Source organism: Eptesicus fuscus, chromosome 6 (genome assembly GCF_027574615.1).
Source record: "Eptesicus fuscus isolate TK198812 chromosome 6, DD_ASM_mEF_20220401, whole genome shotgun sequence".
Lineage (NCBI taxonomy): Eukaryota > Metazoa > Chordata > Mammalia > Chiroptera > Vespertilionidae > Eptesicus > Eptesicus fuscus.
In genome coordinates this window covers 2,844,660-3,129,325 of record NC_072478.1, presented here as the reverse complement: position 1 = coordinate 3,129,325, position 284,666 = coordinate 2,844,660, and the positions used below count along the sequence as shown (strand labels likewise).

At 51.4% G+C, this 284,666-nt stretch overlaps 6 protein-coding genes and 1 long non-coding RNA gene across 8 annotated transcripts in view; 5 read left to right on the top strand and 2 right to left on the bottom strand.

Annotated features, from left to right (window-relative positions):
* The window catches only part of PDE5A (phosphodiesterase 5A), a 112,879-nt gene extending 9,100 nt beyond the window's left edge, over positions 1-103,779 (top strand). Inside the window, exons 2-21 of the mRNA XM_054717082.1 lie at positions 11,344-11,932; positions 14,914-15,003; positions 37,001-37,072; positions 39,150-39,239; positions 41,947-42,084; positions 44,639-44,706; positions 50,149-50,257; positions 51,425-51,512; positions 56,633-56,808; positions 58,939-58,998; positions 67,442-67,588; positions 70,099-70,224; positions 72,136-72,230; positions 85,215-85,302; positions 87,040-87,140; positions 88,566-88,643; positions 94,115-94,178; positions 99,377-99,451; positions 102,465-102,548; positions 103,481-103,779. Of these exons, the coding sequence (XP_054573057.1) occupies positions 11,344-11,932; positions 14,914-15,003; positions 37,001-37,072; positions 39,150-39,239; positions 41,947-42,084; positions 44,639-44,706; positions 50,149-50,257; positions 51,425-51,512; positions 56,633-56,808; positions 58,939-58,998; positions 67,442-67,588; positions 70,099-70,224; positions 72,136-72,230; positions 85,215-85,302; positions 87,040-87,140; positions 88,566-88,643; positions 94,115-94,178; positions 99,377-99,451; positions 102,465-102,548; positions 103,481-103,615 (2,473 nt within the window). The 3' untranslated portion in view covers positions 103,616-103,779. The remainder of the gene's footprint in view (positions 1-11,343; positions 11,933-14,913; positions 15,004-37,000; positions 37,073-39,149; positions 39,240-41,946; positions 42,085-44,638; positions 44,707-50,148; positions 50,258-51,424; positions 51,513-56,632; positions 56,809-58,938; positions 58,999-67,441; positions 67,589-70,098; positions 70,225-72,135; positions 72,231-85,214; positions 85,303-87,039; positions 87,141-88,565; positions 88,644-94,114; positions 94,179-99,376; positions 99,452-102,464; positions 102,549-103,480) is intronic.
* Positions 103,780-113,442: 9,663 nt separating this feature from the next.
* Positions 113,443-117,956, top strand: LOC129149260 (uncharacterized). Its single transcript, XR_008556213.1, has 3 exons — positions 113,443-113,755; positions 116,518-116,855; positions 117,552-117,956. It is a non-coding gene; the product is annotated as an uncharacterized LOC129149260 (long non-coding RNA).
* Positions 117,957-131,892: 13,936 nt separating this feature from the next.
* FABP2 (fatty acid binding protein 2) lies at positions 131,893-134,992 on the top strand. The gene is made up of 4 exons (XM_008154885.3): positions 131,893-131,959; positions 133,057-133,229; positions 134,018-134,125; positions 134,752-134,992. The coding sequence occupies exons 1-4, from the start codon at positions 131,893-131,895 to the stop codon at positions 134,800-134,802; spliced, it is 399 nt and encodes a 132-aa protein (XP_008153107.1). The 3' UTR covers positions 134,803-134,992.
* A 27,329-nt stretch (positions 134,993-162,321) lies between these two features.
* C6H4orf3 (chromosome 6 C4orf3 homolog) lies at positions 162,322-173,038 on the top strand. 2 transcript variants are annotated; one of them, XM_054717081.1, is made up of 2 exons: positions 162,322-162,574; positions 172,928-173,038. In XM_054717081.1, the coding sequence occupies exons 1-2, from the start codon at positions 162,369-162,371 to the stop codon at positions 172,929-172,931; spliced, it is 210 nt and encodes a 69-aa protein (XP_054573056.1). In that variant the 5' UTR covers positions 162,322-162,368; the 3' UTR covers positions 172,932-173,038. The 2 variants fall into 2 exon arrangements, with proteins under 2 accessions (XP_054573056.1, XP_027986043.1); XM_028130242.2 differs by lacking the exon at positions 172,928-173,038 and adding an exon at positions 163,878-165,202.
* On the bottom strand, positions 165,572-216,906 carry USP53 (ubiquitin specific peptidase 53). Its single transcript, XM_028130233.2, has 16 exons — positions 216,843-216,906; positions 202,834-203,496; positions 200,352-200,444; positions 198,108-198,242; positions 196,039-196,152; positions 195,880-195,962; positions 193,361-193,466; positions 192,631-192,777; positions 191,820-191,969; positions 186,781-186,943; positions 185,923-186,075; positions 184,229-184,351; positions 182,152-182,863; positions 180,862-180,938; positions 170,928-171,018; positions 165,572-169,581 (listed from the first exon to the last, which is right to left on the bottom strand). Exons 2-16 carry the CDS (start codon positions 202,975-202,977, stop codon positions 168,594-168,596), a joined length of 3,279 nt encoding a protein of 1,092 aa, XP_027986034.2. The 5' UTR covers positions 202,978-203,496; positions 216,843-216,906; the 3' UTR covers positions 165,572-168,593.
* LOC129149544 (uncharacterized) lies at positions 214,954-224,999 on the top strand. The gene is made up of 3 exons (XM_054718301.1): positions 214,954-214,957; positions 216,425-217,319; positions 224,763-224,999. Exons 1-3 carry the CDS (start codon positions 214,954-214,956, stop codon positions 224,836-224,838), a joined length of 975 nt encoding a protein of 324 aa, XP_054574276.1. The 3' UTR covers positions 224,839-224,999.
* A 17,479-nt stretch (positions 225,000-242,478) lies between these two features.
* On the bottom strand, positions 242,479-271,403 carry MYOZ2 (myozenin 2). Its single transcript, XM_028130232.2, has 5 exons — positions 271,258-271,403; positions 259,124-259,291; positions 256,021-256,150; positions 252,718-252,901; positions 242,479-242,903 (listed from the first exon to the last, which is right to left on the bottom strand). Exons 2-5 carry the CDS (start codon positions 259,280-259,282, stop codon positions 242,669-242,671), a joined length of 708 nt encoding a protein of 235 aa, XP_027986033.2. The 5' UTR covers positions 259,283-259,291; positions 271,258-271,403; the 3' UTR covers positions 242,479-242,668.
* Between the last annotated feature and the right edge of the window lie 13,263 nt (positions 271,404-284,666).

Below are 284,666 nucleotides of genomic sequence, written 5' to 3'. Positions count from 1 at the left end.
CTCGTCCTCCTTTAAGGACAGTCCTTCTCAGCAAGACTGGTGGGCCCGGGTCAGACTGTGCAAATAACTGACCCATTCTGTCTGAAACAGCATCCAAGAGCAGGGAGAAGACCTAACGTTACGTGTCATGGGAGCGATTTGTGTTCTCGCTGCAGACAATTTTAGCAGGTCGCCATCTAAGTTACCGGGCGTACCCCCTCGGGCAGGAAGCCGCACGGTCTTTGCAATGGGGTCCTTCATGATGAGTTCACAGACCAGTGACAAAAGCTGGGGAGAGAGGGAAGGGGTGACGTCGGAAGGGCAGACTCAAGCACAGGAGGGTGCGCTGTGTGTTCCGATCATTCAGGGTCTGCGGCTTCTTACTCGCAAATCTCTGCAGTTGCTCCTGCTCCAGGGACTTGCCACGTGGCTGACCTGGAGCCCAGGTGTCAGAATGGCCCCGGGTGGGAGCTAACCCGGCCACTGCCACCCCGACCTCCTGGGCCGAGCACCAGAGCCCCCGAGGGCTCTCCACCCTCCGGCTTAGGACTAGGGTCATGATGAAATGTTGCCATGGTTCTCATCATAGGTCATTGGTTATATATTTTCTCACATTTGTTGTCAGTTTTATTATATCTTTGATATTTTGGGGGGAAATTGTCCCCAAATCTATAACTTATTTTTGAAAAAAAATTAATTTTGAGGTAGTGATGGATAAAAAAGTTACATTCTTGCATTTATTTTTCTCAGCTAAATGTTAGGCTCCTAATATTTATGTATTATTCAGAAAATCGTTATATGTAAGTGTAGTTATTGGTCTGGGGAGTCTGTGTATTCCACTTCTGCTCTGAGAAAATTCTTATGTTGAAACAACTTTTTGTTTTCAGTATGAGTGTTTCTGTAGAGAAATTAGTGCATTTAAATTAGGAGCTTAAGAAGCAGCAATGCTGATGCCTCGTTTTTCTGTAGAAGCCTATTGAATAATTTCTTGTTATATCTACCAAAGAAAAGCGCTTTTGAAAATATACCCCGTTTAATATTCAGTTAGCTTAGAAACAATAACTACTGTGCTTTACACACTGGGACTGGACTCCATGCTGTCCCCTCACGCATCATTTCCTTTAGTTCTTTAGGGGCCTGTGAGGGGCAGTGCCGCTGTCTCCACTCTGCAGGGAGAGGAAGTAACGTCCCTAAGGTGTCCCCTCCGAAAGCAGTGGTCCTGGGCTGGCCAGAGTGGCTCAGCTGGTGGGGCATCTTCCTGTGCACCAAGGACTGCGGTTTGATTCCCGGTCAGGCACATATGGACGGCAACCGATGGATGGATATTCCTCTCTCACATTGATGTTTCTCTCTCTCTCTCTCTCTCTCTCTCTCTCTCTCTCTCTCTGTTTCTCTTCCTCCCTCTCCCTCCCTCTCTTCTCTCTCTCTCTCTCTCTCTCTCTCTCTCTCTCTCTCTCTCTCCCTCCCTCCCTCTCCCTCCCTCCCTCTAAGCATGTCCTCAGATGAGGATTAAAGAAAAAGCAGATTTCTGTGTGGAAGCCCGCCTTTCCCGCCGGGGCCCTGACCGCCACGCTCACTGAGGTCCCATCCACGTGAAAGGCAGCAGAGCAGGGGCTCACGGAGGCGCCTCCCGCGGATCCTAACTCAGGACGAGGCTGACTTTCTCGCGGCCTCTGACGCGCCAGCACACCGCCGCCGAGGGCCGGGCGCCGCCCAAGAGGGTCCGTTTCCATGTATAAGTTTAGAGTATGAACGTGGAACGCTCAGACGGCCTTTTTAAATAGGGGGGCTGAAGACTGAGGTACTAGGCCATGGCCGTTCTGTTTTTAATATGAGAACACACATACCCTAAGTAGAGTATATTCTCAAAGAATTGTTTAGCCTTCAATACATTAGCTTAGGCGAGAGTACAGAAACATGTTAACTAGTTGCTTTTCAAGTAGGTTGCATCTAATATTTTTAACTCGTAAGAGTGGTGCTTATATCGCATTTTTCCTTGGCCTCGTAAACTTTCCTGCTTACTCTTCTGGATGCCAAGAGAACGTCTATAAAATCTGGGCGAGGGCATCCAAGCTTTCCCCATCTGGAATATTGACTGTGTTTTAAAGCATTTCTGTCTATTCAAGAGTCATTTTGTCAGATGAGTGAGTTCAATCTGGCTGCAAGACAACATATGCTGTGTCTCTGGACGTGCATGTGTGCGCGCACGCATGTGCACATGTGTGTACATGCATGTGCACGTGTGTGCGCACACACGTGTGTCTCTTTGGCTAGTCCTATGTGAAATACTGTGGGAGAGTGGGCTTCCCTGTCCTGTGAGTGAGTTTTGCGCGTTCTCTTTATTGCTCCTAGATAGTGGGTGTGGGGAGGGGCCGTGGCCTGCCTAGATCAGTGGAAATTTCTAGAACACCAGCCGTGCCTTGTAACGTTGTTTCCTGCGGTGCATTTACAGTAGTCTTCAGTACAGATGAGAAACTGGAAAAGGGAGGGCGTTTTCATTCTTGAGAGCGTTCATGCCTCAGAGGGACCTTTCATTGTTTCCGTGAATGCACTGAGCAACTTATAAAACTTCTAGAAAGCCGAGGAAGGGCACCCAGCGTACAGAACTCTGGCCCGTGCGGTGCCCACACAGGCGTCACTATCGTGACACCGTCAGCGTGGTCGTTAGAGCTGCCGTGTTCAGAACGGTCCACCTTCCATTTCCTTACGGAACGTGAGCCCCGGGATTGTAGAATGAAATGATAGCACTTCACGTGTGTCGTTTCACTGAAATAAACTTGTTACAGCCACTGTAAAAAGAAAGGACACTTTACCTTCTAAGCTGCCTGCCCCCAGACCTCCTTTGCCGTTTTCTGTCCTTTTCAAATGCATTTGCTCCTCCCTCTGTGTCTCGCGGAGGACGCCCGGTGTCGGGCACGGGAGTGAGTGCCGGGTGCAGCCTTTCCCGCGAGCTGCGCCCACCGGCTGCGGGGCCTGGGAGAGGGGAGGGCATTTCGTGTTGCAGGGCGCCCGCCCGCCCGGTGGCAGCATCCGGAGCGGAGCCGGGCTGTGGGTCCCAGGAAGGAGCCTCCTGGCATCATGGTTCTTCCTGTCAGATCGCCCCTGCATCGCCCGTGGGAGCCCAGGGCCTCCCCTAAGGCGGCCCCAGCGGCGCTCAGTAGTCCTGCGTCCCCTACAGCAGAGCGCAAGGCGGCTGGCGGGGTTGGGCTGAGCATCGGGACAGACTTGAGGTTTAGAATCCAAGTCACACCTCTGGCCACTCGTGGCGAGCTTCCGGCGGCCGCCAGTGCCGTGCCTCCTGCCCCCAATTCCTATCAGTCCTGGGCTCTTTCCCTGCCTGGGGCGCCGTGAGCAACGGCCACCTGTGGGCAAGGGCCACGCTGTCCTAGTGCGTGGGGCTGAGCGTGGGGCGCCCGCGTGGGGCTGAGCGTGGGGCGCCTGCGTGGGGCTGAGCGTGGGGCTGAGCGTGGGGCGCCTGCATGGGGCTGAGCGTGGGGCTGAGCGTGGGGCGCCCGCGTGGGGCTGAGCGTGGGGCGCCTGCGTGGGGCGTGCGCCCTGCTTTTCCGGCGGAGATGGCTGTGCTGTCACACGCAGAGTGCGATGGGACTCCTCTGGGGGGGACTCGGTGAGAGTGTGTGAGGAAGGACCTCTGAAGCATCAGCTTTGGCCGCAGATCAGGGCTCAGGTGCGTGCAGCCGCCTTTTCCAGGCCCGTGAGGCCGCAGCCTGTGGTCTGTACCAGCAGGAGCACGGCCTCCCCCGGCCCCCGTCTCCCCCCCCCCCCACCCCGGTCCCCCGCCTCTGGCTGCTCTGAGCCATCACCCGCCCTGCTGGGGGGCGTGGAGTGAGCAGGGCTCTCTCCTACAGAAATGAGGATGGTGCGGGCGGGAAGGGCCTGAGCGGGAGGCTGACCCGGGTCCCCCTGGCGGCTGCTGATGTCAGCGCTGCGGGGACCATTCCTGCGGCTGCCATTCCACATGGAGGTGGCAGCGGGAAACTCCGGAGGCCTTGGTGCTGTGCTCTTGTCGCCGGAGCTGGAATTGGCCCCGCTGACTCCCCAGCACAGTGTGGGGTCCCACGTTCCGCCCTGTGGAGACGCCAGCCCCCCCACCCCGCCTTCACGGGCAGGTGGCCGTGTCCGTCCTTGCAGGACGGGGTGACTAGAGGAAGGAAGTGGCCCCATGAGCAGCAGAGGCTGAGATTCGATGAGAATTTAGGACGCGTGCTGATGATCCCCGCCTCCCAGTGCTTTGTAACCCGGAATGCTTAGCAATCTGAGCACGAGTCGCCTCCCGTCCCTAAGGAGGTGCAGTTTGCTTTTTTCTCTATTAAGTACCTTAGACGCTATGGCTGTGAGAGTGAAATGAAAAGGCTCGATTTAGGGAGGAATTTGATGCCACAAATTATTAATCCAAGAGCTTTCTACGGTCCAGTTATCCTACACGGGGTGGCAGTGAGGCTGGTACACGGGGTGGCAGTGTGGGCTGGTACACGGGGTCGCAGTGTGGCTGGTACACGGGGTCGCAGTGAGGCTGGTACACGGGGTGGCGGGGAGGCTGGTACACGGGGTGGCGGTGTGGCTGGTACACGGGGTGGCGGTGTGGCTGGTACACGGGGTCGCGGTGAGGCTGGTACACGGGGTGGCGGTGTGGCTGGTACAAGGGTCGCGGTGTGGCTGGTACAAGGGTCGCGGTGTGGCTGGTACACGGGGTGTCAGTGTGGCTGGTACACGGGGTGTCAGTGTGGCTGGTACACGGGGTGGTGGTGAGGCTGGTACACGGGGTGGCGGGGTGGGCTGGTACACGGGTCGTGGTGAGGCTGGTACACGGGGTCACGGTGAGGCTGGTACATGGGGTGGCTGTGAGGCTGGTACACGGGGTGGCGGTGAGGCTGGTACACGGGGTGGCGGTGAGGCTGGTACACGGGGTTGCAGTGAGGCTGGTACACGGGTCACGTGTGGCTGGTACACGGGGTGGCGGTGTGGCTGGTACATGGGTCACGGTGTGGCTGGTACATGGGGTGGCTGTGAGGCTGGTACACGGGGTCGCGGTGTGGCTGGTACAAGGGTCGCGGTGTGGCTGGTACACGGGGTGGCGGTGTGGCTGGTACACGGGATGGTGGTGTGGCTGGTACACGGGGTCGCGGTGTGGCTGGTACACGGGATGGTGGTGTGGCTGGTACACGGGGTGGCAGTGTGGCTGGTATACGGGGTGGCGGTGTGGCTGGTACACGGGGTGGCGGGGTGGCTGGTACACGGGGTCCTTCCTGCTCCTGCGATGATAGTGTTCATGTTGGTGAATCGCTAGCCTGGAGCTCACTAACTCGCTCCGCAGAACCAGCCTTCTCTCCGCCGTCTGCACCAGCAGCATCAGCTGGCAAAACAGGACATGGATGCACAAGGGTGGCCGGCTGCAGCTCAGGGCACCGGTCATATTTGCATGTCAGAGCTACTTACGCTAAAAATTATTCATTGTTTATCTGACGCTCCGTGTCAGCTGGGTGTCCTGTATTTTCATTCGCTAAACCAGCAACTCTGAGAACGTGTCTTCTCTGCAACACGTCTGTGGCATGTTCCTTCAGGGCGCTGCTTTAGATGGTAGCACGTGACCTGTTTTTGGAGAGAGACGTGGGACTCCGGTGCTTTAAGGACACCTCCCGAGGAGTCCGCTTTCCCAGGCCTCGGGACGGTCTTTCCCTCCGCGGCGAGGCCGGTGCCTTGGGCCGTCTGACGCGAAGGACTGAGTTGCTGGAAGTGATCGTATTCCTGGGCCTTGGGGGCCTGCACTGGACTCTGGCTCCCTCAGGGGCAGCGGGACGTCACGGGGCGCCTTTTGCACGACAAGCGTTGATGTGCGGGAACACCGGTGTGCTCATGGCCACGAGCCCCGGGTTCGAGTCCTGGCATTGCTGCCACATGGCAGAGTGTGTTTGGTTCAGCTGTTTACTTTAGCTCCATTCTTTATTTATTTTTAATCCTCACCCAAGGATATTTCTCCATTGATTTTTAGGGAGAGTGGAAGAGAGAGGGAGAGACAGAGAGAAACATCGATGTGAGAGAAACACATCGATTGGTTGCCTCCTGAGCCCTGACCAGGGCTGGGGCAGAGAGGAGCCTGCAACCGAGGTACGTGCCCTTGGACAGAATCGAACCCAGGCGGGACCCTTCGGTCCGCAGGCCAACGCTCTCCACTGAGCCAAGCCGGCCAGGGCTTGGCCGTCATAATTTGGATTTCCCTGGCCGGTGGTGCTCAGTGGGTTGCACCGAGAGGTTGCTGGTTCAGTTCCCGGTCAGGGCACACACCTAGCCTCTGGGCTCGATCCCCTGGGGACATGCAGGAGGCAACTGACTGATGTTTCCCTCTCACATCGATGTTTCTCCCTCTCCTTTCCTCTCTCTCTAAAAAATCAATAAAGTGTGTTTTTTAAAAGGCAAAAAGAAAGGAAAGGAAAGGAAGAAGGAAAAGGTCCTTAATGCCCTGTGGTGCTGGTTTGCCCCCATGTCCTGAATGTACGTCCTTGTCCGAATCCCACAGAACCGGGCAGCGAAGGAAGGAACAGCAGCGAGGTCCTGTCCCAGAGCAGGGAGGGACCCCGGCTTCTCCAGGCCCCCGGTACGTTCACCCTCACACCTGACAGGCTCACACCCACTTCACCTTTGTTCACGCGTGTGAGGAAAGACGGAGAACACCCTTCACTCCATCTGACAGCAAAATCCAGGACGGGTGTCAGTTAGCTTCTGACACAATCTGAACTGGGTTTGGGAGAGCAGTCCCTCAGTCATCGTTCCCGTATCCCTGGTGCCCAGGACGAGCCCAGGGATCCTCCCCCCAGAGAATAATTTATTCCAGAAGCAAAGGACACTGTTAGCGGAACCCAATTAAAGCAGAAAAATATTAGTGAAAAGGTTTTGATTGAGACTCTATCTTGAAAAGTGGAACTGCAGGTTATGAAATTAAATTTATTTTAGATGTAATAAAATGTAGATGATCATGAACACCCAATGCTAACTTTTAGAATAAGCAGTTACTTTCCTGGCAAAGCCATACCGTACACGACGCCTTTACTTCCAGCTTCACGTTCACAGCTGGATCGAGAGAACCTTTTTCCCCCCCAAAATACCGCTCTTGAATTAATACGTGAAGACTTCCTCCGTTTCCCCAAAGTCCTTCTCATCTAGAATGTAGTTATTTGAGTAGAATTCTCTTTCAAATACCTGGATGTCATTCCCCTTCACGCATTAGCCGCCCTGTAACCGGCACACCCTTCGCGTCCGGTCCTCGGCTGGTGTCACAGGAGAGTGTGCCCCAGCATCCTCTGTCCCCTTCGAGAAAGTCCACATCGCGCAGAAGAACTTTCACTTCCATTCCCAGGTGACCTGCACCTGGACAGGAACCAGGGGAGAGCAGGACTACCCGTCTTAAGAGAAAAGGCTGGCGTCGCCTCCAGCAGCCACGCAGGCCGCAGGCCGTGCCGGCGCAGCTCCCAGGGCCCCGGAGGGGAGGGACGGGGTGGGAGACTGCTTCCCCTTAGTTGTGGTCGATTCCCAATTGGCTGTTGTGATGTCATCATAACGTGTGTTTTCCTGCACACACATGTCACTCCAGGCACTCAGATCATCGATAACGTGGTTGCGAGAAACCCCCACCCCCGTGACTGTGGTTGATGGAAATGGTCGATTGAATGACTGAATGTCCTGTGTCATTTAACACTGAGTTCCTCTCTCCCAGGGAACACGTGTGAGACAATTAAATACAGCAACAAGGACACAGGACCGAGGCTGCGAGCCCCGCCTCTGTCTGAGACCTGCACCAGGCCCCACAGGAGGGCGGTGAGCAGCAACCGCTAAACTAAACACGTGCTGATTTCCGCAGCGAGTGTGCGGGCTCTCAGATACCCACAGCCTGCTATTCCTGCGATGCAGTTACCTTAGGACCTTTTACTTATCCACTCGAGAACGACTTGCTGAGCTCAGTCTGGCTGGCATAGCTCAGTGGTTGAGCATCAACTTACGAGCCAGGAGGTCTCGGTTCAATTTCCCAGTTGGGGGCTCCATCCCCCATGTGGGGCGTGCAGGAGGCAGCCGATCCATGATTCTCTTCGTTGAGGTTTCTATCTCTCTCTACCGCTCCTTTCCTCTCTGAAATCAATAAAAATAGGTTTTTTTAAAAAAAGAACTACTTGTGGAGGACATACCGGGTGGCAGGCACCTTGTAAGTGCAGGGCTGAGCAGGGAATCAGATGGACAGGTCGCTCCGGCAGCACTTACGTCTGGTGGGAGGAGACAGACGATGCACCAGCGGGTTCATAACCTAGAACAGTGTCCCTCAGTGAGAAATCGGTGGAGTGGGACCGCTGTGCTGGAGGCACGTTAGGTGTGGTCAGGGAAGGCCTGGCTGGGCGGCGACTGGGAGCTGTGATCAGCCAGGTGATGGGAGGGGAGAGGGGCCCAGACTGGGCACAGGCAGAGCTTCATGTGCTTGAGTTTGGGTTTCATTCTCAGTTCAAGTGAGAAGGTGAGAAGCCAAGTGGGGTAGTTAAGATACTAAGATCACCCTTAGTGGTATGCTCAGTGGTTAGAGCACTAGCCTTCGTACTGACGGGTTTCAGGTTCTATTCCCAGTCAAGGGCACGTACCAGCTCTGATCGGGGCACATGCATGAGGCAACCAATCGATGTTGTCTCTCTCACATCGATGTTTCTCTCTGTCTCTGTCTCTCTCTTCCCTCTAATCCCTCCCTCCCTTCCACTCTCTAAAAATCTAAAATTTAACGGAAAAAATACCCTCAGGTGAGGAATAACAATAACAACAGAAGATGCTAAGATCCACTTTGTGACAAGATTACTTGCTGCTGGGTGGAGAGAGGATTGAAAGGGGCAAGTATAATAGGGGAATACGGGGGGAGGGGGGACCAGGAGGGGCCGTGGCCACCTCCAGGGAGGCATGGTGGGCTCTGGCCAGGTGGAGGGCAGGAGGTGGAAGTGAACAGATTGGGATAGAAGGTTGTTTGATTAAAAAAGAAAAAAGCTCGTCGCCATTTTCCAATCAGAAGGTAAGACGTAGTTGTGGCTAAGGTTTAGGTTTGTAGCTGAAATGGTTAAAACGCCTATGTTTACGTTGGTTGAACAGTGTTAAGTTCCATGTACATATTTTTTAAGTCACATGTGTTCTTGTAGACATAGTGCTTTCTCCCTGCCTCACATTTTACAGGACAGTTTTACTCCTGAGTTGCCTGCATTTTGAGAGGCTCGTGCATCTTTGGCATCAATGTCTGACCCTACGGTGTGATGTGAGGGGTATAGAAACCTTTCGCAGAGTATGGCACCCTCACGTCCTTGTTTGAAGATTCAGCATTATTTTAATCAATGCATTTGTTGTCACTGTTTGTTCTAAGCCACAACATGGATTTATAAAGCATTAGGACACTTAATTTTTGTTAATCCTCACCTGAGGATATGTTGAGAGAGAGAGAGAGAGAACATCGATGTGAGAGAGAAGCATTGATTGGTTGCCTCCCATCCGGGCCCTGACCAGGGATCAAACCCAGGACCTAGGTATGTGCCCTGCAGCCTTTTGGGGCAGAGGACGATCCTCAACCCCCTGAGCCACCAGCCAGAGCAGGACACGTGCACTTTTTAAAACTCTGTGCTGTAGGCATATGCCTGTGGTCTGTACAGTAGACCTGCCTACTCTGGTACTTTAAAGAGAGAGCTTTAAAGGGCTCTTATAACTGTGCCCATCACTTGAACTTGAGTCATCCTTATAATATCTGTTACCTTCTTTACCCATTCCGTGCTGGACTGGGAGCATTTCAGAATAAGATACGTTCACCAAACAATATACGTTTTTGCTCAAAATAAAATAATTAAGGGAACATCCCATGATGCACTCAGAAATAAGGCAGTCTCTTCTTCCGCCCTCTTCCTACATCCTTTTTTCACTCAGTCAGTGGTGGCATTATTCACATCGCCACACGCAACCGTCTTTCCACGTCTGCCTCTTGTCCCATCGCGTTAACGGGCCGTGATGGTGTAGCCAGTCTCCCGCGGGGGGTGAGATTGTTCTGATCTCTGCTGTAACAAACCGTGCTACAGTGATTCCCGGCCCTTCCTTTGTCCCATGCGTGACAACTCTGGAACAAAGGATAAATGCATTTTAAAAGGTGTTAGATGTTGCCGGTTTGCCCCCAAAGAGGTGATACCGATTTTCACTACCACCTGAGAGATTGCTGAGTGTCTGTATCATGACACTCCTCAAGATAGTGCAAGGTCAACCCTTTCCTACCCTGGCCATTTGGTGCAATTAACCTGTGTGTTACCACAGAGTGGAGGCTGCATTGCTCTCACCGCAGGCGAACGCTTTGAAGTATCTGCAGTGGGAGCAAGTGTTTTTCTTTGGAAGGTACATGTTCGTTTTGGGAAAAGTCAAGTCTTACTCATAACCTAGATTTTAAGGTAACTGTTACTCTAGATTTGTGGGGGGGAGGGATGGATTTTGTTTTACTTGTTTGTTTGGAGAAAGAGGCTTGGTGAAAAACAAGTCTAATGTTCTTCTTCGGCTTATGGATTTCCTTAGAAGTTAGTCTCAAAAGAAGAGTTTTAAAATGTCTTAAAGGAATGGCACTGCCGGTTAGTGTGAGATTACAGCTTGCAAGGGGGATTGATTGAGTCAACCAAGCCTTGAAAGTGTGTGACCCGGTATTTAGTAGGTTTCCTTCACAGGAGAGCACATTAACATCGAATGATTTAAAGCTTTTGGGCTGAATGTTTAAACTTAAGTATTGCCTATTTTAGTCGTCACCCTTCCCACCAGCAGGTAATCTAGAGGAGGGAATACTGCTATGAACAGGCATTGTCCGGGGAATGCAGCCAGAAGTCTGCACTCGTTCTGCAGCCCAGGTCACGTTGTTGATCATTTCCTCTTCTAGATCGAATCTGTGTGTAGAGACAGAGAAAGCCATCTAAAAGCAAGCCTGTTAGCGAGACAAATTTAGTTCAGCATTTGCTTTTAACTTCCACATGTTTAACCTCAGAACAAGTTTGTTATAAACGACAAACTAACCTCCGCATTTATGTTTCCAGTGCGGTCTCATGCTTGAATACCAGCTGGCTTTGAGAAGCAGACTTGAGGTCTGGTGTGTTACGGGTCAGACATCTGGAGCTCTGTGCATAGACGTCATATTTAAATTCACATTTAATTAAAACGTCCTCTATAGTTTTTTCAAAATGCCGCTGTCGTAAGTCAGCCCCCTTGTTCATATTCCCGATGACGAAGCGGTCATTACCCAGTGAGTTGATGTGGGGGGGTTGCAGCTTGGGGCGCCCCTGTGCCTGGCCAGGAGGTAACTGCGCCTGCTCTGTCCTTTAGAGAGATGGTCAACGCCTGGTTCGCTGAGCGAGTCCACACCATCCCCATCTGCAAGGAAGGCGCCCGCGGCCGCGCCGAGTCCTGCCCGTGCCCCCCGCAGCACAGCCCCCGCACGGAGGGCAGCGCCCCGGGCACCCCCACCCGCAAAATCTCTGCCTCCGAGTTCGACCGGCCGCTCCGGCCCATCGTGGTCAAGGACTCGGAGGGCGCGGTCAGCTTCCTCTCGGACTCGGACAAGAAGCAGCAGATGCCGCTCACGCCCCGCCGGTTCGACCGCGACGACGGGGACCAGTGTGCCAGGCTCCTGGACCTGGTGAAGGACATCTCCAGCCACCTGGACGTCACCGCCCTGTGCCACAAGATATTCCTGCACATCCACAGCCTCATCGCCGCCGACCGCTACTCGCTGTTCCTCGTCTGCGAGGACAGCTCCAACGACAAGTTCCTGGTCAGCCGCCTCTTCGACGTGGCCGAGGGCTCCACCCTGGAGGAGGCGTCCAGCAGCTGCATCCGCCTGGAGTGGAACAAGGGCATCGTGGGGCACGTGGCCGCGCTGGGCGAGCCCCTCAACATCAAGGACGCCTACGAGGTGAGGAGGAGCCTCAGCAGGGCAGGAGCCTCGGGTGGGAACGTGGGTGGGCCCTGGGCGGTGCTGTGGACGGTGGGCGCTGGGCGGTGCTGTGGACGGTGGGCACTGGGCGGTGTGGTGGGCGGTGGGCGCTGGGCGGTGCGGTGGACGGTGGGCGCTGGGCGGTGCGGTGGACGGTGGGCGCTGGGCGGTGCGGTGGACGGTGGGCGCTGGGCGGTGCTGTGGACGGTGGGCGCTGGGCGGTGTGGTGGACGGTGGGCGCTGGGCGGTGCGGTGGATGGTGGGCGCTGGGCGGTGCTGTGGACGGTGGGTGGTGCGATGGATGGTGGGCACTGGGAGGTGCAGTGGACGGTGGGCACTGGGCGGTGTGGTGGGCGGTGGGCGCTGGGCGGTGCGGTGGACGGTGGGCACTGGGCGGTGCTGTGGACGGTGGGCGCTGGGCGGTGTGGTGGGCTGTGGGCACTGGGCGGTGCGATGGATGGTGGGCACTGGGCGGTGCTGTGGACGGTGGGTGGTGCGATGGATGGTGGGCACTGGGAGGTGCAGTGGACGGTGGGTGGTGCGATGGATGGTGGGCACTGGGAGGTGCAGTGGGCGCTGGGCGGTGCGGTGGATGGTGGGCGCTGGGCGGTGCTATGGATGGTGGGCGCTGGGCGGTGCTGTGGACGGTGGGCGCTGGGCGGTGCTGTGGACGGTGGGCGCTGGGCGGTGCTGTGGACTGTGGGCGCTGGGCGGTGTGGTGGACGGTGGGCGCTGGGCGGTGCAGTGGACGGTGCCCTATGGCTTGTGGCACTGTGGTTTGTGGGGATATTTGAAACTGAGTTGTAGTGATTTGCACATTTATTTAAATCTGCGGTTTGTGGGAAGAGCTCTGACTGGGGGTTGAGTCAAGGATGAGGCACTGAGTGGACCTTGTCCTGCTCTTCTCCCTAATGAGGGTTTGATCACAGCCCGTCGCATAGCTGACCTCATCTCTTCCACGACCTCTGTGCGTAGCCCCATCTATACTCCCTCCACATGAACTCCGGGGCTTCTACTGAGATTCTGAAATGAAAGGGGCAGAAACTGTCCAAAAACACAAAAACTCTCTAGACCAGTGGTTCTCAACCTTTCTAATGCCGCGACCCTTTAATACAGTTCCTCACGTTGTGGTGACCCCCAACCATAAAATTATTTTCACTGCTACTTCATAACTGTAATTTTGCTACTGTTATGAATCGTAATGTAAATATCTGTGTTTTCCGATGGTCTTAGGCGACCCTGCTAGCGGTTCTCAACCTGTTTGGATACTTTGCAATCCAGTGTCAGTTAAGAACTATTTCTCAGAGACCCTCAGCCAAGGTTTTCACTGTGTCTCAATATAACTTTCAGCATATTTGCAAGCAGAAGGCTAAGATACAGTAGTGTCTACTTATAATGTTAAATATTTATACTGATTACCCACCATTTCATAACTTTTCCTTTGAAATGGTCTTTAATGCCAAGTTTGGTTCTCTTGGGGGGAAGTGGCCTCATTTCTGACCCCAATTGAGTGAATCCGGTGCAGTCATTTACTTCACTTACCGCCTCGGCTTTGCACAACTTAGCAGTGACCCCCGCAGGCGCGGCTTCTCCAGCCTGGCTCTCCCGCGTTCTCTGAGGGAATTGCAGAAGCGGCGTGAGAGAGCAGTGGTGCTATTATTGGGCTGAGCCTATAACTTCCCAGGCTGCGCTCAGCACTCATTCCAGTGTTTACGTTCTGGAATGTGCGTTTCCATTCTAATCTCACCCCCTATAGCAGCATCTGTCCATTTCCGCTAATGCTTTCCCACCAACACGCCTCCGTGTGTGCTTTAAAGGCCAGCAAGCTGAAAGCCATCGCATTCCATAAGGCTGGTGCCGGGTGTGAATGAAGTCCTTCGTTCACTTCGCACACGCTTTGGATCCTGTGCGGCTGTGGGGACCACAGGGATGAACGAGCCGAGGCGCAGCCCCTCCCGGAGCGGACAGCCTGCCTTTCCCCTCCCGCCTGAAGCGTAACGCAGACAGCCTGTACCTGTCTCGCTCCGCCCGCATTTAGACCCGGCGCACCTCCCAGAGTCCCTTGTGGTGACTGGACGTGCTGGTGTGCTTTGTGAAAAGGGAAAATCACTCAAAAGGTTAAGGAGTTGTTTGCAGTGTGATTGAGGCCAGATGGCTATTTTAATCCTCCCCTGAGGATATCTTCCCATTGATTTTTAGAGAGAGTGGAAGAGAGAGGGAAGACAGAGAGAAACATCGATGTGAGTGAGAGAAACAGTGGTGGGCTGGGGAGGAGCCTGCAACCAAGGCATGCGCCCTGGACTGGAATCGACCCTGGGACCCTTCAGTCTGCAGGCCCACACACTATCCACTGAGCCAAACCGGCTAGGGCCAGATGGCCTTTTTACATATTAAAGAAAAGGAAGAAAAGATAAGATTTAAATTTGTATGAGCACCTGAGACAGTCGAGCAGGATGCTAGGGAACGTGTGAGCCATCGTCACCAGGGAAGCGAGGGCGATGCTGGAAAGGTCGTGGGGGGGGGGGGGGGCGGTGGTTTTACAGGGCAAGTTTCAGAGCCGCGATGCTGGGCATGGCGTGGCTCCGAACGGTGCGGCGGCGAGACGGGAGGGGCAAGCTGCATGCAGGGGCAGGGCCGCCACGTGTCCCTGAGCTAACTAAGGCTGTCCAAATCCGTTAATATTTTGAATTTCCTTTATTTCTGAGCATATTGTTTGAGTCTGTTTTGTGTGGGGTTTTTTTTTTTTTTGCTTCTCATAAACATCAGCATCTCAAAAATACTTAGATTTATCTTTGTCAAAAATGATACGAACTTACGTGATTTGATGCCTCTTACAATAGAACTGGCATGCAGAGCAGCAAGGAAAGCTGAAGGTTAGATTTCTCTAACCTTATAAACCGGGGAAATCGAATCAGTGTCTGACCAGGTCAGTCAGTAAAGTCATTTCTTTTTCCTTCCAGGACCCTCGCTTCAACGCAGAAGTTGACCAAATCACAGGCTACCGGACCCAGAGCATCCTTTGTATGCCCATCAAGAACCACCGGGAGGAGGTAGGCAGCTCCCGTTCGGTAAAAGGTCATTGGAAAACTTTTTTTTTTGAAGAAAAAAATTTGCTTTGCACACGTATGCTTTGCACATGTATGACATACTACTGCAGTGACAGGTGGACAACAAAGCACGTACACGTTCCACTTGACATTTTAAGTTTAGAGTTCAGTTATAGGATTGAATCCGGATGGGGACTTCACTGGGACTTAGGAATGAGTTTCAGGCATGTCATGTCCTTCCCCTCCCATTCCCCTCACGGCTTCATTCTGTCCACGACATATCATTGTGGTCGTGGTCGTAATCAACTTATTTCACGTTATAGTTTAAGTGGCTGAATAATGCTCCTTTCATACGTGGTTATCTAGCTGCAGTGATCCTCAGAAATGTGGAGGTTCATCTGCAATGATTTCCTAATTGTCGCAAGTCTCCAAATATTTTCCCGATGTGTTTACTGAAAAAAATCCACATGTAAGTGGACCTGCGTGGCTCGAACCCGTGTTGTCCAAGAAGGGGAATTGCACCCTGGCCAGTTTGCTCAGTGGTTAGAGTATCAGCCCTCAGACCAAGGGTCTCGGGTTCTATTCCTGGTCAAGGGCAAGTGCCTCGCTTGCAGGCTCGGTCCCGCGCATGTGGGAGGGGACCAATCGATGTGCCTCTCTCACATGGATGTCTCTCTCTCTCCCCGCCCCCCCTGCTGTCCTCCCTCCCCTGTACTCTCCCTGAAAACATCAACGGGGAAATATCCTTGGGTGAGGATTACAAAACGAAAGGCCCGCGGCAGCTGCATGTTGAATCTGTAAGGAACGGGCACGTCTCTGGGAGAGGGGCTGAGGCAGTGTCTGCGCAGCGGTGAGGCCTGGGAGTCGGCTCCCGTCCCTGGCAGCACGGGGCGCTGTTGGCCTGTAGGTCTAGCCATTCCCGGGGGTGACTGAAAGTGGCTCACGTGGATCGATAACCCCCCTCTCAGCCCAGGGCGGCTGCTCCCTCCCAGATCTGGTTGAAGTGGGTCAGCCAGGCCCCAGACTTGGCTGCCACAGCTCCCCTGAGCCTCCTGCTGGGTCCCGAGCCTCCTGGAGTCTGCGCCCCCCACCCCCACCCCGCCACCTCCGCTCCCATGTCCTCTCCGCGCCCTGATTGACCTGTGGTGACCCCGTGTGAAGCTGCCTCGTCACTGTGGCCACAGCCCACTGGCCCGAGCATTTCCTGAGATAAGGAGCCGTCAGTCACCGCCGGGAGACTCGATGACTTTGCTGAAGGGAGGGTTTCCGCACGCAGCTTTTAAACATCTCGCGGCCCCCACTCTCCTCCCGCGGCCCCCACTCTCCTCCCGCGGCCCCCACTCTCCTCCGCGGCCCCCACTCTCCTCCCGCGGCCCCCTCTCTCCTCCCCGGCCACTGCCCAGCGGGAGACGATGTCCCGATGTCCCGGGAGAAGGCCTCTCCGGAGGGAAGGGTGATGAGGAACAGCGGGAAGAAAGCCCCGCTCTCGCAGGGCTGCTGCTGCTCACAGAGGAACTGGCCCCTCGGGAGCAAGGCCGCTGAGCAGAGGCTCCGAGCGACTCCCAGGTGGAGCCTCACCCTGTAGCCGCAGGCAAGCCCCGCCCAGCTGGCTGTGTGCGCACAGCAGTACTCTCTCGAGGGGCTTTGAGATCAAAGTGGGGAGCCACCGAGAGGGTTGGGGGTGATGCCAAGATGTTTTGCTCTTATGTTGAACCCGGCCTTTACCCTGCCGTGCCCCTCTGCATGCTGGGCCTCCCACAGGACCTGCTCTGAAGGTCGTGGAGATTAAATTTCACGCGTGCAAAGGGCTTCACAGCTCCTGACTCACTGAAGTGACCGATAAACAGTAGCTGCTAATTTTTGAAAGAGACAGAACTCACAGAGCTTTCAAGACAGACACGGACGGACCACGCTGTTCGAGGAGGTCATCGGCCACAGACCCAGCGGCCGCCTGGGGTCGCAGGGAAACCAGCGCCGTCCCTGACAAAACTGGCCTACCGTTGAGCAAACCCGAAGCTGTAAAGAAAAGTGCCCCCGCTGGCGTGCCTCCTTGATGAGGCACAATGATGTGGTGTTGTGTCTGAGTTAGTCCCACTGTGCCGAGTAAGCCGGCACCGGCTCTAGCTCAATGCCGTGGCACCTTTAGTGACCCCGATGCTCAAGGCACAGACACAGGCACGCCCCCGAGGGGCTGAGTGACGGAGCAGGTAGGTGTCGGCCACGAGAGGCCGAGCTCCGTCCCACACAGGACAGAAGATTCAGGGAAACGCCTGAGTCCCGGGAAAAGATACAGTCTCCTCGATAGTCTCGTCTTCCTGGGAAGTATTTCAACTAATGGGGACTTTCAGGCGCGCTTCCTATTGTGTCCTCATCTTCAGGGTAGTAGGAGATTTTAGACGTCGGATGTCAGAGAGTCCTAAACTTCTGTGACAAATGTTTTCTGTTTTTGTTTTTTTAATCATAGAGCATCGCCTGACCGGCGTGGTTCAGTGGTTGAACGTTGACCTATGAACCAGGAGGTCACAGTTCAATCCCGGTCAGGGCACATGCTTTGGTTGGGACTCGATCCCCAGTGTGGGGCGTGCAGGAGGCAGCCGATCAATGATTCTTCTCATCATTGATGTTTCTGTCTCTCTCCCTCTCCCTTCCTCTCTGACATCAATAAATCTATCTAATAATAGAGAAATATGAAAATTAGCCGGGACGCCATAATGTCACGACTGAACAGCAGACACCTGAGGCTGCCTGGCGCCTGTCTGGGTGTGAGGGACCTCAGGCCACACCCCCTGCCCCATGGGGCTTGACAGCGATCTCAGGCCATACCCCCTGCCCCAGCGCTGGGCCAGGGGACCTGAAGCTGCACCCCCTGCCCAGCGGGGCTTGGCAGGGGTCCTGAGACTGTGCCCCCCACCTAATGAGGCTTGATGGGAGATCTGAAGCTACGCCCCGTGCCCAGCACTGGGCTGGGGGATCTGAGGCTGCGCCCCTGCCTGGAGGGGCTTGATGGGGTTGGGGCCAGCCGGGTCTGGGTCTCACCCAATGGGGGTGGGGCCGGCCAGGTCTGGGTCTCCTGTGTTTTCCAAGCGCATGCAGGTGGTGGGTAGGGACTTGACTCTGGTTCCCGTGGCACTCCCCAGACTCTGACAGGAGGGACATTTTTATATACATTTTACTAATTTTCTTTCATCTCTGACACTTTTATTATAGAGAAAGGGCAAATAGCAATATTAAAATATTTCCTCTAATTAATTCCCTTTTAATGTGCACAAATTTCATGCACCGGGCCACTAGTATATATATAAAACTGGGGAAGCTGAGGTTCGAACCTGGCAGTCTGACCCCAGGGTCATGGGTGGAAATAGGGTTTCTTAACATTCTGCATCTGATGTGGCTCCGCGCAGAGGCGGTCTGGAAGGTGGGGATGGGGGTGAGGGGGAGGCCCGCTGTGTGCTGCTGGCCCTCGGAGTTCACAGTGCGGGCGACCACGGGGACAGGCTCCTTTCAGATGGAAAGAGGAAGGAGGAGTGAGCCACATCCTCTGTGACGTCCCCGGGGGACCCGGCAGTAGCCGGAGGCCGTGGTTCCCAGGGATAGAAATGTCCGTGTCCTGTGAATCCGGGTGGCGCGCTCAGAGGGCCCACACCGAGCCCACGGGAACGGAGAAGACAACCCACAGTGCGTGGGTTTCGGAACCGCTCCTCGGTTTCTTCCCCACGTCGGGCGGGATTCGGGGGCCTGGGCACCGGGCCCGAGTTTGTGTGTGTCACTCGCATCAGTTGGTTCTATAACCAGACAAATCTTTATGTTCAGGCAAGAGGGGCGGGGACGGCAAGGCTCTTTCTGCCGCTGGGGCCACCTAGTTCTGCGGTGCCGCCTCCCCTGCGACGTCCTGGTGATGTGGAGAGACGTGCATCCCTTTTCACAGATTTTTCCATTTCAAAGTCACCCTTTTGCAAAGCAAATTCACCCTTTTGCAAAGCAAATTCACCCTTGAATTTGCTTTGCAAAAGGGTGAATTTGAAGTGGACAGCCTGTATTTTTAGGGGCTGCACGGAGGAAGTGGCGGGTAGGATACTGTGAATAATGCCAGCCTGAAAGTCTCCTGTGGATCTGAGCTGGAGAGGCAGCCGGGATGCCTTTGAGTGGAAACACCTGTTTTCCTTGGCTGGATGTCAGCTCCAGGTCCTGAATGGAAATCTAACCTGGAGTCAGAGCCCTTCCCTCCTTCTCTGCTTTATTTTAGCATCTTGATGTTATTTCACCATATGTGATGATATACTTATAACTCTCTGATGCAAATACAACAGGGTTTATGATAAGTGTTTGAACAGTTTGATAAAGGAGCATTTTTAGCTAAATATCTAATTATTTGTGTATGTATACACACACACACACACACACACACACACACACACATCTCCCTTTATATCTTTATATAAATACTAGAGGCCTGGTGCACGAAATTTGTGCATGGGGGATGTGTCCCTCAGCCCAGCCTGGCTCCCAACTGCTCGCCTGCCTGCCTTCCTGATTGCCCCTAACCGGTTCTGCCTGCCAGCCTGATCACCACCTAACCACTCCCCTGACAGACTGATTGATGCCTAACTGCTCTCCTGCCAGCCTGGTCACCCCTAACTGCCCTCCCCTGCAGGCCTGGTCACCCCTAACTGCCCTCCCCTGCAGGCCTGGTCACCCCTAACTGCCCTCCCCTGCAGGCCTGGTCTCCCCCAACTGTTCTCCCCTGCAGGCCTGGGTCCCCCCCAACTTCCTCCTCTGCCAGCCTGGTCATCCCTAACTGCCCTCCCCTACAGGCTTGATCGCCCTCAACTGCCTTCCCTTGCAGGCCTGGTCCCTCCCAACTGCCCTCCCATGCTGGCCATCTTGTGGTGGCCATATTGTGTCCACATGGGGGCAGGATCTTTGACCACATGGGGGCAGCCATCTTGTATTTTGGAGTGATGGTCAATTTGCATATTACTCTTTTATTAGATAGAATAGAGGCCTGGTGCACAGGTGGGGGCCGGCTGGTTTGCCCTGAAGGGTGTCCCAGATCAGGGTGGGGGTTCCCTTGGGGCGTGGGGCGGCCTGGGCAAGGGGCCTGTGGTGGTTTGCAGGTTGGCCACACCCCCCAGCAACCCAAGCAGAGGCCCTGGTATCTGGGATTTATTTATCTCCTATAATTGAAACTTTGTAGCCTTAAGCGGAGGCCAAGGCAGGCCAGGGCGGGCGGAAAGCTTGGCTTCCTCCATTGCTGGGGAAACCCAAGCCTCCTGCTCTCTCCATGGCTGCAGCCATCTTAGTTGGGTTAATTTGCATACTCGCTCCTAATTGGCTGGTGGGCATGGCTTGTGGGTGAAGTTGAGGTATGGTCAATTTGCATATTACTCTTTTATTAGATAGGATATGTGTGTGTGTGTGTGTGTGTGTGTGTGTGTGTGTGTGTGTATCTTCCTTGGGAAAAAACTAAAAATTTTCAAAAAATATCAGCTAATATTTATGAGATTTTTTAGAAGATAAATACTTGAATGAACCAAAGGGACTGAATACCTGATGAAAGTCACAAAATAAAGCATTAATGGAACCAGAGGTGTATCCACCTGCGATGCAAGAAAATAAAGGTTTGCTGTGCACAAAAGTGCATGCCAGCCAACGTGACTGACGGCTCACTTTAACTCTTCCCTTTTCCCCCCGAGTTGTCTTGTTTGGACACATAATGAGGGGCGCACCGTGATGTGTGGCTTCCTGGTCTGGGCAGTGCGGGTGTGGAAACACAAGCAAGGAAGGTAGTTCCTTTAAAACGGTCCTCCTGTGGATGTAGAACTTGTGCACCAAAGATTAAAGCTCAGTACCAGGTAGCGGGACCCTGGTTAAATGAGTTCAACATTCCACACGCAAGGTCAGAGGGCAGGCTGTGGACAGGAGCTAGAGAAATGCCAGGGCCCAGCGGTGGACCGCAGCCAGGGAGGACCCAGACAGCACGCTGGCCTGCGGTCCCGCTCACAGAGCCGCTGGGCCTCCCTCCGTTTGACAGGTCAGCTTGGAACAGATCCACGCGTCGGCTTTATGCGTCTTCCTTCCTGACAAGTCAGACGAGATGCCAGTAGGGCTACAAACACCAGCCGGAACGTTCCGCAGCAGGCTGGCGGCTGGCCCCGCTCCGTTGGTCCTAAAGAACTGGCTAGTGTCAGGCTTTTAAAGCTTATAAACCGTTCCTTGCATGCATTCCCCTGCGATGTCCTTCCTTGTAGCTCAGTACTCGCCGAGTTGCCACTTGCTCTGGAAGTCATGATGCCCGATCTTGGCCTTCTCCTTTTCCACATTCTCCTTTTCATCGTAAACAAGTATTTTACAAAGAAGCCGGCAGCCACTTTCCTCAGGCAAAGCACGTCTTAGGAGCCGCAGGTGACAATGCCCCCAAGGGCCCCTCCTGACCGGGAGGAGGGGGAAGGGCTGAGAGCTGGACTGCAGGTGGCTTTAGGCTCGGCTCCACCCAGCCAGGCGGCTCTGTAATGCTCAGAGGCGGCTGGCTTCACACGCTGATGGTGGCCTCCATCGCTACTTTCCGGGCATCCTGGCAGCACGTGTGGGGATGCACACGGGTTAAGTGGAATGGGTCATGTCTATGTTTACCTTTGAGAAGTTGTCCAGAGGCCTGAGCATGAGCTCCGTGGTCTGGGACCCGTTGCCGAGGAGCATGAACTATTGCCATGGGTAACGTGGACCCGGAGTCGCACGACTAGACCCTGGGTGGGTTTTCAGTATTAAACAATTCTCATTTCTTTCTTAGAGAGTTCAGGGGGTTGTCGGGGAAATTGCTGCCCTTAACAGATACATGTGCAAACGTCTGTATTCATCCATGAAGGGTTAAGATTTCACGGGTAAAGTGCTTTAAATACTCTGTATTTCTTCCTATTAAATCCTCATCTAAACATCCCCACTTGTTTGTCTTCTAAAATGGAGTGGAAATTAATATTCCAGGATCAAATCACATTAAAGAGAAAGCAGTGAGGATCTAATAGAAATTGTGAACCATGCTTTTTGTTTGTTGTTTATTGCATCACTTCCTATAAGTGAGCTGAAGTAACAGCGGGCTGGGCTTAGAACCCAGGTCTGTGTGATTATTACCCATCATCTGATGAGCATGAGGACTACGTGAGTGATCTCTTGCAACAAAACAAATTGCCCTGCGATTGTGGATGAATTCCCGAGGGCACGGCAGGCCAGGCGGCCGGCCCAGGCTCCCCGCCTCGGGAGGGGCCAGGGGCTTGACTCCAGGTGAGCCCCTCCCCGAGGGCGCCTCCAGGGCTGTGGCTCGTCTCCATCGGGGTCCACACCACCTGGTGGACAGCAGGCGGGGAGGGAGCAGTCGCTGTGGAGACCAGGTCTCCCACGTGGTGCACCTTCCCTCTCCCTCTGATCCTCAGCAGCCAGCCATCACGTGCAGGTCACAGTCACGGGAGGGACACTAGGCCCCGCCTTGAAGAGAGGAGGGTGGGAGGACTTGGGGAGACAGCCTGAAACCACCAGAAGGAAGGACTAAATATATTTTGTGGACTCCTGTCTTTTCTTAAAACTGGTTGGATGACATAGGACATCTCTGCTTGTCGATTAAACTAACACTTAAAATTTCTCTCAGTCTCTCATAGACGAAATAGCATATGAACCACCCGAGGCAACATGGGCTGGGTTTGCAGAAAGGTGACGGGTTGGTGTGTGTGCTGAGCCAACTGGCCTGTGTCACGGGGACAGAGGAGGGGGAGGGTCAGAGTGAGGGAGATGACAGAGGAGGGGGAGGGTCAGGGGATGAGGGAGAGGACAGAGGAGGGGGAGGGTCAGGGGATGAGGGAGAGGACAGAGGAGGGGGAGGGTCAGAGTGAGGGAGATGACAGAGGAGGGGGAGGGTCAGAGTGAGGGAGATGACAGAGGAGGGGGAGGGTCAGGGGATGAGGGAGAGGACAGAGGAGGGGGAGGGTCAGGGGATGAGGGAGAGGACAGAGGAGGGGGAGGGTCAGGGGATGAGGGAGGGGACAGAGGAGGGGGAGGGTCAGGGGATGAGGGAGAGGACAGAGGAGGGGGAAGACGGGGCAGGAGGGGGTCAGGGGCGGGAGCCGTGCTCCGGGAGCTGTGGCATGTGGCTGAGGCACTAGGGGCTCCAGGTGTCACCGAGGCTGCCCTGCAGAAGTGGCTGTTGGCCTGGATTGAAGTCTTTGCTTCTCTGCCCCCACAGGAAATGCTCCCTTTTATCCTTCTCATCCGCCCCCTCTGGGGTCCTGCTCCTCCCTCTGGGGTCCTGCTCCTCCCTCTGGGGTCCTGCTCCTCCCTCTGGGGTCCTGCTCCTCCCTCTGGGGTCCTGCTCCTCCCTCTGGGGTCCTGCTCCTCCCTCTGGGGTCCTCCTCCTTCCTCTGGGCTCCTGCTCCTCCCTCTGGGGTCCTGCTCCTCCCTCTGGGGTCCTCCTCCTCCCTCTGGGGTCCTGCTCCTCCCTCTGGGGTCCTCCTCCTTCCTCTGGGCTCCTGCTCCTCCCTCTGGGCTCCTGCTCCTCCCTCTGGGGTCCTGCTCCTCCCTCTGGGGTCCTCCTCCTCCCTCTGGGCTCCTGCTCCTCCCTCTGGGGTCCTGCTCCTCCCTCTGGGGTCCTCCTCCTCCCTCTGGGATCCTGCTCCTCCCTCTGGGGTCCTCCTCCTCCCTCTGGGGTCCTGCTCCTCCCTCTGGGCTCCTGCTCCTCCCTCTGGGCTCCTGCTCCTCCCTCTGGGGTCCTGCTCCTCCCTCTGGGGTCCTCCTCCTCCCTCTGGGGTCCTCCTCCTCCCTCTGGGGTCCTGCTCCTCCCTCTGGGGTCCTGCTCCTCCCTCTGGGATCCTCCTTCCTCTGGGGTCCTGCTCCTCCCTCTGGGGTCCTCCTCCTCCCTCTGGGGTCCTGCTCCTCCCTCTGGGGTCCTGCTCCTCCCTCTGGGCTCCTGCTCCTCCCTCTGGGGTCCTGCTCCTCCCTCTGGGGTCCTCCTCCTCCCTCTGGGGTCCTGCTCCTCCCTCTGGGGTCCTCCTCCTCCCTCTGGGGTCCTCCTCCTCCCTCTGGGGTCCTGCTCCTCCCTCTGGGGTCCTCCTCCTTCCTCTGGGCTCCTGCTCCTCCCTCTGGGCTCCTGCTCCTCCCTCTGGGGTCCTGCTCCTCCCTCTGGGGTCCTGCTCCTCCCTCTGGGATCCTCCTCCTTCCTCTGGGGTCCTGCTCCTCCCTCTGGGGTCCTGCTCCTCCCTCTGGGGTCCTGCTCCTCCCTCTGGGGTCCTGCTCCTCCCTCTGGGGTCCTGCTCCTCCCTCTGGGCTCCTCCTCCTCCCTCTGGGGTCCTGCTCCTCCCTCTGGGGTCCTGCTCCTCCCGTGGATGGGTGGATCGGTGCAGAGAGCAGAGCCTGGCGGCCACCAGGCTTCAGGCTGCAGGAGGCAGGGCCGGCAGGAGCCCGTGCTGGCGGCCGGCGGTCAGGGAGGCCTCTCCTGCCAGGCACAGGGAGGGCTGAAGCCGGGAGACATCTGCTGTTGTTTAAACTTAAGAATCAGCAGCTTCCTTTGCTGCGTTCTAACCCAGAGCCCCGCCGTTTGGCACTTGATGGATGTGGAAAGCAGCACCTCCCATGTGCTCACCCCTGGAGGGAGGGCCTTTGTGTGATGTGTGACGGCTCCCAGAGGAGGCGTGGCCGGGCCGGAGGGGGTTTGCTGCTGCCTGTGAGACACTGAGGACTGACCTGAGGCAGGAATCGTAGAAGGAAGAGTCCAGGATACATCCCAGTGTTTAGATGGGACGTGAGCGGAGAGAGTGATGGGCCCTAAAATAAAACAGGCAACGAGGGAGTTGGTTTATGGGGAGCAAACACTTAGCTCCTTTTATGGACGCGTTGTTCATGTCTCATACTCTCTCCTCTCTCCGCGGATCTCCGTGCGGCCCCCCAACCTGCTTTCAGCCGACGCCTCGCCTATTGGTTCCAGGGGAACAAAGCCCTTAGAAGGGTTCCAGGAGAGACCCCCGCGCCCCGCTCATCCGAATTCCTCCGTGCCCGGTGGGTTCCTGGGCACACCCCAGGCTGCCACTCTCCCTCTGAGACAGCCCACTGGCTGCCCCTCCCTCTGGGGGCCACCGTGTCTGCTGACCACAGGGCCCTGCCCTGGGCAGGGGCATTGCCATCCCTGCCCCCCAGCCCCCCGTGGGCGAGGACCCACAATGCTGTGGGCGAGGCTGCAATCCTCCTCAGGCTCATCGTGCCCGCCCCTCAGCGGCAGGTGACATTGCTGGTCACGCTTCCTCCAGACAGAGGTGTTCCCTTGCTTCCAGGACCTCAGGCCACCCAGCGTCCTGCTCCCCGACAGCCTGCCCGTGTCCTTAGCTGGGGCCATGCCTCACACGGGGCACGGGGCACGGGGCCCAGCCTGGACCCGTGTCTGCTCTGACGACCCTCCTATAGCAACGTCACCTACTCGCCTGGCTTTAAATGCCACTCACACGTGTCCTGTCCCTCCTCCTCCGACTCACATGGTCAGGTCCCCCGGCCTGGGCGTGTCTGCAGCACCCCTAACAGATGGGCGGGTACAGGATGTCCCGGGATGTCAAGTACAGGGTAGGACATATAGTCAGTAACCATGGGATGATGATGGGGGCAGGAGGGCACTTTGTAAAGTATCTGATTTCTAACCACTTTGCTGGACACCTGAAAGCTACCCTATATAATAAAAGGGTAACATGCAAATTGACCCTAAAGGCAGAACGACCAGGAATGACCAGTCGCTATGATGCGCACTGACCACCAGGGGGCAGATGCTCGATGCAGGAGCTGCCCCCTGGTGGTCAGTGCGCTCCCACAGGGGGAGCTCCGCACAGCCAGAAGCTGGGCTGATGGCTGCGAGTGCAGCAGTAGTGGCGGGAGCCTCTCCCATCTCCGCAGCAGTGCTAACGATGTTCACCTGCCGGCTTAGGCTCAATTCCCCAGGCCTAAGCCGGCAGGTGGACATCCCCTAAGGGGTCCTGGACTGCGTGAGGGCACAGGCCGGGCTGAGGGACCCCTCCCCCAGAGTGCACAAATTTTCGTGCACCGGGCCTCTCGTATAAAATAATACTGAATGTAAACTATAATTGAAAACAAATTTTTAGAGCTTATATCTAAACTGAACTCCTGACCAGCATGCCTGCCCCTCACTGAACCTCCCGCAGTGCACAGCCACTGTCACTGCAGCCACGCAGGACAAACTGCCGGAGCCACCTGCACCTCCTCTCTCACAGCGACAGCCCATCCATCAGCAGCACTGCTGGTGACCCGGGGGCACTGCTCCCCATCACCTCTATCCCAGGTGCAACCGGCAGGCAGTCATCCTAGCCGCCCCTGAGAGGTGTTCTTGTTTCAAGCCTTTAGCTCCCCACAGTCAGCCCTCAACATGACTTTCATAAAACTCACTAGAGGCCCGATGCACAAAATTTGTGCAAGAGTAGGCCTTCCTTCCCCCGGCTGCCGGCACCGGCTTCCCTCTGGCACCCGGGACCTGGGCTTCGTCCAGAAGGTCATCCGGAAAGACATCAAGTCTACTTAGCATATTATGCTTTTATTATTATAGATTAGACTCATCACTCTCAGTTCCAACCACCAGTGGGGTTCCATCTCGCCCTGTAGGAAAAGTCCCACACGGTCTGGCTCTGAGGCCCCTCGGAGCCCACTCCCCATGGCCCCTCTGCCCCTCCTCTCCAGCTGTTTCTCAGTGAATCCGATAAGCTGTGGCCCCAGGGCCTTTGCACTTGTGGTCTCTGGAAGTCTCTGCCCCTGGTTACTCACATGGCTCCCTCCCTCGTCTCCTTCAAGCTTTTCCTCAAATGACATCCCAGGATGCCGTTTTCAGGCCATCCTTAGTGAACCCAAAGACTCCTCCCTCCCTGCTCTCTTCTCCCCATACACTCGGTCAGTGCCTGGCACCCTGCAGGGTGACTTGGTGGATTCTGTGTTTCCCTCCCTAGGCGTGAGCACAGTGAGACAGGGTGCTTTTCAGAGCGGGTGTCGTGTACCTGCACTGAGTGAGCCTGTCCAGTTCACGCACGAGCCAGCCATGCGGCCACGTGCACGAACCAACACAGACGGACAGGTGAGGGGTGCAGGCAGCATCCCATCAAGGCGCGTGGTAACAGGGCTGGGGTCTCCCTGTGACTCAGACGTCAGTTATCCCCACTTTCGTTGGTATCATCACCCCCATTTTAGGGGGAAGTATGGGCTTGGTCAAGCTCAGGACATTTCCCCGTGTTTCCTGCGAAGGGTCAGACCGCGGAGTTTCATTCTGCGGCTGTGCTGTTCCCCCCAGGAAATGCACCTCCCTCATCTTTACCCGATGACTGTACCCGAGAAGCTACCAGACAACTTCTTTACTATTTTTAGTTTTTAAAACGCAAAGTCTGGGAGGAGAAACCAAGATGGCGGCATAGATAAACACCTAAACTGATGCCTCGCACAACAATTTCAAAACTACGACTGAAGGACAAAACGGACATCAGCCAGAACCACAGGAAGGCTGGCTGAGTGGAAATTCTACAACTAGAAGGAAAGAGAAAAGCACACTGAGACTCACAGGAGCTGCGGAAGGCAGAGGTACGTAGGCGTGCACACGGAGAGGGAGGCACGCACGGAGAGGTACGGAGGCGCGCACATGGAGAGGGCTGGCAACTGAGTACGCGGCTGGCTTTCTCAATCGGGAGGGAGATAAAAGCTCCCGACTGCTCTGAACTCTAGTTCCGGGCAAGACTCTGGGGACCCAGACTCATATGGGGGGAAAACTGGACTGTCTGGCAACAGGTGAAACTGGAGGGCGGCTTTCTCTCAGAGGTGCTTGCAGCAATTACTGTGGGACACTGAGACCCAGGGGCCTCTTAGGGCAGGGCTGATGGGAAGCCATTGCTGTGTGCTCCACCCTGATGTCCCGCCCCACAAAGCCATTGTTGTTTGCTCCGCCCTGAGACTCCACCCCATCCAAGCTGAGTGCAGAGGCTTTTGAATATGAATGGCCTGGTCCTTTGCATTCTAATCTTACCTAACAAACTGCAGCTGAGTCAGTGAGACCCAGAACATCCAAAAGAAGGCCCAAGGCCCCACAGCAGCTGGCATTGCTTCACAGCTGGGCCTCATCTGGGCACCTCCAAAACCCAAACAAAGAAGAGGAACCTGCAGATCTCTCTGTAGCTCCTGCGGGGTGGCCTCAGGCAGAGGCTAAATTAGCACCTCCTTGGAGATCCAAGAGCCAGTGTACCCAGTGGTCAGAGTGGGACCATCCAGATTACAACTCCTCAGATCCATAAGGGACACACTCTTGTCTCATAAGGGTGTCTCCAGCACAGAAGTTCTCCCAGCGTAGACACAGCGGATCCTCACAGCCAATTGGCCTGGAGGTCAATTCCTCCCAGTGATACCAACAACAATCAAGGCTTAACTACAACAAGACTGTGCACACAGTCCACAAAGGGGCACACCAAGAGTGTCCACCTCAGGTAACTGGGGAGGCTGAGCCACTGGGCCCTATAGGACACCTAGCACACAAAGCCACTCTATCAACACTGGGAAGCAGCCAAAATGCAGAGACAAAGAAACAGGTCACAAATGAAAGAAATGGAGGAAAGCAAATGACTGGATGTAGAGTTCAAAACCACAGTTATAAGGTTTTTCAAGAATTTTCTAGAAAAGGCTGATAAATTTAGCAAGACCCTCGAAGATATGAAAAAAGACCAACTAGAAATTAAGCATACACTGACTGAAATAAAAAATAATATACAGAGATCCAACAGCAGACTAGAGGATCTCAAGAATCAAGTCAAAGATTTGAAATACAAAGAAGCAAAAAACACCCAACCGGAAAAGAAAAAAGAAAAAAGAATCCAAAAATATGAAGATAGTGTAAGGAGCCTCTGGGACAACTTTAAGCATACCAACATCTGAATTATAGGGGTGCCAGAAGAAGAGAGAAAGCAAGATACTGAAAACCTATTTGAAGAAATAATGACAGAAAGCTTCCCCCACCTGGTGAAAGAAATAGACTTACAAGTCCAGGAAGCGCAGAGAACCCCAAACAAAAGGAATCCAAAGAGGACCACACCAAGACACATCATAATTAAAATGCCAAGAGCAAAAGACAAAGAGAGAATCTTACAAGCAGCAAGAGAAAAACAGTTAGTTACCTACAAGGGAGCACCCATACGACTGTCAGCTGATTTCTCAACAGAAACTATGCAGGCCAGACGGGAGTGGCAAGAAATATTCAAAGTGATGAATAGCAAGAACCTACAATCAAGATTACTCTACCCAGCAAAGCTATCATTCAGAATTGAAGGGCAGATAAAGAGCTTCACATATAAGAAAAAGCTAAACAAGTTCATCACCACCAAACCAGTATTATATGAAATGCTGAAGGGTATTCTTTAAGAAGAGGAAGAAGAAGAAAAAGGTAAAGATAAAAATTATGAACAACAAATACATACCTATCAACAAGTGAATCTAAAAATCAAGTGAATAAAAAAATCTGAGGAACAGAATAAACTGGTGAATATAATAGAATCAGGCATAGAAAGGGAGTGGACTGACAATTCTCGGGGGAAAGGGGTGTGGGGGGTGCGGGAAGAGACTGGACAAAAATCATACACCTATGGATGAGGACAGTGGCGGGGGGTTTAAGGGCAGAGGGGCGGTGGGAACCAGGTGGAGGGGAGCTCTGGGGGGAAAAAGAGGAACAATTGTAATAATCTGAATAAAGATTTATTTTTAAAAATGTCAAAAAAAATAAAGAAAAAGGAAAAAATAAATAAAAATAAAATGCAAAGTCTGGGCTGGAGCAACACCTTCTTGAAAGCTGGGTCTGCAGACAATGATTCCAGCGACTGGTGACTGTGTATCTGGCACAGCTGTGGGGCAGGGCACGTCTGCTGTGCGGTGACGCCCACGCCGAGGATGCGGGTGAGACAGACATCTGCTCCAGCCTCTCGTACACGGGGACCTGCTCAGGCTCACCTTCCATGTGGAGGGAAGGACCTGGAGATGAAAGAACGTTTGGGCTGTGGCATACGTCCCCAGGGGAAGGGCTTGTTGAGCGTAAAACATTATAAACACGCACACACGCCTTTCCCTGCAGCCCTGAGGCTGTGGAGGTGGGTACCCAGCTGCCTAGGTGGGCCCTGAGGCCATGCGGGGATCCCAGCACGCGCTCACCTGCGTCCCTCGTAAGTGAGACGAGCCTCGTCGGGGTTTCGATGGTGGAATTGCTTTTTCCACTCCTGCCGTGTCGTTTCCCATCCGGGTGGGTAGGAGCACCTGCGGGGCACCCTCTTGAGCCTGTAATTCTGAGTGTCGCCAGCTCAGCATCGCCCCCTGCTGGGGAGACGCGGACCTGTCACCGGGTCAGGCTGAGCTGGAACAAACTGGATCCTGGTGTAACAGAGTCCAAGTCCAACAGCCGTGCCCAGGGAGAGCCGCGCTTCGCCCGCCAGCTCCTGGCAGGACGCGGACGCCGCCCTGAAAACAAATCTCAGCTGTGAAACAGCGCGGCCCGAGTCGTTCTTGGCAACGGCGCGTGTGGAGGTGGCGCAGCAGCTGGGGTTATCCTGATGCAGGCACAGGGTGTGCATGCCTACTGCGCAGGCAGAGGTTTTGTTGTTTCGAACGTGTTCCTAATTGAGCAGAGACCGTTGGAAGGACAGAGTCTGACTGTGTGGCAGGAAGCGCTTGGTCTGTGCGCTGACCGAGAGGAGCAGGACCCGGAGCAAGTCCCTCAGCTCCCGGCGCCTCCCCTCACTCCCGGCATTTCCACGTGACGCACAGACCCCAGGCGGGCCGGGAGGCAGGAAGGTGACCTGGCCGCCGCCCAGACTCACCGGCGAGGTTCGGAGGCTGCTCGATGGCTCCCTCAGCGTGTCGCCCAGCCAAAGGGGGATGGGAAGTTGACCCCCCCTCAACCAGGACGTGCCCCCGTGGGACACAAGGCTCTCTGCTACGTAACCTGTGTCTCCGGCAGTTTTTAAAGGACACCTGGGGAGCCGGCTGCGGTGGCTCCGTGGTTGAGTGTCGGCCTATGAACCAGGAGGTCATGGTTCAATTCCTGGTCAGGGCACATGCTTGGATTGCGGGCTCCATCCCAGTGTGGGGTGTGCAGGAGGCTAATCAATGATTCGAATCATTAATGATTCTTTTCTCTCTGAAATCAATAAAAATGTATTTTAAAAAATAAAAAAAGGGCACCTGGCGGGCGTCTCGCAGTGGCCACGTCTGACGCAGAACCACGTCTCTGCGTCCCCGGGCAGACACGCTGAGTAAGGAGGCAGCAGTGTCTGTGCTGGACGAGGTGGCAGAGACGCTGGCACTTGGCAGGGCAGAGGGGTTTTGTGAGCGAAGGGACAGGAATAAACAGGAGGATGAAGAGTTGTGCCAAGCATTCCCTGGACGCAGCCAGCGGGTGGGCCACTCCCCCGGGGCATTCCGAGGGCCGGGAGGCCACTGGTCCGGGGCTGGGTTTGTCCCGCCCCATCTGGGGGCATCCGTCCTGCTCACAGCACCCAGCAGACGGTCACACCTCAGCCTGCGCCACCGTCACCGAGGCAGCAGGCACTGGCACACGGACCACCAGCAATGACAAGTTCACTTTTCACTTTAAATCCTGTTTTGAAAACCGACTGAAATTTACGTACAGTGAAAGACACGGATCTGCATGTACTTGGTGCTTGTTTACATCTGTGTAACTGACACCCCAGTCAAGAGCTAGAACACGCCCCCTCACCCCAGTCAGCCCCCCACCGTTCTGACCTCTGTCACCATCCGTCCCTCCGGCTTTTCCTGCAAGAACTACTTATTTTTGAAATGGCATCATTATCTGTTTCTCCCTGAAATGTGGGGCGTTTTTATGTTGCATGAGTGATTCTTGGCCATAAGAACGTGTCATGAGATTTATAATCGCAGTCAAAGAAAACAGCACGTCTAGCGGCCACTCTGGATTCATCTTTGTTTCTCAAAGTTCTCATGTTGAAATTGTTCCATTGCCTTGGGTGGAAATATGCATTAAGCATGTGAGCGTGGGGTGGAGGGGGGGCGGGAGACAGCCCCGGATGCACCCGGGCACCCCAGGCTGAGCGGTTCCGTTACAGAATGGCGCTTCAGAGCCCGTGCTCACAGCGGGCTTGCTCGCACTTTGCCCTGGGCCCGGGGCGGGAGCAGAAAGAATGCAGGCTTTTTCCCGGCCTGCGTGGCTCAGTTGTTGAACTTCGACCCATGAACCAGGAGATCACAGTTGATTCCGGGTCAGGGCACCTTCCTGGGTTGATCCCCAATGGGGCGTGCAGGAGGCAGCCGATCAATGATTCTCTCTCATCATTGATGTTTCTATTTCTCTCTCTCTCTCTCTCCCTCTCCCTTTCCCTGAAATCAATAAAAATCATTTTTTTTTGTTTTTAAAAAAGGACGCAGGCCCTAACCGGTTTGGCTCAGTGGACAGAGCGTCGGCCTTCGGACTGAAAGGTCCCAAGTTCGATTCCGGTCAAGGGCATGTACCTTGGTTGCAGGCACATCCCCAGTAGGGAGTGTACAGGAGACAGCTGATCGATGTTTCTCTCTCATCGATGTTTCTAACTATCCCTCTCCTCTCTGTAAAAAAATTAATAAAATATAATTTAAAAAAAAAAAAGGATGCAGGCTTTGGAATCAGACGGGAGAACGTTGGCTGCCACATTTGGATGATCCACTTCACTTTTCTGAGCTCCGGCTGCCTCCGTGATAACGTGGGAGGGTAATGTCCACCTGAAGGTGTTGCTGTAAAGGTTAAATGAGTGAACAGATGCAAGGGCCTCCCTGTACCAGGCCTGCCCTTCACTTGGTGACGTGGCACACCTTTCCGCGTTCTGACTCTTTCCTCTTTGGGCTGGGAATAGCGCTGTCAGCTCTGTTAGCGACGCCGTTATCCTCAGAGCCCTGCTGCTTGTGTCTAGCGACTTGCTTCTCACCCACTGGGGCCTGCCCTCCCCCAGGCGTGTGAGGAAGCCCAAAGCAGCCCGTCCTGTCTTCGAATTTGCCTTGTTCCCCGCCCACCACACCCAGAAAGACACTCAGAAGATAGAGACAGTCGGTGTACTGCTTGTATATACCGGTGGACAAAACAGACCGCAACAGACAGAGGCCTTAGCAGCCGTTTAAAGAAACGGCAAACCTCAGTTCTTAAATCTTACCTAATAATAGACAAACATGTAAATTGACTGTACCTCTGCTACACCACCAGCCAATCAGGAGTGATATGCAAATTAACCCAACAAAGATGGCAATTAATTTGCATACACAGGCTCCGAGTGACGGGGCGGGACACTTGCGTTGTCACCATGGCGACAACGCAGACGTTCTGCCCCACCCCCATCTCTCAGGGCCTCTGGGCAGCGTGGGAAGGCGGGGCCAGAGCGGAAAGAGGCGGCTCCAGGGCCTGAGTGGAAAGGGGCTGGGCCGGAGTGGAAAGGCAGTGCCGGCAGCCAGGGAAAGGAAAGCCCATTCTAGCACGAATCTTCATGCACTGGGCTTCTAGTTTATTAATAAAAGCCCAACAACCAAAACAACAACAAAAAGGTCAAAACTGGCAAAGGTGCACAGAGGCAGCACGGAACAAGCAAACGAATGCAGCCAATAAAAACGCAAAAGCTGTGCCGGCTCTGGTAATCCGGAAAACGCAAATGAAAGCAACAATGAGACCCAGTTTGTGCCCAGCAGGCTGGCCGAGATTTGCAAGCCTCAGGATGCGGGGGCTGGCTAGGCTGTGAGGCGCCGGGCGCTCTCGGCGTGGCTGGGAAGGTGTACGTTTCTGTCGGCCCCTGAAGATGGCATCGAAGGAGGGCTCTCTGTGTGCCCAGGAGACCCTCGCGCAGATGGTCACTGAAGATGGTCCTTACAGCAAGAGCCTGACAGCAACGCAGGCATCCGGGAGTCACATGACCAAAATCGGTAGCGAGTACAATGGGACTGGAAAGGAGAAAGCCCCATTTAGTTATTTATATATTGATTGATTTCAGAGAGGAAGGGAGAGGCAGAGAGAGAGAGAAGCATCAATGATGAGAGAGAATCATTGATCGGCTGCCTCCTGCACACCCCACACTGGGGATGGAGCCTGCAATCCAAGCATGTGCTCTGACCGGGAATCAAACCCTGACCTCCTGGTTCATAGGTCTATGCTCAACCACTGAGCCATGCCTACTGGGCTAGTTTTATCTTAATGTAACTTAAAAAAAAAGAAACCACGAAGTATTAACACTTTGTAGTTCTGTTATCAGTGGTTTTTGTCCCTAGACCTTGGCATTTGGTGTCACCTGAGAACTTTTAGTAAAACAAATTCTCAGGCCCCAACCCAGACCTACTGAGTTGGACCCACTGGGGTGGGACCTGCAAGCTGAATTTCTTAAATATGTTTTTTCAATTGATTTTAGAGAGAGAGGAAGGGAGAGAGGGAAACAGCCATTGGCTGCTTCCTACATACCCCCTACTGGGGATCAAGCCTGAATCCTGGGCATATGCCCTGTGGGGGGCTTAAACCAGCCACCTCTTGGTTTATGGGAGGATGCCCAACCAACTGAGCCACCCTGACCAGGTCACAAGCTGAGTTTTAACACGGCCCTCATTACCATGTTCTAGTTGACAACGACATGGAGTTTACCATCTTGTTCTCTATGATTTTCTATATTTTTTAAATTAAAAACTGAAATAATCGCAAGCTTTTCTTTTCCATTCTCCCAAAGTCCTCTGGGCTGTGCTAACTTCATAACTGAAGCTGATGAAGAGCACAGACTTAGCGCTGCCATGTCAGACTCTCGGTGTGGGCAGATCTCTTAATATCAAGCCAAAGGCAGAGGGAACATGGGCAGATTTATTAACTCTCATGCAAATGTGGGTTGTCCAGTAAGTACCTCAGCCTAAAAACTGTGACCCCTCGGACACTTCTCCCTCATCATCCACAGCAACCGGCCGGGCATGGAGTGCATCAGGACAGCGCAAAGGCCCCAGGCCACTGTGAGGGGCAAGACCTATGCCATGTCCTCGGGAAGCAAGCTAGCTGGAGACTCAGGATGTGTGTGAGAAGAGGTTCAAGACCGGAAGGCCTTGCTGTCAGATGTCTGGCATTATGACTGCCACACAGGACTTAGGGGGGTCTGTGGGCCGCTCTTTGGAGACTCGGCCTCTGTAGAGAGAGAGGAAGGTCATAGTTCAAGGAACCCCATGAACAAAGGTTGCAGGATTCTAACTCAAAGGCCACGTAAGCAATCTCAGTGCAAGTTCAGGGTGTGGAATCCGTCTGCGATATTTATCCTGGATGGATGGATGGATGGATGGATAGATGGGTGGGTGGGTGGGTGGGTGGATGGATGGGTGGATGGAGCATTAAAATATTTGAGTGATGGGATAACTTGGATGGATGGATGGATGGATGGATGGATGGATGGATGGATGGATGATGGTGGATGGATGGATGGATGGATGGATAGGTGGGTGGGTGGGTGGGTTGGGTGGGTGGGTGGATGGATGGGTGGATGGAGCATTAAAATATTTGAGTGATGGGATAACTTGTATGCCCAAAGCAGTGTCCCAGGAAGATAGAGCTGGCCTCGTGTCAGAGATGGACTAACGGCAGGAAAACCATCAGCAGTGAGATGTAAGGCTTCGAAGAGAGTGAGGTTTCGCTGGTGAAGCAGATGCAGGATGGGGTGCAGAGGGGTGAGAGGTGAGGAGGAGTGTGAGAGCAACTCTAATGGGCCGACGGAGTGCCATGCTGCTGTGAAAGTCTACGGGGATGTAGTGCCTTAAATCCACACGAATGCGCCATCGTGTGGTGTGGCGGCCGGAGCCCAGACTGGCTCTCCCTGGGCTGACGTTGAGTGGATGGACTGTGCTCCTGTGCGGAGTCTGGGAGGAGCCCTTCTCTTGCCTGCAGGCTGCCCACGCCCCTTGGCTTATGGCTCCTCCTCCGCCGTCAGACCTGCAGCCCAGCTCTTCCCATCTCTGACCGGCTGTCCTGCCCCGGCACCGGGCCCCCCACTCCCCACATGACTCGGGTGATCTATCTCCAGACCTTCAACTTCACGCATCTGCAGAGTCTCTTTTGTCACGTAAGGGGACCTCTTCCCGGGCTCCAGAGGTTAGGACGAGGCCGTGTCTGGGGCCATTGTTTGCCTACGGCGTGAATGTGTCTGTAACTTGATGACTGCCTAGGGTTTGGAAGAGAGGGGGGAAGCCTGCATGGGCCACGTCGGCCCCTCACTTCCTGTTAGCTGGTCTGTAAAATGGGGTGGCGAAGGGGGTGGGTGGGACTCCCTCCCGAGCCTCACACTGACTGGAATGTCACTGTCATGGCATCTGCCATCTGTCTTGTTCCGCCCGCGTCTTCATTGCCTAGAACAGTGCCTGGTCCGTAACCGGTGCTCGGAAACTATTTGTTGAATAAAATATCTGTTTCGGAATGAATGACTGAGCCCAGGGGATGTTTGAAAAGAACGGGGAGGGGGGTGGGGAATCCTCCGCTGCTCCTGTACATGAAGGTCTCATTTTCGTGGTGAATCAAGGTCTTGGCTTGGGTTCCCGGGGGGCCGGAACCCCGGCATCATGACGAGACCCCCTGTGGGAGAGGGTGGCTCAGGAGGGTCGTTCTTCTCTCCTCGCTTCACCCTCCGTGCCCAGCAGCCCTGAGAACAAGAGAGGTGGCTGCATCGCTGTGGGGCGTCAGGAAGGGCCTGGGCAGCTGCGGAGATGTGATGGCCAATCAGTGCTCTCAGGATGCCAGGTGACGTCACAGGTCAGATGTAGTTTGGGACCAGGAAGTTAAACGCTTTCAAACTCTGTCAGAGAGAAAGGCTGCAGTAGATGCTGCAGAGCTCGCTCAGCTGCTGGGGGCTGTCTCGGGTTGGCAGCCTGTTGTGTTTGCTGTTTGAAAGCACAAGCAGAAATCCTGCTGCGGACGCACCGGTGAATTTATACCAATCATTTCGGACACTTTCTCTCCTTATACCAGGTTGTTGGCGTCGCCCAGGCCATCAACAAGAAGTCGGGAAACGGCGGGACATTCACCGAGAAAGATGAGAAGGTACCAGAGTGCGTGTCTAGTGTGATGTCTCCTCCGGGTGGACAGACCTGCAGAAGGAGCTGCAGCTGACACTGCCCATCACTAAACACCCTGTGGGTTCACGTGATCGGAAATGGTCAGGATGGCCTCCTGTGGCAGAACAGCGACCTGCAGGGGGACCTGTGGTATCTACTCAGTCAGCTCCGCCCTGTGTGGCCACGCCTCCCCCACGGCGCAAGTGTGTGTGTGTGTGTGTGTGTGTGTGTGTGTGTACGCACACATTGGGGCCATACAGAGGGAGACATAGACTTTCAGTTTGCTCACTACCTTTCATCACTGCTATTAAGAAATTCAGTCTTGCCCTGGCCAGTTTGACTCAGTGGATAGAGCGTTGGCCTGTGGACAGAAGGGTCCCAGGTTTGATTCTGGTCAAGGGCATATACCTTGATTGCAGGCACATCCCCAGTGGGGGGTGTGCAGGAGGCAACTCATTGATGTTTCTCTCTCATCCATGTTTCTAGCTCTCTATCCCTCTCCCTTCCTCTCTGAAATCAATAAAGATATATTAAAAAGAGGAAGGGAGGGAGGGAGGAAGTAAGGGAGGAAGGAATTCAGCCTTGCCCTGGCTGGTTTGGCTCAGTGGATAGAGTGTTGACCTGTGGACTGAAGGGTCCTAGGTTCGATTCCAGGTAAGGGCATATGCTGGGGTTGTGGGCTCGATCCCCAGTGTGGAGCGTGCAGGAGGCAGCCGATCCATGATTCTCTCTCATCATTGGTGTTTCTATCTTTCCTTCTCCCTCTCCCTTCCTCTCTGAAATCAATAAAAATCTATTTAAAAAAAAGAAAGAAATTCAGCCTCGAGTAAAACCCCTGGAGCCATGCTCCAAGGTCAGCACCAGAGGGCAGCTGGGAGTCGGACCTGCCCTCCTGTGAGGCCCCGTCACAGTGTCCTCTAAGCGTGGCACAGGGACGCGGGCACCAGTGCGCGCACTCAGGCTGGGCGTGTGAACCAGCTCCGGAAAGAGGGCAGTCAGCATTGTCCTGTGACAGGCACGCCCGCCACACACCACCTGCTTCCGCTTCAGGACCGCAGCCCGCACACCTGGTCACAGCTGCCTCTACTGGAGGGTTTGCCAGTCCTCTTCCTGAAGAGTCATTATACGGATGCCAGGGCCCCCAGTTGCTCCTACTAAGCCCAGTGCTGTTTCTGTCACTCCCTGAAAGTCAGGCGCTTTGGGAGACAAGACAGGAGTGGCTTCTGTCTCCATGCTGGGGCTGTGCTGGCCCTGGTGGCGGTCTCCACGTCTTAACTGCTTCAGAACAAAGCAGGCGCCTTTAAAGTCAGCGTCCTGGGCATCTACGCTCCCATCTGGGAATGCCTCCTGAGTGCTTGGCGGACACGTGGCTCTAGGTCAGCTTTCTATGCATTGTCCGTTTATAGTCCATCCTTGTGAACCCCCCTAGAAAGGTTGGCCTCCTTAGGCTGTATCGCCACTTGGCAAATGAATCCACGATTGTGGATCCAGCGTGCCAGGTAAAGAACTAGTTTAACCAACAAGCAGTATAAGTGTGAGGACATCACCTGAGTCTAGTATACTGAGGACAATAGTTACCTGTTCAAAGGAGCACAATTCAACTAAATCTGCAGCTTTAGAGGGGAGTGTGATTGCCAGTCTTCTCCTAACGAGCATGTGAGCTTTATTTGCCCGGGGAAGAAGTTATAAGCTATTTGCATCTCTTCAGCATGGATCCGAGTCTTACCGTCAATCAGAGACCACCCCGAGTTTTTGCATAGGGCAGGTTTCCATTTCCAATAAAGAGACCAGGTCTCCGTACCCACCCTCTTTCTCCTTGTTCCTGTCTACCTAACTTACGACATAGGAGGCTGTGTTAGTGCTTGTCACCCACTAGGGGGTGCCATTTAGCTCACACCCACTCGGCCTCATTTCCTACTTTGATGCAGAATAAACATCTCCTTTGGGCTCTCCAGTGTTTGTTTCAACTCTGCATAACGTTGGATGCCCCTTGTGTTCCAGGCAACATGCTCAGACAGGTGTATGGACAATTCTCACTTGGTGTTGTCTGGCCCGTTTTCCAGGACTTCGCCGCGTACTTGGCGTTTTGTGGTATCGTTCTTCACAACGCACAGCTCTACGAGACGTCGCTGCTGGAGAACAAGAGGAATCAGGCAAGTCCGGGGACCAGAGAGAGAGCTCAGAGATTCTTTTTAAAACGTGTTAAATGTTTATCTAATATATGCGTGTGATTTTTAGCCAATCTATGGGCATGACTGAAAATCCAAACAGCACAGGTTCGGTTTCTAAATACGTCAGTTGTTCCCTCTAATAGTTATTTCTGTTTCCTTCTTCCCACGTTTACTAGTATAACCGTTGGACAGTGTTCGCCAATGAACAGGGGAGGGTTTATTTGGCTTTACTACCCTTTGCTTGCTTGACCCTTAGCCGACCGGTACCATCTGTCACTGTTTTGAGTTATGGGGTGGGTTGCATTTGTCATGTTAAATAAGGCTTTCAGTTCTTGCTCCATCAACTAGAGACTTCATCTCTTGATTCCATGCTTCGTAAGACCAGGACCTCAGCATCTCTCATCCTTCCCAACCACTCCTCCTTACCTCTGCTTTCCCATCTGCACTTTTTCTTTCATGTTGCCCACATGGATGACATATATACCAGTGTTGTCTACAACCATGATTAACTGTGTGGGTTTTTGTGTGGGTTTTTTTTTTTACCTTTTGTCTAGGTTAATTCTAAAGTTGCAATTTCAAATAAGGTGTTTATAAGTACCATGACTGTGAAAATGTTGTTCATGTTAGTTTTTCTGGATGTTTCTGAACTCCATCCTTTTTCCCTTGAACTGTTTGCTCTGGTGTCATCGCATGCTGCTGGTCCACCCACACAGAGACTCTCCATTACTTAGGCATTCTATTGAGTTCTTTTTTCTCGGAGATCTCCAAGTTGATGCTCTTCATCTTGCCTCTTCCAAGCCAAACTATTTCCCCCCATGGCTGCTGCCCAGGTGTCAGCATAGAACTGCCCTTCATGGCTCAGGCTCATCGGCAGCCACGGATCCCACAGCTCCTCTCTCAGCTCATCCCCTTGTTGTATTGCCACACGTTCTCAGGTAACTCCATGAGGCAAGCTTTCAGAATCCTGGCATGTATGGAAATGTCTCTTGTGCCATCCTTGCCAGTTTTGCTGGGTACAAAATCCTCAAATGAAAAAAATCAGTTCCTCAGATTTTAAAGGTAGTGCTTTGCCTTCTAACTAGTATCCATGTTGTTCTGATTCTTGGCTCTTTGTAGATTTTTTTAAATGTCTGTAAGCTTTTTGGATTATTTCTTTATCTTTGCTTTGGTAACTTAATTTCACAATATGAATTTTTTTCCCTTTTATTTCATCATGCTGATACCTGGTCATCTCAGCCTGGAGACTTATGACCTTCTGTTTTACGTGATTCTTTTTCATTATTATTTCTTTGATGACTAATCTCCCCTGCTGTCTATTTTTTCTTTTTTGAAAATTAATACTTATTGTAGTAATAAGATATTGGACCTTCCATTGCCTTCAACTGCAGTATCTCCCTAACTGTCCCCATGCTCTGTGCTTATCATCCATTCACCCAGTCCCCGTGGTTACGAACACAGCTGTGACCTTGTCACTTTCTTCCTGCAAACTGACATCATCCAAACTGCTTCAAGAGACATCCAGGGTTTGGGGTTGTTTCTCTGCTTCACTCTCCAGCCTCATCTGCCCAGCTCTCCTCTTCACACTCCAGATGCACATGAAACTTGATCGAGGCTAGTAGTGTGCTGCTTTCTCTCAATTCAGTTCTTTTGGACTGAAATAGCCCCCTCCCCCCACTTCACCATAGTGACTTCTACTCATCTTTCAGGCCTGGGCTAGGACAGTGTCGCCTCCAATAAATTTTCTATAATCACTTTCTACCCCCTCATCACACACATTCTTTGTGAAATTGGAAGAAATTCTGTGGAATTCAAAGGAAAGAGAAATTACCAGGAAAATCACAAAAAGAACTCTTAATACTTTGTTTACTTTGGACAGTATTTAATATGTCCTATGAAAATGTCAATACACATTTACTATTTATTAACAACGTGTTTTATGTGTCATATACTGTTCAAAATGCATTATAAATGTTAACTCATTTAGTTCTTACATCATTCCTATGATTTTGGTACTACTGTTATCCCCATTTTCAAGAAATTTTCCCTAAATTACAAAGCTGGCAGGAAGGGAATGTTTTATTAAAATCTAATGACTCTGGCTGGATTCAGAGTCTATGATAGAACCACTGTACTAACTGTAATAACAGTTGTTAGTAAGCAGAATGCAAACTGGCTCTTAACTTTGTTAGATTAAATATATATAAACAACTTATAGCTCATATATATCATTATATTGCTTCAGTGGTCGCAATCAATCCTATATATTAAGAGCCTAATATGCTAAGTGTCCAGTGGTCTGGTTGTTCATTCAACCAATCAAAGCATAATATGCTAATGATATGCTAAGGCCACTCAACTGCTCGCTATGACAGGCACTGGCCACTGGGGGCAGATGCTCTGACCGGTAGGTTAGCTTGCTGCTGGGGTCTGGCCAATTGGGACTGAGTGAGATGGGCTGGACACGCCCTGGAGCCCTCCTGCGGTCCCTCCCCAGCTGGTCAACCCTCCCCGGCCCCGATCATGCACCGGTGGGGTCTCTCTGCCTGGCCTGCACCCTCTAGCCATCCAGGACCCCTTAAGGGATGTCGGAGAGCCGGTTTCAGCCCGATCCTGCAAGCCAGGCCGAGGGACCCCACTGGTGCACCGGGCCTCTACTTACCAAATATGAAGCTTGTGGTGTCTTTGTCAGGTGCTGCTTGACCTGGCCAGCCTGATTTTTGAAGAGCAGCAGTCCTTGGAGGTCATTCTGAAGAAGATCGCCGCCACGATTATCTCCTTCATGCAGGTGCAGAAGTGCACCATTTTCATAGTGGACGGAGACTGCTCCGTGAGTACAGAGTGTGCCTTCTTTCTTGTTAGAAAGACGGAAACGGAGGGTCCTTGGGCCACTGCTTATAAACCCATGTTAGCCTCGAACCCTCTCTCAAACCCTGTGTGGTTGGTCATGCAAGGCTGATGACAGTAGACCTGTTCTGGTTGAAGACAGGTAGGGGTCGGGGGAGGGTGCCTCCGTGTCCCTCCTCAAAGCGGTCACCATGGGCGTGTCCTGTGCTGGCTGTGGTCAGCGGCTCCCTGGCCTCAGTGGGGAAACGCATTGTCATTATTGCTGACCTTCCGTGGCTGGAAGAGTGGAACAGGGAGATCCCCATTCTGAACGGGTTGGGTAGCACATTTTATTTTATTCCATTTTATTTTTTAAATAGGTTTCTCACTTTATTTATTTTTTAAAATATATTTGTATTAATTTCAGAGAGGAAGGGAGAGGGAGAGAAAGATAGAAACATCAATAATGAAAGAGAATCATTGATCAGCTGCCTCTTGCACGCCCCCTACTGGGGGTCAAGCCCGCAACCCAGGCATGTTCCCTGACCGGAATTGAACCCAGGACCCTTCAGCCCACAGGCCGACACTCTATCTACTGAGCCAAACCAGCCAGGGCCACATTTTCTTTTGACGGAAATTATTTAATAACCAAAGGCATGGCCTGATAGAGGCCACGTTATTAAAGCTGGCTGTGGGTCCCTGATCCTTTACCAGCAATGGGAAACCACCAAATGGTTCAGAGTGGAAGATTTCAATCCACCGATTTGTAACGTAAAGAAAGGGATGTGGGCCCTAGCCAGTGTGGCTCAGTGGATAGAGCGTCGGCCTGCAGACTGAAGGGTCCCGGGTTCAATTCTGATCAAGGGCATGTACCTTGGTTGCAGGCTTTTCCCTGGCCCGGGCCCTGGTCAGGGCTCATGCAGGAGGCAACCCATCGATGTGTTTCTCTCACATCAATGTTTCTCCTTGTCTTTCCCTCTCTCTCCCACTCTCCCTAAAAATCAATGGGAAAATAGCCTCGGGTGAGGATTCAAAAGAAAAACAGAGATGTGTGTGAGAGGTTGTTAGCTAACATCTTGTAGGGGGCTGGTTACCTCTCGATGGGCCGGCCGAGCGCTGTTAGAATCCGGGGCCCCGGCCGAAGGCAGTTTTCCTTCCTGCCGTTTCTTTCCCTTCTCAGCCTGTGACCCACTGCTGCCGGGGATTTCTATTTGATGTCGTTGTTCATCTTCCCTTCGCTTTAGACCCTGGCGAGAGGCTCCTTATTGGGGGGTTAGTGGGAAAGAGAGTGGGGGTTACCACTTGTATCGGTCAGCTACCACCCATGTGTGATATCTGAGTTCATGTTTTTGGCAGGAAGCAGAATAAAATATATTTAATACTTATATTTAAAGTTTTTAAATTGTTTTAGATATAAGATTGCACTGTAGGACCCAACATTGTCTGAATCAGTGTGTGTGTGTGTGTGTGTGTGTGTGTGTGTGTGTTATTCTCATTAATAGGATATCTATTAGGAACTCACTATCCTGTAAGATAACCAGTATTCTCATAGATACTACTTCATATGCTCAATCAGTCATAAAACCTGTAATGTAGAAATGATTATAAGATAAGAGCTACCCTTTTAAAGTTCAGGTCAGCACTCATTAATGCAGTATGCCAACTTACCACGTTTCCCCTGCGACCTGCTCTTCAGCATTTACTGTTTGAAAGTTATCCACGAGGCCCTCCTTTCTCAGACAACATAAATGTCGCTGGGATTAGCATTCGGCTCAAGCTTCCCCGGTTAACCCTGTCATGGCAGGTCTGACTCGGCTCACTGGTGCTTTGAACAAAGCCCAGCAACATGCCCGCTAATGCACTTTGCTCACTTTTAACAACTTTGGTTGTTGGGTTTAGATAGGGAATTAAGTGACTTGATTTATATTGCAATTAGTTACCGATTAAAAGTATTTCAACAACGTGAGCCAAAATCAAAACATGAGCAAGGAAAAAAATGTGCTCCTCTCTCCTGTCCCCCGTTAGCTAACATCAGTGTTTTATTCCTGCTTCCGTCCAATTCTTTATCCAGGCGTGAGTATAGCTCGGCTGCACATACGTACCTGCCTTTTAGTGTAACTTCAAAAGTGTATCTCTATGTTGCTCAGATATTCCCGATTATTTGGAGCTCACAAAATATTACTGAATGGTATGTCTTTTTAAAAAGCCATTCTTTTCCTGGGATCTAGCAGCAGTAATCAATGTCTGCATAAAAGCAGAAACTAGAGGGTTTTGAAGAAATATAGAGAAATTTTGAAGCTAACATTTATTAACACCTGGTAGGGAAAAAAAAAAAAAAAGGTGCTCAAATAAGCATCCTAGCCCGTGGAGATCAGCAACTATAGGAACATGGCTTTAGTAGCACGATGCGGTGAAGTGAGCGCTCGGGCCAGGTCCCTCGGAGAGGAAATAAACAAACGTAAAAAACATCAGCGCCGGCCATTCCTCAGACCCGTGTCTGTGCGCGGACGGCTGCTACAGCCTCAGCACACTGACTCCGGCCTGCCACTGTGTTTCAGGACTCCTTCTCCAGCGTGTTCCACATGGAGTGTGAGGAGTTGGAGCCACCATCCGGCGCTGTAAGCAGGTAAAAGAACTCTGCCTGGATTCACACGTATGCAAACAGGCTACAGCGTCGTTCGGCGACCCAGCTAACTAAAGACATAGATGCTGTTGACTGTTATGTTATAAAGTCCCAGGGGTTGTGTTGTGTTTTGTTTTGTGTTTACTCCAGCTGAGAATTCTTTCATGGAGTGAGTGGTCACAGCACAGGCGGGGCAGTGCGTCCTGTGAGCTGGCTCATGTAGGCCCCCCAGTGCGCTATTTCACTTAGATCTTTCATTGCATATTGGAGCGTCCCTGGACACTTGACAGTTTCTAAGCATACTTTTCCGAGACTCTGTTCTGATTTGGAGTCAGCAGGGGATTTACTGCAGAAGGGAGCCTGCGGCCGAGTCACAGCCGTGGCCGGCCCTGGGGCTGGAGGATGCTCAGGTGTCCATTGGAGCTCACTGGTTTTTCATGCTTTTTGTAATGTTTAAATCCTTATTCGTTTCTAAATTGTCGCTCAGAACCAACGAAGTGTTCAGGTGCTGGAGGCTGTGGTGTTGCTGGCCGTTGGGTCTGTGCTCTCTGCGAGCTTGGAAAAGGACGCAGAGGAGACCGTGTGCTCCCACAGCCCCTTGCACGCCGAGAGCTGCTGGCCGTGGCGTGGCGCGGGCCACGGGAGTGCCTGCGCCACTGCTGCTCATCACAGGACCCGTTGTTCCTTTCCTTCCAGTCATGTTTCCAGAAATTACTGACATTATATCGTTCGATCGTGGAAATAGGACATTATCTTAACAACATCCCTGCCTCCCATGTGGGCTTCAGGCCGGACTGCCTCGTTCGGCGGCGGGGTTTCTCATTCTTAGGACAAGCACTAATCTATGTTACTTTGATTTTAGGATGCTGTGACATTTTTGTTCCTTTTTTATAAAGAACATTTTAGAAAGCTTCTAGATAAGACACATAAATATTGGGCCAGTTTACTTTTTGGCTTGCATAAATAATGAATTTATATAGGTACAAATATAAACATGTATATTTAAGAATTTACATATGTTATGGGATTAGGAAATTGGTGTGATAGGGAATATTAAATGTGTAAAACTATGAAGTACCTACATTTGCCTTTGGATATTTGTGCAGCAGCCTGTATGTGTAATTATTTTCACTTGCATTTTGAGTTTTATTATTAATTCAGCCAGGTCCTCTAATTCCTGGTAGTGATAGCTGAACTAGCCCAGTGACTTGGTGTAATAGTGACCCCTACTGGCGAATATGCTTTTTTTTTTTTTTTAAGTGAAGTCTTGCTATAGAGCATCTTTCTTATTCTATATTTGATTTGTTTCTGGTGAATACCATACTCCCTTTCCATAAGCAAAATGGAGGCATCTTTTCATTTATGTTTTCAATCATTTCAAAACAGTCTTAGTATAAATATATTTTCTTAAAAAGATAGCTAGTTGGGTATGATTACCTTAAAGGAGACTAATTTGCATGGATCATTTTAACTGATTCATTAACTGATTTTACAGTAATGAAGATTATTTAATACTAATGCCTTATTTCCGCTAAACATTTTAAACTTAACTGCTCTTCTAATGATGCGATTGAAGACCTCCTCGTGATTTAAAAAAAACACACAGAAATTAGATATGAGGCTGAGTTTTTAAAAACTCCGATGAGAATGATGTTTAACAGCTTCTGCATCTTGAAAAAGGACGAGCCTGATACTCGCAGTCACCATCAGCCTTCATTCTCTTTCTGAAATCGCTGATTGATAGAACGTGGGCCCTCCCGCTCTCACTAGTCCACACTTCGCAGTGCAGACCCTCTTCCACGGAGTGTTCCGTGGAGGGAGAGGGGAGCAGTGAGCAAATCATTCCTTTTAGGCAGCATGTGTCCGCTTCAAAGCCTGGCTCATTGGTATCTTTCCAACCAGCCCACTGCTCTTTTATAAATAAAGTGAGGTATTAAAGACAGCTTTGAGTGTTACGTGTAAAACACTCAGGGAGCTCATGATGCAGGATTATTAGCCTGGGATCGCCGTGAGAGGAAGCGAGGGCGGCGCTGGGAGGTGGGCCTGAGAACTCGGGGAGGGAAGCGCATTTCCAGATGGGGAGGTTTCAGTTCATTCCAATCGGAGGGCCACCAGTGAGAAGGGGAAAGGGGGTATGAGGGTGCACCGTTTATGTTAGCATTCAATTCTAGGAAATAGTGCTGTTATTCCTATTAATTCCCTGTTAACTTATAAATCCATGTTTTTATCATAAAACAACAAATACATAGGGTTAATCCTCTAAACCAGTGGTCGGCAAACTGCGGCTCGTGAGCCACATGCGGCTCTTTGGCCCCTTGAGTGTGGCTCTTCCACAAAATACCACGGCCTGGGTGAGTCTGTTTTGAAGAAGTGGCATTAGAAGAAGTTTAAGTTTAAAAAATTTGGCTCTCAAAAGAAATTTCAATCGCTGTTACTGTTGATATTTGGCTCTGTTGACTAATTAGTTTGCCGACCACTGCTCTAAAATCACTATATACTAGTTAATACTTGTTAATGATGATTATATTAGAAACATGATTTTAGTTAAATACAGTAACACCTACAACTTTAAAATGTAGTGAAAAGGATTTTACCACATTGAAAAAACTGTGGATGCAGAGTAGGAGAGTGCAGACTCTGAAATCAGACTAGTTGTATGTAAGTTCCACCACTTTACCAGCTCGAGGGCTTTGTGTAAATTATTGTACCTCTGGACGCCTCAGTTTCTCCATCTGTGGAATGGGCACACTTTTACAGTAGCAGGACTGTAGTTCGCGCTAAGCGAGATAATTCCAGGACATAGTCAGTTCTCCGCATTAGCTGCTGTTTCTTTGTCTCTGCTGTGTCTTTCTGTCTTTGGCTTACACAGCCTGCAGCCTCCAATTAGCTCTAAAGCACAGGCATTTCTCAGTGTTCCCCTGTCTTCCCGAGGCGTCCTCACATTCACCCACTGATACTCCCTGTGCAAAGAGCCTCACACGTCTGAGTGAGCCGGGGCCTCCTAGAAGCGGGATATGCAAGACATTCAGGAAGGAAATGCCTGTGAGAATCAAGAGGGAGAGAGGGCTGGGGAGGGTCTGTGGAGGCGACTCAGACAGTGGTGAGGAGTCGGGCGGGGCTGCGGGGAGCCCCCCAGTCGGAAGAGTTCCAGCTGTGGCGTCACTGTCCCCCCAGCGCTGGCCGGCGTGGCCTCCGTGCAGCCGTGGCCATGGCTCTAGAGCCGCGCCCCACAGCTGGAGCCCGGAGAGGCGCATTGCCAAGGCCACCGAGGTGTTCCTGTGACTTCCAGCCCGAGGTCCTTATTCCTTGCCTGGCACGTTCAGAGTCACCCACTGCTGTCTTCGCTGCTCTCGGCCTAAGGTCTTCAGCCAGAAGCCACGCCGTGTGCCTAAGGACTGTGGTTACACAATGACTTCCAGACACGCAGACTCTATTTCAACACTGCTGTGTTTTATGCTGTTTTTATCCCCTTCCTGGACGCCCCTCCCCAATGTCTTTCTTCACATCCTTACATCCTACATCTCACCCAGCCTTTCAGGGTTCCTCCTTCACCACCTCCACCCTGACCAGCTCCTCTTAGGTGCACCAGCCCTCACCTCCACAGCTCCCCCCTCCCTTCACACACCCGCCCTCTCCTCCATGCCCCCCATGCCCTCTCCTCCACGCGCCCCACACTCTCCTCCATGCCCCCCATGCCCTCTCCTCCACGCGCCCCACACTCTCCTCCATGCCCCCCCTCCTCCGCACGCCCGCCCTCTCCACATCCCCGCGCTCTCCTCCACAGGCGTGGTGGTACTATTGCCAGCTGCGTTCCCTAGGATCAGGCTGGACTGTGCATCATAAAACCCCAAATGAGAGGCATTGCTGCGGCGAGAGCGCAGTGCTGCTCCGCTCCTGGAAGAGCTGGAGGTGGGCGGCTCAGGTGCTCACAGGCCTGGGGGCCCAGGCACCGGGTTCTGCTGCGCCTTCTGCTGTGGCCCTTCCCTTTGGGGTCCTGTCCGTGGGTCAGAGGGCTGTGGGGGACGAGGCAGGATGGGCAGAGAAATGCAGCAGCTGCCTCTTCACGGAGGCTTCTAGAAGCAGTCACGTTTTCTCTTTTGTCCTATGGACTTGAACTTAACATGACATCCAGCTGCAGGTGGCTGAGCCCGAGTCTTCATTCTGGGGCCAGGGGTGCAGGTGCAAGGGAGGGTCTGGAGCCTGGGCCCTGCCCGGCAGTGTGTGCAGCTGAACGCCAGACCACAGCTGCCGTGACAGCCGATGACCCGCGTGGGCAGGCTCCACGGGACGCTGACCAGGCCTCCGGGCCGCGGGCACTCAGGCTGCACCTACGGAGCGTGGGAAGGAAGCATTCCCAGAGCGAGAAAGAAAATGGTATCGCAGAACTCAGTACCCCTAATGCCACTCTTCACTGAAGTAACCGTTAGGAAACTGGAAAGTTTCGGGGAATTAACAGAACGGGATTTCTGTGGCTTTAAAAGTCATGTCCGTGTTTCTAATTCTCCGTGTCAGCGTCTCTAAGTCGGATTTTATCCTCCCGGGCAAGTGCTTAACTATTTTGGGTTTCATCCGGCTCCCACTGTTAACAGGATGATGATAAGGATAATAAAAGCCATTAATAGCATTATTATCACTTCCGCTCCAGCCCCTTCTTTCTCACAGTGACCGCGCGCTTTTCTTATCTTTCCGAAAGCCTGTTTTCCTTTCCCGAGACTCTTGCTGTCCGTGGAGTGTTCGCAGTTTTAAAGTTCGCTTAATGAACCTAAAGCCTATGCTTATCGGGAGCTTTTCTTGGGATTCCCTCCAGATTATCTGTGTGAAGTGGGGTGGCTTTCTTCTGACTCCTCCTCCTTTTTCACTCACACGTAACACCGGACACGTGGTCACTGGGAAGATATTCTAAGTGTATGAGAATCTTTTAAAAAAGATAAATTTTTATGATCCTTATGATTTTAAAAGTATCGTAAAAGATCTCAAAGAAAAGAGACTCAAGCGAGCTTGCTGGGTAAAGCTCGTCTCCGCGCGTTGGCTCTCCCTGGATTTGAAATGGGGGAGAGGTCATTGGGGCGGGTACATGGAGAAATTAACTGAGGATGTGAAACAGGCTAGTCCTTGGTCACTCTGTCGTCGGATGAAAATAAGACCTGGCAGGAAATCCAGGTGGGGTTTACATTAAATGGCACAAAAGTCAACAGGCCCGTTAGCAATGGCCAGATTACCCAGGATGTTTACAAACTTGCTGGGGATCGTTGAAAAATTGTGGGTCTTTGTCTCCAGAACATTTCAGTTATAGTAACTACCAAAGCTGTAAAGCAGGACATGCATGGAAAGCCGCCTTTTCTCAGTAGGACATGCGCTCGCCCAGCGGTTTAAGGCTGGCCTGTCTCCCTTGTGTCCATTTCTTAACTCCGCTGCCCAGAGCGCCCACCTGCGTTCCTTCCACAGGGAACGGGATGGGAGCCAGATCAATTACATGTACGCTCAGTACGTCACCAGCACCATGGAGCCGCTCAACATCCCGGATGTCAGCAAGGACAGAAGATTCCCCTGGGCAGTGAGTAGCCGGTGTGGGCCGGGGGCGCGGGGGGCCTGCCCCCAGCCATGCTCACAGGGACCCTCCGCGGGAGGACTGGCCTGGAACGGCCTCTGTGGGAGCCATGCCCGCCTTCCCTGACCAGATGCTCTGAGCATCTGTCGGGAGCTGGTCGGCGATGCTTGAGTACGTCCCTGTGTCCTTTTATCAGTTTTTAAGTAATTCATTGGCACATGAGGTGATTGATCTATTGCCTACCTCATCCCAATGATGGCCCTAAGACAGGATTGCTAGCGTTCCTTAGTTTACCCTCAAAATGTCAGGTTTCCGGGGCTTGAAGTGACGTAGCTGGTGGCCCACCACATGGGCAGCTCCGTGGAGAATGAAGGTCTGCTTTCCCCGACAGCAAGGCTGCAAAGACCCTTTCTCAGCCACGGGAAACGTTGGGTTCTGGTATTTTCTCTCCTTACTTCAGAGAAGCTTTGCCTGTGGAGGCAGCCGCCTTGCTGCTGTTACTTCACATCTAGGAGGCCTCTTAGAAGTCAGCAGTGTGGGCAGTGGACACAGTGGTCATGCGTCCACAGAGGGCCAGTGTGTAACACGTGGTGTCTGGGGGAGGGAGGGTTTGACTCTTCTGGATTCTGCTTCCCTTGTTAAGCTACCAGAGACGCCTCCTCCAGGTACAGTGCATGCTAGCACTGTAAGCTGCTGGGAACGTTTCAAATGGGAAAAAAAGAAATCTAGGTCATATATATGTCCTCACCCGATTGATGTTTTTAGAGAGAGTGGAAGGGAAGGGGGAGGGGAGAGGGAGAGAGAGAAACACTGGTGTGAGAGAGACCCATCCATTGGTTGCCTTACGCATATACCCCAATTGAGCCTGCAACTGAGGCACATGCCCTTGAATAGGAATCAAACCTGTGACCCTTTGGTCTGTGGGCCGACTCTCTAACCACTGAGCCAAACCAACCAGGGCTAGGTTATTTGTATTTTTAATAATATAAAGACTAATTGCTTTCTATTGCATTTATGTGAATGCCATTGTACTTTGTACATTTTCTGCACTCTTATCACTCCAGCTAATAAAAGATGACTATGTTAGTGGGTTCAGATGTCCAATATAGTTTGCATAACAGCATCTAATGGGAAAATTACTCCTTTTGTAATTTTTGCTTTTGTTTTGTTTAGAATGAAAACATGGGGAACGTAAGCCAGCAGGGCATTCGGAGTTTGCTTTGTACGCCTATAAAAAATGGGAAGAAGAACAAAGTGATCGGTAAGTAAGCCTTTTCATTACCCTCCACGCTGCCCTTACTGAAGAAAAAATAATGTATTCCCAGAAACTTCTCTCAAGTGTAAATTTAAAGAATAAAATGTGTAAAAGGTAAAAATTGAAATGATAAAAGGATGTTCAACTAACCACAGGCATTTGGTGCATGTCTTACTAACTATGATGTACTTTCTGTAATTATTGTAATCCTGTTTTAACAGCGTTTTTGTTTAAGGATGTGTTGAGAGTTAGTAGACTGAGACTCATCAAGTTGATAATGTGCATTGTTTTAGAATCTCATTTCTTGGTTTCTGGCTTTTCTTTCTTGAACATGTGCTTTGGATTGTAGGTTGTATTGATTCACTCATCAAAAGTATCTAGCGAGCACCCTCCTCCTCTAGGCTCTGGGGTAAAACAGTCAACGAGTGAGCAAAAAAATTAAAAATGCCAGTGGAAACCATCGGACTTCCCTTGGCGTACGTTTGGTGGCCCCACCTGAGAACAGAGCCGCAGTAAGCAGATGCTGTTTTGGAGAGGAAAATTCCCTGTAAATAAAAAAGATTTAAAAATGATTCCCCGGGTGGGGTTTTAGCTGGGGGCTCGAGTTGGTTCCAAGTCCAAAAAGGAAATTTCCAGTGTTCCTGCTGTTTTATAAGTGGGACAGACAAAGAACTTCAATGCTTGACTAGACTTTGCACCCCGGAGGCAGCCTGGAAAGCATCAGGGTTGTAGATAATTTTTCTTGCATGTCACAGACCAGACTCTGGGGTTGTGTTCTTCTCATAGAGAATCCCCACAGAGTTACACACAGAACACAGATGGGCCATGTGTTTCCTGTCATCTCCCCTCCCGCCCCTGCTCATCCTTTCCCATTACTGACGTGAAGATGACATTACAGACGTTAGGCCAGCGGGGGCCTGTTGTCTTGACAGATGTGCCCTGAGGTTTTGTTTCCCACACATGTCTCCTCAGTGCTGGCTGGGAGTGTTTCCTCCACTTTGCTTCCAACGCTTAAAGGAAATACTTTCCTATCCAACATTCATTTATTTAACCAACTAGTTCCCCTATTTATTAGGCTAAACATGCCCTTTCCCCATATTGTATTTACCAGAAATTCTTCTGCCTGCTGTTCACACCAACTCCTATCGTTCACACCAGCTCCTGTTCTCCTCGGTTCCCCCTGCTGTTCACACCAACTCCTACTGCTCACAGCAACTCCTCCTGTTGTTGGCACCAGCTCCTTCTATTGTTCACACCACTCCAGGGCGTTTTGTAAAAGGAATTCGTCCCATCCAAATAAATGAAAAGTTTAGGCCATCTCCACTGTAAATAACTGATGTTTCCATGTCTTTGTTAGTGAAAAGTCTAATGCAAAGCACAGTGTTCTCCCCACACTGCCTGAATGGGATGCGTGAGGAGTGGGCATTTTTACTGAATGTGATTCCAAATCCTCTCCCCCGCCTCCTCCACTCACCCTTGTGTTGCAGTCTGATTCCAGAGCACAAATTCAGATCCTAAAATTACATGCGTTTAACTCTGACTTCTGCTTCATTTTATGTTTCATGTTAACCTTGATCATTTGGCTCTCTCGCTGATGGCTCCATTGTTTATAAAACATTCGCTAGGATTTTCCCGGTGCCGGCGTGATGGAGCTGCGCTGTGGCCTCCATGGAGCACGCGATATTATAATGCTTCAAGTTCCCAGTGTTGCCCCAGTCAGAGAACTGAAAATTATGCCTCGTTATTATAAGCACCCGGAAATGAGACAGTAATAATTGGAATGAAATGAGAAAAAATAACACGAAGAAATTATAGCTTAAAATTATCAAAGTGAAATCTACAAAGTGAAAACAAACATGGATGTTAAGGTTTCAAGCAGTGATTGAAGAGACAGAAAAATGAGACAGGTGTCATACTAGCACCAGGAAACAGAGAAGGCTGCCTCATTGGGCCAGAAATGCCGAGGAGTTTCTGAAAGATCTGAAGAAGATGCCGCTTGCAAGAACACATTTCACACAAAAAGGGGCAACGTTTCAATAGAGATAATATTATCAGACAAAATGGAACTTAAGGTGAAAACACTGTCTCTGTGGGGAAGCAGGAGACTTGGCGGGAAAGCTGTCAGGAGGACATTCCGAGAACAGGGAGTGTGTGGAAGGCTGCTGGTCCTGTTTATCGGGATTCCGACTTAGGGGAGCGTCACAGGCGGCGCCCTGATTATTCCCTGACCTTTCCAAACAAGTCTGTGCACCTACAGACCCCGGGCGTTTACTGGAATCCTCATGCTCAGTCCCCGGATGCCCTTGCCTAGAGGACAGGGTAAACACGTGTCCTCCCAAGATTACTCACCCACTGATTGTATCTAAAGATAAACTTTATCTCAAACTGTAATAAAAGCCTAGCGAGGCAGGCAATCGGGGCTGCCCAGTCCCTTTGGCCAGGCCACCCCTTAGCCCTCTCTTTCACAGCAAACGTGTCGGGGTAATCCATTCATCTGTTGTTTGGGGTCTGCTGGTCACCCCCGGCAGGTCTCCACATGGATTAGATTTAAAATCCACAGAGGAAAGTGTAATTGTCATAAGTGCTTCTACTAAACTAAAAGACATCATTGATATAGAAAAGCCAAAGCTGTTAAAAATACAAGGAGAAATGGACAAAATGGCAATCCATACAATGTTAAAGAAAAGGGGGAAACGAGGAAACATTAGAATTGATTAATATAGAAATGAAATGGATCTAATCAGCATGTGTATACTTTTTATCGCATAATTTAAAAATACAAATTCCTGTCAAATATCCACCCGAATTTCACAAATACTGTTGATATTCACACACACAACACGAGCTCAGTGACTTCTGAGGAGTGGAGTTGACAGCCACTCTCCCCCATGATGCGTTAAAGCTGGACGTGCAGAATGAAAGGGTCAATGGGAAGGAGAAAACTCTCTCAGAAACTGAAAGTGTTCTCCTGAATGACAGAGAAGAACCCCAAAGTCAAAAGGAGAGTACAGTAGTTCCATGGTTTCAACTACTCCATGTCCTAAGTCATTAAATGAAAAATTCCAGAAATAGACAATTTATACATTTTAAATTGGATGCCCTTCTGAGGACGGTGATGAAATCTCGAGAGTCTCACACCATCTCATGTGGGATGTGACCACCCCTGTGCCCCCCTCCCATCTCCACCTGTAGACGCCCCACCTGTTGTTAGCATTGTCCTATTTCAGTATTACTTACTGTGCCTAATTTACCAATTACACTTCATCCTAGCTACGTGTGTACAGGAAAAATCATACTAGATAAGGGGTCTGGGACTCGCCATGGTCTCAGGCCTCCACTAGGGGTCTTTGGATGTATCCCCTGTGGATAAGGGAGCATTTTAGAAAATTAATGGTTGTATCGATACAAAAACACTCAAGGTACATGGTCAAAGCTATACACACAGGAGATACATAGTTTTTTTGTTTTTTTCCTTTTTTTTTAATTACTTTATTGATTAAGGTATCACATATTTGTCATCAACCCCCTCCCCCCGTTCCCCTCCCAATCCCCCCCACACGCAAGCCCCCCTCCCCCTGTTGTCCATGATCATTGGTTAGGCTCATGTGCAAGCACACAAGTCCCTTGGTTGATCTATCTCCCTTGTCCCCACCCTCCCCTACTTTCCCTCTGAGGTCCGACAGTCCGATCATTGCTGTTCTTGTTCCTCAGTCTATGCTGTTCATCATTTCCCCTAGATGAGCGAGCTCATGTGATACTAGGAATACACTTATAGGAACCGAAAACGAGACAAGCAATAATGGTTATGCTGAGAGGCAAATGAATCAGTCTGTAGTGAGCCTCCCTCTGGGCCAACAGTTCTTTTGAGTCCCGGTTTCCATGTCCAGCAGTTGTTAATGTGTTCATAACAGCAATGATATTTCAGCTCTGGATGGTGGACAAACGGTGGTATTGCAGGTCCAACCCTCTCTGGTTTGGTCCTGGGCAATCTGCAGTGACGCATATCTGCTGACTGCTAGTATGGCAAGGCATCGTCAGCGTCTTCCATCTCTGGACTGTTTCTCTTCTGACTTCATGGCTGGAGCACTCCTGTCAATTCCTCTCTGTTGCAGGAATCCACATCAGGAGATACATAGTTTTAAATATTTTCTTATTATTAATAAGAAATGAAATTACTTGAATGAAGTGGTCAACTGAAGACATTAGAAAAACAGGACCTTCTCTTTCTCACCCTCTGCACTGCCCCCCAAATAAGTAAATAATAGGAAGAAAGAAAGCAGAGGGAAAACAATGAAAAGATAACCTTATGAACTGGGAAGGGATTAAAACAAGAGGTAATGGGCAAACAATAATAATAAGCAAACCTCCACCAGACCCTGAGGACATACGAGAAACAAGAAGGACGAGCAGGGAAGCCAGGCAGCACCCAGTCCTGCAGGGACCACGAGGCTCAGACTCCGTGGGCGAATGGTTCCGCGGAGGTCGGTCAGGACGTTGACGTCCTCTTCCAGGCCTGTTAGTGACACGTTTGGCCTTGCAGGAGAGGCTGGGACAGAGGAGGGCACGGTTTGCTTCAGAGATGCGTTCTGCCTGTATTTCTACGCAAAGCGGCATTTTATTGGAAGTATTGGAAGCCGCCTGCAAGCATGATCCTCCGAGTCGCAGGCCCTGCGTGGGCTGTGAGAGCGTCCTGTGGCTTGCTGTTGTCCGCGTCCCGCCTTGTGTGTAACTGTGGCTCCGAGCCTCTGCTTTCTCGGGAAGGAGGGGCGGTCTGCCTGGCCCAGAATCCGGATGTGCATCAGAATCGTTCTCGTGGCAAGTGCACGGAAACCAATTGGTCTCCGAAGGACAGGCTGTCTCTGGGGGTCCAGCGGCCTAATATTCAGGGCGCGTCTGCGAGAAAAGAGCGCTCAGGGTTTTCTGAAGCCCACGCTCGACCACGTGGAACGAGGGCTCGTGTAGATAAATCCGCCGGCCTTTCCGCTGATGCTGTACTGGGGAGGGCTCGCTGTGGTTCTCAGATGCCAGGCGCTCCTCAGAGGAGAGTGTCGGGCGGTCTTTGGGGGTGAAAGTCAGTGAGCACTATGACCTCAGTAACGCCGGCTCCTGTCCGTGGGTCGCCACAGGGGTTTGCCAGCTCGTGAACAAGATGGAGGAGAGCACCGGCAAGGTGAAGCCGTTCAACCGGAACGACGAGCAGTTCCTGGAGGCCTTTGTGATCTTCTGTGGCCTGGGGATCCAGAACACGCAGATGTACGAGGCGGTGGAGCGGGCCATGGCCAAGCAGATGGTCACCTTGGAGGTGAGCACAGCTGGGGGGCCTCTCAGTGTCCATCCTGGTCGAAGGTCACATGACCAAACCACAACCCAGGCCCACGCTTGCTCAGGCTGTCTGCTTTATTATGGAAAGCAGCCCTTGACCCAAGCCATCCACTCCCATGGACGGAACTGCTACTGCAGCCACCCGGCCCATCTCCCCTTGCCAGCAGCTCTAGTCACAGTTTCATAAACAAAGACAGACCTCGCCGGTTTGGCTCAGTGGATAGAGTGTCGGCCTGCAGACTGCAGGGTCCCGGGTTCGATTTCAATCAAGGGCACGTACCTCGGTTGCAGGCTCGAGCGCTGGTCCTGGTCAGGGTGTGTGCAGGAGGCAGCCCGTTGATGTGTCTCTCACATCGATGTTTCTCTCTCTCTGTCTCTCCCCCTCCCTTCCACTCTCTCTCTAAAAAAAAAAAAAAAAAAAATCAGTGGAAAAATATCCTTGTGTGAGGATTAACAAGAAAAACAAAACAAAACAGAAATGCTAAGTGCTCTTAGAGCAGCAGAAATAAGGAAAAGAAAAGACGCGTCTGGCACAGTTCAAACTCCTAGACTGGCCATTCACCACCATCAGAAACTCCGTTTGGAGATTTATGGCCGACTCCTGAGTGTGAGTGTTGGGTGGAGGCTGGGGATCTGCATGTTCTTGAGCGTCCGTGGGGATCCTGGATACACAGGGACCCCGTGAATGCTGGCTGGGGGCTAACCCGGGCAGGTCCCTCCCTGGCGGGGGGGGGGGCGCGGCCCCTTCCAGGGGGACCTCACCAACATCCATGAAAACGTGCACTTCATGTAACACGCATGTCCTCCCCCCGGGCCGGTCTAGGGAAGCAGATGTGAGAGGGTGCACATGTCTCCCCGTCACTCAGCGTTGGGGGAGAATACACTCGAATGTTCGCCTCTCTTCTCCAGGAGCCATGAGCCGGGATCCGTGGTGGGAGGGACCCTTTCCTCCATCCCTAATAAACAAACACCCAACTAAAGAGCTAGACAGTTACGGGTTATATGCTGAGATTGATCAGTAACTCATCTGGTTCTCCACTCCCTAAAATGAACATATAACACTTCTGCTAGAGAAGCATCTCAGATGAGACCTCAGACCATAACCAGGGAAAGCCCACTTCCAAATACGCACACACATGTTCAAATGCCACACATGCACACATACATGTGTACCTGTAGTTTCAAAGGTCTGAAAATGGGTACCTTTTTAAGAATGATCCTAAAACTTTTGGGGATTTTTTTTTTTATAAATCTGTATTATCTCTGTCAAGCATAAACTTTCAAAAATATGTTTTAAAAGTATGATTGACATTTTAAATCCACCCACCACCCTGGTTAAAAAGATGTCTGAAATATTGTCCCGTTGCTAAAGGGTCTCACTTTTGAAAATGGGCATTGCTGCTTCTCAGGTCCACGGTGAGCCTGACTTCCTATCCCTCTGGGGCAATGGAAAGTTCTAGAGCAGGGGTGTGGAAGCTGGTACCCAGGCCCCTCCTCTCACTGGGTGAGCCTGCAGCCAAGTTAGGAGAGTCCCTGCTCCTGGGTGGCCGCAGCCGTCCGCGGGCGGGTCCCCAGGCCACACTGCTCAGCTCTGGGCGCCCCGCGTCCCTGGGTCTGCGGCATCCCTATCCCAGCCACGCCATCTTCTTCACAGATTCTGCAGCGGCACAGCCTCCCCTGAGCCACTTCCTGGTGGCTGGCTTTAAAACGTCAGTTTTCGCAAAGGTTGCTTCCCTAATTCTGTCCACAAGCACAAATAACTAAAGTCAGGATTTTAAACACACACACACACACACACACACACACACACACACAGTTGAAACGAAATTGTCTGCCAATTTGAGCCAATAGTGTGGCTTTAAATCATGTGTTTGTCATACCAACAATGTCAGACTAAAGTGAGCCGTTTTCTTTGAATGTGGGGGTCGGGGCGTCTAATTTTGTTTTCCGGAACAATTGAAGTCTGGGGTTTTTCTCTCTGTTGAAGGAAACAGAAACAAAACAAGGCTTGGCAGTCTGAGGGGTCTAGTTCTCTCTCCAGGAGGTGTTAGCGGAACCCCGGTGTGAAACCTCGGTCCCTGTCATGTAACCTGTCCCTGCTTCCCCGCAGGTCCTGTCCTATCACGCCTCGGCCGCGGAGGAGGAGACCCGGGAGCTGCAGGCCTTAGCGGTAATGACGGGCGACACAGCGCGTTCTCCATAAACACGCCTTTCCCAGGGGATCTGCTCCCACAGTAACGGTCCCGAGACATTCAGCCAAATGCGGCGGAGAGTTAGATGGACCCCATAAACACGTGGTCCATCCATTTCCTGCGGGCTGCCGTCACCGGCGATGCAAAGCAAAGATAGTAACTTTCATGGACCTTGTCCTACATCCAATGGCTCTGGGTTTTTTCTAATAATTGTTCTCATCTTCACATCTATCTTAGGCCGACATTAAACTCAGTTTCAGTTCCCGGGGAGAAGGGGCTGGCAGCTGCGAAGTGGTGGTCGGGTTGGGGTCGTGACAACAGGTGTCACGGTTTGTTACTGGTCCCTGCCCTGTGTCCTGAGAACCGAGCGATTTCATTTCTGCCACATGGCTGTGAGGCTGTTTGAATCGGCCCAGAGGCCAGTGCCTGATTCTCCTTGCCTCTCCCTGGTGAGCGGGGGAGGAGTAAGGGGGCGCGGAGGGAGAAGCGCTTGGGCTGGGGCTGCAATGCCGTGGGTTCTGGGTTTTGACGGAGATGGTCTTGGTTGAGGTCCATGAAGGTCTGAGGCATTTACGCCTTTGCAGCCACGGCTGGCCTCCTGAGTTTAAATTTGAGACCTCAGGGATCGGGTCAGTGTGAGATGTGACGAGGGTCAGGTAAGGAACGAGAAGGGCGTGGCCAGTCACAGAGGTTCTCTGTCCAGGTCATCAGCATCGCAACCGCCAAACCCCAGTCCTCTGAGCAGCCCCTGCATTTTCTCCTGTGACTGTACAGCTGTGCCACAGAGACCTCACTGAACTTAGAGAGGCTGTGGCTGGTCAGGGTCTCCGTGGCTGGCTCAGGGTGGCCGTGGCTAGTCATCAAGGTGGCCATGGCTGGTCAGGGTCTCTGTGGCTGGTCAGGGTCTCCATGGCTGACTTAGGGTTACTGTGGCTGGTCAGGGTCTCTGTGGCTGACTCAGGGTTACTGTGGCTGGTCAGGGTCTCCGTGGCTGGCTCAGGGTGGCCGTGGCTAGTCATCAAGGTGGCCATGGCTGGTCAGGGTCTCTGTGGCTGGTCAGGGTCTCCATGGCTGGCTCGTGGCTGGCTCAGGGTGGCCGTGGCTGACTCAGGGTTACTGTGGCTGGTCAGGGTCACTGTGGCTGATCAGGGTTACTGTGGCTGGTCAGGGTCTCTGTGGCTGATCAGGGTTACTGTGGCTGGTCAGGGTCACTGTGGCTGGTCAGGGTCACTGTGGCTGGTCAGGGTCTCTGTGGCAGGAAGTAGAGCCAGGACACACAGTGCACCCCCAGGGCCGTGCACAGTCCATGGCGCTACCTGTGAGGCAGAGAGAAGGCAGGTGAGCCCGACAAGAAGGAAGGCGCCTGAATAACCAAGCGGGAATGGGAAGGAGGCCGGCCGATGTGGTTTAGAACGTGGGACGGTTAGGTGCTGCGGGACCCCCGATGGATATGGACACTCAGGAACGACCAGCTGGGGGTGAGGGCTGGGGCTCCCACGGAGGTGGCGGTGGCCCTGGATTCGTGGCATCCACGGCATGGTTTCCCGTGCGGGGCGGTGGGAGAGCAGGTTTCCCATGCGGGGCGATGGGAGAGCCGGTTTCCCGTGCGGGGCGGTGGGAGAGCCGGTTTCCCATGCGGGGCGGTGGGAGAGCCGGTTTCCCATGCGGGGCGGTGGGAAGGCGAGGGCAGGCCCCTTGGGAACATGGGCTCACCTGGAAGGGCGGGAAGAGAAAGCGCGGGGCCGGATGGCCGTGGCTGCTGAGCAGGGAGGCAGATGGAGGAGCAGCAGAAGGCCACGCACAGCAGGTTCTGAGAGGCGGAGGCCGGGGCCGCTCGGACCAGGGAGGTGTGGGGCCCGCCGTGAGCAGCTGTGAGGAGGCAGCAGCGGATAGAGTGCAGGCGAGGGGAGAAGAGAAAACGGGGAACGGATGCAGACGGTGTTAAAGACAAGTTTGTGTGGAAGGGAGTGAGGAGGCGCCATGAGGGTGCTGCTGAGTCATGAGAAGGTTTTGTGGTTCGGTTCGGTTCGGTTCGGTTCGGTTCAGGCTTCTGAGCAGGGATTGCTCCCAAGCAAGAGGCCGGCACATTCTTGGACAAAGAGGGAAGGAGCAGGTGGGTGAGGCCCACAGTGCCAGACGGGGCGCCATCCAGGCCTGGGCGTGGCTGGGCGTTCGAGCCACCCCTCGGCAAGACCAGGGGGAGGGGTGGTAAGAAGAAGCTACATTTAGGGAGCGCTTACCCGAACGTGGCATGTGTGAAGTTCGTGTGTGTTAACTGTGTATTTAATCCACAACAACTCCACACGCCGCTGTTAGCATTTTTAAGCAACTCGAGGTTGAGCGTTTAGGGGGTCCTACGCAGGTCACCCAGGTTGGCAGAGATGTGCCGGTGTAAGCCCAGGTGGTCCAGGCCAGAGCCCCAGGCTCCTGCCCACACGCAGAGAGAGTGAGCTGAGAAGGCAGGGGAGAGGCAGGGCTGGATCTAATTCAATCGCCCAGGAGCGAGCTGAGCCGTCTGCCAAGGAGCGTCAGGAACTTGGGATGATTCTCCCAAGAGGCTGGCTTCCCTGGGGTTAGCCATTCGGAATCGGCTGTATTTGTTTTGCTCTCGACGGTATTTGAAGAAATGAGCTTTTCTCCCAATTCTTGGCAAAGGTTTGTAGATTTAAAGACTCCTTCACCTCAGGCTCAGATGGCCCATGTGTCTAACCCAGGGGTCCTCAAACTTTTTAAACAGGGGCCAGTTCACTGTCCCTCAGACCGTTGGAGGGCCGGACTATAGTTTAAAAAAAACTATGAACAAATTCCTATGCACACTGCACATATCTTATTTTGAAGTAAAAAAACAAAACGGCAAAAACACCCGCATGTGGCCTGCGGGCCGTAGTTTGAGGACGCCTGGCTGACCTCTGGGGCTGCCTGCCTGCTGTGGGCTGGAAATTACCACAGGAAGGCACATTTTCAGGTGCGTGTGGGCCAGAGGGTCATTCAGGTGGTTCTAAAATGAGGTCGAGCTTACACTCCGCCCTGTGTTGTTTTAGATAAATACCAACTAGCATATAGAGGAATTTCCAAAGATCCTGCTAAAAAACCACCAGGCTATTAAACTTGCTTTGCACTTTGAAAATAGCAATAGTCTTTCAGAAAAATCTGAAAATTATTTTCTCAATTATGCTCATAATTTTAGCAAAAGAAAAACGCATTGGAGTGACTAAAAATTGCAGTATTGTTCAAAACCATCTGTTTTCTATTCAGAAAATAGATTCCTGGCAGCTGCATTCAGAAATTCAGGATTACAAAGCTGGGAGGTCGAGGGACTCATTTAAATTGGTTGTAATTCAGCATCTGATTGCAATTCTCGTTTTCTCTCAACCTCATAAAGATTCCTGTACAGCCCGATGACACAGGTGTCTACGTCCTCCAGAAATTACAAAATCGCTGGCTTTGTCGCGTGTCTGACTGTTTATCCCAACGTAAGCCTAAAATAAGTGGAAAAGCTGTCACATGTTTTAACTTTTATTTTAAAAAATTAGTTCTGAAGAGAATGAAATAGTGCACTAAGTATACTAAACACGGATGCCTGTGCCCAGTAAAGCTCACTAGTTCTACAAAATGATTTTGTTGATAGGAAATTCAGAATCCTTATTTTCTCCCCCTGCTTTCCCTGAGTTTTTTGTTTGTTTGTTTGTTTTGGTTTGTTTTTTTTGTGTGTTTTTTTTTTAGTTTATTGAGTTCCCTATTATTGATCTAATCCTCTCTTGGCTTAGAATTGGGTATAGCACAAATAGAGCCTTAAGCAACCCACTTGCCATGGACGTTTTAATGGCCCTTGGTCACTAGTTATTGAGACAGAAATAAAAGGCGCCCAGCTGACCTGGTTCTGCTTATTGGAAAGTTACCGAACGCACTGCGTTTGTCTATATAGGTAACGGGATGTTTGATGGACCGGCTGACTGCATTTCTGCCTTCCTCTCTCGTTAGAAGAGCAGGAACGGGCAGGTCCTAGAGTTCAGTGTGTAAACGAAGCTCCCGGTTTTGTCATGGAGCCGGTGCCAATTCAGTTCCTGCTTTGACTTCTGTAATCGCGGGAAACGTCTCTAAAGGCAAGTCGAGACCTGCTGTGAAAGGTCTTCTGTGTCAAAATAGCGAGAGAGGGAGCAGCTGACCACGTAGGCAGGCTCCCCAGGACAGATGGGCCTCATCGCCCCAGCGTTCAGAGCCAGAGCTGGGCAGGGACTCCTCCATCGGGGCAGGGGGGCCCTCCATGAGGCAGGGACCCCTTCATCAGGCAGGGAGCCCTCCATCAGGCAGGGATCCTCTCCATCAGGCGGGGACCCCTCCATCAGGCAGGATCCTCTCCATCAGGCGAGGATCCTCTCCATCAGGTGGGGACCCCTCCATCAGGCGGGGATCCTCTCCATCAGGCGGGGATCCTCTCCATCAGGCGGGATCCTCTCCATCAGGCGGGGACCCCTCCATCAGGCGGGGACCCCTCCATCAGGCACAGAGTGAGGTGCGATTACTGCAGGGGACAGCAGTGAGGGGCAGACCACAACCCTGGTGCCTCGGTCAGTGTTAGGTGCAACCCAGCGCCTCCTGTCAGATGATCACACTCCCTCCCTCTTTGGGAAAATCTCTATCAATAGCCAAATCATTAATGGAGAAATTTGAGCAAATGATAACAAAGAAGAGTTGATGCTGTGGTCTTATTAACCAGTGTCATTGAGCTGTCGTAACCACGGCGACCGGGAAGACACCTCTTCCTCACATGGTGCTAGGGATGCGCTCGGGACAGTCTGGGCCCTTCAGACATCCTGGAGGCCATCGAGTCATGCAGGGCGTGACCGGCTGCAGCTAGTTCACCTGGATAAGACAGCGGATTCAGCTTGATTCTTCCTCTTTCACTCACTAAGCTAATCCTACCTCTTTTGCTTTGATGTTGCTAGTGGATTATTGCTACTGCTATTCTTTTTCTTAATATATTTTTATTGATTTTGGAGAGAGAGATAGAAACATCAGTGATGAGAGAGAATCATTGATTGGCTGCCTCCTGCACACCCCCTATTGGGGATCGAGCCTGCAACCTGGGCATGTGCCCTTGACCGGAAACAAACCTGGGACCCTTCAGTCCAAAGGCCAGCGCTCTATCCACTGAGCCAAACCAGCCAGGGCTCTACTGCTGTTCTTAGCTCCAAAATATCACAGCTCTGTTCTGGAGATTCTTATGCACTTAGATGTCACCCAGCTCTGTGGGTACTCGTCCCAGTTGTAGTCAGATTCACTCTAAAGTTTTCCTTACAAGCACACACGTATTTCATCCTAATCTTGCCATTATTACATGCCTTCTTTATATGGCTTTGAAAAACTGTACACTCATGATCCAACTTTTGTAGTCTGTGACTCTGCCCTATTGAGACTTAAAGGAATCACCTCTATGATGCTAGAAAGAGGGGAACATCGTAAGCCTGTTGCTGTGGTTACTGAAGGAAACACACGAATCCTGGTGAGCCTCGTTCTCTCTGCTGTCTGTACAGCTGGGTTCCGCGTGGAGCCGATGTACAGCGGCTTCCTCTCTCATTTCCTTCTTACGGAAAGAGAAGTGCTAACGGCCTTGTAAACGAATCGTGTGCGTTTTTTCTTTAAAAGCACGTGTCCTGTGCGTGTTGAAAGGGGAGGGGAGCCGTCAGCCTCCTGGGAAGTGCGAAGCGGTGGCTGCCGGGCAGCTTGCGGGCTTCCGCGTGGGTACAGGCCCCACCTCCACCGGCTGGCTTCCCACATGTCACCGTGGACATGGCCGGTGACACAAAAGCTGTTTTCCTGACTGTGCACACGAGCACGAATACTGAAGGCCGTGTTTTAAAAACACAGCTGCAGTCAAACTTCTGGCCAAGTTTGAGCCAATGGTGTAGCTTTAAGTAATGGTTCGTTATATCAGCTTCAGACTAAAAGCCGTTTTCCTGAACCTGGGGGCGTGGCTACATCGCACTGAGCACTGACCCACCTCGGCAGGTGACGAGGTCGCGGAGGAGCGAGCGGGCTGGGTGCCAGGAGGTGGCAGCGGCCAGATTTGCGTTGGAGTGTTCAGTGATTAGACATGCACATCTATAACACCTAGTGCTTTACAGGCTCTTTAAAATGCGTGATTTCTGTCCTTCCCCAACACCACAGTGCACGCAGCTATTATCCCCTGAAGGGAGACAAAGTCAGACTCTCACTTGGCAAATTCTAACCGCCAGCCCGCCGCTGAACAGCGCGTGGGAATGCAGAACTGTGTGCGCCAGAAAGAGCGCCCGCCGCTCTCCCTGCTCGTGGTGAAATGCAGAGTTCTGTTTCATAAAATGGAGGTTAAATCGCCTTTCCAAGCCCGTCAGCGCGGACAGGAAGTCGGGTCCCTGGGGATGGTCCGTGAGCTGTAAATGACAGGGACTTTCTCATGGCAGCTCAGTCCCGGGTCGCAAGAATCCCGTGCCTCCGCGTCACTGACCGCAACACCACAAGGCCCTGGACGGACGTGGCTGCCTGCCCGGGAGGTCAGCTCAGGAAGCTGGCTGTGGTGGGCTGAGCCCTGGCCCGGCGGGCAGCAGGGAGAGGCTGGCTCTTTTCCTGTAGCCCTAGAGCATCCTCGTGGAAGGAACGAAGGACACGGACACCCTGGGGGACATGGCCTCCGTCCGGTGCAGGGTGTGTGTGGGGGGGAGGAGGGGAGCGGGGGAGACACTGCTCTAGCTGCGAGTTAAAGGGGGCCGTTCCCACCCCTCACTCCCAGCTGTGCGGATGGGGCTGCTGGAAGCACAAGGCCTTTATGTAACATCCAACCCCTCCCCACGCAGCCACGCCGGTGCCCGGCCTGGAACTAACGGAGCAGATGCGTGCCTCCTCGTGGAGTTTGGGCTGGGAGAGTGTGTGTGCAGGGGGAGCGGGTGGCATGTGTGTAAAGTGGAAACGCACCTGGTGAGTGTAAGTCCGACGTGAAGGTCGCGGGGAGCAGAAGGCGAGGTGCCCTCTCGGAGGAACGCTCCGGACTGACTGTGCCTGGGGTTTTACTATTCCACCTCTTTGCTTCACAGAAGATGGAGGTGGAGCGGAGTAGTGACATCCAGCTATTCACAGGGAACCTCGGGGTTGGAGGGAGTAGGGGAACGCCTTAAGGGGGGACCCTCTTCCTTGTGGCCTCTCCACACTGAGCCCCATCGGCTAAGGCGCTGGAGGGGTGGCCGGTGCAGGGGGGGGGGGGTGAGGGGACTCCTGTCAGTGCCGGTCCTGGGCCCCAGGCCCCGCAGGAAATCTAGGGGAGACCCCGCAGCTCAGCTCCGCGGGAGCCTGGGCGCCGAGGCCTTGGCCGCTGGTGCTTCCTGGGAGTTGGGCTCGGTGTGGCCTTTCTCGGGAGAAACCGGAAACCCTTTATTTTTGCTTAAACTCCCCCAATTCTAGCAACATAATCAGCTTGGTGATTTTCAATAACATCCCGTCCCACGCTAGAGAGGTCAGCAGGCAGCCAGGCTGCAGTTTCCCACCCGGTGGAGGCGTCTCCGCGGGGCTTGGGGTCCTGAAACCCGCGCTGACGGCTCAGACCCCCTGAAGGGAATGCGGGGCCCCTGCGTGCATTCGATGGACGTTCCTGGTGGCGCAGTCACAGCCGCAGCCGCCAGCAGTCACAGCGGGAGCGCAGGTCCCCGTGTGGCCAGGAGACGCAGGAAACCACATGCCCGTGAACTCCTTGGAGGGAGCGGGTATTCCCAGCTGGATCAGCTCTGCGGCATTTGACCTTTTGCCCTTTCTGTGGGTGGGAAGCTCCGCGCCTGGAGAGAGAAGCCGGGTAGAGAGGAGCATCGATGAGATCGATGGAAACGAGCGAGGCGCCTTGGGTGAAGCTGCCGCATTGACCGCAGTTAAACGAGTGTCGGAGCGACACCAAGGGGGGCAATCGGAACGCAGGTCCCTCCACGAAGCAAAACGGCTTCTCAGGCCCAGCCCAGACCTAAGCCGGCGCCCCGCCCTGAGCACACCCAGGGGGCCGGGGGCAGGGCTGGGCACTGGGGCGCCTGCTCGTCTCCAGGGCAGGAGGCTAACCCCTCGGTGCCGTAGTTTCTGTACCTCAGAGAGGGTTGCCTGGGAACGGAACCTGAAATGCTCAGAGCGTCCTCACTGCTGCTGCCCCTCGATCCTCGCCCACGGCCCTGGCTCGGCCCAGGGCGGCTCCTCGGAGTCAGCTGTCTGAACAGGCCGGGCAGCCTACAGGGCACCCCGGAGGCCCCGGGCCCGCGTCCTGTTCTGGGTGCAGCCTCCGGGCAGCACCCGCTCCCTCCGCCCGCCTAGGTGAGGGTCTCCCGTGTGTCCCATCCCCAAGGGAAAGCCAACGCGCTGTTTCCCGCAGTGCGGCCAAGGACTGTGAGCCGGGCTTCACGCTCTGTCCCCCCACAGGCGGCCGTGGTGCCCTCCGCCCACACCCTGCGCATCACCGACTTCGGCTTCAGCGACTTCGAGCTGTCGGACCTGGAAACCGCGCTGTGCACCATCCGGATGTTCACCGACCTCAACCTGGTGCAGAACTTCCAGATGAAGCACGAGGTGAGGCGCACGCATGTGTGTACGTGAGCGTGTGCACATGTGCGTACGCGTGTGCCTGCGTGTGTGTGTACCATCCAGATGTTCACCAACCTCAACCTGGTGCAGAACTTCCAGATGAAGCACGAGGTGAGGCGCACGCATGTGTGTACGTGAGCGTGTGCACATGTGCGTACATGTGTGCCTGCGTGTGTGTGTACCATCCAGATGTTCACCAACCTCAACCTGGTGCAGAACTTCCAGATGAAGCATGAGATGGGGGCGCTTGTATGTATGTGCGTGTGTGAGCCCGTGTGCATGTGTGTGGGTGAGTGTGTGTGTACACGTGTGTATGCACGTGTGGAAGAGGGAATTGGCTTTGGATGCTAGTGTGAAATGCAGATTTTAAGTGTCAGTGACTGACACACTGTCGCTAACGCCTACCGGGGAATTTTAAAGGAAACTCCCAGCCCCAGCTGTAGACTGGGGGTTCCCACCGTGGGAGCGATGTGCAGAGGCTGTGGACAGGAGGGGGCTGGGAGAGCGCTGTGCAGGGTGAGGCTGCAGGCACGCACCGGAGGAAGGAAGAAGCCCGTCGTATAGACCCCTGTAGGCTGCTCAGAGGAATCAGGACTTTGTCCTGAAGACAGTGGTGTCACCAGGAGTTGGAAGAGGGGGTGACATGTCTGATGGCATAGGTCATGACCTCTCAGGGAAGAGCCAGGACTGAGTGCGCTCCTGGGAAAAAGAGGGGGTACAGGGCAGCGAGAGGCCAGCTCTGGGCGCCCCCGGGCCGTGTAGGGAGAAGGTGAACCCAGGCTTTTACCGCGTTGACAACCTCGTTCGCCTCCTGGGCAACAGCAGGACTGGACCTGTCCCTCCCTGCGTGCGGAGGCGGAGCCCGCGGCGTCCGGCTGGCCCTGCGGAGCATCGGGGACGCGGGGAAGGAGAGGGGGGCGACCTCGGAAAACGAGGTCCAGGCATTTGCCTCCGAGGCATTTTCCCCGCCCCGTCGGGTGTCTGCTCTCCGGGAACGTAAGGGCCTCCAGGCCTCGCCGGTCAGCCGACGGCTAATCATGAAGCACGGGTTGATACCGGGACAGTGCCCGCCCCTGGGCTGGGGGCCCGGTGCCGCAGTGGGGTCCGCGCTCAGGCGCCTCGCCCCCGGGACGGACACTCGGCTGGTGCAGTGGAGGGTGCGACACAGCGTCCCTCGGGCATGACTGGGGCTCAGCCTCGTGCTTCCCTCGGGGTCCCCGAAGCTGCTGCTGCCCTCAGTGAAATGTCTGATGGCTGGGTTTCTGGATTTTCCCGGGTTCTGAGTCAGTCCCAGTGATTGCCACACCTCCCTGCAGAGCTTGGAAGTTCACAGCTGTCACTTAGCCTCCCTCAGACGAAGCTGCCACCCTCCTGGCCGCTCTGTCCGAGGCGGCTTTGAGACGGGGCTGAGTGCGCAGGGTTAACGCCCGAATCCTCTGCCACGGGCGGTGCCTGGGAGGGAAGGGGGCACTCAGTTCCCTGTGGCCTGAGGAGAACGGGGCGGGCGCAAACCCGCAGACCCTCCTCCGGCCCTCTCCCAGTGGTTCCACCGACAAGAGGAAACCGCGGTTCGGACCTGCGTCTGCAGCATTCTTTCCGGAACCTTCTTCAGTCTCCGGGCAGTGCTTTGTGGCCGAAGCGCCGCCAGCCATGTGTGCAGGGAGAAGCACAGGTCTTGCTCCTTGCCCAGGCCCCAGAGCACAGGAAACCACTCAGGATGGAGCAGCAGGGCGGTGCTGACGCAGTCACAGCACCCGCGGGGGGCCTGGGCCCGGGCTTCCTTGAATACACACCCCTCAGCAGCTGAATGGAACCCAGCTGGTGACATGTTGCTCAGCGGCCTCTCCTTTTTTCGTTCCATCCTTAAAACACTTCCTTTTCATTGGACCTTCTCATGTGTTCTTTTCAAATTGCTTCTTGGTAACCACGCAGTGCCTCTGTCTGAACATCCAAGCTGGTACAAAAGGGACAAGGAGCTCAGGACGCGTCAGGCCGGGGCGCTCAAGTGAGGACACGTGCCCCCTCCCGTCCCGTCAGCCCGAGCCTCGCACTGAAGCCGGCGCAGCAGGCGGCTGGCTCCTGGGGAGGACGGGCGGGGGCTGTTGGTGTGGCTCTCCGACAGGGAACTCATCCTGTGGGACTCTCCTAATGATGACAGTGGACTTAGTGTCTTCCAAAAAGCTGGTCGGTGCCCTCCAGGCCCCGCAGCCTCCCTAGGGCTGCCTTGCGTTTTGCACTGATTTAGTTGGTTGGTTAGCAGGGTGGGCTCTGCCGTCGGATGCTCAGGTGTGAACTTGGGCCCCTCCCTTTAGGAGCCACATGACCTTGGCGTGGTCCCTCTCAGCGTGTCGGTGTCCGGATCTGTTAAGTGATTACATCCTAGTACCCCCGCCCCCGGGAGCCAGGGAGTGGGTGTGCTGTGCGCATTGCCTGGTCACGGTGAGTGTGTGACCAACGTCCGCAGTCGCGTAACCCGTCCGCTCTCCTCCCCGAAGGTTCTCTGCCGCTGGATTCTGAGTGTGAAGAAGAATTACCGGAAGAACGTGGCCTACCACAACTGGAGACACGCCTTCAACACGGCGCAGTGCATGTTCGCCGCCCTGAAGGCGGGCAAGATCCAGGTACCTTTTAGAGCCGTTTATTGAAGACGTTTGGTGACTTTCATGGCAAAGTTTACAGCACATTCTTTCAAGTATTTTCTTTTAATTTGCATTAGTGGTGATTGAGGGTACTGCTGGCTGCCCGTTACAAAATAAATCGTATTTTCAGGAAAGAAGGCTAGTATGGCAAAATACTTGGTTGATAACTTCCTTTCCTATGGAATGTACATGGCACGTTAACATGATCTTTAAATAGCTTCACGTTAAATTCAAATGGTGCTCGGGAAGTCAGCACGTCCTTCAGAGGGAACCTGCAGCAGCGTCCTCCTGCTCGCATTCACGCTGCTCCCTAGGGCCCGTCCACACCACGCAGGCCCCGAGCGTGGCTTCACAGATGCGCCCAGGACCCTGTCTCGGGTTCTCTTCACCCGTTAAGCTTACAAGTGCGTGGGCCACACCCTGTTCACAGGAGATCAACACAGACAACATTCCAGCCACCAGATTCTCCCAGGCCAGGTTTTATGCTTAGCTCTGTCCTTAGATTCCAACGTCGGCGGGAACCGACTGGTCATTCTAGGTGCGTGCGTCATTCCAGAGCTTCCATGCTTGCTGGTGAGTGTTTTTTGTTGTTGTCAATCCTCACCAAAGGATGTTTTGATTTTTAGAGAGAGATGAAGAGAGGGAGAGAGAGAGAGAGAGAGAGAGAGAGAGAGAGAGAGAGAGAGAGAGAAACAGACACATTGATAGGTTGCCTCCTGCACTCATCCCGACCGGGGCCAGGGATTGAACCTATAACCCAGGTAGGTGCGCTTGACCAGGAATCGAACCCACAACCCTTTGGTGTGAAGGCCGACTCTCTAACCACTTACCAGCACCGGCCAGGGCACTTTGTTGTTACTGAATTCTGGGACTGCTATTCTTCCTGCTCCCATAGGGGGCGCATTTTAACACACAGCCAAGGGCAGGCCTTGTCGGGGAGCCACGTGTTAGAGTCCCGCTCCCCCGCCGAGGCAAACGCCCATGGGGAGCGGGCTCCGCTTATGTCAGGAGGGACTGGGAAGGTTAGGAGGGTTAAACCACGGAACACTATCTGGGCTCTGGCAAAGGAAAACCAAATGCCGATGTGTGTGTGCTGTGAATATGCCACTTGGGGTGTTGAAGATTCCGGCAGAATAGAGCTGATAGGAATTTCAAGTTGTGTTTTCTTATGAAGAACAGTCGTATAGAGAATACAAATGGCAGCCACTCAAAAATAACCTGGAATTGGCTTTGGAATATATCATGTAACTTCTTTAAAAATATTTGTTTATTGATTTTAGAGAGAGGAAAAGGGAGGGAGAGGGGAAACCATCAGTGTTGACAGAGAATAATGGATGGGCTGCCTCCTGAATGCCTCCTAATGGATCAAGCCCGCAACCTGGGCATGTGCCCTGGACCGGGAATCGACCCCTGACTCATGGTTCACGGTTGACGCTCAACGCTGAGCCACACCAGCCAGGCTATTACGTAACTTTTTAAAGCCAACTTTTCATCCCTAATCCCCTTTTGTGTGTTCTTTTGCCAAATATTCTCATTGTCTGGTGCCTTTGGGCACAGCCCCTGAGGGCAGAGCATGGGAGCCACAGGATCTGTAGGAGTTAAAGGTCAGGAGAAGCCGGGGATTCAGAGTTCATGTGATTACCCCGCATGCATCCGGAGACCATAGGAAGGAGTGGCATTGGCTGTGGGGGCAGGTGGTTGGTGAGGCATTTCCGCCCTCTGTGGGTAAGTGACTGGCGCCAGCCCCGCTCTGAAGGCGAGGTACAGCTCTTTCCCTGCGGAGCGGGCCTCCCGCGACATTAAAGCGGGGCTGTGTGAGCACTGAGGTTGCCCAGAGGTGGCCTCGCACCCTCACAGGTCCTTCTCTCCCTCCTCCCTGCGCCCGCTGTGCAGAGCAAGCTGTCGGACCTGGAGGTGCTGGCCCTGCTGGTCGCCGCCCTGAGCCACGACCTGGACCACCGCGGTGTGAACAACTCCTACATCCAGCGGTGAGGTGGTCGCCCCTCCAGACAACAGGCGATGCTTTTCCACTACGGGGTGGGCCTTTTTAAAGCAAAACCCACAGCAAAACTGCATTGGCCAAGGTCCCGTAACATACTCTGGTTTTATTTAAATACATTTTTATCGATTTCAGAGAGGAAGGGAGAGGGAGAGAGATAGAAACATCAATGATGAGAGAGAATCATGGATCGGCTGCCTCCCGCACGCCCCACACTGGGGATCGAGCCCTCAACCTTGGCCTGTGCCCTGACTAGGAATCGAACCCTGACCTCCTGGTGCATAGGTCGACACTCAACCACTGAGCCACGTCAGCTGGGCTGGTTTTATTTAAAGGATATGGGGGGGGGGGGGGCGGGGGGGGGGGGGGGGAATGCAAGTCCAGTACTGTGTTGGTAACATTTCTGGCCTAAAGTGGGAAAATATTTATGTTGAGAATCTGATTCCATGAGATGATTACCAAGAGTTCTGTTTAGGTTGAATTAGGGCTTCATAGGAAACTTTAAAGCCTGGTTCGGGAAAGGTAAAATTCCGCCCTAATAGACAAGGTGATACTTGGGAAGGGCCTCGTGCGATCCCGGGTGCTTAGCAAGTGCTCCTGAGGGGCTGTGGCCTCGGGGAAGGCGCGGGCGCAGCGCAGTATTGGGGACTCCAGGCGTGGCGGCCAAACTTGGATTCAAATCCTTCCTCTCACACAGTCCCCACGTGACTGTGGGCAAGGGCGCTCGCCTCTCAGCACCCCGGTTTCCTGACTTGTGCATGGAGTGATCGCATTCCCACCTCATGCGGTTGGCGCGGGTTCGGGAGCTAACACGTCACCACCACGGGGGACGCCTGGTCCGTGCTGGTGCCCGCGTGCTCATCGCCAGCTGCTCTTCGGCCGATTTCGAGACTGAGATGCTAACCCCACAGACCAGGGCTCCGGGTCCCCCACGGCCCTCGCTGACGGGGCATTTCAATAACAAGTGAGACGTGCAAGCAGCCCCACTTCTCATCAGGCTTTTGAGCCACCGGGACATTTTCATTTTCTTGCAGCAACTTCGTCTAAAAGCCTACGTTTTAGTGGGGAAACCTCTTAGCACTGGGCATTTTTAAGTATGCGAGTGACCCCACGAACCGGTAGATAGCTCTCCTCAGGAAATTCCAGATGTCTGCTCTCTGGAGGGAGTTTCGGGGAGCTCTCTAAGCACATCCCTTTATCTGAATAAACAGACAAGTTCACGTAGAAAGGATCGCGGTGCCGTAGCAGCCGCCCTCTGCTGACCGTCCACGGGAGGAGAGAGCAGGCTCCGCCCGAGGGGCCGAGCTGGCTGTTCCCTCTCTAAAGTCTAACGTTGGAGCTTCGCCGAGCAGCTGCGGTGCTGGCCCGTCATGGCCAAAGGGGACAAGGCCACCAAGAGACGTCGCCCGAGCGCGGCCGGAAGGTCTCCGGGCGGCACGTGCTGTTCGTGTTCGGGTCAGACGCCGCGCTGCCCTGTGGAGAGGGAGGAACACGCTATTTTTCTTTGGTTTACTTAAAAATGGTTACCCGGGAAAACGTCTGAGAAACGTCATCTTCTTTCTAAAAAAAGGCCCTGGGGAAGGCGTGGGTTGCAGCCTCTGCTTTCACACTCACCATGCAGACGCCCCCTCCTCCCCCCCACGGCACAGCTCGGTGAGAGCCTGGAGGAGCCGGAGGTTCCTGCATTTCCTCGTCCCCGTGCCGTGAGCAGGGCCACCCTGACTCCTCCCGGACGTTCCTTTCTTCTGTCCCTGGTGGGGGGGCGACGCCGCTCGGGAGGACGAGAAGAGCGTGAACATTCCCACACGAAGGACTAGCTTCTGAAAGGTCGGCTGCCCCCCTCCTCAGATGGAAAGAAACCCCGAACCATGACAGGAGGCGCGGAAAGGAAAGGAACACTCAGAAAGAGCCGTGCCCTCACGGGCAGCACGGTAGGAAACAGGACCTCTGCCGTTTGCTCTTCATCGTCTTTTCCGGAAATCAGTTGGGAGCGGCATTGCAGAATCTACCAGGCGACCGGAAAACACACAACGGGCACTCGGAAGGTTCAGGAAAAACCCTCCGTTTGCAGATGTACTAGTGCGGTGACTCAGGGGAGCCCATTTCCAAAGCCTGCGGGTGACTGTGGACGCGGCTTTCCCTTTATCCCCTTAGCTTCTTTGTCCCCCAAATATGGACCAGGCTTCTGGACTTTTCGCGGGCTTTGCAGCCCCCGTGAGCTGGGATGGGGGAAGTGAGATTGCACTCAGAGGCCTGGCCTGTCTGGCACCAGCCCTGCCACCCTCTCCGGCGGTTGTATGTGGTTCATGGTTTATGGCCTCGGTAAAAGGGGAGCATTCTGGGAAACAGGTTCTGCAAGGCAGGACACGCCTCACAGAGAAGAATGGAATTAATTATCAGCTAGCCAGAGGGTGTGTCAGAATGCAGGGTACTGGCACAGATTCAGATAGCTGCCCCCCAAATGTCTTCTTTTCCCTTTCAGCGGAGGCTTGCTTTGATTCAATCTTAGATTCTTTGAGTCCTTCCTGGGTGGGGAAGACGGGCCTAGGAGGACCTGGTTCGCAGGGAGACCTTAGGGGTGGGGGAGTTCGCTCCTGTGCTGTCTCCAACACAGTGGGGGGAAGGAAAGATGGATTTTCCGTAGATCCTAAATTGTTTAAAAACGAGCAGCGGTGGGCACCAGGGGGCTGGAGACAGCTGGTGGTGACACGTGGTCCGTAGAGAACCTTAGGCAGGCAGCCAGCGTAAGACGTCAGTCATTGGTTTGGTTAGATTCGGCTTTGGTGCTTTATAAAGTAGCGCAGTGAAATCAGCCTACGTTTTAGGCAGGTGGTTGAGGACCAATGAGGGGACCTGGCGTTAGCTGCAGAGAGAGAGCTATGAAATGTGTCCGGGTTTCCATCGTCTCAGACACGGTGGGGATCAATGTGAGGAGGTCGCTGGTAAGTCCTGGGCCGCTTGATGACCTGGCTGCACCACTCAGCACAGGAGAGGTCAGCGCCCGAGCTTCTCCCTGCCGTGATGGAGGAGGTGAGATTTCCACCGGATCTGGAGAAGTGGGGAGGATGAGAGGAAAATAGATGAAACGTTCCAGACACCCAGGAGGTGGGCATTGCCCGGGGACAGCTGACCAGGGGTGAACTGAGAGATGAGCCGCTAGGAGGCACATGCTGTGGGAGGGAGAGCTCTAAACATCTGCGGGGCCTTCAGGTGGGACGGCGGGGAAGCGAGGGCATAGCTCAGGAGGAAGAGCCTGAAGGTACAAGGAAAATGGTAGGAAGTGGAGCCTCAGAGTTCAGCTAGCCAGCCCGGTGCATGGTGAAAATCACATCCTGGCTACACGGGGGAGAGACTGGAGGAGAGACATCTTAATGCCCTGGTGAACAGCTAGTTCTATGCATGAAAGAAGGGGAAATCATGATTCCTGGTCCAAGAAATTGGAACAAAGATGGTGCCGTTGATGAAAATGAAAACTGGGGAGTGGGCAGGTGTACATGCAGGTGTGTGTGCATGTGTGTGTTCAGGTGTGTGTGTGCATGTGCAGTTGTGTGTGCAGATATGTGTTCAGGTGTGTGTGTGGGTGTGTATACAGGTTTGTGGGCAGGTGTATATGCATGTGTGTGTGCAGGTGTGTGTAGGTATGTGTGGTGTGTGTGTGCAGGTGTGTGTGTGTACAGGTGTGTGCACGTATGTGGGCAGGTGTGTGTGCAGGTGTGTGTAGGTGTGTGTGCAGGTATGTGTGCTCTGGAGTTAGCCATGGAAAAGAGAAGGTAGAGGAGCTTGGCAAAGAGAAGAAAATTATAAGTAGGGTGGTTTAAGAAGAGGTAAATTGATTAAATTAATTTTTTTCAAGATTAACAATTCAGTGAAATCAGGATAAAATGCCAAACTATATTTTCCCACAGGCCTTGTCTGCTCTGTGTGTGACACAGGGACAGGAATGAGTGGGAGTCGCAGGCTGGCATGCGGGTCACAGGGTCAGCAGGCTCTGAGAGTCAAAGGGCAGCCAAGACAGCACAGGAATCACCATGTGAAGCTCAGCGTGGGCAGGGGCTTCCTAGAGGAGGAGGAGATCATCCCTGCAGGCTCGAGAGGCAGCAGAGCTGAACATGAGTAACGTGCAAGTTCACACAGCGCTAGCAGCAGTTCCGTCAGTCCTCTTTTCCTAGTTCCGTGAGTCCTCCCGCCAGTAGTTCAGTAAGTCCTCACGTCAGTAGTTCAGTAGGTCCTCCTGTCAGTAGTTCAGTAGGTCCTCGTGTCAGTAACTCAGTCAGTCCTCCTGTCAGTAGTTCAGTAGGTCCTCGTGTCAGTAACTCAGTCAGTCCTCCTGTCAGTAGTTCAGTAGGTTCTCGCATCAGTAGCTCAGTCAGTCCTCCTGTCAGTAGTTCAGTAAGTCCTTGCATCAGTAGTTCAGTTGGTCCTCCTGTCAGTAGTTCAGTAGGTTCCCGTGTCAGTAGTTCAGTAGGTCCTCACGTCAGTAGTTTAGTTGGTGCCCTGTCAGTAGCTCAGTCAGTCCTCCTGTCAGTAGTTCAGTTGGTCCTCCTGTCAGTAGCTCAGTCAGTCCTCCTGTCAGTAGTTCAGCAGGTTCTCGCATCAGTAGCTCAGTCAGTCCTCCTGTCAGTAGTTCAGTAGGTCCTCACGTCAGTAGTTCAGCAGGTTCTTGCGTCAGTAGTTCAGTAAGTCCTTGCATCAGTAGTTCAGTAGGTCCTCCTGTCAGTAGTTCAGTAGGTTCTCGCATCAGTAGTTCAGTAGGTCCTCACATCAGTAGTTCAGCAGGTTCTCGCATCAGTAGCTCAGTCAGTCCTCCTGTCAGTAGTTCAGTAGGTTCTCGTGTCAGTAGTTCAGTAGGTCCTCCTGTCAGTAATTCAGTAGGTTCTCACATCAGTAGTTCAGCAGGTTCTCGCGTCAGTAGTTCAGTAAGTCCTTGCATCAGTAGCTCAGTCGGTCCTCCTGTCAGTAGTTCAGTAGGTCCTCGTGTCAGTAACTCAGTCAGTCCTCCTGTCAGTAGTTCAGTAGGTTCCCGTGTCAGTAGTTCAGTAGGTTCTCGCGTCAGTAGCTCAGTCAGTCCTCCTGTCAGTAGTTCAGTTGGTCCTCCTGTCAGTAGTTCAGTAGGTCCTCGTGTCAGTAACTCAGTCAGTCCTCCTGTCAGTAGTTCAGTTGGTCCTCCTGTCAGTAGTTCAGTAGGTTCTCGCGTCAGTAGTTCAGTAAGTCCTTGCATCAGTAGCTCAGTCGGTCCTCCTGTCAGTAGTTCAGTAGGTCCTCCTGTCAGTAACTCAGTCAGTCCTCCTGTCAGTAGTTCAGTAGGTTCCCGTGTCAGTAGTTCAGTAGGTTCTCGCGTCAGTAGCTCAGTCAGTCCTCCTGTCAGTAGTTCAGTAGGTTCTCGCATCAGTAGTTCAGTAGGTCCTCCTGTCAGTAGTTCAGCAGGTTCTCGCGTCAGTAGCTCAGTCAGTCCTCCTGTCAGTAGTTCAGCAGGTTCTCGTGTCAGTAGCTCAGTCAGTCCTCCTGTCAGTAGTTCAGTAGGTCCTCACATCAGTAGTTCAGTAGGTCCTCCTGCCTGTGGCCAACCATGTAATAAGAGTGGAAGCCAACATCATTGTACCCCTCATTATGTGCACTTGGGACTCTCCTGACCTCTCTATAGATAGGAGTTGGATTGGTCCTCACACCAACACTCAGTGGCTAGGATAGTGATGATTCTTAGGGTTCCTCTAGAGTCAGATGCCCGATTGCAGGTCGGAACCCTGCTCCTCCTCTGACCACATGACCCTGTGGCAGCCATTACCCGCCTCCTCATACTTCCTTCTCTGTGTGATGGGGTCAGGATCAAAGGGCATCACTGACGTGGGTGTTTCACAGCTCCCGGCATGAACACGTGCTCTGCAGGGTTTAGCTGTTTCATGGGGACCCTTCAAGGGTAGCAAGGAGGTGAGGACCCTGCCTCATCCCATGTGGAGGGGTGGTGGGTAGCCAAGGCCTGTACCAGGGACACCTGGAGGCTGTGGCACTCAGAAGAGAGTGTGTGAAAAGAGACAATCTCTGAACTCCAGGAGGCCAAAGAACCGGGGTCAGAGGCCACACAAACCCACACGTCTGCCCATTTGACTCCGTCCGTTGCCCAACGATGGGTGCAGCATCCACCCACAGGACCACTAACTAAGGATGGGAGGGGCAAAGCAGGCAGCAGCAGGAGCTAACTGGGAGCAGGCCCCCATGGCCTGTTTGGGCAGCCCTCTGGAGGGTAGATGAAGCAATAGGAAGCGTGATTTTCACTCGACTGTGCTTGCTTTCCCTGTGCCTCTCACTCTGCTCACTTGTTTCCTGTGTCACAGTTCTTACGTCTTCAGGCGCTTCTCTCTCTTCCATGAATTAGCTGCAAAGAAACAGGGTGATTCATATGGACGATAAGGAAATAGGATTGTGTGTTCTCTGACCCTGTGGTGCTTTATTCATAAACTCCTGAGCCGCCCCTTGAGGTACAGAGACGTGCACGAACCCGGGCTTTTCCTTGTGAAGAAGAGGAGCGGACACTGTGCTCTCGGCTCACATGGAACGGTCATGAGAAATCTGAGCACTGTGCTGGTCACGCTTTGCAACTTGATTCGTGACCATCTGTCACATGTGATGAACTGAGTACAGGACCCCTCCCCCCTCCCTCAGCCAGACGCCTCTCCCGTCCTCCCGAGTTCAGTCTAGCGAGCTCCCTGGCCTGCTGGTCCCCGTGGGGAATGGACTCCCCCCTTGCCTTCCATCTGGCACCCTCACCGGGTCCCCTCAGACAGTTCTCCCCTTTCCTGAGGCATGAGGGGGGCCTGGCCTTCAGCCTTCTTTCTCAGGAAAGGCCGCGTGGACGACGTTTGTTTCAGATTCTAAACGAATTAGAGTCTTGACATTGAAAACGATTATTGGTACGAGATTCCGGGATCTTCTCTTCGTGTCTAGAGAAATTAGTACTTTGTCCTCAGTACGAAAGTCGATGGGATGGTTCACAGTTTGAACCAGCCTTTGAGAGCAGTCTGACTCTTTACACTTACTTCCCAGAGATGACCTCCCTCTTTTCCCAGCCAAAGGAGAGTGGTTGGTTTGATGGATTTTAGCCTCTGTTTTAGGTAGCCAATAAGAAGAGAGGGACAGAGGAAACCAAGATGGCGACATAGGTTAAACACCTAACCTGCAGCCGGGCACAACAATTTCAAAAATACAACTAGAGGTCAGAACGGACATCGTCCAGAAGCACAGGAGAGCTGGCGGACTGAAATGCCCACAGCTGGGGGGAAGGAGAAGGCCACGGGGACAGTCGGGGAAGCCGTAAAAGCCTGAGGTATGGAGAAACGGGCGGAGACACGAGCACACGCGCCTGCGGGGAGGATGGAACCGGAGAGGAGGGGGCGGCTGATGACCTGGCCGGAGTTCACTGGCAGGAAGGAGATAAAGGCTCCGGAGTGCGCTGAGCACCGGCTCCGATTGAACTGAACCCCATTCCGGGCGAAACCCTGGGAAACTCACTCACTTTCGCAACTCCGCCGCCCCCGCAGGCCGCTCGGCCCGGGACGCTGGGGACGCCGCCGCAGCGGCGGCGCCCGGAGCCCGGCGGCCTCCCAGCACCCGTCCCCGCCGTGCAGCCCCCGCGCGCCTGGTCCCGCGGGCCGCGCGCCCCACACACCGGACGGAGGCCCGGGCGCCCTCTCCGTGCACCTCCCGGCGGCGCTAGACTTCAGTAGAGTTGACTGAATTCAAGGGATTAAAAAGTATAAATTGGGGGGACGCCGCGGCGTCGACGTCCGGAACACGGTGATGGCGGTGCCAGGAGCTCGGCGGCCGCCCAGCACCCGTCCCCGCCAAGCAGCCCTCGCGCGCCTGGTTCCGCGGGACGCGCGCACCGCGCACCGGACGGAGGCCCGGGCGCCCTTTCCGTGCACCTCCCGGCGGCGCTAGACTTCAGCAGAGTTGACTGAATTCAAGGGATTTAAAAGTATAAATTGGGGGGACGCCGCGGCGGCGACGTCCGGAACACGGTGATGGCGGTGCCTGGAGCTCGGCGGCCGCCCAGCGCCCGTCCCAGCCGCGCAGCCCTCGCGCGCCTGGTTCCGCGGGACGCGCGCACCGCGCACCGGACGGAGGCCCGGGCGCCCTTTCCCTGCACCTCCCGGCGGCGCTAGACTTCAGTAGAGTTGACTGAAATGAAGGGATTAAGAAGTACAAATTGAGAAGTTTGAAAAAGATGGCGGCGGAGGTTAAAGGCTGTTCTGTTGCCTCGCACCCAGCGAAATCGGAGGGGATGAGGTGTGGAGGTGCGTGGGTCTGGCTGGTGGCGGGGGAAAGGGGCTTTTGTTCCAAACCTAAGGGAGATTAGCTCTCCATCACCCTGAAACCCATCTTCTGGTGAACCCCGGGAGACCCAGATGCCTGCGGGGAGAGGCGGGACTCTTGCAGAGGTGCGCCCAGCAATCAGTGTTTGCTGCGCTGGAGTGCGGAACGAGGGGACTTAGATACATGGAAGGCAGAAGGACCAGACTCACAGCCATCGAGGCTCGCCGCACCATGGCCTGTTGGCGCCCTGAGACCCCGCCCCGCCCTGGGACCCGCCCCGCATGTTTTGAAGACCTGCCCCGCAAGTCTTGCAGGCACACCTGCGCCCCAAGCAACGGCTTATGCATGTGGGTGGCCTGCCCTCTGGCAGCGGACCAGATGAACTGCTGTTCTAGTCGGACTGCTCCAGGGCCACTCAGACAGGAGGAAGAAACTACAGTTTTTGCTGTAATCCTTGCTGAGTGCCTAAGGCAGTAGCTGATCTACACCCCATTGGAGACCCAGAAACGAGGGCATCTAGTGGTCTGTGGGAGATGACACCAGATTTCAACCACGTGCATAAGGGACACATTCAACGGGAATATTCAGTGAGCGCCAAAGCTTTGCTGCACCAAGACCCGGCCCATAAACGTGTCTCCTGCACAGCAACTCTTCCTTTATAGACAAAGAGAGCCCCCCCAATGACACCAACAACAATCAAGACTTAACTATACAAAGGAGGACCAAGATGGAGGCATAGGGCGGAAGCCTGATTGTTGCCTACCACAACAACTTTGAGACTACGACAAGAGAGCAGAGCAGACACCATCCAAGACCACCATAGGGCTGGCTGAGTAGATGCTCTACAACTAGAATAAAAGAGGGGTATGTGGGATGATGCTGATGCCGGCGACCCAAAGACCACACTTTAAGAACTACAGCTCAGGCGACACAAAAGAACTATGGCTCAGGGGATACAACAGCGGCCTGGAACGTGCTCGGCGCAGTTCCCCCGGCGGTCTCCGGCTGAGGGGACGGCTCCACTGGCAGCCAAGCACGGACAGACGAGCCCCTATGAGACATGGGGTGGGAGACTCCGCGCTTGCTGACCTCTGAGTCCGTCAAGAATCTCAACGCCCCGGAAGCGGCCAGGTGCGCATGCTCGGCGACCGGCCACCGATGCAGACCCAAGGGCCGACGCAGCGACGCCAGACTGGCCCACCGCCATGCACCGGGTGCACCGGAGCTTCGCCGAGCCGCCGCCCGACGAGTTCTGCAGCAGCCATACTGGAGCTCTGGAAGGATGGCCAGGGGAATTGCTGAGGGGGGATTGACCGGCAGGAATTGGGATCGGGAAGACGGGGCCCCGCTGAGACCCGGGTGCGGGCGGGGTTGCGCGCCTCTGGACTTGGGTGTGGTCACACGCCTCTGGGTATAAGTGAGGCCTCACGTCCCTGGGTCTAGGTGAGGCCACATGCCCCTGGGTCCAGGTGAGGCCGGACTCCGGGTCCGGGTGAGGCCAAGTGCCCCTGGACCCGGATGACGCTGGATCCCGTGCCGGGGCGAGGCCAAGCGCCCCTGGGTCTGGGAGAGCCCACACACCCCTGGGTCCAGGCGAGACCATGTGTCCCTGGATCCGGGTGAGGCTGCGTGCACATAGGCCCGGGTGAGCCCAAGTGGCCCTGGGTCTGGGAGAGGCCAAGCGTCCCTGGGTCCGGGTGAGACCATGTGTCCCTGGATCCGGGTGATGCCTTGTGCACCTAGGCCCGGGTGAGCCCAAGTGGCCCTGGGTCTGGGAGAGGCCAAGCGTCCCTGGGTACGGGTGAGACCATGTGTCCCTGGATCCGGGTGAGGCCTCGTGCACCTAGGCCCGGGTGAGCCCAAGTGGCCCTGGGTCTGGGAGAGGCCAAGCGTCCCTGGGTCCGGGTGAGACCATGTGTCCCTGGATCCGGATGAGGCCTCGTGCACCTAGACCCGGGTGAGCCCAAGTGGCCCTGGGTCGGGGAGAGGCCAAGCGTCCCTGGGTCCGGGTGAGACCATGTGTCCCTGGATCCGGGTGATGCCTTGTGCACCTAGGCCCGGGTGAGCCCAAGTGGCCCTGGGTCTGGGAGAGGCCAAGCGTCCCTGGGTACGGGTGAGACCATGTGTCCCTGGATCCGGATGAGGCCTCGTGCACCTAGGCCCGGGTGAGCCCAAGTGGCCCTGGGTCTGGGAGAGGCCAAGCGTCCCTGGGTCCGGGTGAGACCATGCGTCCCTGGATCCGGATGAGGCCTAGTGCACCTAGGCCCGGGTGAGCCCAAGTGGCCCTGGGTCTGGGAGAGGCCAAGCGTCCCTGGGTCCGGGTGAGACCATGTGTCCCTGGATCCGGGTGAGGCCTCGTGCACCTAGACCCGGGTGAGCCCAAGTGGCCCTGGGTCGGGGAGAGGCCAAGCGTCCCTGGGTCCGGGTGAGACCATGTGTCCCTGGATCCGGGTGAGGCCTCGTGCACCTAGGCCCGGGTGAGCCCAAGTGGCCCTGGGTCTGGGAGAGGCCAAGCGTCCCTGGGTCCGGGTGAGACCAAGTGTCCCTGGATCCGGGTGAGGCCTCGTGCACCTAGGCCCGGGTGAGCCCAAGTGGCCCTGGGTCTGGGAGAGGCCAAGCGTCCCTGGGTCCGGGTGAGACCATGTGTCCCAGGATCCGGGTGAGGCCTCGTGCACCTAGGCCCGGGTGAGCCCAAGTGGCCCTGGGTCTGGGAGAGGCCAAGCGTCCCTGGGTCCGGGTGAGACCATGCGTCCCTGGATCCGGATGAGGCCTCGTGCACCTAGGCCCGGGTGAGCCCAAGAGGCCCTGGGTCTGGGAGAGGCCAAGCGTCCCTGGGTCCGGGTGAGACCATGTATCCCTGGATCCGGATGAGGCCTCGTGCACCTAGGCCCGGGTGAGCCCAAGTGGCCCTGGGTCTGGGAGAGGCCAAGCGTCCCTGGGTCCGGGTGAGACCATGCGTCCCTGGATCCGGATGAGGCCTCGTGCGCCTAGGCCCGGGTGAGCCCAAGAGGCCCTGGGTCTGGGAGAGGCCAAGCGTCCCTGGGTCCGGGTGAGACCATGCGTCCCTGGATCCGGGTGAGGCCTCGTGCACCTAGGCCCGGGTGAGCCCAAGTGGCCCTGGGTCTGGGAGAGGCCAAGCGTCCCTGGGTCCGGGTGAGACCATGTGTCCCTGGATCCGGGTGAGGCCTCGTGCACCTAGGCCCGGGTGAGCCCAAGTGGCCCTGGGTCTGGGAGAGGCCAAGCGTCCCTGGGTCCGGGTGAGACCATGTGTCCCTGGATCCGGGTGAGGCCTCGTGCACCTAGGCCCGGGTGAGCCCAAGTGGCCCTGGGTCTGGGAGAGGCCAAGCGTCCCTGGGTCCGGGTGAGACCATGTGTCCCTGGATCCGGGTGAGGCCTCGTGCACCTAGGCCCGGGTGAGCCCAAGTGGCCCTGGGTCTGGGAGAGGCCAAGCGTCCCTGGGTCCGGGTGAGACCATGTGTCCCTGGATCCGGGTGAGGCCTCGTGCACCTAGGCCCGGGTGAGCCCAAGAGGCCCTGGGTCTGGGAGAGGCCAAGCGTCCCTGGGTCCGGGTGAGACCATGTGTCCCTGGATCCGGATGAGGCCTCGTGCACCTAGGCCCGGGTGAGCCCAAGTGGCCCTGGGTCTGGGAGTGGCCAAACGTTCCTGGGTCTGGGTGTGACCATGTGTCCCTGGATCCAAGTGAGGCCTCGTGCACCTAGGCCCGGGTGAGCCCAAGTGGCCCTGGGTCTGGAAGAGGCCAAGCGTCCCTGGGTCCGGGAGAGACCATGTGTCCCTGGATCCAGGTGAGGCCTTGTGCAACTAAGCCCGGGTGAGGCCACGTGCCCCTGGGTCTGGGAGAGGCCAAGTGTCCTTGGGTACGGGTGAAGCCAGATCCTGGGTCCGGGTGAGGCCGTGCGCCCCTGGATCCATCCGGGTGAGGCTGGGTCCCAGGCCCGGGTGAGACCACGCGCCCCTTGGATATGGGTGAGGCCACGTGCCCCTTAGTCCAGGTGACGCCGTGCCCCTGGGATCGGCCGAGACCAAACCAGAGGGAGTCAGACCTCCATTACCACCATTTGTCCACCATCCAGAGCTGAGGGGTCAGTGCTGACATGTACACATAAGGAACTACTGGACATCGAAATTGGGTCTCAAAAGAACTGTTGGTCCAGGGGGAAGCTCGCTACAGATTGATTCATTTGCCTGTCAGCATAAATATTATTGCTCGTCTCACATTCAGTTCTTATTAGTATATATCTAGTGACATTTGATCTCGTTCATCTAGAGGAAATGATGAACAACATAGACTGAGGAACAAGAACAGAACCAGAAGCAAGGAGGCATCGATCGGACTATCGGGCCTCAGTGGGAGGATACGGGAGGGTAGGGGGAGGGTGGGGGGAGGGGGAGAGTTCAACCAAAGGACCTGTATGCATGCATATAAGCCTATCCAACGGTTAAGTTCAACAGGGGATCGGGGCATGCGTGGGGAGAGGGGTGGGATGGGAATGGGGGGATGAGGACAAATATGTGACACCTTAATCAATAAAGAAATTTAAAAAAAAAATAAAAAAAAAAAAAAAAAAAAAAAAAGAAGAGAGGGACAGACCGCCTGTGTGGCCCAGGACCATCCTCTCTAAGCCCTCTCTCTGCGACTCCCCCGCAGGAGCGAGCACCCGCTGGCCCAGCTGTACTGCCACTCCACCCTGGAGCACCACCACTTCGACCAGTGCCTGATGGTCCTCAACAGCCCGGTGAGGCCCGGCGCGCGGCTGCCCGAGGCAGTGTAAACGCGGGGGTGTTTGGGTTCATGCCCAGGATCATAATTCTCGGGTGTGCATCGTTCTTTTTTGGGTAAGGAAGGCCGAGGTGCCCACAGCCTCGCCCTTGTGCACCCTAAGCTGTCAGCTGCCCGACAAGGGGTCTGCTTACTCGCCTCACTTCATTATTCCACATTGTTCCAAACTAGAGGCAAGCAAAGCTGGCGTTTTCTGGCTCTCTGTTAATTCTGCTTTTTTTGGTAAAATTAAGTGGGTGATACAGCGTTCAAGAACCTTTTCCTCTTTTTACTGAAATTTCTGACCACAAACAAATTGTTAAGGGATGAGCTGCTCAACAGCCTGGTGGAGATGGGTGTTTATCAGTGTGAGAAGGCATGTGACATGCTATGCTAGACGAATTTCTGTGGAGGGAAGTAAGCTTGAGAACACGTTCACTGACGTGTTAGCAATGGTTGTTTTTGCCGAGTTAATATATTCTTTTTATTTTCTCATTCTGGTTCCTCCGTTACTCGCATGATCTGTTGTGTGCACTCATGACATTATAATGAGAAGTGTGAGTTATAGCTGCCGTGAGCAGCCGGTGCTTGGGACATCCTCCTACAGCAGGCTCCCCACCTCGAGGCAGACCCCTACACACACTCCGTCCTTGGAAGCCCCCCCACACAGGGGTTTACAGCCTTTGCCTGGGGAAGGGGGATATACATATAGCATCGGAGACATTTCCGTTTAGACAACGCCTTTCCCCTGTAAATGGTTTGACCTTACACTAAATGAAAATATCAGAAGGTATTTTCTGAACAGTTTTCTGTTCAGCCCAGAATCTAAAATGATTTGCTATTTAAAAGTAATGTTTATTATTGTAATCCCAGATTCGTCAGTTAGATATATGCTGATTTCAGCCTCCCGCTCTCCGCTAAGCGAAGGTCCTGTCCGGGCCCAGCACCCCCAAGTTCCCCGTGTTCAGAAGCATCTGCTGCTCCGGGTCCCTGTCCTGAGCCGCTGGTTCCCCTCAGCCCTGGGACTCAGAAAGCACGCCTGCCTCCCGTGCAGATGTTGAGTTTATTCTGGGAACCGAGGCACGTTTTACTCAATTCAGGATGAGCGATTTGCTTTGAATTCCAGGCACGTAGTACACGATGGTTATGCGGTGACAACGTTGGAGTGTTTACCCGGGGATCAGTCCCTTTTAAAGAGTCCTTCTTGGTTTCACACTGTGCGTGCTTCCCACCAGGAATGCGTGCTGCTCTCGATATTAAGTTAAAATCACATAAATGTGTGCCAATGTGTCACTGGATTTATTACAAAAACCATAGAGAAAAAATTGGTTAGTCATCAGTTGTTTAGAAGTTTCACTATTCCATTCTTCATTAATGCGGCTTTGAGTTTTCAGACTTCACTTGCAGTTGCAGTACAGTAAGTTAGCTGCCCACGGCTAGAGAGTTAGCGTTTAGGCTGGACGGAGGCCCGGGTATGGGCAGGCAGACAGGCACAGGAGGCGGGTGCACCAGCAGGAAGCCGGCGTTTCCTAGGAGACCAGGCCGTGGGAGAGGAGGAGCAGCGTGGCATCAGGCATCCACTTTCAGTAAACAGGTGGCCCGTGTGCACGACTCCGAACCCCAGGCCCGTGGTTTATCTGTGACCGCATTTTCCGCTGAGTCCTTATGGGGGGCTCTCGTGGGGTGCTGACGATGGTTTTCTTCTCTTGTGAAGGGGAACCAGATCCTCAGCGGCCTCTCCATCGAGGAGTATAAGACCGCGTTGAAGATCATCAAGCAGGCGATTCTGGCCACAGACCTGGCCCTGTACATTAAGTGAGTCTCACCAATGCCTTGTGATGAGTGGGTGTGGGAAGAGTTTGCCTTGTTCCACATGGGGACACGTCTAGATTATAGGACTGTGTGCAGTTCTTAGAAGAGGAAATGTAGAACTTGGACGTTACTGACTCAGGACGTAGCGTGCATTCGTGGGTGACATGTGCGTGCGCCGCATGGGCAGGCTATGGTTTGCACACGGGACCCCGGTCTGGGCGGCGTGTGGCAGTAAGGGGAGAAGATGGTCCCACTCACGTGATTTTCCTGGAAACCCGGCCTCTCTCCCCCACACGGGAGTCACGCCTGCACGTAGGCCATTGATGAGAAGCAAGCACAAACAGAGCAAACACAGGAGCGCATACACCTAAAGGGAGCTGTCGCTAGCGTCTCCGCTTTCTTGATTGGGAAGCACTTTAAACTCAGCCAGGACAATAGAGAACTGAGTACATTTCAGCTGGTTCAACATGATGGCGGAGTAAAGATGACCACATAACTAAGAATTAGCAAAACACCTGTAACCACAATGCCTCCCACCTTCCCAGGCCACAGGTCTCTCTGGAACCGGCATTTTCTTGTTGGTTCTCAGTCACAGGCCGTCCATTCAGTTCCATAAGCTCTCTGCTTTCCTGGTGTCTCTGGCATCATGGCTTCCTGAGATGCCAACAGTGCTGGGCACCGAGGGGACTCCCTGGCCTCCGATAGAGGCTCCTCCCCGGTGTTCTCCATTTTCTTTCTTCAGAAGCAGTTCACAGCTTTACACGGACATAGAGCTTTTGTTATGACCTTTTTTTTTTTTTTTTACCCTACCTCATAATATAGATGCATTACATGAAATTAAACTGAAATCATATAGGTCTTCTTCGCCATACATTTAAAATTCCTTAAATCATTCTCAGAATCCCATTTTAACTCACATCGTCTCACTTTTTTTATACACTTTTTTTTTTTTTTAATTTCAGAGAGGAAGGGAGAGGGAGAGAGCGATAGAAACATCAATGATGAGAGGGAATCATTGATCGGCTGCCTCCTGCATGCCCCCTACTGGGGATGGAGCCTGCAACCCAGGCATGTGCCCTGATCGGGAATAGAACCGTGACCTCCTGGTTCATAGGTCAATGCTCAACCACTGAGCCACACCGGCCAGCCCGTCTCACTTTCGTGAAGTTGTGTTTAGGAATGAGATTACCAGTATCTGTGATCTGCACAGGTGAGGTTCAATGCTTCACCCAAAGGAGATTCTAGAAGGAGGAAAAGGGAGGTATTCACAATTTTTAAATGATGATTTTTATGTTGGGTTCTAAGATGGATAAAATCCATCGGAGATTTTCCCCCAAAAAAATGAGTTCATGATTCTTTGTAGACCAAAGGGATAAGATAAGACCTAGGGACTCCTCATGTGTGACCAACTCTTTCTTTCTTTCCAAGGAGGCGAGGAGAGTTTTTTGAACTTATAAGAAAAAACCAGTTCAACTTAGGAGACCCGCACCAGAAGGAGCTGTTTCTGTAAGTGGCCTTCCGTCTGCCTCCGCGCTGGGGTCTGGCTTCCGGTTCATGTGATCCGTGTCAGGTTGTGTTGCAATGACTTGTCACAACCTGGTAACCTAAAGGCCGGGGAATTCCCCAGCGTTGGACAAGGGCAGGATGTGAATATTCAACAAAAAGAAATGCGTTTGCAGAGTCAAGTGAAGGAACCGGGCCTTTGCTCTGCGGGGAGCGTTAGAATGTGGTGGGGCATCAGCACCTGGCTCTAGGGCTCCCGTGTTCGCATCCCAGGTTTGGGGATGAGAGAGCTGCAGGTAGCACCCTAGACGGGAGCTAGGAGCTGGTGGTGAGGTGTCCACTGCTCTTGAAGGACGACGGCAGAGCCACAGGGTCGGGACTGGGCCCGCCCGGGTGTGTTCCCCTCAGCTGACCCCGCTGGTCCCTCCAGCTCTGGGTCCCATCCCCTGGCTGCCTTTGCAGGGCAAGAGCTTTCTCCATGAGAAAGAACAGAGTCCGTAATAAGACAGAGCAATACTAGCGACAGTGCATTTCTTGGAATAGATTGTCAGCACTGAGCGTGAAGATGGGAATTATGAAGCAACAGCCCACAGGGCCTGGCTGTCTGTCCTGCACTCTTGACAGTCTTGGGGTTCAGGGCATCACCTCAGGAAAGTACAGAGATGCCATTGTGCTTGGTGAGCGCCCATCAGCTCTTCTCCGTAACAAAACACAAATCCATGCGCAGCCAAGCCTGTGCCTCAGTGTTCACCGCTCAGCTCGAGGTCTTGCGGGCCACTCACTGTCACTCCCGCACCCTTCACTTCGCAGACCGGGGTTCAGCATGTAGGTGCAGAGTGCTGTTGGGGGAGCAGCTTGTGTGGCGGGCCCCACGGAAGTCCCTGCGGTGGTGTCAAGCCGCCGGAGAACTCCCTGCGCTCAGTCCTCGGGAGTGTTGTCATGAGAGCTGACGCGGCGGGATTAGGGGAGGCACTCTTAGCCAGGGTCCCCGAGCAGCAGGTGCTCTGGCCCTGCGCCCTGAGTGCTCTGTGCCAGCGATGCCGTCCTGCCTGTCCCTTTAAACAAATCCAAAGGACAAAGTGCAGACGTCTGGATCGGACACTGTGCTGAAGACGGCATCATTTTCACGAGGAAGGCCCAGTCCTGGGTCCTGGAGTGCCTGCTCCTGGACCCCAAGGCCAGCGCGGTCCTTCTCTAACAGGACCAAGAGCGACGTCTGTCATTACTCCGGCAGACACTGTGTGTGTGAATTAGGACGACCCACCACAGTCTTGCTCTCACAGGGCTTTTACAGTAGGCTGTGTTACAGTAGGCTGTGTGACCAGTAGGCTGTGTCACAGTAGGCTGTGTCACAGTAGGCTGTGTCACAGTAGGCTGTGTGACCAGTAGGCTGTGTGACAGTAGGCTGTGTGACCAGTAGGCTGTGTTACAGTAAGCTATGTGACCAGTAGGGTGTGTGACCAACAGGCTGTGTCACAGTAGGCTGTGTGACCAGTAGGCTGTGTCACCAGTAGGCTGTGTCACAGTAGGCTGTGTGACCAGTAGGGTGTGTGACCAGTAGGGTGTGTGACCAGTAGGCTGTGTTACAGTAGGCTGTGTTACAGTAGGCTGTGTGACAGTAGGCTGTGTGACAGTAGGCTGTGTGACCAGTAGGCTGTGTCACAGTAGGCTGTGTCACAGTAGGCTGTGTGACCAGTAGGGTGTGTGACCAGTAGGGTGTGTGACCAGTAGGCTGTGTTACAGTAGGCTGTGTGACCAGTAGGGTGTGTTACAGTAGGCTGTGTGACCAGTAGGGTGTGTGACCAACAGGCTGTGTGACAGTAGGGTGTGTGACCAGTAGGCTGTGTGACAGTAGGCTGTGTGACCAACAGGCTGTGTGACCAGTAGGGTGTGTGACCAGTAGGCTGTGTGACCAGTAGGCTGTATGACCAGTAGGCTGTGTGACAGTAGGCTGTGTGACAGTAGGCTGTGTGACCAGTAGGCTGTGTGACAGTAGGGTGTGTGACAGTAGGCTGTGTGACCAGTAAGGTGTGTGACAGGCTGTGTCACAGTAGGGTGTGTGACCAGTAGGCTGTGTCACAATAGGCTGTGTGACAGTAGGCTGTGTTACAGTAGGCTATGTGACCAGTAGGGTGTGTGACCAACAGGCTGTGTCACAGTAGGGTGTGTGACCAGTAGGCTATGTGACCAGTAGGCTGTGTGACCAGTAGGCTGTGTGACAGTAGGGTATGTGACCAGTAGGCTGTGTCACAGTAGGCTTTGTGACCAGTAGGATGTGTGACCAACAGGCTGTGTCACAGTAGGGTGTGTGACCAGTAGGCTATGTGACCAGTAGGCTGTGTGACCAGTAGGCTGTGTGACAGTAGGGTATGTGACCAGTAGGCTGTGTGACAGTAGGCTATGTGACCAGTAGGGTGTGTGACCAACAAGCTGTGTCATAGTAGGGTGTGTGACCAGTAGGCTGTGTGACAGTAGGCTGTGTGACCAGTAGGCTGTGTGACAGTAGGGTGTGTGACAGGCTGTGTCACAGTAGGGTGTGTGACCAGTAGACTGTGTCACAATAGGCTGTGTGACAATAGGCTGTGTGACCAGTAGGCTGTGTGACCAGTAGGCTATGGGACAGTAGGCTATGTGACCAACAGGCTGTGTTACAGTAGGCTATGTGACCAGTAGGCTGTGTCACAGTAGGCTGTGTGACCAACAGGCTGTGTTACAGTAGGCTGTGTGACCAATACGCTGTGTCACAGTAGGCTGTGTGACCAGTAGGATGTGTGACCAGTAGGCTGTGTCACAGTAGGCTGTGTGACAGTAGGCTGTGTGACCAGTAGGCTGTGTGACAGTAGTGTGTGTGACAGTAGGCTGTGTGACCAGTAGGGTGTGTAACCAACAGGCTGTGTGACAGTAGGGTGTGTGACCAGTAGGCTGTGTGACAGTAGGCTGTGTGACAGTAGGTTGTGTGACCAGTAGGCTGTGTGACAGTAGGGTGTGTGACAGTAGGCTATGTGACCAGTAGGGTGTGTGACCAACAGGCTGTGTCACAGTAGGGTGTGTGACCAGTAGGGTGTGTGACCAGTAGGCTGTGTGACCAACAGGCTGTGTGACCAGTAGGGTGTGTGACCAGTAGGCTGTGTGACCAGTAGGCTGTATGACCAGTAGGCTGTGTGACAGTAGGCTGTGTGACAGTAGGCTGTGTGACCAGTAGGCTGTGTGACAGTAGGGTGTGTGACAGTAGGCTGTGTGACAGTAGGGTGTGTGACCAACAGGCTGTGTGACAGTAGGGTGTGTGACCAGTAGGCTGTGTTACAGTAGGCTGTGTGACAGTAGGCTGTGTGACAGTAGGCTGTGTGACAGTAGGGTGTGTGACAGTAGGTTGTGTGACCAGTAGGGTGTGTGACCAACAGGCTGTGTGACAGTAAGGTGTGTGACCAGTAGGCTGTGTGACAGTAGGCTGTGTGACCAACAGGCTGTGTGACCAGTAGGGTGTGTGACCAGTAGGCTGTGTGACCAGTAGGCTGTATGACCAGTAGGCTGTGTGACAGTAGGCTGTGTGACAGTAGGCTGTGTGACCAGTAGGCTGTGTGACAGTAGGGTGTGTGACAGTAGGCTGTGTGACCAGTAAGGTGTGTGACAGGCTGTGTCACAGTAGGGTGTGTGACCAGTAGGCTGTGTCACAATAGGCTGTGTGACAGTAGGCTGTGTTACAGTAGGCTATGTGACCAGTAGGGTGTGTGACCAGTAGGCTGTGTCACAGTAGGCTGTGTGACCAGTAGGCTGTGTGACCAGTAGGCTGTGTCACAGTAGGCTGTGTGACCAGTAGGCTGTGTGACCAGTAGGATGTGTGACCAGTAGGCTGTGTCACAGTAGGCTTTGTGACCAGTAGGATGTGTGACCAACAGGCTGTGTCACAGTAGGCTGTGTGACCAGTAGGCTGTGTCACAGTAGGCTGTGTGACCAGTAGGCTGTGTGACCAGTAGGCTGTGTCACAGTAGGCTGTGTCACAATAGGCTGTGTGACCAGTAGGCTGTGTCACAGTAGGCTGTGTGACCAGTAGGCTGTGTCACAGTAGGCTTTGTGACCAGTAGGCTGTGTGACAGTAGGCTGTGTGACCAACAGGCTGTGTGACCAGTAGGCTGTGTCACTTCAGGCTGTGTGACCAGTAGGCTGTGTGACCAGTAGGCTATGGGACAGTAGGCTATGTGACCAACAGGCTGTGTGACATTAGGCTGTGTGACCAATAGGCTGTGTGACAGTAGGCTGTGTGACCAGTAGGCTGTGTTACAGTAAGTTATGTGACCAGTAGGGTGTGTGACCAGTATGCTGTGTGACCAACAGGCTGTGTCACAGTAGGCTGTGTGACCAGTAGGCTGTGTCACAGTAGGCTGTGTCACAGTAGGCTGTGTGACCAGTAGGCTGTGTGACCAGTAGGCTGTGTGACCAGTAGTAGGCTGTGTCACAGTAGGCTGTGTCACAATAGGCTGTGTGACCAGTAGGCTGTGTCACAGTAGGCTGTGTGACCAGTAGGCTGTGTGACAGTAGGCTGTGTGACCAGTAGGCTGTGTCACAGTAGGCTGTGTGACCAGTAGGCTGTGTCACAGTAGGCTGTGTGACCAGTAGGCTGTGTCACAGTAGGCTGTGTCACAGTAGGCTGTGTGACCAGTAGGCTGTGTCACAGTAGGCTGTGTGACCAGTAGGCTGTGTGACCAGTAGGCTGTGTCACAGTAGGCTGTGTCACAATAGGCTGTGTGACCAGTAGGCTTTGTCACAGTAGGCTATGCTACAGTAGGCTGTGTCACAGTAGGCTGTGTCACCAGTAGGGTGTGTTACAGTAGGCTGTGTGACCAGTAGGCTGTGTGACCAGTAGGCTGTGTCACAGTAGGCTTTGTGACCAGTAGGCTGTGTGACCAGTAGGGTTTATGACCAGTAGGGTGTATTATAGTAGGCTGTGTCACAGTAGGCTGTGTCACCAGTAGGGTGTGTTACAGTAGGCTGTGTTACAGTAGGCTGTGTGACCAGTAGGTTGTATTACCAGTAAGCTGTGTTACAGTGGGGTGTGTTTGCCAGTGGGGGTGTTGCCAGTGGGCCGTGTTACTGTAGGATTGTTGCCATTGAATGGCTAATCATTAGTAATCAGTGTGTTTTCATCAGGTGGTCACTGAGAATGGAATAGCAAGGTGGAAAGAATGATGGAAGGGGCAGGTTTTGCCCAAAGGCCAATGATTTCTCTCCTTTGCTGTCTTGGGCTAATGGAGGTGGCTTTAGGGCAAATTCCAGTTGTTCATTGAGTAACCAAAACAGTGATCCTCTGATCCCCGGGATCAGTCACATTTCTGTGTAAACCTGTTTCTTCATCTCTATAAACCGCCGTTCCCAGGTGAGAGGGTTTTGACTTAGCCTGGCACTGGGAGCTGTTGCTGAGGGCAGGTGCTGCTCAGAGGTAACGGGGCTGCCGGGCTTCTCCCCCCTCTTCCCTGCAGGGCGATGCTGATGACGGCGTGCGACCTCTCTGCCATCACGAAGCCCTGGCCCATCCAGCAACGGGTATGTCGCTTAGTGACAGGAAAGTAATCCTTAAAAATCAAAGTAAGGAATGTCTTCACTCTGCAAGGCAGCTTCTGGCGTGTTTGTGGAAATTATGATGTCATTTTTAAGTGGCATGAAAAGCAGGCAGTTGGACATCAGTTTTCTTCGTGGAAGATTCATTAGCACTTAGGATACATGGGAGGTATGTGAAGGAGGGCGACACCTAGCGGCTGGTAAGTTTGACTTTGGTAAGTACCACTTCTGTTCACTTAGTGATGGCGTTAGCGTGTCCCTTTAATAGTGCAACAGGGAAGGATCGGCATTTTCGTTTCCTTTTTGTTCTTCCACATCAGACCTGGGAAGGCAGAGCGGTGAGGTTGGGTCTGGACCTAAAAAGCCAGACAGTAAGACCTCTGTAATCAAAGCAGGTGGTGAGGGCGACAGACACGGAGTCCATAGGACATTAGACACTGCACAGAATACTCGCTGTACAATAGAGGTGGCGTTTACAATAACGGGGCAAGGGCAGACTTAAATAATGTGAGGATGCCTTTCCCATCTCCACAGCCAGATAGCGAGGGGCAAAGCTGGATCCAGTCTGCAAAGGTAAACTCCACGTGGAGCAGAGAGCTCAGTGCAGGAAATTAAGCTGGTTTGATGGATTTTAGCTTCTGTTGTGTGAGGGGAGCAGCTTGTGTGGTGGGCCCTACTGAAGTTTGGTCATCTCAAACAGTCTGTGTGACCAGTAGGCTGTGTCACAGTAGGATGTGTCACAGTAAGCTGTGTGGCCAGTAGGCTATGTGACCAGTAGGTGCTAAATAAGAACACTGTGGAGTCTTCTGCGGCCCAGGAATGAGAAGACCTTCCTGACTGTGGCTCAACATGCAAAAGCATTTCAGGAAAAGACAAATGCATTTGATTCCATAAAAATGGAAACATTAAGAAAACTTCTGCATGGCAAAAGACAGTATAAGCAAAGCAAAAGACCATGATACACTGATAAAAAATATTTGCAACTTCTTCCTGATAGATAGTTAATATTACTAATATTAAAGAACTTCTGAAAAACAAAGAAGAGTCCTAGCCAGTGTTGCTCAGTGGATAGAGCGTCAGCCTCCAGGGTTCAATTCCAGTCAAGGGCACATGCCTGGGTTGTGGGCTGAATCCCCAGTAGGGGGCGTGCAGGAGGCAGCCAATCAGTGATTCACTCTCATCATTGATGTTTCTATCTCTCCCTCTCCCTTCCTCTCTGAATTCAATAAAAATATGTTTTAAAAATAAATAAAAAAGAAAAAGGCTAATAGCCCCACAGAAAAATGGTCCAAAGATTTTCACAAAAAGTTGATAGAACAAGAAATGTGAATGGCTCTTACTCATTTGAAGAGGTTCTCAGAACCTCAATCATAAAGAAAAATGCAAATTAAAATTACGCCAACACATACAAAAACATCCGTACAGAATCTCATAGCAGCTTTAGTCCCAATAATCAGAAGCCGAAGTTGACCCCAGCGTATCTCACCAGGAGAAGGATAAAGTCCATCCGTGGCTCCTGCTCAGTCATAGCAAGTGGCCTCTGATCCGTGCTGAGCGGGGTTGGTCTCATCAACACTCCACTGAGCAAAGGGAGCCAGACACTAAACACGCATGTTGCGAGTTCATTTCTATGAAGTTCTAGAATAGACAAAACTAGCCTTTGGTGGAATAATTTAAAATAGTGGTTGTGAGGAGAGGGAGGAAAGGGCAGGGATGGCCTGGGAAGGGTCACGAGGCCTGTCTGGGGTGATGGGAATATTCTGAACTTGGGTGTGTGTATGTGTGTGTGTGTATGTATGTGTGTGTGTGAGAGAGAGAGAGAGAGAGAGAGAGAGAGAGAGAGAGAGAGAGAGATGTGGTTATATACATGTGTCAGTAGGTTGAAGTGTGTGCCTATGATCTATGCGATGCACAGTATGTAAATTCTACATCTAAAAACACCACTGAGATACCTTTCCCAATCATCTGACTGTCAAAAATGCAAAGTTTTTACAAGGTTCTCTGTTGGGGACACTGTGGGAAGACAAGGAATGCAAATTACTGTAACCCTTCAGGAGAGTAGAAATACACATAGTCACTTACCATTGCTTCTAGGACTCATATCCCGGAGATATACTGGGAAGAATATAAGAAGTTATTCACACAAAGTTATTCATTTTGGTGCTGTGTGCAATAGCAGAGACGGGAACCAGCCCAGAGTTCATCCCCAGGGTACTGACTAGTAAGCCGAGGACTTTACACCACGAGTTCCATGCGGCTGGGACAGGAATTGAGCATCATCTGTAACCATCATGGAGTGATCACAAGGACGCATTTTATGTGAGAAAAAAAACAGAAGGATTAACCACAAGGCAAGTTAAGGAGGGAAGAGGAGTGAGGACCGGAGATGCCAGCGAGAGCTGCTTTGCTGGGCTTGTTTTGTAGATTTAACTTTGGAACCATATAAATAGTGCTTATAATTATAAAATAAAACTAGAGGCCCAGTGCATGAATTTGTGCACCAGTGGGGTCCCTCTGCCTGGCCTGCAGGATCAGGCTGAAACCAGCCCTCTGACATCCCCCGAGAGGTCCTGGATTGGGAGAGGGTGCAGGCCAGGCCGAGGGACCCCACCAGTGCACGATCGGGGCCGGGGAGGGACGCTGGAGGTTGGCCAGCCGGGGAGGGACCACAGGAGGGTTTCAGGGCGTGTCCGGCCCTTCTCGCTCAGTCCCGATCAGCTGGACCCCAGCAGCAAGCTAACCTACTGGTCAGAGCATCTGCCCCCTGGTGGTCAGTGCACGTCATAGCAAACGGTTGAGTGGCCTTAGCATATCATTAGCATATTATGGTTTGATTGGTTGAACAAAAGACCAGGCAGTTAGCATATTAGGCTTTTATTATATAGAATTGAATTTTGAACATCACTCAGCCTCGAAAGTAACATGAAATGAACCTGATTTGGGTTGTGAAACCACACCGAGGGGGACTATTGCATTTCAGGTGACATTAACGCAACAACCAGACCATGTACCTCTAGTAGGGTGCCCTTCAAAACAACAGCATCACCCAAACAAGCCCTGACGCTGCTCTCAGGGGTGGTGTCGTTAGTGCGATGCTGGGTAGCTGTTCAGTCCCTGTTGTAGCTGATGTGGGTAGAAGCAGGTAAGAAAGTCCATGGGGGTGTTGAGAAGTAGGATTTGGGAGTAAGTGGTGATGAAGATCATGGACAAGGTCAGGCAGGGATGCTGCTGCTGGGAATGAGAGGTTGTAGGAACCTGTGCTGTGCCCAGATCCACCCCTTCGCAGGGGTTACATGGGGGTCACCGTGGTTAATGAGCAAACCTGGTGCCACTGAGGTTTCTGAGCACCTCCCTGGAGAGGAGCACGGGCTCTAGAGAGAAATGGCTGCTCGTGGGGCTGAAGCAGGAGACGGCCAGGTGAGCCTAGAGCAGCCGGGAGCGAGGAGGTGGCACAGGCTGAGCGGGTCCTGGTGGGACCAGAGAAGCTGCTCCCTGAGCGCCCGCTGGCCGAAATCTGAGCATCATGAGGGATCGGGATACGTTAAATACATTTAAATTTCAGAGTTCGAAGTAATAATCAGGGTAAGGAAACAACCTCACCTGGCCACCTCATCTTTGGTGGTTGCTTTGGGAGAACCAAGTTAGTTTTAAAATGGTAACGAAAGTGGAGGTCAAGCATTTCTCCTGCTTTTTTATGCCAACGGTACTTTAGGGAACCAATTAACCCTTTGCACTCGCTTGCTTTTTTCTCTATTCCTGCTACCGATGCTAACCGTGTCGAGTCACACTCGACATCCGAGTGCAAAAGGTTAACTTTCTCTTCATTGTATTCCAACTAATAAAGCAGAAAGGAATGATTGGTTGACTGTCAGCTTTGCAGCCCCTACTTCGCTGGAGGTAGACAGAGGTCATCCAGGGTTGCTAAGGTCACGAAAAGAGTGAGCCTGCGTTCACTAGGAGCCGCGGCAGGAGGGCGCTGCCTCTGAGGCAGTCCTGGCAAAGTGCAAATTAGAAAGATCCCGTCTCAGTCTCATCACGGCTCCAGCTCTCATCACCAGTGGAAACAGGGCATCGAGATGCGGTCAGCAAACCCTAGGCAGTGGGAACTGCGGGAGGCAAAACACAGCGTATTCAACAAGAACAACCACAGAAATCGTAAGGGAAGTGCTTAGAGAGAGAGGGCGGGCCCGGGAGATGAAGCTCACAGGCCGATGAATGGAGTGCAAAGGACGCGCCTGCCTGCTGTGTATTCACAGCCGGAACCGGGCTGATGCCCCCGGATTGCCCTCCCAGACGGGCTCCCTGCGTCTCCCCATCAGAGCTGAAGTTGAAGTGACTGACGGCAGCTTTCTCCGCGTAGTGAGAGGTTGCAGACTTCGGCCTGGTGACCAGCACACATTTAAAGCAAATGGGATACAGTTTCGTTCTCCGTTCCTGCCTGGTCCTAAGTGTACTGATATGTTTGAAAGCTGTAGATCTGACCGATTTTATTATCTCTTTTTTTTTTAGCTTAAAATCATATATATTTCAAAAACAGATAAAACCAAACAATGTATTTTTCAATGCCTATATACATATGGTAACATAATAAACAAATGAATTGCACAAAATTTAGGGCATAGTTACTTGTGAGGGTGTAGTAGGGTAAAAGTGTTAGGAATGGATATACAGGTCTTGAAAGGTACAAGCAATATTCTATTCGCAAAATTCATAACTTGGTATTTTTTATCAATATTTTACCATGTACTTATACATCATAAATACTTCTAATTCTATAGTTTATAACATTGACACATTTTAAAAGCCTCCTTGGTGTTTTAGCATATAAAACTTTGCAACTATGTAGGATTACCCTTTTTTAATAATACAATATAAAATATTTATATTTTCCTCTTTTCAATTGCTTTCGAGCCTATGTTTTGTGTATTATTTGTTCTTATATTGGTGACTTGTATTTGGAAAGAATTGAAAATGCTGTTGTAACTTTTAAGATTTCTGTCAAAAATACAGGGAACATTCTTTGTTCTACTTATATAAACTATCGAGATTTGAAAAACCGATACACATTCTAATGCTGTTTATCTGAAACTCCAAAGAGCCATTGAACTTTGGAGATCAGAACTTCATCCAGTCTCTTCCAGAGCAAAGGCTGAGACCCGGATGCCCTGTGCTGTCTATTTCAGATCGCAGAGCTTGTGGCGGCGGAGTTTTTTGACCAGGGAGACAAAGAGAGAAGAGAACTCAACATAGAGCCTGCGGTGAGTATGAGGCCCCGTGGCTAGGAATCATTCAAATAATGACTCAAACGCTTTTGTATTATAAACTTCTCTTCAGGTATCAGTGAGGTCTTTCCTTAGGAACACAGCTTCTTCTCATTCTGTTTCCCAGCCTGTTATACCTACTTTTTCGTAATTTGCTTTTTCCATTTAAGTATCGTCAGCCACTTTTCATTCTAACGATGCCACCCACTGTATATTGTTTATCGTAGTTACATAAAACGGATCTAACCATCGCTTACCCACTTCCCTTGGTGGGGTGTTTGCGATGTTCACCATTCCACACAGCACCGTGATAAACATCTGTGTTGCTGAGCATGTTCATCGTCTTGTTAGGATGAATTCCCAGAAGGGCACATGGATTTTGAAGGGTTTTTCTATGTATACATACTTCCTTTTGCAGAGGGTATGAATCTCAAATACAAGGAAAATGTTCCCCTTGAACCACTTGGAATGACTTTTCCTGCACATGAAGCATAGAGCCTTCTTTCTCCAATTCCAGTGGGCACTTCCTGGGCCGTGGTAAACGGGCCGTGGTTAACAGAGGCCCAGGCTGTGTGTCATCGTCTCTCCCGGTTGCGCAGTGTGAGGCGAGCTGTTTGAAGCTCGGAATCTTTGCAGAAAGTGGTGGGCAGAGTGGTGGTGACAGCGAGGGAGGATGTGCTTGACTTAAAGCCCCAGACAGACGCGGTGCTTCCCATGTGGTGCCGACTCACCTGGTCTCGTCACGAACTCTTGGGCGAAGCAGCAGCGGCACCTGCAGAGCCTCCTGAGTTGTACCCACTGTGGCCTCGGCGCCTCCCGCAGAGAAGGTGTTAGATCCACAGCAGGACTCAGTTCACAGCCTGCGTGTCTTCCAAATAGACATCAGCATTCGGTTCTACATCAGCAATGAACGTTAGGGCAGTGGTTGGCTGCAAGTCAGTGGTCAGCTCTAGGGCAGTGTCAGCTCTAGGGCAGTGTCAGCTCTAGGGCAGTGTCAGCTCTAGGACAGTGTCAGCTCTAGGGCAGTGTCCGCTCTAGGGCAGTGTCAGCTCTAGGGCAGTGTCAGCTCCAGGTCAGTGTCCGCTCCAGGACAGTGTCCGCTCCAGGTCAGTGTCCGCTCTAGGGCAGTGTCAGCTCTAGGGCAGTGTCCGCTCTAGGGCAGTGTCAGCTCTAGGTCAGTGTCCGCTCTAGGGCAGTGTCAGCTCTAGGGCAGTGTCAGCTCTAGGGCAGTGTCAGCTCTAGGAGTGGTCAGCTCTAGGGCAGTGTCCGCTCTAGGACAGTGTCAGCTCTAGGGCAGTGTCAGCTCTAGGACAGTGTCCGCTCTAGGACAGTGTCCGCTCTAGGACAGTGTCAGCTCTAGGGCAGTGTCAGCTCTAAGACAGTGTCAGCTCTAGGGCAGTGTCCACTCTAGGGCAGTGTCAGCTCTAGGGCAGTGTCAGCTCTAGGACAGTGTCCGCTCTAGGGCAGTGTCCGCTCTAGGGCAGTGTCAGCTCTAGGGCAGTGTCAGCTCTAGGACAGTGTCAGCTCTAGGGCAGTGTCGCTCTAGGACAGTGTCGCTCTAGGACAGTGTCAGCTCTAGGACAGTGTCAGCTCTAGGGCAGTGTCAGCTCTAGGGCAGTGTCCGCTCTAGGGCAGTGTCAGCTCTCGGACAGTGTCAGCTCTAGGACAGTGTCAGCTCTAGGACAGTGTCAGCTCTAGGACAGTGTCAGCTCTAGGACAGTGTCAGCTCTAGGGCAGTGTCAGCTCTAGGGCAGTGTCAGCTCTAGGGCAGTGTCAGCTCTAGGAGTGGTCAGCTCTAGGGCAGTGTCCGCTCTAGGGCAGTGTCAGCTCTAGGGCAGTGTCAGCTCTAGGACAGTGTCCGCTCTAGGGCAGTGTCAGCTCTAGGGCAGTGTCAGCTCTAGGGCAGTGTCAGCTCTAGGACAGTGTCAGCTCTAGGGCAGTGTCCGCTCTAGGGCAGTGTCAGCTCTAGGGCAGTGTCAGCTCTAGGACAGTGTCCGCTCTAGGGCAGTGTCAGCTCTAGGGCAGTGTCAGCTCTAGGACAGTGTCAGCTCTAGGACAGTGTCAGCTCTAGGGCAGTGTCGCTCTAGGGCAGTGTCGCTCTAGGACAGTGTCAGCTCTCGGACAGTGTCAGCTCTAGGGCAGTGTCAGCTCTAGGGCAGTGTCCGCTCTAGGGCAGTGTCAGCTCTCGGACAGTGTCAGCTCTAGGACAGTGTCAGCTCTAGAACAGTGTCAGCTCTAGAACAGTGTCAGCTCTAGGACAGTGTCAGCTCTAGGGCAGTGTCAGCTCTAGAACAGTGTCAGCTCTAGAACAGTGTCAGCTCTAGGACAGTGTCAGCTCTAGGGCAGTGTCAGCTCTAGGACAGTGTCAGCTCTAGAACAGTGTCAGCTCTAGGACAGTGTCAGCTCTAGGGCAGTGTCAGCTCTAGGACAGTGTCAGCTCTAGGACAGTGTCAGCTCTAGGACAGTGTCAGCTCTAGGGCAGTGTCAGCTCTAGGACAGTGTCAGCTCTAGGACAGTGTCAGCTCTAGGGCAGTGTCAGCTCTATGGCAGTGTCAGCTCTAGGGCAGTGTCCGCTCTAGGGCAGTGTCCGCTCTAGGGCAGTGTCCGCTCTAGGGCAGTGTCAGCTCTAGGGCAGTGTCCGCTCTAGGGCAGTGTCCGCTCTAGGGCAGTGTCAGCTCTAGGGCAGTGTCAGCTCTAGGGCAGTGTCAGCTCTAGGGCAGTGTCAGCTCTAGGGCAGTGTCAGCTCTAGGGCAGTGTCAGCTCTAGGGCAGCGGTCAGTTCTGGGTGATGTGGGAAGGTCACCGCCAGGTCAGACAAGGCTGAGGATTAGGCCTTCTTTCCGGGCAGTGCCGGAGGCTGGCACAGCTGAGGAGGCTGGCACAGCTGGGGAGACGAGCACAGGTCAGGAGGTGGTGAGTAGGCGCCAGGCCGTCCTCCCCTGGCCCGGGACAGGCAGTGTGCTCTTTCCGTGCCTGCACGTCTGAGTGTCTGTCCTGTGTTTGTGCTTCAGGACCTCATGAACAGGGAGAAGAAGAACAAGATCCCAAGTATGCAGGTCGGCTTCATCGACGCCATCTGCCTGCAGCTGTATGAGGTATCCCCATGCAAACTGCTAGGCTGCTAAACTCCTACATTTTGTATTTGCAATTTCTCAGACACCTCACTTCCTCGAGCGCAGCCATCTAGTGAGCGCCTGCCGTGTGCTAGTCCAGTGGTGCAGGCCCATTGGTGCTGATGTCCCGTGTCCGCCCTGAGGACATGCGCGGGCACGCTCTCTGTCAGTGTTATTCTTTGTACGTTAAGTCTGGTCTAAACAGAGAAGCTAATTACCCAGCTCTTCCTCGGTGAGCAGTGCTAACCGGTGTCTGTGAGGCTGAAGGCGTGGCTGGGGGAACACTGCAGGCCCCACCTCCAGGCACCTGCTGCTCGGGGTCTTTATTTTCGAGTTGAAGGTATTCCCTAACACAGCCGTTTACTAGTTTAGATTTTTAATGCCCCGCGTACAGGAAATAGATGCTGCCCTTGTCTTTCGAAGTTTAAATGGAATCCCATCCCCAACCCTGTTGTTGGGTGCTTAAGTCAATGTTTCTCTATTATGAAGAAATCTGCAATGAACATCCTTTTCCCTTAATATTTATGGCACGATAGTTGCTAAATAATAACACCACAGAGAATTATGACTTCATCCTTATTGTAATCGTGGGTAAAAATTGATTTAAGTACATGCTAAGAAAAAAACATTTTATAGAAAAACGCAAAAACCAGGACAGTCACAGGCAGAGAGCGACGTCTGTGCTACGTAACAAGGCAAAACGCCTTGTTTCCCGGCCAGCCGGGCCTCCCAGCCCAGTGCTGTGGTTTGGGACGTGTGTTTGCTCTGGGTCAGCTCGGACTCGCTCCCCGGGGACCTTCTGTGTGGTCACAGCGCGGTCTCGTGGGTGATCGCGGAGCCTGGGGAAGCCGCGGGCTGCCCGCGAGGAGCGGTGCGGCCTGGCGCCTCCTAAGGCGGCTCTCTCTCCTTCCCAGGCGCTGGCGCGCGTGTCCCCCGACTGCTCCCCGCTGCTGGACGGCTGCAGGCTCAACCGGCAGAAGTGGCAGGCGCTGGCCGAGCAGCAGGACGCGCTGGTCAACGGGGCCGGCGGCCCCGCCCCGCGCAGCTGACCGCCTGGGCCCCGGCGGGATGTCGCGACCGCGGCCTGCGCGGCCCGGCCTGGCTGGACACGGCGCGGCTGCGCGTGCCCTCCCCACGCTGTCCTGTGTGTTTGCACAGCTTCTGAGCACAGCGGACTGTTTGCAGGGGGCGTCCTGCCTGTGTGTGCTGCCCACTGAGCTGAGGCTCGCTCGGCACGGACCCCCACCACCCCCCCACCGCAGGTCCGCGCAGGAATCGTTGCTGAAAGTGTGGGCTGTGTCTCGCCTTCAGTTGGCTGTTTCGCTTGGGAATTTTAAGTAACTGGTTTTGTGGTTTGGGAATTGCCGACCTTTCAAGAATGTTTGGAATCTTTTCTTTCTCAAAAATAGGCCCGGAGCAAATGGAATATATTCCGTGACACGGAAAACCTGCATAAGGTTGAGAAAAATTGGGGCTGCGTGGATGTGAAGGGGGAAAGGGGAGATTTGTCAACAATGTATTATGTTAAAACAGTTAAAACTCCCAGACAAATGGGAAGTGCTGCAGGGCAGAGTTTAAAGCAAAGGTGTCCTCTGACTGACTGTCGCTGGTCTTATCACCAGACCGTGTGACCCAGGAACCTGCGGCCACCAGTTCTGTCCCTTTTTCGTGTGTAACTTCCTCGTTCACCTTACAGCATAGTTTATAGGGGCCGTTTGCACCTCAGCGGGAAATCAAGAACAAAGTGGCGATTGGAGCCCAGAGCTGACGTGAGATGTGGCTGCGATCAGAAAGCGCAGCTAAAGGCCGCCTGGACGTTGGCCAGGATTGAAACCGCGAGGCAGCAGGACACTCCGCCTGGGCAGTCACATCTGCTTGTGACGGACATCGCCCGGCGCGGGCCTGGAGGATGGTCCGCCCGGCATCGCAGGATGTGGGACTGCCCTGCACACTGGCCCCGAGCTGGAGCTGGTGGCATTCACGTCTCTAGCTTCCAGTCCATTTAGAAAATGTGAACATTTTAGAATTGGAGCTCCACTCGTAGCGTGTGCTCCTGTACACGACCCAGCATTGGAGACGCGGGGGCAGGGGGGGCAGGTGGCTGCTTCTGGGAAGAAATCTGCTCCAAATCCATGCAAATGTCTGGACTGAGCAGGAAGAGAGGTATTTGTTTGGTTTGTTACCCACCCCCCCCCCAAAAAAAAAAAAAAAAAACAAGTTTCTGTCACTGTTTCGGGGGAAAATCTCCCAGGGGGTGGGGGAGTGGTAACAGCATTAGCAAAGCTTTCACTGAAACAAGGTTCCCACGTGTAGCATTTTCCTCTAAACTGCCTAACACTTCACGTGTGAAGTTTTACATGTATGTGTACTTTGAGATAATGCATCTGTATTCTTACCATTCAGGTAAAAAAAAGGGCGGGGGACAAATCTTACGGCTTTTACTCTGTGGGAAAGGCCAGTCTGCACGTTATGGACTGTGTGGTGCTGTGTGTGTGGTTGTCATGACACTGGTATGTTCAGGATGTTACCCTATTTCTATTTCATGTCATACAGATGAGCTAAGGCACCTCTTCGGGGACACGGGTGTGTCCGTCACAGGCTGCCCCTGAATCACGCACCTGCATCCTGTGCACACCCATGTGCACGCGTGTTCCTCGGCGTGGAACACTGTCTGAAGTGGCGTGTCTAATGACCTACCTGTCACCGGGCACTGTGACTGTGCCTCCGTCTGCGTCATAGCTTCAGTTCCGACCCCTCGGCACACGTCACTGAGACTGTAAAAGCCACCGCAGACCCGTCTGGGAGGGTGTGAGGGGCCATTGAACAGGCACAGAGATACACTTAGATTAGAAACTGTTCGGTTTGCCTTTAGATCGCTTGGTTTTACTTCACTCGCTTAGAAATTACAAGTGAGGCTCTGCCATGCCTGGCACTTGAGTCCCTACAGAAGAATACTTCTTTAGAGCTGGTTCCAGTCACTTTAATTTTTAGGAAAATCATTCCGTTCATGGACTCCTACGTGGTACGTGGCACAAAGTTTTCATTCTTATGTGAATATTTGCTTTCCTACCGCCTCCTAGGTGGGAAATACATGTCCAGGGTGGGCCGAGAGTAGGTTTGCAGTTGTTGGCATGGAAAATAATACAGCAGTTAATAAGTAGCGCTAAAGAATAAGCTGCGTCACGTGCTCACAGCTTCTCCCCACTCCTGCCCCGCTGTGTGTAGGCCTCGCCTTCCCCTGTGTGTATTCCACCCAAACCAGCAGGGACTCGCTCTGTTCCGGGAAAGGGGTCGGTGTGGTTTTAGCTGAGTAACGTTACGCCGTTATTTCCTCTCCATTTCCAGCCCCAAGCCCCCCTTCTCACTCAGTTGTTTAAAGTCTGTGAACTTGCCCGGCCTGGTAGTTTTCGGAGCAGCGGCTTTGCCGACCGCAATCCTGTGTGAACTCGTGGGGGTCACAACTCTGTCGCCTGGACACGGAGGCGCTGTGTTCGGGCGAAGCCTCTGTCTCCCCGAGGACGTCACAGGCGGCGGCTGCTCTGTCCGCCCGGCGGCCGAGACCACTGTCGCCTGGGACACGCGGCCACGGAGCTGTGGTCCCACGTGCGGTTCCTCAGAGACACGCGCTCACCGGCTTCTCATGCAGACGGCTGGTGAGCGTGGGACGCAGGGCTGGGCGCGGCCTCAGACACAGCCCGGGCGTGAGGTGGTCGCCCGTCTCCTAATTCCCAGAAGTTTCCTCCCAGCCCTGCTGGCCGCGGGAGCGTGGGACCCGGCGGAATGCTGGCTCTGGGGGAGCGGGCCAGCTGCGAGGGACGTGCCCGTGTCCAGCACTGAGCACGCATGTTAGACGCCGTGGATTTCACGTTTCCTGTGTTTTTCATCGTCTGTGCTCCTCAGACTTCGCGGCCGCACAAGTGATGCTGCTCTGCTTCGTTCTGAGATCGTTGGCGATGAGAGAAGGAAACCCTGGCACTGCCATTGCCTCCCCGAGTGCCCGCGGTTACACGGGGGCAGTTCCACTGGCCTGGCCCGCCTCGGTCCCCGCCTCGGTCCCCGCCTCAGTCCCCGCCACGCGCCAGGCGTGGGCCTCCAAGGAGATGGCGCAGCGGCCTCCTGGGCGGCGCTGGTGAGGCCCGCTCAGCGCTGAGCCTGCGCGTGGCCGTGGGACACAGGCACACGGCGTCACTTCTGTTTTCATCGATAACGTGTGGTCACACAGTTTTCCAAGGAGCTCCTCACCTGGACCTTCTGGGAACCTGTTAGGACACCTGTCTTCCTGCGAGCTTGTGTCCGCCGTGCACAGTGCGGGCCTTCTGCTGCGGGGAAGGCGGCGAGGAAGAAGGGGTGGCGCTCACGCTGCCGTGCACACCCCCTCCTCAAAGCCTGTGGAGACACGTCCGAATGAATGCTGTGGAAAGCCATGTAAATAGTTGAAAATAGAAATTTCTATTACAGTTTAAGAAAAGAAAACCTTATGAATCATCACTAGCCACTGTTAATATCTATTTGTATTCTTATACCTTTTCAACATATTTGAACAAATATATAGTTTCTGGCACTATTTTTGTACTAGGATAACGGAGGTTCTATGTATATTGTGTTTAGCGTTTAAGTCCATTTGAATAACTGTGGGTGTTGATTTCTCGTCTTACCCCACCCCCACCCCCACCGCGAAAAGCATTTCAGAGACACGTCGCTGTAAAGGCCCTCACGGGGACCAGCCCTACAAGCCGCAGTCAGGGTGGCCCCCAGAGGGCAGGCTCCTCACTGTCGGTTGTTCCCTCGTGTTGCCACGCTTTGTAAAAATAAAAGGGAGAATGAGCAACCACGTGTGAGTGTGGAGTGGTTATTGGGTGTCAATTTCAGGCAGAGGGAATGGGTCGAATAGATGGAGAGACTTTAGATCTCGCTAACCTGGGTCCTACCAGCTGGGAAAAGTCCTTCCCCGGCCCAGACTCCTCTCAGCAACAGTCCTCTTTTTAGCAATATCCTTTGCCACCCACTTGCGGCTACACTTCCCGTCTCCACACTCCGAGAGCCCAGCCACGCTCTGGAGGACAGGCCCAGCCTCGTGCGTGGAGGTGCAGGTGTGGGCAGGAGGGGGAAGGGGGGGCGTGCTGGCCACATGCACGGGCCAGATCCCAGCCCAGCTGACCAGTTTCCAAGTAGATGCGACTCCATTCAGTCCTCCTTTTCATGGTCATTGCAAGAGGCCCCAGTCCGTGGGTGGTGGGTCAGGTGGGCAGCTGGAAGCATGGAGATGGGCGTCACTCACCCCACTGGTTGGTGTGTTTGGGTTTCACAGTGACCCCGTCGTTCCTTGGGCACAGGGCCCTCCCGTGCGCGGCAGAGGCAGGAGGCGGGGTTCAGTGCAGGGTCACAGGCCTTATAGGTTCTGCCTAGACAAGCCCCTTCCTGTGGCCAAGGAGCTGAGCCTGCACAGCAGAGCTGAAGGCCAAGTACACAGAGCTTGCCTGCAGCCAGAGTTCAGGCTTCCGGGCCACTAGAGGACACCAGAGTTTGAGTTGTATTTAAAAATGATAATCACCCCCTCCCCCAAACACACCCACACACTGGGCACAAACAGTGAATAGAAATGCTTTTTAAAAGTTTTTAGGAGCTGGAAAAATATTATGCTCAGTGAAATAAGCCAAACTGAGAAAAAACAATATCACATGATCTCACTTATTAGTGGAATCTAATGAACAAAAAGAATGGACCAACAAAATAAGACCCGAAGCAGGGAGGCATGGAACAGACTGACATACCTCAATGTGGGGGCCGGGGCACAGGAAGAGATAAACCACAGAACTTATATACCAATATGCATAACCCATGGACACAGGCAATAGGGTGGTGAAGACCTGGGGGGGATGGGAGACATCTGTAATACTATCAACACTAAAAAATATATTTTAAAAAATAATAATAATAATAAAAAGATTTTACTAGCAAAGGAGAAATAAATGGGAAAAAAATCAATAGAGAAAGAAGACTGGCTGCCCTTTGTCCAGTGACATTTCTTCGTGTTTTCTCCAAATGAACAATAACTGACCACTGGAAGGTCCCACTGACCCTCAACACCCCTCCCTGAGGCCTCCCTCTCACTGAAGAGCAGCCCGGCAGCTCTGCACCCCATCCTGTGGCCGGTTGTGCTGCCTCCCATCAGACGGGCCCTAAGTGACAGGGGCTAGTGTCGGATGACTCCGTGTTTAAGCCACAGAAGATCAAATGGACAAGCACATTGAATGGACAGAGGTGCTGCTCTGATTTCAAGCTACATTCAGCCTCGAAAGGAACAATGCAACACATTTCCAATTCACAAACCACTTGTTCAAAATGGAAATCCATAGGCATTATGAATGGAATCAAAATACTAATTATTTGTATCTGCCAGGAGCCAAGATCAACAGTAATTAATATAAATGTGAGAAATCCGGTCAGAAGGCTGAATGGGGCTTTTTGATATTTGCAGGGCTGAATATCTGCATTTTATTACATACTGCTGATGACTCAATGGCCTAAGCAAACTCCCCCAAGCTGATAATCTTCCTGTTTACCAAACATCACCTTTGACATGTCTGTTTGCATTCCTAAAAGGCAATTGTATATTCTAGTAAATAAAAGCAGATGGGAACTTGGACTCTTATACCAAGCTCATAACTGGCTTCCCCCATTTAGTTTTTCAAATTTATATTTCTTGTCTTGTATATTAATTTGCACGTCAGCCCTTTCTCCAAGTCTTTGAACCCGAGGCCACATGGGCCATGGCTTCACATTTGGCATCCTTGAACTGGGACTTGGAGAAAAAGAATTCGCCGGAGCAGAGAAAGAAATCACCGGTCCAGTGGTGGAAGATTCACTGAGTGCAAAACTCGTGTCAGCTGCAGAAGCCCACAGATTTGTAAGTGCTCGAGTAATTTCTTTTGTTTCAGCCAGATCATAATGGGACAGAATTCGTCGAAAGGGGAGAGACTTTCTTGTAGACTTTTGGCTTGCATGCTCAAGGATAAGCGAATTGCAGTGTCGGACGATCTTCTTTTACAGTTTCTACAGATTATTATAGAATACTAGAAGCCCAATGCACAAAGATTTGTGCCAGAATGGGCCTTCCTTTCCCTGGCTGCAGGCACCACCTTTGCTCTGGCCGGAGCCGCCTTTCTGCTCCAGCCCAGAGCTGCCTTTCTGCCCTGGAGCCATCTTTCCGCCTTCCTATGCTTCTCAGAGGCCCTGAGCAGCCGGGGGCAGGGCAGAATGCCTGCGTGGTCACCAGATGCAAGCGTCCACCCTGCCCCCAGCTGCTCAGTGCCTGCATATGTAAATTAACCCACCATCTTTGTTGGGTTAATTTGCATAATCACTCCTGATTGGCTGGTGGGCGTTGCAAAAATACGGTCAATTAGCATGTTACTCTTTTATTAGGTAGATAATCCATGGTTTTCTGATGAGGGTACATTGGATGTTGAATGTTGGGAAAGAATAGGTCAGAACTTGAAAGAAGCTCAGCAGCAGGGGAAAAGTTTGCCTCCAAATTGTTTCTCCTTGTGGGAAACAGTATTGCATTTGCTAGAGCTTTTCAGAGAAGAAATACCTCCGCCCTTTGCACCCTCCGCTCCTAAAGAGAAGCAGAAAGATAAATTGGAGGAGTGGCCTTCATGTCCTGATTCTGAAACATTTAAATCGCCACTAATAGAATCGCCTGTGCAAAGAGCTATCCGAGAAGGATTAAAGGACATGACAGTGGAGAATAGACTTGCTTTTCCTATCATACAGGTAGCTAACCCACAACTCCTAAATCAAATAATAAGACAGCATGAAAGATTTGACTTTAAAATGATAAAGGCCTTGCGTGATAGTGTAATACAAAATGGCCCTAATATTTAATTTACTGGAGAAATTATAACGAACATTTCTGATGCATTCCTAGCTCCTTATGATTGGTATTCTCTGGCCCATGCAACTCTGGATGGAGGAGATTATTTGCTATGGAAAGGAGAATTTTTAGAGAAATGTCAAGAACAAGTTTCTTCAAATCTCAGACAGAATGTTCCCATAACCCTTGAGATGATTGCAGGACAGGGGCAATTTAGTGACGTCCAGAATCAGCTCCAATACGTCCAACGGGCGTAAGAGCAAATTAGACTTTGTGGGCGAAAAGCCTGGTGGACTTTACCAGCAAAAGGGGACCCTGAGGGAGTCTTTAGTAAGTGCACGCAGGGGCCACTGAATCATCCTCTGATTTTGTGGCTCGTCTCACTCAAGCAGTGAACCGGCAGATTCAACATGAGACAGCAGGAGACATTTTGACTTGGCAATTAGCTTATGAAAATGCCAATGCTGATTGTAAGAAATGTCTAGCGCCTCTAAGAAAAAATAGTACCATCACAGAAATGATTTGAGCATGTCAGAATGTGGGATCAGGCATTTTTCAGGCAAGCTTACTAGCTGCCGCAATAACAACAAAAAATAAAAATTGCTATAATTGCGGACAACAAGGACACTTCGAAAAAGAATGTAGGCAGCCAAAAAGAACACAAGGTGGCGCTCTAGGAGAAGGCATGAGCATTTCACCTCCCAATTCAGGTTTATGTCCCAGGTGTCAGAAGGGGAATCACTGGGCCAGTCAGTGTAGATCTAAATTTCATAGAAATCAAGACATAGGAAATGGCCAGCCACAGGGAAACAGCTGGAGTGGCTCCCCCTGCCCCGTTGTTAATAAGGGGAATTTCCACCCTGCCAGTCCTAAAGTAGATTCCCTCGTTCAACTCATTCCAGGAAGTACAGGTTTAGACCTCAGTAGTACAATAACAATCACCCTGATCCCTGATATGGCTAGACAAGTTGTTCCTACAAAAATTTGGTTAGGCAGTACCCATGCAACTTGGGCTAAGGAGATTGCCTGCTCAATTCTTTGTAACTTCTTTCTAGCTTCATCTGTCAATACTCGGGGTGAGAAAAGTTAGAGTCACCTCTAAGTATATTAAATACTAGAGGCCCGGTGCACAAAATTCATGCACTGGGGAGGGTATCCCTCAGCCCAGCCTGCACCCTCTCCAATCTGGGACCTCTCGGGGGATGTCTGACTTGAGGTTTAGGCCCAATCCCAAGAAGTCAGACATCACTCTCACAATCCGGGACCACTGGCTTCTAACTGCTCACCTGCCTGCCTGATTGTCCCCTAACTGCTCCTCTGCCGCCCTGATTGCCCCCAACTACTCTCCCCTCCTGGCCTGATCACCCCCAAGGCTTTTATTAGTATAGATATGACCCTTCACAGAAAATTTTACTAACCCTGCTTTACAATAAGGGCTTGACAATTGAATCATTGGGACCAGACACCAATATTTCCTTTCTTTGAATAGTAGAGGGAACAATTATCTTGTCTTTAAGTTGTCCTGAAATTAAAATGAGATAATGACATAGAAAAGTATAAAAGCACCACATAAAGACAGCTGTCTTTTTCATGTACTGAAAAGACAATAAAGTGGTAAAATGAAAAACACTTTTTATTCTCCCCTTCCTTCCTTTACAGCTTTTATTTAAACTTTGAAATTTATAAAAATTTCACTCCAATTTTCATTTCTTTACATTCAACATTATTTTGTATTGGTTTTAGGTTTTATATTAGTTACAGAATAGTGGTTAGACAATCATCTACTTTACAAAGTGTTCCCCGATATTTCTAGTACCCACCTGGCATCATACCATCATTACAACACTATTGACTATATTCCCTATTTAAGTGACAATGGGTTTACAGGTTCCTTCCAGTCTTTCTTTTGTGTTGCTTGTCCTTCCTTTTCTTTCTCACTTCTTCATCACTTTCCTTATATAGTATCTCAATTGGCCATCAAAGCTCAGTGAAGGCACTGGGACACGCTTAATCCATTTTACAGACCAGGACACTGAGGCCAATTCCAGTTGGCTGTGGAACTTGGCTCAGTGCACAGGGAACCCTCAGAGCCATGCTCTCTGCCCTTCCTAAGGGGCAGCCACTGGGCAAACAGAATAAACCTTCCTGTCAGGCTTCCGAGCCTCTTTCTCAAGCACCTCTTCATTTCGGACGCTCCACATTCTTTCCTCTCCCCGGTCCCCTGCCCCCATTCTTTACTGCTCACCCCCCCCCCCCCGCCCCATCTCTGGAGCAGGTGGAAGGCTTTGCACACACCGCCAAGGCATGCTCTGCCGTGGGGCAGGGCGGCGTGAGCTTGCTTTTGGGTCAAGGCAGGAGCAGGAGTCGCCGCCTCTGAAGTGTGAAGGCCACCTGGGCGAGGCCTAGGCAGGTTAGCACTGGAAGCTTATCTGAATCAAGTCAGTCAGTTCAGTACCCTGCAGTGCGGCACCCCTCCACTGAGGTGGCACCGCCCCTCAACTGCCCCCCTCACCCCCCCACCCCCGCCTCAGAGCTGCAGGTCCTTGCCCCTCCCCCCGGGCTTCCTTCCATGCCCCTTGATCCCTGGCCTGGCCCACCCACGTTTTGGGGCCACTGCAGAACCTCTCTCTCTCTGCAGTGAGGCAGATCCCTGCCCTTGGTCTCCGCAAAGCTGTGAATCTGTGGCCAGAGGCCCGGTCTGGGTCTCAGCAACCACATGCCTGCAATGTTCCCAGGGCCCAGCCGCACCTCCCTGGGCAGCAATGTTCCCGGAGCCTCACGGGAGTGGCTAGGCCAGCCATGCCTCCCCGGGGCTGCGATGTTCCCTGAGCTCCAAGGGAGTGGTTAGGTGGCCGGCTGTGCCTTCCCAGGGCAGAGATGTTCCCAGAGCCTCATGGGAGTGGCTAGGCCAGCCGGCCATGCCTCCCCTGGGCTGCGATGTTCATGCCTCCCCTGGGCTGAGATGTTCCCAGAGCCCCACGGGAGTGGCTAGGCCACCAGCCATGCCTCCCCTGGGCTGCAATGTTCCCGGAGCCCCACGGGAGTGGCTAGGCAGGCCGCTGCCCCTCCCGGGGCCTGCGATGGACCCAGACTCTTCGGGTGACATCTGGTGCTGCCCACCCCACCCCCTCTCCCTGGCCCGATGGACTGGTACCTTGTGGGCAGTGTCTGGGCCAGCCTTCCTCGCCCAGATGGACCTGAACCCCCAGGAGCTGGCCATGGCGATGCCCGCCCCGCCATGTATGCAAATTAACCTCCATCTTTGTTTGGTTAATTTGCATACTCACTCTGATTGGCTGTGGGCATAGTGAAGGTACAGTCAATTTACATGTTTCTCTATTATTAGGTAAGATATTTGTCATTTTTCCTGTAGAGATTTTTAGATAAGGTCTTAACCAATTAATGTACCCTAATGATTTTTTAAAGTCATTTCAGGTTTTAAGGCAATCTTTTCATATTTCTACCTTTTGAGGCCTAATACATTGGTTTTCAATTATGGTACCTAGATATTTAAAAGGAATTTCTTTCTGTACTTTTTCTGGAGCAATTTTTAAGCCCCATTTAGAAAGTTCCTTTTCTAATTGAGAAAACATTGCTAAAGTCTGTTCCTCCCATGGACTCGCTAGGAGCAAGTCATCCATGTAATGGACAATATAACACTGGGAATATTTGTTCCTTAAAGGCTGAATAGCTTGAGCTATATATATTTGATATAAAGTAGGGCTATTGGCCATTCCTTGAGACAAAACTTTCCATTGATATCTTTTCATAGGCTCTATATTATTAATAGATGGCACTGAAAAGGCAAATATTTGTTTATCTTGCGATGCCAAGGGAATGGTGAAGGAACAATCCTTAAGATCTACTACAATAAGAGACCAATCTAGAGGGATTTGTGAAGGTGCTGGGAGTCCAGGCTGTAAAGCTCCCATGGTATGCCTAGTAGCGTTAACTGCTCTATCATGTAACAATCGCCATTTTCCTATTACCTTCTTAGGTATTGTAAATATAGGAGTATTCCAAGGACTATTGGAAGGTTCTATATGACCAGCCTCTACTTGTTCGTATATTAATTTCATGAATATGACTTAATTTCTCCTTGTTTAATGGCCACTCATCTACCCATATAGATCTATCATCTTTCCATTGTATAGAGTAAGCATGGGGATGAGGAGATTGAGCAGTGACCACTCCTAAAAAGGCTGATATGCTAATCCTTGTTTTCCTGTGTGTCCTTTGGCTTAAACGGGTTCTTTAATCTCCTGATTATCTTTTCCTAAACCTTGACCAGCTTGATATTCCATCTGAGTTATTAACCATTGTCCCTTTCTGGTAATAATACAAGCTTGTAAGCCTTCTAAAAAGGGGGGATTATGATGGAGAAATCACCTGTGGATAGGCTGTACCAAGCCTTAATTACTTTAAATTTTTTCACTTGTGATGCTGATGACAAGACATCCGTGGAGTGACACTGGTTTCAGAATAAAACAAAGGGAAATGGTCTAGTTAAATGGAAAGATCCTGAGTCTGGCAATCTCCTTAGCCCAAGTGGCACGGGTACTACTGAATTGCCTTTATTGGGACAGATTAATCCTACTACAAATAATCCCACTGGAGTCATCTTCCAAAATAAAAATTCTCCTCCTATTATTGAATAGATCCACCTAGGACATCAATCCTCTAAAACTGCGGTTACATATATAGAACTTGTGGCTCAGTTGATATCTCAACTTAGTGCTGCAGACAGCTTATAGGAGAAGAACTCCAATGCATTTACCTTCCCCTCACTGGGAAGCAATTAGAAATGTTATTTCACACTGATTTAAATTGGCAAATTGGACTGAGTGAATATTCAGGGGAACTTAGTTGTCACCTATTAAAAGACAAATTATTACAATTTCTATATTATACCCCTATTATTATACCAAAAAATACTAGGCAGGAACCTATTCCTGGAGCAAAACTGTTTTTACTGATGGATTGTATAATGGCAAAGCTGCTTATCATACAATGAACTTAGACCGAATCATCCAAACTAGTCATACATCTGTACAAAGAACTGAATTAGAAGCTATTAAGGCTACATTACAGGATTTTCAAGAGCCTCTTAATATTATCTCAGACTCTTCTTATGCTACAGGTCTAGTAAATAGAATTGAAACTGCTTGTTTAAAATGGCTCAGTGACCAAAGTTTATTTATACTATTTAAACAAGTTCAGTAGATTGTACAACAGAGAAAATACCCTTTTTATATTTCTCACATAGGACTCACAGTGTATTACCTGGCCTGTTAACTAAAGGATATGCACATGCTGATCAATTGGTTGCTTTATTAAAACAGGCCTCAGAAACACATCAGCTTTTATATCAGCCTGCCAAAATGCTGTCTAAACAATTCTCAATCACTCAACAGCAGGTAAAACAGATTATCAGAGAATGTCCCACTTGCATGTTACATCTGCCTCAAGGGCCTAATACAGGAATTAACTCTTGAGGATTGATAAGGGACCATATCTGACAAATGGATGTAACACATTATACTCCCTTTGGACTGAGAGCATTGCACATCTCTGCAGACACCTTTTCAAAAGTCCTATGGGCTACTGCATCTACAGGGGAAATGGCAAAATGGGTTATTAATCATTGCCTAGCTGCTTTTGCCATCATGGGAATTTCAAAAATCATTAAAACTGATAATGGGCCTGCTTACATAAGCTGTCATTTCCAGCAATTTTGTAAAAAGTGGAAAATTCAGCACATTACAGGAATACCATATAATTCCCAGGGACAGGCCATTATTAAATGCCAACATCAGTGGCTAAAATCCCAACTTGAAAAACTAAAAAGGGGGATTATGATGGAGAAATCACCTGTGGATAGGCTGTACCAAGCCTTAATTACTTTAAATTTTTTTCACTTGTGATGCTGATGGCAAGACACCATGGAGTTACACTGGTGTCAGAATAAAACAAAGGGAAATGGTCTAGTTAAATGGAAAGATCCTGAGTCTGGTTTATGGAAGGGCCCGGACCCATTGCTAACATTTGGTCAAGGATATGCTTGTATATTTCCAGAAAATTTCTCCAAACCTGTGTGGATTCCTGCAAGAAATATTAAACTGCAACATGGGTCCGAGAGAGGAACTAGCCAGATTAATGAGGACCTTGCACCTGGTGCCACACCTTGCAGCTGTAGACAATCGGCTACCCCAGCCACATACAGCAGCAGCCCAGGCAACACACTGAAGATAAGGAGTGGGAGATAAACACGGCAAATGATAAACAGCCCAGAGATGACTTGGGGAGTGATAAAGAAAATGGTCCAGAAAGCTGAATGAATTTGTGAAGAGACCAAAACCCCAAGAATGCCTGAGAATGTCTTTCTTGCCATTCTGGCAGTCACCAGCTGTGCGGTAATATCACCAGGGGCTAATGGGGAAGTCCTCCCTGGGTAAAATCCCTTACATGGGCTGCTCCCCCGCCTAGTATAGTAAGTATATGGGCAAATATAATTAGATGGGTGTCCCCACCCAACTTCCCTTTTTATATGAAACAGAATCAAACTACTGCTCCTTTGTGTGTAGAAATAAAGAGAGGTTTTTCTGGCTAGCATCGACACCAAAGGAGAGAGAAGCAAAAACCTAAATGCTTGCTCCTGGGAGAGGCAAAGAGAATTTAACATTACTAACACCTAAGCCATTATGTAAAAAGTCTTATGAATGGCACCCACCAGCAGCAAACTTAAGAAGTTTTGTTTTTTGTTTTTTCTTTCGTGGATTGAAGCCCCTACAGGTCTGCATATAGTAATAACCAATGGAAATCAGCTGCTGCACTTGCACCAGTAAAATGATGTAGTTTAAAATGATAACTTCAATCAAAAAAATCACCTTCTTGGTGCTTAGGGTAAAAATAACACCAACCTTGCTATTTTGGAATTACAGCAGCATATTGTATAATTATCCCAGGCAAACTTACAAACTAATTCCTTAGATGCCTGGCAACAATTTAAAGAAAAGAATTTACTCCTTTTCACTGGATCTCCTTACTTTTACCTTTTAGCATAACCACTATTGCCTGTCTCATTCTTGTTCTTATATGTTTAATTTTAGTCTGCAGAAGCGGAATAAAAATCCTAAAAGAATCCAAGCTCTGCAAGCGGCATATCAACATCTATTAAGAAATTAAAGAAGGGGGAAATGCCGGAAGCCAAGATCAACAGTAATTAATATAAATGTGAGAAATCCGGTCAGAAGACCGAATGGGGCTTTTTGATATTTGCAGGGCTAAATATCTGCATTTTATTACATACTACTGATGACTCAATGGCCTAAAGCAATCGCCCCCAACCTGATAATCTTACTGTTTACCAAACATCACCATTGATATGTCTGTCTGTTTGCATTCCTAAAAGGCAATTGTGTATTCTAGTAAATAAAAGCAGATGGGAATGAGACTCAGTGGAACTTGGTCCCTTGTACCAAGCTCACAACTGGCTTCCCCCATTTAGTTTTTCAAATTTATATCTCTTGTCTTGTGTATGAATTTGTGTGTCAGCCCTTTCTCCATGTCTTTGAACCCACGGCCACACAGGCCTTGGCTTCACAGCATCAAAAGAGATCTGGCTAATTGTCATGTATGATCTCCCTCTCCACTTGCTTCATTTTAAGAGAGTGTGTGTGTATCTGTGTGTGTGTGTGTGTGTGTGTGTGTGTGTGTGTGATAAACAGCAACTAAGCTCTCAGTCATCTTATAGCTTCCCACAAGCACATTTTCTATCCCTTTCTCTCAACTAAGGGACAAGATTGCATGGCTGAGGGGTTGGTAGGAAGGGGTCAAGGGAGAAATGGATATGGGCCGTGCTATCTCCTGTAGTGACTACTCTTAGAGCCATGGTCACGTCCCCGCCCTGTGTCCCTTTGCCCAGTGGGAGTGAGTTAGGCTTTATGTGACCCAATCCAGCAAATTCCTGTAAGAAACAAGCTTCCCTTTTCCAACTAGCTCGCTCCAGCCAAGGACCTCGGGGACCGTGGAGCGCTGCCCTACCTCCCACCGGGGGTCCCGACGGCCACTCTGCTGGGCCCACGGCCTTCTCCGTCACTGCCCCTGCCTCTGGTCAGCATCCACCGTCTCTTCTGGGCCTGCCACAGCCGCAAGGTCCCAGGGATAGAGTGGCCCCAGGTTAGGAGGGCCGTGGTGTGGCCCTGTGCAGGGTGAGGAAGGTGTGGCTGAAAGATCTGTTCTTGTGGGGGTGGGGGTGGGGGTTGAGGATTTTGTGTGTGTGTGTGTGTGTGTGTGTGTGTTTGGTTTTGTTTAATCCTCACCCAAGGATATTTTCCACTGATTTTTATAGAGAGTGGAGGGAATGGAAGAGGAGGGGAGAGAGATAGAAACATCGATGTGAGAGATTTGATTGGTTGCCTCCTGCACATACCCTGACCAAGGCTGGGTATTGAATCTGTGACCCAGGTACAAGCCTTTGACCAGGAATCAAACCCTAGACCCTTTGGTGCGTGGGCCGACGCTCACCCCTGAGCACACCACGGCTGCTGTTGTGTTGTATGTCATTAAACTCTGAGAAGTCGATGGAGCGTGACCAGCAGCGAGCATTCGCATTTTCTCCTGGCCGTTCTCAGCAGTCCGCTGGCGTGACAGGGATGCACGCCCACAGGAATGCTGAGTCCCGGGAATGGAAGCGGTTGGCGGGCGGCGTCCTGAGCGATCACAGAACCAGCAGGGTCTGCGGCATCAGGGACAGCAGGGACGAGACCCTCGCTGTTTCCACACAGACAGGTCTGAAGGCCCCGGCGCTGAGCTTTCCCTCGCAGAGGGCGCTCGGGGAGTGAGGACTGGGTGTGCCTGACGGGGACGCACCGAGCACGTGGCCCCGGACACTGCCCGGGAGACGGGCCCCATGGGCACCAGCTGGACAACAAAATGTGGAAGTTCCTCTTCTCGACTCAAGTTTCCAAACTTCCATTCAAAACCGTATTCGTTTCCCATTGCGGGTGTAACATGACCACAGTGTCTTGACTTAGAACAACTGCTACCGCATCTCACCTTTCAGATCAAAACCAGCCCAGCCAGGCCGCCTGCCTCCTGTGGGGTCCCCTGCCCTGAGCTTCAGGGGCCCTGCTCAGCCCTGGCCTCTCCTCCTCCAAGCCAGCAGCTGGCAGCTGCCAGAGCTAATGTGTACCCTCCACGTCCTCTCTCCCTCCCTCTCCCTCTCCCCCTCTCTCTCTCTCATACACACACACACACACACACACACACACACACACACACGCGCGCGCACACACACACACACACACACACACACACACACGCCCGGCCTCTGCTTCCACCATCGTGTCTCCTTCTCTGACTGTCTCCCTCTCAGAAGGGCCCTGTGACAACACCAGGCCCACCAGGTCGTCCGGACCTCCTTCCAGTGCAGATGCTCAGCAGTCACGCTGCAAAGCTCCAGGGGCCGTGATGGGTGCCCCGCCCCCGTTCCTGGACGAGGTCTGGGGCTGGGCTGTCACCCAGTCACTGCCTCCCGGGATCCGGGATCCGGGAATTTCGGACACAGGTCGTTGGCACACACGCTGCCCTGCTCTGCTCTTCGGTGAGCAGAGAACGAATCTGGTAAAGCAGAGCGCACGCGGGTTTGGGAGGCTGCCAATAGCGCGTGCCAGCGCCCGCAGCGAGCCCAGGAGAGGAGAGCGGGCTCTCTCACTGCGCTGGGTCGCGGCGAGGGTCCTGACAGAAGGTTCTGTCCCAGAAGGAAAAACGAAAGCTCTGCTGCCAAGGAGCTGAAACGTGACTATTGAAACCACATCCAGAATGAATTCAACCTGTGTCATGTTTGCGTTTGCCGAACCTTTTCCCGTGGGCACCTGCGCGTCCACCCCCTCCCCAACAGCGACTCTGTGCGGCTGGCGGTGCCCCCCCCCCCGCCCCCCGCCCTCTGATTTCAGAGCCGAGGCTCAGCGCTTCATCACGGGTCACAGGTACTGTTCTGCGGTGCCCTTGAGCCCACGCCTTCCCACAGCGCCCCTGCGCCCTCTCTCCTCTCCGAGGGTCCCGTCGTCGGCCTGTGTTATGTCACTAACTTCCCGCCTATGGCTCCCAGGCTGTAACAGCATCTGTGGAAATGCCAGCCCTCGGCCCCTGCCCGCCTGCACCTCAGTGCTCCCATGCTCCCTGGAGTGAGAAGGGCTGAGACACTGCCCTTCCTCTCACTGCCTCCCCCCCACCCACCTCAGGTACTGGTTACCTGACTTCCCCTCCCTCCCCAAGTGCAGCAGCTCCCTCTGCAGGGAGGGGACACGTGGGCCCTGGGGGCAGGGTGATGGCTTGTCCCAGCGCTTCCTCTCTCATCTCGGCTTCAGCAGGAGCTTCCCCCTCAGAGCGGTCGCATCCTCCTGATGGACCACGATCCCAAAGTCAGCAGGGACAGGGGGTCCTCCCCTCTCACATCCACGCTGCCCCAGTGCAAGGCGCCCTGCAGGCCGAGCTCTGGTCTCTGAGACGCCACTTCAGGCCTCTGATCACTGGAGAGCACAGGAGCCACCGCCCGGCCACCTCCCGGGGCCTGCACACACCTTCCCAGGGTCCCCACCCCCCACCACCTGTCCAGGACTGCACACACCTTCCCAGGGTCCCCACCCCCCACCACCTCCCGGGGCCTGCACACACCTTCCCAGGGTCCCCACCCCCCGCCACCTCCCGGGGCCTGCACACACCTTCCCAGGGTCCCCACCCCCGACCACCTCCCGGGGCCTGCACACACCTTCCCAGGGTTCTCACCCCCCGCCACCTCCCGGGGCCTGCACACACCTTCCCAGGGTCCCCACCCCCCACCACCTCCCGGGGCCTGCACACACCTTCCCAGGGTCCCCACACCCACCACCTGTCCAGGACTGCACACACCTTCCCAGGGTCCCCACCCCCCGCCACCTCCCGGGGCCTGCACACACCTTCCCAGGGTTCTCAACCCCCACCACCTCCCGGGGCCTGCACACACCTTCCCAGGGTCCCCACCCCCCGCCACCTCCCGGGGCCTGCACACACCTTCCCAGGGTTCTCAACCCCCACCACCTCCCGGGGCCTGCACACACCTTCCCAGGGTCCCCACCCGCCACCACCTCCCGGGGCCTGCACACACCTTCCCAGGGTCCCCACCCGCCACCACCTCCCGGGGCCTGCACACACCTTCCCAGAATCCTCACCCCCCACCACCTCTCGGGGCCTGCACACACCTTCCCAGGGTCCCCACACCCACCACCTGTCCAGGACTGCACACACCTTCCCAGGGTCCCCACCCCCCGCCACCTCCCGGGGCCTGCACACACCTTCCCAGGGTCCCCACCGCCCGGGGCCTGTACACACTCCCCTCAACGTGCTGTCCTGGGAGACAGTCCCACCACCCATGGGAGCTGGGACCAGAGATCAGGCAGCTGCTCTCATGGATGATCCTCACTGAAGCCGTCCAGTCCTCCATCCGACCTCCCCCACGTCACCTCTCCATCCCGTCACACCCCAGTCACTCGTTATCTTACGTGAGATAGAAGTGGGACTGAGGCGAACACAATGGCGCTAGGACTTCTCCCCAGAGTCTGAGAGGAAATGAGGAAGTGCAGCAGCCTCGGGGTGGGAGGGGCGCTGGCCAGGGTGCCAGGGCCCAGGGGAGCCCCAGGGCAGGGGCTGGGGAGCAGGGGTGGGATTAGCAGTGCTGACCGCAGGGACAGCTGCCACCCGGAGGCTCAATAGTCCCTCCCACTAACCTTTCCTTTTTCCCAGAGACCAGCGGGGCCTGGAGGAGCCATTCCCGTCCCCTGTTAGATGAGGCGATTGGTCTCGCAGGGCACGAGGTCGACTGCAGAGGTCGATGTGGGTCCCTCCTCAGGGTCACCTGCCACTGGAGTCCTCCGCCTCCTCCCTGCAGACAGACACCCCTGGCCCAGCGCCAGGCTGCTGACAAGTGTCAGCTCACAGCTGGGCTCCCCAGACACTGTCCCAATCCTGAGGGGCCGTCTGGCTCAAGGGGGTACACGGACCCGACCCCGTCTAAGTGAGGGACAGCACTAAAGGCCCATCCAGTCCCAGATCCCCACAGAGCACAGACCCAGTGACCCGCACCCCGCCCGCCGGCCCCTCGGCCTCGCCCACCTGGGGTCTCCCACGGGCACCCCTGCCCCGTGCTCATAGAACCCGGTTACACGATGAGCTAAAGGTGCCGCCAGTGACTCTGGAGTTATCTTTGACCATTGGCACCAATAATCGCTCTGTATGTTGTAAACTAAATAGATAACAAACATTTATTGAGTAAATTACCCGTTTAGTGCACCAGCTTAAAAAAAAAAAAAAAACTTCAAAAACATCTCCAGTGCCTGCCATGCGGCGCCTCTCTGTGTCTTTGGCACGAAGTTTGAGTGCTGAATGTTTTGCCTCCCTCCCCCTCCCCTGCCCCCGATTCTGTACTGGAAGTGAGCGCCTCGCTAGCTTCCCCCAGTCGCGGGGCACGAGGTAGCAATGCCTGGGCCTCACCGGCCGCCGAGCAGCTATGACAGGCAGCGGGCTGGGCGCTGGGCAGGCACCTCCCTCCTCCAGCAGAGGCTCAGAGTACCAAAGGCCAGCGACAGCATGGACACTCCCGTGGACCCTGCCTGGGGTCATCTGCACGGCAGCCTGGGCAGGAGGGTGATCTGAGAGGCTGGAGGGCTGCCTGGAGTCGGCGGCCCTGGGATGCGCTGCTGCAGGCAGAAGCCAGGACGCTGGCAGTGAGCAGGGGCAGAGGAGACCCTGCTAGTAGGAGTGGGCCTGAGGGCCAGAACAGTCAGAGGGCACCTCCTGCCCCCCACTCCCTCCCCCGCCGGGGCCAGCAGGAAGGACGGTTCGCAGCCGTCTCCTCCCTGAGGAGGCTGGCCGACCTGCAGCCCTGCCTGCCGAGGAGGCCGGTGGGGATGAGACGTCGTAATTGAAGGAAGGGTCAAGTATTCTTTAATAGAGTAGGCAGATCCCTTCTAAACACGGAATTAGAAAGGTGACTGACATTAAAGATTAAAGCCATGACCTTAGGACTCCAGGCGGTTGCACCCATCGGAGGGGGGCGGGAGAGATCGCAGCGCACCTGTGCCCCAGAGCCACTCCCCAAAGGCCCTGCGAGCATCCTTACTTACCCGGTCAGAAAACACCCGCTGCCACCGGAAGACACTTCTCCCCGTGGACAAAGATGAATTTGCATTTTAGTTCAGCTCCATACTGTGCTCTTCAACTTGCGGTCACAGAAGGATGGACGAGGGGTGAAGGGATAAGAGACAGAAAGTGAAAGGCCAATTAAGTGGTTAAGGAGAGTGACTCTATCTGAACAACCCGTGTCCTTATCAGTGGGTGAGTTAAGAAGCAAATTGCTATTGCCAAGGACAGCAGCATTCGGGGGGCAAATGTCAATGTCCGACGGACTGAGGTGTGCAGGGGCCTTATCTGTACTCACAGGTCCCGCCCCCACAGCACAGCTCCCTGAGGGGCGAGTCCTGCCCTGATGCCGCCGGGAGATAGGGCGCCCGCGGCCCAGCTGCCACGGCAGTCAGCTTGCTCAGCTCCTCTGCCCGCCACCTGGGCGTCCCTACCGCCTCTGCTTCTCTCCACTCCAGTCCTGTTCCCGGTCTTTCTCTTCCTGATGGTCTCCCAAACCCCTCCCATATTTGGTGCCAGATGAAGCTATGTGTGTACATACATATACATACACACTTGTGTGCGTGGGACTATATGAAATAGGCACATACACGTATGTGTGAGTGTACACGCGCACGCTTCAAAATAACAGAATCCTAAACGTTACCGCAATTCTGTCCAGCTGGTAGGGTTAGGAGTCCTTGACTCATTTTTTTCTTTATGCCTCTTAATATTTTCTTACATGCATTGACTGCTCCTTAACCTATAATTTAATTTTTTTTCTTTTTTCTAAATATATTTTTATTGATTTCAGAGAGGAAGGGAGAGGGAGAGAGAGAAACATGGATCGGCTGCCTCCTGCACGCCCTACACTGGGGATGGAGCCAGCAACACAGGCCTGTGCCCTGATCAAGAATCAAACCGTGAGTGAGCGCCAAAGCTTTGCTGCAACAAGACCTGGCCCATAAACGTGTCTCCTGCACAGCAACTCTTCCTTTATAGACAAAGAGAGCCCCCCCAGTGACACCAACAACAATCAAGACTAAACTATACAAAGGAGGACCAAGATGGAGGCATAGGGCGGAAGCCTGATTGTTGCCTACCACAACAACTTTGAGACTACGACAAGAGAGCAGAGCAGACACCATCCAAGACCACCATAGGGCTGGCTGAGTAGATGCTCTACAACTAGAATAAAAGAGGGGTATGTGGGATGATGCTGATGCCGGTGACCCAAAGACCACACTTTAAGAACTACGGCTCAGGCGACACAAAAGAACTATGGCTCAGGCGATACAACAGCGGCCTGGAACGTGCTCGGCGCAGTTCCCCCGGCGGTCTCCGGCTGAGGGGACGGCTCCACTGGCAGCCAAGCACAGACAGACGAGCCCCTATGAGACATGGGGTGGGAGACTCCGCGCTTGCTGACCTCTGAGTCCGTCAAGAATCTCAACGCCCCGGAAGTGGCCAGGTGCGCATGCTCGGCGACCGGCCACCGATGCAGACCCAAGGGCCGACACAGCGACGCCAGACTGGCCCACCGCCATGCACCGGGTGCACCGGAGCTTCGCCGAGCCGCCGCCCGACGAGTTCTGCAGCAGCCATACTGGAGCTCCGGAAGGATGGCCAGGGGAATTGCTGAGGGGGGATTGACCGGCAGGAATTGGGATCTGGAAGACGGGGCCCCGCTGAGACCCGGGTGCGGGCGGGGTTGCGCGCCTCTGGGCTCGGGTGTGGTCACACGCCTCTGGGTATAAGTGAGGCCTCACGTCCCTGGGTCTAGGTGAGGCCACATGTCCCTGGGTCCAGGTGAGGCCGGACTCCGGGTCCGGGTGAGGCCAAGTGCCCCTGGACCCGGATGACGCTGGATCCCGTGCCCGGGCGAGGCCAAGCGCCCCTGGGTCTGGGAGAGCCCACACACCCCTGGGTCCAGGCGAGACCATGTGTCCCTGGATCCGGGTGAGGCCGCGTGCACCTAGGCCCGGGTGAGCCCAAGTGGCCCTGGGTCTGGGAGAGGCCAAGCGTCCCTGGGTCCGGGTGAGACCATGTGTCCCTGGATCCGGGTGAGGCCTCGGGCACCTAGGCCCGGGTGAGGCCACGTGCCCCTGGGTCTGGGAGAGGCCAAGCGTCCCTGGGTCCGGGCGAGACCATGCGTCCCTGTATCCAGATGAGGCCTCGTGCACCTAGGCCCGGGTGAGCCCAAGTGGCCCTGGGTCTGGGAGAGGCCAAGCGTCCCTGGGTCCGGGTGAGACCATGTGTCCCTGGATCCGGGTGAGGCCTCGTGCACCTAGGCCCGGGTGAGCCCAAGTGGCCCTGGGTCTGGGAGAGGCCAAGCATCCCTGGGTCCGGGTGAGACCATGTGTCCCAGGATCCGGGTGAGGCCTCGTGCACCTAGGCCCGGGTGAGCCCAAGTGGCCCTGGGTCTGGGAGAGGCCAAGCATCCCTGGGTCAGGGTGAGACCATGTGTCCCTGGATCCGGGTGAGGCCTCGTGCACCTAGGCCCGGGTGAGCCCAAGTGGCCCTGGGTCGGGGAGAGGCCAAGCGTCCCTGGGTCCGGGTGAGACCATGTGTCCCTGGATCCGGGTGAGGCCTCGTGCACCTAGGCCCGGGTGAGCCCAAGTGGCCCTGGGTCTGGGAGAGGCCAAGCGTCCCTGGGTCCGGGTGAGACCATGTGTCCCTGGATCCGGGTGAGGCCTCGTGCACCCAGGCCCGGGTGAGCCCAAGTGGCCCTGGGTCTGGGAGAGGCCACGCGTCCCTGGGTCCGGGTGAGACCATGTGTCCCTGGATCCGGGTGAGGCCTCGTGCACCTAGGCACGGGTGAGCCCAAGTGGCCCTGGGTCTGGGAGAGGCCAAGCATCCCTGGGTCCGGGTGAGACCATGTGTCCCAGGATCCAGGTGAGGCCTCGTGCACCTAGGTCCGGGTGAGCCCAAGTGGCCCTGGGTCTGGGAGAGGCCAAGCGTCCCTGGGTCCGGGTGAGACCATGCATCCCTGGATCCGGATGAGGCCTCGTGCACCTAGGCCCGGGTGAGCCCAAGTGGCCCTGGGTCTGGGAGAGGCCAAGCGTCCCTGGGTCCGGGTGAGACCATGTGTCCCAGGATCTGTGTGAAGCCTCGTGCACCTAGGCCCGGGTGAGCCCAAGTGGCCCTGGGTCTGGGAGAGGCCAAGCGTCCCTGGGTCCGGGTGAGACCATGTGTCCCTGGATCCGGGTGAGGCCTCGTGCACCTAGGCCCGGGTGAGCCCAAGTGGCCCTGGGTCTGGGAGAGGCCAAGCGTCCCTGGGTCCGGGCGAGACCATGTGTCCCTGGATCCGGGTGAGGCCTCGTGCACCCAGGCCCGGGTGAGCCCAAGTGGCCCTGGGTCTGGGAGAGGCCAAGCGTCCCTGGGTCCGGGTGAGACCATGTGTCCCTGGATCCGGGTGAGGCCTCGTGCACCTAGGCACGGGTGAGCCCAAGTGGCCCTGGGTCTGGGAGAGGCCAAGCATCCCTGGGTCCGGGTGAGACCATGTGTCCCAGGATCCAGGTGAGGCCTCGTGCACCTAGGCCCGTGTGAGCCCAAGTGGCCCTGGGTCTGGGAGAGGCCAAGCGTCCCTGGGTCCGGGTGAGACCATGCGTCCCTGGATCCGGATGAGGCCTCGTGCACCTAGGCCCGGGTGAGCCCAAGTGGCCCTGGGTCTGGGAGAGGCCAAGCGTCCCTGGGTCCGGGTGAGACCATGTGTCCCAGGATCTGTGTGAGGCCTCGTGCACCTAGGCCCGGGTGAGCCTAAGTGGCCCTGGGTCGGGGAGAGGCCAAGCATCCCTGGGTCCGGGTGAGACCATGTGTCCCTGGATCCGGGTGAGGCCTCGTGCACCTAGGCCCGGGTGAGCCCAAGTGGCCCTGGGTCTGGGAGAGGCCAAGCATCCCTGGGTCCGGGTGAGACCATGTGTCCCAGGATCCGGGTGAGGCCTCGTGCACCTAGGCCCGGGTGAGCCCAAGTGGCCCTGGGTCTGGGAGAGGCCAAGCATCCCTGGGTCCGGGTGAGACCATGTGTCCCTGGATCCGGGTGAGGCCTCGTGCACCTAGGCCCGGGTGAGCCCAAGTGGCCCTGGGTCGGGGAGAGGCCAAGCGTCCCTGGGTCCGGGTGAGACCATGTGTCCCTGGATCTGGGTGAGGCCTCGTGCACCTAGGCCCGGGTGAGCCCAAGTGGCCCTGGGTCTGGGAGAGGCCAAGCATCCCTGGGTCCGGGTGAGACCATGTGTCCCAGGATCCGAGTGAGGCCTCGTGCACCTAGGCCCGGGTGAGCCCAAGTGGCCCTGGGTCTGGGAGAGGCCAAGCGTCCCTGGGTCCGGGTGAGACCATGCGTCCCTGGATCCGGATGAGGCCTCGTGCACCTAGGCCCGGGTGAGCCCAAGTGGCCCTGGGTCTGGGAGTGGCCAAACGTTCCTGGGTCTGGGTGAGACCATGTGTCCCTGGATCCAGGTGAGGCCTTGTGCAACTAAGCCCGGGTGAGGCCACGTGCCCCTGGGTCTGGGAGAGGCCAAGCGTCCCTGGGTACGGGTGAAGCCAGATCCTGGGTCCGGGTGAGGCCGTGCGCCCCTGGATCCATCCGGGTGAGGCTGGGTCCCAGGCCCGGGTGAGACCACGCGCCCCTTGGGTATGGGTGAGGCCACGTTCCCCTTAATCCAGGTGACGCCGTGCCCCTGGGTTCGCCCAAGACCAAACCAGAGGGAGTCGGACCTCCATTACCACCATTTGTCCACCATCCAGAGCTGAGGGGTCAGTGCTGACATGTACACATAAGGAACTACTGGACATCGAAATTGGGTCTCAAAAGAACTGTTGGTCCAGGGGGAAGCTCGCTACAGATTGATTCATTTGCCTGTCAGCATAAATATTATTGCTCGTCTCACATTCAGTTCTTATTAGTATATATCTAGTGACATTTGATCTCATTCATCTAGAGGAAATGATGAACAACATAGACTGAGGAACAAGAACAGAACCAGAATCAAGGAGGCATCGATCGGACTATCGGGCCTCAGAGGGAGGATAGGGGAGGGTAGGGGGAGGGTGGGGGGAGGGGGAGAGTTCAACCAAAGGACCTGTATGCATACATATAAGCCTATCCAACGGTTAAGTTCAACAGGGGATTGGGGCATGCGTGGGGGGAGGGGTGGGATGGGAATGGGGGGATGAGTACAAATATGTGACACCTTAATCAATAAAGAAATTTAAAATTAAAAAAAAAAAAAAAAAAAAAAAAAAAGAATCAAACCGTGACCTCCTGGTTCATAGGTCGATGCTCAACCACTGAGCCACGCGTGGCTGGGCTAAATTTTTTTCTTAAAGATGTAAAGGAGTATTTAATGAAATGGGAAAATGTTATGATAGTTGTTCATTTTGAAAGTGTTTACAAAACAGCATGTATGCTATGGCTCCGACCAGCTTTGAGGCCGGGTATCTGCAATGGGGGGCCTGCGCAGGGGGCCCCTCGATTCGGCTGCAAGACGGGAACCGCCCAGAATCAGAGCAGCCAGCGCGGGCCCTGCTGCTGTTACTCACCGTTAGCTCCTCGCCGCTGCTCCCGGGCCGGTACAGGGCAGGAATTAGGGAACATGGCGTCTTCTGCACAGAATTTCTGCACGTTTCGGGGCATCTCCGCCCTCAAACTGGACGTCTCCTGGAGAAACCTGACACCACCACGACCCTAGAGTGAAGAACGGTCCGTGGAGGCGGCAGCAGGAGTGAGGTTGGCCCGGCCACAAGCAGGCGGCCAGTGGGAGGCAGGCTTATTGGACGTGGCATTGAGCGGCTTCTTACGGGCCAAGCGGGTGTTAGGAGAAAAGCAGGGGCGAGGGGTGGGGTTTCCAGGCGGAGGAAAGGGGTGCCCTGGAGACACGGTGGGAGGGGATGGGGTGAGCGCCTGCTTGGCACAGGACAGAGTGCGAGGGGGTTTCTTATTGGCAGCAGCACCTTGATGGATGGAGAATGTGCATAAACCAGGAGGGCTGGCCTGGGGGAGACAGAGGCCACGCTAACGGACATCCCCAGCCGTGCCGCCGGCAGAGTGGAGGCCGAGCTCGGAGAGCTGTGGCCGAGGGTGGAGGGCTGCCCCGTGGCCATGACAGACTGCAGCCTGGGTGTCATCGGATGAAGCGTGAACTGACGGGTCGGGAGCTGGGAGGCCAGAGTGACAAGTGGCTTCTCCACGTGGACTTGGGGTCACCTGGGTGGTGGCAGTGAGCCAGCTGCCAGTGTCGATGGCAGATAGCACGCGATGGGGACCGATGATAACGACAGACCGGGAGGAGGTAGATAACGTGAGGCGGCGGCTGGAAGGTCATGGCTGAGGCTGGAAGGTCATGCCCAGTTGGAAATGGGCTCAAAAGAAAAGCTCTTCTAAAAAAAAAAAAAAAAAAAAAAAAGGCGGAAACCTAAGGTTTGAGATGTGGCCTGGGGAACAGAGATGATGTGACCCGCCTGCCTCTGTGTGGGGTGCACATGTGCAGGCAGGAGAGGAGCAGCCCTCCATCCCCCACACCCCACCCCCCAACACAGACCACTTCCCCCTCCAGCGTGAAAAGTCAACCAACTGGGGACAGCAAAGCAGGTTCAGAAGCGCTGAGGGAGGAGGGAGGCTGACAAGGCTGCTTCCCATGAGTGACACTGGACACAATTCTCTGCAGCCTTCCCCACCTCCGGGGCGATGGGGGGAGGACCCGTGACCTCTGGAGCCTGCCCTCTGGGGTGAGCCCCCAACAGGGCACCGCCTCCCCAGTCTCTGGGCTGCGTGTCCTGGTGTCTCTTCTGAGCGACGCTGAGACCCCGGGAGGTCACTGCGCTGGGAGGCTGCTGACCCCGCGGGCACAGGGCAGGCTCCCAGGAGAGGCAGCCACGCGTGGCCTGCGCAGCAGACAGCACCCGGCTGGAGCCCGGCCTGCGGACAGTGCCGGTGACCACACCTGGAGGGCACGGGGTGGGGGCGGGGGAGGCGAGGCTGCAGACACCGGCAGGAGCCCGAAGCCGTGTTCACGCGGTTCCTTCTCTGCCCCGGAGGACACACGGGCCAGCGGGAGCCGGTGCGATCGCCTCGCCACACCTGGGGCTGGTGGCCACCGCCCTGCACTGGCCCGGCTGATGGAACGGACAGCAGGCAGCTCCCTGAAAGGGGAGCCCCGGGATCCCAGCAGATGGAAACCTGGCCGGGCCCCTGTCTGCTCAGACGTGTGGCCGTCGCTCCCCGGGCCTGGGGGGCTGGGGCTGGCCCGGGAGCTACTCCACTGACCGGCGGGAACCACGGGCTCGGCAGTCACGTCCCCTCACAACAGCCGTCTTCGGGGATGACTGTTCAGGCTGCTTCACAGTGAACCGGCTCTGCACACAGTTCACGGTTTCCTTGGGGCCTGGCGGGCGGGAGCCTGTGCTGGGAGGGCTGAGTCCCTCCCCTCCCACCCTCCCTGTGACCCTCCACCCCAGCCCCCCACACATGAGTCTCCGTGTCCCCCTGGGCCAGGTTTGCGGAGGGCAGGGCAGGGAGAGGGGAGAAGGGACAGGTTTTAGTTAGCGGTGGGTGTGACAGACTTGAAGCTGGCTCTCTGATGGGAGTCCTCATGTTTCCCGGCCTCCTTTCTGCCTTTTGAACCCCCCCCACTACCCCCCTACACTACCCCCCCGCCCCGGGCCCATCACCATTCAAGGGCAAAACACCAGGGGCCGAGTCTGCACAGGGGCCAGGCTCCGCACCAGGTGCCAGGGGGGCGGGGGGTGGGGGGGGAGGGGCCCAAACTCCCAGCAACCCCAGACACGGGGAGGGACACGTTCGAAAGCGAGTGGGTTTTCCATCACAGTGTCTTATTAACATGGGTCTTGCAGCTGCACTTGGCCAGAAAGTCTTACTGACAAGGAAGTTGCTATTGTGAAACGGAGTAGCCATTAAGTCTCGCTGCCCAGCTGTTACTTGATTTATGCTCCAGGTTATCGCCAATGCAGCGTGCACTTTGAACCTTGGAGCAAAAAAAAACCACCTTCCTTCAGATCCTATGGCTTCTAATTCTTCAAGCAAATGTCCCACAAGCTGTGGTTTGAGAAAGAGCAGGCGTGCTTATCGTGTTTTAATTCAGTGAGCTTTCAGGAGAGGAACTAAGGGATTTATAGGAACAAAAACTGCTTTGCATTTAGTGAACTTAGGTGAGGTGACCTCCTGAACTTTAAACTTCCACATCACAGCGCGAGGTTGGCTCTAAGATAAGAAACAGAATAAATTCTCTCCTCAGGGCGGACCTGAGTCTCGCGCAACCAGCTCAGACTCAACCGGAGATCATGGCGTTTGATGGGGCCTGGAAGATCGACCGGAACGAGAACTATGACAAGTTCATGGAGAAGATGGGTAAGGGCCTCCCTCTTTCCTGGTTCCTTCTTTTGCTTCCCACAGCGTCTTCCTCACCCCCTGGCCCCGGGGGCTCCGGCCGCGTGCTGGCCCAGAGCAGGGCACGCCGGCTCCCGGCTCCCGCTGGAGACACACTGTCACTAGTGGAAGGAAAGCCTTGGGTGCTGCCCCCTGAGACGCATCGATGCAGATGTTTCCTCACGCTAGAGCTGACTGCGCCGTGTGGGCGCACGCGCACAGCTTCTTCTTATAAAGGGCAGGAGGGCGGTGTGCAGGGCTGCTCCCGGGCCTGAGACAGTGCGTTCCAGGGCCGGCCAAGCCAAGGCATGGGATGAGGGCGGGAGGGCTCTAGCAGGAGTCGCAGGCCAGGCAATGACCTTGGAACAACCTCCTGACAACCTGGGGTTCCTCAAGGAGGCCCTAGTGTGACTGGTTTTAATAGCTGCTCCAACACGCGGCAGCCCACACGCTGCCCAAGAAGGGCAGACACACGTGTGTCATTTCTCAGAGCAAAAAGCTGCCTCCACTGTGACCTGCAGCTCAGGGACTGGAAGCTCGCGTTTATGGCATCTGTACGCTTTATGATAATGACCTTGACTGTAATAATCGCTGACTTCCTCATGTCCGTGACAGTCAGAAATGCTCCAAAAAGCAAAGATAAGGACGAAGGTCAAAATCTGAAGCCATTGTAGAAAGCAGAATTGCAGTGAGAAAAGAATCCTGTATTTGCAGAATTAAAGTTGTATATCCTTACACATGGATGAATGTGACTTTCATCCTTCATTGGTCATATCTGGAATTTGGTTTAACTCTGAGACAAAAAGGTTGATCACTTCATTTAAATTACTCAGTTCTAAGGTTCTGTAGCTCCATGCTCCATTTATTTTTTCTCACATTCGGGGAGAATAGCTTGAGGGGCTCAGGACCTGCTGGGCGGGACTTTTTCTGCAGAAGCACCTGCCTGGCTGCAAGGCCACGCCCTCGGGCCTCACACACACACACACACACACACACACACACACACACGCACACACATGCAAGGTGATGCTGTTAAGGCAGAACTGGCGCTGACTTCACTGCACCCCTCCTGCTTGCAGGCATCAACATGGTGAAAAGGAAGCTGGCGGCCCACGACAACCTGAAGCTGATCATCAGCCAGGAAGGAAGCAAGTTCACCATCAAAGAGTCCAGCACCTTCCGGACCGCCGAAATCACTTTCGATCTTGGTGTGACTTTTAACTACAGCCTCGCGGACGGCACTGAGCTCACTGTAAGTGTTCACAGCAAGGCCTTCTGGGCCTTTCTGCCCGCACTGGGGCCGCTGCCCCGCCCCAGCGGTGAGCTAGAGCGAGTCTCGTTCACTTAGGAGTTTACCAGGTTACATATCACACAGCTGGAGGGGACCGATTACACTTTTATTTCCACCCATATCTGTACGGAACCTGGACTGAACAAGAAGAATTAGGAAAAGCGTTGAATGACTGACTGTAGACCTATTCATAGATCAACTTTCCATACCTGACGGCAGCCAAAACGTTTAGCTCTCTAACCAGACGTCACCGGCATTTAATAAGTGTAATTTAAATAATAAAATGATTATGAATGAGAAAGGGAAAGGCCTCATGCTAACCGTAGGTCATACCGTGTAATGTCTGAGATACTAAGTTTTAGGGAGTCATGTTTCAACTGATTTTTTGGAAACTTTTACGTCCTCAGAATTTTCCTGGTTGAATGCCGCGCTTGCAATGACGATGAAAGTGTTAACATCTGGCCCGCTATGTGCCTTACAGAGTTACTAGAACAAGTCCTTAACTAAAGCCAGCAGGGGTGCCGGCCCGGCCCGGGAGCTAACCAGAACCTCCACGAGGTCCAGGCGCTCTGCTCTCAGGAGGGCTTGTAAGCCAGCGCGTGGGGCCGAGTGAGAGCTGGGCTGGCTCCCGGCCACCGCACAGGGTCATTGTGAAGACGCGAGACGTCCACGCACCCGACTCGGAGCAGTGCCTGACACGTGGGCGACCCAGCGGTCCGTTTCATCCCTGTGACTGTCCTTCTCTGTAGGGGACCTGGAGCCTGGAGGGAGACAAACTCGTCGGGAGATTCAAGCGGGTGGACAACGGGAAGGAGCTGAACGCTGTCCGAGAAATTGTTGGTGGCGAGCTGGTCCAGGTGAGCTGTGACGATGACACTGCTTCCCAAAGCCAGGAACGCCACGAGGCATTCATCCTGTGGCTGCGAGTGACAGCTTCCACAACCAGCCAGTATTTTTCCCATAAACCTTCTGATTTTAACAACAGACATCTTTTCCGATGCCTATTTATTGAAGCAAACTTACATACATGTCCAATACATCAATGCCTATTTTAACTGAAATGTGATTACAAACTGAATGTTTTTATTTTTTACTTTTTAACATTTTTTTTTTTATTTCAGAGAGGAAGGGAGAGGGGAGAGAGAGAAACATCCATGATGAGAGAGAATCATTGATGGACTGCCTGCTGCATGCCCCACACTTGGGCACCAAGTCCGCACCCAGGCATGTGCCCTGACTGGGAATTGAACCTGGGACCTCTTGGTTCATAGTTCGATGCTCAACCACTGAGCCATGCCAGCCGGGCAAACTGCATGCTTTTAAGTAGATGTGGTCTGTAGCTGTACAAAACGCTGCTATCAAGAACAAGGAAAACACTATGAATTCACTTCAAAGTGATAATAGTATGTGAATCTAATATTTTTCTTAATTTAGCCTTAAATCTTAATGCTGCTAACACCTCCCGTCTGTTAACACCTTTCAGACTTACGTGTACGAAGGGGTAGAAGCCAAGAGGATCTTCAAAAAGGAGTGAGCGGCGCCTGCAGCTCAGCGGGGCCCACAGGGACGCTGTGCCCGCCTCCCCCGAGTGCAGTGAACTGACGGGCCGGCCCGTCCATGCACGACCCCGACTCCGCGTCCAGTCTCGCAAAGCAAAGACGTGAAAGCCAATTCGGGTTCCACAGGGGTACGCTCTCCAAGATGCACACTGATGGGTGTTCTGAAAGAATGTGACATTAGTAAAAGATGAATAAATATCGTTCCGACATTACTTTACAAGGAGCCTCTCCTTTAAAGAGAAAAAAGCTACGTGACGTCGCCGTGCGTTTGGGGTTTTTTCACACATTGGGTAAATAAACTAAAAGCATAGCCTGCATGGGGGTCTTTACAATCCGGCACTGGTTTTAAATATTTTCTATTGTAAAACATATTATTATAAAAACAATATATATTCAACCAGAAAACTGAGAAGTAGAAAAGCACGTGGAAAATTCATCTTCGCACCAGCCCCGGGCCCAGCGCTGGCCAGCATTCTGGTCTTAGCCGACCCCTCCCGGCCTCGTCTCTGGAAACAGGCATTTCTCCACAGGCATCACTTCCAACAACATGCCCCCGTGTGAGCGAGAGCCCGGGCCTGCGTGTCTCTGACTGCCAGGGACCCCAGGCTCGAGGGGCTTGGCGGTTTCCGCTCCTCCTCTCCACCCCAGCCCTGGGCAGACCTCTGGGCAGGGCGCCGGGATCTGAGATCAAGGACGCAGACACCGGCCAGGCCACCTAGCACCCCTCCTTCAGCAGCACGTGCACCGCCAATGGCGTGGTCCAGGCCTTTTCCTTTCTCATGTTCTCACGTGACATGTCAGGTCCAGCCTGACGATTGAACCGGGCTGAGGTAGGGAGGTGGGATTTGAGAAGAGAAAGAAAGACAGGACAGCGGGATTCGGGAGGTCAACAGCTCTCGAGAAGTTCTGGCGACTTTTATTAGTAATACAGTGCTTTTTATGCATAAGACACTAAGCAGGGAATCACTCACAAGGAAAACATTCTTTGTTTCTCTAAAATCACTACTGGAGGGATGAGTTGAAGGACAGGTTTCTTGTTACAATAAATCTCACTAGTTGGATACATATTTCTTGGTCAGCCATGAAAGTAGCTCTTATCCTACTGATAGCAGTCATATGAACAAACCCTGGGAAAGCTCTGGAGGCAGGGGCTGCTCTCGTTATACTGATTAGTTGCCATCCAAACAGGCCTGGGAAATCTGTGCGGGTAGGTGCCAGCCTTGCTAGCCCCTACAGGTGCAAGGACCGTGTCAGCTTACAGCCCGCTCCCCACAGTGACATACCACTTTCTCATGTTCTCACATGACATACCACTTTCTCACCTTCTCACATGATGTACCACTTTCTCATGTTCTTATGTGATGTACCACTTTCTCACGTTCTCACATAACATACCACTTTCTCATGTTCTCACATGATGTACCACTTTCTCACGTTCTCACACGATGTACCACTTTCTCACGTTCTCACACGATGTACCACTTTCTCACGTTCTCACACGATGTACCACTATCTCATGTTCTCACATGACATACCACTTTCTCATGTTCTCATGTGATGTACCACTTTCTCATGTTCTCACACAATGTACCACTTTCTCATCTTCTCATGTGATGTACCACTTTCTCACATGACATACCACTTTCTCATGTTCTCACATGATGTACCACTTTCTCACGTTCTCACACGATGTACCACTTTCTCACGTTCTCACATGATGTACCACTTTCTCATGTTATGTACCACTTTCTCATGTTCTCACATGATGTACCACTTTCTCATGTTCTTATGTGATGTACCACTTTCTCATGTTCTCACATAACATACCACTTTCTCATGTTCTCATGTGATGTACCACTTTCTCACGTTCTCACACGATGTACCACTTTCTCACGTTCTCACATGATGTACCACTATCTCATGTTCTCACATGACATACCACTTTCTCATCTTCTCATGTGATGTACCACTTTCTCATGTTCTCACACAATGTACCACTTTCTCATCTTCTCATGTGATGTACCACTTTCTCATGTTCTCACACGATGTACCACTTCATTTGCTTCAAGCAGCTGCATCACAGGAGGTTGTGCATCAGGGTGGGGAGAGGGGTTGATATTTCGTGACTCTCTCTCTGAGCTTTTGTTTTGACTGCCTTTTTCATACTATGAAGGTAACCATGACCATGTATATCATCCTAGCCATGACCCAGCACTGTCCTGCTGTGGGTGTGCACGTGGCAGATACATGAGAACTGGAAAGAGATGTGAGCACAAGATGTGAACGCACAGATTGGAGAACACCTACCCTTTTGCGAAAGCGAGCCCTCAAATCCACTGTTTGGTTATAACTTCATCGAAAACGTCACAGAGGAAATAGGATTTCGATTTTCACATGCTTTTGTAAAATTAAGGCTCCGAGTCCCTGTCCCTCGCTAAGCTCCCCTTCTGCGTACCTGAAGTGGGGAGGCGGGTGCTCACCACGCTGGAAGTGGAGAAGCTGCCATGTTGTTCACTAGCTTGTCTCCTGTGTCGGAGCCCGATGGCCCAGGAGTTGATGGAGGCCCTGACTTTCAGTCCGGTACACGGGAGCCATGCTGTTACTCGCCAGCATAAACACAAGTATCTTAAGAAAAAAAGTCCCCAGCTCCTCAGGGGCCCCCAGAACAGCGCTCCAATGAGCCAGGGCCGACGGTCCAGCAGCGGCAGCCAGTGCTCGGGCCCTCGTCCATATCCACGCCTTGCAGGCTCACTTCCCACAGCTTCTGCCTCCCCTGCACCGGGCGTCCCCTGCTTCCTAGTATTGGAGCCGCCGACCACTGCTGTGACCGCCTGCTGTCACCCCTCTTTGGGAAACTGACCTGACCTGAGCAGCTGTGGCTGGTCGGCCACCGTGGCTGGCTCAGGGCTTCTGTGGCTGGTCAGGGCCTCTGTGACTGGCTCAGGGCTTCCGTGGCTGGCTCAGGGCTTCTGTGGCTGGTCAGGGCCTCTGTGACTGGCTCAGGGTCACCGTGGCTGGCTCAGGGCTTCTGTGGCTGGCTCAGGGTCACCGTGGCTGGCTCAGGGTCACCATGGCTGGCTCAGGGCCTCCGTGGCTGGCTCAGGGTCACCGTGGCTGGCTCAGGGCCTCCGTGGCTGGCTCAGGGCCTCCGTGGCTGGCTCAGGGCTTCCGTGGCTGGCTCAGGGTCACCGTGGCTGGCTCAGGGTCACCGTGGCTGGCTCAGGGCTTCCGTGGCTGGCTCAGGGTCACCGTGGCTGGCTCGTGGCTGGCTCAGGGTTACTGTGGCTCATTAGGGTTGCCGTGGCTGGTCAGGGTCACCATAGCTGGTCAGGATCACGGTAGCAGGAAGTGGAGCCCCCGGGGCCGTGCACAGTCCATGGCGCTACCTGTGAGGCAGAGAGAAGGCAGGTGAGCCCGACAAGAAGGAAGGCGCCTGAATAACCAAGCGGGAATGGGAAGGAGGAGGCCGGCTGATGTGGTTTAGAACGTGGGACGGTTAGGTGCTGCGGGATCCCCGATGGATATGGACACTCAGGAACGACCGGCTGGCGGTGAGGGCTGGGGCTCCCATGGAGGTGGCGGTCTGGGTGGTGACCCTGGATTTGTGGCATCCACGGCGTGGTTTCCCGTGCGGGGCGGAGGGAGAGCAGGTTTCCCATGGGGGGGGGTGGGAGAGCCGGTTTCCGGGCGATGGGAGGGCAGGCCCCTTGGGAACATGGGCTCACCTGGAAGGGCGGGAAGAGAAAGCGCGGGGCCGGATGGCCGTGGCTGCTGAGCAGGGAGGCAGATGGAGGAGCAGCAGCAGGCCACGCACAGCAGGTTCTGAGAGGCGGAGGCCGGGGCCGCTCGGACCAGGGAGGTGAGGGGCCCGCCGTGAGCGGCTGCAAGGAGGCAGCAGCGGGTAGAGCACAGGCGAGGGGAGAAGAGAAAACGGGGAACGGATGCAGACGGTGTTAAAGACAAGTTTGTGTGGAAGGGAGTGAGGAGGCGCCATGAGGGTGCTGCTGAGTCATGAGCAGGTTTTAAGGGTCGGGAGCTGGGAGGCCAGAGTGACAGTGGCTTCTCCACGTGGACTTGGGGTCCCCTGGGTGATGGCAGCGAGCCAGCTGCCAGTGTCGATGGCAGATAGCACGCGATGGGGACCGATGATAACGACAGACCGGGAGGACATAGATAACGCGAGGCCTCGGCTGGAAGGTCATGGCTGAGGCTGGAAGGTCATGGCCAGTTGGAAATGGGCTCAAAAGAAAAGCTTTTCTAAAAAAAAAAAAAAAGGCGGAAACCTAAGGTGTTGGATGTGGTTGGGGAGCAGAGACAATGCGACCTGCCGGCCTCTGTGTGGGGTGCACATGTGCGGGCAGGAGAGGAGCAGTCCCCCCTCCCCCCATCTGCCCCCCTCTTCTCCCCCCCCCCACACACACACACATCCTGAGGCGTCTGGGATTAGTCAAGGAGGAGGTGGAGGTCACAATCCCTGCCTGCAGGTCACCCAGCTGACACACCAGGTCCTAGGAAGGCAGCCCTTCCCGCTGCATGGGATTCCGCCCGCTGCCCCCCACCCCCCCCCAACCCCCCCCACCACCACCCCAGCTGCGGCCACTCCGTGGTCTTTGGGAGGAAACCAAGCAGCCTTCCAGGCACAGCATCTAGGACATCGCTGGGCAGACCTCACCTCTCTGGGCTGCGGTGGCTCAGGGTGAGAGAGAGGGAAGTCCCTGTGGGGTTGGCAGGAGTTCCAGGACCTCCCCCACCTGCCCCGCCACCCCTCCTCGAGTTCAGCACCCTTCCCCTCCACCCCACCCCCCAACACAGACCACTTCCCCCTCCAGCGTGAAAAGTCAACCAATTGGGGGCTGCAAAGCAGGTTCAGAAACGCTGAGGGAGGAGGGAGGCTGACAAGGCTGCTTCCCATGAGTGACACTGGACACAATTCTCTGCAGCCTTCCCCACCTCCGGGGGGATGTGGGGAGGACCCGTGACCTCTGGAGCCTGCCCTCTGGGGTGAGCCCCCAACAGGGCACCGCCTCCCCAGTCTCTGGGCTGCGTGTCCTGGTGTCTCTTCTGAGCGATGCTGAGACCCCGGGAGGTCACTGCCCTGGGAGGCTGCTGACCCCGCGGGCACAGGGCAGGCTCCCAGGAGAGGCAGCCACGCGTGGCCTGCACAGCAGACAGCACCCGGCTGGAGCCCGGCCTGCGGACAGTGCCGGTGACCACACCTGGAGGGCACGGGGTGGGGGCGGGGGAGGCGAGGCTGCAGACACCGGCAGGAGCCCGAAGCCGTGTTCACGCGGTTCCTTCTCTGCCCCGGAGGACACACGGGCCAGCGGGAGCCGGTGCGATCGCCTCGCCACACCTGGGGCTGGTGGCCACCACCCTGCACTGGCCCGGCTGATGGAACGGACAGCGGGCAGCTCCCTGAAAGGGGAGCCCGGGATCCCAGCAGATGGAAACCTGGCCGGGCCCCTGTCTGCTCAGACGTGTGGCCGTCGCTCCCCGGGCCTGGGGGGCTGGGGCTGGCCCGGGAGCTACTCCATGATAGATCCTCCCTTCCCCCAACTGATGGACGGAGTATGACATAAACTCCACCTGCAGCCGGACATTCCTGAACACCTTATATGGACTGTACATTGAACCACCCATCAGCACCTGCCAAATACCCTAAGCCCCTGATTCCTAAGTCCCTAGGTGCCTAATCAAGTGCCTTGTATGAAACCACCAATCAGCGTGTGCTGAGTACCCTAAGCCCCGCCCCTTCCTTTCCTCCCCTCAAAAGGTGTGTTCACCCCAGCATGCCCTCTCTTTTTCCCTCTGGAAGGGAGCCAGCAGGGGTCTTCTCCTCCAAGAAAGACTGTATCCTGGTATCCCATGGTTTCTGGCCCTCTGTCTCTTCTTTCATCTTGGTTTCGAGGAACCTGGGTGAACGTGGACAATCCTCAGACCTAGCCCCCGAGCTTCTGACTCCTGCTCTGGCTCTGCTTGGAGGCATGGTTTTGAGTTGATTGGCCTGTTCAGAACACTCCTTAAACCCTGCTGTGCCAGAACACGTGGGAATCTCGTCGCTTCCTTCTAACCGGTAGGCTTCAGGGACAACCCACCCCCCCCCATTCCCTTGACCTGGAAGGGCCTCGGAGTTTGCCCGTCTTCTTGGCTTCACGTCTTCTCAAAAGCCCAGGTGCCTGGCCGGGAAAACTCTGCTCGACTCTACGGGAAAAGTCTCGGGGTGACGGACATTGGAACCTTCTCTCGTCTCTCTCTCAGGTTGGTTGTGGAAAAAGAAGGACGCTTCTTCTTTCCTTCCCAACTTCTCGTTGGCCCTTCCCTCCGGTCCTGGGAACCTCTCAATCCAAAACCCCCTCGTAACATTCCAATATAATTTTTGCCACCAGATTGGAAAGCATTCGAGATTCCTACGAACAGGCTTCCCCTCTCCACCCACCCTCCCCTTCTCACCCCTTGCTTTATTCCTCATTTTCCACTCATCAGATCCTCGTCGCAAGGTCCTTTTTGCCCTCTCAAACCCCTTTCTCTGTCTTCTGACTCTTTCAACCCAGTGGATCATTTCTCTCCATATGTCTCATCCCACCACCTCCTTACAATCCTAAACCTGTCCCTCCCTGACTAAGCACTCTTTCCCAGGTCAATGCCAGACTACAGGATAACTTTCTCCTCACAGTTCCAGAAGTAGGTTTAACCTTTTTTTTCCTTAGCACACACTGGTCCCACCCACTGACCTGTGGCCAAGGCAGCTGCAGCGGCGGCATGGCAACGGTGCTTGCACGCCCCTTCCTGTGAAACCCCTCCTGGTCTCGCCCTCATTATGGGAGGTAGGATGGGGCATTTCTACCTCTGAGAATTCTAACCGCCCGCCTTCCCCTATGCTCTCCGCCAATCTCCGCTCCCGTGGCCTCCAGCACACAAATTCACAGGTGGCTGCCATTCCCCTTCTCACTCTCTGACCTTTCTCAAATAGAAAACCGCCTCGGCTCTTTCTCTTCAGACCCTCTGAACCAGCAGCCGCCTTCTCCCCAGTCCGGGAGCCCAAATCCTGAGAACCTGAGCTCCAAAACAGCCTTTCCATCTAACACTCATTCTCAGGCCCAAAGACCGCCTTCCTCAACAGCTTCTTCTACTCTCACGTCCACTCTACCCCTGAGGGAGGCAGCAGGAACTGAGGGCATAGTCTGAGTCCATGTCCCATTCTCTATGTCCAGCCTTATAGATTGAGAGGCATCTCAGGTTTCCTTTCCCACTGACCTGACCACCTGTACTCCCCGACATATGCCACAACTTCAAAAATAGATGCAGGTCCACAAACCCCTCAAAAAGACCTCGCTAACCTTTAAGCTCTTTAATAATAGAGACAAGGAGACCCAAATCCAAAATCAAGCGAGATCAGGCCAAGGCTAAAGCCCAGTAGGGGGCTTTCCAGCTCTTAGCCACCACTCTCACGAACCCCAAATGGAGTGCCGGTCCTCCAACCGCGGGTAAGTCAGGGCTAAGCCTCCTCCGGGCCCTCCTTCAAATGCAGCAAGGAAGGACACTGAGCCAAGTCCTACTCAAACCCGAGACCCCCGCCTGGGCCCTGCCCAAGGTGCGGAGGGAAGGCCACTGGAACTCAGACTGTAGTCTGGCTCCTCCAGGTCTGGCCTCAGTCAGTCCAGCATGGCCGCCCTCTGGATCCGGTTTGGAGCTCCCAGACCTCCTGGGACTGGCCACCGAAGAAGCTGCCCAGGCCCCGACAGGGCCCCACAGACTTACATCACCAGGACAGAGCCTCGGGTAATGACTGTGGTGGCAGGTAAGCCGATCTCCTTTTTAATTGACACTGGGCCACTTATTCTGCCCTCTCTGAATTCACTGGGACCCTTGTCCCCTCCTCAGTCTCTATTATGGGGGTTGACGGATTAGTCTCACAGCCATTAGCCACCTCACGTCTACACTGCATCTTACTAAATTCCCCCACTCACTCTTTTCTCATTCTACCTTGGTGCCCAGCCAGGGCTACCATGCATCCCCTCTTAAAACCCAGTTGTCCCAAACCACAGTCACTACCTCAGTTTCACTCTCTCAATCCACAAGGCCGAGCCATTCCGTGGACTGTAAACGCCTTATCTCCTTATCTCCTCTATGATCATTATCTGTAGGAAGAATGCGCTGGTTTGGAACTGAAGCAGCTAGAGGCCTGGCTAGCCTGGGAACTGGCTGCGGAGCCTGCTCCCTCCCCCACCGCCTTTTAGAAATACTTAATGGAGGGTTTGAGGCATAGTTATGCAGTTTTGAAGGACATAGAAGGAAGGTTTGAAGGCTAATTATAAATTGTAAAGAAAGAAGTTACTCTCAGCAAGAAAGTGAGGCTTCAGTCTCCAAGCCTGGCAGGACAAGGTTGCTGGATTCTTCTTAAGCTAAACCAGAATATTCAGTGTCTAACCTCTTATCCAACCATCCAGGTCCCTGGCTTTCACTACTCCTTTCCTTCCCTTTCCCTCCCACTTTCACTGCAACACAATCTCAACCATTCATCTGTCACCCCTTATTGGCAGCGCCATGGTGACCACCCTCTCAGCTTGGAGTGCAGAACTAGAAAAAGGAATCTCATACCTTTTAGTCCACCTCTTCTCCCTACACCTTTCAGCTTGTCTCCATGATAGGAATTTTTCTTCCTCTGTGGGGAAAACACATACATCTGTCTCCCCATCAGCTGGACAGGAACCTGTACTCTCATCTATCTCTCACCCAATGTAGATGCAGCCCCAATAATCAGTCTTTACCTGTCCCGTAACCCATCTTATCTGACACAAAAGGGCAGTCCAGATCATCCCTCTCCTCCTAACCCTCAGCATCACAGCAGGAGTTGGAACTGCCACAGGGAGCTTAACCACTGCTCTACCTATTTTGAAACCCTGTCTCAGGACCTACAAAGTAAGAACCTCACCCCCAGGGTAACCTATTCTCCCCTTTCATATCACTAGTGAGGCAACTGAGACCCCTACTCTTTTCCCCCTATAAATAACATCTAGGTCTCAGTTGTATTTCAGCTCCAGGCCCAGAAAAGCAGTAAAACCAGACAAGTGACGCTGTGGCAGCCTCAGGACCAGCTTTTACCTTCCAAATGACTCAACAGGATCGCTCTCAAGACTTCACCAACCAGTCCCTTGGGGAAATTATGCTGCTGCACTCCTCGTCCAGCTTCCCATCATTAGGCCAACCAGAAGGTGGGAGAGATCTATCTGGCACTGAATTCAGAACCTAACACCAGAATCCTTGAGACCCCGGGTAGACGCCCCTAACGACGCCCCCTCTCAGCTGGAAGAAGTTACGGAAGATAGACCTTCACCCCCTGACCTTGCCCAGACTCTCAATTTTTTTTTAATATTAACAAAAGCCTGGAATGATAGATCCTCCCTTCCCCCAACTGATGGATGGAGCATGACATAAACTCCACCTGCAGCCGGACATTCCTGAACACCTTATATGGACTGTACATTGAACCACCCATCAGCACCTGCCAAATACCCTAAGCTCCTGATTCCTAAGTCCCTAGGTGCCTAATCAAGTGCCTTGTATGAAACCACCAATCAGCGTGTGCTGAGTACCCTAAGCCCCATCCCTTCCTTTCCTCCCCTCAAAAGGTGTGTTCATCCCGTCACGCCCTCTCTTTTTCCCTCTGGAAGGGAGCCAGCAGGGGTCTTCTCCTCCAATAAAGCCTGTGTCCTGGTCCCTAGTCTCCGGCCCTCTGTCTCATCTTTCACTCCACTGACGAGTGGGAACCACGGGCTCTGCAGTCACGTCCCCTCACAACAGCCGTCTTCGGGGATGACTGTTCAGGCTGCTTCACAGTGAACTGGCTCTGCACACAGTTCACGGTTTCCTTGGGGCCTGGCGGGCGGGAGCCTGTGCTGGGAGGGCTGAGCCCCTCCCCTCCCACCCTCCCTGCGACCCTCCACCCCAGCCCCCCACACATGAGTCTCCGTGTCCCCCTCAGCCAGGTTTGCGGAGGGCAGGGCAGGGAGAGGGGAGAAGGGACAGGTTTTAGTTAGCGGTGGGTGTGACAGACTTGAAGCTGGCTCTCTGATGGGAGTTCTCATGTTTCCCGGCCTCCTTTCTGCCTCTTGAAACCCCTGCCCCCTCCCCGCCTCCCCGGGCCCATCACCATTCAAGGGCAAACACCAGGGGCCGAGTCTGCACAGGGACCAGGCTCCGCACCAGGTGCCGGGGGGGGGGGGGGGGGGGGGGGACGGGGGCGGGGGGGGGCGAGGGAGGGGGGGAAGGCCGAACTCCCAGCAACCCCAGACACAGGGAGGGACACGTTCGAAATCGAGTGGGTTTTCCGTCTCAGTGTCTTATTAACATGGGTCTCGCAGCTGCACTTGGCCAGAAAGTCTTACTGACAAGGAAGTTGCTATTGTGAAACGGAGTAGCCATTAATTCTCGCTGCCCAGCTGTTACTTGATCTATGATCCAGGTTATCTCCAATGCATCGAGCACTTTGAACCTCGGAGAAAAAAAGCTTTCCTTCAGATCCTATTGAGGAGGAAACTGATCTTTTTTTAACATTTATTTATTTTTAATAAATCTTTATTTTTCAGATTATTACAATTGTTCCTCTTTTTCCCCCCATAGCTCCCCTCCACCCGGTTCCCACCCCACCCTCTGACCTTACCCCCCACCCCCACTGTCCTCATCCATATGTGTACGATATTTGTCCAGTCTCTTCCCACACCCCCCACACCCCTTTCCCCCTGAGAATTATCAATCCACTCCCATTCTATGCCTCTATTCTATTATATTCATCAGTTTATTCTGCTCATCAGATTTTTTATTCACTTGATTTTTAGATTCACTTGTTGATAGATATGTATTTGTTGTTCATAATTTTTATCTTTACCTTTTTCTTCTTCTTCCTCCTCTTACAGAATACCCTTCAGCATTTCATATAATACTGGTTTGGTGGTGATGAACTCCTTTAGCTTTTTCTTATCTGTGAAGCTCTTTATCTGACCTTCAATTCTGAATGATAGCTTTGCTGGATAGAGTAATCTTGATTGTAGGTTCTTGCTCTTCATCACTTTGAATATTTCTTGCCACTCCCATCTGGCCTGCATAGTTTCTGTTGAGAAATCAGCTGACAGTTGTATGGGTGTTCCCTTGTAGGTAACTAACTGTTTTTCTCTTGCTGCGTTAAGATTCTCTCTTTGTCTTTTGCTCTTGGCATTTTAATTATGATGTGTCTTGGTGTGGTCCTCTTTGGATTCCTTTTGTTTTGGGTTCTGTGTGCTTCCTGGACTTGTAAGTCTATTTCTTTCACCAGGTGGGGAAGTTTTCTGCCATTATTTCTTCAAATAGATTTTCAGTATCTTGCTCTGTCTCTTCTTCTGGCACCCCCATAATTCGGATGTTGGTACGCTTGAAGTTGTCCCAGAGGCTCCTTACACTATCTTCATATTTTTGGATTCTTTTTTCTTTTTGCTTTTCCGGTTGGGTGTTTTTTGCTTCTTTGTATTTCAAATCTTTAACTTGATTCTTGCGATCCTCTAGTCTGCTGTTGGATCTCTGTATATTATTTTTTTATTTCAGTCAGTGTATGCTTAATTTTTAGTTGGTCCTTTTTCATATCTTCGAGGGTCTCACTAAATTTATCAGCCTTTTCTAGAAAATTCTTGAAAAACCTTATAACGATGGTTTTGAACTCTATATCCAGTCATTTGCTTTCCTCCATTTCTTTCATTTGTGACCTGTTTCTTAGTCTCCACATTTTGGCTGCTTGCCTGAGTTGATAGAGTGGCTTTGTGTGCTAGGTGTCCTATAGGACCCAGTGGCTCAGTCTCCCCAGTTACCTGAGGTGGACACTCTTGGTGCTCCCCTTTGTGGGCTGTGTGCACAGTCTTGTTGTAGTTAAGTCTTGACTGTTGTTGGTATCACTGGGAGGAATTGACCTCCAGGCCAATTGGCTGTGAGGATCAGCTATGTCTACGCTGGGAGAACTTCTGTGCTGCACACACCCTTATGAGACAAGACGTGCTTCACTGGGGCTTTGGTGCTCACTGAGTCTGCCCCCCGAGTGTGTCCCTTATGGATCTGAGGAGTTGTAATCTGGATGGTCCCACTCTGACCCCTGGGGACACTGGCTCTTGGATCTCCAAGGAGGTGCTAATTTAGCCTCTGCCTGAGGCCACCCAGCAGGAGCTATGGAGAAATCTGCAGGTTCCTCTTCTTTGTTTGGGTTTTGGAGGTGCCCAGATGAGGCCCAGCTGTGAAGCAATGCAAGCTGCTGTGGGACCTTGGGCCTTCTTTTGGATGTTCTGGGTCTCTCTGACTCAGCTGCAGTTTGTTAGGTAAGTTTAGAATTCAAAGGACCAGGCCATTCATATGCAAAAGCCTCTGCACTCAGCATGGATGGGGCGGAGTCTCAGGGTGGAGCAAACAGCAATGGCTTGATGGCGCGTGATCTCAGGGCAGAGCAAACAGCCATGACTTCCCATCAGCCCTGCCCTAAGAGTGTGTCTCAGTGTCCTGCAGTAATCACTGCAAGCACCTCTGAGAGAAAGTTGCCCTCAAGTTTCACCCACTGCCAGACAGTCCAGTTTCTCCCTGTATGAGTCTGGGTCCCCAGAATCTCCCCGGCAATGGAGTTCAGTGCAGTTGGGAGCTTTTGTCTCTCTCCTGATTGAGAAAGCCAGCCGCGTACTCAGTTGCCAGCCCTCTCTGCTCGTGCACCTCCGTACCTCTGCCTTTCGCAGCTCCTGTGAGTTTCAATGTGCTTTTCTCTTTCCTTCTAGTTGTAGAATTTCCACTCAGCCAGCCTTCCTGTGGTTCTGGATGATGTCCATTTTGTCTTTTAGTTGTAGTTTTGAAATTGTTGTGTGAAGCAGCAGTTCAGGTGTTTACCTATGCCGCCATCTTGGTTTCTCCTCTCAAGGAAACTGGTCTTGCAAGGTGTGTCAGGCCATAAATACTGTGAACAATGCACTGCCCTGGGGGGGAAGGGTCGTCATGGCTGGCCCCAGGACAGATCATGGATATGGCCTGGGGACCCCCAACACCTGGGGGCCTTCCTGTAAGCCCACAAGAGGGGGCAGGACCATATCTGCAAGACAAAGACCCCAGAAGGTTATAAAGAGTGAAGCCCTCTGTGTGTTTCCTCACTCTGATTTGGAAATTATTCCCGGAGTCCACTGGTGTTAATACACGGGGTCCCTCCCTTCCTCTAGGAAGCATGCTTGGTATTTCTTTGGTCTTCTGCAACACTATGCCTTCTAATTCTTTTTTATAAAAATATATATTTTATTGATTTTTTTACAGAGAGGAAGGGAGAGGGATAGAGAGTTAGAAACATCGATGAGGGAGAAACATCAATCAGCTGCCTCCTACACATCTCCTGCTGGGGATGTGCCCACAACCAAGGTACATGCCTTTCACCAGAATCAAACCCAGGACCTTTCAGTCCCCAGGCCCACACTCTATCCACTGAGCCAAAGTGGTTAGGGCTTCCTTCTAATTCTTCAAGCAAATGTCCCACAAGTTGTAGTTTGAGAACTAGCAGGCGTGCTTATCGTGTTTTAATTCAGTGAGCTTTCAGGAGAGGAACTAAGGGATTTACAGGAACAGAAACTGCTTTGCATTCAGTGAACTTAGGTGAGGTGAACTCCTGAACTTTAAACTTCCACTTCACAGCGCGAGGTTGGCTCTAAGATAAGAAACAGAATAAATTCTCTCCTCTGGGCGGACCTGAGTCTCGCGCAACAGCTCGGACAGGACCGGAGATCATGGCGTTTGATGGGGCCTGGAAGATCGAGCGGAAAGAGAAGAATGACAAGTCCATGGAGAAAATGGGTAAGAGCCTCCCTCTTTCCTGGTTCCTTCTTTTGCTTCCCACCGCGTCTTCCTCACCCCCTGGCCCCGGGGGGTCCGGCCAAGTGCTGGCGCAGAGCAGGGCACACCCGGCTCCCGGTTCCCGCTGGAGACACACTGTCACTAGTGGAAGGAAAGCCTTGGGTGCTGTCCCCTGAGACACAAAGTGTTGTAGTGTACCCCGAATCTCACAAAGGACGCCTCAAAAAGTCGAATTATGGAGTCATTTATTAAAGGCCGGAGGGGGCTTACGAGGGGGCAACAGCGCTCCAAATCTCGCAGCCCTGAAAAGCTCACCACATCTGGCTTATATAGGCAGAATATCACAGAGGCATCAATTGCATCTTTGGTTTGCACAAAGCAGTTACAGAAGCGAAATTGAGCAAGTTAGTTATCTATAAAGATTAAGTATAGTTTTGGGTCTACGGATCACTGAATCAACAGAAACACATTATCTGGAGCCACTGAGGCAATTTAGGGTAATTGTGCTGTCCTGGTCTCAGGACCACTGAATCAACCGAAACGCATTATCTGTAGCTACTGAGACAATTTAGGATAATTGTGCTATCCTGGTTCCCAGATACAGAAGAATGTGCTTCGATAACCAGCAAGATCACAATCAATGGGATATTCAAACCACCATCCATGGAGTATTCAATTGATTGGGATAGCATACATAAGTTCAGAAAATCAAAATAACTTTTCCACTGTTTTAGCAAGCAAATAAGTACAGAAGCCAAACAGCAGGGTTAAAGTTAAAGTAAAAATTGCAGTTTCTACCTGAGATGATTTCTACCGTACTTCAAAAGATGCAGATGTTTCCTTGCGCTAGAGCTGATAGCGCCGTGTGGGTGCACGCTCACAGCTTCTTTTTATAAAGGGCAGGAGGGCGGTGTGCAGGGCTGCTCCCGGGCCTGAGACAGTGCGTTCCAGGGCCGGCCAAGCCAAAGCATGGGATGAGTGAGGGAGGGCTCTAGCAGGAGTCGCAGGCCAGGCAATGACCTTGGAACAACCTCCCGACAACCTGGGGTTCCTCAAGGAGGCCCTAGTGTGACTGGTTTTAATAGCTGCTCCAACACGCGGCAGCCCACACGCTGCCCAAGAAGGGCAGACACACGTGTGTCATTTCTCAGAGCAAAAAGTTGCCTCCACTGTGACCTGCAGCTCAGGGACCCGAAGCTCGCGTTTATGGCATCTGTACGCTTTATGATAATGACCTTGACTGTAATAATCGCTGACTTCCTCATGACAGTGACAGTCAGAAATGCCTCAAAAAGCAAAGATAAGGACAAAGGTCGAAATCTAAAGCCATTGTAGAAAGTAGAATTGCAGTGAGAAAAGAATCCTGTATTTGCAGAATTAAAGTTGTATATTCTTACACATGGATGAATGTCATTTTAATCCTTCATTGGTCATATCTGGAATTTGGTTTAACTCTGAGACAAAAAGGTTGATCGCTTCATTTAAATTACTCAGTTCTAAGGTTCTGTAGCTCCACGCTCCATTAATTTTTTCTCACATTCGGGGAGAATAGCTTGAGGGGCTCAGGACCTGCTGGGCGGGACTTTTTCTGCAGAAGCACCTGCCTGGCTGCAAGGCCATGCCCTCGGGTCTTCCACCGCACCCTGTCCTCCTAACCCCCCACCCCTACAAATGGTCAAGAATGGTGATGCTGAGTTTAGGCAGAACTGGTGCTGACTTCACTGCACCCCTCCCACTTGCAGGCACGGTGGTGCAAAAGAAGCGGGAGGCCCACAACAGCCTGAAGGTGACCATCAGCAAGGAAGGAGACAAGTTAGCCGTGGAAGTGTCTGAGAGAAGTACCATCCAGGAGGAAACAGCCTGGAGCAAAAGTTCCAGGGCAGGAGCGAGCCTGAAAAGCGTGACGCACAAGAGCGTCTACTCAGTACCGAGACCTGCCATCACTGACTGAAGATGGGTGCCATGCCCAGGCATGCAGGCTGGCTCCTCCAGGGCTCAGGAGTGGGTGGGGATCCCAGACTTCCCACACTCTATCTTCTACTCACTAACTCAAATGCAAGTGCCCAGGCTTGATTTTCCTCCCGTGGAAAATGGTAATGATCTTGAGATTGTTAATTGAGCTATCCTATATAATAAAAGGCTAATATGCAAATCAACCAAACAGCGAAACGCCCTGTTGCTATGATGCGCACTGACCACCAGGGGGCCAATGCAGGAGCTGCCCCCGGGTGGTCAGTGCGCCAGAAGCCAGGCTCACGACTGACGAGTGCAATGGCAGTGGCGGGAGCCTCTCTTGCCTCCGTGGCAGCGCTAAGGATGTCTGAGTGCCAGCTTAAAGCGCAGTCAGACATCCCCTGAGGGCCCCCGACTACAAGAGGGCACAGGTCGGGCTGAGAAACCCCCCTCTGCCCAGGACCCCCCTGCATCCCCCCTCGCACCCCCCACCCTGCGCAAGTGCATGAATTTCATGCACTGGGCCTCTAGTTATATATAAAACATCTAGCAAGATGCCCAGCAGAGTTTGTACTCAATAAATGTAATTCACACCTATGCCATTCTCTTGTAGGGAGAACAGAGCAAAGTGTGTCTGACTGATAGGAAAGCCAAGGGGTGGGGGGACATCCTCAGCCTGGGGCATCACCAGCCTGTGGAGGGGCCTCAGCCTGGGGCATCACCAGTCTGGGGGGGGGAGGGGCTCAGCCTGGGGCATCACCAGCCTGGGGGAGAGGCTCAGCCTGGGGCATCACCAGCCTGGGGGGGGGGGGCCTCAGCCTGGGGCATCACCAGTCTGGGGGGGGGAGGGGCTCAGCCTGGGGCATCACCAGCCTGGGGGAGAGGCTCAGCCTGGGGCATCACCAGCCTTGGGGGGGGGGGGCCTCAGCCTGGGGCATCACCAGCCTGTGGTGGGGGGGCCTCAGCCTGGGGCATCACCAGCCTGGGGGGGGGGAGCTCATCCTGGGGCATCACCAGCCTGGGGGAGGGTGGGCCCTCAGACTGGGGCATCACCAGCCTTGAGGGGGGCAGGGGAAGAGCCTCGCCTGGGAGTGAGAACCCAGAGTCCAGGGAAGTCTGTGACATCACCAGTTCAGGACACAGGAGAGTTACTTGGTCTCTTTGGAACTTAGTTCAGTCCTCTTTACGAGGCCATTGGACTAGATGGTCTCTAAATCCCCTCCCGGTGCCAGATTCTATGATCTGTGAGCAGCATGCAGTGACTCTGTTAAGTGGCATGCTGTGTCACAGGAGCTGTGGTACAGACATGGCTGCTTCATGGCTGTGACTGCACTTACACTCAGGAAATTCTGAACCAGGGACCCCACGTGTGCATTTTATACAGGCCCTGTTCCTATGAGCCAGCTGGGACTAACTGTAACAGCCATTTTCCCATGAGCAGCTATAGCCTGGCAGGAAGTCAGCCCTGGCACCTGCAGAGGGGCAGGGTGGGTGAGATGCTGTCTGGGAGGCAGGAAAGGTGAAGAAGAGGGACTTCCAAGGGGTATGAAATGCTCCTGACCCTCTGCTGCCACTTGCTTTTTCTCAACTCTAGGATGAGACTGCCACCTGCTGGTCATAGGCATGAGCTCTTTTAAGGCCTCCAGGGGCAGATGCATTTCAGTAGGAGGTGTCCAGAAAGGCTGGACATGCTGCATTTGGCAGTTTGCAATACTTGGCAAAGGCTTCCTCATACCAACTTCCAAACTAAACAGAAGCAACGCAAACACTCCTTCTCTGTCCTCCTGAGCAATCCCCAAAGTGGCTTTCATTGGTTTTATGACAGCACTGTGTGTCAGGCATCAAGTATTCAATAATAGATGCCACTGGTAAGATAGTTATTAAGAATGTCATCAGTCCTGACCGGTTTGGTTCAGTGGATAGAGCATCGGCTTGTGGACTGAAGGGTCCCAGGTTCGATTCTGGTCAAGGGCATGTACCTTAGTTGCAGGCACATCCTCAGTAGGGGGTGCGCAGGAGGCAGCTGATCGATATTTCTCTCTCATCGATGTTTCTCTCTATCCCTCTCCCTTCCTCTCTGTAAAAATCAATAAAATACATATTTTTTAAAACAAGAATGTCATCAACAGATTCACTCATTCTGCATGTGCTGACGTGTAGGATGATACTTGTTCTGCATGTGCTGACATACAGGGTGACACTCATTCTGCGTGTGCTGACATGCAGGGTGACACTCGTTCTGCGTGTGTTGACATGCAGGGTGACACTTGTTCTGCATGTGCTGATATACAGGGTGACACTTGTTTGGCATGTGCTGACATGCAGGGTGACACTTGTTCTGCGTGTGCTGACATGCAGGGTGACACTCGTTCTACGTGTGCTGACATACAGGGTGACACTCATTCTGCGTGTGCTGACATACAGGGTGACACTCGTTCTACGTGTGCTGACATACAGGGTGACACTCATTCTGCGTGTGCTGACATACAGGGTGACACTTGTTTGGCATGTGCTGACATACAGGGTGACACTCATTCTACGTGTGCTGACATACAGGGTGACACTCATTCTACGTGTGCTGACATACAGGGTGACACTCATTCTGCGTGTGCTGACATACAGGGTAACACTTGTTTGGCATGTGCTGACATACAGGGTGACACTCGTTCTGCATGTGCTGATATACAGAGTGACACTCATTCGTCATATGCTGACGTGCAGGGTGACACTTGTCCTGTGTGTGCTGATGTGCAGGGTAACACTCATTCTGAGAGTGCGGATGTACAGGGTGACACTCATTCAGTGTGTACTGATATGTAGGGTGACCCTCAGCATGTACTGATGTGCAAGGTGATGTATACTTATGACCGCCAAGTTCAACAACCACCTTCAGGCTACTAGGTGGAAGAAACATCACAATCAGTAGGCAGAGTCAGCAGGAAGTGCCAGAAGTTGCAAAATGTAGGGCCATGGAGCAAATTATCAGAAGAGTGTTCCGAGGGCTCTTCTGATCCTTCCCCACTCCCAATGAGAACTCCGTGAAAGACCCGCCTTCAGTGGCAGCTAGATCACCAGGAAGAGAAGAGGGAAGGTAAGTCCCACCCAGCAGTAAGAGGTCAGGACTCCTGTGAGGGGAGGAGGAGTGGAGCCTGGCGAGGGAGGAAGTTCTCACAGACCTCCATTCAGTCCCAAGGTCACGTCCCCAGGACAGTGGTGTAAGGGGTTCTTCTCAGACAGTTCTGCTCCACTGCCCACACTCACCACAGGAAGCCCCCAAAGCCAAAGAACCGTGCTCTCCCTCATTCACAAAGAAACACACCCAAAGTGCTTCAGCACAAGGAGTATGTGCTTACTGCCATTGCTTGGTTTTCCTTTAGATAATTTTTTACCTTGTCTTCTAACTCGCTGATTCAGTCCTCAGTTTCTTCTAGTTTACTGTTGAAACCTTCTATTGTGTTCTTTATCGAAGCTATGCCATTCTTCATTTCCTCTTCTTACTCATGTTGGTGAAATTCTCATTTGGCTCCTTATAATCCTCATTGAGTTGTATTTTTCATCCAGATGTTTGAACATCTGTACAACCATTACTCTGACAAATTACTTGCTTCCATTTCATTTAGTTCCTTTTCTGGCAATTCCTCCTTTTCTTTCCTTTGGGGATTGTTTCTTTGTTTCCCCATTTTTTCTGTCCCTTTGTAATCGTTTCTATGTATTTTTTTAAAAGAAGATGTCAAGATAATAAGGATATCAAAGGACAAACACAACTCAGAATGTCTTCGTTTCAACATGTCCTTGGGACAGAAAAACTGAAATGAGGATGGCCCCTCATTTCATGAGAGGGCTTGCCAGTATCACACCAGTGCTCTGGACCCAGTGGGCTCACTTGCTGCCTGCAGGCCGTGAGCTCTCTAAGACCAGGATAGTCTCAGTTCTGTGCACCCCATGTCCCTCTCAGACACAGCAAACATTAATCATTGTAGCTGGATGATACCTGGGCCTGCGGGCAGCTACCCAGCCTCCTCACCTGTGTTCTGGGGTTTACACATAGACAACCCTGTGCTGGGCAGCTTGCCCTGCACCAGCTAATCTGAACTCAGTGACCGATGAGACAGACCCATGTTGTCCCCACAGAGCTTTGAATCCAGCCTAGGCCAGAATCTGGAGGTAGAAACGAGCAGAAACCACTGTGATAGGCGTTACAAGGACGTGGCCGAAGCTCTCATAGACTCACACAGCATCTAAACTCGTGTTTCCATGGGCCTCCTTCCCCACATGCCGGTTATGTGGCCTCCCTGAGTTATAGGAGGCCTGTCGCACACTTAATAAGGATGTGTTCTTTCCATCCTTATTTTAATTTGTAACCGGACATGAAAAGGCTGGTTCCCAGGACCTAAAATATCTTCAAAATTCAAAATGGCTCCAAAATATAAAGAGAGCATTGTAAACTATAAATAAGTGTTTTATCCACAGAACACAGCACTAGCTGAGATGAAGTTCAGTGCACCTCGCCCCACCTTTGTGATGTCTGTAATGAGCAGACGCTGTTGAAGTGCCTCTTAAAAATCAACAAGTGTTAATGCTCACAGAGAACCAGCAACCTTCACTTAACAGATGGGGGAACTGAGGAAGAGGGGTTATGGAACGTGGCCAATGCAACAGCCAGGAAGTGGCTGATCCAGGACTTGAACCAAAGTAGTCTGGCTCACTGTCCCCACAGCACTGTGCCATCTGATATCCATTACCTGTGGGTGCTGATCCAGACTCAGGTTGCCGGATGTAGGGAGAGCAGAGGGCACAATGTATAAGCACAGCCTCTCACTTGCTGGGAGCCGGGATCTGTGCAGGACTCTTTAGTGAGGTGGCAATGTTGAGACATTATAAAGTTTACTTTTCCCGCCTTCAAAAGCTCATGCATGACCTGTCCAGTCATTCAGGCTGCCGAGCAGTGGAGCATGGATTCTGGGGCTGCTGGGTACAGCTCCACGTCTGTTAGTCTGGCAGTTACAGTGCCATTCAAGTTCCTGCTTTCTTACCGACATTCTGTCTGGATGTTGTTGCCATTACTGAAAGCGGGTGTTGAACCTTCAACTGTTACTGCAGAACTGTCTATTCTCCCTCGATCCTATCCATGTCTTCTTCACATCATTGACTCAATGTTGGCTCAGATCCGCAAACCTCTGACTGTGCAGAGTCCTGACAACTGCTCGGGACAGTCCCTGCTCATGCCCCAGGTCTCTGTGGAGGGATGAGGCGTGGAGCTGCCTTCTCCGCCATTCCAAACCTGGGTCTCCCGGGGACCTTCTGACACCGAGGTCACCAGACTGGAAGGGAAAGTAAGTCTGTTTCCTCAGGGGGACACTTATAGGTGTGGACGTCAAAGCTTCCTCCGGGATCAGAGCTCCATAAAGCGCAGGTTGATGAGCAGTCACCCCTCACAGCAACCCCACACTGACACACCTCCTGCTGTGATCCCACGTTAGAAATCACCAAGTAAGAACGTTGGCCCAGGTGGCCTCATTTATTTTCTCATTTGCTTTCAAAAAACTTTCTCCCCAACTTCTAGTTAATGTATTTTCTTTGAGAAAGTTTAAAAAATATGAAAACGCACAGCAATAAAATGACCTGTGGTCCCATTTCCTGAGGTAACCGCTGTTAACATGCTGACCTCTCCCACACTTACAACAATGCCCAATTCTGGTGAGTGTCTGACCACCTGCATCCACTCAGCTCGCAGTTATTCCAGATGGCGCCTACGGTATCGGCACGCCCTCGCCTGGAAGCCCGTGCCATCACTTCATGGGAGCAGAGGGGCCCTGTGCTGACTCACCTCCAGTCTCCACCCGCTGAGACCGTCCCTCCGCCTTTCAGTAAAACAAAAGCTGGTTGTTTGCTCTGCTGATGAGCATGAAGATATTTTAAGGTTGTGGGTTCCACCATCTTTGTCATCTACACCTGCCTGCCAATTAAGTGACCTCTGCCCCATTGAGTTGTTTTTAATCCTTAAAAAGCAGCAGAATGTCTCCTTTATTTTAAAATGAAATCTCCTATGAACCCTGCAATATGAAATAAATGAGACCGAGCTCCACTGCGAAGGTCTGTGAGTGCGTGAACAGCAGGTGGAGAGGCCATTCATTCACAGCCTGTCCCGCGTGGCCCTCCCCGCACCCAGGCGGGATGCCCGCCCTTGGGCTCCGGGCCAGGCTGCTGGCCACCCACCACTGTGCTGTGGTGGAGACTGGCCCTGCTGATGCGCTGGATGACCCTGCCTCTGTCTCCCGGGGCTCCTCAGTGCCCAGCACTCCGAGACTGCTTCCTGGGATTAAAGACGAGCCATCCACGGGGGCACGGCTCGTGCGTGTCCGTCACCAGTACCTGAAGAAGCCTGACAGGGAGGGACCATTGTACTACTCAGCCAGGAAGAGATCATCAACAAATACTTTGTGAACAGGACTGTGTTGGTGGTTGCTAAAAACAACAAAATATAACTGAATAAATACTGAATTTCTTCTCCGTTCAAGGCACTGCTGGAGGGACCGTGGAGGCCGTGAAGATGGTAAAGAAGATAGTCTCACCCCTAAAGAACACTTACTACTCTGACAGGGGAGACAATTCACGTAAATTTGTGCTGCAAAGCAAGTCAATGCGCAGGCTATATGGTAAGGAAATTTCAGTATTTTTTGGCAATTTTGAAAAATGACCCATCCAATAACAGCATCATCAATAGGAGGTGCTACAGACCGAGAGAAGGCGAAGGACACAGAAGGAACGTCACCTCACTGCTTGCCTTCAGGACATAACCCTGCCCAGGAAGAAAGCACCACATAACATGTTGGAGACAGATGAATGAGCGGTTTTTGCAGTTGGCATATTAGACAGACTGAGGATGGGTGTGGATCGCAGGGGGAATGTTAGGAAGGTGTGCTTACGTTGAAAAGGGATGGATAGGGCTGGGACAGGTGGGAAAGCACATAGTTTAGTGAGAAGAAGCACCACAGCCCACAGGCCAGAGGAGAAGGGTGTCCACAGGAAGACAGAGACGGAAATCTGGCTAAGGAGGGGCACTCTGGGCCCCGGGGGGCTGAGTGGCAGAGCAGGGGTGTGCTGGGAATGGGGGGAGGGGCTGGGTGGCTGAGCAGGGGTGCTCTGGGCATGGGGGGAGGGGCTAGGTGGCTGAGCAGGGGTGCTCTGGGCACTGAGGGAGGGGCAGAGTGGCTGAGTAGGGGCACTGCTGGGCACTTGGGTGCTGAGTGGCTGAGCAGACATGCTGCTGGGCACTGGGCTGAGTGGGGCGAGGGATGGGAGCTGTGAGAGGCTAAGACAAAGACAGAAGAGAAGCTGCAACCAACAGCATTGGCGACAACTGCCCAGCTCTCAAAGAGAACTGTCACGGGGATGTAAAGCAGTAATGATGGAGAAGGGAACGGGACAGAGGGGCCTGAGGATGCTGGGGTGGCCTGAGATATGGACCATGAGTAGATAGCCTGGAGACCCGTCAGCCTGGACAGACGCAGAGGTGCCAGGAGAGAGGGAGCCTTGGGATGGGGCTGACGCTGCGCCATGCCCACGAAGCCCGTCCAGTCCTCTGCTAGGCTAATGGTGAGCTCTGGGTGCGACTGAGGCCCAGCTGACCCTGTGAGTTGAGGGGTGCTGTCCGCAGAAGGCAAAAACAAACCCTCTGAGGATGCTAGGGTCTAGAGCGGTCAGCTGGTAAGCCCTCCTTTCCTTACAGCCGTCAGAAATAGAAAACAGGAGTCCTCATAAGAGAAAGACCGGAGTCACTCTTCCTAAGAACTAGCCACACGTTCGCTCTGGCCACTCTAAGTCTGGAAGGGGAGTGACGAAGACAGACTGGCCACTCGGCTTTGTCTGGGCCCTGCAGGCAGAGCTGGAGACTGACCCAGGCCAATCCCTACCTTCTGCCGGCTTCTGTCCGAGGCCCCAGGATCTCAGTGTCCAGCCAGGGCCCTCCGTCCTTGTCCCTAAATCTGGGGTGAGGAAATGCCCTCCTTACCCCACTGCCCAGGCAGCACTAAAAGCAGACCCTAGAGTTGCCTCCACTGTGGGCTCTTCCCACTGGTTCTGGCCTGTATATTTGGTGGATGGACTGGTGAAAGGACTGGTGGATGGACGCCGCAGAGGCGGAGAAGTTAACGGACGCCACAGAGGCCGAGAGGTGTGGGCAAAGGGCCACAGGGGCAGAGAACATCCAGACATAATGTTCCTGGAAGGACTGACTTAGACCAGGGAACCCATTGTACAGCAGAAATAAACCACTTCCTTGCAAAAACTCTGGCGTACCCACCAATATTTCATTCCCAGTACCAACTCCAATCCTCAGGACAAATGGGACCAGAAGTCGAGGAATCAAAGGCTTTATGGAAACTGTCAGAAACTGGACTCACCGGCCAGAGCACTCCCAATGGTCCTTACAGAACCTCCGGGTGGAAGACATGGGTCGCCCCTTTGTAAGAGTGTCTGGCTGCCCTATGCCTCCTGGCTTCCCTAATCCTCCCATTCTTGGCTTCAGTGAACAGTACAGGGACTTAATTCCATGCTGACCAGCGACATGCAGGAACTACCTAGTATACCTGTAGGATAGCATCAACAGATAAAAGGGCGTGGCCTCCACTGACCTTAAGCCCTGCCATCCCTTTTGACTTAGAGATGGGACATACATCACGGTTATGCAGAAAGCACACGTTGTCACCTTGCTGAGAAGGCCCTTACGAGATGCTCACTACCTACTGCCATCAAAATGAAGAAAAAATTACTTTGGATTCACATAAGCCACTCTAGCTTGGTGTGGCCATCACTCCCAGGATCATTAGAAGACTATCAAAAGGTGACCTTGAAGTCAGGACTCCTGGACCAATTCCCAGGCCCCAGGGGCAGACACAAGCATGAAGCAGACAGCTCTTCCCAAGATCACAGATCAAGAAACTTCACTTCCACTTACTCTCTCCCCTATTGGGTCTCCGTACTTCTAGAGGGAAGTACAACAGGGAGGCATCTTTCTTTTAACCAAACCTCCACTTCCTTCAGCCATTTATTAAAAGGCTGACATGAGCTTGCTTGTCTCAATCTATCCTATTTTCCATCTGGTTCGTCACCATGGCTCTTCTTCAAGCTGTGTCTCACTCTTATGAACTTAAACTTGTACTGGTTTCTCAAAAGGTCAAGCACAGACACTCCCTGTACCAACTTTCCAAACCCTGGCCACATTAACTAATCAATCTGAGTGCTGGCTATGTCAACATTTAGACCACTGGCAGGAGCAAAAATACTAATTTGTGTTCCCGCCAATGGGAGGACCTGGAGGACCAACTCTAGAAAATGGATGAATCACAATGTGTGGCATCCATGACCAAGATAACGACGTCACTCTTCTTTTGGTGAGTCAACTGGACACACACACACACACACACACACACACACACACACACAGAAATGCCTTTAGAAGCTCAAGGTCTGTCTCAGCTCAGGCAGACACATCAGAAGGGCATTTTCTCCTTCGCACTGAAAACAGGCACGGTGCTGGGCCTCGCCTGGGTCGCATACCAAGGCAACATTGCAACCTCCCTGTGGTTTGATTCCACAGGTAGCATCCTCAAGCCTCTCACGAAGGTCACCAACAGTCTTAGTGTGGCTTCTTACGGTATGGACACTTGCCAAATCACTAGATGTTACGTGTGGCTCTCCAGCCACGCTTGTGCAACCTTAGGTAGCTCAGTGGCTCCCCTGATTAGTTGCCAAAAGACCAAACATTACCTATGGATAGACCAACAATCCGGACTGAGTACTAAAACCAAGCCTTGTAGCTGCTCAGGCCTAGCTCCATGTCATTATTCCAGCCTGCTCGGCTCCTCCAGACTGACGGGAACACACAGGGATGGAGATGTGCAGATGCCAGCACGACAGGTGACAAGGCACACCAACCCCGACCTGGGGGTCACACGTTCCTGCCAGATCTCAGCCATGAACAACACTGGCCTTTTCATCTCATGTGGTGACAAGGGATATAAAGGTTCCGCCCAGATGGCTAGGATGATATGGACTCAGATTCCTGACGCCCTCGGCCACCAGGCACTCCGCCTTCAATGTCAGCCAAATTACAACCTGGGCCCCTTTGTCCTTAAAGTAGTGCCATGTAAACATACAGATGAGATGTTATAGGAAACTGGCTTGTGCCTCACAATCCTAAGTTCTTTTCAGCATTGAGATCCCTTTTCCCAGGCTTGGGAACCTGTCAGTCGGTAAAGGCAGTTCTACATCTTTCCAGAGTAACAGAGCAAGAGTTTGCTATCACTGTGCAAATCCTGGGAGCACAGTGCTCAGTGTGAATAGTTAGCCTGGCTGTACTCCACACTGCCCTCGCCTGGACACTCGGACAGCCCGAGCGAGCGGGAGGAGCTGTGCAACCCTCGGGGAGGAATGCTGCCTCTGTGCACATCTCTTGGGAAGAAAAGCCACTAATCTGAACCCTCTGAAGGACAAGATGAACGCTCTCCATCCGATAAATGGGCATCTGCCATTCTACTAAAGTGACCTGTTCCCGGGACGGAAGCTGGATTTAACGGGATGTGGGGAAATGTGCTCAGATCTGCACGTTTCCACTTTACTCATTCCATTCTAATCGAAGACCCCTTGCCACTCTGCCACCAACCCAAGCCTCTGTCCACAGCCACCTGTGCAGCCGCTCTGTGACGCATGGGGAAGTGAAGGAGTCCAGCGCTTTTCACCCCCAACGAGGCCACTTGGGCAAACTGACTATTGTGAGTTCAACGCTCTTAAGAAACAGCAGGTGCACGGAGGGCACTCTGACCTTTCTTCCTCTTCCCGAAACAAGAAGATGAGGTGCCCTCCCTGGCCCAGGAGGAGCAAGGGATGAGGAATGGCGATGAGAAACCTGTACAGGCAAACCCGTCTCTCCTCCCGTGATTTCCCACCAGCGGCCCTAAGCCCTGGGCTTGCTGGTCGTGTAAAAGGTGAAGAAGCTTTCTGCTCCGGCACCTTTCAGGGCCTGGTCCTCTCGTGAAGGTCCTGTGCACGTAAGAGATGAATAAACGTGCAAGCTCTTCTGTGAACCTGTCACCTGTCGCTGTAATTCTGGGACCCAAACGGGGCGGAGGCGTTTCTGCTGCCTACAGTGGCCAACCTCTTTCTGGGTGCGCTCCGAGCTTGCCGGGGTCCCAGGGCAAACCCCGGGTGACTCTCAAGTTCACGCCCACGAGGTGCTTGCCCCCTTCTGTCCTGTACCCCTGAGGCGCTCGCGCTGGCCATTATGATTCGCAACTCATCCATAAATCACCATACAAGCAAGCGCGACCCGCGGGGAAGGCCCGGAACGCACCCCCCGCAACCTCCGCACCAGGACCCTAGGGAACGAAGGACGAGGAGGGGGAAGCGCCGTGCGCCGCGCTGGTGGGACCGTCACCGCTGGGAACGGGACGTGAGGGCTACTTCCGGCCCGGCCGGGGCACTTCTTCTAGGGAAACCGGAATGGCCAGCTTCCCGCCTGGAGGCCACAGGCGGCGGGGCGGGCCGGGAGGTGCGGCTGGTGGGCGGCGGCCACCCCGCCCTCCGCGCTGCCTGCCTGCGGTCACGGACGCAGCGGCCACGGGCGGTGCCGGAGCGTGGGGGCGGGAGCCCATTTCCGGGGCGGGGCGCCGCGCATGCGTAGGCGGCGGCCTGGTTCCCTTGATGGGCGTGGGAAGGCGGAAGCGCGAACTGCGGCTTCCGGCTGCGGGGTTGAGGTGCCATGGACGGGCGCGCGGCGGCGGGAGACGGCCGGAACGGGCCCCGCGAGCGGCGAGGGCCGGGCGACGCCGCGGCGCCGCAGCAGAACCACCAGGGGCGGCCCCCGGCCGCGGCGCAGCGGCTGCCCAAGCACTCGTACTGGCTGGACCTCTGGCTGTTCGTGCTGGTGGACCTGGTGCTGTTCCTGGTCGTGTACCTGTGGCCGTGGTGAGCGCGGGGCGCGGGGCCCTCAGGCCCGGCGGGGTCTAGGGAAAGGGTGCGGGAACCTGAGCTGCGTGTCTCTCGGATGTTCTGCGACGAAGCCGCGGAGTGTGTGCTCTCGCCCCGAAGACGCGGAGGTTGTTTAGCTCCGCGGAGCTCTCGGCGTTTACCGCGGGGGCCCCGAGGGGCCCGGGCCTGCGAGTGCAGCGGGGCCCAAGGGCAGTGATTTATCGGCGGCGAGGTCGCTGCGTGGCCCCCAGGCCCCTGTGACTGCCCTGCAGCTGGACCGGGAGCCCCCGCGCAGGTGTCTCGGGTCCCAGATGTACTTACTTCCCAGAGCTGCCATTTCAGTAATGTCAGCTGGCCACCTCGCACCCGGCGGTGGGCAGTTCACACAGCTCGGTGGGTTCCACCTGCAAGTCCATTTTCCCAGCCGCTTCCTCGGAAGGCAGTTCTGACAGCGAGGAAGGAATGAAAGGGAAGGAAAAGGAAGGGGAGGAGAGGGGAGGGATGCAGGACTGAAAGCGGGGGGTGGGGTGGGGGGGCGCGGAGGGGACAAGTGGAGCAGAGAAGCAGGGAGCGGAGGAGGCGCCTATGGGAGAAGAGGTCAAACGCCTCCCGGTCTTTGGAGTTCTTTATTCCCCATAAGTTAACTGCCCTCGGTCATCACGCTTGTGAGTTAGCACTCTTGATAGGCAGTTGCCCAAGTTTCGGCAAAGATTTGAGCATAAGCGCGTACCTGAGGCCCCTGTGTCTCCGGTTTCTTGGATCTGTGGCAGGTTAGCAGGGAGAAGGGTGAGTGGGCGAATGGGAGAGTTGGGTGATTCTATAAAATCCTCTGTGGGGCCATTTGCAAAGGGAGAGTGTCCACTCTTCTCCACCGCCCCCTTTTTGGTAGAGATGTACCTCAAGTATAGTGATTTTTTTTTTTTTTTTAATGACCTGAATTTTCAGCTCTGGGTAGAAAACAGAAGCCTTTTCATCAATGGCTCGGGCTATTTTTTGCTCTTGTCAGTGTCATTCATCCGGAATAGGCAAGTCACCAAGACAGTCAATTTCAGAAGTTGGCATAAAGTATTATGGGAAGAAAAAGGCAACATTGATCAACCAAAGGACTTGTGTGCTTGCATATGAGCCTAACCAATGATCACGGACAACAGGGGGAGGGGGGATTGCGTGTGGGGGGGATTGGGAAGGGAATGGGGGGAGAGGGTTGAGGACAAATATGTGATACCTTAATCAATAAAGTAATTTAAAAAAAAAAAAAAAAAAAAAGGCAACATTGTTGACAAATACTCGGTTTTTACAGATGGATTACCTGACATCTACATCAAGAAGTTGACTCCTGGACTGAATTCTGAACATGACTTACAACTTCTTGAACAAAGACAGGATTGTGCAACAGAAGAATTTCAAACTCTTAAGGGACCTTCTTTCCTTTTACACATTCCTTACTCTTTGGGGGACTATATTAAATGGGTAGTGACCTCACCCATTCATAACTAAGTCCTTAAAACCAGACTCTTTGATTCATGTTTAAAAACTTTCTTCAAATAGCTGATGGCTTTGCAGGAGCTGAATTAAAATATTTGTACAGAAAGGTTTAGTGTATTAAGAACTACAACAATGACTTTCCCTTAACATTTTAAGGGTTGACCAGGGTTTAGTATGATGCAATATTATATATGGTGAATTATTAAGGTGAAGTATCTAAAATTAAATTCCTAGAAAGCAAGGGGAGAATTTTAGAAAAGGAATTAAACGCTATACAGAAAATGCAGGTCTGCAAGTTACTGGCTGTAAGAATCCAGCTTAAGTTCTAGATTAAGTGGGCCTCTGTTCGGCTGCCAGGTTGACATGACCTTGGAGAAAGTATAGAATAGCCAGTAGTGGAAAGCTCCCCCTCTTCCTTTTAAGCTCTTGAACTCCTTAAAATAGGACAGTGTGTTTCAGTCCTGTTATTTATTATTGGGGTTACATTAAGAATACTTGTGGCCAAAACACGCTTGTTTTTATAATTACTGTAACTTTTCAGCAAAATCAGCATATTCATTCAAATATTTGAGCACTTGTATGGACTGGGTACAGCAGTGAACAAAACAAAAATCACTGCCTTCGAGGAACTCAGCACCTTGGTTTTTAAATAAAGAATTTACATTCTAGGAGTGCACAGCTGGCATTTGATGAGCAGGGCCACACTCGCAGAGTAGCTACGATAAGCCTTTCAGACGTCACAGGACAGATACTCCTTTATATACAATGTTCGGAACAGCCTCTTGTCGAAATTAGGGACTTTTGATGTATGTGAGTTGCCTACATTTTGGGGGGATATGCCCCCTCTTTCAAATCAAGGAATAGATCTGGTGAACTCTGCGTCCTCTACCTTTCAGAATGGCACTTAGGGTTACAGTGGAATCTGGGACTGACTTTGGAGGATTTTATCTGTCAACTACAAGGTTACCAACAGTGCCTCCAGGGTACCGTTGATCTGTCTGAAGAAAACCTTTTGGACAAAGGTTGGAGCATCTAGAGAAACACAGAACTGGAATTTCCTTGGGTATCCAAACATTGTATGAACTGTTTCTGTGCTGCTGGCTGGTAATTTTGTCCAATAAATGTTTATTGTGCAGCTAACTTTGGTCTGATGTACACGGGAGGTTGTGACAGGATGAAAGTTCTCATGTAGCTTGCTTACTGTTGTCACACATGGGCTTGCACTGCATAATACCTTTCCGAGCCTAAAATCAGCCTACATACAGCGATGGCACATTCTAAGCATTTCTGCACGGGTAACACGGAGGCTCTCAGAGCTGGGCCTGGCTGTGAATGGCACCCAGAAGTGGCAGGTGAGGTGGAACCTGTCCTCCAGGTGCTGAGTAAGAAATGGCACTACCACTGAGCTGTGGCCTCAAGCAGTGACGGCTTCTAAGCCTCCACCCTGGTAAATGGGACACCAAGAACGTTGGCACGTTTGCTATGGCAAGAACAAAGACACCAAAAGAATAACAGCAATATGATTTTAATCTGGTAAATTTCACAAGCTTCAAAGTAAAACGATTGTCTTCACAACCATTTGAAATGAACTGGCTGATGAGCAATTGTGAGGAAGGCTGTTAGCCTGAAAGCGTTAGGATGTGCAGTGCTGCCTGTACCCAGCCCCTAACTGCACAGACTCACTCAGCCCACAGGGAGTTGAGGGTAGTAGGGCATCCAATGTGGATAATGCTCCAGGACAAGGGTCATGAAACTGGCCCATGGACCACAGCCGGCCCACCGCCTCTCTTTGTAAGGCCTGTGAGCTGAGAAAATGTCGGGAGAGAATTGATTATTTCCTGACAAGTAAAAATTGTATGACGTTTCAAGTGTCAACGTCCACGTTTCCCTGGCACACGCCTGCTTCCCCACGGCTCGGGCGGAGCTGAGGAGTGTCTGCTGCACAGACCGTGTCCACAGGCCTGGAGTACCGCCTGGCTCCTCACCGAGGCCGCCAGCTCCTGTGGGGCTGCTTCAGGCTGTGATAACACTTGATGGTCAGTGATAGTCCAAGTTCCTGAACTTTAAACTGACATATTTCGCATAAAATACATAATCCACATGGGGGGCGGGGGGGAATGTTCACGAATGCAAAGAAAGGTCCAACCGTATCAACTTCAAGATCAGCTTATCTTAAAAAAAAACCCAAAATTTTGAACTGGGAAAACTCATTTCACATGAAAATAGAACATCTGGAAGACAAGTATTTTGAACATTACAATTGGTTGCATTATTTCAAAAGTTACCATAGTAAGTTTATAAGTGGAAGACACCTATAAAAATAATAGGCACCCTAAAAATAAAAATTTTACATGTGAATTATTAGTTACTAAAAAAGCACTCAAACTGTATTTGGAGTGTTGGATCACATAAAGACGAACGGTCATTTCTAGCCTGTGCGAGCTGTTACATGACTTGGGATGTTTCAACTGGACAGCCCTTAAACAGGAGCCCAAACAATTGTGAGTGTAAATTCAAATCTATGAGATTGCTGTTAAATATCAGAAATTGCTTTAACTATTTCAAATAATACATCTCAACTGAACATCTTGACCAGTAGAATAAAAACCTACACAAAAGGTTTTTGAAAGCTATTAAAAATACTTGAAGCCCGTTTTCTAGTATTTTACAATGTTATAAAAGCAGTATTTATATACACTGACATTTCAAATACAATTTTACAAAGTTTACAATATTTACAAATGCTCCATACTCAAAGTCATGTTAAAATAAGCTTTCTTAAAAGATAAAATTTAATTCAGTTGATATTCAAGTATTTCTAAATGAAGAGAAGGTGATAATCACTATCATGGTTAGAAAAGGCTATTAAAACCCTTCTTGGTGAAAGACAACTGTAAGATTTGACAACTGGGTAAATTAGACTTTTATAAGCAATTACTTCCTATTTGGAAGTATTGTTAGTCATTTACACTTTGGAATACTTTAATTTATGGAATTGGTCAAAGTATTAAATATACTAATCAGTTTGTAGAGTGACTATGTTCTACCTATAAACTTTACCATCGGCAAAGGCAGGAAAAGCTTTCGGTGTGTCGTTCTCTGGAGTGGACAATGGGAAACTCAGCTGAGCCAGTTAGGTTCCTCAGTTAGTACAAAATGACAACTACTAAAGTAAAGTAATAGACAATTAAAATTAAAGTAACTCACACACTTGTGAGCTCATTGTGATAATGGAAGATTCCTTTATTTTATTTAAAAATAGAGCCCTCTCCATGAATGTAGTTAGGGTAAAACGACATTTCATTCAAATTAAACCCTCTAAATCAAAGGCAACAATTTTATCTGGAAACCCAGAAAGATTTTCAGATACAAGAATCAGAAAACCAACAAAATAGGTTGCCATCCTAGAGACAGAAGAGATGACGGCAGGGAAATCGGGCGGTCACAGTGAGGTTCCCAGGAGGGCACTAGGTCAATTTCCAACACTGGTTACTAGCAGCCCACAGTAAACCAAACCATTAAAACCGTTCACATTTCATACAAAAGTTTAAAAAAGTAACGATAAATAAATATACTAAAGCTAAGTACTTTATTATTTTTAGCTTACCTGGCTGAAGTATTGTTTATTGATACATACAACAGTCAAAGGCCAAACTGATGTTAACTAGGCATTCTGAAGGTGAAAGTTCTAGGAGCAAAATTGAGTTTCTCCTGTTTTGACCTTGAGTATTGAATTTAAAATTTTCTTTATTGCCCAGCAGTGTGGCTCAGTGGTTGAGCATCGACGTATGAACCAGGAGGTCATGGTTTGATTCCCAGTCAGGGCACGTGCCCGGGTTGCAGGCTCAATCCCCAGTGTGGGGCGTGCAGGAGGCAGCCGATCAATGATCCTCTCTCATCATGATGTTTCTATTTCTATTTACCTCTCTCTTCCTCTCTGAAATCAATAAAAAATATATATATTTTAAAAATATCTTTATCATTAAGGCTTTTCCCAAACCAAATGCTATCAATTTCATGGGTCGGTATTTTCTAAGACATGGAGAGGTCATACGTAGCCGACTATCCCAGAAGTCGGAACCCACGGGAAGGCGAAGTGTCCTTTGGCCCCACGAGAAAGTGCTTGTTCAGAAAGCCCAGCCGGCTTTGCCTACCGACTACACATCCCCTGGCACCGTTCAGTTAGCACAGTGTAGCCATCTCCACACATGAGGTCTGACTACTCTCACACTCGGGGTTCTACCAACCACAAAACCAAGGGACAGACTCCATTTTTATTCAACCACACCATAGAATACGTGACTTTTTGAACATCCCTGATTGTCTATTTTTCGAGGCAAGCCAAGATGTCTCAACGGGATTTCTAAAACATCCAATAAGTTGATTGTCTCAAGGTACAACGTACAAGAGAAAGTTAAAGTGACGAATGACTTTGAAACACCACGGCTTTAATTTCATTGTTCACTAAGTTCGGTCCGTCGATCTCCCTCGTGCTGTAATGGCTCTGAGCGTGAGGCTGCGGTGTCATGGTTCATCTGTTACTATGGACACTGGGTTTGTGTCTTTGCTCAGGAGGGCAGCTGGCCCCGAGACCGTCGGGCAGCGCAGGTCCCGGTGCCGGGCCTCTTTCGCCCCGAGGTGCCGAGTTGTCGCCGCAGCAGCCGGAGCTCTCTGGGAAGCAGAGCTTGGGCCTCTGATGGTATTTCAGCCTGTACGTGTCAGTCATGCAGCTATCGACTGAAAAGTAGGTGGTGAGGGAGACGGTCTCCCTGGGACAGGCCGGACTCCAGTCTGCTTCCGGTTGGCACGATGCAGCGACACCTGCACCCAGGCCTGCCTGGGCACCACTGGCCGAGCTGGTCGGGTGGTTCCGGGGGGCGCCCACGCGCTCTCTCGCTTGGACCGTCTGCTTGAGCCTTTGGTCCCTGGAAGGGGCGCTCACTGCGGTGCCCGGTTCTGCCGCTGTCCCCGCGCTAAGTGGCGGAGGACCCGCCGAGCGAGCTCTGGGCGCCTCTGGGAGCCTGGCGGCCGGCACAGGGCCGTTTTTCCCGGGCTGTGGCACGCCGGTCACAGCATACCTTTTTGGTGGCAAAGGGGGTGGTGGATTCTGGCAAATGAGTTTTGGCACCTGACAACCATCGACTCTGTGAGTGGACGGAGCCCCGCGCCCCCTGGGTGGGGAGGTCTCTGGGTAACACGGGTCCGTGGCAGTGCACTGCCAGGCAAGGGGGGCAGTGCCGGGCGCGAGCCCCGCAGCTCTCCCGGGCACGGGCCACACCGAGGCTGGTGAGACGTCATCACTGTTCGCTCTCATTCCAGAAGCAGGATTGGCATCAGTGTGAGACAGTAAACCTGTCCCCTCGGAACTGCCTCCACCTGGCCGCGCGGGAAACGGGCACTCGCTGGCGTGTTCAAGCTTCTGTTCCCCCGCCGGGGTGTGCTCACTGGCTATGAGGTCCCGGAGGACGTGTGGACCCGATGCAGGGAGCAACTTCCCGCTGGGGTCGCGTCCGCGGGACCTGAAGTAGAAAAACAAAGCAAAGCTACAGCCCCACGTGCGAGCATGCGGAGCTGGAGGGAACTGTCCGGTCACCTCATCTCCCAGCAGACACGTTAGGCGACTTTTGTGGCATAACAGACGGAAGGGATCTGAAGCATTAACATTTTACACTCTCTGACTCTCAACCAGACACGAGTGCTGCTCAGAAACACCGGTCACTACTAAATCAAGTTGCTAAGCATTAGAAGTGTTATTTTAAAAACGAACTTCAGACTTCAGGAAGATATTCCCAGCAAACACTTCAATCCCCTTAGACACTTCCCAACCAACACTGCAGAGTTTACAGTAATGGAGGTACTTTAATCTTGACACATAAGCATACGACACTAATTTAAAATAATCTAGTTAACCAAGATTACGTCCACTTAGGTAGTAATTAACATCCAAGGTGGAGATAAAAGGTAGCACACTGCAAAATATTTTTGCTCACCTGGTTATTTTTATCATGGGCATCCTATCTAATAATAGACAAATATGCAAATTGACCACACCTTCACTACGCCCAAGCCATGCCCACCAGCCAAGCCACGCCCACCAACCAATCAGGACAAATATGCAAATTACCCCAACAAAGATGGTGGCTAATTTGCATATCAAGACAGCGTAGAAAGAAGCCAAGAGCTGCAAAAGGGAGCAAAGCTGCGGAGAAGCAAGCAAGCCAGGGGGAGGAGAAGGGAGGAGCGGAGGCGGGGCCGGGGGAGAAGGGAGGAGCGGAGGCGGGGCCAGGGGAGAAGGAAGGAGAGCGGGCTGGCGGAGAAGGAGGGCCAGGGGAGAAGGGAGGAGCGGAGGCGGGGCCAGGGGAGAAGGAAGGAGAGCGGGCTGGCTGAGAAGGGAGAAAAGCAGGGGGGCTGGCGGAGAACGCGGGGCAGGGGACAAGGGAGGAGAGCAGGCGGGGCGGGGTAGAGTGCAGCAGGAAACCCTATTGCAGGATTTTTCCTGCAACGGGAACGCTAGTTACATAATGATGAAGAGTTGAGGCTTTGCTAGGTAGACAAGAGCTATAGTCAGGTTTGAGCTCCACTACTTTGGACAAATTACTTCACCTAAGTCCCAAATCTTCTCTTTTGCAAAACACCATCTACTTTGTAAGGATCTATGAGGACTGAAACCATCGTGCTGTACCCGTGGGCCCCCTCTCCTTAGGTGTACGTCCTGTTAACTGACCCCAATAAGATGGACATCAACATGCCGCAGACCATGGCTATGGGGTAGGAATGTCCACTGTGCCTTTCTGGTAGGTAAAGCGTTCCTCTAATACACCCCCTTAAGAAAAAGACACTGATATTCCCAAATGTCTCTCCTTACCTTTTTATCACAGGGTTTTTTATTTGTGGATGTGATTCTGGGTCATGAGACTTACAGCCTACTTCCAAGTTCTTGAATTCTTTTCTACAGCCTGAGGAGGGAGAAAAGTGAGAGTATTTAAAATCTTCCGATTTACAAAACCAATTCCTCAAGACTCAGCTCAAACAGCACCTCTTTTCTGGCCCTTTCTATAGAATGGCTCTTCCCTCAATTTGTTACCACTTCAAAGTGTCAGCAATGCCTGAATAATGCTCTTCCCACGGGTTGGGCATGGACTGGGGACCATTGTCCCAGGTGCCCATGTCCCAGGTGTACGAGTCCCAGGTGCCCATGTCCCAGGTGTACGAGTCCCAGGTGCCCATGTCCCAGGTGTACGAGTCTCAGGTGCCCATGTCCCAGGTGTACGAGTCCCAGGTGCCTGTGTCCCAGGTACCCGTGTCCCAGGTGCCCATGTCCCAGGTGTACGAGTCCCAGGTGCCCGAGTCCCAGGTGTACGAGTCCCAGGTGTACGAGTCCCAGGTGTACGAGTCCCAGGTGCCTGAGTCCCAGGTGCCCGTGTCCCAGGTGTATGAGGCCCACCTCTGAGGAGGTACAGAACCCTCATTTGAAGACGGAGGGCTCGGTGGGAGCCTGGAGTCACGGCTGACCGGGTGGTGACCGAGCAAGCCCCTCAGCCCCTGACAATGTCGCTCCCTTAGTATGAGACCACAGGACTGATTTCCCCTGCCTCACGGGTAGGAGCTCCACTGGGTCACAGCACGCACGTTACACCACCACCACCACCCACTACCGCTGACTAACCTTAATCCTAACCACCCACGTGGGCTGTGAGAAGTTGATAATAATTACTTTATGTACTCTCTACAACTGAACACCATTTTTACTGAAAAAGATGACAAGGGTGGGTTATCAGACTTGAAATTTGGCAGAAATTTTCTTGAACGTTAAAGAAGTGACCATGTGACTCCAAGAAAACCAACTGGCAGTGTTTATTGCCAATGATGAAATTTAAGCTTTTGGATCAATAACTTTTGAAAAACTTATTATCTACCTCTGTGAGTTTTTTAGCTTCCCCAAAATTATAAAGACTTTCTGCTAAAGTCTGCGGGGATATTAACAAATAGGGTTTAAAAAAAGATATATAAAGATAGTATCAAAATAAGACCTGAAGCAGGGAGGCATGAGAGAGACTGACAGACCTCGATGTGGGGTTGGGGGGACAGGAAGAGATAAACCAAAGAACTTACAAATACTTATATGCACAGCCATGGACGGGCACAGGGTGGAGAAGAACTGGGGGCGGGGAGTGGGGTAGGGGCTGGGAGGAGGGAAGAAAAGGGGGGTTGGGGTGGCAGACATCTATAATACTATCAACAATAAAAATATATTAAAAGAATTAGAAATGAACTCTTCCTAAAAAAACAAAAAAGTATCAAGGACTAGAAGACTTACATAATTTAGCAAACCAATATTTCCCAAATAAAGATGCATGGACGTTATAAAACCATGCGTGAGTAAAGTAAGACATTCTTTAAGTGAGTAAATATTTAAAATGTTTGGTCTAATGCCTACTACAGCAAGTATTGATAGATATAACTATAGAAACAAAAGGTCTTGAGGTCCTCGGTATTGTTTAATAATACAAAGATATGCGGTTAAAAGGCTGCTCTCCATTAAAACAGCTGCCTCCCTAAGATCTCCGTCACAGCTATGCTGTGCGACTCCCCTCTCACGCCCGAGGAAGGCAGGCGACCCAGCCATGCTCCGCTGCTGGCAGGTGGCAGCAGTCACACATGGCTCCCCCAGCGCCCGGAGCCCTCGTGCGCATGTGCCCTAAGTACAAGGTCATCCCACAGAGTCTCTGTCTGACGCAGCTGGGCCACTGGTTTGAATGGGCTGGTGCCCACAGAAGATAAAATATATGGCATCAGCTTACATTTTCAATTAATTGCCTATACTCTGTACAGTTCTAATAAGTTTTTGTGTTCTCCTTATTTTAGGTGACCTTTCATCATGTTCATTTATCTCAATTTCCTCTCGTTCTCATGCACACCAAATTAAAGATCAAAGAAAATGAAACAAAGGTATGAAAACAGAACTTTATTTTTAAACAGTAATATGGAACTCTATCATAGATGCCCTTTATCCCTAAGTTGATCTTCAGGGTATATTTGTAAAAACTACCCTGTCCCTCAGAATTCAAGTGGAATCCATAGTTGATCCAAACATCTAAATATTACCCTACCAAAAAATCTGTATTTGACTTTGATCAGGTTCTGCAAGTTAAATCTTGAAGCAATTTCCAAGCAAGAACTGTATAACACTCATGGAATTTAATACTCAGGTGCGATGCTGCCCACACGTAATGACACCTCCCAGCGGAATGGGGGGACCACAGGTCTGGCGTTCACTTGTTAAAGACGGAGTCTGACTCCCACCAGGCCAGGAAGCTCTTTGTTCGTTACTGTTCCCCAGAGGCTAGCTCAGTCCCTAGCACACAGAAGACACTCAATGGAAATCTACGGAACGAACAAGCAACTGCGTGGGCAACGCCCTGTTTTCCTTCTTTAGGTCAGCCCGGCCGTCCACCGTGTTCCCAGCTCCCGGACCCGGGCCAGGGAAGTGGACCCTGAGACGGTCTTCTGACCTCCCCACCTAGTCAGGTCTCCGCCCGAGCACCACCCTAGTGCCGCCTAAATAAAAGGCAGAGTGACGTCCCCCAGTCTTAGTGGTGCGGAAGCGGGTTGCCATAGATTTTATCTTCTGCCACCCCAGACATCTATAATACTCAAAAACTTAGCCTCCCGCCCCGTGTTCCTTTATGGTTAAAAATTAACGTCAAAAAGAACCTGGCTAATATTTCAATCTTTAAAGCCTAAAACATTTGTAATTCAAAATTACATTATAATTTCCTCCCCATTTTGATATTAACTTCAGAATATTTATTTTACTTTTTAGCTTACACATAATTTCAAGTCTAATAGACTCACATACACAAGAAAAAAAGAATTCTTAAAGAACTTTCCTTTTGTTCAAGTGTCCACACACCAGGCAGCAGGGGGCAGCAGAGGCTCTGTGAGTGTGTGGAATTTCAGTCACTATGGCAAGCATTCAACCAAGTGGTCTGACTTCAGAATTCCACTACCTTAAAAATAGATGCGTTATTTTTCTCTCCTGCTGACATAGACATCCATGTGTCTTTACGGGAATTTTGGCTCCAGGTTCTTTGCAAATCTAAAATAGACCAATTTTAACACTTGGCACGGATGATGCCGCAATGTCAGGGCAGAGAGCTTTAATTAATAATGCTAACTTTGATACTGTATATTAAAAAAAACCAAAGCCCAACAGTCAAGAAATCAGAATATATACTTCCTCTGAAAAGATGGCCTAGGTTTGAAACAGACTTAAGTAGCCATAAAACCAAACTGCCCTCTCGCTGTCCAGGGAGATTTCAGAATAAAGAGAAACACTACCGTTACACAGCCTGAACGTTCAAGAGCAGGCATACAATTAATGACCTGGTCTACAATGATAAGACATGCAAATACGATCTGAATACTTTAGAAAAAGCACAGAATTTCACTGGATAACTATTTCTGGCTAAATTTACCCTGCAGGAATGAGCGGCTACTTTTTAAAAAAATATATTTTATTGATTTTTTACAGAGAGGAAGGGAGAGGGATAGAGAGTTAGAAACATTGATGAGAGAGAAACATCAATCAGCTGCCTCCTGCACACCCCCTACTGGGGATATGCCTGCAACCAAGGTACATGCCCTTGACCGGAATCGAACCTGGGACCCTTCAGTCCACAGGCCAACGCTCTATCCACTGAGCCAAACCGGTTAGGGCATGAGTGGCTACTTTACCAACGCTCCAAGGTAACTAAATATTGGGATGATACAAAATAAAAAGACAGGAGTCAGAAACTTTTCTCACTGGAATTACCATTTAAACTAAAAGCAAATAACGCTATTTTGCGACAAACTTAATTTCAATACCAAACGCTTACAGTTTTAAAAACGACATCAACATTTGTGGTGCTGTGTGCCATCCCTGCCCTCTGCAGTCGGGGACACTCAGAAAATAAATGTGGCATCACAGGAACGAGTCAACCGGCAAAAGCACCTCTTCTCTAGATACACTTTCTAATGTTACTGGAGGCCCGGTGCACGGAAAGTCATGCACTGGGGGAGGGAGGGGTCCCTCAGCCCAGCCTGCCCCCTCTCAGTCCAGGAGCCCTCAGGCGAGGCAACCAGGCGATCAGGGGAAGGCGCCGCCCCCATCACTCCGCCGCTGCTGCCACTGCCGCCCGCCACAGCTGCCTGCCCTCGGCCCTCAAAGCTTTGTCTGCGGCTGTCCAGTCTAATTAGCATATTATGCTTTTATTATTATAGGTTTTTTAAAATGAATACACTCTGCAGTTTTGGGTGGGGGGGAACCTTAGAGAAAGTGAACAGGCACATGTACAAACTCTTCCAATAAAATTTTTTTCATTTACTGATTCTAGGATTTAACACTATTAAGGGTAGTCTATTTCACTCAACAGAGTGGAAGTAGACTTTTTTGTAGTAAGAAATTCAGGGAATTAACAGATTTTTTTTAATGACAGATTAACTTGTCATTTCCAAGATCCAGATTCTCAGCTTGAACTAAGGCTGACTTCTACCCTCAACTGAGACTGAGCCAAGGATTGCGGACTCCAAAGTTGGTGGCAAAAGTTTTCTGAAAAACCTAATAATCCCTTTGAGATTTCTTGTGTATAACCTGTAATATCTGAACATACATGATTTTAGCAGACACCCTCAGCTCCTGGAGAACGATACCACTGGGTGTGAACTCCTTCAACACCCACTGAGCACAGCACAGGGAAGGAGGCCCCACCTTCATCTCCCACCCAGGCCTGCCTCCTCCTGGTTCCCTCCAGCTCTCCCTCCACACACCACGCCCTGGCTGTCCTGGCCCCGGCCTGCTCCCGCCCTCACACCTCCTCCTCCTAGGGCATCCTTATTCCTTACTCCTGACACGAATGCCAAGCTGAGCTCTGGCCTTCATTTTCCTCCTCCAGGTGCTGCTGGGCTAATCCCAGCCAAGGTTGGACAGACGTGGCAAAGCCACATTTCTACTTCCCTGTTATTTACTTTCAATTCTACTGGGAAAACTTTTTACTTGAAAACTAGAGGCCTGGTGCATGGATTCGTGCACCGATGGGGTCCCTCAGTCTGGCCTGCAGGTATTGGGCTGAAACCGGCTCTCCAACATCCTCCGAGGGGTCCTGGCTTGTGAGAGAGTGCAGGCCAGGCCGAGGGACCCCACCAGTGCATGATCAGGGCCGGAGAGGGGCTGCAGGAGGGCTCCATGACATGTCCGGCCCATCTCACCCAATCCTGATTGGCTGGACTGGACTCCAGCAGCAAGCTAACGCCACCGGTCAGAGCATCTGCCCCCCTGGTGGTCAGTGCACATCATAGCTACCGGTGGAACAGTTGAACATTTGCTTAGGCTTTTACATATATAGACTAGAGGCCCTGGTGCATGAAATTTGTGCATGGGAAGGTGGATCCCTCAGCCTGGCTTGCACCCTCTCCAATCTGGGATCCCTTGGGGGATGTCTGACTGCCAGTTTAAACTGGCAGTCAGATATCCCTCTCACAATCCGGGACCGCCGGCACCTAACCACTCACCTACCTGCCTGCCTGATTGCCCCTAACTGCCTCTGCCTGTCTGCCTGATGGCTGCTAACCACCTCTGCTTGATCGCCCCTAACCGCCCTCCCCTGCCAGCCTGATCGCCCCTAACCACCCTCCCCTGCTGGCCTAATGACCCCCTAACTGCTCCCCTGCCAGCCTGATCGCCCCTAACTGCTCCCCTGCTGGTCTGATCACCCCTAACCGCCTCTGCCTCAGCCCCCTGCCACTGTGGCTTTGTCTGGAAAGAGGACTGGACAACCGGAAGATGTCTGGTTGACCCAGTCTAATTAGCATATTACCCTTTTATTAGTATAGATAATTTCAGGAAGTTCAGAAAAGTTGGAAGATTAAGCCTAGTACTAGGAATCCCTGTGCCCTTCCCCAGATTCCCTCTGGTGAACATTCCCCCCGTGGTCTGACACACGTGAGTGAGGCACCAAGAACACGGCCTACTTCCCAACGCTTCACTCGAATCCTGCTTCATGCCTCATGCCCTCCAGCCCGCTGGCTCTCTGGCATCACTGAGGACCACTGCTGAAGTGGACATCTAACCCTGCTCTGCTCACTCTGTGACCCTGATCCCTCAGGAAGCTCCCAGGTCCCCTGGGATGACCCCCTGCTGGGTATTCTGACTTCCCAGCTACTCCTCACATTTTTCCAACGTGGCTCCTTCTCTCTGTCCTGGCTCACCTTTCTCACCCAGCAAACCCCACTCACATGTGGAATCTAATGAACAAAATAAACTGATGAATGCAATAGATGCTTCTTTCTTTTTCTATCTTTTGTTTCCACATCTCCAGTTCTGTTGAGTGCTACAGCTCATGCCCATGCCATTCAGCTCCCATACATGCTGACGAGTCCAAATACATCATCTTTCCTGAGATCTAGGCATACATCCCTAACTGCCTAATAAATCCACTTCCAGAGGCCTGGGCAGGGGGCACAGACACACAGGGCAGGGATGTGAGCAAGGCAAAGCCAGATAAGAACCATGGAGGTTCTGATGTGCACTGAATAAGAAATTTTTAAAAATTTTTTAGGGTGTCTATACTTCATTCATGCTTTATTTTGGATGACACTATAAATCCATCTCAGTTCTTTTTTTACATTTATTTTTAAATCTTTATTGTTTAAAGTATTACATATGTCCCCCATTCCCCCAATGACCCCTTCTAGCCTGCCCCCGCCCCCCGCCCCAGACCTTCACCCCCCTATTGGCAGTGTCCATGGCTTATGCACATATGCATACAAGCTCTTTAGTTGACCACTTCCCAACCACCCACCCGCCCCCACCTTCCCTCTGAGCTTCCACTTCAGTCTGTTCCATGCTTCTATGTCTCTGGATTTATTTTATTCATCAGTTTATGTTGTTCATTAGATTCCACATATGAGTGAGATCATGTGATACTTGTCTTTCTCTGACTGACTTATTTCACTTAGCATGATACTCTCTAGGTCCCTCCATGCTGTCCCAAAGGGTAAGAGATCCTTCTTTTTTACAGCTGCATAGTATTCCACAGTATAAATGTACCACAGCTTTTTATCCACTCCTCTACTGATGGGCACTTGGGCTATCACTCACAATGAGGTATCACCGCACACCTGTCAGAATGGCTACATCAACAAATCAACAAAGGACAAGTGCTGGCGAGGATGCTGAGAAAAGGGAATCCTAGTGCACTGCTGGTGGGAATGCAGACTGGTGCAGCCACGCGGAAAACAATATGGGGTTTCCTAAAAAAATAAATATGGATCTGCCTTTTGACCTAGTGATCCCACTTCTAGGAATATATCCCAAGAAACCCGAAACACCCATCAGAAAGAATGTATGCACCCCTATATTCATAGCAGTGCAACTTACAGTAGCTAAGATCTGGAAACAGCCCAAGTGCCCATCAGTAGATGAGTAGATATATTTTTATTGATTTAAATAGAGGGGGAAGAAGGAGGAGAAATAGAAACATCATCCATCGGTTGCTTCCTGCAGCCCCCTACTGGGGATTGAGCCCCCAACGCAGGCATATGCTTTGGGAATTGAACTGTGACCTCCTGGTTCATAGGCCACACCGGCTGGGCCAGAAATGATGTTAACAGATGCAATTTATGTAGCTAAACAAAAAGAGGATTGCACACCCATTAGGATGGCAACCATCAAAGAGCCCAGACGATACGCGTGCTGGGAGGTGTGGAGAGCGGGCTGCACCCCGTGCACTGCAGGGCGCTGTGAAACGTGCAGCTGCCGCGATGGTTTCTCAGGAATTAACCCAGAACGACCACAGGGCCCAGCAACCACTCCGGGTGTACTCTCAGGTCCCCGTCCCCCCTCCCCCCCCCCCGTGTTCACAGAGTGCTGCTCCCAATGGCCACAGGTGGAGATGCCCGAATGTCCGACAGCAGACGAGTGGATAAACAAAAACGCATTAGGTCCCTCCATGGAATACTATCCCGCCTTGAAAAGGAAGGGAATTCTGACACAGGCTACCATATGGATGAAACCTGAATACATCATGTGCAGTGAAATAAGCCAGTCACAAAAACACAGTTCGATCCCTTTTCTGAGGTGCCTAGACTAGTCCAGTTCAGAGACAGAAAGCAAGGTGGCTGTGGGGGGGAGGAGAGCGGAAGGAGGAGGGTTGGAAGGGGGAGTAGGAGGAAGGGAGGGATGGGGACAGAGTTTCAGTGTGAGAAGATGAGAGTGGAGATGGGGAGGTGCGGGCTGCATAACAGTGTGAGCGTACTTTATGACACTGAGCTGTCACTTAAAAGTGGTTATTAGAATGGCAAACGTCATGCATATTTTACCACAATAAGAATTGTTTCAGCCCTGGCTGGTTTGGCTCAGTGAATACAGCGTTGGCCTGCAGGCTGAAGGGTGCTGGGTTTGATTCCAGTAAAGGGCACATGCCTGGGTTGTAGGCTCGATCCCCATTAGGGCGTGCGGGAGGCAGCCAATCAATGACTCTCTCTCCCATTGGTGTTTCTCTCTCCCTCTGCCTTCCTCTCTGAAACCAATACAAACATATTGCAAACCACTGTTCTAAGTGGGCTACCTGCCCACTCTTTCATAGTCAGTGGGAAGCCCAGTGCATCCTGGCCACAGGCCCCGACCTGTGCGATTCGCTCTCGGGAGGCCAGCGCTATTCTGTCAAGATCCTGAACTGGGGTCATTGTTCAAGCTCCCCACCTCGGCCTCGGCCTCGGGCCAGCCCTTCGCTGCTTCCTGTAATACTTGCTTACCAGACGTTATCAGATTTGTTAAACAGGCGAGACATTTATATGGGAAAGGAAGGTTATTTCCTCAATATCAGTGTTTCCTTCTGATATTATACCCTTTGATGCAAACAAAATAATAGCACTTAACCATATTCAAAGTCTGCCACCTGAACAATAATCTCCACAACAGCCTTCAGGATGATAAATACTAAAAACAAACTTTAAAGTTTGATTTTTATGGCTATTCTTTATTTTGAAAAATTAAATCCCTTCTAATCCTCCGAATTTTACCATTTCTACTGTCGGTCCCTGCAACCTCAATAGTAATTGCTCATGGTTCCCCCGAGCCTCCCAGACACCTGGGCCCCTTGTCAGCACTGCCGAGATCTGTACACGCCTCTCCCTCCCTCCCCCCACAACACCCTTGGCTTCTGGGCTGCTACTCGCTGCTGACAAGGCACTGGAGCGGCCCGCACCACGGGCGCTGGAGCAACTCTCACCATTGCCCACTGTTTCCAGACTGAACTTGCCCCGCAGCTGCTGACCAGTTTCTCTTTGCCCTTGACCCTGTGGTAGACAGCAGGGTGTGGTGCAAGCGGCAGCTCAGCGTCTGGGTCCTATGACATGGCCCCTCCCCTCGCAATCAGGCCTGTGACTGAGGCCTGCCCGGCCAGTGCGGAGCGTAGGCGTGCCTGACAACTCCTGGGCGAAGCTTTAAGAACGAACACGTGATTTTCTGTGCAGGGGGTACCCCCACCCCCATATAGCGGTGATCAGAGAAGCATCAGAGCCGATGGGGTCCGTCGCTGGGGCCCGTGATCACCTGGGTCCGTCAGAAACACACTGCGCTATGACCCTGGGGCTCTGCGGCCCTCCCTGTGAGGACAGTCCCCCTCCTGTCTCTTCAAAGGCTCCCAGCACGGGCTCCGCCCACTTCCACCCCAAGCTCCTAACTTCAGTGACAGGACTGCTTTCAGCTTCCTTACTCTTAGGACCACAAGTACAATCTGTTTGGATGAAAAGTTTACCTTCTGGGTGGTTTTTACTCTGTTGGGAGGTGCCGTTCACACGTTCTGTATTTCGGTTGCTTATCTTACTCTGGTCACTAAAAAACAGAAAACACACACCAGACACATCAGCCACCATGAATTACTATTTCAGTTTCCTCTGAGACAAAGAAAGAAACAACACTCGTTAAGCAATGGTAGATGCCACGCGCTGTTCCAGGTGTTCACGCACACGACTTCCCTGACCTCTCACCAGACACTCACCGCACTGGTACCCTCAGGTTAGAGCAGATCCCGGCGAGGAAGTAACTTAATTTGCCCAATGAAAATCCAAGGTTACGAAGCCCTGACCTTTCTACCACCCTAAGCAACTCCTTCCCAGAGCGCGGAATTACCCTGCTGACAAATTCCCGACTGTGTTGATGGAACACGGGCAGCCGATTTCTGCACACCTGGCCTTTTAGTAATAGAGGTGGTAAAACACCAGCTAATATCAAATCAGAATGTTTTGGATGAATTAAAAGCAGAAGCAGTCGCTAGACGGACCCACGAAGCCAGCCACTGAGCAGGCTGGGGACAGGGTTCCCGGGTTCCCGCGACGTGCAACGGGCTGGGACAGCGACATCACACGCTCAGAGTCACTGAGCACAAGCCGATGGTGTGGCTGCGTTCTTCACATTGCTGCAGGAAAACCATGCTCCATGGAGGGGGTGTGACAGCATAAAATAACCCCGCTTCCGAGTTACAAATTAGAGATGGGAGAATAGCCATTAACTAGATCAGTGGTCAGCAAACTGCGGCTCACGAGCCACATGCGGCTCTTTGGCCCCTTGAGTGTGGCTCTTCCACAAAATACCACGTAAGGCGCGCACGTACAGTGCGATTGAAACTTCGTGGGCCATGCCCAGAAGTCGGTTTTCGGCCTGGGCGAGTCTATTTGAAGAAGTGGTGTTAGAACACTCAAGGGGCCAAAGAGCCTCATGTGGCTCGCGAGCCGCCGTTTGCCGACCACTGAACTACATGAAAGAATTAAACAACCCACTTAAAGCTGTGCTTTAAACCCTGTAGCATCTTTCAATAGTTTTCAATGTCGACCATGGGAATGTATTCCTATAATTTCCACTTCCTACACAGCTGTGTGGTTTGGAACCCGGAAATAACTATTGAAATAGCAAACAACCTGCAGTGTCCCAGGTGTCATTCCTTTGAGCTCAAGCTCTTCCCATCACACTTAACGGACCCTGGACTTTGAAAATCACTTCAAATAACGAAGGAGAGCGCCTGGGGCGGGCGCTCCCGTGACTGAGCTACCTGGGCTCCGCGGCCCCAGCGCCGTCCACCCCCGGCGAGTCCAGGCTGGCGGAGCCGCTGCTGACGTGGTCGCTGCTCTCGTAGCCGGACTCGGTCCTCTGCCCCTGCCACGCGTCAGCAGGGACGCCCGTCTCTGAGAGGCCTTCCGCGTTCTCTGCGCCTTTCCCCGGGCCTTCGAGGGCACTCCTGCTGCCCAGCTCCTGCCGCACTTCGTCCTCGTAGATGGTCATCAAGCACTTCTGCTGGGGCGGCTCCCTGGGCCAGCTGCTGACACTCTGGTCTCTGCCACACCTGGGTTTGTGACCGACGCTGGCTTTGTGCCGTGGACTGTGCTGCCTTTTCTCACTCTCGCTGAAGACGCTGTCGACATTTAGTGTTTCTCTCATGGGTTTCCAGCCTCGGCTCCGGCTCCTGCTGCTGCTGTTGCGGCTGCTGCCTTTACCCCGAGAGTCGAGGCTGCTGTCTGTCTCATACCCGGGGCCGCTGTCGCCCTGCACCCGGCCGGCCACGGAGGTCTGCTCCCCTGGACCAGGAGCCTGGGGCCTCCCCACACTCGGGACCTGCGCAGACGCCCGGCTCTGGGTGGGTGGGTCCTGTCCGCACGGCCCCCTCCCCTGACTGGGGGACGCGGGGCGACTGCCGTATTGTCGGAAGCCGTTCGGGGCAGGAGGTGATCCAGGCTTGACACGTGGAAGGTCTTCATCCAGCACATCTTTAAGACAAACAAGGAAAGACACACGACTACTCTCAGGGCCACTCTCAGTCACAAGCCACTCCCAGAGCAGATGTCTGAGCAGTAAGAGTAAGCGACGACTCTACCACCCAGAGCTCTAGTCCTGTGCTGAGGCATTTACAAATTCAACTAGAGGCCCAACGCACGAAAATGCGTGCAAGAGTGGGCCTTCCTTCCCCCGGCACCGGCTTCCCTCCGGCACCCGGGACCCGGGCTGCTTCCCTCAGGCCGCCCGCCAGCACCCGGGTCCCAGGCTGGCTTCCCTCTGGCCCCGGCTTTATCAGGAAGGATGTGCGGAATGACATCTGGAAGACTTCTGGTGTAACTGGTATATTACCCTTTTATTATCATAGATGGTTACATACTGATTTTAAAAAATATCCCTAAAGTGGATCATAGGATAATTAATTTTTAAAAAAACAGTATTCAACCTCATTCATGGTTAATGAATATCATAAAAACAAAAATAGGTTCTATCTCTTATGCTAGCAGAGTGTCCAAAGTCTGTGAGAACCATCGCTGTGGAGGGGGGAGGGACAGACGCCCAGTCGCTGTGGGGGAACCGCGGACGGGTTCCGGTTAAGAAAGCAACTGAGCCACAGCGACCAAGTCCAAAACAGACCCCTAACCCAGCGACTCCCGGAAAGGATTCTGCTGTGGCTGTACACACAGGGCACACAAGGTCAACCTCACACCCTTTCTACAGGCCGCAGCCTCAGTGAGACCGGATGGCCACAGGGAAAGCGTGGAACGGGCAGGCTCGTGGTGAAGGAAACGACGCTGGGGACCAGGGGAGGTCGGGGTGCCAGGAAAGCGAGCCTGCCATTTTCTAGAACCCTCCTCACTGAATGCACCACGAGTGGGCTGAAATCAATTTTAATTACAATTTAAATAAATTGCCCAGCCAGTGTGGCTCAGCACCAGGAGGGCATGGTTCGATTACCGGTCAGGGCACATGCCTGGGTTTTGGGCTCGATCCCCAGTAGGGAGAGTGCAGGAGGCAGCCGATCAATGCTTCTCTCTCATCATTGATGTTTCTCTCTCTCCCTCTTCCTCTCTGAAATCAATAAAAATATATTTAAAAAATTTTAAAGAAATTAACTTTTATTCATTTTTTTAATTAAATGCTAAAACAGCAAAGTATTCCAGACTAGAATTAAACAAGAACGTGAAAAATTTGTATCTACAGGTTCAACACGTGTATTAGAGAAACCATATTAATAGATGTAAACAAATACATACAATGTATTTAACACGGTTAAGCTGTATTCAAGTTACACAGCATAGTGCTCAGATAAGGCTGCAGCGGCCCCTTTCCAACCAGCCCGCCCGCCCTCAGCTCACCTCTGTGCCGACCCGCGTCTCTCCTCGGCGCGCACAGGAGGTGCCTCTGCTCCAGCGCCTTGAGGGCACACTCCCTGGAGAGGCCCTTCATCTTCTCCCGGGGGTCGCTGGGACCTGGCCTCGCTGTGGGGAAACCAGTCATCCCATCAGGAAGCACATCGCTTTCTAACTGCTCACTACGCACACAAACTGAACTGTATGGAACATTTAAGACGCTCTGTGTTAAAGACAAAGCACGCAGTACAGGACGAGTAAACTCATCCTTATGTTTAACTAAATCAAGTTAGTGTGATGTCTCCTGACAATGGAGGTGCATGTTACCTTTTAAAACTTGTTGTAAAGCATCTAAAGTGAGTATGCAGGAGAAGTGAGCTTCTGTTGAAATAAATGATAAGAGCTAAAGGCTGGTGAGGTCGCCACGTGTCCTAACTCACTTTGTTCTCGAGATGAGCACAAGTACAGCTCCATTTGGGATCGGGAAGCAGAAGTAACGAACTTGCCCAAGTTCCCATCACTCACAGTGTAGATACAGATAGCGCCAGCCTGATGCCAATGTTTGTGTTCACACACACACACAGTTCCTGGGCTTAAACTAGGTATCTTTAGAAAAACAGATAATGGCTTAATCTAAAAGTATCAACAATACATAAGAGGGAAAAGGTATATTTCCATTTAGAATTTTAAAAAGCATTTACTGTACTTCTTTGTTGATGACTGTTAATTCTGAATCTTACCTTCCTTGATTACGGGTTATCTTTTTGGTTAGACATTATTTCACTAATATATTAAAAAGTTGCCTGGCTGGTGTGGCTCAGTTGGTTGAATGTCAACCCATGAACCAGGAGGCAGCAGAAGGCTAATTCTCTCTCCCTCTCCCTTCTTCTCTCTAAAATCAATTTTAAAAACAAAACAAAAAAACAGTCCTAGCTGGTTTGGCTCAGTAGATAGAGCGTAGGCCTGTGGACTGGCAGGTCCCAGGTTTGATTCTTGTCAACGGCATGTACCTCGGTTGCAGGCCCGATCCCCAGCCCTAGTCGGGGCTCGTGTGGGAGGCAACCAATCGATGTGTCTTTCGTACATCAATGTTTCTCTCTCTGTCTCTCCACCTCCCTTCCACTCTCTCTAAAAATCAATGAAAAAATATCCTCGGGTGAGGATTAACAACAACAAAATTTTTTTTAAAGTTGCTTACAAATCATCCTGAACACCCACCCAAGTAGAGTTTAGGGTATCTCTAAGCCGTGCTGCACACCGCACTCGGGTTGTGAAAATTAAAGCTGTGGGATGACAATAACAAGAGAGCTGAATAACAATGGGTTAAGAATAAACCACGACAGTAGCTTTGAACTACTACTGCAGTCACTAATTGTAAATTTAGTTTTGGCATGTGAGGCCAATTGTTAACTTATGGTTTTCCTCTCAAGTTGGTAATGGACACCTTGAAGGCAAGGCCACAGCTTTTGCTAACAGCCCAGACTGCCTCCAGCCTACGAGGGCTCGGAGCCGTGGGAAGCTCAGGCAGTGGTGAGTCCAGCTGTCCAGATGAGGCTGCACATCTGAGACGCGCATCAGCGGAAAGACAGAGTTTTGCTGCTACTTGTTATTGTCGCCTGGTCCCTACCAGGAGCGAGTCAGGAAGGGAAGCGGGCAAGGCGTCTCCTCAGGGCCTGCGAAGACGGCATTAGAACACATACCAGCTCCTCTGCCACCGCTCGCCTGGATGTGGCTCCGACTGAAGGATGAAATGTCATCTGTTTGAAATTTCTGATTTTCTCTCTGTTTGGCCTGACCACCAAATCCATTCTCTTTGGAATTATCTGACTTATAAATCGAGGGCTTTTCGGATCCTTAAAAAGACAAGCACAAATGCATCATCCCTTTCCTCCTCCTACAGAAGAGATGTCGAACCGTCCTTTCAGATATGTTTGATACTGTAGACAATTACTAACTCAGAGGCGTGACATCTTCCAAGGATCTCTACGTGCTGTGCTTTAAATCCCAAAGCTTCCTGCGAGGAAGAGCTCACAGCTGGGCAGCCCCTCTGTGCCATGTGACCACTGTCATGGGTGGCTCCCGGGGGTGCCTGTGAGGCCACTGGTCAGGAAAGATGATAAAGACTAACTCAATGTATTAGAATCTTCCTGAACCCCATCTGAAACTAAAATTTGAAATTATCCTCAACCTTCATTTTATATTCACTACTAGAGGCCCGGTGCACAAAATTCATGCACTGGGGGTGGGGCGGGGAGGGTGGGGTGTGTCCCCTCAGCCCACCTGCGCCCTCTCGGGAGAGGATCCCGCCACCACTGCTGCGCTCCCTAGCCAAGAGCCTGGCTTCTGGCTGAGCGGCGCTTCCCCTGTGGGAGTGCACTGACCACCAGGGGGCAGCTCCTGTGTTGAGCATCTGCACCCTGGTGGTCAGTGCAAGTCGTAGCGACCCGTGGTCCCACTGTTCAGTCTATTTGCATATTAGCCTTTTATTATATACGATATTAGTATTCCTAGTGTGACGGTGAGAAAGAAAAACACTAAACTAAAAGACAAAGAATTACCCATATTTTCCGGCCCGGGTTTCTGATGCGGCCAGCTGACGACCTGCCTGAGTGCGTCTTCGGTGGAAACCGCCGTGCCGTCGGGGTTGGCGTAAAACAGCAGCAGGGGCTGGAAGTGGCACCGGAGGCACTTGGAGACCACGTCCTTCCACCTCGTTCCCACCTTTACAAAACCACAGGGAGCAAAACCAAGCCTGTCAGCAACCTGTTACCCGAAAAGGCAGGGGCTGAATTAATTTGCATATTAAAGATGTTTAACGACATCCAGATGCTAGCCAGCCGTTCAACTGTGTGTTATATGAGTAACTTTATTTTATTTAATGAGTCTAAAAATATTTAAACATTAACATTAAAAAACTGATGGGCTGTCCTAGCTGGTTTGGCTCAGTGGATAGAGCATCAACCTGCGACTGAAGGGACCCGAGTTCGATTCCGGTCAAGGGCATGTGCTCGGGTTGTGGGCTTGATCACCAGCAGGGGGCGTGCAGGAGGCAGCCAATCAATGATTCTCTCTTATCATTGATGTTTCTATCTCTCTCTCCTTCTCCCTTCCTCTCTGAAATCAATAAAAATATATATTAAAAAATAATTGATGGGCAAAATTATACACTCTCTATATCATGATTTGGATTAACAAAGTTTAGAAAGCCTTCCACACACATGGTCAACTGCCTTTTGACAAAGATTAAAGGCAGTTTAATGGGGAAATATAAAAGTCGATTCCACAAATGATTCTACAGCAATGGGAGGAAAAAGAAGACACAACTACACATGAAGCCCAAAAATGAACTCAGAACAAGTCATGTAAAATCTCTACAGTTTACAGAAGAAAATGAGAGAAAACATTAACCTCAGTGAAAGTAAAAATGTCTTATATAGGACATCAAACCAAAGAAAACATGTAAAATTGGATTCCGTGAAATGAATTACTTCTAATCCATGAAAAAAGTCACTATTAACAAAATGGAAAATATAACGAAACAAAAACCCCACCTATATCTAATAAAGGAGTGCTGTGCCGGATACAGAATTCCTACAGCTCATTAAGAAGAAAATAATCCAATTTGAAAAATGGGCGAATTATCTGAACTGACATGTCACTAAAGAGACGTAAGAATGGCCAGTAAGCACATGAAGAGTTGTTCAAAAACATTCCTGTTAATCAAAGGGAAGTGCAATGAAAATCACCGTGAGGCGACATTAGGGTCCCTGGAAGGCTAACGTAAGAGACTCCCAGCAGGGGGTGCTATGCGGGAGGGCTGCCGGGAGGAAGGGAAATGCGCAGTCTCGGTGCACAGCCATTTGTCAGTTCACATACAGCTGAACACACTTAGCAGACCACTCAGACACCCCACCCTGGTCCTGGGAGCAATGGAAAAACGTGTTCACACCCAGACTCTTCCTACCTTAACAGGGCCCCTGTTCTATACAGCCATAGGACGGAACACCGCTCGTGTGAATCCTAAAAGGCATGTGCTTGGCGAAGCCAGCCAGCCTCAGAGGGATGTGTACGGGGAAGGCCATTCCCATTCCCATGATGGTGAAGAGGGAGCAGAACCAATCTACAGAGCATCCGGGATTCCTGGGCCGGGGTGGGAGGGGCCCAACAGGAACGTGACACCATGCGGGGGAAGGGTATGCTTTGTGCTTCATGGTGTGGAGGTTACATAGATGTGTATACAGTTGCCAAACACTTAAATGGGTGCACTTTAATGTTTGTAAATTATACCTCTATAATGTTGGTTTAAAAACCAAACCAAACCGAACAAACAGGAACCAAAGCATTCTAGAATGTTGGCTTTCGCAGGGAAGGAAGGGCCGTAAAAAAGTCTGAGGAATTTTTCAAACTGCACGCTTAGCTGTTGACCCTCCTCACCTGGGACGCTGACATACTTGAGGAACTAGTGACCTGAAAGCCAAACAAATATGGAACTCACAGGGTGACTGCACACCCAGGTCCTCCTTCAAGCTTGGACAATTTAAACCATGTGGATGCCAAGTAGGACGGCCAAAGGCGCTACTCACGGATGCAGGCGGGGCCTCTTAATAAGCTGCTACAGCAAAGCCTGAAGGAATCCGAGCAAAGAGCTGCTTTTAGAACGTAAGTACCAGAATTTCCCGTTGGCTTTACTGAGCATAATCACATGAACTACGACCTCACAGGTACACTGTGCAAGCCCCGCGTACTGACGAGTGTGCACAGCCCTCTGCAGTGCCTTCTGTCACGCTTTCCTCCTTTCAGGGAATTCTGCGTCAGGGGAATCGGTTTTTGTCTGTGAGTCTCACTTCTGTCATCAGCACAATGGTTTGAGATGTTCCACACCTGTCAGCTCATTGCTGTCTGATGGGCATCAGGCTCCACGGTGCGCTTGGGCCACGACATGGTTATCTGCTCACCTGCTGATGGACGTTCGGGTTCTCCAGTGGGGTTACAGAAATAAAACTCCCACGGACATTCAAGGGCAAGCTGTGTGTGGGCACGTTCTCAGGGAGTGGTGCTGCTGGCTGCATGGTAAGGTTACATGTGCACGACGCTGACGCACCTCTCTAAGGTGGCTGTTCCATGCGGCACTGCCATGCACCTGCATCAGGGATCTGGCTGCCTGACGCCCTCCACACTCCCGGTGAGGTCGACACTGCCACGCGCCTGCGTTGGGGATCTGGCTGCCTGACGCCCTCCACACTCCCGGTGAGGTCGGCACTGCCACGCGCCTGCGTCAGGGATCTGGCTGCCTGACGCCCTCCACGCTCCCGGTGAGGTCGGCACTGCCACGCGCCTGCGTCAGGGATCTGGCTGCTTGACGTCCACACTCCCGGCGAGGTCGGCACTGCCATGTGCCCGCGTCAGGGATCTGGCTGTTTGACGCCCTCCACGCTCCCGGTGCGGTCGGGCTTTGGAATTTATCCTCCTAACAGCTGAGTCTGAACCTCACTGTGAACTGAATGTGTTTCTTTGTGCCCAATCATGCCAAGTATCATTGCAAGGGCTGTTCACCTATCTCCTTTGGTGAACTGTCCAAATCTTTTGTGTATCAGACAGAAGGATGGTGCATATGAATCCCTGGTGACTACACTAACACTTATTTGTCGACTTTTTATTATTCTAGATATGGAGTCACAGCTTCAAAATAAACCTGATTTCAAAAATTAATAAAAGGATTCCAAGAATTGTCATTAAATTCATTTATTATTTTATATAAGCATCTACATCTAATAATCATTTTATATAATTACTGGAGACCCGGTGCACGAATTCGTGCATGGGTAGAGTCCCTCAGCCAGGAGGGACCACGGGAAGTTGGCTGTAGGAGTGCACTGACCACCACGATACAGCCCCTGCTTGAGCGTCTGCCCCCTCGTGATCAGTGCACATCATAGCGACCGGTCATTCAGTCGTTCAGTCACTTAGGCTTTTATATACAGGCAGTCCTCAAGTTACGACGGACTCGACTTAGGTCGTTTCATGGTTACGTCGCCATCTCCCATTTACAGTATTTATTTAAAAAAAAGGCCCATCATTTCAACGTATGTACATATGTGCTTTATGTTTATTATTATTTATTTACCTTAAGTAAAGATCAGGAATTATCTTTCTTTTAATTTTTTGTTACTCTTTCACTTCATTACTGCTGTGTATGTGCTCCATATGAGTGACGTAGGTGCTTATGTAGGTGGGTTCCGACTTACGACGAAAATTGAGTTACGTTGCGCCATAGGAACGGATCTCTGACGTAACCCAAGGACTGCCTGTATATAGATACCTTTATTTTATCACTGTCACTATTATATTAATACTAGAGGCCTATTGCACGAAATTTGTGCACGGAGTGGGGGTGTCCCTTCAGCCCAGCCTGCACCCTCTCCAATTCGGGACCTCTCAGGGATTGGGCTAAACCAGCAGTTGGACATCCCTCTCATAATCCGGGACCGCTGGCTCCTAACCGCTCACCTGCCTGCCTGCCTGCCTGATCACCCCTAACCGCCCTTCCCTGCCAGCCTGATCGCCCCTAATTGCCCTCCCCTACTGACCTGATTGCCCCTAACCGCCTCTGCCTCGGCCCCCGCCACCGTGGCTTTGTTGGAAAGGAGGACCAGACAACCAGAAGTTGTCCAGTAGCCTGGTCTAATTAGTATATTACCCTTTTATTGGTATAGATTAGAAGCCCAATGCACAAAGATTCATGCAAAAGTGGGCCTTCCTTTCCCTGGCTGCTGGCACCACCTTTCCGCTCCAGCCGCAGAACCACCTCTTTCCGGTCCAGCCCTGGAGCTGCCTCTTTCTGCTCCAGCCCTGCCTTCCCACGCTGCCCAGAGGCCCTGAGTGGCTGGGGCAGTGCAGAACGCCTGCATTGTTGCCATGGCGACAATGCAAGCATCCCACCCCACCCCCGACCGCTCAGCACCTGCGTATGCAAATCAACCCACCATCTTTGTTGGGTTAATTTGCATACTCACTCCTGATTGGCTGGTGGGCGTAGCAAAGGTACGGTCAATTTGCATCTTTTAAAATATATATTTTAATATTTTATTGATCTTTTTATAGAGAGGAAGGGAGAGGGATAGAGAGTTAGAAACATTGGTGAGAGAGAAACATCCATCAGCCGCCTCCTGCACACCCCCTACCGGGGATGTGCCCGCAACCAATGTACATGCCCTTGACCAGAACCGAACCCGGGACCCTTCAGTCAGCAGGCCAATGCTCTATCCACTGAGCCAAACTGGTCAGGGCGCATCTTTCTTTTTTATTAGTGTAGATTAGAGGCCTACACGAAATTCGTGCAAGAATAGGCCTTCCTTCCCCTGGCTGCCAGCACAGGCTTCCCTTTGGTACCCAGGACCCGGGCTTTCCTCCGACCGCCGTCAGGCACCCGGTACCTAAGCTTCCCTCGCAGCCCCGGCTTTGTCCAGAAGGTCGTCCAGAAGGATAGCCGGTCTAATTAGCATATTATGCTTTCATTATTATAGATCATTATTACATCATTTATTCCTAAAGAGCATAAATCACAGTAAGTATCCCAGTTCATAGAAGTGTCACCTACCTCTTTCACATTTGCGTCATCGAAAAACACCCACTTGGAACTCTTGGTGTGAAATGTGAAGGCACAGTAGTGCCGGCTGGTGTAGCATATCAGACCAACAAGGTGAAGTTCACTGTTTTTGGCATTTTCATCAGTAACCCTATAAAAAAGCTGTTTGAAAAATTAGTAATGCAGTTAGGACTGTATCCTTAAAAGTGAAGAGCAGTGATGTGCTATCATGTATCTGACTGCCCATAAACGCATCTCCCGGGCGTGCTGCCCACCCAGTGCTGCCTGGTGTGAAGGCACCACGGCCTGCGTGCCCCCCGTTACACTTCCAATCGCCCGTCAGGAGGCATTACAGGAAGGCCCTGACTTTAGCCCAGTAATACAGTGTCTCCAATAGAACTGACACGTTACATCTACAGACTCAAAATATGAAATAATCACCCATTTTCTGATAGTTCTTGATTGAATCACATATTCGAACATACATTAAACTTGTGTCACTCTTTAAAAGTTAATTGTAACATCAACCAATTCAAAATAGTTAACTAAGATGGTAAAAGCATGTAAGGGAACAGTTCATATTTACACTTATGATCACATCACCATCACTCTAGAGTGATAAGAGACGCAGCAGGAGACAGAAGCGAGAGCTGCTCCCGGCCTGGGCTCGGAGGAAGCCCAGTTAGCCTGACTGGGTCAGCTCCAGGAGAGTTCCATCTGAACCTCCCTCCTCAGAAAGAGAACTTGGTTGTGAAAAACCGGCCGGTGAAAGTGTGTCCGGGAGTGCAAAACTAGAAGGAGGAGAATGAAAGAGCGGAGATACCCCGGGAAGAGAGAGATGGGTTGCCAGACTCCGAACCACGTCGCTGGTCAGGTCCGAGTGCTCGGAGTCCCAGACCAGGCCGATGGTGACGATCTCCGGGCAGTTCATCAGGACACGGCGGATCTTTATTTTCTGGCCACAGTTACTCTAAAGAAAAACACAAAAGGCAAGTTTAGGAATTACTGAAACAGATATACCACAGGTGGCGCCTGTGGCATGATGCAGTAACACTCTTAACATATATTGCAAATTTATTTCTTTAGCATATTAAAATAAACTTCTAACAAACTATTTCTCTTAATTATTGATTAAACAGGAAGTTTATTTTAAATCAAAGTGCTTTCTTCAGTATTTTTGTAAATATGTTAAAACAAGAATTCAGCCTAAAAAAATCAGAAATAGAACCCCTGAAATGATTAATAATAGTACATCAGAAAAGCATGATACCATTTGGAAAAAAAAAAGAAGAAATTAATTTTGTCTTTAGTGAAATGATAGATTTCTGAACCTTAAAAAAAAACTGACATATGCTACCTTAAATCCTTCCAAAGTCAAGTGTTTAAAGAACTAGTGCTGAGATAAATAGCTCGCATGGTATAGCTACCTAAAATAACATTGCAAAAACAAATTCTTAAAAATAATTCCATAGACAATCTACTTGACATAATAACTTCTGGGTGTCTCCTTTAAGCGCACACAGAAGCCACTGACAATCCAAAACTGTGCTTACGGGGCACTTCCGATAGTCATCCGTCGTATTCGCTGCTTGCAACAATTCCGCAAACATTTCGGGCTTCACACGCTCATGCCTGTCCGTCATTCTTCCAACTTCGTTGCTACAAAAGAAAGAAGCAGTCCCAAATCTGGCCTATGTATGAAATTACGTATGAAAAATACTAAGTTATCAATATATGCAGGATCACTTTTTCTGTCTTAAAACATAATTTTGTGTAAAAACAAATTAACCATAAATTTCCATAAAGTGAAAACCATGAAATTTGGCAGGTATGTGATAAAAAAATCAGGTCAAGAATGGAATAGCACAAAAATTATAGCACTGTTTGGAACCACATGAACGAGGTAAGATGCTCTGTCTAAAGGTAGTTGTAAGTCAAATATTTGTTTTACATTATGACTTAAATTATGACATCAATTACTGAGGGGCGTGAGTACAGACTTGGACCTAACAGACTGTGGGCAGGCTCCCTCTCTGGCCCCAGGCTCCCAGGAGCAGTTACATTTCCAGCCGAGAGCAGGCTGCCATCACGGGGAAGGCCAGCCAGAGCCACTATGTCGGCGGCCGCGCCTCCAGCTCCCATCGGGCGAGCTCGCCATTTCATCGGAGCCTGCAGGTGACTGCCATTTTTATTCGGCCTCCGCTGGAGTCAACCTTTTACATACACCTATCAAGTATCTTTAGGCAAGTATTTAAACATTTCCAAAGAGACTGCAATGCAGCTCAAACCCCTTACTAGTTTCCATTCCAGACGCCCTGGCTCTATTTAATGTAAGTGTCCCAGGGCTGGACATAGTTGACGGTGCAGCGGAAAAAGCACACAATATTCAGTCACAGCTCAAGCACCCTCCTCCTAACGCACTCCACCCGTGGACAGAGAGCACTAATCAGACCCGGCTGACGGGGAGTGGACAACCAAATACTGAATGAAATGGAACCCACCTGGCTTTCAGTCTTACTTGGTCTATGTATCAGATCAACCTTATTAAACCTATTTCTGCATCAATGAAACGGTGTTATTAAGGTTAAAGTAACAATTTATGTAAAGCCTGGAACATAGTAAGCATTCAATAATTAATATTCAATCCTCAATACCCACAAAAAGAGACTATCAGAATTCATAGTCTGGGCTCTTGAGATCTGGGGCGTGGGCCAGGGCGCACGGACGGAGGGCTAGTTTGTGTGGCCTCAGCGCCTGCAGGGACGCCTGTACACAGGAGCTCAAAGCGCAGGCTTACCGCTCTCCTTAGCGCAGGCTCTCCCGTTCCAAACCACCCTACTCTTCACACATGGAGAACAAAACGAGCCGCAAATGACTGAAGTTCAGGGAATGTTTCTTTAAACTGACGTTCCCCCAACTGTCCGTACAAGAAAGATGCTAAACACACCCACATAACCCAGCTGTTATTACCCACCAGTGTTTAAGAAGTGCTGAGCTACTCCCACAAGAGGAGGAAGTCTAACCATGGAGTGGGTGAGGAGGAGCACCTGCCTCACTCTGCAGGCGGAAACACTGCGGCCGTAACCAGCTGACGGATCCGACTGAGGATCATCGACCACCTGTGGCTCCTGCACTACAACACCTGCAAGCACCGGTGACCTTAGTCAGTGTGCACACAGCAAATAGTATTCCCGCCACTGCCTGCTGGGAGTGTTCAGGTGATGGCTGTTGTGGGAAGTCTGGGGATACTTCTGGGTCCCTAACTAGTACTGTTTCTGGAGCAGACAGAGGGGAGCAGGCAGGCAAGCCAGGCAAAGTCCTATTCCAGGTGATGGTGAGGCCTGAAGGCCGCAGACCTAGCGGAGGGTTGTGTTCACTGTTTTCTTTCTTTCCTGCTTCCCCGTTTCCATCACCACGGAGGCACACGGCCACTACAAAGTCACACCTGCCCAAGTTAGGGAGTCAGCTGCAGCTTCCATCACCATGGAGGCACACGCGGGGCTGACAGCGGACACGGCCACTACAAAGTCACACCTGCCCAAGTTAGGGAGTCAGGTGCAGCTCCCTGACCACTCGCTTGTCATTTTTTAAAAAATACTTTTTTTTTAGAGAAAGAAAGGAGGAGAGAGAGAGAGAAACATCGGTGTGAAAGCAGAACAGTGAGCAGCTGCCTCCTGCACGCCCACCATGGGGAATCGAGCCCACACATGTGCCCTGACCAGGAATCAAACCAGCAACCTCTCAGCGCATGGGACAACGCCCAACCACTGAGCCACACCGGCCAGAGCTGCCTGTCATTTCCAACCTTCCTGCCCAGTTCCAAAGACGTGCTCTCGATGTGAACAGGCGTGAATTTTGACTCATGTTTTGCACATTTCACTAAGTGGTAGATGCATCTGGCTAACTCAGAAATATCCAACTGAGACAGACACCACTCAGTACCTCTGATGGTCGCAGCCTGAGTCCCAGACAGAGAGCAGATACTCACGGATGCTGTGGGCTTACAAAGTAAATGCTCGCTGTGCTTCGCTGTGCTATTAAATCTTTGGTGAAGGTGCTTTCCGGTTCTTACCACAGGGCTGTCGTCGAAATGTACCGCACGAATTCTGTGAAAGGCAGAGGGTCTGATGAGGCCCCACAGCTACGACACACGCACTGCGGCAGAAACAGACGCTTAATGCACGGCTCGTGGAACACAAACGGCATCTAAGGAGCGAGGTGGGCGCCTCACCTGCTCGTACAGCGTCATGGCGAACTTCTGGTGCGCGACGCAGCACTTGGAGATGCACATGTCCGCGTCCCGGCTGGGCACGATGTGGAAGTGGATCCGCTCCAAGATATTTTCCTGGTTTAAAAGCAGCAGACCCATTAGTGGTGAATCTGGCAGAGACTTCAAAATACAGCCCTTTATATCCTCACAAGCGTAAGCCTTTACGGTTTCCCGGGGCTAGATCTAGGCGTTCCCTACTCAGTGCCAGCTTTCCTGCCCAATGACACCTCGAATGCTGGTCAACTGTTCACCCCTGTGGAGTCAGCTTAAAACAAATCGAATAAAAGAAACATCCACTTCACAAATTTAACAAAAGATACGTAATGTGTGGTTTTAATAAAGATTTTAAAAATCAAGTTATGGTAGCTGACATCTAGGACTTAATACCAGAAAACAGTTTCCTATGTTTCCTGTTAATTAAACACAATCCTACATGGCTCACGTGGACAGTCCACGTGACTTACATCCACGGTGGCGTGCAATGAGAACACCTGCACTCTCAACACGCAAGGGGCGTGCTCCCCACAGGCTCAGGGGACAGCTCAGGTCTAATACACATCACCACGGGCATTTACTCCAACAAATTACCCTCTTTTATCAAAGCGTAAATAATGGATCCTTTCAACCACCTTGAAAACAGTTATCAAGCCTGGACTGCTAGATTCTCCATGAACGGTCGCATCCTGTGTTAGTGCATTTCAGCGAAGTGAACTATAGTTTCAGTATTGTGCTCCATATATTTACGTTTAGAGCAATGGATCGATTAAGATGAGAATTGTAAAAGCCTATTTCATGATGCGTGTGCTGTTCTGGACGTTTAGTCAACATGGCAAGTGTGCTGAGCAGTCCCCCCGTCAAGGAGCTGTCGCCCTGTCCAAGGAGCAGAGAAGATGCTCGCTGACGACAATGACAGAAACCCGGAGCACTGAGGCCGCACCTGGACAACTGAATACATCAGAGACGTTGTGAGTATTTCGGGGCCTGAGCAAAGGCTGTGAAAGGCAACTGTGATCACTCACTCGCAGGGACAGTCAGGGACGCAGAGCGAGGCCTGCAGTTCAACGGAAGGGCCTTACGTGTCAGGAGAGTCTGGATTCGAGTCACAGAAATATTAGGAGAGCAAGCAATAGACTGAAGAAAATGATATTAACCAGGGCCATTAAAAAAAAAAAAGACTGTAAGGCCTTTATTGGTTTGGCTCAGTGGATAGAGCGTCAGCCTGCAGACGGAAGGGTCCCGGGTTCAATTCCAGCCAAGGGCACAAGCCCAGGTTGTGGGCTCAATCCCCAGAAGGGGGTCATGCAGGAGGCAGCCAATCAACGATTCTCTTTCATCACTGATGTTTCTACCTCTCTCTCTCTCTCCCCTTCCTCTCTGAAATCAATAAAAATATATTTAAAAAATCAGACTGTAAGGGGCCAGGCTGCAAGGCCACAGGAAGGAGGCTTCACTGGAGCCTGAGGCAGGAAGGGGGACAGGAGAACGTAAGCCAAGGAGAACCTCACGGGGCTCTGAGGAAGCACGGGGGGACTTGCTAGCTGGGTACCAGGTAGGAAAGAAACGGTGCGTCTTACATACAGGCAGCCTCTCTCTCACTGAAACACCGAGGAAGGTGCAGAAGGTCCGTGACGGACCATGGAACGCTCTGCTCATCCACATGGCGAAGTCCCAGGGCCTCCCTCCGCCGGGCCTCTCGACCTGCCATGGGGTGCGTGCCAGCCCTGCTGCTCAAGAGCTGCCCGAGTCACTGCCCACTAGACGGGCTCGCAGGCTATGCGCACCTGCAGGCCCAGGGGGGCGGGGCGCCGGCTTAAGTGATGTCTTTAATTGAATGAACCTTTTTGCTCTAATAAATACATTTTAAATACCCTAGTAGCCTAACAGTACAACCTGGAGCAGCACAAAGGGCAAAACCAGAGGTCCCCAGAGCCCCGAACTGAGCTGCGGAGGCGCTCTGACCGTGTCCCTGTCTGTGAATCGGCTCTTTAGGGGACGCGAGCTCCCGCAGAAGGAGGCTCCCAAGTCCTTACAAAGCACTCGGCAGCGTCGTCCATGAGGCCCAGCTGGAACCGCTGCTCGTCCCGGAAGCTCTCGGCCAGGGCACGCCGCACGTTGTCCGACGGGAGGGCCTTTTCCCGGCTGTGTTGAAACTGAGCAAACATGGTCTGCGAATCCACAAGCACATGCGTGAGCTCAATGCCAACAACTGCAGAAACACGTCCATATTTCACTCCCACACGGTGACCCAAAACTCTACCCTCGGAAACCAACGCTAAACAGTCTTTTGCCCTGAAATTCCACAGAAAAGCCCTGTGCGGAGATGGTAGCCCCAGCCTCTCAGTTGAGCGTCGGCATGCAGAACCAGCCAACCTGCTCGGACCCAGCCTGGATGCTCCTGGTTGCGTGTGCCTGAGTGAGGCCCGCGTTACACGGCTCCCCGGCTGATTCTGACCAGGTCTCAGGAAGTTTTGTGATAAGTTGCTTTGAATCAAAAGTGTACTACAGGAATTGAAATTATGTTAACCAAGAATAAACATCTAATCACATGAAAAATAGCAGGAACTCGATAGTGTTAAAATGTGTTAATAACCTGGATGGTGTGGCTCAGTGGTTGAGCATCGACCTATGAACCAGAAGCTCATAGTTCGATGCCCGGTGAAGGGCACATCCCTGGGTTGGGGCTTGATCCCCAATGGGGGGTGTGCAAGAGGCAGCCGATCAGTGATTCTTTCTCATCACTGATGTTTCTCTCTCCCTCTCCCTTCCTCTCTCTAAAATCGATTTTTTTTTAAAGTGTTGATAAAATCTTAGATTCCTGGACGGGATTTCAATGGCACAAATGAGTTGCTTAATCTATACGGACTCCCTGCCTCTGCCTTGTATCTCTTCTCTTTATGCTCATCCCTGCAGCCAAGTCCAGTCCAAGCAGCATCCAGTTAAAACAAACGGCGTCACCCTCTATGCCAAGGAGCCCAACACCTGGCATCACGCAGGAGAAAAGCCGAGGTCCTCTCAGAGGCCGGGAAGGCCCTCCGTGCCCTGCCCTCCTGTGCGTTACTGACACTCCGTGATGAAGCACCCGGCTGTGACTAACAGTCGGCCTCACTTAGGGCACAAATCTGAACTTGGTGGGGACAGCTCAGCCCTGCTCTGGTGGAGGCCTGTGGCACCGCCTGGCGCTGGGAATGGACTCATCGCCTCACTGATGCCGGGCAGCTGCTAGTGCTGCCCACTGCCGGGCTGTGGTGCCAGCCTGGCCTCCTCCTGGGACCGCAGCCACTCCGAGAATGACCACTCGCCAGACAGAGCCAGTGGGAGCCCTGGCACCTTCTCCAGGCACCACATCCTATGTCCTGGATGCAGCCCACACGGAGGACTCCGCAGGCAGGTTGTGATCACTGCTCCCCACACCGGAGCTCCCCGGGCACCCGCGCCCACACAGCGGCTGCAGCCAGGTCTCCAGGACCTGGTCATGCTCACGGCCCCTCAGGGCCCTGCCCGCCTGAACATCCAGGCCACTGTCACCCTTTCAGGTCATAATGTAAATGCCACTCTCCCAGCGAGGGCTTCCTGCTGCTCCACTCCATTCCCCTTCCTGGTCCATTTCCCTCATTTGCATCACTACTGCCTGACATACTCCCCGTAGTGCTGCTTCACTTCCCCTCCCCAGGACAGACGCTCCCTGAGAGCAGGCTGTATCACTTCTGTTCACTGCTGCTTCCCTGGCAACCAGAATTTAGTAGCAGTTCAAAAAACAGGCTAAAACTAATAATTTCAGCCCTAACCAGTTTGGCTCAGTGGCTAGAGCGTCAGCCTGTGAACTCAAGGGTCCCAGGTTCGATTCCGGTCAAGGGCATGTACCTTGGTTGCGGGCACATCCCCAGTGGGGGGTGTGCAGGAGGCAGCTGATGGATGTTTCTCTCTCATCGATGTTTCTAACTCTCTATCCCTCTCCCTTCCTCTCTGTAAAAAATCAATAAAATATGTATTTTTTTAAAAACTAATAATTTCAAAATAATGTAAAAGGTAATGTTCCCAACAATTTCATACCATGTAGAATATTAATTTAACTGTCCTTGTATAGAAGTGAAAAATGAAAACATAAACCCAAATAAGTCATACTTTAAGAATTCATCTTCAAAATTATAAATCACTTGACAATGAACTTTAATTACAAATGAGCTAATCAAATATGGCAAATAAGTCAAACAAACTGTCAAGTAAAATTAAAAATTTGGAGAGCCAATTGGAAGTTGTCAGAGCTATAAAGTTACCTTCAGCGCACAGAATATGCAGGCCTCTCCCTGGCAGACGTGCCCCGTCAGGGCCCGCAAGCTTCTCCGGAAGATGTCCAGCTGCCACAGCACCTGCGGCAGGAGACGGGGGGAGACCGTGAGACTCTCGGCGAGGAGAGGCGGACAAGTCTTAGAAACTGCAGACCATGACGGCACAACATCAGACACACACCCCTAGACAGCACCAGCAGGAACCAGCGATGCCAACCGGCGCCCAGGGGAGCCCGTGAGCAGCGCGGAGCAGGCGAGCGGAGGCCTCAGGTAAGGACTCTGAGAGGACACACACGTTACTGCGGGGACTTGGCAGAGACACAACAGAGGAAGTGATCGTAATACTTGGAATGAACTGGAATTCAGAGAGGAAATACAACTGGACTTGAGACCAGGGGCAGCACACGGGTCAGTGTGGGGTGAGCGAGAAGACAGGGCGAGCAGCGGCCTGCGTGCTCACCCCACACTGAGGGCAAGGCTCCTGGCTGGCAACGGGGGTGCAGCCCGGTAGAAGAGGAGTTAGAAATAACCCCGATACTTTTGCTACAACTATCCAGTCATCATTTGCTACTAAAAGACAGACAGACAGACAGAGAGAGAGAGAGAGAGACTGTACTTGTTTAAATAAATCAGTCCGGTACTTAAAGTTGGTCTGAAAAACCTGACATCTCTACTGTGGGGATGCTGTGCTGCCTCACCCTCACAGAGCTCCTGTAAGGATCCAACACTCAGTTATAACCTTCAAAGTGGGAGAGCAGTGCCAGGCCTAGCTGGCAGGCAACGAGTGCCAACTGCTCCCTGCCGCCATCATTACTGCCACAACCACCTGTGTATCGTTACGTGCAGCCTCCACAGGAGGGGACAGGACAATCTGAAGACATAATGGTCAGTTTCCCAATTTAATTAAAATTATAAATCAGTTCTCAGCAAACCGCATACAAGAAACATGAAGAGGACGATGCGGAAACACACCACCACCACCATGGCCGCCCAGGGACAGAGGGACAGGTAAGACGACAGCTTCTCATCAGAAACAACACGAGCCAAAGAAAAGGAGTGAGAGTGTCACAGAACTGAAGAGAAAACGGGCAACTCGGACGCCTTTAAGGGGTGAAAGCATCTTTCACAAACAAAATGAAGTTGATTTTTTCCCCAGACACACAAAAACTCAAGAACTCATGGCCGATAGCCTGGACCACGAGAAATGCCGAGAGGTGCCAGCAGACGCCACGCTGGGCCTGCACACAAGATGCCAGCACCAGCGAGGCAACTGCGTAGGACGTGCAGAGAATCTTCATGGGCAAGGTCATGGATGCTCATTTAAAAAGTGCATTCCTATAGGAACACTCCTGCATTTTCTTTACCTTGTGCGCGTCCTTGCTCCGATGTCTGAGCAGTCCAGACAGGCTCATTTAACTAAGGGGTTAACTAACCAGTACTTGTCTTTCTACTCTGAGCTGTCAGGGGGAAAAAGTAGCATTGGAAAATATGTGAAAAGTAGTTTACTTTCAATAAATTCTTCTAAGGTATATTCTGGGGTCAACAGAGTAACAGCCCAGCATTCTAAGTGCTCCTCAGTAGTGGTCGGAAGAACAAAGGAACCTACAAAAGCTGGGACTGGTGAACAGAAACCGAACCACACATAAGGACATTTATCTAAGACAGAAAAGTGGGCTAATACATACTTGTTAATTACAAGAATTGCAACAAGGACGGAAGCAAAATGGACCAACCTCCAATTTAACAAAAACAGTGGAGTCCCAATCATGCATCCACAGAGGTGGGCTAAGGCACAGTGGGGGGTGAGGAAGTTGGAGTACTGCGATTAAAAACCCCAGCTCATCTCAACACAAATGGCTCGTTTCCTTTTATGCTGTCTATGGGAATTCTACTGGATTTCCTTTTAAAAAAGTATGTGGATGTGTGTGCGTGTAGGGGGCACAGGAGGAAATTAGCTGATTCAAAAACTATTTTATGTATTTGAGAAAAATACTCTTAATTTACCAAGTAATCATTATAAATCAAAATATATTTTTATATCATAGTAATATACGATCCTGCTGAAAAAAGTAATTTCTTTTGATATAATAACCAAAGTGCCTAGTAGCCCACATATTGTTGCCACCATTAAAAGGGATAAAAGGTCACTGCAGTCAAGAATAACTTTATTCTTGCCCTGGCCAGTTTGGCTCACTGGATAGAGCGTCGGCCTGCAGACTGAAGGGTCCCGGGTTCAATTCCAGTCAAGGGCACATGCCCAGGCTGTGGGCTCAATCCCCAGTAGCAGGAGGCAGCCAATCAGTGATTCCCTCTCATCACTGATGTTTCCATCTTTCTCTCCCTCTCCCTTCCTCTCTGAAATCAATAAAAATGTATTTAAAAAAATAACTTTATTCTTAATGCACAAGTTAAAGCACCACCAGACGAAGCCTTTCCTGAAAAGCACGCCTGCGCTTTGGAGCGGGCTCACCTGCACGGCGCTGTTGAGGAAGCAGCTGTTCTGGCCCGGCGCGTTGAGCAGGCCCTTGGTGGGCGCCAGCGACAGCATGCTCCCCGGCTGGTACGCCTTCCCCAGGTTGCCGCCCGGCTTCCGCAGGAACTTCACCCACGCCATGTTCAAGCGGCTCTGTGGGCATTAAAGCTGAGAACGGGAAGCTCGTGTGATGTTTTGATGAAACGGGTGCTATCTTGACGTGTCCACTGAAATGTACTGCAGTCTATGACAATACCATGAGCGTCCGCACCCATAGCTTTCCTGCTGCCGAATACTGTGAGGACTTTGTCAACTGAAACAGGGCACATGAACGTTAAGTTCTGAAAACGAAAAAAGAAGGCTATTTTGAACAAGGCCTTAAAGATTTTTATGTGTTACATTTAAAAGAGATTTGTATAGCTTAAGATGCAAAAGGTATTTTCTTAAACTGCTAAAAATAATGTTGATGAACAAATTTTCTTTAAAGTTCAAGCCATTGGTCTTGATGGTTTGAAAACGATGTAGCGTTGGCATCTGGCACGATTCCTTTGGTTGTTTTCCTTACGGCCTTTTAATAAGAAAGAAGGCTCTCTCTTTCCCAGGTGAAGTTATCAAAGGTGACTGACTCCATATTGCATATCCATGTGACCGCAAAGCACTCTACAACAAAGAAAAAGAGTTTGCATAAACGTAAAGGCTAATCAAGAAAGCCCCTACTTTGCTATGTGAACACAAATAGTGAATACATATTTGAAATGTTGACTATATAATCATAAAAAGATTAAAACCAATGTTCTAAAATATGAAAATGAAAACATAGTTTACCATTAAAAATTGTTTAAATATCAATGTGAAATCAAACCCTATAGAAAACAGACTGTTGCCTGTGGGAGGGGAGAGGGGACATGAGCAAAACGGTGAAGGGATTAAAAGGTACAAACTTCCAGGTCTAAAATAAATAAGTCCTGGAGGGAACGAATAGCACAGGGAATCTACTCAGTAACATCGTAATAATCTATTCAGTGCCCGATGGTCACTAGATTTAACATGATCACTTGTATGAGAGAGAAATGTCAGATTACTATGTTGTACACCTGAAACTAATATAATATTGTGTCAATTATAATAAAAAAATAAAATAGTTTTGCACATTGACAATAAGTGAGAGAGATTATTTGGTCCTACTTGTTCAGGTGATAAAATTTGCACAATACCCAGCATAAGGCATTTTTGTAGGTGTTACCATGCTACATCACTTTAAAACTAATGAAACTAAGTATAAAAACAAGAATTTTCAGCTCTTAATGTAAATCAAAAAGCTTACACTTCCTAAACACTGTGTGTGTTCAAACAGTGGAATATTATTCAGCCATGAAAAGGAATGAAGGACTGACGGCTGAACGACATGGAGGAACACTGAAAGCACTGTGCTGAGTGAAAGAAGCCAGTCACCACAGACCACATGGCGCATGATTCCATTCATTCAAAACGTCCAGAACACAGCAATCTAGACAGAGACAGCATGTTGGTGGTTGCCTAGATAGGAAAGTGAGGGCTGTGGCAGGGGGGCAAGGAGCGATGGTTCAAGGAGCTGAAGGGTACGGTGGTTCTTTCTGATGTGATGAAAATGTCCTACAACTGTAACGTACTAAAATCCACTTTAAATGAGCGAATTGTATGGTATACAAATTATCCTATACTAGGGGCCCAGTGCACGAAATTCGTGCACTGGGGGGGGGGGTCCCCTCAGCCCAGCCTGCTCCCTCTCACATACTGGAAGCCCTCAGGGGATGTTCTACTGATGGCTTAGGCCCGCTCCCTTTGTGGGAGACAACCAGGCTGATCAGGGAAAGGCACTAGCCCCATCACCCCGCTGCTGCAGCCACTGCCAGTCACCGCAGCCACCAAGGTGTTTTCATCAACACGGACTCCGGTCCCTTCACCATGAAAAAATGGCAAGTTTCTTTAGGCATTTTCAAGATGTATCTTTCATAGGATATGCATTTCTTTCTTTTTTTTTTTAATCCTCACCTGAGGATATGTTTCCATTGATTTTTAGAGAATGTGGAACAGAAAGGGAAAGACAGAGAGAAACATCAAAGTGAGAGGAACACTTTGACTGGTTGCCTCCTGCATGAGCCCTGACCTGGCCAGGGAGGAGCCTGCAACTTAGGTACATGCCCTTGATCAAATCTAACCCGGATCCTGCGGTTGGCAAACCTAGGCATTATCCACTGAGCCAAACCGCCTAGGGCAGGATATGACATTTCTTAGCCCTCCAGCAGCGGACATTCATTTTTTTCTCCAGGAGTGTGGTGGAAAAACCCTAGATAACCTTTTGGATTCTTATACCCAAGTTACTAAGAATATTACCAGTGGCATACAGGGAGCTTAGCCAATGAGTGATCAGAAAAGGTGTTTCCTCTGTTGTTCACACCTATCTCCTCTGATCTCCGACTCCGCCCCTGCCAAGGCCTAAAGCCTCTGGCTCTGGGCAGGGGACCCCCAACTGACTCCAATTGCCTGGCTCCACACCGGGCCAAGGCTGCAAGCCTCTGGCCGAGGCTCGGGCCCTGGACAGGGGACCCCCAGCTGGCTCCGATCGCCCAGCTCCGGGGAAACCCAAGCCTCCCTCCTGCTCTCCGTGGTCGCAGCCATCTTGGTTGGGTTTATTTGCATATTCGCTCCCGATTGGCTTGTGGGCGTGGCTTGTTGATGTAGCAGAGGTGCGGTCAATTTGCATATTACTCTTTTATTAGATAGGATAATAAAAGGCTAATATGCAAATCGACAGAACGGCAGAATGACCGGTCGTTATGATGCACACTGACCACCAGGTGCAGATGCTCAACACAGGAGCTGCCCTCTGGTGGTCAGTGTGCTCCCACAGAGGGAGCACCGCTCGGCCAGAAGCCGGGCTCACAGCTGGCGAGCACAGCAGTGGTGGTGGGAGCCTCTCCCGCCTCCAAGGCAGTGCTAAGGATCAGCGAGCCCAGCTTCTGGCTGAGTGGGACCGGGCCTAACACAGCAGTCGGACATCCCCCAATGGGTCCTGGACTGCAAGAGGGCACAGGCTGGGCTGAGGGGACACACCGCACCCCCAGTGGACGAATGTCATGCACCAGGCCTCTAGTATTTCAATAAAAGCCACTTTTTACAGAAAGAAAAGACCACACGGCGAGCTGGCGTTTGCTCTCCTTGGAAAAGCCTGCTTCCGAGGGTTTGGCTCTGGGAGCTTAGGATTCGATTCAGGAGGATTCCCAGCCCAGCGACTGGTAAGGTGGTCTCTGCACCTGAACGAACAGCACCATGGCTTCTCCAGACCCCTGCTTCCTCCCGCAAGCCTGGCACTCGGCTCTGTCCCAGACGGAGGTGCCCGTGTCCCACCACATAACACTCCCGCCTCTGACTGAGGATATTGTCTGTGTCATCGTAGTGCCTCGCTGGAGGAGTGAGTGTGCCCCGAGTGACTCCACTGGGAGAAAACTACTGGGAGCTGGTTATTATGTGTTCAGAGATCATAATAATCTGGCCACTCAGTGTATTGTTGACTAATAAAAAAATGTAACCATACTATATACCCTTGTGGCTATAGTGTACTAACTACCTGGCAACAACTAATAAAATATAAAACAAGGCCTGGATGGTGTGGCTCAGTGGTGGAGCATCAACCTATAAACCAGGAGGTCACAGTTCAATTCCTGATCAGGGCACATGCCCAGGTTGTGGGTTCAATCCCCGGTGTGGGGTGTACAGAAGGCAGCTGATCAGTGATTCCCTTTCATCACTGATGTTTCTATCTCTCTCTCCTTCTCTCCCTTCCTCTCTGAAATCAATAAATATATATATATATATATATATATATCCATCACACGTCAATATTTAATAAAAAACAATATTGACAATATATGCTCCTAAAATAAAAGTACTTTATTGAGCTATATTAGGTAGGTGTAGTGAATAAGGAAAGAAACAAAATCAACATCCATAAATAGAGACTTAATATAACTGTTTTTAGTGACTAGGGCAAAATGCAGAAATGTAACATGACCCCACTTTGATAATATGTGGGGAAGTATATATGCTTTCTTTGATCCTCTGAGCAGGGAGCAGTGTGTGTGTGTCTAACTGAAATAGGGGTGGACAGCCAAACTAGAGGATAAACATGGAAAACACCTGCATGAAGAAAAACTATAGCATGTATATTCATCACATGTATGCATCACATGAGTTAGGAGTGTATGTATACGCAAATATACAATTAAAACAAAAACGATATATGTGGAAAGATTATAGTAAGGAAGATATTAAGTGAAGAATAGATGTCCTTTGATATACAAAACCGTTGTCACTGTATATGGAGGAACAGGAGAAGACTGTGTTAGAAAATTTATAAAACAAAATTAAAAAATAAGAATACATAAGAATAAGGAAATACTCTACCACCACCAACAAAAACAGCGGACTTAAAGTAATTTTCTATGTCCTGCACTTTTTGCTCTGTCTTTGTGAAAACAGAGGACTGTGCTGTGACTTCCCCTACATGCGCATTTCCACGAGTGACCTAAGACGAGCCTGCATGTGCACCCTGAAGACGCAACACGAGCACTGACAACCTCTGAGACACAGCCCCCAAAGAGAGGGTGCCGCGGCAGGCACCCCGGGCATGCTCTGCGGGCGCAGCCCCAGCCTGAGCTCCAGCTTGGCCTCCCTTCTTCCCCTTCTCAGCCGGTGACTTCATCCTCCAGGTGCTCAGAACAAACATCTTGGCATCACCTCTTACTCCTCTTTCTTACTGAGTGAAACCTCCATCAACAAGCCCTCTGCCATCAGTGTTCCCACCTGAGAAGACCGAGGCACGAAGGGTCCAGGACGAGTCCCCACACGCAGGCAGCGGAGACAGGGCCGTACTGGGCTGACGGGGGTGCGTGCTCTCGGGCCTGCAGAGCAGTACACACAGGAGGGCACACCTGCAAGGATCCACAGCCTGCTCACCTGGAAACGGGCGGGGCCACCACGACAGGGCAAGAGTGCGTTACGCAGGCTGAGAAGCTCAGAAGCCAAAGTGTAGTGTCTGGTGGGTTCCTGACGGGCCCCTGACACGCACGGAATCCACGCTCTGACTCAGGATTCCCAGCTGTTTATTCCACCCCAAAGGCTCCAGCCACACAGCACACCTCTCAACCACAGAATCATTAAAGGCACGGCAGTTGCTACCATCACAATCTCTGTAAAAGGCTGAGAGTTACTGTAGGAATCATAAACCATGGATAAGAGACCTAATAAATACCCAAAACATAGTAGGCATTCAGTAAATGCAAGCATTACCAGTATAATGACAGCAACACACAATCTTTGATGTGATTTTTAACAACACAAACAAACGAATAAAGGAAAAGCTGTACTACATGGTATTTTATATCCCACTTTGCCATCTTTCTCCATTTCCTTAAGCTGCTGTATCACTCTTGACCATGGCCTTTGTCCAGATTTAGTGGGGTCAGATGAACTGTATAATATAATAAAGTATCAATTTCTAAATTTTAAAATTTGTTAATAAGTCATTTTTAGTAGAAAATAAGCAATTTCATTTATAGAGCTCTATATTACACTATGAAAACTTAACATGTGAAAAATTCTAATTTACAAAAAAACGGGAATGCTTCATTTCAAGTGGAATCACCACATTGTTTCAAACTTTCATTTGCAAACTGGACTAGAGAAGGAGAACTGAATTAAACCAGTAGAAAGCAACACACCAGAAATACTCGGGCAGCTACTCAAACAATCACGTAAGCAACGGAGAAGATTTAACCTTTTGCACTCGGATGTCGAGATTAAAATTACTCTTTGAATGTATCAATAATTTCAAATATAAAAAAATCCAAATAAATAAGTTTGTATGAAAAGAAACCCCAGTTTTTTATTCTACTGCCACGCTTTGTAAAATCTGGGGTATTTAAAAAATTAAATCCCGAGTAGAATAAAGGAATCGAGAAAAAAGCAAGCGAGTGCAAAGGGTTAATTTAGAAAAATTCAATCAATGTGGTCCTCTCATCTGCAGGGGTGGATGCCTGAAACCATGGATAGTATCAAACCATACACACACACACACACACACACACACACACATATATGTATATATATATATATATATATATATATATATATATATATATATATATATATGCATATATAACACCGTTTTTTTCTATACACACATACCTATGATAAAGTTTTATTTATAAACTGGGCACAGTAGGAGACAACTAATAATAAAATAGAAAAACTATATGCTCAGCTGGTATTGCTCAGTGGTTGAACATCGACCCATGAACCAAGAGTTCAATTCCCAGTCAGGGCACAGGCCTGGGTGGGGAGCTCAATCCTCAGAGAGGGGCAGTAAAAGGCAGCCAATCAATGATTCTCTCACATCATTGATATTTCTATCTCTCTCTCCCTTCTTTTCTGAAATCAATATATTTTTTATTTTTTTAATTTAAATCTTTATTGTTGAGAGTATTACAGAAGTCCCTCTTTTCCCCCATAATCCTCCTCTGCCCAGTTCCTGCCCTGCCCCAGACCATCACCACCCTATTGTGTGTGTCCTTAGGTAATGCATGTATGCACATGAGGTCTTTAATCTTTTCCCACTTCTCCTCCCCATCCACCCACCTTCCCTCTGATATTCGTCATTCTGTTCCATGTTTCCATGCCTCTGATTCTATTTTATGCATCAGTTTATTTTGTTGATTAGATTTATTGTTCATTTTTATTTTTGTTGATAGATATGTATGTATTGCCATTTTATTGTTCATATTTTCTCCTCCTCCTCCTCCTCTTCTTAAAGAATACCCTTCAGCATTTCATGTAATACTGGTTTGGTGGGGATGAACTCCTTTCTTTTTCTTGTCTGTGAAGCTATTTATCTGACCTTCAATTCTAAGTAAGAGCTTTGCTGGGTAGAGTAATCTTGGTTGTAGGTTCTTCCTATTCATCCCTTTGAATATTTCTTGCCACTCCCTTCTGGCCTGCAAAGTTTCTGTTGAGACATCAGCTGAAACTCATATGGGCACTCCCTTGTAGGTAACTAACTGCTTTTCTCTTGCTCCTTTTAAGGTTCTGTGTTTAACCCTGGGCATTTTAATTATGACTAGGGGCCCAGTGCACGAATTCGGAAGGAACTGGGAAGAAAATGTGGGCCTTGAGGCTGCAGTGGGCAAAGGGGTGCCCCTGCCTGGCCCCTCCAACCGTGGCCCCCAGTCCCATCTGCCAGCAACCCCGCTCCCACCGCCGCTGCTCCCACATGCTGACGGCGCAGAGTGATTGGGGCCGGTGCCATCAGTGGGTGCGAGCAGCAGCTGGTGGCCCGATTGCGCCTAAGGAGCAGGGGGAGGTGGAGAAGTGCTCAGGGATGGTTGGGGCCGGCAGCCTCCGCTCCCACCCGCTGATGGTGCCAAGTGATTGGGACCAGCGCCAGGTGCTGGCAGCAGGTGTGAGCGGAGGCTGCCGGCCCTGATCGCCCCTCAGGAGCAGGGGAAGGTGGAGAAATCCTGAGAAGCTATTGGGGCCAGGCATCGGCAGTGGGGGCAAGCAGTGGCTCTGGCACTGGTAGCGGGTGTGAGCAGGGCTGGTGCCCGCAACAGGTGCGAACGCTGGGTGGGACTGCGGCGTACGGGAGCAAATAATTTTCAGTAACCACCAGAGGCTTGCCCTGATGACAGCGACCGGCGCCCCACCTTGGTCTGGCGTCCCGCTCACATGCTCCACCATCCTGCCATGGCCGACATCATAGCGACTGATTGTTCAGTTGTTCCACCATTCTGTCTATTTGTATATTAGCTTTTAATTATATAGGATATGTCTGGTGTGGGCCTCTTTGGGTTTCTCTTGTTTGGGACTCTGTGCTTCTTGGACTTATAAGTCTATTTCTTTCACCAGGTAGGGGAAGTTTTCTGTCACTATTTCTTCAAATAGGTTTTCAATGTCTTGCTCTCTCTTCTGCTTCTGGCACCCCCATGATGCGAATGTTGGTGCACTCGAAGTTGTCCCAGAGAGTGCTGACACTATCTTCCTATTTTGGGATTCCTTTTCTTTTTACGCTTCTCCTTGGGTGTTTTTTACTTCCTCAAATTCCAAATCTTAGATTCTCAGAATCCTCTACTCTACTGTTGAATCCCTGTTAATTATTCTTTATTTCAGCTAGTGTATTCTTAATTTCTGATTTTTTTTTTGTCTTTGACATTCTCACTAAAACCCCTGAAAGTCTCACTAAGTACCGTGAAGATCTCGTTAAGAACCTTGAGTAACCTTATAACCATGGTTTTAAACTCTGTATCCACTAGCTTGCTTGCTTCCAGTTCTTTCATTTGTGACATGTTTCTTTGTCTTCACATTGTGGCTGTTTCCCTGTGTTTGTTTCTATGTATTAGATAGATCTGCTATGTCTCCTAGAAATGGTAGAGTGGCCTTGTGTAGTAGGTGTCCTGTAGGGCCCTCAGCCTCCCCAGTCACCTGAGCTGGGCACTAGGTGCACCCCTGTGTGGGCTGTGTGCACAGTCTTGTTGTACTTGAGCCTTGATTGCTGTTGGCATCACTGGGAGAAACTGACCTCCAGGCCAATTGGCTGTGAGGACCAGCTGCGACTACAGTGGGGGAGCTGCTATGCAGGAGACTCCCCAATGGAGCAGGACTTGCTTCAGTGGGGCTCTGGTGCTCACTAAGTCTTCTCCTTGAGTGTGTCGTTTGTGGATGTAGAGTTATAATTTGGTGTCGTCTGAAGCTGCCCACCAGGTGCACTGGCTCTGGGGCCTCCCAGGAGGTGCAAAGTCAGCCACTGCCTGGGGCCACCTGGCAGAAGCTACAGAGAGATCTGCAGATGGATGCTATTTGTATTGGGCTAGGAACTGCCCAGGTGAGGCAAGACAGGCTGGTGCTAGTGCTGGGTCTTTGGCCTTCCATTGATAGGTTTGGGGCATGCTGACTCCAGCTGCTGCTTGTTTAAGATATTTTAGCAAAGTCTGAAACCTGAGCAAGGACTGGCCATTCATATGGAAAAGCAGCTACAAACAGCTTGGGTGGGGCTGAAAATTGGATGGGGCAGAGGTCTCAGGGAATCACCAGGATGGAGCGAACAGTGTGGGCCACGCTGATGGAAACTCAGATATGGCTGCCAGTAGTCAGCTCTGTGATGTGGGAGGTCCCAGCACAGGAACAATGACCCCTGCAAGCATGCCTGTCTGGGAGAAAGCCGCCCAGCATTCTTGCTGCAATGCCAGACAGTCCAGTTCCTTCCCATATGTCCCTGGATTCCCCCAAAGCTGCCTCCTGGTGCTGGAGCTCAGAGGAATCGGGATCATGTAAGTTCATGCACTGGCCCTTTAAGAGGAACACCTGGGTCTCCAGCAGCCTCCATGTCACTCAGCCACAATCCCTGCTCACTTTTACAGCCTGAAGTTACGGGGACTTCTCTTCCCAGCTCTGGAACCCTGGGCTGGGGGCCTGGTGTGCTGCTGGGATCCCTCGCTTCTCACGGGAGGCCTTGGAGATATCACCTTCCGATGAAAGAAACACCACACATGGGTGTTGGACCAGCCTGTTCCATGCCTCTGCCCCTCCTACCAGTCTCAATGCACTTTCTTCTTTACTTCTCTAGTTGTAGGACTTCTATTCAGACAGATTTCAGGTAGTTCTAAAAATGGTTGTTCTGTATTTTAGTTGTAATTTTGATGTGGTTGTGGGAGGCAGCAAGTACTGTTGTTTACCCACACCACCATCTTGGTTCTCTCAATAAAAATATATTATTTTTAGCCCTAGCCAGTTTGGCTCAGTGGATAGAGCGTCGGCCTGAAGACTGAAGGGTCCCGGGTTTGATTCTGGGCAGGGGCACATGCCCAGGTTGCGGGCTCGATCCCCAGTAGGGGGCGTGCAGGAGGCAGCCAATCAATGATTCTCTCTCATCACTGATGTTTCTATCGCTCTCTCCCTCTCCCCTCCTTTCTGAAATCAATAAAAATATTAAAATATATATAATTATTTTTAAAAAATAGAAAAACTATATACTATTCTGTAAATGTGTCTCACTGCTCTCCACCAAACCAGCACAAATTCTATTCCTTCTTCACAATTTCACAGATAGAAGAGTCCCTCCCTACCACAGACCTTGGCAGCCTCAGCAGCAGATTTCTTTCTTTCTTTACTAAGTTGTGAAAATTCACCTTTCACTTAAAGGAAGCACTTTCTGACTTCTCTTTGGCACGTCTGAATCATCCATGGCTACTCTTGTGCTTTGGGGGCCATTATTGAGGAAAATGAGGGTGACGTGAACACAAGCACTGTGTTCTGAGACAGTGGGTGTGATACCCCAGACAGCTTGACTAACGGCAGGGGCATTCTCAGAGCGGAGATGCTGAGCAAGAGGCTGAGTCACCTTGGGACAGCAATGGACAGTGCGAGATGTCGTCACGCTACTAAGTATGGTGCACGATTCAAACTTAGGAACTGGTTATTTCTGGAATTTCTATTTAGTATTTTAGCCCGCAGTTGAGTGCATGTACCTGAAACGGGGAGAGCTAAATCACAGATAAGGGGACTGCTGCCTGTAAAACTTTTCAGAAAAATAACCACAAACGTTCCTACTGACCATTTAAATTCATAAATAACATGAAGATCCAGCCGGCCATAAAAAAGGAGTGACCAAATGTTACCTTGACATTGGGTCACCTGGTCTGTGCTGAGAATGCTCCCCATGCCCGCAGTCCCGTCCCCTGGGGGGCCCATCCAGCACTCTCCTGACATTTTACATGACAGTACCTGTCATCATCTTCAGATGCCCTTAATTATCTGTCTTCCCTGTAGGATACGTATAAACCCTCAACAAAAGAATGTGCCAAGTGCAGCGAGTGGTGCTTAATGCAAGGATGAGGTGCTCTACTGTCCTTTGCTGGATCAGAACACACTTCCAGGCGGGTGTGGTCCCTGGGAGTTGAAAAGGGAATGGGAAGAGAGGAGAAGCGGCATCTCCTGAAGGCAAGAGAATGAGAAAAAAGACTATTTTATCTTTAGGATCTCAGTGCAGTTGGGGGAGGACTGGCAAGAACCAGAGAGGAGGCTCAGAAAAGGAAGAATCACATATCTAACCACAGTAACACTGTTGTACTGGCTTTTGAATCCCTAGCGCCTATCATACAACTTACAGGTCAATAAATGTTTATTGAACAAATTTGCTAACTTGGCAAAGCACAAAAGGTAAATATAAAAGTTCCAAATTCCAAAGGAAAAGTATTTCTTCAAACTGCTTTCTGCAGGTCGATATTTGCAAAATAGAAAGCTAATGTAATGATTTCCAAAAAATTAAATAAAAAATACCATGACAATGCAGGTAACTGATTTTGTTCATCGAAACGGCTAAGATATTCAAATATGGTTTATGTTGCATAACATTTTATTTTCTGATAAATTACAAATATGAACATACGATATAACTTTTCTGAAGTGACTCATGTAAAACTAAAATTGTTCAACCGGATGCAATGGTTTCTAGCGTTGGTGTGTCACAGCCACCTTTTGTAGCTCACGGAGAGCCTATGGACTCCTCAGAAAAATGTTTGTTAATTATGTTAAAATTCAGCTCTAACCACAGGCTCTGGTTTAAAGCATGGAGCCCAGTTTAAGAACTCCTGATAGAAGATACAGGTTAACCTGGAAAAGCAAAGAACAGATACTTTTTGCCTAAATATTCTAAATATGTAGTATTCCTAGTATTAAAAAAATTCATAATAACTTGCCAAGATTAGGGTTTTATATAAAGTTATTTAAAGCTTATCTACTCTTTGAAGATTTTCTCTGTGGTCGTATACAGGTTGCATCCACTTCTTGCTCTTATTATGCGCATATACTGCAATGCAAAATCTAAAATCATTACAGCTACACTAAATTAATAATATACTAATGCCACATTTGTATCATCACTAATTTCTAGCTAGCTCTCCACAGATGACATAAATTAGCTCACTCCTCCTTTTATCCAAGAGCTCGTGAGCAACGTGAGGCCAGATTGACAATCTTTTGGGCCCAAGCATACCAAGCACACTCTGCGTCAGAATGCTTCCAGCTGCAATGGGTAAGCTACCTTCTGCAGGCTGTCTCTGCGGTCTATAATTGAGAAACACCTTGTAGTTAGAGCTGTCAAATAAGAAGACGTGCTAGGTAGTTTAGTACCTAAGCGTCTCTGTAGGATAGCTTAATCTACCACTTCACAGATTTCAAACATATTTTCGGAAAATTGGAGGGTAAAGCAATGTCCTCTGTGGAATGGTAGGCCAGTGAATTCCAAACAGTTCCCGCAGGCAAAATGCCTCTGATTTTGACTTGTAAATGTGTATATCACCTTAAAATAGATCAGATTTTCATAATTTAACTCTCTGTCCTGCTGAAACAAACTTCTAAACCATGTAATTCCAAAATTTATTTCCTGATACTACAGTTTAAAATAAACATTTACTTGACACTAAATAATATAAAAGACCTTGAGTCACAGAACATAATAAATTATGAGTTTTGTGATTTTCTTTTCTTTTTAAGGGAAAAAAGTAAGCTAGGTGGAAAAGGTGCCCCTACCCCATTAAAACAGCTATCTCTTTAGAACCTACTTTTGGTACCATCTAGAGCAAATAATAATATTAATGGATTGCCTATTAGTATCAAGGTCCATGAACAATTTACCATCTACCAAAATTTATAAAAAGTTTTTCAAAAATTAATAGGGAAAAAGAAAGGTCTATTCTTGGGCACTTATTTTTTATACATAACCACCAGTGAGTTTAATTTGTGAACATGTTTCAATAAATCACTTTCATGATTTAGGTCCAGTAATCATGAGCCTAGTCACGTTGTCCGAACAGCTAATTTCAAAATCCTCTAAAATGTAAAACAAAAACAAAAAACTTGTTTTTTCAGGCCATACTTAACTCCTACCTACAGTGAGTTAGTCTATTTGGAATTCTTATGACAATGGCAGATAAATCACATACTGCTTTTGCAAAATAAGTTTTGTTTGTTTAATTTCTCTTTAACAGGACACAGGATCTTTGCCTAGACCATATCATGGAACATTAAAAAAAGGAAAATAAAACTAACAAGTATCAATTTAGCCAAAAGTTCATTTTGTGTAAGCACTTGCTACTCCTTTTAAATACTGAGAATCAGCAATGCTTTTCTTTAAAGAGACCAGAACTAAAAGCGAATCAGACCCTCATCACAAAGAACTTCCTAAGTTTACTGTTGAACATCCCTCAAAAAACAGCCTTGAAAATTCCTTGCGGAAAACCTTCCCTCCCCCCCACCCCCCCACCCCAAACTGGTTTTTCCCAGATAAAGCAACATTTGGCAAATGGCTGGGTGACACGTTAAGCCTTGCAGTGCATTTTGCAAGCCTTAATCAGACCTCGCGCTGATACAGAAAACTTTGTAGCGGGATAACAAACCTCCAAGGCGCTCAGATTGCAGCTCCGGACCCTCCCCAGGCACCTGCGCAGGTACTTCCTGTTCTCCGACGACGTCTAAAACGCTTTGGTAAATGCCCCGTAAGTGACCGTTCGGAGGCTAAACATTAACTTTGGAAGTGACTACCACTACCCAGCAACCAGCAGCCAGAGCTTCCCGCGGGTGGATCCAGTCACCTGTCGTCCCCAGGAGGGCACCAAGCCGCGGACCCCTTTAATAAAGGCAGCTGCTGGGGGCGGCGGCCGGGCAGTGGCGGGCGCCGGCATCCAACGCCCCGAGCGCCCCCGCGGGACGCAGGTCCTCCCGGGCCACTCGCCCGGCGAGGCAGCAGCGCCGCCACCGCGACCCACTCAGCGTGGGCCCTCTGGCCCGGCCAGGAACCCGCGTGGGCCCCGGGAGTGGGGGTCGGACAGGGTCGCGGGGCTGGAGCCCGGTGTCCCAATCGGGCCCGCGGGGTCGCAGGTCGCTGGGTCTCCATCCAGGGACACGTTCCGGAGACTTACCTGGGCTCGGCCCTTCCTCTCCCGCAGGGCGCCCTCCCGATGGCCCAGCGCCGACTCGCGCCAGCACCGGGCTGACACGCCGGCCGCCGCTGCCGCCGCCACCGCCGCCACCGCCGCGCGCGGGGAACTGGAGCACTGGCGACCGGACTCCGCCGCCCCGAGCACGACCCTGCGCACGGAGCATGCGCACACGCAGACACCCCGGGCCTGGCCGGGCAGTGACACCTGCGATCAACAGGTCCCGGCAGCCCCGCCCCTCGGCGCCTCGCGCTCGCCCCGCCTCCTCGGGCTGGCCCCGCCCCCACGCTCACCAGCCGACCCCGCCCCGCCCCGAGTTCCTGGGTCGGACTTGCTGGGCGGTATTCCCGCGGGGGTTCAATGGGGCGCGAGATCCCGCGAGAGCCGAGGTTGGAGCATCTTCCGAAGGCGGGAGCCGGGCGCCGGGCTCGGTCTCGCTGCCGGGCTAGGTGGCTGCAGGTGGGGCTGGCGGTGCAGGCGAGGGCGGGGCGGGCCCTCTCGTGCAGGTCACTCTTCCGCTGGCTCGTCGGAGTGCCCTGAGCTCAGGAAGCGAGTCCCCAGCGCGGGGCTTTGGGTCGGGGTGTTACCTGGGAGCTGCGCGTCTCGCTGGCATCAGACCCTGTGCAGGTACGCGCTTCCCTTCAGCGGTCGGAGGCAGGCGGACCAGTGTGCAGGCGGGTGTATCCCCCGACCGGCTGTTTCGTGGCTGTTAATAAAATGAAAGCTTTCACAGACCTGCTGACCTGGTTAATGGTTAATTGTGGTAAGAAAACTCGGGCTGCCTCCTGACCGTGCTTTCCAACAGGTTTTCAATTACATGCTGCTTGCTTCTTGGGAATTATGCTAAACCTGGTTTCGTAATAAATTGTTTCTTAGGAATAGTAGTAAGAAAAAAAAACAAAACACAACCCACGGTCGTCTTTAGCATTAACGACGCCTCAGTCGGTGGTAAATAGTTTTGGAGCTCCTTCCAAAGCGGGGGCAGGCAGGGCATTGATGTAGGTAAACTCGTAGGCAACTCCAAGTTTATTTGAAGAAATAAGATGATATGGGCGAATAGTACATCGAACTGAATTGAGAATTTCTTGAGCACTTACTGTGTTCTCTTTACTGCCTTAGGCACTGAAGGAAATTCAGTGAAATTTAAGACATGGTTCTTGCCTTCAAGAAATTTAAAACTTTTGAAGGAGGAGAATAAAAACTCTACGTTTTAAAAATAGTAATAATAACACCATGAACTCCTCTGGGCTTCCCTAGTGCCCGTCTCCTGGTTCTGGGACTACCTGGCCGATGCGTGTTAAATGTTCCTCCCTTGCGTGCCCTCTCTAAGCAACAGCATCTTCCTTCGGACCTCACCCAGGTACCTTCGATGTGCCCCACATTGACATCGGCACCTACCATCTCCTACTATGGTGCAGCGTCCCTCCCCACCCACCTGGAACTGAGCCCATTTTCATTCCCTGTTTCAGATACTGGCACCCAGTTGGCCAAGTCAGAAATCCACAAGTTCCTCTCTATTGCTTTTCCTTCATTTCCTCTAGCCTGCTATCCAATTCTGTTGGCTCTTATCTCCTTAAACATCTGTCATACCTGCCCGTCTTAAATCTGCACTCTCCCTTCTTAGTCTGTCAAGTAGTCATCCTCTCTCCTGACTCACCTCCCTGGGACCATCGCAATAGCCTCTAGTTACGTCCCACTCCTGCCCAACCTCCATGCTACCAATAATCTAACATGGAAATCTGATCACGAGATTCCTCTGCCAAAATTGTGCCGGGCGCCCCGTCACCAGCAGAGTCCCTCATGGCCTACGTCCTTTCCCATTTGCTCCACACTCCTGGCTCTTCTGAGATCCATCGTGGTTCCCTCGGGACCCTTCGGGTCTCAGTCCAATACCTGTCTTCTCCATGGAACTTTTCATAACTTTCTGAGACAGACTTGCCCTTCTTTCATCGTTCTGGGGCGTATTTCTATTTTAACCATAGATATTGTACTGTAATTATTTTTCTGCCTTCCTCCCTGGGAGATTACAGAAGAATGCCCACGCAGTTCACCCTGCTCAGGAGTTTGACTAAACCCTGACTGTACACTTTTTTAATCATACAATTTCAAACCTTCTGCCAGTTCTTGGCATGTCTAAGTATTGGGTTTTACATGATGGATGTGTAATAGGTCACAAGTTCAGTGTCAAGAGGTGAATCTGAAGCAAACATGGAGAAAAGGAAAATTGTCCTGCATATTAGGACAGAAATAGGCATTTTAAAATACATTTAAAACCTATGTTGTGACATTCCAAACCGCAGGGGTCCCAGGAAACGTTGTAGTTAGGAATGGCACAACATAGATTTTGAATGTATTGCCTCTGAGAATTACTATTTGTCCTTGACGGGGTGTGTGTGTGTGTTTGATGGTTTGATGCAATAGTTATTTCTGGATGGACCCAAATTTACGAAGAAGGATCTCTGTATATCACACTGGCATAAGATCATACAAGGGGGTGGGCTTGGCATGCCAAAGACCACCTAATGCCATGGCTGGTGTGCTCAGTGGTTAGAGCATTAGCCCATGCACCAAAGGGTCATGGGTTCGATTCCCTGTTAAGGGCACATACGGGGGTTGTAGGTTCACACCCTGCCCCCAGTCGATGTGTCTCTCACATCAATGGTTCTCTCTCTCCCCCCTCCCTCCCTTCCACTCTCTCTGAAAAAAGCAATGAAAAAAAATATCCTCTGAGGAGGATTTTTAAAAAGGACCCCCTCATTGTTCAGCTGAGGCCTAGCCAGAGTGCACCACCTGCACCATCACACTGATACACCTGTTACACTCTTCTGGCGTGAGGTACCTCAGACTCTGGGGAATGTGCTGCCTGTGGCTGGACCCACCCTATCACTGATGAGCAGCAGGAGTAGTGATGTTCCATCCTGAGGCGCTGGGGTGCTGTAATTCCAGGAGGTGATCCCCAGCTCAGGGCGTGGTGAGCCAGGCCTGAGCTGGGCTGGCTAGAGCAGCCCACGGCTGGAGGAGCAGCAGCTGAAGGGCTGACTCCGGTTTAGATACTAGACAAACTGCTGCTGACAAGTTTTATTTCCTTGCTAGCTAAGGTCCTGGAGGGCAGAGACCATACTTTTGCATTGTTTTATTTCCGGGGCACAGCACAGAGCCTGGCACTGGTGCTTGACAAGTACGTGCTCAGCAGATGGAGTGAAAAATTGGGAGTTTCATTGATTTTTTAGAGAATAGAGACATCTGTGTGGGACAGAATTGTTGGGGGGCGGGGGAGAGCTTCTGTGGGAGGGCACACATGAGCCTCAGCCTGCAGGGTTCACGGTGGTTATGTTGAGGGCATTAGGGAAGAGACATGGCTACTTCAAGAGCAAATTTTTAGAAACAGGAATAAACAAGGCCGGTGTAGGGCTGTGACAGGAAGCCTTTGTATGTTCTTGAACAAGATGATTACTTTGGAATTATATACAGAAGATTTGTAGGGGAAATTATAGCTAAGCAAGAAGATGAGCTAAACAGAGCAATTCCAGAAAAGTCTTCAGGCGGTGACTTGGTAATGAGGTCACCGGAACAACGCAGTCACCGGCCACCACTCCCTCCGGCACACTCAGCCGGTGGCTGGGACGGCCTCTCCTGCCTTTGCCCCAGCCTCGCTGACTGCTCTTCTGTCTCCTTCAGTGCCTGGCCCTGAGATCTCGCTTATCCTCGTTGGTTTAAACCCATTTCCCACACAGGAGCCCAAGGAATCTATTTTGAACATAGACATGTTACTCCCTGACTTAAAAGTGTTCAATGACTTGCCGTTTATATAAAATAAAATCCAAATTCTTGCCAAGGCCTGCAGACCCAGAATGGTCTGTCCCTAGCTCCCGAACAGGGTCTCATACTGTCTGAAGCTTCGCATTCTTAATTCCCTGTGTCTACAGCAGTGGCTCTCAGCCCCCGGGGGGCGGGGGGGGGGGGTTTCCCGGGGAGGCAGGGGCTCCCAGGGGGCATATGGCAATGACCAGAAACACATTTCGGGGTCGGGAGGGCATCGTTATGAGTATCCACTGGGAGAGGCCCCTGCCACAATGGAGAGACAGTCCCCACCCCAGAATTCTATGGTCTAAGACAGTGGTCGGCAAACTCATTAGTCAACAGAGCCAAATATCAACAGTACAATGATTGAAATTTATTTTGAGAGCCAAATTTTTTAACTTAAACTTCTTCTAACACCACTTCTTCAAAATAGACTCGCCCAGGCTGTGGTATCTTGTGGAAGAGCCACACTCAAGGGGCCAAAGAGCCGCATGTGGCTCGCGAGCCGCAGTTTGCCGACCATGGGTCTAAGATGTCAGTAGTGCCAGGGCTGGCCGACAGCACCCTTCTCTGCGTCTCCAATGGCGACTCCTTTCCATCCTCCATTCCGCTGTGGGCCTCCATCCACTGTCCTTTTGATTCCCCTCATACTTACCACAACCTGTGACTGTTGTGCTTACTTATTGGCTTGCTTGCTTATCAACTTACTCACTATTTAGGAAGAAAATCCCACGAAGGCCTGTCTCTCTTGGTCCTTCTGTCTGTAAAGTCTGATACTGTGGCCTGGAATAGGAGTGGGTAGAGTTGTTCAACACCTGAGTTAGCGTCTACGATAAGTCACGGAATGGAAACATAACAATAAGATCTTCTTTTCTTCTTTTTCTTTTTTCCTGTACAACTGAAATGTACAGTCACCAAGAGAAGAGGGCGGGGGCCCCTGGAGAGAGGGTGCCGTGACTGTCCCTGGAAGGCGGCTGGTCACTGTTAGAACTCAGATGCCCTCTGTGAATACGTCCCGAGTAGCTTCTCACAGTTGGAACCGGAAGTACAGTCATGTTATGGCCAAAGTAACTGTTGACTGTGAAATGATAAAAATCGGTCAGAAGGGAAAGAAGGTAAGGGAGAAAAGCACCCAAAAATGAGATAAAACTACAATTTTACTTATTTATCTATTTATTTATTTATTTTGTTAATCCTCACCTGAGAATATTTTTCCATTGATTTTTTGGGAGAGTGGAAGAGAGAGGGAAAGAGGGAGAGAAACATCGATGTAAGAGAGACACATCGATTGGTTGCCTCCTGCATGAGACCTGACCTGGGCCCGGGCCAGTAGGATCCTGCAACAGAGGTACATGCCCTTGACCAGAATCGAACCTGGGATCCTTTGGTCCACAGGCCGACGCTCTACTCACTGAGCCAAACCGGCTAGGGCAGGTTATAATCTTTTTTATTAAGTAATCTCTTAGAAAGTTAGAAGACCTAATTATTTATTTGTAGACTTCTGACAAAGCTGGTAAGAATGTATTTGGAAATGTGGCTAATATACATGTCATTTCCTTTGATTGCGAAAATGTCTGTGGTGGACGTGGATGGCTTTGTCTTCTGCTTTCAGTAACAGAGCCAGGCCACTTAACCACAGCGTGGGCATAGCGCCAAGGGGGGATTTCTCCCTCTTCTGGCCACGGTTCTTGGTAGGAGTGACTCAGGCTAATTAGCATCCTTTCCCAGGAGTTTTCACATTAGAACTTGCAGGAAAGATCCCTTTTTTCTCTGATTGCAAAGCTGTAGAGAGGTGAGCTGCTGAGGTGATGGGCCTTGCCATGGAGTAGCTGGTCGGGAAGAGTAAGAGTAAGATGTGGGGAGGAGAGAGAGCCCTGAGGGTCCTCTTATAAAATAGGGGTTTCCAGGGGCGAGTGTTCACTGGACCCCTCAACGCTTAGCAGCGTGACATCTTGTTACACATCAGGAGATCAAACTCAGTGTCCATGGCGTCTTACGTACCAGCCCACATTTGCTAGTTAACCACAGTTAGTGGTTGAACCAGTGGACTCGGTAATTTTTGCTGACTTACTGTCAGCTTAGGCGATTTCATTACCCTTCTGTGTTATTTCACGTTGAAACATTCTAATTGTCTTATCTGCAAAATGGGGATGAGAAGTAATACTTACACCTGATGTCCTTTGACAAGGCCCCAGATGAAAGCAGCTGTAAGCCCTGTGCTGTGTTATTAGGGCCATTACTGCTGTTCTGATGATTGCTGCTGTCGTCGATGATAGCGTGGTGCCCTAGGAACCTAGATGTTGTTTTCCTTGCTGTGGTGTGTACTTACGACAACCTCAGAGACCCAGGAGGCTTCAGATGCCCTCTGGTCCGGCCTCCCCTCCCTGATGGGTTTCTCCGACCTCTGTTCCAATGTGGCGACAGGGACGGAAACGCTGAAGGTTCCAGGGGCCGCCTGTTCCTCTTTAAGACTTCCTCAGCTCTTCCGAAATGTTCGTCCCAGCGAGTTTCATCCACCTCCCAATAGTGTCCACAGGCTGTCTTACTTTTGTTCTCTGTGGCCACAGAAATCTGTACCTGTTCTCCTTCCTGTAAGACGCTTCAGCTTTGAAAACATCTCTTGTGTTTCCAGCTAAAAATACTCAGTTCTCTCAATTGTTGAAGGCCTGGTACATATTAAACTAATCAAACCAGTTCATCTCATCCTACAAAGGATTTAACGGACATTCTTAACAAAGTAAGTGAAATAAAGTGAATTCTAGTATATACTATAAAGCAGTGGTCAAATATTAATCAGAGAAGGAATCAGAGCTACGGGCAATTAAAATGCAAGTGGAACGTAAGAGAATGAGATCAAAAGGACAGACATACGCATGAGCCTGTGGCTTCAACTGGTTTGGCTCTGAACTGAGATCAGAAGTGACTGTGACATTGAAGTTATCAGTAACAGGAAGGCATTTTTCTGTCATCACCTAAAACACTGCTTTCCCCCACGTGGGCCTGCCGCCATCCAAGGAGGCTCTTATCAGTGTGCACTGACAATGGGCTCATCAACAAGTCCCAGTCCCTCCTGATGCCCTGAATTCACACTGCACTTTCATTATCAGCTTCGGAAAAAATGTGGCATCCAAAAATAAAACGAGGTTTTTACAATCGGCCAGATTTATGGTTTGGGGGAATTATATCCTCTCTGGGTGTTTTTATCGGGACAGTTTAAGATTGTTTTAACTTGTTTCACAACTATGTCACTTTGTTAGCCAATGGAAGTTTATGTTCAAAATACTGAATTTTTATTGTTTTTTGTGTTTTTTTTGTGTGAATTTATATTAAGCCAGGTTCCCCAAATCTTAATGCTGTTAGTTTTTTAGACACAAATGTTTATACTTCCTCAGAACACAAGCAACTTCATCATCTGTTTCTTTTCTTTAAAACATCCTTTTAGATCTTGAAGGTTTTTTGTTGTTGTTTTTAAATATATTTTTACTGAGGAAAGAGAGGGAGAGAGAGATAGAAACATCAATCATGAGAGAATCATTGATCGGCTGCCTCTTGCACGCCCCTGTTTGGGATCAAGCCCGCAACCTGGGCATGTGCCCTGACCGGGAATCAAACCGTGACCTCCCGGTTCATAGGTCACACTCAACCACTGAGCCATGCCGGCGGGCAGATATTGAAGTTTTAACCATATTGCATCGGATTCACTGCTCTGCCTAGAGTTTTGTGTTGCCAAGTTAGGACCTTCTTTGTCTTCAGCTGAATCGTTGGGGCAGATGTCGAAGAAGGCTGGACTCCTGACACTCAGCTTGAGCTGGAATCCACGTTCACCCGGGTGGCAGCATTAAAACTGTTTAGAAAGCCAAGAAGAGACCATGTCCCAGGCAGCATGGTGCCGTAACAACACGCCTCTAGACCCGGACAGACCTAGGTGCAGGTCCTGACCTTGCCACTTAGATTCTGCGTGGCCCTGAGCGGTTACTAACTTCTCCTAACCACAGTCTCTCATCTGGATGCTGCCGCGGTCCTAGCTGGTCCCCAGGATTAGTAGGGTTGCCAACCCCCTGTGGGCATTTCTTTGCCTGGTTTTTAATTTCTTTCTTTCAGTGTTTGTAACCCGAGAGAAAGGATGAAAGGAACGGTCGTGGAATCACTTGTGTTCAACAGCAACCTGATGCCATAGAACGTTGGAGGGAGACTGTGGACGTCTTACCAAGTAGCTGCCTGGCTGTGGGCTGGTGACTTCAGCTCTTCTAACCTCTCTTTCCTGATCCAGAAATGGAAGGATTGGATGACAGACTTCTAAATGTGCATTAAATAACGACTGGGGACAAGACCCCTACATTTCTGTTCCCAGTCTTTATTTCATTCCAAAATGTGCGTCAGAAACCAGGTGCCTTATGCAGATTGTTTTACTTAACTTCCCAAACAGTCCTGGTATTACCACTTAGATATATTACATCCTTATCTTAGAGACAGTGCAGCGAGGTCCCCGGCACACGTCAGGCAGGCAGGAACCTGCCTGGTGGCGCCGTGGCGGTTGCATTAGCAGAAATGAGCAAGGCAGTATGGCCTCCACTAAAAAACACAGAACTAAAACATCTAGAGATTTTGTCATTAAGCCATTCACTAGGTTTTTTTGTACATAAATATCTCTATTTATAAAACACATTTTATAACATATCTTCCTATATAATAAAGAGGTAATATATAAATTGACCATCACACCCTCACACAAGATGGCGCCCCCATGTGGTCACAAGATGGCTGCCACAAGACGGCCGGCAGGGGAGGGCAGTTGTGGGTGATCGGGCCAGCAGGGGCGGGCAGTTAGGAGTGACCAGGCCATCAGGGGATGGCAGTTAGGGGCGACCAGGCTGTCAGGGGAGGACAGTTGGGGGGGACCAGGCCTGCAGAGGAGGGCAATTGGGGGCAACCAGGCCAGCAGGGGAGGGCAGTTGGGGGTGATTGGGCCAGCAGGGGAGGGCAGTTGGGGGCAACCAGGCCTGCAGGGGAGGGCAGTTGGGGGCAACCAGGCCAGCAGGGGAGGGCAGTTGGGGGTGATTGGGCCAGCAGGGGAGCACTTAGACATTGATCAGGCTGGCAGGGGAGTGGTTAGGTGGTGATCAGGCTGGCAGGGGAGTGGTTAGGTGGTCAGGCTGGCAGGGGAGTGGTTAGGTGGTGATCAGGCTGGCAGGGGAGTGGTTAGGTGGTGATCAGGCTGGCAAGCGGTTAGGGGCAATCAGGCAGGCAAGCAGGTGAGTGGTTGGGAGCCAGCAGTCCCAGAATGTGAGAGGGATGTCCCAGATTGGAGAGAGTGCAGGCTGGGCTGAGGGACACCCCCCCATCCCCCAGTACACGAATTTTATGCACGGGGCCTCTAGTTTTATATATAATATTCGTTAGAATCGTAGCAATGGGAAGGATCTGGGAGACTAGTTTAAGATCTCTCACTGTGCAGGCAAGGAAACTTAAGCTCATGGAGGCAGACTTACCCAAGCTCATGCTGGACACACTAAGCCAGGACTGTGGGCCAGTCCTGAACCCTCGGAAGGGCCTGGTGTCAAATAAACTCGGAAGTTTCATGGGAGATGGTGTTGTTGCTTCAAGCACAGTGACCTCTCTTGTGTTCGAGTTTTGGCACCTGGGTGCCCTCTGAAAGTCCAGGGGAGGGGATGTGGGAGAAGTCGGGCCGAGACCGCCTCTTCTGAACTGGGTTGTTCTCTCACTTGAAGCACACGAAGGTGTTTGGAAATTTACCAGATGTATTTTCCCACCCTTCGGGAACCTGACCAGGCTAAGCCTCTGTGATAAGTGCATACATTCACACACACTCACACACACACTCACCCACGCACACTACCTCTCCCACTGGCTTGTTTTTGAAGCAGCTCTTTGGAAATACAATAGGAAAATAACACCTTGTCCTTTGCTCACAGCTATTGGCCTAAGGGCTGAAGCCACCAGAGGAAGTTGCCCAGAGAGCGTGTCTTTGTAAAGGTGACAGAAATATTCAGGGCACCAGTGTTTCCAAGTTCAACTTCCTTGTTGAAATCACTTCACACGCAAAAGGAAAGAGGGAAATAAGACACATTTTTGATAGAGTGAAAATTGTTGGAAAGGTCTCGGGTATAGAAGGCCTTCCAAGAACTACAGGTGTACACAGAGGCAGGATTCCGGGCACCGAGTTTATTTCTCACGCTGCCTGTTAGTGCTCAAGTCTTTCATTCTCTCATCCAAGAAACAAGCCCTAAGCCCGAAATTGCACTGGAAAAATAAACAACAGCAATTAACTCTTGGCAAACAGTATCCCTGGATTGTATGTGAGAGCCTTGTTGTACATTTTAAAGTCAAAGTTTTCAGATTAAATGGTTTTGTACAAGTTTTGTCCCACTTTCAAATTCTTCTCATTCAGGAGAACTCTCCTCAAATTGGGTAGAGCAGTTTTAATGGGATGGAGAGAAGCCATTTCAGTCGCTACAAACACTGCTAACACTTTAACTTTCCAATAGCAACAGTAGCTTTCAGCCTAGAGGAAGCGGCATCTTTTAAGTTTCGATTTTGCTCACGTGACATACATAAAACAAACCAAACGTTCATGAGACAACACTGTTATTGTGAGAGGTGTGCTCTGATATTTTATTTTACTTTATTTTTCTCGTTTGAAAGCAGCCAATCACACCCGATGGAACTGCTTTCTAGACCCCTTAGCAGAACACAACTAGACTTTGAGAGACTCAGAGCAGGAGGTTTTTATGGAAGGACCATGTTCACTCTTCAATACCGTGTGGGAATTTACTCCCTTCCGTTTGAACATCGTGTGATGTTTTCACATGAACAGTTTTCTACGATGGAAGTCAAACTTCTTGTCCAGTCTTCTTTCTCTGTGGTTAATACATAAGGTACCCAGATTACATAAGGCTGTATCCGGACAGACATTCATCAGTATGAAACCACGTCCTGTGTGTCCGCAGAGGATGTGTGGAGCGTGACCATGGGGGCTGTGTTTGGCCGAGGCAGGAGACAGAACAAGATAGTGGGAGGGGCGTTAGACCAGAAGCAGGGTTCCTGGTCCTAATGTGAGCCATGCAGTGTGAGATGGGGCTCGTTTCTTAACCACTCTAAGTCCCCGTCTGTAAAAAGGACTTGATGTAGAATATTATAAAATAGTGTCCAATTCTAAAATTCTTCGATTCTAAGCAAATGGTTGTTTAAGCCAAAGGAGTGTTTCATTATGCTATTAACATAGTATTAGTGAATTGTATTGGACAAGATAGTAACTCGCTTTCTTTGCTTCTTATTATAATATCAAAATATTAATATCCTCTGACTCTGCTGACAGGGCCAGTTAAGTCAACATCAGGGTATGGGATAATACAAATGGGATGGTCTAATGCAGCCTGGTAATTATAATATTAACCATAATGGATGCATGTATATATAAATGCATCTGGCACCATGATAATTTTAGTGTTGCTAGGCATCTTAGTCTGTTCAGGCCACTGTAAACAACAGACATTTATTTCTCACAGTTCTGGAAACTGGGAAGTCCAAGATCAAAACCCCAACAGATTCATGTGTGGTGGGAGCTGCTGCGGGTTCAGAGGGCTGCTGTCTGTGTCCTTTGTGTGTGGGTCTCATCACCTCGCAAAAGCTTCACCTCCTAACCCCATCACATTGGAAGTTAGGGTTTCAACATGCCCATTTTAGGGGAACACGCCTTTGTGTGTGGGGAGGGGGGGTGATGGGGTGGGGAGGGAGGAGAGGTGAGGTGCGCTGTGGGTCTCTGTCATAAGGGCACTAATCCCACAACGAGGGGCTCCACCCTCACGACCTCATCACCTCGCAAAAGCTTCACCTCCTAACCCCATCACATTGGAAGTTAGGGTTTCAACATGCCCATTTTAGGGGAACACGCCTTCAGTCTGTGGCATTGTAAGTTTCATATGTTCCTAATAGATTTTGATGAGTTTGTGAGGAAGCTTACTGTAATGAATCGTACACCATGTTCACCCCTCTTTCCATGTATCAGAAGTACAGAAGAATACGTTTATTAAATAAATGCAGTCCCTTTGACTTCCCGTTCCCAGATAGCTTCTGAGCCTGGCGTGCTGTGTGGCCAGCAGCGAGCCCTGCCCAGGAGGCTGGACCTGAGGCACATCAGCTGTGGTGTAGAATCATCAGCAGCCCCAGTTTTGCATACAGGGAGAAGTAACGTAAAATGAATATTAGAAACTGAGTATTTTTATTTTATTTTTAATTATTTTTTTATTGATTTCAGAGAGGAAGGAAGAGGGAGAAAGAGAGAGAAACATCAATGATGAGAGAGAATCATTCATTGATCAACTGCCTCCTGCACAATGGAATGGAGCCAGCAACCCAGGCATGAGTCCTGACCAGGAATCGAACCGTGACCTCCTGGTTCATAGGTCAACACTCAACTACCGAGCCACACTGGCCGGGCAGGAACTGAGTTTTTAAATTAAGCTTGAGATTCATGGGAGAAGCTCTACGTGAGAAAGATGGTTTCTGCCCAATGAGGGATGACTCAGCACAGGGATCCCGAGGGTTGTCCTCTCTGCTCTCACCCCAGACTCTCCTCATGCAGCCCTAGTCCACTCTGCCCTCCCATTGCCGGAGCCCAACATGCTTTTCTTAAATTAGTGCACAACTCCATCCTACATCTCCTGGGTCTCACATGAGGCCATCCAATTTCCAAGTCTGCACTACTGGACTAATACTTGGAAGAGGAAAGGAGGAGAGAAAATGAGAGGAAGGAAGGAAGGGGAGAGAAACATTGATGTGAGAGAAAAATATTGATTGGCTGCCTCCTGCATGCCTCCTACTGGGGATCAAGCCCACAGCTGGCGACCTTTCGATGCATGGATGATGCTCAACCACTGAGCAACACCAGCCAGGGCCCAATCTGCTGACGTTAAAATAAGGAGATTGTCCTGTATTGTCCACGTGGGTTCAAGTGTAATAACACGAGCCCTTAGAAGTGGAAAGCCTTTCCCGGCTGCAATCACAGAGATGGAACATAAGAGGCAGGAGAGAGTCGAAGCATGAGTGGGACTTGACCAGCCATTCTGGCTCTGAAGATGGAGAAAGGGGGCCCTGAGTGAATTAATGGGCTGGACTCTGGAAACTGGAATGGCCATCACCTGACAGCCAGCAAGGAACAGGTGACTGCAGTCTACAGCCACAGGACTGAATTTGGCCAATAATACAAATGAGCAAGGAAATGGATGCTCCCCTCCAGCCCGCAGATGGAAATGCAGCCCTGCGGCACCTTGAGGTGAGCCCAGGGAGGTCTGTGTTGGACTCTGACCTGCAGAGTTGTGTTGTTTTAGGCAGGGTCTAGCCCGCTGTGCAGTCCAGGGAACATTCGTCAAGGCTGCTGCGGGATCCTTGAGCCCAAGTCAGCTGCAGGAGAGGTCCTACGTTTTCCAGAAACAGGTCTGCCCTAATGTCATTGTCATGGTTGGTCTCTGGCGGGGAGCACACCATGAAGGGCTGTGCATATATGTTCTTTAGCTAATCCCTTCACCTTCTTTATCCATTTTTTATTTTGCTAATAACAGTAACTAACATCTACCAAGCCCTTACCATGTATTGGGTAATGTATTTTAGAATGCAGTATTTTTAAGGTAGATACTAGTATGCTCCCCATAATTCAGATACATTTATTTATTTAACAAGTGTTTAGGATTCAGCAGTTAATAAAAAGGCACGTCCCTGCCATGGGGGCGTTCATTCTGGCAGGTGAGATAAGCGATAGAGGAGTAAACGCCTGGATTCTGTGTGGCGGCCATGAGCCCGGAAGCAGTTCAGTTAGTAAGTGACCCAGGGCCCAGTTCTGTGCACTGGGACTGCCTTTGTGACATTCTGGCCGAGGCTTCCCTTCACGGGCTGCTCCCAGCTGCCGGGGTCGTTCTCAGCATCTAGAAGGGTTCTGGAATCTGGAGAAGGGGCTGCAAGTAAATTAAATAAACTAGACATGAAATATAAATTTGGAAGGCATTTTGGGGGAGCCAGAGGAAGCTTAGTTCTAGTGACTAAGTTCTTCCAGTCTCCAAACCTAGGGCTTTTTATTCACACATTTTTCCCTCTAGCAAAGCAGATATACATATCAAAGGTAAGGCCTGGTAAACAATAAAAAGATTATCAGGTTGGAGGAACTGCCTTTGGCTGTTCCAGCAGCAGGCAATAATATATGCAGATTTTCAGCCCTGTTGAAGCTGTCCATCAGCCTTCTGATGAACTTCTCACATTTATTATGCTAACTACTGGAATTTGCTTTCAGCACCCAGCCACAGACTCACCGGGACAGACCTGTTTCTGGAAAACATAGGACCCCTCCTACAACTGATGGGCTCAAGGATCCCCCAGTGGCCTTGATGAAACTTCCCAGGTCTGCACAGCAGACTAGAACCTGCCTACTTCTAGAACACCCCATGTCTAGAACACACCCGTGTCTAGAACATGCCTACTTCTGGAATGCACCTGTGTCTGACCCTGCCCCCTGACCAATCAACGGGGCCTTGAACGTTCCCCCCGCCCACTGCTTTGGACCCCCAATAAAGCCTGTGTTCCCCCAAAGCGTGCTCTCTCTCTCCCGCCGCAGCGCCGGTGATTGTTGGAGACGGGAACTCGTGCTAGCACGAATAAAACTTCTCTTGCTTTTGCATCGGGCTCGGCTCCTTCCTGGTGGGTTTTTGGGGATCCTGAACACTGGGCATAACATTTGGGGGCTCGCCCGGGATCCCCAAGCCCCCCCCCCCCAGGAGGGACCCCCAAACCCGGAGAACCTGACTGGCCACGGTAAGTGTCTATTTGGCTTTTGTCTCTTGTGTGAGCTCGAATCTGAATCTCTGGCAGTGCCCGAAGCGGTCTAGGTGGACGCATTGGAGGACCATGGGCGGGAGGAATCAGGAGACGTCTGGATCCTCCTTCAGGAGGGACGTGTATTCCCCTCACGAGGGACGTGTATTCCCCTCGAGCTTCTGGGACGAGGTGGGTCGCTCCCGCCGGTCGGCGTGAGACCGTCGTCTAGCTTTCGGTTTTGCTTCCATGGAGTTGGAAGACTGTTCTTTGGGGCCCTTTGTCTGTGTTTGTGTTTCTCTGTTTTATTTTGTGGACTTACTGGATGGCCATTATGGGACAGACTCAGCCCACTCCAAGTGAGTGGAAAGGGGAGCTTGATCACCCCTCCCCCCGCCCCCCCCCCCAGAGGCCATAGAGCTTCTCAGGCAAATTAATCAGGAATCAGTAATCAGGTGACTGTTTAAACTCTGGTAAATATCTAGTAGGAGTCAAAAACTCAGACTGTTTGGTATATAAATATAAATGTGAGAGTATTTGTTATCTCTTTGTTATCTCTTTCTGCTGTTTAATTTATTTAAAGATAGGGCGGACCTGCTGTGACGGAATGCAAAAGTCTTTAGCAGCTGCTGAGACACCTTTTTCTCAGAGTCTTTTGTTCTCCGTCAGAGAGGGAATCAGCCCACTTAGCTAATAAAAATTCCTCTCTCTGTTTGTATAAGTAAAGGTTTCAGTTTGCTCTGATTTGTGAATTTGCTGTATTAAATTTAATTTTAAAGTCCTAGGGTTGATTTAAAAGTATACATTTGTAACATTTCAAAGAACAAAGAACTTTTATTTATGGCTTTCTTATCTCTTTTGGTGGTCAGAGACTTCCCAGGGGCAGGGCTTACAGCTCCGAAGGGCGGAGAGATTTACAGGCCCTTTCCCTGCCTGTGACATCATAGTCCAATGTGGAACTAAGGCTGAAGTTATCATTAACTCTCTATAGACCCGTTAACCGTTTGTTTAACTTAACTGTTTTCAGTTATTTATTAGGATCCTCATAGAGGACATAACCTGGTCTTTCCCTTCCTCTCTCATCCTGATTCTGATAGCATCTGTAACTGGATTAAAGATCTTTTCTTTCAGGAGGCCATCCTGGCTTTCAGCTCACAAGAAATCCCCTCCTGCGAGAGGAGAGAGGGACCCCCCAGAAGGGGCCAGAGGCTCTCCCTCCCAACAGGTGTTTGTTTTGTGTTTTTTCGTGTTGGTGTCAGGACTGTTTGTTTTGTCTTTTTATCTTGTGTTTGTCTGTCATATTTAGGCCCTATGTGTGTATTATTTGTTGAATTTTGATTTGTCAAGGTTTTGTCAGTTTGTTGTCAGTCTGTTAAAATCCTCTTGGAGGACATTGAGTGGTTTGTCCCTTCCTGTTTAACCTTTGTGTGATTGGATTACTGAGCTTTTTATCAAGGTTCCTTGCAAGGTTTTGCCTCTATGTGTAACCTGTCCCTCCCTGACTAAGCATTTTTTCCCCAGGTCAACGCCATACTGAAGGATAACTTTCCCCTCACAGTCCCTGGAATATTAGTCTTGTTTCCTTTGTCCAACATGAGTGCCATTTCTGTTTTGCTGAAACATGGGTCAAGAATCCTGTCCTGGGATGTGGGAAAGGGAGGCCCCCATCAGGGGACTTAGAGGCAGTGTTCCTGTTATCTGCTCAGATCCCAAGACTATAAGAATACTTGTTTACTGAAATGGTATAAGTACAGATGTTTGTTTGATATTTTGTTTATCTGCCTGGTTATAATTATTTGTTCATATGTAGAAGTCTGTGAGAAGAAAAAAAAAAGAAACATTTAATTTGTTTAAGGCTGAGTGTTCTGACACATAGCAAATCGCCCCGAGTGGCCACTGGGATTTCTTTTTCCCAGGGGTGCTTGCTCTGTGTCAGAGGGGGAATCGGCCTGCCTAACAACATTTCTGTCTATGTTTATTCATTTTGAGGTATAATGTTGTAACAATTGTGCTCCAAAAAAAAAAGGTTAAAAGCAGGGACCAAATTTTAAAGTTAACTATTTACAAGAAGGAAGCCGGAGCTGGCAAAGTCACCAAGTCTGCCCAGCAAGCTCAAAAACTAAATGAATCTTATTTCTGACACCTGCCACCACCCAGTCTTAATCAGTGGTGGAGGAACGGTCTCAGAAGTGTTTGTCCCAATTGTCCATTTAAGTTTGATATGATTAATGATTACAGTACATTGTAAAACCTTCAGAAGGAAAGGAAAATATTTTGTGGGCCACTTGGTCCTTGTATGTATATGTCATCTCTTAAGTTACAGTTTTAAGATCAGTAATTTTTAATAGAAACACACTCACGCAGAGTGGCTTTTCAGAAAGATCAGGGAGTCTGATTGCAGTGTAGAGGTCACTGGTTCCCCCATGCCACCTTCCCTGGCAGGAGGCAAGCGCTTTTCCCAGTGGACTGCCAGATGAAAACGCCTCGGTGGGAACACCTCCTTCGCCACCTGGGACCCTAGCCACACTCCCTGCCTCTGCCCACCCGGTGCCCATCCCCCCTGAGCCCTCAACTGACAGGGTTTTGAGTAGCTGGAGGTGGCTGTGAGGAGGGACATTCCCTTGTGACCCCCTGTACCCCAATGAGACCCAAGAACCCTCAGCGACTCCTTGGACACTTTTCACCATGTTCTGTTAGGGGGCTTAAAGGCGGCAGCTAGAAATTCCCCCATTCCCCTTTTCAGGCTTATCTGAGGCTGAGATCTTTATCTCTAGGAAAAATGTGGCAGTTTGAAATTCAAGCGGCTGGAGGGAGTGGCTGGGCCTGCTCCCTTCTCCCTCTGCCTTTTCTAAATATTTTAAAATAATGGAAGGTTTGAGGCATGGTTATGCATTTTTGAAGGACATAGAAAGAAGGTTTGAAGGCTAATTTGAAATTGTGAAATTTGTGAAGGTTTGTGTATGTGGTGAGAAGGGGAACAGAGAAATGTTGGAAGGAAGAAAAAGCCAGCAGCAAATAGGAAGGAATTAGTATGCCTATTGTAAGAAGCAGGGGCACTGGAAGAGAGAATGTCCTGGCAGGTTAGCTAGAGAAGCAGAAAGGGGAGACTCAGACTCCAAGGGTCTTTAACTTAGAGGAAGAGGACTGATAGGACCGGGGTTCCTTTCCATTAAGCCTCCAGAGTAACCTTACAAGTGGGGGGCAAACCTGTTAGTTTCCTGGTGGACACTGGAGCAGCCTATTCAGTCTTGACAGAGCCGATGGGACCCATAACCTCTAAGAAGACAGCAGTCCAGGAAGCCACCAGACAAACTGCCTATTTTCCTTGGACATCAAAAAGGACTGTAGAACTTGGAAGGAACACGGTAACGCATTCATTTCTGGTCATGCCAGAATGTCCATACCCCCTGTGTAGATGTGACCTCCTACAGAAACTATTTAGACGTGCCACCATATCCTTTGATGAGGATGAAGCGAGAATTCCTAAGGGCAGTTGGATACTACAACCTATGGATACCAGGGCTCACGGAGATCACTAAACCTACTCAAGTACTAGGGAAATGCAGCCGCTGAACTGGACTGAAGTGGAACAATGGGCCTTTGAGGAGCTAAAGAAGGCTCTCGTCTCAGCACCTGCCCTAGCCTTGCCAGACGTCACTAAGCCCTTCCACCTCCACGTGAGTGAGGTAAGGGGCATTGCCAAAGGGGTTCTCACTCAGACTCTAGGTACCTGGAAGAGACCTGTAGCCTATCTGTCTAAGAGGCTAGACCCCGTGGCAGCAGGGTGGCCAGCGTGCCTCCGGGCAGTAGCCACCACAGCATCGCTGGTAAAGAAGGCAGATAAGCAGACTCTGGGCCAGGAACTAGCCCTAATAATACCCCATGGTGTGGAGGCCCTCCTTCGAGGTGCTCCAGAGAGATGGATGTCAAACACCAGGATCACCCAGTGCCAAGCTCTTCTCCTGGACCAGCCCTGCTTCCGGTTCCATAAGACACTGGCCATCAACCCTGCCAGCCTGCTTCCAGATGATGATCCAGAGGAACCCATTCATGACTGCACAGAGGTAACAGATGCAGTACAAACAGCTCGCCCAGACCTGACAGATGCCCCGCTATCATCACCAGACAAGGTACTGTTCACGGTTGGGAGCAGTTATGTTCAGGATGGCATCCGATGTGCAGGGGCAGCGGTAGTCACCCTGGACCGCACCATTTGGGCGCAGTCCCTGAATAGGGGAACCACGGCACAAAAAGTCGAACTTTTGGCCTTAATCCAGGCCCTTCGATGGGGACACAGTGCCATCCACCGGGAAAGAGGGTTACCAACTGCAGCGGGAAAGGACATTAAAATTAAGGAAGAGATTTTAGCCTTATTGGAGGTCATCTGGCTCCCAAGGGCAGTTGCAATAGTGCACTGCAAAGGACATCAGAAAGGGGAGACAATTGAAGCCAGAGGAAATAGAGCCGCAGACCAAACTGCCAAGGAAGCCGCCCTAAAACCAGTGGGGCCTTTACAAGTTTTAGTAGCCCTGCCGGACCTGGACCTACAGCAGACCCCCTCCTACACCAAACAAGAGGAGGAATTGGCAGAACAGAAACAAGCCATCAAAGGACCAGATGGTTGGTAGACCCTACCAGATGACAGACTGTTGGTCCCAGAGGCTCTAGGTCGGACGTTAGTTGCCCAGTTACACCAGGCTACCCACATAGGCGTAGATGAGGTAATAAAAGCATAGTCACTAGAAGTACTGTCTGTGCACAGATAAATACTAAGCAAGGTAAGAGGGTCCCCCTGGGAATTTGGGCCCCAGGGAAATTCCCCAGGAGAGCATTGGGAGGTGGATTTCACAGAGATTAAGCCACCAGCATCAGAGTACAAGTACCTACTAGTTCTCATAGACACCTTCTCGGGTTGGGTTGAAGCATTCCCCACTAGGACAGAAACTGCCTCTATAGTTGTCAAGAGATTACTCCAGGAGATTATACCTAGATTCGGGCTGCCAGTAGTCATAGGATCAGATAACAGCCCCACCTTTGTAGCCAAGGTATCTCAAAGTATAGCTCAAGTCTTATGCCCAGAATCTGGACAGGCATGAGCAGGACTCTAAAAAGTACTTTAACTAAATTTGTCCTAGAAACCGGTGAAAACTGGACCAACCTCCTGCCCTTCGCCCTCTTATGGGCCATGTGTACCCTCTACTGGGAGGGGTTCCTCCCTTCTTTTTGAGGTCATGTATAGTAGACCTCCCCCCCCCCGCCCCGCTCCTTTCCAGGGTCAGGGAGAAACTGAAAGCTGGAATTCATAACCATTCCCTTACTCAAGTCCTTACAGGCTCTGCAGTATACCCAGAGAGCCACCCATAAGCTTGTTCGAGATGCTCTGCCAGTGCCCACCGCAGACCCTGTACATCCCTTCCAGCCCGGGGACTCGGTGTGGGTAAAGTTCACTGCCCAAGGACTCACCCTAACCTGAAAGGGACGCTACACTGTTATCCTGAGCATGCCCACGGCTGTTGAAGTAGATGGCGTCCAGACCTGGCTACACCACTCCCAGCTCCTGCACCAGGAAACGGCCTGGATCCTGGCAACCACCCGTGAGATCCCTAGCCTGGGCTCCACGCAGGCCAGGAGGAGACTCGACACCTGCAGGAGAGGAACTGGACTTCACTGTGGACAGTACTGTTGGGGACTGTGGTACTAGAGGCCTTGGCCAGAAGCGGGAGACGAGGTAGAAATGCAAACCGTCCCGTGATTGGGCCCGTAAGTTTCAAGACAAGGGGGGAATGAAAGGGCAGAGCAGGACAGCACAAAATGTACTGTACCCTCCATCCTGTGTAACTATGTATATGACTCCCTTTTCTGAGCAGTTACCCGACCTGCCCTTAAACCTGCCAATAGGAATGCAGAGAAGTGGACTCAGTCCAAATTAGGCAAGCTGCACAGTACCCCCGTGTAACCAGACCCCTGACCCTGCCCCCGGACCAATCAACGGGGCCACGAACGTTCCCCCCGCCCACTGCTTTGGACCCCCAATAAAGCCTTTGTTCCCCAAAGCACGCTCTCTCTCTCCCGCCGCAGCGCCGGTGATTGTTGGAGACGGGAGCTCGTGCTAGCACGAATAAAAGTTCTCTTGCTTTTGCATCGGGCTTGGCTCCTTCCTGGTGGGTTTTTGGGGATCCTGAACACTGGGCATAACACTTCTAAAACACCCCATGTCTAGAACACACCCATATCTAGAATATGCCTACTTCTAGAACATGCCCGTGTCTAGAACACATATGTAGAACATGCCTACTTCTTGAATGTGCCTGTGTCTAGAACACATCTATGTCTAGAATATATCCATGTCTAGAACATGCTCAGGCCTCAGACACATCCATGTCTAGAACAGGTCTATGTCTAGAATACATCTACATCTAGAATACACCCACAGGAGGTCTCTGGACTCTCTCCCCATTTTCTCTCATGTGGGCAGCTTTCTTAATACAATTTTTGCAGGTTTGACCCCATCTTGGCATCTGCTTCTCAGAGGACCTGGATTAGAATAACACTAGGTTAGGGAGTCATGAGTGCTGTCAAGAAAAAAACACACACGAGGGGTTAGCAGTGTGGTCTCTTCAATAGCGCTGGCCAGGGAAGGTTTCAGGCAGTGGTGGCATGTGAGCCACATAAATAGAGCTGCAGAAAACTGACTTTTAGGGGGAAGTAAATTGCTTAAGAAGATATCAGTGATTTGCGGCAGATCAGTAGCTAGCTGGCACTTGCTGCGAGTGAGTTTTGATAAAGTGTGATGAGAATATCTATTTGGGAGACAGCTCACATCAAACAGATTGCGTGTATGTGAACAGAACTGCTTCTGAGGGGCAAGGCCAGAGGCCGTAGAGCAGCAGAGAGCTGCTGTGTGCGGCAGGCTGTGTCCCTCAGCCTGCTTCATCTGGCATCCTTCACCCGGTCCTTGTATATTTATTTTGCTGGTGCTGCAGCTTCTATACCAATTCTCCCATCAGCAGTTTTAAAATAGGGCATGACATTGAATTGCTCTTTTTTTCTTCTGACTTTTCCGGTCCTGTTTCCTGAACCGTCTCTATCTCCGACACTGCGTAAGTTGTCATTGAAACATGCTTCCAAATGTCACACAGTACTGAATAACAAGCACATTCTGTTTGGATCTGAACTATAACCTCTAAGAAGTAACTGGTTCCCTCTCTCTTTGCCCACAGGTACCCAATCTCACCATTGAATCCCACTACCCTGAGAAGCCAGGGAGAGTTCATATGCAGGGTGGAAAGCTAGCTCTTCTGTTGAAGGAATTAAATAGGACACACCCTTTTACTTCTCTAATCTTACTGCAGCCTAAGCCATTGAAATCCTGAGACAAGGCATCATTTCCTACAAACCCTCTGATGCATTTGTGAAGTCTGCGGTTGGTGAGTGTGGAATAGACCCCCTGCTCTTTTGGCAAAAGCCTGGCCCCCCGTCCACCTTCCACAGGAAGGCGCTGCCCCTCCTACAGATGACAGCCTGTGGATGCGGAAAGTACTTTTCATTAGAGCAGGGGTGTTCGAAGCAGCACTGTCCTCCGCTCCATGAGAAGCAGTCGTGGCCAGAACCCAGTGATGTCATGTAGGTTTTATCTTGCATCAGCAGCGCAGCGAGGAAATTCCAGAATTAATCAGCGTGCTGGCACGGCCGTGCCCGGGCTGGAAAGTTCACCGTGTTCCTTCCACGCTCGCCGCGGGCGCTGGGCTCCACGGTAGCCTTTGTGAGAGTAATTGGCTCCCTCCATGTCCAGGCTGCTGCAACGATTATAAATGCGTCCATTTAGAGAATGTAGAATTTTAAGTGGATGCAGTAAATGGTCATTTCAACTAAAAGATGATTGTCCGTATTTGCACTTGATCTTGTAACAACCAATAATTAGTTATGTTTTATTATCAAGTTCTTTCGAATATTAGGGAATGGAAAGTGAGATCATCAGAGTCTGGAGAAATACTATAGTCTGTTGAAGGGAGGGGAGAGTTACAAGCCAAGAAGGCTGTTTTTTTTCAGCTTAGTTCTAGTTCATTGGCGCTCTAGTTAGAGAAGTCGCCAGGTGATCGTCAAGCATTGGCTAAATAAGAGAGGAAATGTCACTTCAGGACCCAGAGCCCTTGAACAGGATAATGGGAGTCGGGAGAGCTTCCTCTAAAGTTTTGAAAGGAGAAAATACCTTCGCTTGAAGGGATGTTTGGGGTGAGCTCTCACGCTGGGTGATTGCCTTCGGGGTGTCACTGTGGTGCCTGTCTTTCCTCTCTGTCCCCCCTTTGCCCCTGCACGAGGCTCCACCGACCCTGGCACGAGGCTGTGCAGACAGGAGCAGCCTTCCCCAGGCCCCTGTGTCTGAGGGCATCTCCAAGCATCACACTGCTTGTGCTCCTTCGGCCACTCTCAACACAGTCTGAGAGGCAGCCTTTCATGAGTCAGAGTGCCCGGACGACCTTGAGGGTGACTCGAGAATGCCCCAGTTTAGCACCGTATTTGCCCAGTGAAGACCATGGAGGGGTTTTTTGTGTTTTTGTGTGTGTTGTTTTGTTTTGTTTTGTCTAGATGTAATAAAATAGTTTGGTGCTGAATTTGATTCTGAAAGAGAAGTGATGAGCATGAGTTCTTATCTATTTTTCAGTCAGACTTGCCAGGTTCTTCCCATTTTGAGCCAGAATCAAGTGAATCAATCACCTTGGTTCTCTGAGGCTCGATTTTCTTATATAAAATGGAGCTTATTTTGAATACCTTCCTCACAGGATCATTGTGAAAGTAAAATACTAGAGTATATATCAAGGAGCCTTGGTAAAGCAGTGAATATAGTGCTTGGCATTTAATAGTCCACCAAGTGTTCTCACCCCTTCACTTGGTCTTTTCATGTTCCGACCCCTTTATTCCACGTTTCACGCGTAACATGTGGGCGGGGGAATAGATCCCCCAGTCTTTCTGCTGTTCTAAACAGACTACAGTATTTCTTCAGACTCGGAAAGATATTGCTGCTTTTCAGGTCCCTGGAAAACCCAATAAAAATGCATTTGAAATCTTTAATTGCGCAGCAACTGGAGTGTGAAACGTTGGCATTTCTGAAGGTGTCAGACGGCTGCGCGAGGTGAACAGCCACTTGCAGGAAGGAGGAATGCAGTGGGCCCTGAGGGGGGGTCCATCATTTTCCGCCTAATCTTAAACACACTTCGCGTCTCCCTCTTAAAGTCTGCTCCTTGGTGCTGCGGGTCCTGTTCTGTAGCTGACATTTCATTGTTGGCCCCCTGTTGGTGGTTGGACGAATGGTGATCCACTTGGTGGTAGTTAAAACCAGGCAATAAAATTCGAATTTAATGAACAATAGTAACTCATTTCAAACTGCCAATGGAAACAAAACCATTTCAGCAAATGCCTAATAGAATAGGAGTAATTTTTATTTTTAAAATGAACCAAAAAATGGTGCGACGTGAGCCTCATACCTAGCGTTTATCACAGGTGCCAAATCATTTTAAAACAGGTAAACACCAAAACATAAATAAAAATGATATATACTAAAGTTATATTTTAAATTACACCAATTACCAATTATTTAAATTATTCCAATGACAATATGTATGAATAAAATATATTGATATCATTTCTAGGGATTGCGTGTTTCATTAAGTTTTTTTTAATTCACTTACAAGGCTAGAGGCTGATTAAGACAACCATGAGTCCCAGCACGAGGAACAGATTCTTGTAAACAAGCAGTGTTGCTCCGTGCGTTTTCCTCGCTCTGCTGTGCACACTCCCTCTTCCACCGCCTGAGCGTAATCTGGGGTGGTTTCCTGTGGTGGGACCTTCTCCATCTCGGCGTCTGTCACAGAACTCTTCACTGACTTCAAATGGGAAGACCTGGTGTTTATTTCTTACCATTTCTGTGCTTCCTCAATCATATTTTAAGACATGTCTGAGTCTCCTATTCCAGTGTATTCACAAATTTCATGGCGGATGTGTGCAACGTTATTTTCAGAGGTTTTAATGTTCTGCTGGGTTGTTTTTTTTTTATTGATTTCAGAGAAGAAGGGAGAGAGAGATAGAAATATCAAGGACGAGAGAGAATCATGGGTCAGCTGCCTCCTACACGCCCCACACTGGGGATCCAGCCCACAACCCAGGCATGTGCCCTGACTACGAATTGAATCCTGACCCCCTGGTTCATAGGTCGAAGCTCAACCACTGAGCCACACCGGCTGGACCTGCTGTTGCTTGTTTTTGTTTGTTTTATAGCATATACTCCCTAGTGCTTAAGGATTTGAACAGAATTTAAGGATTCATCAAAGACAGATACCAATTCAAATTTCTCTCTCCCTCTCGCATATGCATCTGCTTAGATGTATAGTAGTGTGCATTGTATGTGTTTTCACACTCCTAAAAATGTACACATAAACTTGAACCTCATCGGCACGCAGCATTGGGGTGTGAGGAACTTGAATTGCAGGTAACCTTGGCCTTTAAAACTAGGTAGCAGGACGTTCCCTGAGTCATTGTCTCAGTCTCCTTGGTGGAATGTTAAGCCGGTGTAACAACCCAGTTGAACTCTGGAGAATGTCTAGAATAATTACCCCGTGATTCAGAGCATGCGGAAGGAGACAAGGCCCTGTAGAAACGGTCAGACTGTCTCATGCAAAGACTCCATCCAGACATGGTACTGTCCGTGGTCACCAGGAAGGGCCCGGCCCAGCCTCTCCTATCGCGATGTTTGCACAGCCTCCTCCATCCCCCTCACCCCTTACATCCCGCATGGAATGCGTCTGAATATGTTGACTGCGTGTTGATTCTAGATGCACTTGGAAAGCTTAATTTGGGACTAGCTCGTGTGGACTCATTCATTTATTTATACAACAAAGGAGAAAGGGTAGAACTTTGTCCGATCTCCTGGGCTGCCCCAGTCGAAGGCGGGGTTGTTTGGACCACGCGAAAACAAAGTGAGGAATAAACACAAGTGAGCTAAGAGTTTAAAACAAGATTATGGGTTGTTTATTAGTATTTGCTCCGAGGTTGAAGTTAAATGCCATAAAAGGAACATTGCTAAGTTACGACTGAGTTATTGCTGCTGCTGAAGAGTGTGAGTGGCTTTGCCAGCAAGTGGAATAACAGAAGCGACATTAGTGTGCAGAGGTGCCTGAGGCCTCGCGGCTGTCTGCTCAGAGGTCTTCCGACTCTGGGACGGCGGGGCCCTCTGGGGCCTCGGTGGTGATCACTATAGGGATGTTCTCAGATATCCACCCCTTAGGAGTCCTGTTGAAGGACCGTCTGCCAGAAAGTGGGTTGGCAAAGGCCATGAACCTGGAATCTGTTAGAAGTAGTAGCTCAAAATCTGGGACCTTGAATTTCACCATTTTTGATGCTTTTTCAAAACCTCCAAATGGGGTGGCAACTCTGTGGGGAATGAAAAGAAAAAGAATAAATCAATTTCCAAATGTATCTACTGGAACATAGAAAAACAACTTAATTCATAATTTTATGGGCGTGTTCTGCTGTATTCTTAGTATGCCTTTCCGTTTTTGACCTCTGAGACAAGCATTTCCATTCAGGGACCGCGGACTTGTGTAAAGTCCTGTTGTGTGTACTCTTAGTTTGGGACTAAGCGAACCTATTCCCTGCACCTGGAGATCGGCATGATCACTTCTTGCCTTTGGGTCTTTGCTCACATTTCCCTGCATAAGATGTTCCCTCCCTATCTCCACTCCACCTGCGGCGTCCTGCGGCCTGTGAGTTCTAACTTCCCAGCAACTACCCCAGCCCATGCTCCTTAGCCAGTCCCTGCAGCACTGATGGTCCATGTCCGTCATCCAGGGCTCATGAGAGGGACCTAGGTCGGCATTACTCCTAGCATTTAACCAGGAACTGGATCATCAGGCAGGTGCTCTCCGATCATGCAAACTCAGAAGGATAAAGAACGATGAAGGCAGGACGGGGTGCCATGCACCGGCCACTGTTTGAAGTGCTGCTCACCGTGGGACCTTGTTGGAGTGCAGATGCTAATTGAGACACACCAGGGCGTGTCCTGAGAGTCTGCATCTAACCAGTCCCGCACCATGCCCAGTGCCAAGGCTTGACGGGATTGTCTCCTGACATCCTCACAACGACCTTAGGAGTTCGTTCTGTGAACATGCCTATGTCTTGGGTGACACGGAGGCACACTCTAGCACATGACTTGCTCAAAGCCCCCACCTATGAAGTTGTAGAACCGGGACTTCTACCCAGGCCCCGGAGGCCTGCTTTTCCAGTCACTGCCTGTGCCACACCCTCAGGAGGTGCTGCGTGAGGCGTGCTGGGCCTCCTGAGGTCGCTTCTAAGTGCAGTGCGTGTAGGAACATCCACTCACTGGGGCTGTGTCTGACTGATGTCCAGCCATGTTCCTGTCACATTCCTGATGCCGCTATCTGGTCACGCCCCACATTTGGTCATTTGATTTAACGAATTGAAGAGTCTTTAACATTCAAATTTCATTCTGTGCATAAGTAAAACCTGTTATTCTTGGATGTCTAAGGTGTGCAAGACAGTATTTTATCATTTTAGAAATGTACCATTGTATAGAAATAGTTTGTTCATTTGTTGACTCATTCATTTATTCATACAACAAAGAAATGATATCATTTAGAAATGATATAGAAATTGTATAGAAATAGTTTGTTCATTTGTTGACTCATTCATTTATTCATACAACAAAGAAGTGATTGCTTAAGATATCTGCCCTGCTGTGTGTGAGGAATTCGCAGATGAAAAGGCTGTATTATTATTAACGTCATTGAGTTCACAGAGCAGTGTAGAGTGAGACATGAGGGAAAGACCAGCACATCATGGAATATGATCGTTAACCTAAGGGGGGAATATCCTGAATGCAGAGTTGCTTAGGGTAAAAGGAAACACTTGTAAAGTTCAGAGCCTAGCATCAGGACCAGTTATGAAATGTGTAGGGCCCCGTACAAAATAAAAACGGGGGGCCCTTCTTAATAATTGTTAAGACTATCACCCTGCCTGGCATTGCTCAGTGGTTAGAGCATCGGCCTGCAGACCAAAGGGTCTTGGGTTCGAGTTCCAGTCAAGGGTATGTACCGAGGTTGCAGGTTTGTTTCCAGCCCCTGTCGGGGGTGTGTGTAGTAGGCAACAGGTAGATCTCTCACATCCATGTTCTCTTTCTCTCTCCCCATCCCTCCCTGCTTTCCACTCTCTCTAAAAAGAAAAAAAAAATCAATGGAAAAATATCCTCTGGTGAGGATTAACAACAACAACATTAAGACGATCAAAACAGAGACAGCAAAGCCTCATGGCAAGCATGGCCCTTCTAGCCGGGGCCATACCACTGCATGGGGTGCACATGTAACCGGACTGTGACCCACCCACCGTTCTTTTGACATTGTTTCTGCAAATGCTGACTGACTAATATGTAGCTTATAGATAAACAGCATGTTTGTATAAGAATCATAGGAACTACTATACTTTCCGGCGTATAAGACGACTGGGCATATAAGATTTTCCTGGGTTAAAAAGTCATTTTATACACCGGAAAATACGATATATTGGACTATATTGATGGGATTAGATATAATGGATTAGATATGTTGGACTACCGTATTTTCCGGGGTATAAGAGGACTTTTTAACCCAGGAAAATCTTATACGCCCAGTCGTCTTATACGCCGGAAAATCCGGTAACTTCAGAAGATATAGACTCTGACCTTTAGTCGTCATAGCTCTAGGAGAATTGCTGACCTTCAGCTGTAAAACCAGGATAAGGTAGAACCAGGATGACAAACACCAGGCCATCACTTGACCAGTTTCAAGGTCTTTATCAGAGTGGACTGTGCTGATCTGCATGTAGAAAACTTGATTTCTTAGTCCTGCTTTCCCTCTCCCTCCCTATAAAAGCCTCTGCCTGCACTGCAATGTTCAGACGGGCTTTGGACAAGAGTTCCCCATCTCCTCAGGTAACCGGCACTTAAATAAACCTCTCTCCTTTTTCACTGGCATCTGAGTTTGGTTTTTGTGATGACAGCCAAACTTATACACATCCATCCTGGGGGTTTAAGAATATAAGGTTTCCGCCCTGATCGGTTTGGCTCAGTGGATAGAGTGTCAGCCTGCGGACTCAAGGGTCCCAGGTTCAATTCTGGTCGAGGGCATGTACCTTGGTTGCGGGCACATCCCCAGTAGGGGGTGTGCAGGAGGCAGCTCATTGATGTTTCTCTCATCAATGTTTCTAACTCTCTATTCCTCTCCCTTCCTCTCTGTAAAAAATCAATAAAATATTTTTTAAATAAAAGAATATATGGTTTCCACTGGATACAAGATGCTGGACTTCATTTCTAGATTTAGGCTGAATCTGGTCAATCTTATGTTTATGAATTCCAGATATAAATTTTACTCATTTTTTTTTCTGCATTAAATAAAAGAGGAAATGTTCCTCAGCCACTGAACTCCAGTGTTTGGGTTTGGTAGTAAGTGTGTTACTTTTTCCCTTTTTGTCCAGTTCTGTGTTGTTTTTCCCTCCCACTTTGTGGGTCCTTTTCTTCTCTTGTAAATGAAAACATTCCCTTCCGCTCCATCTCTGGTCTTCCACCTCCTACCTCTGGCCCAGTGGAAGCTTGCTGTTTGAAAGGCAGCCTTTTCTTTTCTTTGGCACCATTGAGGCTGTATCCTGTTTGCTTGAATTTTTATTGCTCTAGGCACACAAAGTAAAACAGTCCATTCACAGAGATGGTAAGCATTCAAAGACTACTTGTAGGATATTTAAGGTCTCTGGAAATAGTTTTAAGTTTTAGTCAAAGATAATGAAGCAAAATTTTCCACTAAAAGATTTGGACTAGTCTACCAGGGATAACCCTGCGTCCCTATAATTCCCACAACATTTCTTCAAACATAGATCTGATATAATGTGATTTTACACTTGGTCATCTATGGAGTAAGGAGCTTGTTCCACTCAGATTCACAGTTAATAAATGCTTTCTTATTTACCTTGATCAGTAATGGGATTACATTTGTACTAAGTAATAGTGCTGGAATTATAACCCTAATAATTGCTGATTATTCTTTAAGGTAAATAATCTTGTAAAATGATTGTATAGAAATTAAAATAAGTTATTCAACTAAATATCTAATGTATGTGATATATTTAAAGGTACTTAGTCATATAATCATAGACATTTAAAAAATATTTTTATTGACTTCAGAGAGGAAGAGAGAGGGAGAGAGAGATAGAAACATCAATGATAAGAGAGAATCATTGATCAGCTGCTTCCTACCTGCCCCACACTGGGGATCGAACCCACAACCCGGGCATGTGCCCTGACCAGGAATCAAACCATCACCTCCTGGTTCATAGGTCGATGCTCAACCACTGAGCCATGCTGGCCAGGCAATCATAGACATTTTTTTAAAAAATGTATTTTTACTGATTTCAGAGAGGAAGGGAGAGGGAGAAAAAGATAGAAACATCAATGATGAGAGCGAATCATTGATCAACTGCCTTCTGCACACCCCCTATTGGGGATTGAGCCCGCAACCCAGGCATGTGCCCTTGGCTGGAATCAAACCCAGAACTCTTCAGTCTGCAGGCCAACACTCTATCTACTGAGCCAAACCAGATACGGCAATCATAGACGTTTTTACAGATGAGGAAATTAATACAAGGAGGGTTAAATGGCATCGTCGCACAGCTTTTTGAAGCAGAACTGGAAACCTTCTAGTTCAATTTTCCTCACATCTTGCATGGGTTTAATATAATGTTATTTAAATATCTATATATATACTAGAGGCCCGGTGCACAAAATTCGTGCACAGAGGGGGGGTTGTCCCTCAGCCCAGCCTGTACCCTCTCCAATCTGGGACATCCCTCTCACAATCCAGGACTGCTGGTTCCCAACTGCTTGCCTGCCTGCCTTCCTGATTGCCCCTAACCGCTTCTGCCTGCCTCTCACAATCCAGGACTGCTGGCTCCCAACTGTTTGCCTGCCTGCCTTCCTGATTGCCCCTAACCACTTCTGCCTGCCAGCCTGATCACCCCCTAACCACTCTGCTGCCAGCCTGTTTGCCCCCAACTTCCCTCCTCTGCCGGCCTGGTCACCCCTAACTGCCCTCTCCTGCAGGGTTGATCACCTCCAACTGCCCTCCCTTGCAGGCTTGGTCCCTCTCAACTGCCCTCCCTTGCAGGCCAGGTGCCTCCCAACTGCCCTCTCCTGCTGGCCATCTTGTGGTGGCCATCCTGTGTTCACATGGGGGCAGGATCTTTGACCACATGGGGGCAGCTAAATTGTGTGTTGCAGTGATGATCAATCTGCATAGTACTCTTTTATTAGATAGGATAGAGGCCTGGTACAGGGGTGGGGGCCAGCTGGTTTTCCCTGAAGGGTGTCCGTGATCAGGGTGGGGTACCCTTGGGGCGTGGGACGGCCTGAGCGAGGGGCCTGTGGTGGTTTGCAGGCCAGCCTTGCACCCTGGCAACGCAAGCGGAGGCCCTGGTATCTGGAATTTATTTTCCTTCTACAATTGAAACTTTGTAGCCTGGAGCGGAGCCAAGCCTGGGGCTCCCTCCGAGGCCCGAAGCCATTTGTGTTGGGGTTATAATTGAAACTTTGTTGCCTTAAGCGGGTGGGCCTGGCCTGGGTGTGCTTTGCTTCCCCTGTTGCTGGCGGCAAACCTGGCCTGCTCTCTCAAGCTTCACTCTGCCGCCATTTGTTTGAATTTGTTTACCTTCTATAATTGAAACTTTGTAGCTTGAGTGGAGGCTTAGGCCTGCAATGGCTGGCAGAAAGCTTGGCTTCCTCTGTTACCTAGGAAACCTTGCTCTCTGTGGCTGTAGCCATCTTGGTTTGGGTTAATTTGCATACTCGCTCTGATTGGATGGTGGGCGTGGCTTGTGGGCGGGGCTTGAGGGTGTGTCGGAGGTATGGTCAATTTGCATATTTGTCTATTATTAGATAGGATAAAAGGCTAATATGCAAAGTGTCTCCATGGGAGTTTGACCAGGAGACCGGGAGTTCTATCACTCACTATGACTTCCACTGACCACCAAGGGGTGGTGCGGAAGGAAGGAAGGCCCTGGCCAGCAACCAGCAGCCAGGGAAGGAAGGCCCTGGATGGCCGCTGGACTGGAAGGCCCTGATCGGCCCTGATCAGCCCTGATCAGCCCTGATCACCAGCTAGGCCTAGGGACCCTAACCATGTACAGATTTCATGCACCGGGCCTCTAGTAGCATAATATTTAAGTAGTATATTCAAAATGAGTGCAAGAATGCAAAGTTGTGCTTACTGTGGGCTATTTTGAAGTCATGCTTAGACTTGGGAGCATTTCTCATTGGTCCTATCCCTGCTGAATACTACAGGACTGCATCTCATCTTCCACGCATCACTGGCAATAGCTAGTGATTATGTATAATAAAGTGGGGCCACCAAATAATATCATGTTACTCTTCGCAAAGGACTCTGGGTATATTTGCAAACGGCCCCCCCCCCCTCTCTCTCTCTCTCTCTCTCTCTCTCTCTCTCTCTCTTTCTTTCTCTAGCTCTCATTTGCTTTAGCAAAAATGAAAAAAGCAAAAACCATGTATTAGAATAAAGTCAATATAATAATATTGAATTATTTAAGAAAAAGAAAGAAAAAATGTACTTCTTACTACATCTTCTTTTTAATAGGCCCTAGCTGGGTTGCCTCAATGGATAGAACATTGGCCTACAGACTGAAGGGTCCTGGGTTTAATTCTGGTCAAGAGCACATACCTCAGTTGTAGGCTCAATCCCTGGCCATGGTGTGTGTGGGAAGCAACCAATAGATGTGTCTCTTTCGGATTGATGTCTCTCTCTCTCTCTCTCTCTCTCTTCTCTTTCTCTCTCTCTCTCTCACTCTCTCTTTCTCTCTCCCCATCCCTTCCATTCTTTTTAAAAATCAATGAAAAAATATCCTCAGGTGAGGATTAACAACAACAAAAATAAATAAAATATAAAAGCAGTGTTTCCTAACCTGCTTTGTATAATTTTTCTTTTAATGTATAATAGTTGTGTGAGGAACTAAATTTCTGGTCAGATTATTTTTTCATAACCTTGAGTGGTTTGATAAAATAAATCCCATTAAATAACCTACCACACAAAAGATATTAACCCAATTTGTACCTAGAAATTATTTTAACCTTTTTTAAATGATTGTAATGTGTTCTGGACCAATTAAAGGAATGGCTTTTATCACATTCAATTTCTAAAGACCCACGTAACTATTGAGATTATTTTTGCCTATGTGATATTTTTAAAATAAAAATTTATTGAAGTATAAGATACATTTTAAAAAGTATATAAATCCTAAGGTAAAGCTTGATGAATATTACTTATTTTCTAGTTATTTGCTGCTGGCATATAAAAATGTCATTAATTTTTATGTTGATCTTGTATTCTGTGATCTTACTAAATTTACTAATTCTAATTTCTAACCTGGAGCTCCTTTTGAATTTCCTGGGGACATAATCATGTCATTTGTGAATAAGGACAGTTTTATTTTTCCTTTTATATATTTACTAGAGGCCTGGTGCATGAAATTTGTGCACGGGGGTCCCTCAGCCCAACCAGCACCCTCTACAATCCAGGAGCTCTCAGGGGATGTCCTACTGATGGCTTAGGCCCACTGCCTGTGGTTCTCTGCTCTCTGCAGGCCTGGAGGTTTCGCTGCAGCCATGGAGATGAAGCCCCCATGCCCTGCTCTCTGCTTTCTGCCGGCCTCCCCATGCACCATGCGAAGGAAGCCCCAATGCCCTGCAGTGCGCTCTGTCTGCCAGGCCTGGGGGCTTTGAGGACACCAACACACTAAGGAAGCCCCCATGCCCTGCTGTCCAGGCTCTGTTTGCAGGGCCTGGGGCTTCCCTGCTGCTGCCGAAGCCTCCATGCCCTGCTGTCCTGGCCCAGCTCTGTTTGCAAGGCCTGGGGCTTCCCCGCTGCCATGGAAACCTCTATGCCCTGCTGTCCAGGCTCTGTTTGCAGGGCCTGGGGCTTCCCCACTGCCACCGAAGCCTCCATGCCCTGCTATCCAGGCTCTGACTGTCGTGTCTGGGAGCGGATCAAAAACCCCTCTGGAGGCGGATCCAGCTTCGCTGCTCCTGCCGACACGCTGGACACTCCAGCAGCGGAGCTGAGCAGACTGGGCGCCGCCATCTTGTGGCTATGGGGGCCACCATTTTTGTCGCGGAGTGATGGTTAATTTGTATATTACTCTATTATTAGATAGGATAGCTTTTGTTTATTAAAACAACTTCTTTGTCTGAAAACATGCATGTATGTTTTTATTTTAACTTTTACCTTTCAAGAGTGTTTTTACTGGACATGGACTTACAGGCTGGCCATTATTTATTTCAGAATTTTAAAGGCGTGATGCCACGAGCTTTAAGATGTTCCCATTGTCTTTGGTTTTCCGCTGATTTGCAGCCCTGACCTTTGCGTGGTTGCCTGGGTCGCATAGTACTTCTTGAATCTGAGGCCTGATGTGTTTTGTCAATTTTGAAATTTTCTGGGCCACGAATTTTTCTGCTATTGCTTCTGCCTTACTCTCTCTTATTCCCTCCCGAGCCTTTAACCACACCCGTATGCTGGCACTTTCTGCTCTTTCCCTGCAGTGGGAACCCATCGTCTCCTCTGCTCCAGTTTGCACACTGTGAGTCCGCTATGTTCAATCTGCCATGAAATCTATTTATTTACTTTTTAAAAACATTTCTGTCACTGAATGTAACAACGAGTACAGAAACCTCATAGACAGGCACAGAAGCTTATTCTAAAGTGAACCACCTTGTCACCAGCACCCGTCCTGAGTCCCTACAGGAGCATCGAGGGTCCTGCCAATCAGCCCTCGCCTGCCCAGGGGTCGGCGGTGTTTTGACTTTCATGACAATATCAACTTACAAAATATGTTTTAAAACCTTCTTTCTATGGTGCCCTTGCTGGTTTGGCTCAGAGGATAAAGCGTTGGCCTGTGGACTGAAGCGTCCCAGGTTCAACTCAAATCAAGGGCTGGTTGCAGGCTGGATCCCCAGAGGGGGGCGTGCAGGAGGCAGCCGATCAATGATTCTCTCTCATCTCTGATGTTTCTATCTCTCTCTCCCATCTCCCTTTCTCTCCAAAATCAATACAAATATATTAAAAACAACAACAAACAGAAAAACACCTTCTTTCTATGGTAATAACCCAAGTGTGCGTGTCTAAGTACAGTAGTTTAGTTTTGCCTGTCTTTCAAAATTCTCTCTTTCAAATCGTTTTTATGCTACAGATGTCCCTCTCATCCTTCCCTGCAATTTATTACTGAAGACACGATTGTGTGTCCAACAGACCGAACTGTACTGGTTACATTCTCTCTCTCGGTGAGTGTTAGCATTTCTCTGTCCTCTGTATTTCCTGCAGATTTTACATGGATCCAGTGACTTAGCACTTTGAGTTGCTGTACCAGTATTTTTGTTTTTGTAGACTTTCCATTTGACCCTTTTTGGGAACCATTCTCAATCGGCTGGACTTCTTCATTTTTGTCATCTCTTCTCTTAAACATGTTTCTCACAATTACTTTAAAGTGAGTGTCGGATATTCCAATCTTTTGTGTTTCTGTCTCTGTTGTTTATTGTTTTTCTCTTCATTTTTAGTCATTTGGTCATGCCTGGTAACTTTGAACTGACTGGTGAGCACCTTGTATGAACTTTGTAAAGATCATTTGAGTCTGTCAGTGGTGTCATCTTTGTCCGCTGCAGGCAGTTTGATTTAAAGGAGGTGACCATCATCCAATGCAGGACTGTGTTGATGGACACCAGTATTTATTCTCATGAGGGTCCTGGGTTCGACTCAAATCAAGGGCATGGGCCCAGATTGCTGGCTGGATCCCCAGTAGGGGGCATGCAGGAGGCAGCCAGGCAATGATTCTCTCTCATCATTGATGTTTCTATCTCTCTCTCCCATCACCCTTTCTCTCCAAAATCAATACAAATATATTGAAAAAAAGCAACAATAAACAACAACGAACACCTTCTTTCTATGGTAATAACCCAAGTGTTGACGTAGCCCTCATTCACCTTTATTCCAACGGTAGAGCCTTCAGAGTCCCAGTAGAAGCTTGGAATACCTGGACCCTCCTCCCAGCACACCTAGGCTTTGGGGTTTTCTAGCAGAAGATTTTCCAGACCCTGCAGGGTGCCGAGCCGGGCAGCACACGCCCCAGGGCACCCGCCTCACGGGATTACCTGTTGAAGCTCCGGTAATCCGGCAGCTCCGCCTTGCCTTCGGGCGTGAGCAGCTTCGGGTACAGCGCCTCGAGGAGCTCTGGGTGGCTGCTGACCGCCTGCTCCCACGGCGACTGGTAGGACCGGGGCACGGCTGTGGTGTTGAACCTTTCCGGAGGGATCTCCTTCAGGGGCCCGGAATAGCCTTCGGGAAACAGCAAGCAGGAGTGAGCACAGCCTGCGCCGGGGCAGCGCCTCCTGACACTGCGCCCTGCGGCGGTCACGCAGTCACTGAGGAAGAGGGTCCCTTTCCTGCCTTCTCGGAAGTGAGCAGTCTCAACGGGTGGACAGGCTACGCCCCCTATTAGGGGGTTTCTAAGAGACCCCTACCTCAGTGCGTATTTGTCCACGTAACTACTCCTTTGGTTTTTAAAACCGGCCCTGCCCTTCGTTTGTGCTGGGCTCTCACTGTCACCGTGCGTGAATTGACCTGAAAATACCCATCGAGTGTGGGCTGTGGCCTGGCTTCAGGAAGCAGCAGTGGAGACATGTCCCTGGGCCTGGCCGGCGTGTTGGGGGTAATGCAGGGGCTTGTCCCTTCAAGTGCTGACAGCTGTTCAGGCTTCACCGTGGGGGGGCCTGTGTCTGCACCCGTGGGGGGGCCTGGTCTTCCCCGTCCCTGTGGACGTTGTCCTGACTCTGCGGCTGGTCTCACCTCCTCGCCCGCTCCTCTCGCAGGTAGACCACCTCTGTGAGTGCCATTTAGCCTCGCAGCAGCTCGCATAGACTACGCCGCTTGCACATGCGCTGAGTGACGGGCTCCAAGTCCTCATGGCGGAGCCCTGCACCCTCCGTCCACAACCACACTACCTGCCGTGTCCTTCGCGCAGGTCTCTCCTCCCACCAGGCCCTCACCCAGACCTCCTGGGCCCTGCTCCCAGGCCCTCACCCAGACCTCCCCGGGCCCTGCACCCAGGCCCTCACCCAGACCTCCTGGGCCCTGCTCCCAGGCCCTCACCCAGACCTCCCCGGGCCCTGCACCCAGACCTCCCCAGGCCCTGCACCCAGACCTCCCCAGGCTTCCCTGGGCCCTGCTCCCAGGCCCTGCACCCAGACCTCCACAGGCCTCCCAGGGCCCGGCACACAGACCGCCCGCTGCAGCCTCCTGCTTTTGGTCCCCACGCTCTTTCCCGTCACTAACACCGCCATCTCCTCGTCAAGCTGCCTGCCCTCTCTTTACGCAGATCGGCCACCGCGGGGTAGCCCTTCGGTGCAGTAGTTGCATCCTCCTCTGACTGCTCCCAGCCGCCGAGAAGAGCCCCTTTCTGTGGGCGTCTTTTCCCGGCTCGCCACGCAACTACTGGTGTCCCTCGGAGCGCTTCATTCCTACCAACCATTCTGCCAGAACATTCATCTCCCTGCTGCTCTATCGGGCTCCTACCTATCGATGACTCCAAGTTGTGATGTTGGTCTCCGGGCCCTTCCGTTCCAGCACCCCCTGCATTGGTCCAAGCGACTGCTCCCTGGCAAACTTCCCGGCCCGCCGGGACCCCGGGCCTTTCTAACACACCCTGCTGCTTTTCCGTGTGGAAAGGGGTCAAAAGAACCTCTCTGAGCACCCGGCATCCCTCTACCCTCAGACGCCCAGGACAGCAGTCTCCCAGCCGCCTCGGGCCCGCGGGTCCGAGTGCTGCCAGCTGCGCTCCTGAAGGATTTCTAACACAGCGGCTCGCAGACCGTTTCCGAATCACCTCGGCACCAATTCTAACGTCGGTAGGGACCAAATGTCGAGGGCTTTTCCCTGCAGAGATCTGGCTGCAGTCACCCTCAGGGGTGGCTTACGCATCTCACGCCGGGGATCTGCAGAGAGAACGTGGGGAAACTCTGCCCTAGAAAACGCCCTCCGTCCTCCGCATTTCCCTCTCGTCTGCCCTGGTCAGGCCCTGCCCCTCTGCTGCCTGGCCTTTCCCAGCAGCCTTCACGCTCACCCTTGGCTCCCCACGCCTCCCTGGCACCCTCCACACTGCTGCCCTGGTGGCCTACGACCGGAAAACTTGACCATGTCACTCACTTCCCAGGACAAAAATCTCAGCCACTCAGCATGGCACACCTGTCCCCACCCCCCTGTGGAGCCTCGCCTCCTGGCACGGTCCTCACGTCTGTGCTCCAGACCCGGGCTCTGCCTGAAGCTGGTCCCCACGCCGCCTCCCCTTCCCTGTGCTCCTGCCCCCGCCCCCCCCCCCCCGCCCTCCTCACCCACCAGGCCCTGCAGAAGCCTGGGCGTGAGATGACCTCTCTGTGGCCACTGGGGACAGACTCGCCTCTCCTGCCTGTCCTTTGTGTAGGATTCAGCGCTCCATCGTCACTGCCCCACGTCTTATTTCCTGTTCCTCCTACAGTTGATCAGAGGTCAGGCATGCGGAGACCAGACATTTTAAAATTTTATACTTTCTTAAAATCCCACTACTCAACACAAGTGCTTAATTTCTGTGTGTTTTCCCCAGTTTGTCTTCACCCTTGGACATAATGACCCCGTGACTGTAAATCTGGAACCAGACCCGGATGTAATTCTTCATCAGTCACTATTGACACATAGCCATTTGCAACCTCCGTTTCTTAATTTCTAAAGTGCAGATTGTAGTAAAAATGTCATGGAGTTATTGTGAAATTAAGGAAGACAAATGTATATCATAGCACTCCACAGGCTATATAGTTTTATACAAAAAGAACGTCAATATAATTACAAATGACTTAATTTTTAATGTAACCGGTGGTTGCCAGCAAATCAGCGAGCCATCTGAAAGACAGGAAGCCATGTCAGTGCTTTGCAGGACTCCTTAGGTCTCCGTCTTACATTGACCTCAGACTTACCCACACACAGATGTGGGGTGAGTCTATAAAAATAGGTCTATAGTTGTTCGTATGGAAAATACAATCTATAATAATAAAAGGGTAATAGGCTAATTAGACCAGACGTCTTCCGGACGTCATTCCAGACATCCTTCCTGATGAAGCCGGGGCCAGAGGGAAGCCAGCCTGGGTCCTGGGTGCCGGAGGGAAGCCGGTGCTGGCAGCTGGGGGAAGGAAGGCCTACTCTTGCACAAATTTTCATGCATTGGGCCTCTAGTAATTAATAAATAAGAATACAAGGATAAACTCTGTGTTTCGTGTACTCACACATGTAAACCTGCCTTTGCCCATTTTGACCATAATGAGACCAGCAGTCCCACTCTGATACCATTTACTAAGGGAGGGTCCACGTGACCTGAGCCACACATTTAAATGCACAGCGACTACTGTTTTATCTGTAAGGCGCCGAGTTACCTGGTGCAATGTTTTCTGGATTCGGGGGGCTCCTGGGATCCGGGGTGTTGGGAGGAGTGAACGGGGCTTGCTGTGACCCCCCTTCTGATAGGCTTCCGTCCAGTTTCCCATTCTGCATGGCCAGGTTGTGCTGTATTGGTCAAAAGCAAACTCGGCTGAAAACTCAAAAATATCAGGCAGGCCAACAGGAAATGTCACCCGTGCTGGCCTCCTCCACACAGTTAGGGTTTAGCTACAATGGTGCTTCATTGTTTCATGGGGCATCATAGCTGACATGGTCACTGGCTGAGCTTTGCATGGTCTTGGTTGAGCTTTGACTGAAGTCACTCCAAGGCCTGTCTTATGATGACAGTCCACCTCATCACCGTTTTCTGAGCTCACTGTGCCAGGTGCTGTGTCAGGGCTTTGTATCAGTCATTGCACTTATAGTCACCTCCTCCCTATGAGGTGAATATGATTGGTTCTTAAGTCTTTACTAATCTAACCCAGAGCATCCTGGTCAAACACTGGGCTTAGTCATTGTCACATTGCTCTTCTATTTATAGTTGGGATTTAGTTCGATTCTTTAATATGTCTTGTCTTGAAATTTAATCTGATATTTGAACAATAGTCATGTGTAACAAAAAGAAATTGTCCTTTAAGTTGAATAAATTTTTAGAAGGAAGAATTTGGAATTTCTAGAAAATAAAATGCTTAAAAGATGTTTTTCTTTTAAGTTTTAGGTGAATTTTGTTTATTATTATAACGCAGGATTTATTCTATGGCAATAATAAAGCCCTTTAAAAATAGCCAATTTGCATTTTAACAAAGAAAATAGAATTGTAATTGGTTATGTCCTCAGAAGTATGGCTAGACCTTCTCTCTATAATAAAGCGAGTTTACTTACATATGGGAAATATGTGTGTTTTTAAAAAGGCCAGTCTATATAAGAAGAGTATAAAGTCAAATTATCTTTTAAATTTAGAAAGAAAAATTCGGTAACGAGCATATCAAATGAAGACCAATTTTGACTTTTTTTTGGTATGACATAAGCAGAAAATATTTTAATGCTTGTTTATATTTATTTATAAGGTGATGTAGTAAAGTACTGTTTTACATTTTAATACTTATTTACCTTTATAGAAATATGAGGATAAAAGACTATTTTGTCCTAAAATCCAAATGTTTGTCATAATGAAAGGCCATAAATTAAGGGCCTCACCTGAGGTGTTCTATAATGTGTGCCAAATACATAGTAAAAGTTATTTTTTGAGCAAATGAACACATATTCAGAATCCCAGTATATTTAGCTTGGTGTTACTTCAGAATTACTGTTAACGGTGCACGTTCCCCGCCCCAGCATTCTTTAAGATGCGAGGGGCTGAAGTGCCTTGTTGCTAAAGGCACAGGTAGTTTTAACTGTGACAAGGCGCCGTTTTGCTGAATACCCTTCGCAGCGATTTATCGAAGGTAATGTCATCGCCACGACCCACGCTCCTGCGTGTTTCCCTGGGAGGCCCCTCTCCTTCCCCGTCGCCCTGTCTGCCTTTCCGTGTGCGGCGCGGAGCCAGAGCATGGAGACTGGCTGTGTACCAGCCCCGGTCTGCAGCTCTTGTGGAGGATGCGCGTCTCCCGTGGTTGCTGTTCGTGTCAGAGGAGGTTTGTGTGGCCCCCTTGGCCGGTTCTGAGCAGTAGAGGAAGCCCAAACTGCAGCTACATTTTCTGTTTTTAAAATGATAATATTTGAGCAAATGGCATTGAGCACCAGGGAGTATGTTTGTTTACTAGCGTTATTTGTTTTTCATTTTAAAATATATTTTTTGTGGTTGATAGTATTATAAATATCTTCCATTTCCTCCCCCCTTTTCCCTCTTCCTCTCAACCCCTACCCCCCCCCCCCACGTCTTCCCCACCCTATGGCCCGTGTCCATGGCTATGCATATCTACATATATAAAAAGCCAGCGACCATAACGGCCATAATGACCGTAATGACCGGTTGCTATGACGCCCACTGTGGCCAGCGAACTGGCCTGATCAGGGGGTGGGGCCGGTTGGCCAACCTTACAGCCCCTACCCCCTGCCAGCCTGCCCCTGATCGGACTCTCCCACCCGATCAAGAGCGGGGTCTGCCAGCCAAACACCCCCTCCCCTTCCCCCAGCCAGCCCCGCCCCCGATCAGCCCACCCACCATGATAGGCCCGCAGCCCCTCCCCCCAGCCGGCCATGCCCCTGATGGGCCTCCACCACCCCAATTGACTGGTGGGGCCGGCCAATCTCCTGCAGCCCCTCCCCCTGCTCAGCCCCACCCCAGATGGGCACCCCCACCGGATTAGGGGCAGGGCCGGCCAGCCAAACACCCATGGCCCCTCCCCCAGGCCACTGGCTCTGATCAGCACCCCCCACCCCAATCGGAGGTGGGGCCCACCAGCCAATCACCCTCGGCCCCTTCCCCCAGCTGGACAGCCCTGATCAGCCTATCAGGGCAGGCCGGCCGGCCGGCCAATCTCCCACCATCTCCTCCTCCCCACAGGCCCAGCCCCAATCTGCCCCAACTTTGTGCACTGGGCCTCTAGTAAGTATTTAAGTTCTTTGGTTTATCTCTTCTGGTCCCCGCAATCCCACATCGAGGTGTGCCAGTCTGTTCCATGCCTCCCTGCTTCGGGTCTTACTTTACTGTTTACTAGCTTCTAATTTAGGAAAGCTTTTGTCCAAGGAGTTTTGCCATCGCTGGCTCTGTGGTTAGGAGGCACAGCCCTCCCTACACCACACACAGTCAGTGCTTGTCTGCAGCTCCCGGCTCCTCCCCCTGCTCTGCGGAGCGCCGTGTGCCCGGGAGTGTCCCACCCACACCGACCAGCCTGATAAGACCGCCACCCTCCCCCGCTCCTGGCAGGACCGGCTGGCTTCAGTGCCACGTCCACAGGCTCACCATGTCCCTGTGAGACACTCAGCCACACACTGCATTTCCCTGTCACCCCCGGGACTACTCGCCGTCCTGGAGAAAAGGTCTCAGCAGGTCAGAGGAAGAACATGCGGAGAACGCTTGTTTGGGAACCTGGTAATCCGCACGCGTGGAGAAACGGCGCCCATTTGTGTACACGCCCCACGATCAAGGATACGTACGTTTATCTGCGCTCTCGATTCGTACTGGAAGTTTTCGAACGTGTACTTGTCAGAGCGTCGCTGGCGCATCTTGAACAGCCGGGCGCCGCGGTTGGCCAGGTGGGACAGCTCCTCCAGCATGATGTCCCGCGGCACGCTCACCTTCTTGCCCAGGTCCATGCCGCCCGTCTGGAAAACGATACCCACATGCATTTCAGGTGCCTTCCTAAACTCCGCCATTGTCGCCGCCATCTGCGGGCCTGGGGCCTGGATGCAGGCTCTCCCCAGCCCGCCCGGCGACCTTGGCTTCACTCCGTGCCAACCACCAGTCATAGATACGGCGCTGAACTTCCTAACCCTCATGCCCTATCTCTAAAGGGGGCTCATCAGACCCGCCACGTGGGGCTGAGAGGAGGACTGAATGCAGTGCTGCAGACGAAGTCTTTCGTGTGCACTTGGCACGGAGAGAGGGGTGGATGTGCGCTGTCATTGCCAGTGGTAGAATGCCGTCTCTCCACACTTAGTGTTCCAGCAGCGCTGCTCGGAGTCCTCCTGAAGAGCTCCGTGTGCTCCCCACTGTTCTGGGGATCAGTCTGAGCTGTCCCTCCTGCTGGAGTGCCAACCCTTCCACCATGCCACCCCATTTCCCTGTCTCTGTCCAAACACTGTTCACTCTGCGCCCAGCCCTGAGGTACCCAGCCCCGAGGTATCCAGCCCTGAGGTACCCAGCCCTGAGGTACCCAGCCCTGAGGTACCCAGCCCCGAGGTACCCAGCCCTGAGGTACCCAGCCCCGAGGTACCCAGCCCCGAGGTACCCAGCCCTGAGGTACCCAGCCCTGAGGTACCCAGCCCTGAGGTACCCAGCCCCGAGGTACCCAGCCCCGAGGTACCCAGCCCTGAGGTACCCAGCCCCGAGGTACCCAGCCCTGAGGTACCCAGCCCTGAGGTACCCAGCCCCGAGGTACCCAGCCCCGAGGTACCCAGCCCTGAGGTACCCAGCCCTGAGGTACCCAGCCCTGAGGTATCCAGCCCTGAGGTATCCAGCCCTGAGGTACCCAGCCCCGAGGTATCCAGCCCCGAGGTACCCAGCCCTGAGGTACCCAGCCCTGAGGTACCCAGCCCCGAGGTACCCAGCCCTGAGGCATCCAGCCCTGAGGCATCCGGCCCTGAGGTACCCAGCCCTGAGGTACCCAGCCCTGAGGTATCCAGCCCTGAGGTACCCAGCCCCGAGGTACCCAGCCCTGAGGTATCCAGCCCTGAGGCATCCGGCCCTGAGGTACCCAGCCCTGAGGTATCCAGCCCTGAGGTACCCAGCCCCGAGGTACCCAGCCCCGAGGTACCCAGCCCTGAGGTACCCAGCCCCGAGGTACCCAGCCCCGAGGTACCCAGCCCTGAGGTACCCAGCCCTGAGGTACCCAGCCCTGAGGTATCCAGCCCTGAGGTATCCAGCCCTGAGGTACCCAGCCCTGAGGTATCCAGCCCCGAGGTATCCAGCCCTGAGGTATCCAGCCCCGAGGTACCCAGCCCCGAGGTATCCAGCCCCGAGGTACCCAGCCCCGAGGTACCCAGCCCAGAGGTACCCAGCCCCGAGGTACCCAGCCCTGAGGTACCCAGCCCTGAGGTACCCAGCCCTGAGGTATCCAGCCCTGAGGCATCCAGCCCTGAGGTACCCAGCCCCAAGGTACCCAGCCCTGAGGTACCCAGCCCTGAGGTATCCAGCCCTGAGGTACCCAGCCCTGAGGTACCCAGCCCCGAGGTACCCAGCCCCGAGGTACCCAGCCCCGAGGTACCCAGCCCCGAGGTATCCAGCCCCGAGGTACCCAGCCCCGAGGTATCCAGCCCCGAGGTACCCAGCCCTGAGGTACCCAGCCCCGAGGTACCCAGCCCTGAGGTACCCAGCCCTGAGGTATCCAGCCCCGAGGTACCCAGCCCCGAGGTACCCAGCCCCGAGGTACCCAGCCCCGAGGTATCCAGCCCCGAGGTACCCAGCCCCGAGGTACCCAGCCCCGAGGTATCCAGCCCCGAGGTACCCAGCCCCGAGGTACCCAGCCCAGAGGTACCCAGCCCTGAGGTATCCAGCCCTGAGGTACCCAGCCCCGAGGTATCCAGCCCCGAGGTACCCAGCCCCAAGGCCCCAGCCCCAAGACCCCAGCCCCAAGGCCCCAGCCCCAAGGCCCCAGCCCCAAGGCTCCAGTCCCAAGGCCCCAACCCCAAGGCCCCAGCCCCGAGGCCCCAGCCCCAAGGCCCCAGCCCCGAGGCCCCAGCCCCAAGGCCTTCAGAGCTAAAAGGCTTCACTGGAGAACTCTGTCTGAAAGTGGAAGGCGAGGGAACACTTCCCAATTCATTGTTAAGCTAACACAACCCTGACACCCAAACCCAACAAGGAGACACACAGAAGGCCACAGACCAATGTCCCTCCCGCCAGCGGAAGCAGAGGTGCTTCACAAAGTATTCGCGAGTAGAATGCCACCTGGTGTGGGCGTCATTCTACACGAGCCCGTGGGGTTTGTGCCACGGATGTGAGACCGTTCAATATTCAGACACCAATCCCTCCAATCCACACCGACTGTGCAGCCTGCATTAGAGAACCACACGGCCGTGCCTTTGGGCTCCAGGGCGGGCCAAGTGCTGTGAGAGTTGGCACCAAAGCACCGTCCACCAAAGGAAAAGCTGAGAAGTGGGACTTTATCAAAATTATAGACTTTTATTCTGAGGAGGATTCTGTTAAAGGATGAAAAAGAAAAGAAGCTACAATGTAGGAAACAATGTTTGCAAAACACATATGTTGTCTTTGGATTGGACAGTAGGCTAGAATAAAACGAAGAACTCTCCAAACTCACCAGTACAAAGGCAAACCATCCAATTAGAGCATCGAGAGCGTGGGCAAGAGAAAGGAGACATCTCACCGGAAGAGACAGGCAGGTGCCATCGGCACATGAAAAGCCCGTCAAAGGCATTGTTCACGTTACAGTTAAAACCGCGGGGAGATGTCCCCGCACAGGCCTCCGAGGGCTGGAGTGGGGACGAGTGCGCACCTCCTGCTGGGACGGATAATGGCACAGCCACTTTGGAAAGTACAGAGTGGGTTCTGTTTAAAACCCAACACAGAGCTACCAGCATTTCGGGGCATTTACCCCAGTGAAATGAAACTCACGTTTACACAAAAACCTGTATACAAATGTTCACACCAGCTTTACCCTTAAAAACAAACAAACAAACAAACAGAAAGAACCTGGATGTACTTCAATAGGTAAATGGTTGAAAACATTAGCCCATCCATACCATGACAGGCAGCAATAAAAAGGGACAGCTATTGGGACATGCAACACCTGGGCATATCGCCAGAGAGCTACACGGAGTGCGCCTTCGCCCACTCTGAGGCCAGCCCCAGAGGTCTATGCTGCAAGATCCCATTCACATCGCAGTCTTGAAAAAGAAAGGGGAGGGGAGGGGAGGGGAGGGGAGGGAAGGGAAGGGAAGGGAAGAAAAGGGAAGGGAAGGGGAGACACACACACACACACACACACACACACACACACACACACGGCGAGTGAGCGAGCGGAGTAGTGACCATCAGGAGTCTTGACCACCTCAGGGTCAAGTTCTGGCTGTGGTGTTGCACTCTCATTGGGGGAGGCTGGGGCAAGGTCCAGAGGGTAGCCCTGAATTATTTCTCGTGTTTGCATGTAAGACTACAGTTATCTCAAAATAAAAATTCAATGAAGAGCCATCCAGCCACGAAAAGACACGGATGACTGATGTGTGTGGCTGCGTGAAAGGAGCCAGTGGGCGAAGGCGCACTCACCGGAGCCACACACAGGTCAGCTCTCAGGAACGCGCGAGCCAGCAGAGAAACTCCACGAGCACAGCCCTTGTTACAATTAAGTTACATAAAGTTAATCACTAGATAAATTAAAAACAAAGCTATAAAGACTCAAAAGGATCACTTTCATCACTTTCTCTTATACTCCTTTTTGCTGTTAGTGTGCCCTTGACGGTATTTCTCTGCTGGATCTGTTCGGTGGAAACTGTACAAGGTCCTGTTACTGCACATCTCTCTCAAGTCGGCCTGCAGTGACCCTGGTGGTACAGAAATTGGCCACGGAGGGAGTACTTATACCACAGAAATTAGCAAACTCTGCAAACCAAGGCATCCCCGCCCCCCCAAAAAGAATCAGTAGTTGAATAGTTCTAGCATACTCCTAAACACAGACATAAGTCAACATATTTTGCATAAACAAACAACAAAAGACATAAAGTAGGTTCTCCAAGGTTTTCTTCCCCTCCCTTCCCTTCCAGCACTTAAATCTCTGATGTGTCCAGCAGGGCCCCGACCACCTGCGAGTGGAGAGTCTAATGTATGGACTCTCGCTGCCTAAACGCGCAGTGTGAAGAAGGCTGCCAGCTGGGCACAGGGCGTCCACTTCAGCTGTTCCCTGCCCTTTGCTGCAAACCCCTGCAGGGTCTTAGCCGCCTGTGTGAGCTGGATGCCTGATAAATGACACAACGTATTCAGGATACACATCCTTGACCCGATGGATTAGAAGGTTGTCTTTGTGGCGTTAGGTCATCCAATGAAAATAATATTGCTGGGCGTACTTTCCTACTGATGTCATTGACACTGATGCAGAATTCTCTGTTTATTCTTTAATCATTTGATGGGACTTCATCTATTATAGTTTACTATTCTTTCAAGCAAATCAGGGATTATCTTTGAATAACTATGTAATTATGAACGGATAGATATCAACATACAACTTTAGGGTCTTGACCATAATCAAATTAATTTCCACCAAAAAATCCACAATTTTTAATCTACTAGAAATATTAAGTAATTATTACCAATACTCTTTCTCATAATGTCTTCAAATGTACAATCTTCTTGTAGTTAAATTAAGATTTAAAATCTTACATAAAAATTTCATACTGTGGAGCCACGCTGCTCTGAATACTGGGAACCAAAAGGAAAATCACATTTTATTGGGAGCCTATGAGTCATCATTGGAAATGTGATCTGTTCCTTTTTCAAACCCTACTCAATATGTTGTCTTCTGAGTGGACACTGGGCTTACATTTCTCCAAAAGGAAACATTCCTTTTTTTCCTCATATTAGTTTCACAGATTAATAGTCTGAAATTAAGTGAACAGCGACTTATGTGTGCCCAAAAACAGCTGTGTTTTAAATTTGAAATTGTGATCCTGCCAAAGTGACAAATTTAAGATAGGTAAGTGAATTCCACTCATACTTTGTAAAGGTACCCACTTACAAATAATGGGAGTAAGAGAAAAAGTATCTTTTTACAGATGTTTCCCATAATGCCTGGCAGCTGCACTTCTGGTGGAGGGGGCACCCCTCTGAGGGGAGCCACCGGAATGCCCGGCTGCAGGTGGGCCCGGGATTCACTGAGGAGCCTGGCTGAGGCCACAAGGCTTTCTCTGCCCCCGACAGGACTGCCTGCGGGTGGCCCATGTGGATTGCATATGACCCCAGGAAATATACATTGTTGCACAGTACAGTGTGTCATATCTACACTAATAAAAGAGAAACATGCAAATTGACCGTACCTCTGCTACGCCCACCAGCCACGCCCACCAGCCAATTAAGAGTGAGTATGCAAATTAACCCAACCAAGATGGCTGCGGCCATGGAGTGAGCAGGAGGCTTGGGTTTCCTAGGCAATGGAGGAAGCCAAGCTTCCCGCCTGCTCTGGCTGCTCAAGGCTACAAAGTTTCAATTATAGAAGATAAATAAATCCCAACAAAAATGGCGGCAGCCACAAAGCTGGAGAGAGCAGGAGGCTTGGGTTGCCCCCGGCGATGGAGGAAGCCAAGTTTCCTGGCCGGCCCTGGCCTCCACTGAAGGTTAAAAAGTTTCAATTATAGAAGATAAATAAATCCCAGATACCAGGGCCTCTGCTTGGGTCGCCGGGGGATGTGGCCGGCCTGCAAACCACCACAGGCCCCTTGCCCAGGCTGCCCCATGCCCCAAGGGAACCCCCACCCTGATCCGGGACACCCTTCAGGGCAAACCAGCCAGCCCCCACCCGTGCACCAGGCCTCTAGCCTATCTAATAAGAAAGTAATATGCAAATTGACTGTCACTCCAACACACAACATGGCTTCCCCCATGTGGTCAAAGATGGCTGCCCCCAAGTAAGCACAAGATGGCTGCCACAAGATGGCCAGCAGGGGAGGGCAGTTGGGAGGGACCAGGCCTGCAAGGGAGGGCAGTTGGGGGCGATCAAGCCTGCAAGGGAGGGCAGTTGGGGCAATCAGGCTGGCAGGGGAGCAGTTAGGCATCAATCAGGCTGATCAGGCTGGCAGGCAGAAGCGGTTAGGGGCAATCAGGAAGGCAGGCAGGCAAGCAGTTGGGAGCCAGCAGTCCTGGATTGTGAGAGGGATGTCCCAGATTGGAGAAGGTGCAGGCTGAGCTGAGGGACACATGCCCCAGTGCACAAATTTCATGCACCGGGCCTCTAGTAAAAGATAATAGTGAAGTGTGTGATTGTGCATAATGCCTACAATTGATTAAAAGTTTACTAATAATTTTCTCTATACTAAAAAGTTGATATTGAAATACACATGGAACTTTTTTGATTTTCCTATTTTATATGTCTTTGCCTTGATTTGAGGTCTAAGACTTTAAAGTTCTCAAAAATGTTAATAGAAATATTATCTCTTAATGGCTGTGTAAATCTATAAACATTGAAGAAATGAGGTTACCAACGTATTAAATGACATAGATTGCATTCCACAAACAGAATCATTTAGAGCTGCTGTTAATAGCATGGGCAACGAAGACACCGGTGAAGGAAGAGTTTGGCTTCAATTAAACACTTGCCAGAAACTACACTGCTTTTCAAAATAAAACATCTTTCTTGGGGGGTTATGAGAAACTTTAAACCAAAGAAAACGAACAGACTTGTACACTCAGGCATTAAGTTATTTTTCTGCCCCGGACTTTCTGATCTGTGGTCTTGAAGGCCTTCCTGCTGTCCTTGTTTTAATAAGATGACCTGATCAACTACAGTGTAAAATCTGCTTAGACAGGAAAGGAAAGGGGTCTTCACATAATCTTCCATCTGAAATTCAGGATGCTCTGCTCCGTGCGTTTCAGAGAGCCCCGCAGTCCGTGTGAATACTGGCATCGCCTTGGTTATTGGTGGAGAAATTCCAAACACGGTGTTTGCTGCGTCACACGGCTCCGTAAACAGCGACAGGGACCGAGAATTCAACGTGTCAGCACGCCCAGCCTCCTCATTTTCGGACGAGGACTCTAATGTGTGGTCTGGACCCCCGGGCTCCTGGGACCCTATTGGCCGCAGCACCCCACGTGGACCTGGCCCCCCCCGCTTGCACGAACTAAGCCCTTTTCCTGGAATCACAGCAGTCTGCCCAGTCCTCTCCCGTGTGCTGGGAAAGCGGCTCACAGGTTGCGAGGGGAGAAAACAAAACCAAAAACCATACCAAGAGAAAACACACACCAACAAGCCCTCCAAGAGCCCAGGTGAGGGAACTGGAGGCGGCAGAACAGCCTCAGAGGTGGGGTCCCCCTGCTTCTGAAGCCCCTAAACTGTCGGCAATGTCTGTGCCTACGATCAGGGACATGGGCCCCACCTCCCGTGGCTGCTCTACTTCCAGTCCCTGCTACTTCCGGACAACAGCCAGGGCGCTCTGCGCCTCTCCATCCATCCCGTCCCCCCTTGTCTCTCTGTCAGCGACCTCTGGGGCCCCCTCCCCCCTCTGTCCTCAGTCTTCAAGTCCCAGCTGAGGTGCTGACAGGGGAAGGTGGTGACGGCTGCAGAACAGGCCACAGCTGACTCGTGTGCCCACCCTGGGAGGCCCTTTGCGGTGCTGCGGGTCTGAGAGCCGCACTTGGATGGCAGCAACGTGGCTCTGATACTTCTGTGCAAACAGGGACTTTGTGTCTCAGCCTAACGAGGTGGCTGCTCCGTGGGCTCAGGGCTGCTGATGCTGGCGGCGACCCGACACAGCGGTACCTGGGCCGGGACACTCCTTGGTAGTTATCCGCTGGGCGTGCCGTGTCTTCGCGTCCGGACGCAGTTTGACCCCAAACACAGGGGACCCACAAGGAGACAACTGGGGTGCGGTTAGCAGCGGCACTCACTCAGGTCTGTCGGTTTCTCGTGGTGGATCTATGTGGAGAGCACTCCTCAGTAGTTCTTTGAGGTTATTTCTCCTTCAGGAGGGTGAAGGCTCAGATGTAAAACTCTTGTTTTTTTATTTTCATCTTTTCCCACTGCTTGATCTCAAAGGCGCACCTGCTAGGTCTCCCCCACAACAAGAACTGGGCCGAACCTCCACCTCATGCTTAGAAGGGGCTCGTGGAGCGGCCCCGTGATCGCCTTCCATTCTCCTGCAGGCTCAGTGATGGTTGAAAACGGATAGAAAAAATAAGTGACGGTCCTACTACGGAGAGCCGAGGCACAGGGAGGAGGGCCTCGAGGGCCTTCTCCTCTCCGTTTTCATGAAGGCCGGCCAGCCCCGTGGCTGGGTCAGCCTTGTAATTGGTAGGAAACAGTCGCGTGCTTTGTCTTAAGTCACCGGCTCCGGGCTGCTGTGCGGTGTGGGAAGTCTGGAGGATCGCACCCAGAACGGGTCCTCTGCCGTCGGGGCCTCCATGCAGCTTCCGTAAACAATGACACCCCCTGACCTTCAGGTCCCAGAGACCCAGCTGCGTGCAGACAGCTGTCCCCGGGAGACACTCGCGGGAGCCAGAGGGGTGGCTGAAGCGGCTCCTACGCACAGAGCTGCTCTGTGTGCGGGACCCAGGGCGACGTGGCGGTCCCTGCCAGCTGGCCTCCGGGCATCGGGACCAGGGCAGAACCTGTGACCCCACTACGGGGTGGGACTCCCCGTGACCCGAAGGGGGGCTCCTGGGACCCCCATCGCCTGGGGCTGAGACAGTAGTGTTGGGGTTTCCCCCCTTGAGATAGAATTGTACTTTTTAAATCTTTTATAAACACCCAAGTTATGCTATAAAGATAAGCTATTCTCATCCTTGTAGCTCTGTGTCTGGACTGACAGAGTAGGCCCACATATGATTTAAACTGGGATTCACGAAATGGGTCCACTGACATACGATTATGATGAATGAGAAAATGATCACGTGGCTCAGGTCTAGTTTAAGGTAAACAATTTCGTCTCAAAGTCGAGTGGCCGTCTGACTTTGGCCGCATTGATCAGGAAAGCGGTGAAAACCATGTTGCGTAGACTCCCTGCAGCAGGAAGTACACCGAAGGAGGCCGGCACGTGGATCTGGGGACTCTGGGTCGGTTTTAGTTCTGGAAACTGAGCCCGAATCCTCCTCACTTTCTCCCGAGCTGGTTCGACATCGCGGAGCATGGGCACGGAGCTGGTCCGAGTGCCCGTCTCTCCGGAACCAGGAGAGGGTCAGCCGCAGCACCTGCTCCTGCCTGCGCTGGCGCTGGCGCTGTGGGAGCATCGGACACCGGCTCCCCTGGTCCCCTCCGCGCCCTCAGGGAAGGCGAGTGATCGCACTGCTCCCTGCCCCGCCCCCAGCCCTCAGACAGGGTAGGGTCGTTGCGGGGGAAGGTTAGGCTCCTGTCCCAGCCGGAACCACGGCGCCTCCCGCAGAAACCACAGGTCTGTCGGGGATAGCTCTGATCAGCCCTGAAGGGACCTGGTGCTCTGCTTTCTCTCCGTAACCTCGATGCCACCTTGGCCCATGCAAAGCCGGATTTCTTTACAACAATCAGAGTGCAGGGGAGAGCCTGGCCTCCGGAGTCCCCGGCTAGAACGTAAGGGACAAGAGGGAGTGGGTCGGCACCTCGCCCCTCACTTCTCTTGAGAATGGTTTGCATCATGGGCGCTCAGATGACAAGAGCTTCGTCTTTTCCCAGGAGCCGCGAATAAAAGATTTCCAATACAAAGTTCTCGCTAAGTTAGTTACTCAAGATGATGACGGGTCTCAGGGTTAAAGAGAGTGGCAATGACTGAATTCCCACTTTCATCCTCTGTTGTTACAGAAGGGACCATAGAGCCTGTTTTGAATGATTTGTGGGCCCGAAGGGAGAGTGGATCAAGGCTTGCCGCGGGGATGAACCCTGAGACAAAGGGGAGGCCGGCCCAGAGGAAGGAAGAGCGGAGCGCTGGGCGCCGCTCACGGGCAGGCCCCGCAGGACGCACATCAGCTGTCAGCTGGCCTCATTCCTGCCGAGCAGCTGTTCGTCTGAAAATAGCTTCCAGATGAGAAGATGACTACAAAAGGCTGAGTGACGAGGCGGCTCCCCCCGCCCGCTGCCCCGGGAGCGGGAGCGCCGAGCGCACGGTCGGCCACAGGCTGGTACACACGCCAGGGGGTCCCCCTTAGTGCTGAGCTATGTCCACACCACACGGGGCTCAGGGCACCGTGTCCCTTACTATGTCCACACCACACGGTGTGTAGGGCTCCGTGTCCCTTACTATGTCCACTCCACACGGGGCTCAGGGCGCCGTGTCCCTTACTATGTCCACTCCACACGGGGCTCAGGGCACCGTGTCCCTTACTATGTCCACTCCACACGGGGCTCAGGGCTCTGTGTCCCTTACTATGTCCACTCCACATGGGGCTCAGGGCACCGTGTCCCTTACTATGTCCACTCCACATGGGGCTCAGGGCTCTGTGTCCCTTACTATGTCCACACCACACGGGGCTCAGGGCTCTGTGTCCCTTACTATGTCCACTCCACACGTGATGTAGGGCACCGTGTCCCTTACTATGTCCACTCCACACGGGGCTCAGGGCTCTGTGTCCCTTACTATGTCCACTCCACATGGGGCTCAGGGCTCTGTGTCCCTTACTATGTCCACTCCACATGGGGCTCAGGGCTCTGTGTCCCTTACTATGTCCACTCCACATGGGGCTCAGGGCTCTGTGTCCCTTACTATGTCCACTCCACATGGGGCTCAGGGCACCGTGTCCCTTACTATGTCCACTCCACATGGGGCTCAGGGCTCTGTGTCCCTTACTATGTCCACTCCACATGGGGCTCAGGGCTCTGTGTCCCTTACTATGTCCACTCCACACGGGATGTAGGGCACCGTGTCCCTTACTATGTCCACTCCACATGGGGCTCAGGGCTCCGTGTCCCTTACTATGTCCACTCCACATGGGGCTCAGGGCACCGTGTCCCTTACTATGTCCACTCCACACGGTGTGTAGGGCACCGTGTCCCTTACTATGTCCACTCCACACGGGGCTCAGGGCGCCGTGTCCCTTACTATGTCCACTCCACACGGGGCTCAGGGCACCGTGTCCCTTACTATGTCCACTCCACACGGGGCTCAGGGCACCGTGTCCCTTACTATGTCCACTCCACACGGGGTGTAGGGCACCATGTCCCTTACTATGTCCACTCCACACGGGATGTAGGGCACCGTGTCCCTTACTATGTCCACTCCACACGGGGCTCAGGGCACCGTGTCCCTTACTATGTCCACTCCACACGGGGTGTAGGGCACCGTGTCCCTTACTATGTCCACTCCACACGGGGCTCAGGGCACCGTGTCCCTTACTATGTCCACTCCACACGGGGCTCAGGGCACCGTGTCCGTGGACTTCCTTCACGATGGCCGAGGCCTGCTGCTCCCTCTGCCTCACCATGGAGCCGTGGGACAGCATCGCCTGTCCCCTGTGGAAACAAACGTGTTGAAGCGCGGAGGCGCGCCCTCGGGGCGGCGGTCCGTCCTTTAGAGAGCGTCTTTGTTCCTTAGGAGGCCTCCGCCACGCTCTGGCTGAAGGCTTGCCTGCGCCTCCCCCGCGGGGACCAGAGCCTGTCGCCCTGGACGGCAGCGTCACAGTGAGCAGAGGGGATGCTGGGCTCCGTAGGTCGGGTCTCTGCACCAGGACCCCCAGGCGGCGGGGACAGTGAGAGAGCTGCCCCTCCCCTCCCGCTCTCCCGGCTCACGTTCACTGTCCCCGTGTCCCCGCTGGCCCCGCTCCCCAGCATCCAGCCCCTCTGGGCCGCAGACTCCAGAGTGAGGCAAGGACGCAGAGCGAGCCGGCATGCTGTGTGGGGCGGTTTAAAATTGGCATCGACAGCTGTCCCTTAGGGTGAAGAATGCTCATTGTGAATCACAGTCCTGAGCCCGTGACAACTGAGGGAGAACTCGCTCAGGAAGCGTGCACTCACCTTGCCCTCGGCCCGTGCTTCCCAGCAGGACGGCCCGGGGTGCGGGAAGGCCTGGCAGGGTTGGGGTGCTCCTGGGCCGACGGTCTACCCCTGAGCCCGCGATGGCATGGTCCTCGCTCCGCTCCGCGGGGACTGCGCTTGCTGAGGAGCCTGGCATCCGCTGACATCAGCGGCTATTTATAGCTCGGACACTGCAGCCACTCAGAGCTTCCTGGCGGGAGAGGAGCGGGAGATTAGGGTTCTGCATTGTGATCTGGGGGGTGAGGCGGTGCAGGAAGGGACACACGGAAGGGTTCTGGGTCGCCTTCTGTTGGAGGAGACAGAAGCGAAGGGATGGTGCCGGCTTTACGATGAAGGGCTCATGCTGCGTCTTGGTTGCGATGGCGAGGCACGCACGGATTAGAACAGAATGGCAGGGCATCAGCAATTACAATGGAAGTGTGGGCAGCCAGAGCCATGGAACTTCAGGAAGAAGGCAAGCGCTCGGCCAGTGTGGCTCAGTGGTTGAGCGTTGACCTATGAACCAGGAGGTCACGGTTCAGTCCCAGTCAGGGCACATGCCCGGGTTGCGGGCTCGATCCCCGGTAGGGAACCTGCAGGAGGCAGCCGATCCATGACTCTCTCTCATCACTGATGTTTCTATCTCTCTCTCCCCTCCTCTCTGAAATCAATAAAAATATGTTTTAAAAGGGAAGAAGGCAGTGGTGCGGTGGACCAGGAGACCACCCGTTGGCTGGGCTGAGGGCAATGGGGAATATTCGTACGGAGACCTGGGGAGCGTTCTGACGTGGACGTCAGATGCCGAGCTGCAGGCGGCTCTGAGTGGAAGCTGAGCCTCCTGACTGGGTGGCGCCGTTGGAAGAGACCCTGCGAGGAGCCAGCACACAGTAGGCCCATCTCTGCGCTGGGGGTCAGGATCCCCGGGGCGGGGCGGGGCGAGGGGAGTGTGGGAAGTGGCCCTGTGCCTCCGGCTGGTCCTGGGACACAGCGAGCCCCCATTCCTGGACTCCTGCTTTTGTGCCCATACTCGCTGCAGCTCCCCCCACAGGCTCTCATGCACCAGGACTCCAACCTGCCTCCGAGACCCCCCCGAGTCCCCTGTCCAGAGGCCACAGGCGCCCCTCGGTCTCTGCTTCCTGGTTCTCCGTATGTCTGTCTACCTTGTCGGCTTTGGCAAAGCGGTTTCTCATTGGAACCTAATCAATACCTTCGATGCAGACTTTCACCGAAGTGACTGCGCTAGGCCAGCTTAAACCTACCAGCTGCCACCTGCCTGCTCCGTCCTCTGGCCAGACACCGACACGCACCACCCGTTTCAATCTCCTACAAAACAGCTTCGCTCCCAAGTGGCCACTCAAAGGATCTAAGTCAAATGGGAGGGACAGAGACCCCCAAACACAGGAATCGTACAGGAGCAACGTTTGTTTGCCCACACAAGCTTGGTCCAGAGGGAAGCAATCTAGAGCTGGTGATGGACGTGACCTTCCGACTTGCTCCTTTGTCCCTGAAATGCGACCCCTCGGGCCTCCACAGGCTCCAGCTCTGGTGCAGGAGTTCTCACTTCAGTCCGCAGGAAAGGTCAGGAGCCAGGCACACTGCCTCCTTCAGAGCGCGGCGGGCGCCGCTCACACCACTGTCCCTCGAAGCCCTTGGGCGGGAATTTGTCCAAGAGCCATGCATCGCTCGAGCGGGGTTGGTAACGCCGACTTCCGTCTGCGCGGCCGTGTGCCCAGCTAAAATCCAGAGCTTAACTTGCCGACAAGGCAGATAGGTGGTCAGTGGGAGGAATGGCTCTGTCTTTGCCACAAGAACATATCCTCTATCACCATCTACCTGTCTGGTACCTGCTGGCCTCCGCCAGGGCCTGGCGTCGTCTGTATGGTCAGCAGCCAGGGCTGCGTGTGGCCTAGGGCACTCCGTGTCCGCTGGATAAATGCGTGGGCTGGAGGCGAACTGTGGAATGCATTGCAGGCCTGGCAGGCGATGGGAGGTCTCTTCCTTTTACGTCAAGCCTTGGGGGGAATAGGGTCAGTCACTCGACGATAAGAAGACGGTGGCCGCTGGTGAGAGAAGTGGTTTCATATGCGGCTGAAACAGGCGATACGTTTGGTGTCTGACCCTGAGGTGCTGGGATTGAGCTAAGCTACTGCAATTGCTTCTGAGCAAATGTTTGTGTTGAAGGTGCTATTAGGTTCCGATGAGAAACCTGATTACAGTCCCCTCTTCGGGCCCTTCCGTGGTCTTTCCAGGCTGTGTCAGCATTGGCTGCAGCCACTAGTCTGGTCTCTCAGGCCTTAGTTTTCCCATCTGTGAAATGGAGATGCCATTTCTACCACGTGGTACCATGGACACTACATGTCACAGTTTTAGAAATGCCTGGTACTTAATAAAAGTTTCACACTGTTATTTAATACTACTACTCATTAGTGTCATCCCTGCAGTAGGGGAGGGTGTGGAACCTTAGCATAATCAACCACATTGTCCAGTAAACAATAAAAATGTATTCAGAAACCAGCCTGCGGCTTTCCTGCTTGGTCACCTTCATACGTTTCCAGCTTTGGGTTATTTTCAGTTCCACGGGTTAAACTGCTTATGTTGATTTTGGTTTCCAAAATGAAAAGGAGATATTTTAAGTGTTTTAAAAAATGTATCAACTTACTTGGTTTTGTTTATTTTTTCCGTTATACTTAAAGTTGTTTTGCCTTATTTTTTTAGGCTCATTTATACCTATTCCTAATAACTTCCTGGTTTCTGAGTTATTATTTGTTCAGGAAAAACAGAGAACAATCGCTGCCTGTAGTTTGAGGCCGTATATGCTGTTCGTGGCTTTGCTTTGGCCCCAGAGGCCGCGTCTTAGACAGAGCTCGGATGGGTGTCAGCGAGCACTTTCCGTTTCAAATTGGTTCCATTTTGTGTTTTATTTTTATTGATTTCAGAGAGGAAGGAAGAGGGAGAGAGAGAGAAACATCAATGATGAGAGAGAATTATGGATCGGCTGCCTCCTTCTGAGGCAGGGGATCGAGCCTGCGACCTGGGCATGTGCTCTGACCGGGAATTGAACTGTGACCTCCTGGTTCTTAGGTCGACGCTCAAGCACTGAGCCACCGTGGCTGGGCTGCCCTCCCAGTCAATGCACTTCCATTTCCTCTTCACAGAGAGCTGGTTCCAGGTCAGACTTCCTCAAGGTCAAGAGCCTTCAATTGTGTCATGTTGCTTAACCAATGTCACCCCAATACATTTCATCTAAGAAATTGTCATATTGCCTTCTCGCTTTGTCCGCAGCCCCCACCCTCCGATCCCCAAGACCCAGGATGCCCCCTCACACACACACTGCCCCGGGGCGGACCTCTCCTCCCTCCCGGCCGGTACTGCCCTGTCCTGCCCACCAAACGTTCTCGCCCCTGAGGCTTCCTCCCACCCCACCTCACACAGAGGAGCACCTGCTGTTCCCTCGGCCCCGGGTGCTTTCTGTCAATTGGGGCTGAAGACACACGCCGAGGTCTTTCCTCCAGGCAGCCTGACGGGTCCTCCTGGTGGGAGCTGGGCCTCGGAGGCCAGTGGGGAGATGTCGGTCAGAGCTTGTCAGCCCCCCAACCAAGCTGCCCCCTTGCTGGGCTGCCGGGCTCCCTGCACCCCTGCACCCCTTGCTGAAGAGGAGGTGTTTCAGTAAGGCGAGCCTGGCTGCCAGCAGACCCTGACAGGGTGCCACCGAGGGGAGCGTGAGCGGCGCTGTTCAGCCCGCGTGCGCCGGGGCTGTGTGCCTTCCCGCCGGGGCACGTGGCTCTGATTCCGTGGCTTTCTCCGTCCCGGGTTCAGTCTGTGTTCGGTGGCTGTGGACAGGCAGAGGTTAGGGCCGGGGCCGGGGCCCAGGGTGTGGGGACTGAGCGTCTGAGAGGTGGGCAGACAGCCGTGAGCGTGATGGAGGCTCCGTCTGGACCCCTGCGCACATCACCCAAACAGGCCGCTGCCGGGCGGTGTGGCAGGAGCAATCCGAGGGGCCACACACGTGCTGACCGGGAGGAAGGGGGACAGCTCACATCACCGAGGCGTCCGTGGCGGCGTGGGCGCGGCTCGCAGACGCCCTCCGTTCTCCTGGACGGCTGACCGGCCGCCACGTCACCATGGCGCCCATTTCCCTCGACTGAGGAGGGCCTGGCTTACCCCTGAGCTCCTTGGCCGCCCATCCAGAGGCCGATGGGTGTCAGCCGGGCTGTGAGAATGTGCCACTGGCCCCGGTGACAGGGTAAGGCAGACGGAGGCGTGTGCACCTGGGCTCGTGCCATGCCGCCCGGAGGGCAGAACAGGGCGAAAGGAGCAGAGAAGCGCTGCAGCCAACGGGCGGGCATGGCCCTGGTCTTGCAGGCGGAAGCTGGGGCCCTGAGAGAGTCCGCCCCTCAGTCTTCATCCTTGAGAGGCTCCTGGATGGAATGAAATCCAGGTTCTTCCTGACTAAGGCCTTGGTGTTCGCACGCTGTCGTGGGAAGCCGCCTCTTCCTGAGCTCTGCGTGTCGGTGTTGACAGCTTCATGACTACGATGCAGCCGCGGACGTGGCGTCAGAGGGTCACGCCAGTCTCTCCTGACTGACTCCCTGTGGGCTCAGCATCCAGCACCCGGTTTGCTTTGGCCGAGGTGCTTTTACTTAGGACTTCTGTGGCCCTTTCCCAAGTCCTGTTTTTCCGGTTTGCGATCCTGGCGTCTGCGCCCCCGGGGCCTTCCTCTCCCTCAGCTGTGCAAACACTGCGGCTGCTGCCAGCCGAGCCCGCAGATGGAAGCACGCCCGCTTGCGGTGCAGCCTCCCTTCCTTCCCAGGACCCGCACCCACACAGACACGCCTGCAGGGCCAGGAATAAGGTCCAGTCCCGCCACCAGAATAACCCGTTTCTCGGCCAGCCCGCCTTCCTGGCATTTCCTTCCAGACTCCCAATTACGCCTTCAGGTGGACCGGGGAGGGAGGGCGCGGTGAACGGAGCCGGGCCCAGCTGGTCCCGGACAGGAGCTGACCTCACAGGGTCGGGAACTTGGAAGGAAATAACGCTTCCTATGCAGGAATATTAAGGAACGAGTTGCCAAAGAAAACCCGCAAATCATTTTTCCCTTTGCTCGCACAGTCCCAGCCTTTATCCAGAGCTCGCTCACATTTCCTTCCCCGGTGCGAGCCAGCCTGTACTTTTCCTATGGTCTGCGGGGGCCTGGTCTCGGACAGTTTTCTCCCCTGCAAGACAGCCCTGCTGTTCCACGCGAAGGATCGTCCTCTGTGCGGTGTATCCCTGACACCCGCAAAGTGACTCCTTGTCGCAGCAGATATTTAATGACTGTTTGTGGAATCGCTGTTTCCATAGGTTCTGTCTACCTCTATTTATTTATTTGTTTGTTTGTTTGTTTGTTTGTTTATTTTCCCATCATCGTGTGTGCCCTCTATGCCCTCTTCCTCCTCCACCCCCCCCCCCTCTGCAATCACCATCCTGCTGTCCTTGCCCATGAGTTCTCTCTCTTTTCTTCTTTCTTTGCTCCATCCCTCCCCCACCAACACCAATGCACCTTGCCTAACGGGTTGCTTTTTTAGGGAAAGGAAAGTTATGTTCTTTAAAGAAGGTGCAATTCCTGGTGATTCTCTTCTTGGTGGCGATGGTGTCCCAGTCAACTAATGAGCCCAGATGCCCGCCGGAAGCAAAACCTCACCTGTTGGTTATCGCTCTGGCCTGGTCCAGAAGCCCTGGTGCCGGCGTGTCCTGCTGGGTCCTCACGGGTCCTCATGGGTCCTCACAGGTTCTCCGGGTCCTCACGGGTCCTCATGGGTCCTCACAGGTTCTCCGGGTCCTCACAGGTCCTGACAGGCGTGATCGCAGGGGCAGGGAGGTTACTGATGGTGATGCTGATAGCTAAGAACGCGCTAGGCCCTGCACTGTCCACACGCGCTGTGTCATCTGACCCGGTGGGTGGGCCTGGAGGTGAGCGGCCTTCTCAAGGCCCCACAGGAGCCCTGGAGGGAGCCTGGGGTTCACCCCGACGCTCGACTCTAGCTCTTATGCCCGCTCCGGCCAAGGGGCTCCTTTTTCTGTAAAAAGCTGGGTTTTCTCAGGGAATAAGACCAGGGTAGAGGGTTATGTACGTTTACACACCTTTTGCCTGGCTTTTAATAGGAGTGCCGCTAATTGATTCTATGCACAGCAAGTACCAGCATATGAACGTGAATTAGACAGGAAAACTCAATAACAAAACATTCCAAATTATAATAAATATATACCACTTTATGCAGTTTAAAAGAGTTCTTATCTTCTTTTTTTTTATTGATTTCAGAGAGGAAGGGAGAGGGAGAGAGAGAAGCATCAATGATGAGAGAGAATCATGGATCAGCTGCCTCCTGCACTCCCCACACTGGGGATGGAGCCCGTAACCCGGGCATGTGCTCTGACTGGGAATCAAGCTGTGACCTCCTGGTTCATAGGTCGATGCTCAACCACTGAGCCATGCTGGCCGGGTGCTTTATAGCGATCTTCCTGGGAACATTGCTCCATTGCCTTCTCGACTACTATGGCCGGTTTGAAGTGCTGCCTGAGAGAGTGAATAGGCCTGACTCACAAGAGAACGCGCACGTGCAGATGAGAGCTGTGTCTCCGAGGCAGAGGGGCCCGGCAGGAGCGGGTGCCAGAACCTGGGCCGAGGACTCGGTTCCTCCCGGACAAGGCTTTCCTGAGGAGGGGAGGGAGGAGGAGACGTGGGTGCAGGTGCTGATCGCTGCGGAGGTGCAGGCGTGAAGTTCAGGCCCCTGTTGAGAGGGAGGCGGCCGTGGCGACTTGGGCGGGTGTGGGCAGCGCCTTGGGCGGGTGCGTGCAGCCTGCAGGAGGAGCCCATTGAGACACAAGCCCGGCCTCACTCTCGCCAGCGGCCAGGGTTCTGGGCTGAGTCTCGGCCGTAGCAGAGGCTGGGGACCTGGTGTAAACAAAGGAGAAGCCCGGGATAATCGCTGCAAACACAGAAAGCGGGTGGTCCGGGGGTGGGCGAAAAGGAGCCACACGCTGACCTGACAAGCTCGGGGGAGGCCTGCCTGGGGCCTTGCAAACTCGGAGACCTAACGTCACCACAAGGATGGCCGGAAATTAAACTTTAACTAGAACTAGTTGTGGTGGGTAGTCGCGTCCTGGGCCGGTGTCTTCCCTGACAAAGGCCCATCTTTACCTTACCTGAGCCTGTCTATAGTCTTTTTGCATCTACGATAACGTATCGTTGGAAGGTCAAAGTAATTTCCCTTTTTCCCAGGCCCCTCAAAGCACAGGCATCCCTCTGTGGAGACCACAGATCCCATTTTTTACTGAGTTAATTGCTGACTGTTAACTACCCTGCACCCACCTAAGTAAAAGCAGCATGTGTCTATCATTTTACTCTATCCAATCCCAGAGGTTTCCCCGCTTTGCTATCTCTCACCTCCCTGATCTATCACCAAAAGAGTTCATGTAGCCCACTTAGGTCTCCTCCTTGCCCTCCTTGCCCTCCTGCCCTCCTGCCCTCCTTGCCAATGTATCAAACAAGGTGAAAAAGCTCCGTCCTCCGGAGCACTGTCCCCGTACGCTGAGGTTCTGCTTCCCAGCAGTTGTCCACCCTTTGGCTCAAATACACTACAAAGCTCTTACAGATGTGAATGTTTTCTCACGTTAACAGGGAAATGAGAGACTCGGATCCTGGCTTCTGACACAAACCAGGACCCTGCAGCCACTGGGGACAGAGAACTGCTATCACAGCTTCAGACCAACAAACAACAAGAATCCAGACGTCCCGGCAGAATTCCGTGAGTCAAAGAGCCTACCCCCTCCCCGCAGGCGCGCAGACAGCGCCATTTTAACTGATAGATCCGCCTCTCGCCCAAGCCGCAGAGCTTTGCGCAGGGACTCGCTCCCCCTCAGGGAATTTGGCGCGCGCTCGAGCACACAGGAGAGAATCAGCTCCCTGTTGGGGAAATCTGTCAGTGCGCACAGAGGGCTCCCCTTCGGAGAATTTGGGGGAATTTGGCTTGCGGGTCACAGCTCTCCCTTCAGGGAATCTTAGTGCTTGCACAGAGGGGCTTTCCCTTTGGGGAATTTGGCACGCAGGACAGACTCCGCCCCCCTTCCGGGACTCCGGTAGAGTGCACAGAGCCAGCTCACCTTCAGGAAATCAAGAGTGTGCGCCCTAGCCGGTTTGGCTCAGTAGAGAGAGCACACACAGGTCGCAGCTCCACTTCAGGGAATTTGGCACGCCGGACACAGCTGCCTGGGATCCCTGACTCACAGCGCATTCACACTAAGAGCCAGCGACCCCAATTGTTGGTGCATGCACACATAGGGACCCTGAGTCTCAACGAGAAACCGCACAAGGCAACAGAGACTCTGACACTCGAGTCTTGGTGCAGACACAGGGAAACTCTGACTCCTGGCACATGCTAAGGATCTCATTTTCGGCACATACCAACAGTGTGGTGCAGACAGGGCCCCTGAATCTAAGTGTGCACACGAGACCACACGGAACACTGGGGACACTGACTCTGGGCAAGTCTGGTTCCCACCAACCAAAGGCAGCCACACGTCCTAGTGTCAGAGCACTTCAGTGAAACTCGGGTGGAGTAAAGTCCCCACAGCACACGGCCCAAGTCCACGCAAACGGAAGCTTGAGCTTTCTGGTGATAGCCAGAATGGGGAAACGAAATAACTCACAGAGGAAAGAAAATGTGGAGTCACCAAGAAAGGAAATCAGTGAAACTGAAGCTTGCAACATGACCGAAAAGGAGTTTAGAGTAATGGTCGTGGAATTTATACATCGGATGGATGAGAAAATAAACAACTTATGCAAGAATCAGGAAGAAATGAAAAGTGATATAGCTACAATCAAAAACACCATGGAAAGTTTCAACAGTAGACTACAAGAAGCAGAGGACCGAATTAGTGAGTTAGAAGATCAGGTACAGAAACAAGCTCAATCTCAACAGCAATTTGAGAAAAAAATTAAAAAGCAGGAGGAAAGCCTAAGGGAGCTTCGGGACAACATGAAACGAAGTAACATGCGTATAATAGGGCTGCCAGAAGGACAAGAAGAGCAGCAGGGATTAGAAAATCTATTTGAAGAAATAATGACAGAAAACTTCCCGGATATGGGAAAGATAAAAGTTACGCAAGTACAGAGAGTCCCAAGCAGGATCAACCCCAAAAGACCCACACCAAGACATGTCATAATTTCAATGGCAAATATAAATGATAAAGAGAGAATCTTAAAGGCGGCAAGAGAGAGACAGAGAGTTACCTACAAAGGAACACCCATCAGATTGTCAAATGATTACTCAACAGAAACACAACAAGCTAGAAGTGAATGGACGGAGGTATACAAAGTGTTGCAAAGCAAAGGACTGAATCCAAGAATACTATATCCAGCAAGACTATCAATCAAAATTGAAGGGGAAATCAGGAGCTTTGCAGATAAAAAAAGGCTTAAGGAGTTTATCACCACCAAACCAGCAATGCAAGAATTGCTAAAGGGAATACTGTAAAAAGAAGAAATAAACAGGTAAGAAGGAATATAGACACAAAAATAGATATGACCACAAACAAATACCTTTCAGTAATATCTTTAAATGTAAATGGACTAAATGCTCCAATCAAAAGATATCGATTAGCTGATTGGATAAAAAAACACGACCCATATATATGCTGTCTACAAGAGACCCACCTCAGAACAAGAGACTCACACAGATTGAAAGTGAAGGGATGGAAAAATATCTTTCAGGCAAATGGAAATGAAAAAAAAGCTGGGGTAGCAATACTTATATCTGACAAAATAGACCTCAAAGTAAATGCCATAACAAGAGATAAAGAAGGCCACTTCATAATACTAAAGGGAGAAATCCAACAAGAAGAAATAATTCTGGTAAACATATACGCTCCCAATATAGGAGCACCCAAATACATAAAAAAACTCCTGGAAGATTTCAAGGGAGAGATTAATAGCAATACAATCATAGTAGGAGACTTTAATACCCCACTATCACCACTGGATAAATCCTCTAAACAAAAAATCAGCAAAGATACAGCAATCCTAAATGAATCACTAGACCAGATGGAATTAATTGACATCTTTAGAACATTTCACCCCAAAGCCACAGAATATACATTCTTCTCAAGTGCACATGGGTCATTTTCAAAGATAGACCATATGCTGGGTCACAGGCAAAGTCTCTTCAAATTCAAGAAGATAGAAATTATATCAAGCGTCTTCTCAGATCACAGTGGCATAAAACTGGAAATCAACTACAATAAATACAATCCAAAGAAATCAAACACTTGGAGACTAAACAGCATGCTATTAAACCATGACTGGGTCACCAGAGAGATCAAGGAAGAAATAAAAAACATCATGGCAACAAATGACAATGAAAACACAACAATCCAAAATCTATGGGACACAGTGAAAGCAGTCTTGAGAGGGAAGTTCATAGCTCTACAAGCCTATTGCAAAAATCAAGAATCAATGGTAATAAATTACTTAACCCTACAACTCAAAGAGCTAGAAAAAGAGCAGCAAGAAAAGCCCAGTGTAACCAGAAGGAAGGAAATAACAAAGATCAGAGCGGAGATAAATGACATAGAGACCAAAGAAACAATACAAAAGATCAACAAAACCAAGAGCTGGTTCTTTGAAAGGATAAACAAGATTGATGGACCTCTAGCCAGGCTCACCAAGAAGCAAAGAGAGAGGACCCAAATAAACAAAATCAGAAATGAAAGAGGTGAAATAACAACAGACCCCGCTGAGATACAAAGGATTGTTACAAAATACTACGAACAACTCTATTCCAACAAACTGGACAACCTGGAGGAAATGGACATATTCCTAGAAAAATATAACCTTCCAAAAATCAATCAAGAAGAATCTAAAGAGCTCAATAGGCCAATAACTATGGACGAAATTGAAGCAGTCATCAAGAAGCTTCCAGCAAACAAAAGCCCGGGGCCTGATGGCTTCACAGGAGAGTTTTACCAAACATTCAAGGAAGAACTAAAACCTATCCTCCTCAGACTATTCCAAAAAATTCAAGAGGAAGGAACACTTCCAAGCTCCTTCTATGAAGCCAGCATCACCCTAATACCAAAACCAGATAAAGACAACACAATGAAAGAGAATTACAGACCAATATCCCTCATGAACATAGATGCCAAAATCCTCAACAAAATTCTAGCAAATCGGCTCCAGCAGTACATCAGAAAGATCATACACCATGACCAAGTAGGATTTATCCCAGGAATGCAAGGATGGTACAATATCCGCAAATCAATAAATGTGATACATCACATAAACAAATTGAGAGATAAAAATCACATAGTCATATCAATTGATGCAGAAAAAGCATTTGACAAAATCCAACATCCTTTCTTGATAAAAACTCTCAACAAGGTGGGAATAGAAGGCTCATACCTCAACATAATAAAAGCTATATATGATAAACCCACAGCAAACATCATACTCAATGGACAAAAACTAAAAACATTTCACCTAAGAACAGGAACAAGACAGGGATGCCCACTCTCACCACTCCTGTTTGACATAGTACTGGAAGTATTAGCCATTGCAATTAGACAAGAAGAAGAAATAAAAGGCATCCAAATTGGAAAAGAACAAGTAAAGCTGTCTTTATTTGCAGACGACATGATATTGTACATAAAAAATCCGAAAGACTCTGTCAAAAAACTAATAGACTTAATAAATGAATTCGGCAATGTAGCAGGATACAAAATTAACGCCAAGAAATCTATGGCCTTTCTATATACCAATAGTGAACTTACAGACAGAGAGACTAAAAAGGCAATTCCATTTACCATCGCACCAAAAAAATTAAGATACCTAGGAATAAACTTAACTAAGGAGGTAAAAGACCTATACACGGAAAACTACAGGACACTGAAAAAAGAGATAGAGGAAGATGTAAACAGATGGAAGAACATACCATGTTCATGGATTGGTAGAATCAACATCATTAAAATGTCCATACTACCCAAAGCAATCTATAGATTCAATGCACTCCCCATTAAAATACCAATGGCATATTTCACCGACCTTGAAAGAACTCTCCAAAAATTCATCTGGAATAAAAAAAGACCCCGAATAGCCACAGCAATCCTGCGAAAGAAGAATAAAGTAGGAGGGATCTCAATACCAGATTTCAAGCTGTATTACAAAGCCACTGTTCTCAAAACAGCCTGGTACTGGCACAAGAACAGACATATAGATCAGTGGAACAGAATAGAGAATCCAGATATTGACCCAAACCACTATGCTCAATTAATATTTGACAAAGGAGGCATGAACATACAATGGAGTCAAGACAGTCTCTTCAATAAATGGTGTTGGGAAAATTGGACAGATACATGCAAAAAAATGAAGCTTGATCACCAACTTACGCCATACACAAAAATAAACTCAAAATGGATACAGGACTTAAACATAAGACGGGAAACCATAAAAATACTAGAGCAATCCACAGGTAGCAAAATCTCAGACATATGCCAAAAGAAATTCTTCACTGACACTGCCCCTAGGGCAATGGAAGCTAAAGAGAAAATTAACAAATGGGACTACATCAAAATAAAAAGCTTTTTCACAGCAAAAGAAACCATTAACAAAACCACAAGAAGGCCTACTGCATGGGAGAACATATTTGCAAATGGCATCACTGATAAAGGTTTGATCTCCAACATCTACATGCAGCTTATACAACTTAATAAAAGGAAGATAAATGATCCAATAAAGAAATGGGCAACAGACCTAAATAGAAGCTTTTCAAAAGAAGACAGAAGGAAGGCCAAGAGACACATGAAAACATGCTCAACGTCACTAATTATCCGAGAGATGCAAATCAAAACAACAATGCGGTACCATCTCACACCTGTCAGAATGGCTATCACCAACAAATCAACAAACGACAAGTGTTGGCGAGGATGCGGAGAAAAAGGAACCCTCGTGCACTGCTGGTGGGAATGCAGACTGGTGCAGCCACTGTGGAGAACAGTATGGAGCTTCCTCAAAAAACTGAAAATGGAACTCCCATTTGACCCAGTAATCCCACTCCTGGGAATATATCCGAAGAAACTAGAAACACCAATCAGAAAGGATATATGCACCCCTATGTTCATAGCAGCACAATTCACCATAGCTAAGATTTGGAAACAGCCTAGGTGCCCGTCAGCAGATGAGTGGATTAAAAAACTTTGGTACATCTACACAATGGAATACTATGCTGCCATAAAAAAGAAGGAATTCTCATCATTTGCAGCAACCTGGATGGAATTGGAGAACATTATGTTAAGTGAAATAAGTCAGTCAATGAAAGAAAAATATCACATGATCTCACTCATTTATGGGTAATAAAGAACATTATAAACTTGAACAAAAA

What these genes read in the sequence shown, in the direction of transcription:
- FABP2 (XM_008154885.3), top strand. Translation starts at nt 131,893, where the DNA reads ATGGCGTTTGATGGGGCCTGGAAGATCGACCGGAACGAGAACTATGAC. An exon ending in CGGACGGCACTGAGCTCACT is followed by an intron (nt 133,230 to 134,017) that starts GTAAGTGTTCAC and finishes CCTTCTCTGTAG; the next exon opens with GGGACCTGGAGCCTGGAGGG. An exon ending in TTGGTGGCGAGCTGGTCCAG is followed by an intron (nt 134,126 to 134,751) that starts GTGAGCTGTGAC and finishes AACACCTTTCAG; the next exon opens with ACTTACGTGTACGAAGGGGT.
- USP53 (XM_028130233.2), bottom strand. Translation starts at nt 202,977, where the DNA reads ATGGCGTGGGTGAAGTTCCTGCGGAAGCCGGGCGGCAACCTGGGGAAG. An exon ending in GAGCGGTGGCAGAGGAGCTG is followed by an intron (nt 184,352 to 185,922) that starts GTATGTGTTCTA and finishes GTTTCCCCACAG; the next exon opens with CGAGGCCAGGTCCCAGCGAC. An exon ending in AGACGCGGGTCGGCACAGAG is followed by an intron (nt 182,864 to 184,228) that starts GTGAGCTGAGGG and finishes TTTGTCTTAAAG; the next exon opens with ATGTGCTGGATGAAGACCTT.
- LOC129149544 (XM_054718301.1), top strand. An exon ending in GCCGGGCTAGGTGGCTGCAG is followed by an intron (nt 217,320 to 224,762) that starts GTGGGGCTGGCG and finishes TCTTTCTTTCAG; the next exon opens with TGTTTGTAACCCGAGAGAAA.
- C6H4orf3 (XM_054717081.1), top strand. Translation starts at nt 162,369, where the DNA reads ATGGACGGGCGCGCGGCGGCGGGAGACGGCCGGAACGGGCCCCGCGAG.
- MYOZ2 (XM_028130232.2), bottom strand. Translation starts at nt 259,282, where the DNA reads ATGGACCTGGGCAAGAAGGTGAGCGTGCCGCGGGACATCATGCTGGAG. An exon ending in TCCAGAAAACATTGCACCAG is followed by an intron (nt 252,902 to 256,020) that starts GTAACTCGGCGC and finishes TGTTTCCCGAAG; the next exon opens with GCTATTCCGGGCCCCTGAAG. An exon ending in GATTACCGGAGCTTCAACAG is followed by an intron (nt 242,904 to 252,717) that starts GTAATCCCGTGA and finishes CATTCCCCACAG; the next exon opens with AGTTGCCACCCCATTTGGAG.